Genomic DNA, 288,358 nt, shown 5'->3' with positions numbered 1-288,358 from the left:
CTCCTTGTGTTATACGAGATGCCATCAAGATTGTAACTTGCAAGTCCCATTATGTTTAGTGTGATTTTATTCCGGGTGCCCTTGACATCCTCATATGAGCAACCCCCAATTTCTCTGAAATCACTTTACTTTCCCTGGGAGATTAGCCAATGGTAGAGTCTACCCTTTTGTTGCTTTGGGTTGCATTAAAGGAGGGAACCGCGAAGGAGAAGGCAGATTCCTGTCAGAAGTACTGGCAGCAATGGAGCTGGCCCTGCGTCCTGAGGCTTGTTAGAGCATCATTTGTTGTGCTGGAGGAGGCTGGGTGGGCCATGGGGAGCTGGAAGAACTTCCCTGGGGATCTGTTAATGAGGCAGGTGTCTGCTTTAGAGTTTCCGGCAATGCTGCAGGCTGGCCTTGTAACAGCAACAATGACCTCAGCTGTGCCAGAAGAATGAGGTACACTAAACTCCCTGCTACAGACTATCCCTTCTCACTAAACCCTGTTAACTCCTCAGTTTCCGACATCTCCTCTTCCTAGTCTTCTCCCTCTGACCCCTCATTGTTGTCCCACCATCAATCCCTGAGCTCTGAGCCAGACTTCTCTTGGGGGTTAAAGATTTGGATTTGATATCCCGCTTTATCACTGCCCGAAGGAGTCTCAAAGCGGCTAACATTCTCCTTTCCCTTCCTCCCCCACAACAAACACTCTGTGAGGTGAGTGGGGCTGAGAGACTGCATAGAAGTGTGACTAGCCCAGGGGTCTGCAACCCGCGGCTCTGGAGCCACATGTGGCTCTTTTACACCTTTGCCGCGGCTCTGGGGCGGATACTAGCAAGGGGAGGAGGCACATTGTGCGCCCCGACACTCCCCACTGTGGCGGGCGCTGTACTGACGTCACCTTCCCGCCCGCCCGCTACATTGTAAGGGGAGTGAAGAACACACACACACAAAAATGTAACTTGTTAATTTAATGTTTATTTCTATGAGGAGGTTGCAGACCCCTGGACTAGCCCAAGGTCACCCAGCAGCTGCAGGTGGAGGAGCGGAGACGCGAACCCGGTTCACCAGATTACGAGTCCACTGCTCTTAACCACTACACCACACTGGCTCTCAATGTTGAGAGGAACCAGCTGGTTCCCCAGCTGGTTCCTCTCAACATTCCTCTGCGTCTGTGACATCAGGATTGGGCCCTGAAAACTCAAGGTCTGGGATACTTGTGACCCGGCAAACCTAATGACGGTTAGTGAGGCCTGGTTAAGCTCCTGCAAGTTCTCATTAGAGAATAGTCTCACAGGCAGAGCAGACCAAAAGGTTTAGGAAAAGCTCACAAGGTGGCGTTGATGTCCAGAATTTACTGCCATTTGATACAGTGATGGCCTTAGGCATGGGCGTAGCCAGGATTTTGGGGGTGGAGGCCTTTTGGGGGGGGGCAAAACCTCAGTTTGCTTTGTTTATTGATTTTTATTGATTTGGGGGGCAGCTTGGTATCTACCCTACGGGACTCGGGTGGTGCTGTGGGTTAAACCACAGAGCCTAGGACTTGCCGATCAGAAGGTCGGCGGTTCGAATCCCTGCGACAGGGTGAGCTTTTGTTGCTCGGTCCCTGCTCTTGCCAACCTAGCAGTTCGAAAGCAAGTCAAAGTGCAAGTAGATAAATAGGTACCACTCTGGCGGGAAGGTAAACGGAGTTTCCGTGTGCTGCTCTGGTTCGCCAGAAGCGGCTTAGTCATGCTGGCCACATGACCCGGAAGCTGTACGCCGGCTCCCTCCGCCAATAAAGTGAGATGAGCGCCGCAAACTCAGAGTTGGTCACAACTGGACCTAATGGTCAGGGGTCCCTTTACCTTTACCTTGGTATCTACATGTTGATCTTTTCATTGCCAAATAAAGTAAATACCATTGTAATACTCCTGGACATTTCAAACTTAATTATTTTTTAGAGTAGCATCTACTTTATTGAGCTAGTCCATTGACAATATTAAAGAACAAAATAAAAAGATATTTAATCAAAAGTATACTCAAGAAATGTTTTATTTTGCCAACTACTGGAAGCCTATGGCTGGAGATTAGCAAGACTATTGATCTCTCTAGGTCTGGACCAACGCTTTAACGGGAAATTTAACAACACACCCAAACCCTATGTAATCTGAAAAAGGGACAACTTTTCTGAAGTTTGGCATCCATTTATTGAATACATTAAAGTTAAGGAATATGATTGCCACGCACCCCCTTCTCATGGATTCCTATGGTGAAACAACATTGGATAATAGGATTTTGAGGGACAATTGTCTAGAACTACAGTGGTACCTCAGGTTACATACACTTCAGGTTACATACGCTTCAGGTTACAGACTCCGCTAACCCAGAAATATTACCTCGGGTTAAGAACTTTGCTTCAGGATGAGAACAGAAATTGTGCAGCAGCGGCAGCAGGAGCCCCATTAGCTAAAGTGGTGCTTCAGGTTAAGAATAGTTTCAGGTTAAGAACAGACCTCCAGAACGAATTAAGTTCTTAACCCGAGGTACCACTGTATAAAGCTATTCTTTGAATGCTACCACTCTGTCCTCTCTCCTCACACCCTTCCTTTCCTTTCTTTCTTTGATCTTTTCTCTTAATTGTTGTTGCTATTGCTTTGTGTATAACCAGAAAATAAAAAATTAAAACAATTACCAAAAAAGAAGTATTTCCTTTTTAAAAAAATTGTAAAACCAAACTAATAAACAAACATAAATAAATTGGCGGAACTCATGAGAGAATGAATTTATACCCTGAAAATCTCCACCACACTTGGCTGAAATGGATTCTAAATATATTTCCCTTAGGTGGGAAGCCTTCACTGCAAGAGAACAATCTTCCAGTGGCGGCTGTTGAGACTGGTAGGGCGGAATGCAGGGAGATCAACAGCAGGTGGCGCCAGAGCCAAATCTGCAGACCCAAACAATTCTAGTTTTGTTCCCATCCACCTCCATGTTATAGTTCCCAGAGAGGGGATAGAATTTAAAGCACACAATCATGAATTATGGGAACTGTAGTTTAAGGGTGCTGAGAATTGTGCCTGCGTGAGGGGTAAACTATAGTTCCCAGGAGTGGAGGCTGGTCCAATTAAGGCTAATGGGGCTCTGTCCCACCAACAACAGTCTGCTCTCAGACAGCCCCCATCTGCCTGTCTTCTAACTTACAACCAGGTCATGGGGTGGTGCTGCCCTTCATAAACGCAGGAGAGAGTGAAGAAAAAAGCTTCCAGGATCTCCGGTCTTCTGGGTGCCTTTGATTGAGCCAATGTTGTTTTAGTGCCTCTGTGTGTGTTTTCCCAGTTTGTGCCAGAGTGGGCTTAGCAGTGCCGGATTGCGAAAGTTCATTTTCGTGGCAGATGCCCAGAGCAACAAGGCTGGGTGCTTTGTTTGTTTTAATGAATGGAAATAAATAACATAATGACAGGCTGAAGGAACAAGAAAGTCTCTCCACTGCGTTGGCTTTGTGGGAGTACGGAGCCTGGTTGGTATCAGCACATACAGTGGTACCTTGGGTAACATACGCTTCAGGTTACAGACTCCGCTAACCCAGAAATAGTACCTCAGGTTAAGAACTTTGCTTCAGGATGAGAACAGAAATCGTGCTCTGACGGCACGGCGGCAGCAGAAGGCCTCAATTGGCTAAAGTGGTGCTTCAGGTTAAGAACAGTTTCAGGTTAAGAACGGACCTCTGGAACGAATTAAGTACTTAACCTGAGGTACCACTGTCGTAGAAGGTAGGAATGATTATCCAAGGAACTCATGGCAACGCTTGGAGACAGCGAGGAGATTGCCTTGACCTTATTTAATGCAAGCTGCAGAATGGGCAACACTCAGAGCTAGAAGGGACCACGAGTCATCTAGTCTAACTTCCTGCAATGTGGGAATCTTCTGCCCAACACCGAGATTAAGAGTCTCATGCTCTGTGACTGAGCTATCCAGGTGTGTAGTCAACTCACCCAACTCTGACCTACTTTGAATTAATAAATGGGGCATGTTGTGACGTGGTTGCGTCAATTGAATCATGGAAGGCGGTCTCTGAGGTCATCAACTCCCTTGTGTAGGATCTGCAGTGCAGTGCACAGTGGAACAGAAACAGTTCAAGGATGGGAGGAGCCACATGTAGCTGGTTCCTCAGCAGAACCTTCTCTGCTGATGAAATGGCGGCCGCCAGGAAGGACAGTTCATAGAATCATAGAGTTGGAAGAGACCACAAGGGCCATCGAGTCCAACCCCCTGCCAAGCAAGAAACACCATCAGAGCACTCCTGACATATGGTTGTCAAGCCTCTGCTTAAAGACCTCCAAAGGAGACTCCACCACACTCCTTGGCAGCAAATTCCACTGTCGAACAGCTCTTGGGAGGGAGGCCACTGAATGGTCACCTCCACACCACATGGAAAGCACGGGGCTCCCCGGCAAACAACCATGGGAACTATAGTGAACCCTTCTCGCAGCTGTAATTCCCAGCCCCCTTACCAAACTACAGCTCCCAGAATTCTTGGAGTCAGCGGTGTGGATGTGATGAGAAACTGTCCTTTTTGCATTATCAGTGCCCTTTAACATCTAACTTGCGCACTGTTTTCTTTTACACCCATGTATATACTATAAATATATTCATATGAGGATTGCTCTTCTGATGCAGTGGACTTTAGTCCCCAAAGGTTCATGTCAGTCTTTATGGTGTCACGTGATTCTTCGTTGTTTTTCAATGGGGAATAAGCCCCATTTAACTGGCGCTGTGGGTTAAACCACAGAGCCTAGGACTTGCCGATCAGAAGGTCGGCGGTTTGAATCCCCGCGACGGGGTGAGCTCCGGTTGCTCGGTCCCTGCTCCTTGAAAGTGCAAGTAGATAAATAGGTACCACTCCGGCGGGAAGGTAAATGGTGTTTCCGTGCGCAGCTCTGGGTCGCCAGAAGCAGCTTAGTCATGCTGGCCACATGACCCGGAAGCTGTACGCTGGCTCCCTCGGCTAATAAAGCGAGATGAGCGCCGCAACCCCAGAGTTGGCCACGACTGGACCTAATGGTCAGGGGTCCCTTTACCTTTACCTAAAGTACTTAAAGGTAAAGGTAAAGGACCCCTGGCAGTTAAGTCCAGTCACGAACCGCTCTGGGGTTGCGGCGCTCATCTCACTTTACTGGTAGGGAGCCCACGTTTTTCCGGGCCATTTAGTAAACATGCACAAGCCTGGTTGCGGCAGCAGGGCAATCAATACTCCTATGCATGCTTCCTTTGCTAGGAAGCAAGTCCCAATGCGATCGGGCTTACTTCCGAGTAAACCTCAAAAGGCTCAGGCTGCAGGGCTGCAATTTTTTGCACACTCACACAGGAGTGGATCCTACCGAACTGCATAAGGATGCTGCTACCAGAGTTTCTCATCCGGAGCGCAAACCGACGACACGCCACCAACCCCACATTCCCTGATCACCGGAAAGATCTCCGCCCCGTCCAGCACAGGACGCGGCCCCTTTAAGAAGCGACACCGCCGCCGCTGCGCACCCCGCCCAAACCCGGGGGGAGGGACTTCGCGTGGAGGGTCAGCGAGCAAGCCAATGAGAGCGCGAGGTTGGGATAGCGCGCGCACTCGGGGAGGGAGGGCCACACCGCCGCCGCCGCCGCTGCCGCCAATAGGCTGGCGAGTGGGCGTGGCCAGTGCCGGGCGATCGCGAGCTGCCGGGAATGACGGCTCCGCGGAGGGGGGATCGCGAGGGGCCGCCGGGCAGGTATGCGGGTTACATCATCCCCGTGTCAGACTGCACGTGGGAACGCGGGAGGGATGCGTGGCTGGGACCCGGGAGCGGGGAAAGAGGCTCCTCGGCTGGGACGCGCCTCGGGCAGGCGGGCGGGGGGCTCCCTGTCCTGCTGCTGCCCGCCTGGGGCTCGGGAGCCGGGGGAGCAGCAGCCCTTTCCCCGCGCCTTCTACGTGCCCAGGGTCGGCCTGCGGAGAGAGCGGGACCCGGCGGCTCCTGCCTTCGCTCTCGTTCTGATCAGCGCAAACGGTTTCCCCCCAGGCTCGTCTCTCCTGGATCTGAGCGGTGGTGGGATAGAGGCGGGGAGCTTCGCTGGCGCCTTGGCTTATGCCGTCGTCTGGAACCTTTTGGGCCAGGGCAGCCCCTCGAGGAAAGGGTAAGGGGCGGCACGCCTGGCGGGGGTCGGGAGGGAGGCGCGGGCCGGTGCCAAACCGGCGTTTGAGACCCTGGGCTGGCCTTGGGGGCCGAAGGGGGAAACTGTGACAAGCCACCCAGAATCGCTGCTGCGTTGCTTTTCCTCACTGCAAGCCGCTTTAAAATGCCTTTACATATTGTGATTTCCTCTTGCTAACCAGCCCTGAGACCTTAGGAATGATGGAATTGTAGAGTCGGAAAGGGGTCCCTAGGGTCATCTAGTCCAACCCCCTCGCCATGCAGGAATCTCAACTAATTGGGAAGGGTGTGTAGTTAATAATTATAACAGGTGGAGCCCATTTGCTCATTCTGCTGAGTGGGGCCCTTGTACTTCTGCCTTAAAGTCCTGCCTTGATGGCACCACTAAGTACGGTGGCTGAAGTTGCATCTGCATAACTAGGGCTGTGGCAGCACCCTGCCGGGAATGAGCCTGGTAACAGAGGGGCTCCCTGATGGCAGCCAGAGTCTGAAGGGGCCACTCCTCAACAGCCTTGGTGTGGGTCTCTAGGCCGGGGGACAGTGTTGCCCAGTCTTAACTCCTATAGCACAGGATAAGTCCCGCTTGCCAATGGGATCCCAGCTGCTGCTATAGCAGGTTTTCCTCTCTCAAGCCAGGATGGGGGAAACTGTGGCACTCTGGATGTTGTTGACAATCAAGAATAATGAGAGTTGTTGTCTAGCGACAGGTGGAGGCCTGTGGGTTCCTTAGCCTTATTCTGAAGAAGGCCTTTCAGTCATTTGTGAAGCCCAATCTGTAGACTGTTCATATCCTAACCTACCTCACAGGGTTGTTGTGATGGTAAAATGCACACGGGGTTAGAGTGGGAACGACTACATACATTGCCCTGACCTCTTGGGAGGAAAGATGGGACCGAAATGCAATTTAATAAATAAGGTTATTGTGCTGATTACTGCCAGAGTGAGTGTGAAAACTGATTAAATTGCAGCAGGACGTTTCAGAAATTATCCCTTGGGGGTTTGGGAACATTTGTTTGCACTACCTCGTGTAGTAGGATAGTTAAAATAAATAAACAAAAAACCTGTTTTGCTGATGAGAGAATTATAGTTGAGAGACCACTTGCTCGATGTCACTCAATTGGTGAGCCAGTCGATTCAGGCACAATTCTCAAAGGCCTTCTCTGTGTTGGCAGCCTGTTTACAGGGTGCATTCCTTTCAGTGGTATGGTTGTTGCTGATTCTTTTTCTTTTGGCACCAACTTAAGGCGGATCTATCTACTCAAGCTTTTGGAGGATGCTAATTCAGCCAGCCTTGTGACAGAAGTAAGGAGCTGTGCTGCAGTCTTAAAGATTCCTAATGTTTGGTGTATTCTGATTATGATATCTTATCCGCTCTGTTGTTTTTGTGACATGGAATGATTGTTTGTGGTTGTCCTGGGGTCATGAATGATGAAGGGTGGGTCAGAAATATTGTAAATAATCAGAGCGGAGGGCTGGATCCTAACCCTTTTCACTCTTACAAAGCTAGGGCATTATGAGGATGAACAGGCTGCAAGAATGAGTTCAGTTTTTAGAGATGAGCCGATGATGTCTGGACTTGGGTGCTTCTGCAAGATAGCAAGGATCACTTCTAAAAATATTTGGATCTGGTGGCCTTTTCGGATGCTTGATCTATTGCTAAAAAGTTTCTTTTAACTCTGGAATTAAAGCCTTGATGCTTCCTGTCAATGCCCAACTCCCCTCCAGGTTTAAGAGCGATGCCTGCTGTCCAGAGACACATGTCCCAGTTGCTAAAATTGCATCATACGGCCGTGTTGGGCAGGGAGAGGTTGAGTGGCAGATTTGGAAGCCGTGGTGTCTTGCCATTTCTCCATACACAATCCTGGCTTTGTTGCTGCTGAGTTGGAGAACTAAACTGACGAGGAAGCCTCTGCCGTTTCTGATTCCCTAGAGCCCAACAGGGAAGGTCACGGGAGACGAGTGAGGCGTGTTTTGCAGCAGACACATGTGGGCTTCTGTATGTTAATGATTCCCAGGTGGAAGTTTTGTAAGCCTGTGTCTGGTGAGTTAGACAACTTTTATTTCAGGGAGTGCAGTTATGCTCTCACTTCGGCTGGTGCTTGGGGAGCCTGTGCCCCCTTTTGATTGCCTCTCCTTTGGGTCATCGGCAGGTTAGATTTGCCAGGTTCCTGCGGCTGCCAGCTGACGAAGCTCTTTATGGCATGATTCTGGAAATTCTTCCCCCTGCCCTGGGTGGGATGGCGTGGATGAGACCATCTGGGAGGCCTGCCGTTCTTTGCTCTAACAGGCCCGGCATTGTTTGCTTTGCACTATTACACATCTATCTCTGCCAGTGAGGACAGAATGTCTGATTTCCCTCCACCTCCCCTCCTTTTCTTTCCTTTTGCTGTGCTGTCTTTTGCTACACTTGGGCATGCTAATTATTTTTGGTGTTTTGCTCTTCCCCCCCTGCTTGCCAGAGTGCTTTCTTTTTCCCCTGTGACATATGCTGGGATATGAGAAACCGGGGCATCGCGTGACCTTGAAGTTTGGAGGGAAAGCTATGCAGGGTGGCTGCAGCTCTCCCAAAGGACTGTATGTTTCCAAACATCTTGTCCACTTGGCTCTCCGCTGAATGTAGCTTTGTCTCTGTAGCTGTGTCCAGAAGCTGCTTTTGATGGTGGCAAAGCAAAGTAACAGAGGCTTGGAGGTGGGACTTAATTGCTCTCTGTAGGTGGGCAATGCCACCACCCCCAGTGCCAAAACAACGACAGTAGGTCCCAATTTCCCAGGTTGATTTGATTCTTGGATGCCAGTCTGGTGGGTATTGTCTTAGAAACTTTGATTGTTTTGCTTGGCCGGCTGGCAAATTGCTGGGAAAACCCCCTAGAATATTTGGAGATCTAGGTTTGTAGAAGGACTGTTGTAGAGTACTAGAGCCACATGCTGTGCCTGAAGAAATTCCTGGGCTTGGTCTCCAGGTAAGGCTCGGAAAAACTTCTCTCCCAAATTCTGGGCAGATGAGCTTTAACACAGATGATACTGAATTGGATGGGCTGATGCTACAAGGCATGTGTTCCTAACCTGGGTATGTACCGGCTATGACGTTTGCCTGCATCAATTTTGATCAATGTCTTGTCTTAATGACCCCAGATTCTTCTTGAATGTGGCCACTTCCTCCCAATTGTTTATCATTGTTGCTAGCACGTGTGTGCGGTGGATGAATAGCTTGGGATCCGTCCATGGAAGACTATAGTGATTGCTTTTTGAGAACATATGACCAGTGTTCGAAGTTCCCCAGGCGCCAGGTGTGTTTTGCTTCTGGCATGGGTCTAATTGCAACTACCTGGGCACTGGAATGGTGACCACAGTTTAAAAACCTTTGCATTAGTTCATCAGAAAAATCACTTCAGTTTCCTCTGTGTGTGTTCCTCCTTCTTGCATCCTGGGACAAGTGAATGGTTGTAGGAGCAAGCTACAAGCTAAGCAGTGTAGCTGAGAATTGTAGAATCGTAGCATTGGATGAGACCCCAAAGGTCATCTAGCTCGCTCACCTGGCGAATAGCCATTTCTTTGTGGCGGCCGTAACCTAGATTGAAGGTGCCATTTGGAACCTGGCTTATATATCTGAGTTTATAACATTGCATATAACAGGGTGGATAAAAATAAATTATATATATATATATATATATATATATATATATATATACACACACACACACACACACACACAAATCAGATTTATTTATTTAAATCAGATATCTTTGATTTATATCAGTTTTTTTTATTTAAATCAGATTTTTCAACTAAAATGCTTTTGGAGGAAAAATCTTTCTAAAGATAGTTTTCTATTTTCTATTATTGTCCAAAGGCTATTCATCAGGAAATAAGGATTTGTTTTAAATTTTTCATGTGTGCTAAAACTCAGTCTAAGTTTTTTTTTTTTTAAACCGTTTAACCACATCAGTTAACAAACATGGATACATATGCTATAATGTTATTGATTTAGTTAAATAAATTGTTTAAATTGTTATTAAGTAAATAATTATTTTTCTCCTTCTAATAACGTACAGCAGAAAAGTTGTCCAAATATAAACAGTTAACTTATTAAACCTTACAATAATTTCATAATTATCTGTCTATGCAATTCTAATAGTATAACCAAATCAGTAATGTTTGATATAACTGTAAAAACTACTCTGAACATTTATTATTCCAAAAATGAAACCTTCATCCGGTTGTAAATATTAAGGAGGAGTGTTTCTGTAAAAAAAATGATTTAAATCAAGTCTTACTGACTAGTGATTTAAATCAAGGCTTTACTGACTAGTGATTTAAATCGTGATTTAAATCAAATCCACCCTGGCATATAACAAGTCCTGCTGCATTAGGTCAAAGGTCCATGAATTTTAGAATTTTTCATGGCCCTCCATTGTGATGAGAAGTACCAGGCCATGTGTCAGAAGCTGCTGCCGTCTTAATTACCGTATTTTTTGCTCTATACGACTCACTTTTCCCCTCCTAAAAAGTAAGGGGAAATGTGTGTGCGTCTTATGGAGCGAATGCAGGCTGCGCAGCGATCCCAGAAGCCAGGACAGCAAGAGGGATTGCTGCTTTCACTGCGCAGCGATCCCTCTTGCTGTTCTGGCTTCTGAGATTCAGAATTTTTTTTTTCTTGTTTTCCTCCTCCAAAAACTAGGTGCGTCTTGTGGTCTGGTGCATCTTATAGAGCAAAAAATACGGTACTCCTAATACCTCTTAGCCCTGCCTTGGATGCACACAGTGTTGGAGGTGGGGCCCAGAGGCATTTGGGATAATGAAGATGGCCACTGTAGCTGCCTCCTCCACCCTTTCTCTCTGCCACTTTGGGCTGAGGGAGTGCCAGGAGTCTGGTGCTGGGCTGCTTTCATCATCCACTGGAGCATGAGGACCTGCCTTATACCGAGTCAGGCCATTGGTCCGTGCAGCTCAGTGTTGTCTGCATGGATTGGTAGAGGCTTTCCAGGGTTGCAGACTGGGGACATTCCCAGCCTTAACTGGGGATCCCAAGGATTGAACCTGGCGCCTTCTGCATGCAAAGTTGAGGTGGGGAACCATCTGTGGTGCATCGCTGCTGCAGCCTCCCACTGCCACTCCCTCTGCACACACAACCCAGTAAACTTTGGAAGGTCCCAGTCATGAGCTGCTTGCTCCGACCTTCCCTAGACCAGCTGCTGCCAACCCTGCCCTGTCCAGCTATCCTTCATATGCACTCATTTTTTAAGATCCCACCAAGTTCTTTGGTCGAACCAGTTTGGCAGGTTTCTGATGCACTTCCAAGACGTACCTGAGGAAAACCAAAACGAGCTCTCAGAGGTGACCTGAGTACAGCAGCAAGAGACATTCACATTTTTGTGTGAGCATTGTGGTTGTCGGCATTATACCCATGATTGAGGCCCTCTTCTGCCGTCTCCATATAATTTCTAGTTCCTAGAGCAATTTGGTTTTTTAAAAACACCCAAAAGGAAGGACATTGAAGTTCTTGTGTGGTGCATTAGAAAAATGAACCTAGCAACACCTTGCAGGAATGCACTGCTGTCCAAGGACTAAGAAATCAATAGAAATCATTAGGAATGAAATTGATTAGATCAGAAGTTGCTTGCCCATCTGGTTCAGGTTGTTTCATCACTGTTTATGAAAGTGGCTAAGAACAGCTGTTATAATTAGGAAGGCCCGAGGAACATTCAGTCACTGTAGTGAGGCTCTGTCCTTACCCCTCTTATGTTTTGTTTTGTTTTGTTTTGTTTTGTGTAGTGAGGGTTATGCCTTTGGCATGGTAACAGCTAAAGAAGAACTCAGTCCCATTGCTCCATAGAAGTAACAGTCTGTACGCTGCCTAGGAAGCAGGATGAATATTGCCTGTACTGTACTTGTAGCTATTGCTATATCTTACTAGTGTAAGACATGCTTTGCCATAGGTAAAGTCCTTATTTCAAAGCAATTGCTGTATTCTGTGTTCTTGGTAGTTTTAGGGGGAAGGTATTCACTAGGGGGCCTTGGCGAAGTGTATTCTTATTTTATTAATCTGTGACTGTTAGGAGAAGACAGAAGTGAAGGCTGAAGGAAAAAGGATAAAACTCCTGGGTGCTAGATCCTCCCCCAAAATTCCTGGGTTTAGTGGGTGATGGAGTTTAATCAGTGGTTGGAGTATTAAAATGGGCTGCCAGGTGCTGGATTTAGCAAAGTGTTAAAATACAGGTGAAACCAGTTTTCCGTTCAGGAAATTGCCTGGGAGAAGAGCCATTAAGGAGAACAAAAGGAAGGTAATGGGCGATTAACAGAGCAAATACTCTGTGCCAGTAGATGGGTCTGAGCCCCTCCTTCAAGGGAGAGATAGTTAGAGACAAAGCAGAGTTGAGTCTTGGGATTGCAGTTGGGGATGATGTGAGCTGGAGGAAAAATAGTTGAAGGCTGTAAGCATCAGCAAGCTGGAGAGAAAAGTGGATGTCTTAAATGCAGCAAGCTGAGCAGAGGCAGAGCTATGGGAGAAGCAAGACGCTTTGGAGTGTAACGCTGGCAGCCCTTCCATCGCTGGCTAAGGTTGCATATATGTGTAAATAAACCATATATCATAATGATAGCACAGTTTCCACCGTGCCTCATTTCCAAAGAAAACATGAGCCCTGGGTAAGTGCCTGGAATCTATCACAACTCAGAGATTGCAGTGGTGTCTACAGAAATATATTCTTATTTTATGAATACCTGGCTGTTTAGGAGGAGGCAGAAGTGAGGGCTGAAGGGGGGGGGGAATAAAGCACGCATAATGGGGGGGGGGCTAATGGAGAATATGTGATATACTAGAGGTGGCCAACATGGTGCCATCCAAATATACTTGGACTACAAGTTATTGGGTTGTAGTCCAATAACATCTTGAGGGGACCACATTGACTACCCCTCCAATAATAATAATAATAATAATAATAATAATAATAATAATAATAATAATAATAAAAAATTTTATTTATATCCCATCCTCCCCAGCCAGAGCCGGGCTCAGGGCAGCTAACAACAATAAAATAATACAACATTCTAAAATCATTTCATTATAAAATTAATTCAAATCAAATTGATGGCAACCATTGGGCTAGAGTTCTGTGAAGATTGCCAAAGGAGGGAGTCAGGCTATGAGTTCAATTAATATCGGACTCATTATTTGAGTGTGAACCCCTGTGTAGCCAAAACGAGGAAGGTGTAAGCAAGCACAGGGGAGCCCAACATTTGCAGCAGTACAAGATACCCCTCAACTGTCCTGATAAAACCAGGACATCCCAGGGTTTTTTGTGTGAGAGCACGGCAGTCATTTTGGGCATCATGACCTCACACCGTCAAAGTGCAATTTTCAGGGCTGCAATCTCAGATGGTGACCCAAAATGTGCATTTTTTAGTGCCCTGAAGGAAACACACCTTTTGGGGCTGTGATCTTGTCATGTGACTTGTGCACACCAGAAGACGTGTGCCCTGTTTTTTCACTTCAGCATTGGGGAGAGTATGGTCTAACACAGGGGTGGTCGGATATTGGGGAGATAGCCTGGTAAGAACTGAGCATGCTCAGTAAGCTGGAATACTGACAGAGAGTTTTGTGGTGGAGAAAGAAAACGGGAATGAACTGGGAATATCCTGAGAACGGTTAGCATTCATTGGCTGGCTGGCACCCTGCAGAGACTCATGGCATTTTGTTGCAGACGTACTTGCTATATAATATTTTTCTTGTCTGCCTCGGATCCCTACAAAAAGGGGCTTTGCTTAGCCTTTTTCTTCCTTGCTAGCATAGCCCCCCCCCTGCAACCCCCCCAACTCCCTGTGAATAAATATGACTCAAAAAGCTGCCTTTAGCATTTCAGTTATTCCATATTTGCCGTGCTTTAAGGAGGAGCTCAGTGTGACTTGTCAAGTCTTCCCTGCCCTCGTTCTGAGCATGATTTCGCCAACAAAGGATGCCCTTGCTTGCTGCGTGTGTCTGTGTGTGTCCGTCCCCCGCCTCCGGCTGTACAGAAGCGTAGCATTTCTCCGAATCCGCACGCAAACAATTTCCACTGGAATGCAGGCTGGGGCAATGCAGCCGTACCCATCTAGAGCAAGGAAATGAGGTCACTGCTGAATGAGGGCTGTGTCTCGGAAATTCAGGCTGGCTGCGCGAAACTCTCGGGACCTGGCGTGGGCATTCTCCAGCAAACCTCTCCTGGGAGTTTGACTCAACATGCAGCAACGTGACGGGCTGCCTACAGCTTGACTGGGACTCTGTCGGGCAGGTCTCTTGCATAAGCTGCCTTGCTATGTTCTCGGAGAAGCCAGGGAGGATGGTTCTCTGATGAGGAGCTGCTTCCCACATTCATTTTCTATGGGTGGCTAACCCGTGGTTAGGGACGCAGGTGGCGCTGTGGGATAAACCACAGAGCCTAGGACTTGCCTATCAGAAGGTTGGCGGTTCAAATCCCCGCAACGGGGTGAGCTCCCATTGTTCAATCCCAGTTCCTGCCAACCTAGCAGTTCGAAAGCACGTCAAAGTGCAAGTAGATAAATAGGTACCACTCCGGCGGGAAGGTAAACGGTGTTTCCGTGCACTGCTCTGGTTCGCCAGAAGTGCCTTAGTCATGCTGGCCACATGACCCGGAAGCTGTACGCCGGCTCCGTTGGCCAATAAAGTGAGATGAGCGCCACAACCCCAGAGTCATCCGCAACTGGACCTAATGGTCAGGGGTCCCTTTTACCTAACCCGTGGTTGCTGGACTGCAGCTCCCATCACCCCTGACAGTTGGCCATGCTGACTGAGGTTTTCAGCGATAGAAAATAGCCAGGTGCCAGGCGCACTTTGTGACTGGCGCGGGTTCAACTGCGACCACGTGGAGATCTCTGGATGCCAGGCTGGCGACTGGGGAAAGCAAAATGTCCTTTCGAGAAGGATCTGAAATATTTTCCTTGGAGCTTGACTCTGATTTATTCTGGATGGTTTTATTTGATGTTTCAGTGTGTTGTAAACCGCTTTGAGTTCTGTTCTTTAAAATATAAAGTGGTATAGAAATGGAAACAACAACAACAACAACATTATTGTTGGAAAAAAGGCACTTAGACATTCCGTTGTGGCTACCATAACACAGGTTTAAGGTGCCATTTGGCAATTAGATTGCATATTTGATGTTCGAACACTGGCTGGTGCCGTTCTGTTTTTATTCAGATTCTTGGTTTTCATAGACTTTATATATGTATATAATTTTAACTTTATCAATTTTTAATTGTTTATTAATGCTTGTTTTCCCCAGTTCTTATAAGCTGTCTTGGGTCCTGTCAGGGGGTGTATAAATAAATATATAATTAAAAACGAAATTAATTACAACCTTAACAGCTGCCCTACTGGATCCACCCCAAAAGTCTGCCTTGGCCGTGGTTGTTCAGATGCAGCTGGACTAAAACTCCCCTCAGACTTGACCCTGGGGCTGATGGGAGTCTGGAGGGCCACTGGTTCTCCATCTCTGAATGGGCCTCCATGAAGATAGCAGCCATGAATGAGTGAAAGCCTTTGTGCTCATCTCCCACCTGCAAATGAGAAATGGTCACCAAAACCCCCCACTAGCAACGTAATCCTAATACCACTGAATTTGTGGGGAGGGCTTTTTTCCAGCCGGAACGCCCCGGAACTTAGTTCCAGCCCCTCTCAGGTGGGTGCCATTGCCATTATGAGATGAAAAGGGAGGCGTTCATGGTGAGTTCTGGCACCTCTTTTTTCCTAGAAAAATAGCACTGTCTGTGGGTAACTGGGGTTTTTTAAAACCCGGGTCCTAAATGCTCGTAAAGCGGGCGCCAGGAGGCTTGCTGTGGAAAGGGAATTTCCACAAGTGGACATTGCCACATGGAAAGCCATCTCCCTGGTAGCTAACACTCCTAGTCCAAACCTCTGAGCCGACCTAGATCACAGTCCCTAATACCCAACTTAAGATACGGGGAGGTTCCTGTGGGAGCAGGTGGTCCTTCAGATTTGGGAACTGAGTTGTGCATCTTCGTCTCCCTGTGGGAGGGGGCCATCTGTGAATCGGTTCTGAAATTCTTGCGGGCAAGATGCAGCGACGAGGATGGGTATATTTCGAGGGCTCAGCCAGTCAGCCGGCAGCCTTTTGCGGAATGAGGCCAACAGCTGTTGGCCTCCTAATCAGGATGAACTTGGTGTTCTAAAAACGGGAAAAATATATCGGCCTTAGTTTTAAGCCTTGGTATGCCTCTGATGTGTTTATGTAACCACATCACCCTTGATTTCGGGTTGCGTCTGGGGGGCTGATGGCATTAAATCGCTACTGTTTTAGCGTTACAGGGTTTTGTGCGTGGCGAAATGTTTTTTGCCAGTTTTTGAAAATGAAAACCAGCTTTGCTTGGCAGAATGGGAAATTTGAGCACAGAGGTCACTGGGATGCTCTCAAAGGAAAGAATGAGCAATTCTTGTAATTGTTTTGCATTTTAAAAATTATATGTTGTGTTACTTTGTGTTGTTCTGGGTGGCTCGGAGGCTGCCTCTTGTGGCTAGAATGCTGTCTAAAATGGTTCTTCTGGCTTATGTTCAGCTTGGAATCACCTAAGACCACCTGGACAGCCTTTCTGGAATCCTATAGTTTTAGATTCTGGAATCCAAAAGAAATTACTAAAATAACAAGAACAACAACTGGAAAGTCTAACCAGAATTAGCTTTATTAAATATATTTCTAGACAACAATCTGGATTCACATAATAAAGAATTAATAAGCCATTTATTACAAATGACGAGACCCAACATAACCAGGTACTGTACTGGAAATGCCTTTCTGGCACAGCGATCGACAACTGACACAAAACAGTTTGGGAAACAGCCCTCCTGGAGAGATTAACAAATAAAGTGTGGTTGACACGTGAACGGATCAAGAAAGATGGCTTTGCCCCTGTGTGATTTAATTGCATAACATATGCCAGTACTCCAAAAAATGAACAACTCTCCCCCTGCCCCCAGCATTTGGCTCAGTCTGGTTGATCTAAATTTAAATTTAAACATAAATTATTATATTTGAACCCTGCTTCCATGTTCATCAATACACCAACACTTTACAGGCAGTGACCGTTTTGCACGGGAGTTGAGTTCCTGACTCACACGCATATAAACCCACTCCGCCCTCTTATGCCCTCGCCCCGCCCCCTTTTCCGGCCACTTCTGGTTGCGATGATGTCCGCATGCACGGTTGTGCATTCTTTGAACGTGTGCAAAATGGGAGTTTCCTGTATATTGTTTCATTAGTAACATAAGAGGAAAAGTGACTATTGCTCATACTTAATCTAAGCACAATCACAAGGGCATTTAGCTATGCAACTGGGCATTTAGCTATGCAATTTTGAATATTACCTGTTAATTCTGTTCTATCCTGTTTCCCCTTTGTTTTTGTTTAAATCAATTGACAAACCAAGAACCTATACATTGACCACTAATAATGCACCATATGTTGTAGATATTGCTGAAAATTCATTATGCTATTTTTGTTATGTACAACTGATGTGAGACTTCAGTGTTTATTATTCCTATGGTCCTTGTTTATAAAACCCAATAAAAAGTTACTAGATCCTTTCCACTTACAGTTAGGCCAAACTGCACCCCTCATCGTGCAATACTTTTGATCATCTTGGTTGCCCTCCTCTGCACACATTCCAGCTTGTCAATGTCCTTCTTAAATTATGCTGCCCAGAACTGGATACAGTATTCCAGGTATAGCCTGACCAAGGCAGAATAGAGTGGTACTATTACTTCCCTTGATCTGGATACTAGACTTCTGTTGATGCAGCCTAGAATAGCATTAGCTTTTTTTGCTGCTTTATCACACTGTTGACTCATGTTAAGCTTGTGATCCACTAAAACCCTTTCACACATACAGTCGTACCTCCACTTACGTATCCGTCCGGTTACGTAAACTTCGGGATACGTAAGCGGCAAACCCGGAAGTATATTTTTGGATCTTTGCCGTGCGCGCATGCGGTCTCTCTGGTTGCGAAAACCTCGGGATCTGGCCGGAATACCGGAACGGATCCCATCCCTGTGGAACGCTCTCCCACCAGATGTCAAAGAGAACAACAACTACCAGACTTTTAGAAGACATCTGAAGGCAGCCCTGCTTAGGGAAGCTTTTAAAGTTTGATGTATTACAGTATTTTAATATTTTTTTGGAAGCCGCCCAGAGTGGCTGGGGAAGCCCAGGCAGATGGGCAAGGTATAAACAATAAATTATTATAATTATTATATCTGCAACCGGAGGTACCACTGTACTACTAGTAAGTCAGGTGTCCCCCATCTTATATTCTTCCTGCCTAAATGCAGAATCTTATATTTGTCCCTATCAATGTCAAGTTCACTGGTTGGTAGTTTCCTGGGTCTTATTTCCCCCCCTTTTTGAAGATGGGGACAACATTTGGGCTCCCGGTGGAGTACAAGGTCAGATGTAAGGTGCTGCTTTTGACCTTTAAAGCCCTTCGCGGCCTAGGACCCTCGTACCTACGGTACTGCCTCTCCTGGTATGCCCCACGGAGAGCCTCAAGGTCCATAAATAGCAACACCCTAGTGGTCCCAGGCCCTAAGGAAGTTAGATTGGCTTCAACCAGAGCCAGGGCCTTCTCAACACTGGCTCCGGTCTGGTGGAACGCTCTGTCTCATGAGACCAGGGCCCTGCAGGATCTGATTTCTTTCCACAGGGCCTGTAAGACAGAGTTGTTCCGCCTGGCCTTTGGCTTGGAGCCAATTTGATTCCCTCCCTCCCTCTCTTTTTTCTTTTCCTTCTCCTCCTGCGATGAGGCTACATTTTAATATTTTAATGTTCCAATATTTTAATGTTGTACTTTACTTTTGTTTTTAAGTTGTAATCATTCATCTTGTTTTTAATATTGCTTGTAAGCCGCTCTGAGCCCAGCCTTGGCTGGGGAGGGCGGGGTATAAATAAATTATTATTATTATTATTATTATTATTATTATTATTATTATTATTATTATTTGCCCACCTCCAGTCTGTAGGGACCTCCAAGAATTCTCAAAGATCATAGGCAGAGGCTCTGAGCTTATATTCGCTGGCTCCTTTAGTACCCTTGGGTGCAGCTCATCAGACCTTGGAGATTTGATTTAATTTATAGAAGCCAGGTGTTCCCTTTCCACCTCTCTTCCTATCTTGCGCTGCATCTCCCTCCTTACGTCATTTATTATGTTATCAGCAGGTTGGGCATTGCTCTCCTTTTGGGAGAAAACAGAGGCAAAATCAACGCAGGAATTACATTTGTAAAACATAAAAAGAAAGAATGTCACACGTTGGTTTTTTCCAGCCTGGTGTCTCAGCCTGGTAAGAGGGTTTTCAACTTTGGTCCCCTCCTATGCAAATCTGTTAAGCATCCTCCCCATGCCTTCCTCCAAGCAGTTAATAATAATAAAAAAAAAGGGGCCTGACAACGGAAATATCCTCCTGGTGTTTGTGTGAGAAGAAGTCCTGGATGGTAAACGCACGGCATGACTGGGCAAAGTTCGTACGGTGAAGCATCTAGGCAGGAAGCTAGAAATGGGCCATCTGGAAGAATAAAGCGAAGGGTTGCCAGCATAGAGAATCGACTTTTGCTGCAAAAAGTGATGGACTCTGGAAAAGTGTCACATTGGAAAGGTACTAAAGGGCAAGTCTGTGCTGTACTCCATCCACACACACACACTCACACACAATATTTTTGATTACAGCATGTACAATTAAAAAAAGTAATACAAATGAGTGCTTTTAGAAAAGCGCTTGGAATTTGAAATGAGGGCAAAAGCGGGCAGATGGATTTGCAGTTTGATCAAAAAGTCGTTTCCTGTGCATCCAAGGCCACATTAAAAACTTGTTTGTGTAAGTATTCAGATAGCTCAGAATGAGGCAGCCTTAAAGTAGCTTTTAGGATAGAAATGAGTGGCTTTTGGCCCTCCATATGTTTCTGGATTTCATCAGCCCCAGCCAGCATGGGCTTGTGGTGAGGAATAGCAAAAGGTCAAGGCTCTCTCTGCTTTGTGTTGTTGTTTTTGAATGCGTAAGGTTTTGTGCTATTGTTTCTGGGGTTTTTAAAATTTTAAAATGTGGCCTTGGGCTGGGCTATTCTTTGGCTAATTTTGGCTAAATGGAAGTACCCAAAAGAGATTCAGTGGGAGCTGCTGGATGAGGATACTGCCCCAAACCCCGGAAATCTGTGTGCTGATTTTACTTGGCTAGAGATCCAGCATTGACTCCCTCCCTCTTCACTGGCTTCCTGCCTGGGAAGGGAGAAATGAATCTTCTGTGTCCTGTGGACTTACCTCAGGACCATCCAAAGTGAATGGAGGCTTGTTCTTGTTTAACCGTTTCTAAAAATATAAGGAGCCAGGAAAACGTTCGGTGCAACAAATAGGCTCTAGATTTTAAGGAGAAGAAAGCAAAGCATCTTCCTTCAGTCCTGGGGATGGAACGGCATCCTTCGCCATATGTGACAGCAACTGGCTGGCTTAGATCATGGGTAGGCAAACTAAGGCCCGGGGGCCGGATCCGGCCCAATCGGCTTCTAAATCCAGCCCGCGGACGGTCCGGGAATCAGCGTGTTTTTACATGAGTAGAATGGGTGCTTTTATTTAAAATGCATCTCTGGGTTATTTGTGGGGCATAGGAATTCGTTCATTACTATTTTTTCAAAATATAGTCTGGCCCCCCACAAGGCCTGAGGGACAGTGGACCGGCCCCCTGTTGAAAAAGTTTGCTGACCCCTGGTAGATAGAGGGTGCATGGTAATCCGCCATTGGCCCACAGATCTGTTATCCAGCACCTAATCACTTTTCCCCAACGCGCATCGTCTATTGTCACCTTGATTAATGGTAGGGCTGGCCCTTTGAATAACTGTTGTAGAATATGACTTGTGGTGTGGTGGCCAATGGTATGGCACGTTCAAGGATTGTTTGAATTCTTGCAGGTTAGGCATAATAATAATAATAATAATAATAATATATTTATTATTTATACCCCGCCCATCTGACTGGGTTCCCCCAGCCACTCTGGGCAGCTTCCAACAAAATATTAAAAATACAATAAAACATCAGACATTAAAAACTTCCCTAAACAGGGCTGTCTTCAGATGTCTTCTAAAAGTCAGATAGTTGTTCATTTCTTTGACATTTGATGGGAGGGCATTCCACAGGGCGGGCGCCACTACCGAGAAGGCCCTCTGCCTGGTTCCCTGTAACTTGGCTTCTCGCAGTGAGGGAACTACCAGAAGGCCCTCAGAGCTGGACCTCAGAGTCCAGGCTGAACGATTGGGGTGGAGACACTCCTTCAGAGCCAGTGTGGTATGGTGGTTAAGAGCAGTAGACTCGTAATCTGGTGAACCGGGTTCGCTTCCCTGCTCCTCCACATGCAGCTGCTGGGTGACTTGGGCTAGTCATACTTCTCTGAAGTCTCTTAGCCTCACTCACCTCACAGAGTGTTTGTTGTGGGGGAGGAAGGGAAAGGAGAATGTTAGCCGCTTTGAGACTCCTTCAGGTAGTGATAAGGCAGGATATCAAATCCAAACTCCTCCTCCTCCTCCTCCTCCTCCTCTTCTTCTTCTTCTTCTTCTTCTTCTTCTTCTTCTACTACTTCTTCTTCTTCTTCAGGTATACTGGGTCAAGGCCATGGGAGGGGGGGGGGCTAGGGCTGCTATTGGGCAGTGACTGATGGTCTGACTAGCTAGCATGGGGGCACCTTTTGTTGTTGGTGTATTGTTACTCTACCTCCAGCCTTCCTTTGAGGAACTCAGGTTGTGGTTCTTCCTCTTTTTTATCTTTATGGCATAGGTTGGATAGAGAAATGATGATATTCTCCCCACTGCCAGCTGATCAGGGATTTGAAGCCAAGTCTCCTTAGTCCTAGTTGGTTCTCTAGCCCTGGGTAGTCAACATGGTATTCTCCTGATGTTGTGGACTACAACTCCCATCACCCTGGTTACCTCTAGCAACCCAACCTTTCTGGCTGTTGCAGTCTATGCATTTCAATACCACCACAATTGGTTCAGCAATCTGCAAGGCTGCAGGTTCACAGCTCCTTCACTAGGTAGTCCTAGGCAAGTCACCATTGTCACATTCTCAAGCCCTTCTCTGTAAAATGAGGATAATGATGCTGGACTGCCTTTCTAGGCTGTTGTTAATAGATTCCTGAGAAACTGGACATGAGGCCGTTTGAGCTGTCATGGAAAATGCTGCATAAACGCAATGTGTGCTTTTACGATTCATTATCCATGCTAACCTTTTCCACCAGGGAGATCTCAATGGATTCTTTGTTCAGATGTACATATCAAATTGTCATATTGGTACAGGAACAAGGCGTGTCTCTCCATCTCTGCCCACTGCCTTAATCAGATTGCCTGGTGATCAGATTAAGGCTCTTTGCTTTTCTCTCTAGCGTGCCAAGGTGACGGATTGTTGGCAGCCATCTGGATTTAAGCCTGATAGAAGTTATACTTGATATTTGCCCTATATAGCCTGACGAGTACACTGCTTTACAGCACACAGTGCTCAGACTGACACGTGTTAGATGTGTAGGGCTTTGGAAGCAACTTTCGCAGGAGGTTGTTGGCTGGCACGGTGATCATCGCTTTGGAACAAGCGGGGGATCTGTCTCACTGCCACTTTCATAGGTGCTGCCTAACATTCATTTCACGCTTGCAAGGAGTCAACCTTTAGTGTGCAAACACTATGGAACTCCCTGCCCATTTATATTAGGCAAGCGCCTTCACGGTATTGTTCTCAGTGCCTGCTAAAACCCTTTTTCTTCCAGCAAGTCTATCCCGACATGCAATTTTAACATATGATTTTAGTAAGTATAAGTGTTTTAGGATAGCTGGTTTTATTTTCTATTTTAAAACTTATATTTTAATTTATAAATTTATAAATAATTTTATTTAATTTTGAAATTATATATGTGTTGGAAGCCGCCCAAAATATCAAACATTAAAAACTTCACTATACAGGACTGTCTTCAGATGTCTATGAAAAGTTATATAGTTGTTTAACTCTTTGACATCTGCTGGGAGGGCGTTGCACGGGGCGGGTGCCACTACTGAGAAGGCCATCTGCCTGGCTCCCTGCAGTTTCACTTCTTGCAATGAGGGAACTGCCAGAAGACCCTTGGAGCTGGACCTCAGTGTCTGGGCTGAACACTGGTGGTGGAGATGCTCCTTCAAGTATACAGGCCGTTTAGGGCTTTTAATGGCCTGTGAAGATGGGTAAAGGTAAAGGTACCCCTGACTGTTAGGTCCAGTCGTGGACGACTCTGGGGTTGCGTGCTCATTTCGCTTTACTGGCCGAGGGAGCTGGCGTTTTTCTGCAGAGAGCTTCCGGGTCATGTGGCCAGCATGACTAAGCCGCCTCTGGCGAACCAGAGCAGCACACGGAAACGCCATTTACCTTCCTGCCAGAGTGGTACCTATTTATCTACTTGCACTTTGACGTGCTTTCAAACTGCTAGGTTGGCAGGAGCAGGGACTGAACAACAGGAGCTCACCCCGTCACAGGGATTCGAACCACCGACCTTTCGACTGGCAAGCCCTAGGCTCAGTGGTTTAGACCACAGCGCCACCCGCGTCCCGTGAAGATGGGTATTGGATCTCAAAACATATGGAGGGCACCCTTTGCTCCCCTGGCTCTCATAGCTATAGACCAGCAGGTGCTTTGTGTTCCTGAGCTCTTGGCACCCTGCTGTCAGTGCCCTGCCTTGCACATGTTGGAGAGGGCATTCTTCCGTCTGCCGGTGAGCAGCTTAAGGAGATCACCCAAAGGCTGTGGGTCTTGAGGTTGACCTGCCAGGAATGCTCCTTTTTAAAAGTTGCCAGCTTCCTGATTCGGAGCTTGTATACTTGCCGTTGCTTGCCGACACAACGGCAGCCTTCAGCAGCTGAGTCCAGCAAGCAAGGAGACGCCATGGAGAATGTCTCTGCTCTGGGCAGGTAAGGCAAACTGCTTGGAAAGCGCCACTAAAGAAAATGTCTGTAGTAGGGAGAAGGGGAGTTAGCTGGAGAGAAAGAGGGATTTGGATTTCAGAAGGCGCTGGAGGGAAAACTGAATGGACCAGAGCAGCCCCCAGCTGAAGATGGGCGTGTTGGCAGCTTCCAAGGAAAATGATACTCATGCACACAACGTTAGTATTATTGTTATTATGTGCATGCAGGATTGTGTGTCCAAAACATAGTTTTTTTAAAAAATAGTTTTTTATATTGAATTTTCCAAAAAGATGCAAATCCAAGAACAATCAAACAATACAAAACAAACCACAATAAATCAAAACAATACATTCTATATGTACATTTAAGGGGGGGGGAGGGTTGAGTGGCAGAAGAGCTGGTGGTCCCAGACCCACCCAGTGCTCAGACGTACAGTGGTACCTCGCAAGACGAATGCCTCTCAAGACGAAAAACTCGCAAGACGAAAGAGTTTTTCGTTTTCTGAGTTGCTTCGCAAGACGGATTTCCCTATGGGCTTGCTTTTTTTTAAAACCGCCAATGCATTCCTATGGGAAACCGTCAATACACAGTGGTGCTTCGTAAGACGAAAAAATTCACAAGACGAAAAAACTCGCAGAACGAATTAATTTCGTCTTGTGAGGCACCACTGTACAAGCAAATAAATCTGTACATGGAGTTCACGCAGCGGAGAGATCCCCATCTTCCTTGTGCTTATGGAAGATCACCTTCTCATAAGCTGCCCATCAAGTCATTTCTTCTGTCCATTGTGTGACTGTGGGGTGGGAGGAGCAGACCTCTCCTTCCAGTATTGAAGCATATTAGACATTTAGCCACAATGAAAGCTAATTTTAGGCTGCATACATGCTGTACCTTTGAAGCACATTCTTTTCCCCTCAAAGAATTATAGTTTATCTCTCCTGGTCAACCTTAGCAATCAACAGTGCCTAGCATTCTTTGTGTGTGTGTGTGTGTGTGTGTGTGTGCCTGCCTCAAATGTGCCATAAAGTGTGTTCACAACTCAGATTGACTCTTGTATATCCAGCTCTTGTGGTTTTGTGCATAATTTGTGTATTAGCCATTTGGGAGATACTGCCAGGCTAGCCAGCTCATGTGTGTGCTTCTCTCTTTGTGTGTGTGGATGCTGAGGCTTCATTTTGCCTTGGGGTTACTCAATGGGCCTCTGTTCTGGATGGGAGTATGTAAGGTGAAGGATGGATCCTGAACCCTCCTCAATACACTGCCTCTTCCCTTCCCTGCTTTATAGCTGTGGAATCCAGCCTTTGCCCAGACAGGCAAATCCTTCTCTTTATCCGCTCTTGAGAAATCCTAGCTTAAAGTATGCCTGAGCAAATCTCTGCCTTGTCTGTTTGAGGCAGAAAATCCACTTAAGGGATGTGTGTGTATGTGTGTCTTTGTCTAAGCAGACATGGGCAGTTGCTGCTTTGTGGGTTGGGGCTTCAGGATGGCTTAGAGGGTCAGCTTGGCACTTTGAAGGCAGAGGAACTGCGAGGTTCACGACTCCAAATCTTGTCTTTATTTCTGTGATGTTAGTCTGTAAGATTTGTGGAGTTGGGGTGAGCTGTTGAGCAGATGTGTCGCACGTATTGGCCTAAGAAGGACCTGCAACCATATCAGCAGTGGCATAGCATGGTGGTGGGGTTACGGGGGCAGTTGCCCTGAGTGCAAAATTGTTAAGGGATGCAAAATTTCAACACCTGGTGCTGCCTCAATACAGCTGCACACTTCCATCACTGGGCTCCATTGAAAACGGCTTCTGCGTGCAAACCAAGAATTGACCTCTCCAAACAACAGAACAGCTCTTATTTTCTTATCGCCGCGGCTGCGATCTCCTGGTTGTTATGGATGCCATTAGGCAGTTGAATGCACACGGGTACTCTGTCCTTTCCCTCCCTCGTCTCCACATGGTCCCAGACACTGGCAACCCACGCTATGCCACTGCATTTCAGAGTATTAGTGGAGGCAGAGATTGAAAATAGCCAGGCACATTTTGCAACTGGGGTGGGTCCAATTGTAAACAAGTGGAGATCTCTAGATGCCAGGCTGGGGACTGGGGAAAGCAAAATGTCAGAGAAGGACCTGAAATATTTTCCGTGAAGCTTGAATTTGTTCTATTCTAGATTGTTTTACTTGATGTTTTAACGTGTTGTAAACTGCGTTGAGATTTATTATTTTAAATATAAATAACATAAAGTGGTATAGAAATGAAATCATCATCATCTTCATTGGAAAAAGCCACCTAGACCACCTAGACATTCCATTATGGTGACCATAACCCAGGTTTAAGGTGCCATCCAGTTAAGTGCAGCCACTTCCTGGTGCTTTGTTTTTTTTAAAAAAAGAACAAAAGCATTCAACTTCACTGATTGAGCAATGGCCCAGACCACATAACGGTCGTTTTACTTTCTGTTTTCTCTTCTCTGCACTTGGGACAGCATTGCAAAATTTCAACCGTTTCCTTTAGGCACTCTGAATATGGACTGGTGCATATCTCTGATCTCAACTCCAGAGGCTATTTAAGGAAGAAAGCAGACTTTTGGAAATTTGGGGCTTTAAACACTAATGTGAATTGAATTGGAGCCAGAAACAAGCTGGCAACCAGTGATGTCTAACGCTGCCCCCCCCCAACATCTCCTCCGTCTTGTCTGGGTTCAACTTCAGCCTGTTCGCCTTCCTTCACTTTCATTTGACTGCACTCCCAAGCTAGGAGCTACTGGCACAGTGTACAAAGAATAAAGGCCGTTCTTAATAGTATTTCTTGCTTATGTGATGTGCCTATGCTTCATAGAGTGATACAAGGAGAAGACTGGTTCATGGAGTATTTACACCCTGACAGACCCTTAGGATAATGCGCCCTTATCTTTTGTTCCACAATTTTCAGGCAGAGGTCCTCAATTTAAAGCTCTGTGGCCAAGCGCTCCCCGCTGTAAAAACCTGCTCTTTAAAGCTGAAGCAGAACAAATAGCAAGAAGAAGAAGAGGAGGAGAGGAGTGCTTGGACACAGAGCTTTAAAGCTTAGAAAATGCCTGGAAGGTTTGGAGAAGAGGTAAGTAGGTGTGTCATGTTCCACAGAATGAGAAGCACATGCCAAAAGGAAGTGTATTATTGCACCAGTCCATGTTCAGAGTGCCTGAAGGAAACGGTTGAAATTTTGCAATGCTGTCCCAAGTGCAGAGAAGAGAAAACAGAAAGTAAAATGACCGTTATGTGGTCTGGGCCATTGCTCAATCAGTGAAGTTGAATGCTTTTGTTCTTTTTTTAAAAAACAAAGCACCAGGAAGTGGCTGCACTTAACTGGATTATAACCCAAGAGGTGGAGTGGCCCCGTTGCGTGGTGCTCTCGCTCTCAACAATGTCCGTCCCCTGGAAACGCATTCCTGTGCCAACGCTGGAGTGCCAAACATAACATCCAAAAATAAATGCAACAGTCAGGCTACACAAGAGGTTGACTTTCGCCCTCTGAAGCCAATTCCGTCTTTCCTTCCTACTTCACAAGGTCATGTGTTGTTCTTTAATGTGTGTGTGTCTGTGTACACACACACACACACACACACACACACACACACACAGAGTTCCTAAGGACTCCTATCTTGCTTCAATTCTGTCCTCGCAATGACCTTGTAAGGCTGGTTAGGTGAAGGTCAAGGTGAGTTGCCCAACAGCTTTGTGGCTCAAGAAAGACCAGAGCCAGCTGCTATTTATCCACAGAATTCTGTTCGTTTTGACCATAGTTAAGCTGCCATTTGTCCAGGCTTGCCTGCCCTGACTGGCAGGGTTGCCTCTACCTGTGCAACTGCAAGGGAGCAGCCACAGCACCAGGCAACAAAATGCAACCAGAGTGTGTGTGGAGACAGCTTGGGCACCCATAGTGGCAGGCACTGAAGGCCTATGTGAGCTGCCTGTGGACCACAGGCAGCCCATCTGTGCCTTAGGATCTCAGGCACAGAGCTCCATAGCACCTGCTCTGCATGCAGAAGGCCCCAGGTTCGACACATGACACCTCCAGGTGTCTCCTGCCTGAAACTACACAGCTGCCAGTCAGTGTAGACCAGGGGTCGGCAAGGTTTACCTTGCCTGGGCTGGTTCACTCCAGCGGAGATCCTTCCGTGGGCCGGATTGCGCACCCGCCTGCGATTTCCCACATCTGGGCAGACGCGATTTTCGGCATCTGCGTCTGTGCAGACACGATTTTTGGCACCTGCGCATGTGCAGATGCAATTTCCAGCACCACAGAAGCGAGTCCCCGTGCCGCTCCGTGCCAGTTTAGCGCAGCTCACGGGGACTAGCCGAGCAGGCCGCTCGGTTTTGGGGCAGCTCGTGGGCCACTTAAACGACCCCCGAGGGCCGCTTTTGGCCCATGGGCATTAGGTTGCCGACCCCTGGTGAAGACAATAATGGTTCTCAACCTGTGGCTCCCCAGATGTTGTTGGACTGCAACACCCATCATCCCTGAGCTCTGGCCTTGCTAGCTAGGGGTGATGGGAGTTGTACTTCAACAACATCTGAGGACCCACAGGTTGCGAAAGGCTGAGCTAGATGGATCAGTGGCCTGGCTCTGTATAAGGCAGCTTTCTATGTTCCTCTTTGACTTTCAACCTCAGTCCTGGTGTTGGCACACGTCATCCATGGGCAGCTGGGCCTCAGCACCCATACTTTGCTTGCTATCGCTTCCTTTTGCTTTCTACTTAAGGTGTTGGAACATGTTAGCTCAGTCAGTAGAGCGTGAAACGCTTAATCTCACGGTTGTGGGTTTGAGCCCCATTTTGGGTCGTGGGTTTGAGCCCCATGCATCGCAGGGGGTTGGCCTGGGTGACCCTCGTGGTGCCTTCCAACTCTGCAATTCTGTAGGCTTGGATCTGATGTGGCCCAGCTAGCTTCTAGGCGGAGCCACCAATGCCTAATAGAGTGAACTTCCCATCACCTGCTTTCCCATCACCTTGGCCTTGTTCCTGCAAACAGCAATAAGTCAAGTGTTCTCTGATAAGCTATGCAAACATCTGTGCCATTGGGGAGAGAGGCTTCATGGAGGAAGTGTTTGGATGGTGGTTGTGGGGAGGAAACTAGGCATTTCACACATCTTCTTGTTAGTACTTCTTGCGTAATGTATGAATGGTTCACCCTACTATAGTGAGATGCGGAAAGCCTGCCCTTGTTTGTAGCACAAGTCCCCCATCTCAACACCTTGGCCTGGAAGCCGTGATCTCATGCTTACATGAATGAGAGAAGGCCAGCATGTCTCTGTACCTTCTGGAGAGATTGCCTCCTTCCCCAGTTGCTAAAACACCTTGCTTAGATGTATGCCTAAGACTGGTATGGTGAACCTTTGACCCTCCCAGTGTGGCTGAACTAGACAGCTCCCATCAGCTCTAGCAAACATGGTCAATGACCAGGGATGATGGTTCAGCAACATCTTGAGTTCAAAGGTCTACCACACCTAGCTTCATAGCTGCCTGGGGATTCATGCTTTTGGACTTCCTCCCCCTTCCCCTGCTTCTACTCAAAGTCTCTGAAGTGCTGTCCTTTTGATCCCCAGGGCCATATCCTGGCAGGGCGGATGAAGCGAGTCCAGTTGGTGCATTCCTTTCCCAGTCTCAACATCTCCAGGGCGAGCTGAACTCCTCTTGCTGCCTTGGCCCTGGGAATGGCTAAAAGTAGCAACAAAGCTGACCCAGAAATAGCTCCAAGATTTCCAAGAAAACAGTGGCATGCTTGAGATCAAAAGATTTCTCTCTCTCTCTCTCTCTCTCACTCTATTTCTCTCTCTCCTCCCCCCACCCCACCCCCTTTATAAACCTCTCTTCAGATTGTTCTTGATAGAGAAGTATCTTGCATTGCATTGCCCTGGCTTTGAAACAGTGCAGTGTCGGGAAAACAATCAACTTAGGGGTTTGGAGCAAGGAAGGTGGCATGTTGTCGAGTTAAACCATTTTTTGCTGGTCCAAGTCTCCAAACCTGGTTATTGCACCTGCTGCTCGTGGTGCATTGCACACTGGTGTCTTGGTCCCGGGTGCCATGTGCCTGGGATGGAAGCAGCCATGGCCATCACAATGTGCACTGGCTGAGAATGAGGCTTAGTGATGCTTAATAATAATAATAATAATAATAATAATAATAATAATTTATTATTTATACCCCGCCCATCTGGCTGGGTTTCCCCAGCCACTCTGGGTGGCTCCCAACATCATAATAATAATAATAATAATAATAATAATAATAATGTGATCAAACATTAAAAACTTCCCTAAACAGGCCTGCCTTCAGATGTCTTCTAAAAGTTTGGTAGTTATTTTTCTCTTTGACATCTGGTGGGAGGGCGTTCCACAGGGCGGGCACCACTACCGAGAAGGCCTTCTTCCTGGTTCCCTGTAACCTCACTTCTCGCAGTGAAGGAACCACCAGAAGGCCCTCGGCGCTGGATCTCAGTCATGGGGGCAGAGACGCTCCTTCAGGTCTACTGGGCAGAGGCCGTTGAGGTCTTTCAAGGTCAGCACCAACACTTTGACTTGTGCTTGGAAACGTACTGGGAGCCAATGTAGGTCTTTCAGGACTGGTGTTATATGGTCTCGGCAGCCACTCCCAGTCACCAGTCTAGCTGCCACATTCTGGATTAGTTGCAGTTTCCAAGGCACCTTCAAAGGTAGCCCCACGTAGAGTGCATTGCAGTAGTCCAAGTGGGAGATAACTAGAGCATGCACAACTCTGGCGAGACAGCCTCTGGGCTTGAGCTTCAGGCCTTTTGGAGGAAGTAATTTGACTCAGGGGTAGAGCATCTTCTTTGCATGCAGAAAGACCCAGGTTCCATCTTCATCCATCTCCAGGTAGGGCTGGGAGAAGGCCCTGTCTGAAATCCTGGAGAACTGTTTCCCGTTCATCTAGGCAAGACTTAACCGAGATGGACCATTGGTTCTGATTCTGTAGAAGACAGCTTCCTAGGCTCCCCATATTTGCCTGCGTGGGGCTGTTTTGTTCTCCTTCCGCACGAGTGAACAAGCCAGGAAGTCACAGTTAGCCATCGCTTCCCCATTGTGTCCAAACTAAGGAACCAAAGTTAACGGCTTCCAAGCAAGCCAGGATGTAGAAGCCAACTTTCAACCACAGTGTCACAATTTGGTTGGAATGGGAAGGTACGGTTAACAGCAACGATCTTGCTTGTTCCGCTCAGTTGCGCAAAGTGCCTTTGTGCAGGTGCCTGAAGCTCACGCACATTTCAGTTCATCAGAGCCAAGATTTGATTGCCTAAACATGGATGTTGTGAGTTGTGGGGGAAGGTGGGAAGTAATGATGATAGATGAAGCAGTGGAGGACAAGTAGGAGGACCTGTAGGAAACCTGCTCTGCTGAGCCACACTTATCAAGGATGTGCTAAAGCTTCACTTTTAAAATGTTGCTTGGCTGTGCTTGATTCTCATGCCAATAAGTACAGCAGGTTGGGTTCTTCAGAATGTCCCCACTCAAGCTCTCTGTTTTATGTGCTCCACAGCGCCACCTTCCTACCTTTGTTGGACATTGCAGCTCTGGCCTTTTACTGTGCGTTATGCCTGACCAAAAGAAAAAGAAAAAATTGGTAGCTGCGACAAAATGTTGTAGCATGGAGTACTCCTGTTCCTGATTCCACCCAGAATCTGCCTTTCCATGCCTTAACTGGACTGTTTTAAAGGTAAAGGGACCCCTGACCATTAGGTCCAGTCGTGACCGACTCTGGGGTTGCGGCGCTCATCTCGCTTTATTGGCCGAGGGAGCCAGCGTACAGCTTCCGGGTCATGTGGCCAGCATGACTAAGCCACCTCTGGCGAAGCAGAGCAGCGCACGGAAACACCGTTTACCTTCCCTCCGGAGTGGTACCTATTTATCTACTTGCACTTTGACGTGCTTTTGAACTGCTAGGTTGGCAGGAGCAGGGACTGAGCAATGGGAGCTCACCCCATCGCGGGGATTCGAACCACTGACCTTCTGATCGGCAAGTCCTAAGCTCTGGTTTAACCCACAGCACCACCTGTGTCCCTAGGACACTGTTTTAGTGTCCCCATTTATTGTGCCACCAGGTATTTTATTTGTGTACTTCTGGAAACGTTTGGGTTTCTTCAAACCTGCCGATACTGATCCCTTACATATGAATGATGCCATCTTGCTTTTGAAGGATGAAATCTTGGAGAATGAGTTTGCTAGATGGTTTTTATTTTTAAAGCAAGATGCCTAAATCAGTCTCTCTACCTCACCTCTATGCCACCTTTCATTGTCTTCCTTTGTTTATTAGACAAAGTGCTAATTCATACGACAAAACGCTACCTGGTTAATTAAATTCACAAAATCTGTGATTAGTCTAGATGCGTGTGTGTGTGTGGTCCATCATTTCTCCTCCAGAATCTCTGGTTCAGTATTAACCTGCTGAAAGAATATATAGTAATCTTGGCTAAAACATTCCCTCACTCCCTTCTATGTACTTGACCTAGTTTGAAGTTCGACAAAGAGAGAAAGTGAGAGAGAGAAAGAGAAGGTGATAAGAAAAGAAGTATTGGGATGAATGTATCATATGAGGACAATTCAAGGAGGTTATACGGGGCAAGCTTTTCAGCAGCTACAAACTTCATTATGGCTTTTTGCTGCTGCCTTGCAAGATTTTATCTTTCTTTCAGCTTAGTGGCAGAGTACGTGCTCTGCCTGGAGGAGCCCCCAGTTCTAATCCCAGGTATCTCCAGTTTAGATAACCAGGGAGCAGGTGATGGGAAGGACCGTTCTCTGCCCAGGAACTTGGAGAGCGGCTGCCAGCCAGAGCAGACAACACTGGGCTAGGTGGGCAGATTGTCTGACCTGCTATAAAGCAGCTTCCAATGTCTCAGCAACATAGGAATGCGGGAGAGCTGCCTTGCACTGAGGCAGACCGTGGCTCCATCTCTCTGAGTATTGTCTACACTGACAGGCAGCTGCCAGGGACCGAAGCTGGGTCGTTCTGCATGCAAAGCAGGCGCTCTGCTGCTGAGCTAACCCCTATCCCAATAGCAAGGTGGATATATACAGCCTAAGCCCAATATAGCTCATAAAATCATAGTTGGAAGGTGCCCTGTGGATCATCTAGTCCATGGGCAGGCAAACTGAGGCCCGGGGGCCAGATCTGGCCCAATCGCCTTCTAAATCTGGCCCACGGACGGTTTGGGAATCAGCGTGTTTTTACATGAGTAGAATGTGTCCTTTTATTTAAAATGCATCTCTGGGTTATTTGTGGGGCATAGGAATTTATTCATCCCCCCCCCCAAAAAAAAATATAGTCTGGCCCCCTACAAGGTCTGAGGCACAGTGGAAAGTCCCCCTGCTGAAAAAGCTTGTTGACCCCGGATCTAGTCCAACCCCTGCAAGGCAGGAATATGCAGCTGTCCCTTACGGGGATCGAACCTACAACCTTCGTGTTATCAGCTTGCCTTATTTATTTCTTGCATCTCATCCAAGGTGTACAGAGAGCGCTGTTCTAGCCTCACCACAACCCTGCAAAGTAGGTTAGGCTAAGAGATCTGTTATAAGTTTGTGCAAAACTAACCTTTAGCTGCAATGCCATTCTTCGTCTCCTTTCCCCCTTAAGGGCTGCCTCCTCCGCTATGCCCTGTTGCAAACCCTAAGATCAATTGTGGGCGCCCCCTAAGTGCCCCCGCATGCCACGTTCAGAGATCAGTACTGCTGCTGTGTATTGTTGCTCACTCCCCCCTGGACAATAGGAGCCATGGTTTTCAGCAGCGGCTGGAAGTAAATCAATAGAAGAGTTGGCCGCAGTCCCTAGAGGTTTTTAATCTATTTTTATTATTGCTTAGATGGCACCTAAGGATCTGCGGTTGCGTCAGTCCGCTCACATGCTTTGTACCTGAAAATACTTAAAATAGCTTCGCCGGCCTCTGCCCCTTCCCGTTCCCTGCCTTCTTTTCTTTTGCCAGCTTTGGCTAGTCAGGCCACCTGGGAGATTTTGGCCACAGCAGTGCAAATGTTGGGAACTTCAAGACTGACTTACTGAAATGCACTTTTGTAGATTCTGTGGAAACGGTAGTTAGTACAGAATTCTGCAGCACGGTTGCTGACCAGAGTGAGGTCCTGTCGGCATATTGCACCTGTGCTCAGACATCTGTGCTGGCTGCCATTTTGATACCAGGACAAGTATTGGACTATAAAGGTTTTATTATTGGTTAATAAAACCCTTTAAGTTTACTTAAAGGATTGCCTTGCCCCATATGTTCCTGCATGATGGCTTCGATCAGCAGAATTTGCACTCTAGTAATGTTTGTTCCACAACTGAGAATAGTTTTATTTTATTGCACTTTGGAACTTCGTTTAGATTTTTTTTAAAAAAATTAAGTGGTATATAAATGTTCAAATGAAAACATACAAAATACAGTAGTACCTTGGTTTGCAAACAGTCTGGTTTGCATACGTTTTGGATTACAAACTGATCAAACCCAGAAGTGCGTGCCCTGGTTTGCAAACTTTTTTTGGATTACAACCCATTTTGGGGGGATTACAAACAAATTTTTTTTTGGGAGGCCCATTGGTGAAAGCGCACCTTGGGTTATAACTTGTTTTGGTTTACAAACGGACCTCTGGAACGGATTATGGTTGTAAGCCAAGGTACCACTGTATAAATAAAATTAAAAATTGAGAATAGTAGTCACAGCACCTAATAAGGGCACTGACTTTGTGATATCTTATGTCTTGTTTCCAGTGCTCCTAATCCTGACCTTTATTCCATGCGTTAAGACTGCAATTCTCAGCCTACTTACTTGGGAGTAGATTCCATTGAACTCAGCAAGGTGTCCTTCCGTGTAGACCTGTATAGGACTGCACTGCAAGCCTCTTCCCCTTTCTAGCAGTTCCTACCTCATTCATTTCATATTTGGGGATTGAGAAGGGAACAGCTAGAACCCCAATAATTTGCATACTGCTGTGATGTAGCTGTAAAAGTGATTTAAATTGAGCTGGTTTCCCCTGAAACAATATGTATTAGTCAATCGGCCATAGCAGCTTTCTTGCTTTAAAATAAATATTTAATAGAATTATTTAGTTCGTGATCTGATCATGCATATTCAGCAACATTTACTATCTCCATCTACTAACTGGGGTGTGTGTAGGTAAGGTAAAGGGACCCCTGACCACTAGGTACAGTTGTGACCGACTCTGGGGTTGCGGCACTCATCTCACTTTATTGGCCGGGGGAGCAGGCGTACAGCTTCCAGGTCATGTGGCCAACATGACTAAGCCACTTCTGGCGAACCAGAGCAGCGCACGGAAACGCCATTTACCTTCCCGCCGGAGCGGTACCTATTGATCTACTTGCACTTTGACGTGCTTTCAAACTGCTAGATTGGCAGGAGCAGGGACCGAGCAACGGGAGCTCACCCCGTCACGGGGATTCAAACTGCTGACCTTCTGATCGGCAAGTCCTAGGCTCTGTGGTAATTGTAATTTTGGGGGCCGCCCTGTTAGATGGCAAAGTTTCTTTCTTCACTTGCTTCAGAATGGGGTCAGCTCAGTCCTGCTGCTGCTGCATTTAGAGCTTTGCTGCTCATTCTCCTGAGTTGGGGTGGGTGGGGTGGATTTCTGCCCCCCCAAAACCTTGCTCTATGATCACCGTTCTGGCTATCTGTGTGTGCATGCATGTTCACATGAGTGCAGACACGAAGGGGAATAATTTTGAACCTAGACAGCCCAAGGACCAGCTAGAAGTTGCTCACAGTTGTGCATAACGGCAGTGGGGCACACTGCCAGCACACTGATCACGTTCCTTCCTGAGCAACTTTCTGAGGGCTGCAAGACAGTGGCTCGTGGGGCCAAAGAGCAAAGTTGGCAGAGTAATGAGAGTGAATTTTAGCTTTGTTGAATATAGGCTAGTTTCTGCACAGACACACACATGACCCCTCTCTGTCTTCAATCCAGCCAAGCAAGAAGCATCATGAGAGACATTCTAACCAGGTGAAAATACTGGCCTGGGGAAATAGGGAGTTTAGGGGGAACTTTTGGCCCCTGGGACTGAGATCCCACATCTGTAGGGTATAGTACTGACCAAGCAAATGAACTACTTAGCTTGTATTTCTAAGGAGAAGTGGAAGTATTTCCTCACTGGTTCTTACTCAATTCAAAATGCAAATATATGTATTTATAGTTGTAAATGTGATTCTGGTGCTTCAGGGGGGTCACTGGGTGGAGGGAGAGTTTTTGAACAGAGAAACAGTCAGCAAGGCAAAGGTTGACACCTTCCCTGCTCCTCGTAGCTGTCAACTTTCCCGTTTTCTTGCGAGGAATCCTATTCGGAATAAGGGAATTTCCCTTAAAAAAGGGGAAACGTTGACAACTATGCTGCTCCACAGCCCGCCACTCCCCTCCCACCTCTTCTGCTCAAAATTACCATCAACCGCTTTTCATTTACACTCACCTGAGTACATTTTTTAAATAAATAAATAAATAAAACTTTTAAAAGGATCAACTTGCAGTCCTATATCTACATAGCTAGGAGCAAACGCCATTGAACTGAATGGGACTTGCTGAGTAGCTGTCGGAAGAGTCTTGCAGCCCAGTTCTGATCAAGGACAAAAGAAAGGTGTGTCTATTGGTTGGGTTAAAGATGTACTAGCAAACCATAATTTTCCTATAAAATAAAAGGAATAAATAAAGGTGTGTGTATTTCTTGGGTTAAAGATATACTAGAATATACCACAATTGCCCCTATGAATTGTTAACACCCAGAGCAGCTTGGAATGGCAGGGACAGTGACTTGCAGTTCACGTGCATGCATGCGCTAGAGGTGAACATGCAGCCGCTCAGGTCTCTTGAGATGTTAAAGAAGGCGCCCCTTAAACTCTCCCCCTCAGAAGCAAAATAGGGGCAGAAATTTTCTAGGGTCCAACAGTTTGACCCATGCAGCAGCTTCCTACCCACCTCCACCGTCTCCACCCCCATCGTTCTGCCCGGACACTGAGGTCCAGCTCCGAGGGCCTTCTGGCGGTTCCCTCATTGCGAGAAGCCAAATTACAGGGAATCAGGCAGAGGGCCTTCTCGGTAGTGGCGCCCGCCCTGTGGAACGCCCTTCCATCAGATGTCAAAGCGATAAACAACTACCTGACATTCAGAAGACATCTGAAGGCAGCCGTGTTTAGGGAAGTTTTTAATATGTGACATTTTAGTGTATTTTTCATCTTTGTTGGAAGCCACCCAGAGTGGCTGGGGAAACCCAGCCAGATGGGCGGGGTACAAATAATAAATTATTATTATTATTCCTACCCTGAAGCATTGCGTGGGAACCAACTGGAAGCAGCTCCCATTGTTATGGGGATAATATTAGTCAGCCCCCGGATTGCCAGTTTCTGCTCCTTCTTTGTTTTTTGAGAGGGAGAAAGGCTCTTCTTCTGCCTTGTGAGCTGCAGGACGGGTTGAAATCCAGAAGTTTGATGCTGTATACTTCAGGTACTTGGGATTGCTTGCTTGATGGCATGCTTCCTCCAAGCTTCTCCTAAGCATCTTCACCAGGCAGAGGGCCTTCTCGGTAGTGGCACCTGCCCTGTGGAACGCCCTCCCACCAGATGTCAAAGAGAAAAATACCAAACTTTTAGAAGACATCTAAAGGCAGCCCTGTTTAGGGAAGCTTTTAATGTTTAATAGGTTCTTGTATTTTAGTGTTTTGTTGGAAGCTGCCCAGAGTGGCTGGGGAAACCCAGCCAGATGGGCAGGGTATAAATAATAAATAATAATAATAATAATAATAATAATAATAATAAAGTGGTACCTCAGGTTAAGAACAGTTTCAGGTTAAGAACAGACCTCCGGAACGAATTAAGTTCTTAACCAGAGGTACCACTGTACTTTGGCATGGAACCCGTGGGCCGCACACTGCCTTGTGCATTGGGGGGGGGGGGGAGACAAAAAATTGAAGCTCCCACCCCGGCCCTCCTTCTGCCTTCACAAAGCGAGGCTCTGGCAGGGTCCCAGAGCCATCCCACCTCCTTCCAAAAATTGAGAAAGTACAGTGGTGCCTCGCAAGACGAAATTAATTCGTTCTGCGAGTTTTTTCGTCTTGTGAATTTTTTCGTCTTGCGAAGCACCACTGTGCATTGACGGTTTCCCATAGGAATGCATTGACGGTTTTAAGAAAAAGGCGCAAGACGTTTTCGTCTTGCGAAGCAAGCCCATAGGGAAATCTGTCTTGCGAAGCAACTCAGAAAACGAAAAACTCTTTCGTCTTGCGAGGCATTCGTCTTGCGAGGTACCACTGTACGAAGGAAGCTTTGGGAAGGAGACGGGAGGACTCTAGGACCCTGTCAGAGCCCTCAGTCCTGCTTGCCAAACTCAGCCCAGGTTTGGGGGGGGGGGCATCAAAAGTTGCCTAGGGCTGCCAGTAAAGGCCTTGAGGGGCCGCATGTGGCCCCTGGGCCTCATGTTGGAGCACTCTGCCCAGATTGCAAACTACTCGAGGTAGAGATTTGTCCTTTTGCACTTTGGGGGTTGTAAGAACATAGGTCTGTGCCTCTCTAGGTGCCTATAGCCTGAAATCCAACACAAGGCAAATCACAAGAGGAGGTGGGAGAAAATGGACCTGGGGATTTAAAGTGCCATGCACACCGATGGCTGGACATGAATGAAAAAGAAACGAAAAGCGCTGTTTTGGGACCAGGGCCTACATAATCTTTTCTATGTTCACACAGAACTCAGTTCTCCGCTTCTGTGAAACGATATCCTATTTGCGTCAGCGGAAAATCCCTCAGACCTCTGATATGCTCTGGCATGCTGGGGTGTGTATGTGTGTAAAATCCGTACTCTTTATTTAAAATAAACAAGTTTTAAAGCTTGCTGTGGTGTGCTTTGCATGGGGCTGCCTTTGGAAGCCAGCCAGAAGCATCAGCCAGAACAAAAAGCAGCAGCTAAGCTTTTGACGGGTGTGGGGTGTGGGGTGGGGAAGGGCACTTCTTGTTGGGCATGCCAAATAATAATAATAATAATAATAATAATAATATAGTATTTATACCCCACCCATCTGATTGGGTTGCCCCAGCCACTCTGGACAGCTTCCAACACACACAAAAACATAATATAACATCAAACGTTAAAAACTTCCATCCCCTAAATGCCTTTATAATCCTACCTTGCCAGTGATGTCGTCTGTGGAAACCTTCCTGTGGGTTCTGCCACCAGCTGCAATGAGTGTGTGTGAGTTTGTGTGGTTCCTGGCCTTTGAAACCCCCTGCCACAGGACACCTGTGTGTCTCCCTCTCTGATCTTATCCTACTGCCAAGTGAAAAGAGTTTTCTTTTCCAGCAGGCTTTTATTCTGAGCTCCGTTAACTTTACCGGACTCTCCTTTGTTCTAGTTTATAACCTTGTTCTAGTTTATACCTGCTCCTTCCTTTTGTTTGACTCCTTTATGGCCATCTTTGCATCGTGCTGGGTTAGCCGTGTGATTTTTCATTTCAAAATTGGAAAGGCAGTGGGGGGGGGGGGGAGATGAAAAAACTAAAACCTTGGGAGATCCAGAATTTGATTTCCAAAGGTTGCAAGAAGGTGATGGAGTGCTGATTACCCAGGAAGCAGTCTCCAGTTCTGAAAAAGCGGAAGCAAGGACAGAAGTTTGCACCTTTTAAAACCTTTATCTCTTATCTTAAATCTGTTTATAACCTAACACCTGTATTTGCACCTCCACAATGGTTGCAGATAAAAGGTAGACTTGGGGGAAAGAAATAGATCCTCCACTTCCGTTGATGAAAAACTGTTTAGTGTGTCAGAGTTTAACAATCCAAGTACAGTGGTACCTTGGTTCTCAAACTTAATCTGTTCTGGAAGGCCATTCCAAAACCAAAGCGTTCCAAAACCAAGGCGTGCTTTCCCATAGAAAGTAATGCAAAACGGATTTATCCGTTTCAGACTTTTAAAAACAACCCCTAAAACAGCAACTTAACATGAATTTTACTATTTAACAAGACTATTGATACATAAAATGAAAGCAATAATCAATGTACTGTACTATAAAATAAATAAGACAGTATTGTAGATGATTAAAATTAAAATTAATTTTTTTTCCTTACCTGCACTGATGATAGTCATTGTTTGGATGGGGGGGGGGGTATCCATTTCCGCAGTCACACAATCAGTCAATCAGTCAATCAATCAATCAATCAATAGCAGATGTGGGTTCCACACAGTCACAAAAACAAATCAACCAAAAAAGCCTCAAAAACAAAAACGCAAAATAAATAATAAAAACAAAAGCGCCAAACTTAATCTGTTCCAGAAGTCTGTTTTACTTCCAAAATGTTCAAAAACCAAGGCACTGATTGGTGCAGGCACCTCGGAAACAATATCCAACAGCTGCATCGGATGTTCAGCTTCCGAAACATGGTTGAAAACCGGAACACTTACTTCCGGGTTTTTGGCGTTTGGGAACCAAGGCGTTTGAGTACCAAGGTGTTTGAGAACCAAGATCCACTGTAGGTGGGTTGTGTCCTCAGAGGTGCCCTACACACCAAAAGGGAAAGGGATTGCTGGTTTATTGACTGCAGGTCATGTTTGAGGTGACTTGTAGTTTGCAACCTGCCTTAGATGGGGATGAAGAGTCAGGTGTGCAGCCTGGAAGTCAGTGCTCCTGGATTTGCTACTCTTGATGGAGAGGCACTTGGATGGAGTGGCCAGGAAGACTTTTTACCAGCTTCGCTGGCTTACCAGCTACAGCCCTCTCTTGAGGAAGGCCTCATCCATTTTTCTGCTTGTCCTGCCGCTTTCCCCCAGGGAAACCTGATCTTACCTCTGAATCAGGCTTTTATGGATTGACGTTTGCTCTGAATCAGCAACAAAGAGCGGATTTTCTTGGGGAAAGTGGTGAGGCAAATGAAAAACCTGCTCAGACTTGTGCTTTTCTGAAGACAGTTCAGAAACTTCAGTTGGTAGGGGCTGACAGAGAGCCTAGATCAGGGGTCAGCAAACTTTTTCAGCAGAGGGCTGGCCCACTGTCCCTCAGACCTTGTGGGGGGCCGGACTATATTTTTTTTGGGGGGGGGAGTGAATGAATTCCTATGCCCCAGAGATGCATTTTAAATAAAAGCACACATTCTACTCATATAAAAACACGCTGATTCCCGGACCATCTGTGGGCCGGATTTAGAAGGCGATTGGGCTGGATCTTGCCCCCGGGCCTTAGTTTGCCTATCCATGGCCTAGATGGAATGTGGTCCCTGAACTGAAAAAGGTTCCCCATATACTGTACATATTTTTTTAGTTTTTTTATTTTTGGAACAAAGCTGAGTTGGGGGCAGATAAGGAAGTGGGAACCACCTCCAGGAGTCTCTGTCTGACTCTGCTCATCATGGACCATGGGCAGTAGAGTCCACCTTCCCATCTCGCCGTTTTGCTCCATGGAAGTTTTTCCTGGGTCTCAAACACAAGACAAAAGCTCTTTGACAGCTCTCCCTGGCACCATGCCTGGCTCCTACTGCAGGCTGGGCCTCACTGTTTGGTTTTCTGGGGCCCTCTTCACGGTTTAGCCTCTCTTATCTCGAATGGTTTGTCTGTTTTGGGCGATTCCTTGCCCTCTTGCAGAGCGTGAGTTGCAGCTCTTTCAAGGCAGCTTTGCCAGTCTCTCCCGCAGGATAACCTTTTGGCCCAACTGCTGTTTGCTTTGGGTTTTCCGAAAGCCTCTTGCTGACCTGGTTAACTGATAATCCAGGCTATTGCGAGAAAGATAAAGAGATGCAGGCAGCAGCAGCAGCAGCAGCACTGTTACTCCAGGACTTAAGCAGCTGTGTAACAGGATAAATCGCTAAAGCCCAGTGGCTCTCTTTCCTCTCTCTATACCTGATCAGTGTGGTGTGGTTTCAAGATCTTAGGGCCCTTTCTTTCTTTCTTTTTTATATATAATTTTTTATTAGTTTTTTATAACATATTTTCAGCAGTAATTAAACATACTTTTACATCTTATTCAAATTTTTGACTTCCATCCATCCTGCCTGAAAATTTTCCAATCCAATCTCTCAGTATGCATTTCTTATCTTCCCTATTACATTTCAAACTCATATCTCTATCTTTCTACTTTGTAACACTTCGTATATTTCTCCTTGCAAAAGGTATTGTAGTCCTACTAGCGTAATTTGTTGATTACAGTTGCTCTTCAAATAATTAATATACTTCTTCCAATCTTCTATAAATCTCTGGTCCCGCAGATTTCGAATCCTTCCTGTCATTTTGTCCAATTCTGCATAGTCCATTAATTTCGTCTTCTGTTGCAGGGGGGTGGGTAAAGGTAAAGGGACCCCTGACAATTAGGTCCAGTCATGACCAACTCTGGGGTTGTGGTGCTCATCTCGCTTTATTGGCCGAGGGAGCCGGCATACAGCTTCCGGGTCATGTGGCCAGCATGACTAAGCCACTTCTGGCGAACCAGAGCAGCGCATGGAAACGCCGTTTACCTTCCCGCCGGAGTGGTACCTATTTATCTACTTGCACTTTGACGTGCTTTTGAACTGCTAGGTTGGCAGGAACAGGGACCAAGCAACGGGAGCTCACCCCGACGCGGGTATTCAAACCGCCGACCTTCTGATTGGCGAATCCTAGGCTCTGTGGTTTAACCCACAGCGCCACCCGCGTCCCTTATGGGAGGGGTGGATAGGGGTATCCTAATAACTCTCAGCACCTTTAACTACCCTGCCCAGTATTCTTTGGGGGGAAAGCCATGACTTTTGAAGTGATATAACCGTGTGGCCCGCCAGGGGGCTGCATCCAGAACCGTTAGCCACAATCACATTCCCATACGTATGCCAAAGTTTTGTGCCACAAATCTCAAGTTGCACAGATCCTTGGTATAGTTATTGAGGGAATATCAGACATCAGGCGGGGTTGTAGTTAACGCAGCTGTTGCCCCTGACACCTGACTCTCGGTGTGCCTGTAGGGTTTTGCACTCTTTCCAAACAAGTCTTTGCCTTAGTGGCTGGTACATTTTTAGGTACATGAGGCAACTCCCATTTGCTTGTGTAAGGTGGAGGTGGGTCTACGGGTGGCATGTGTGTGTGGCGGGGGGGGGGGAGGTGAGGTGAGGGAGATTCCCTCTCCCCAGCCAAGTAGCTTTCTTTCCTAGGCATCAGGAAGACCCTTATTCCCCGTAGCTGAGGGGCAGACCATCTGCCTTGCATGCAGAAGGTCGCAGGTCCAATCCCCGACAATCTCCAGGTGGGGCTGGAAGAGACTCCTGCCTAAAACCATGGAGAGATGCTGCCAGTCAGTGTAGACAATACTGAGTTAGATGGAGCAATGGTCTGACTTGGTACAGTCATACTTTGGGATGAATACGCTTCAGCTTAAATATTTTTGGGTTGCGCTCCGCGGCGACCCGGAAGTAACGGAGCACGTTACTTCCGGGTTTCGCCGCTCACACATGCGCAGACGCTCAAAATGACGTCATACGCATGCGCGGAAGCGGCGAAACGTGACCCGCAGACGAGCAGTCGCGTCTTGCGTTCGCTTCAGGATGCGAATGGGGCTCTGGAACGGATCCCATTCGCATCCAGACGTACCAGTGTATAAGGCAGCTTCTCCTATTCCTATATTCCTTCACCTCATTCAGCCAACATCTCTCCCCCTGCTTCCCTGACCACATCTTAATCCCCCAGGTGTGCTTCAAGCACAACGCTTGTAATGACTTAAACTCAGCCTAGTATTAGTGTGCTGTTTATTTATTTTGTTTAAGTTTTTTTTGTTTTGTTAAATATGCCAATTCCCCTTTGAGACAGTGAGTGAATTCACCTTGGATAGAATAAATTTCCCTTCTGATTTATCTCTTTTGTCTGTGTTAACTCTTGGGGTACCTCCAGGTCCCAACATCAAACGATCCCTAGAACTGAGTGTCTGGATTGCATGTGAGAATTGCAGGCGTGTGTGTACGCTGCACACTTAATAACTCTTGGCAGGTTTTGTGTCGCTGAACAGAATGTGGGCTTCCAGCCGGAGCATTTTGTAACCTTGCTCTCTGTCAAGGTCTAGGGATCTAGGCCCTCGTGGTTGTGCATCTGCTTGGCATGCAGAATGTGTCCCAGGCCTCTGTTCCCAGGTGGGTCTGGGGAAGACCCCCGCCTGAAACTCTGGACAGCTGCTATCCGTCTGCGTAGACACTTATGAGCTGGACAGGATAGTGGCTTGGCTGTGTCCTGTGTTATGTGCTACGATCACCACCTAATGGTTGGGATACAACCTGTATTATTCTGTGTCTCCCTCCCCTTCTTTTTCTGCAGCACAAAACCAATGCATGAGAAAGCAGGGCTCATGCACAGCCTGGACAAACTGGAGGCATTACACAAGGAAAAGAGCTTGGATTCTCCAAATGGCAGGTGAGTGTGGTTTCATTTATTTACGTTTTGCTTTGTTTTTTAGAGGGACTGAGTTCATCTCTCTCTCACACCCCCACACCCCACATTGCTTTCCCTTCCCTTTCTGCTGGGATCATATCTAATAGCTACCATCTGGGTGTTTGTAAACTGGGCTCAGTTGACATTAGGCGAAATCTGATGTGCTCTTACTTGGGGGAGAGCTCCATTCAAGCGCATGCTTAGGATGACACTTCAGCTGTAAGAAGTCAACACAAAGGGCCGAAATAAGTGTAACGTCAATTGCACAAATGCGATTGGGTGTTTAGCTTTTGTATAAATGTTGTGTTTCGTTTTCCCCGTCTAAGGAGCAGCTGCAGGGAGGCAGCACAGGATCAGGACCGTGGCACACAGGGAAGGAGAAATCAACCCTCCTTCCCCATACTTCATTACCATTCTGCCCTGCCACCAAAATTGGTCGGCCCTGGGAGGGGAGCCTCTGTAGAACCAATACAGAATATAGGGCTGTCGCTGGCCACTGTTCACAAGGTGTATGTCTGGACCCACATCCTGTGTGTCCACCAGCCACATGTTCCCTATGCACACACCCTAGAGATTTAGGATCTTTTGCTGGGGTCAAAATGCGCATTCCTTACTAATGGGTGTTTTTACTCATGACCTTGTACCTAACAAAGGAGTTCACACACCAGGAAAGAAAGAACGGTTGGTTTGTTACATGTAATAAAGGAGGCAGAGTACACAGATGCTGCTTTTTGACAGCCTGGTTGCACATAAACAAGCAGGGAGTCATACACAGTACATAAACACCTTAGATCTAAAATGGATCCCTAGCTACCCAAATGCCTGGAGAGTAGGTGCAGCAATCTTCCACAGACCCATGCTAAAGAAGGAAGAGGAAGGGGGAGTGTGTACCTGTCCTGAAGTAAGCGGAATGTAAGTTAGGGGTCAGAGATCTCTGCCTTCCTTGCGAGAGTTATGTGGCCCCCGTTAATATCCTGTACAGTGGTACCCCGCAAGACGAATGCCTCGGAAGACGAAAAACTCGCAAGACAAAAGGGTTTTTCGTTTTCTGAGGTGCTTCGCAAGACGGATTTTCCTAAGGGCTTGCTTCGCTAGACGAAACGGCCCTGCCTCTCGTGTCATGGCGACGGTCACTGCACGCACGCTCGCTTCCCCGCTCCTCCGGCTCCCTCCCACCTTCCCGCTGACGGTTGGTGCCTCGCGCCGCTGCCCACCCCCCTCGCGCGCTCCCCTCAGAGAGCCGTTGCCGCCAGCGCCTCTCTCTCCCTGGAGTCGCACTCCTGAGCCCCGCCGCCCTCCAGCAGCCGCGTCGCACGGTGGCCACAACACGCGGGTGAGTCTGAGGTACCGGCTGCGGCAGCTGTCCTGCTTCTCCCTGCCCCTCCCCGCCGTTGTCAGTGTTTAAATGCAGTGGTGCTTCGCAAGACGAAAAACTCGCGGAACGAATTAATTTTGTCTTGCGAGGCACCACTGTACAAACAAGGCTCCAGCATCTCTCTCACCTGTTCCCCCAGTGAAGCTGGTGGAGCTTGTGAACTACCCAACCATGCAAATCTGAAGTTTAAAATACCATTTGAGGGCGAATGTAACTACGGAGAGGAGAAGGATCTTCGTGGATGCATGTGTGTCACAACACCTTCATGCTGCTTTTAAGAATTTCCTACAAACTCCTAGTGGCTTTCTATTTTCTTTGACGTGGAAAGGACACAGCCCTCGTGAGATATGACTAACAGGAAACATACAGATAACCTGTTAGTCATGTCTCATGAGGGTGATGTCCTTTCAACTTCAAATGTGACTTTACTTTTGGGAGGAAAGTCTACGCGGAACCCGATTCTTTCTTACAGGAGGTGATAGCGAAACTTTTCTGGTAGAACGTAGGATTAGTGTGCTAATCTTTTACAGTAAGGGTTAGGGGGGCAGAGTTAATAACCTGCCTTTTCAGCACGATATGGTCAAACAGAACAAAATGCAGCATAAAAAGGAATGGAAAGCAGAAAGACGGAACAGTAGCCAAAAGAATCGATTAGGTAAACTGAACTTCAGAAACCTGTCCTGAAAGTGCAGGTCTTTTAAAGCCCGTCTTAAAAGAACCAAGACCTCTAATTTGGCAGACCTCAGTAAGTCAATTACGTTTGCAGACCCCAGAATGCCCTCCTGGCAGCCGACACCACCAGTTTTGAGCAGGATCTTGATAAAAGTGCAGGTTTTTTGTGTGTGAGTATGGCCGTAGGGATGCCCATCTGTGGAATCTCCCTTTGTCTTCCAGCCTGCACCTGAGTGATGCCATAAAGGAGGAGGAGTTAAAGAAATGCCGCAGCGAAGTCACGGTGAGTTGGGGAGGTGCAGGGTGCTGGTTTCCAGGACTCTGCAGCCACTGCCCTTGGCCTGGCCGGATTCTGCTTGCTTTTCCCTTGTAATCTTTCCCCCCTGCTGGACTGAAAGCTGCCTCTTGCATCCTGGTCCTGCTGCTCCACCTTCTGCTCTTAGCTTAAACTTCACAGGAACTCTGGCCTAGTGACACCTGCTAGATACAGTATTTACCTTTTATGGGCTCTCTGCATGCATGCTTTTATTGTTGTCATCGACTTCTCTCTTCAGGTGCTCTATGGTGGGGGGCGGGGAGGTGTCTAAATAATTGTTAGGCATTGCAGAAGGAAACAAGCTTTGAGCAGACAGCACAGGAATAGTCATCTTTCCATATAAAGCAGGAACGTTTTCCAGCCCAGGGACCGCATTCCTTTCTGGGCAACCTGCTGAGGGCCACATGTCAGTGTGGGCGGGCCAGAGACAAAAGGAGGCGGAGCAACAAATGTCATCGTTACCTTTGTGCAGTAGGCTAGTGGGTTTTACTTCCCAGCACTTTACTATCCGGACAGTGTGTTCTTTGTCTCCTTTCTGAGCTCTTCATAACGGGTCCTGGGAGGAGGAGGACATGATGAGGAGGATTTAAGTGAAAAGGCTGCAAGAATGGTAAACCTGTGGGCAGACTATTTTGCCCAATATCTGCCTGCTGCCAGTACACTCGGGCGTCACCTCTTTGATATCCTTAGCTCTTTTCGTGTCTTTTTTTTTTTTGTCTAGCCTCCAAATAAATACAACTCTCAGTACCACAAGTTGTTCAAGGACATCCCTACCGAGGAGAGTGTGCTGAAAGGTGAGTGGTAAACATTGCTTAAAGGGAGGAAGTGAATCATAGAGCTGGAGGGTAGTATTGGAGGCTGGCTACTCTGGCCTGGCGGTTCATTTCTGGATGAGGCTCTCAACAATTAGAGGCATTCTGTCTGAAGCCACCTCCTAGAGGGCAACCTTAGCCCAGAGTGTCCAACCCACCTGGTTTTCTGAAGGCCAATCTTGATGCGACACAATAAATGTAATGAGTAATCGCTCGAATGCTTTTTGAAAAGTAAATTGCAGGAGCAACATGGACCTGGATCTTAGCATGGGGGCTTGTGGTTGCCAGCTTTGCCCATCACTGTGTCCCCATTGGAGCAGGGGGAGAACCTCAATTTGCCTTGTTGGTGAGAAAGAAGTTCCAAATAACAGACGCATTATCAAAAAGCGTTTGATAATGTGTCTTGGCAGTTTTTGATAAAGAGTATGGGACGCGGGTGGCGCTGTGGGTTAAAGCCTCAGCGCCTTGGACTTGCCGATCGAAAGGTCGGCGGTTCGAATCCCCGCGGCGGGGTGCGCTCCCGTCGCTCGGTCCCAGCGCCTGCCAACCTAGCAGTTCGAAAGGACCCCCGGGTGCAAGTAGATAAATAGGGACCGCTTACCAGCGGGAAGGTAAACGGCGTTCCGTGTGCTGCGCTGGCTCGCCAGATGCAGCTTGTCACGCTGGCCACGTGACCCGGAAGTGTCTGCGGACAGCGCTGGCTCCCGGCCTATAGAGTGAGATGAGCGCACAACCCTAGAGTCTGGCAAGACTGGCCCGTACGGGCAGGGCTACCTTTACCTTTACCTTTATGGAAGCAATGGGGATGGAGGGATCACTTATGAAGGGCATAAGAGCTATATATTCCAACCAAACAGCTAAATTGATTGTCAATAACAATTTGACTGAGTCATTCGATACTGCGAAAGGAGCGAGACAGGGATGCCCTCTATCCCCCTTGCTGTTTATAATGGCGCTAGAGGTGATAGCAAATAGGGTGAGGGAAACATCGGAAATACGCGGAATTAAAATTGGGTCCAAGGAGTTTAAATTGAAGGCATATGCGGACGATTTAGTATTATCTTTAGAGGAACCTCAAACCAGTGTTGGCAAAGTATTGGAAGAATTGGAGAAGTTCGGAAAATTATCAGGATTCAAATGGAACAAAACAAAGACTAAAACGATGGTGAAAAATTTGGAGAGGAAGATGATAGAGCAACTAGAACAAAAATATGAAATCAAAGTAGCAAAGTTCCAAATAACAGGGCTGAGGAAACTTTGGTCCGTGGGCCAGTCTTGACCCATCAGGAAGACCAAGCTGACCGTTGAGGCCATTTCCTCCAAACCACACCCACCTTCCAATCAGCTGGTGTCACGGGGGGGGCAACAGCTGATGGGGTCCCCTTGGAGGAATGAGATGGTGAAGCAGACTCTGCCCCATGGGGGAGCTTTTGACCACTGGGCGGGGCCACCCACCTATCCGTCTCCTGATGCCATCGTGACACCAGCCACCTGTCAGAGTAAATCTGCAGTGGTGGGAAAAGATAAAGATCTGATTCCTGCCTCCTGTAGAATAATAATAAGACCTTCCTTAGTACTAACAGAACATCATAAAGTAGTAGGCAAGTTTCAAGTTCCCTTCCATTGTGCCTTTTACAGTGGTACCTCGGGTTACATACGCTTCAGGTTACAGACTCTGCTAACCCAGAAATAGTACCTCGGGTTAAGAGCTTTGCTTCAGGATGAGAACAGAAATCGCGCGGCCGCGCGGCAGCAGCAGCAGGAGGCCCCATTAGCTAAAGTGGTGCTTCAGGTTAAGCACAGTTTCAGGTTAAGAACGGACCTCTGGAATGAATTACCGTATTTTTCGCTCTATAAGACGCACCAGACCATAAGACGCACCTAGTTTTTGGAGGAGGAAAACAAGAAAAAAATATTCTGAATGTCAGAAGCCAGAACAACAAGAGGGATCGCTGCGCAGCGAAAGCAGCAATCCCTCTTGCTGTTTTGGCTTCTGGGATAGCTGCACAGCCTGCATTCGCTCCATAAGATGCACACACATTTCCCCTTACTTTTTAGGAGGGAAAAAGTGAGTCTTATAGAGCAAAAAATACGGTAAGTACTTAACCTGAGGTACCACTGTATTTTATTTGTAACCCCAGTGGTATATTCCGAATCTCCTTTCGTTTATGTACAGCCGCTGCCACCAGCAGGGTGCATTGAATCTTGACTGGGGGCAGACTGCTTTGGGAGGGGATGTTTCCGTCCCGCAAAGAGGACCAGCACACCCTTTCACACGCTGCCTTGTCTCTTTGCAGTCTGCTCCTGTGCTCTCCAGAGAGACATCCTCATCCAAGGCCGCCTCTACATCTCCCCAAACTGGCTCTGTTTCTATGCAAACCTTTTTGGGAAGGATATCAAGGTGAGTCAGTAAACATTAGCAGACTAAAAGAGGAGTCTGTTCGATGGAGATCAAATGAAGTGGCGACAGTAATAAAAACCACCCACCAAATGCTTGAGCGCAGGAAAGTCTGCCTACTTGCTTTTTCAAACCTGTTGGCCAGTCAAACTTTGATTGACGCATTGGTCGTGCCTTCTCCAAGTGTTGCCTCTCAACTGCAGCATCTCAAATGTAGCACAAGTTCCGGGGGAAATCTGATATCTATGCTTGGAGCTGCTGGCTGCAGGGCGGGGGGGAAAGCCCTTTTAAAAAGTAAATATTTATTTTTGTTAGTTTTCCAAATTATTACAAATCTGTCCGAATTACTTTAATTTAATACAATTTCTTAAAACCAGGTTTCCAACTTCTATTGCAAACATATGTCCATCTCTTCCTCATGGTGCCACATCTTCTCATCTTTAATTTCCGTTTCAGTCATTACTTGTTGTTGTCCATTCTTACAGCAGCCATATTTTCCTCCTCACAGACAGCAGCTCTGTCATCTCTTATAAATACAAAATCCATTTTTGCGTGTGCAGTCTTTCATAATCTTCATGCTGTCTCAAACCTAGAGTGCTGAATATTATCTTCCTTTGTTCATTCTTTGCAGCCCATTCAGTCTAAGGTCCTAGGGTGCAATGTTTGCCAAATGTTTACATTCCCACTTCCACTGCCCACCCCTTAGATACAGGCCCTTGACCCCACATGGTTTGGGGGCAGAGACTTGCCCTGCCTGTATGCTTGACAGGTGCTCTGAACGTGGGGTGCCCCTTGGGCTTGGCCCGAAAGGCAATCCTGTTCCTCGGCTTCTTTAATTCAGACAGGAGGCCCAACTCTGTCTCTGCTCCGAGCTCAGAACACCACTTGGGTCGCTAGAGGCCACCTCTGCTACCTGAAGACCTGAACTGAGGTTGGCTTTCGGGAGACACGCCAGCTTGCCTCTGCCCATAGCTCCAGATTTGGGATCTCACTCGCCTGAGCCTGGCTCCCCACTCGCCATGGCAAGGTGGACAAGCAAGATGGTTGAACCCAGCTTTCTAAGGTGCAAGGACATCTTATGGAAACAAATGTCGCTTTTTCGTTTTGTTTTAAATCTTCAAAGCAAGCTTCTTTGGAGGCAAGGCCTGTGTCTGGCATAAGAGAAACCATAGCTGAATCTGATAACAGTGCAGAATTCTTGCTGCTTTCCTTGATTTACAGTTCTGGGGTTATCTGGTAAACACTGCCGTTGATGGGTAACGCTCGTCCATATTTAGAACAGACTTCCTTAAAATGGTGCCGAACGGCTGAATTATTTATATCCTGAGCGCTACCTATTTAAATAAACATTGCTCAGGAAGAAGGCTGCTTCCAACTCCACAACGTTCAGCCCATTTAGCAGGACTCTTCTGTCGTTACATTGCAATTTATCTAACTGCAGCCTTGAACTTTTCCCTCCGACTGTTTATTTTCCTTAGATTGAGGGTCATGTCCATAATCTGTGGCATGTTCTTCTTTCTCCCTCATGTGCTAGGCACTAAGTAAAGGAGATGGCTTTTCTGCCTTGATGTCAGGAGCCAGAGTCAGGAATAGCTCAGCAATAAAAACAACAACACTGGAGTCAGTGAAGTTAACGCTTTATTAGAAGAAACCCAAACAGCACAGGCCTAGTGATCACGCCAGCTCTTCCCAGTAGGTCTTGCCCCAATGAAGCAGTTGCAAGGCCTGAAAGTCCCCACCTTCCCACCGCTCTCTAAGGCTCCTCCCCTGGTTCCTCCCCCAGCAACCTAAGGCTCCATCATCTTATCTCTCGTTGCTCCTCCCTCTTCATTTCTCTGTGTGTTCTGGGAGACCAGGGGGAAGGGGAGCTGGTCACAGCAGGAGGGAGAGACTCCCTGGCTTCTTCAGCAGCCTGTCTCATCTCTGTCTCCTGGCCCCACTCCTCTCCTGCCTCTGATTCTGCACCGCTCTCTGCCGCAGCCTCTTCCTGCTCACTAAATCCTGTTGCCTCTTCAGCTTCTGACACCTCCTTCTTCAGGTCTTCTCCTTCTTCCCCCTCTGACCATACGTTTGTCGTCCCACCACCAATCCTCTGTCTCTGAGCTTCTTCCCCTGGGGGTTCCCCAGCTAGTGCCTCCCACCACTCCTCTGGATCCAGCCTGCCCATGAAACTTGAGAGTCTTCCTAGGCCTTTTGTTTTATGTTGAAAGCCGGGTACATTTGCTTCATGCCAGTCCCTCCTTTACTGCATCTGTGGTGCTTGCTCTGACCCAGCACCCAGCATAATGACAGCCGTACAAGCCCAGCGGAGGAGAGAGGGAACCTTGCCCTGGGAAAGACTTGACCCCTTTCTAATCTCAGCCGTTTCTCTGGGGCTGATGTGTCACTGCCCTGCACCCTCAGGCTGCTGCAAGGGGCTCCCTGACAACAGCAATGCCTGCCAGGGCTTCTGCTGTGGGTCCCCAGCAGCTTCATTTGTGGTCACTGTCCTAATTCTTCTCAAACGCAATGGTCTGGAAATTGCACCATTACAGAGCATTTGGAGATGATGATGATAATAATAATAATAATAATAATAATAATAATAATAATGGCCCTGCCATGAAACCTGGCATCCAGCACACGCTTATTTATGGGAATTCTTGCCCCCCCCCCCCCCCGGATATATAGCAATCAGTCTCTGCACTGTGTCAGACTATTGATCTATCTAGCTCTGGGTCATCTACATCTGCAGCAGCTGTGCAAAATTTGGGAAAGGAGCCTTTCTCAGTTCTTCCTGAAATGGGGACCTTCTGCCTGCTTTGCCACTGAGCTACGTGGTCTTTTCCTGCAGCTTGGAATTACTATAAGAAGTTGCATAACCGATTTCATCAGAGCCCATGATGGGGCAGAAAACGTGTACTGCAGGCAAGAGCAATTATCTGATGCTTCATTTCAGCCTCTGCAGTGCCTTCTGCTTCATCTGTTCACAGCCTAAGTATTTCCAGCCTTTATTGACAGTGAGCAGAATGTGGGTAGGAAAAGCTACTCATGGGTTGTTGTTGTTGTTTTTAAACACCAGAGTTTGACTGGCCGATAAGGTTAAAGAAGCAAGTAGACAGACTTTTCTACTTGCAAGCATTTGATGGGTGGGTTTTTAAAGGTGCCCGGAATTGTTAGGCGACCCCCATATTCCCCTCAACAAAGCTACAATTCCCATACTGGTTTTAACAGCCAGTCCCTCTTCCCAGGGAACTCTGGGAAGAAGAAGAATAATAAGAAGAAGAGTTTGGATTTGATATCCCGCCTTTCACTCCCTTTAAGGAGTCTCAAAGCAGCTAACATTCTACTTTCCCTTCCTCCCCCACAACAAACACTCTGTGAGGTGAGTGGGGCTGAGAGACTTCAGAGAAGTGTGACTGGCCCAAAGTCACCCAGCAGCATGTGGAGGAGCGGAGACGCGAACCCGGTTCACCGGATTACAAGTCTACCGCTCTTAACCACTACACCACATTGGCTCTCGCCAGTGTTGCTCTCTGGGGGTCTCCTCACAACTCTCAGCACCCTGAACAAACCACAGTTCCCAGGATTCTTTGGGAGAAGCCACAAATATTTAAAAACTTTCGGATGGCAGGAGCTGTTTGACAATGGAATCAACTCCCTCAGAAGAAGTTGGATGGCCATCTGTCGTGGGTGCTTTAGTTGAGATTCCTGCCTTGCAGGGGGTTGGACTAGATGACCATCGGGTCCCTTCCAACTCTACAGTTCTGTGATGCTAGGAAAGTGATAGGAAACGGCTTTAAATGTGTAGTGCAAATGCGGTCTTACTTCCGGTTGTGCAAGCCTCCTCTCGTCGAAATCTTTGTGGCTTGTTTGCAGACTGAATATGGTTAGGACTTGGGTGATGATTCTGCAACCAGAAATTAATGACCCAGGGAGTTATCGTGTGTGATCCCATGACTTCAGCTCTTGGCTCGCGCACAAACTACATCCATTCTTCTCCGTTTCAGGTTGTCATTCCTGTTGTCTCTGTCCAGCTGATAAAAAAGCACAAAACGGCTCGCCTGTTGCCGAATGGACTTGCTATCACCACCAATGCCAGCCGAAAGGTAAGAGACGCAGGCAAAAATCTGTACTATTTGAGGTCAAAGCTGTGAACATTTTCACCTATAAATACTTGGCCTTTTAGCCTCTACAGCAATAAATCTGCTGTGTTTGGGGGTGGGGGTCAGGGACATTAAATGCCCCTGTGCAGATATCCCATGTAATCTGCACCTAGGAATGTACGGAGTTGTCTTATGGCCCCGCCCACTCCAGGCCTGCAGCTTCTGATAGGTTACTCCCAAGGGAATGTGGCCCTTGACAGAAACTGGCCTAAGGAATGGGAGCTTGTGGCATTCCGGGCATTGTTGTGTTCCAGCACCTATCAGACCCAGCCTTCATGACCGACAGCTAGGGATGATGGGAGTCGTAGTCCAACAGCCTCTGGAAGGCCACAGATCGGCCTCCCTGGCTTTGAGCCTTGGGTCTGCAGCGCAAATCAAGACTTCTCCACATTTCCACCCAGCCCTTCAGAACTCCCCCGGTGCGAATCGTGTCCCTGTACGATGTTGGGTTCAGTCCCAGTCTGCCCTCTTCATGGGTTACATCAACTCGGAAAGGAACGGGAAGTTGCTGGTTGTTTCAGCAGAGTCTAGTAGGCTCCACGTCAGCAGCTAACAGGTTCTAGTGCACTTGAGGCACCCATTGACTTTTGCTGGTGAAAGCTTATGATGCAAATAAATCTGTTCGCCTTAGATGTGTCATGCAATTCCCCCCCCCCCCCACTTCATGTCCTTGGCATTTAGGTCTGGAGGCAACGATTTCCCACTCAGTACTTATACTGTATATGGTTTTTGTTTGTGTGTAAAAACCTGCTGCGTTGTTAATTATTATCTAGTGCCCTTTACTCCCTGTGTCACATCGGGGATGGAGAACCTGTGGCTCCCTGGATGTTGACTCATCAGCCCCAAGCAGCATGGCCCAAGCATGAATCGAGCTGTAATCCAGCTTCTGGAAGGGCCACAGCTTGCCCATCCCTGCCCCACATGAAAGGATTGCCAGCTCTTCTGTGGTCACTGTTTCCTCACCTTTGGTTCTGCTAGCACACCCTCTTGAAGGCGGATGGTCCTCCTTACATCGCCTTGATATCGATGCTTCCTCAAATCTTGCGCCATGTTGAGTTCAGTTGACATCATGTTTGAGATGAGGAAGCTGGAGCTCCCATCTTCAGCCTGTTCATGCACAATGTACCCACCTGCTCCCTGTGGCCAAGTGTGGCACTAGTTTTGCCACCCTTTCTTGGACAGGGTGTGTGAGAGAAGGGTGCTCAGAGCACAGAGGGCAAGGGGAAAGGGCGATGGAACTACTACAAATGTGGCATCTATCTCCGGTGAGAGCAGGCGCTCACAATATTTATTTGTTTAAAACAGGCTTGGGACTCCCAATGCCCACCAGCCCCTGCCAGCATCAGGGATTTGGGGAACTGTAGTACTACAGCTGGGGCAGGGAGCTTGGGTGTAACCTTTGACGCCTCCCTTTCCATGGAGGCGCAGGTTGCAGCTGCAGCAAAGGTGGCTTTTTTCCATCTCCGCCGCATTAAGCAGTTGGTCCCTTACCCTTCTCGCCCTGATCTGGCCACAGTGATCCACACGACGGTCACCTCCAGGCTGGATTATTGTAACTCACTCTACACAGGGCTGCCCTTGAAGCTGACCCAGAAACTCCAGCGGGTACAGAATGCCGCGGCGAGGCTCCTTACGGGATCACATTCATCCAGTGCTTTACCAACTGCACTGACTCCCGGTGGAGTACAGGGTCAGGTTTAAGGTGCTGGTTTCGACCTTTAAAGCCCTATGCAGCCTAGGACCCACGTACCTTCAGGACCACCTCTCCTGGTGTGCCCCACGGAGGACCTTAAGGTCCACAAATGACAACATTTTGGAGGTCCCAAGCCGCAAGGTGGTTAGATTGGTCTCAAGTAGGGCCAGGGCCTTTTCAGTACTGGCCCTGACTTGGTGGAACGCTCTGTCACAAGAGACCAGGGCCCTGCGGGACTTGACATCTTTCTGCCGGGCCTGCAAGACAGAGCTGTTCCACCTGGCCTTTGGTTTGGACTCAGTCTGACCCTTATGTTTCTCTCCCCTTACGGTTTTGATCTATGGGCTAATTTTAAAATGAGGCTGCATTTTAAATTGCATTTTAACCTGCATTTTAAATTGGTTCCCCCCACCATTATGTTTTTATTGTAATTTTACTGGTGTTAGCCGCCCTGAGCCCAACTCTGGCCAGGGAGGGTGGTGTATAAATAAAAATTATTATTGTTATTATTCCTCCAAATGTTCCTGAGCTGTCTGGGCTTTCTGAGGTTCATGGGAGTTGTAGTCCACCTACATCTGGAGGACCAGAGGTTCCCCATGCCTGCCATACAGCATCTGACGGGACACAGGTTCCCCATCCCTGGTTTTAAAACATTCTAACCCTGCCTTTCGATTAAGAAAAAGTTAAGTTTTGTGGCAACAGCTTATGATTCAGAATAAATAACATGAAACAATGTCCATAAAATTGCACAGCAACTTGAGCACAGGAAATGAAGGCTACGCCTCTGGTTGAAACCCTAGAAGAGCAGGGGTGGATGGAATGTGGTTTTTCGAACTAGGCATGTTCACCACGGCTAAATGAACTTTTGCTATTTTGGCAGCCGCCTGATGGGTTTTCCAAAACTGAAACTCATGAAACGCTTCCAGATGCATGCGTGGCTTCCATTTCAAGCCACCCATTGCGGACGGGCTGCTGGCATTTCAGAAAGAGGCCCCAGGAGGTCTGGCGTAATGCAGCCTTGCTTCTGGAGCCTTGCTGGGTCTGCCGGAGTCTCATCGCAGGCTCAGTGAGCCCTGGTGATGTCCTTGCAGGGCAGCTGGTTACAACGGTCCCTTGGGGGTAGGTGACGAAGGTGGCAGGTAGTCATGGGCCTATTGCTACTTGGGTTGTTGTGAGGATAAATGGAGGGGAGCATGTTCCCTGAGCTTCCTGTGCGAAAGGCACCATTAAAAATAGAATAAATAAGGTCTTCTCTCCACCAGAGCACTATGACAACACTTTAACCTGTCATGGCTTTCCCCCAGAGAATCCTGGGAAGTGTAGTTTGTTAAGGTTGCTGAGAGTTGTTAGGACTCAATGAGAAATTATTCCCAGAATTCTTTGGGAAGAGGGATTGATTATTAAGGCACTCTGGGAATTGTAGGTATGCAAGGGGAATAGGGAGTCCCCTAACAACTCTCAGCATCCTTAACAAACTACACCTTCCAGGATTCTCTGGGGGAAGCCATGACGGGTCAAAGTGATATCATAGCGCTTGAAATGTTTGGGGTGGATATGGCTTGTATAAAAGGTTCTATGAAGCCTCTGAAGCTTGCAGGCTTACCAGTTCTTTGCAAGTGCCCTCTGAAGGGGGCATGTTAATATCCGTGTGTGTGTGTGTGTGTGTGTGTGTGTGTGTGTGTGTCTTTAAACGTGCAAATGCTGAATCAGCCTGGCCAGCAGCTGTGCTTCAAACTTTGCTGCTTGCACCATGATTATTCACTGCTCCTGATTTTTGTTTTGTTTCCAGTACATCTTCGTGTCCCTGATCTCTAGAGACAGTGTGTACGATGTGCTGCGGAGAGTCTGCACCCACTTGCAGGTACTTCCACTCCCTCCCTGACAGCCCTCATGGTATCACTTAAAAGAATTGGTCAGCTGCTCTCAGCAAAGGGTCAAAAGATCCAGGCTATGGAGGAGCTCGCTTTTAAAAGCCTGTCCATTGCGATGGTCCTTGGGCGTCCTGCCATTTAAGTTGAGAGGTTGGTGGCAACAAGAAGGGAGAGGGTTTTCTTGGTGGTGGCACCCCCAGGTATGGAAATCTCTCCCTGCTATCCTTTCCATTGCCAGGTAAAACCCTTCTTATTATACCATACCTTAAAAAAATGAAAAAACATTTCTGCTATGGCCTAGGACTTGCTGATCAGAAGGTCGGTAGTTCGAATCCCCGTGACGGGGTGAGCTCCTGTTGCTCGGTCCCTGCTCCTGCCAACCTAGCAGTTCGAAAGCACGTCAAAGTGCAAGTAGATAAATAGGTACCGCTCTGGCGGGAAGGTAAACGGCGTTTCCGTGCGCTGCTCTGGTTCGCCAGAAGCGGCTTAGTCATGCTGGCCACATGACCCGGAAGCTGTCTGCGGACAAACGCCGGCTCCCTCGGCCAATAAAGCGAGATGAGCACTGCAACCTCAGAGTCGGTCACAACTGGACCTAATGGTCAGGGGTCCCTTTACCTTTACCTTTATTGTTGTTAATTCGATTTTGCAAGCAACAATTTTGTAAAAACTTAAAAAACAAAACCAATGTTTTGTTATAAATGTTATATAGGATTCAAAAAGTTACAGGATTTGAAAATAAAAGGACAGATTACTGAGTAGGGATCACTTACTGCTTGTAGCCCTTTTGCAGTCATTATATCCATGGGATTTAAAAAAAAATCTTACACATGATTTTCTTCATTAATGGCTTCCCCAAAACGGTTGCCCAAGGTGAGTTGCCTCTGTCTAATAGAAGGGCTAGCTTTGAAAGCATGGCACTTCCATTAAGCAGAGCGGGGAGACCTGCTGCCGCAGGATACCTCCCATTATCCCTAACCATTATCCACACTGAATGGGAGTCCAAGAAAGATTCGAAGGGCCAACTAAAGGCTGTTTTTGTCTATTTGCCACTCCTCGTAAGTTTGCATTTGTGAGCCAAGTGCGTACGAGGCAGCTATCTCTCTCCATCCTGCGTAAAAAGTAAGTGGGGATCACTTTGCAGAAGCAAAAACAACTATTTTAAAACTCAGGTTTTGTCCCAAGACTCTTCCCCCACTTCCCTCTCACGATACCCAGAGAAGAACACACAGAGTCCTGCAATCTTGAGAGAGAATCAGGAGTTGGTGGCGATGGCATCTTGCGGGATGCCTTAACAACCCAATGTTTGGGTTGCACTGGCCTGAAGGTCTGCTTTCGGTAGGTAACTAGGCAATTAACGCTCTAAAAGCTTGTCTGATTTGTCTGGAGTACATTTCGTTCCTTGCTCGGCCGGCAGAAGGGGGGGGGGCACTTAGCTAACATTTAGTCCTTCCCTCCTTGCTTCTTAGCCGGCCTGTCTCTCAGACGGGCACTGTGCCATTTCCTCACTTCACAATTGGTAGTCATAGGACGTGAATTAGATAACTCTGGTCACAAGCTTCAGCTGGTTCTATTTCTGGCTGGTGTTGTGGCAGAGGAGCAGATCGTTTTACTGGGATCTTAGGATCACCCCCCTGCCCCGAGCTCCTCCCAAGCAGTCCTAGGGTGTTTTTGTTCATGGAAAACTCTCCTTTTGTTTGTCTGGATGAGGCTTTTGTTTTGAGGTTTTCTTGAAATACAGCCAGGCCTTTCATGACTACAAAAGCATGCTAGCTGGGCGACAGAATGCACGGGAGACACTTTAAAACCCCTTCTGAAGGACAAATATTCCTTTTCCAACTTTGCCCTTGATGGCCATGTGAGTGCATGGAGTCACTTTGCACCAAAGTCATGTTGTAAACAAAATCTGCCCTTTTGCCCTTATGGGGTATCCAAGAGCCCGTATAGAGTCCTTACGTGGGTTCCTTATTGGTAGGAGAAAATAACAGAGGCCAACCAGAGAATATTGAGAAGCAAAGCAGCTAGTAAGCCTGATCTTTATTAAAGCTGTTGCAACAGGGTGCTCCCCTCACATGCAGGAGGACGGAGGAGGACCCAGAACCAAGGTGTGCCTGCCCTTATATAGACATTTTAAATTCCCTGCCCTGGAGCTCAAGACCACCCCTCCATACATCATACATACATCACAGAAGGGGTGTAACCCAAGACCACCCCCCACAAACATCATACCTTCATCACGGAAAAGGTGGTCTACAACAGAAATTTGAATGTTGTTGTTTTTCCTGTCTGCCAGGTTATCTGATAATGCCTTATCTGATTGCCTTTCCTGGTAGTCTGCCCATTTCTTTGAAATGGTGATTACCCAATTCCTGCCCTCCCTCCTTGCAGACAAAACATTTGGTCAGTTTGGGAGTCAAAAAAGGTTTCAGGACAGTCTTCCTGTGCTGCTCCAGACATGTGGGCCACATATCTATGTTTGTGCTTGGTTGGTACATTTACGAACATTTATTTTTTATATATATATATATATATATATATATATATATATATATATATATATATATGTGTGTGTGTGTGTGTATATATATGTATATATATATATATATAAAATACCTTAAATTTATTAAATTTATTAAGCCCTTCGCGGCCTAGGCCCCTCGTACCTATGGGACCGCCTCTCCTGGTATGCCCCACGGAGAGCCTCAAGGTCCATAAATAGCAACACCCTAGTGGTCCCAGGCCCTAAGGAAGTTAGATTGGCTTCAACCAGAGCCAGGGCCTTTTCAACTCTGGCTCCGGTCTGGTGGAACGCTCTGCCTCATGAGACCAGGGCCCTGCAGGATCTGATTTCTTTCCGCAGGCCCTGTAAGACAGAGTTGTTCCGCCTGGCCTTTGGCTTGGAGCCAATTTGATTCCCTCCCTCCCTCTCTTTCTTTTTTCTTTTCCTTTCTCCTCCTGCGATGAGGCTACATTTTAATATTTTAATGTTCCATTATTTTAATGTGTACTTTACTTTTGTTTTTAAGTTGTAATCATTCATCTTGTTTTTATTATTGCTTGTAAGCCGCTCTGAGCCCGACCTTGGCTGGGGAGGGCGGGGGTATAAATAAAAAATTATTATTATTATTATTATTATTATTATTATTATTTTGTTTACAACAGTCAAACCACCGAACCACCTTTGGCCCCATCCACACCACCCATTTAAAGCGCATGACTGTAGTTTGCTAAGGGTGCTGTGTATTGCTGCTCTGTGAGGGGCAAATTACAGTTCCAGGGACTATTTGGGGGAAGCCAGGAGCTTTAAATTCATGGTGTAGATGGAACCACAGGGCTGTGCGTGGCAGTGGCTCTCTGGAGTCTTAATAAAAGGAGTTTCCGATCTCTGGTCCTCCTAACTCAGGAATGGGGAACCCTTTCCAGCCGTTTTTTGCCTCGTGGACATTTGGGGGGGGGCATAGGAGCCAACTCCTAGGAGCTGAGGTCCCTTCGGTCCCCCCAATAAAAGATTTGAGGGGGTTGCCCCCCAAGTTAATTGCCATAGCCATTCAAATGGTTTGTGTGGCCAGAGGCACGAGTGGGTGGAGCAACCAATTCATTGCAGCACCTTGTAGAGCAGCCAGCACTGCAGCTACAGAAGTAAGTCAGATTTCGGCTCACACACATCCTGTCTCCAGAGGCATAGTTCAAGGATCCATGTCAGCCAGGAAACAGCGCTCAGGAAAGTCATGGTGCAGGGCTGGGAGAGGTGTGTTTGTGATCTAAGGAGATCCCTAAGGGCCACATGGAGAGGCCTGGAGGGCCACATTAGGTCACCTTGCTGAGATTTCCCCCACTCCTGGAGTTGCATGTGCTCTGCCACTGAGCTATGGACCTCTCAGTTCAGGAGCTCAGCATGGCTTTCTTTCAATTATTTCTTACTGGATTTTTGGTGCAATAATACAGAGACCAGTTAAAATACAAAAAAGTATAACTGAAAACAAAGGCAACTTTCCATGACTTTCTCTTAAGAAACAATGAGGACTTTTGTCAAACCTGCTAGATACTGTGCCATGAAATAGTTTGTGCCCCTCATTTAAGCTAGACAGACCCATTCTGAAGTTACCGGTCCTACTCAATGATATTGTTGTTGTTTAGTCGTTTAGTCGTGTCCGCCTCTTCGTGACCCCCTGGACCAGAGCTCGCCAGGCACTCCTGTCTTCCACTCCCTCCTGCAGTTTGGTCAAACTCATGCTGGTAGCTTCGAGAACACTGTCCCACCATCTTGTCCTCTGGTGTCCCCTTCTCCTTGTGCCCTCCATCTTTCCCAACATCAGGATCTTTTCCAGGGAGTCTTCTCTTCTCATGAGGTGGCCAAAGTATCGGAGCCTCAGCTTCAGGATCTGTCCTTCCAGTGAGCACTCAGGGCTGATTTCCTTCAGAATGGAGAGGTTTGATCTTCTTGCAGTCCATGGGACTCTCAAGAGTCTCCTCCAGCGCCATAATTCAAAAGCATCCATTCTTTGGTGATCAGCCTTCTTTATGGTCCAGCTCTCACTTCCATACATCACTACTGGGAAAACCTTAGCTTTTACTATACGGACCTTTGTTGGCAAGGAGATGTCTCTACTTTTTAAGATGCTGTCTAGGTTTGTCATTGCTTTTCTCCCAAGAAGCAGGTGTGAATTAAATCAGTATTTGATGTGGTTGCATCTGGTACATGTGTGGAATGGTAACTTTGAGAGGGGGGTGGGTGATTTTGGGCAGGGAAATAGGACAGAGGGAAAAGTCAACCCTCCCTCCCTCTGGTCCTGATCTGGATCAGCTCTCCCTGGTTGCTAATTTTGAAATAATAAGAGAGGTGATGTCAAGGTTTATCGTTGCAGCTAGAGAACTAGCAGTGTTACTCACACGGCTTTCTGGTCCAGGTTTATTACATACACTATATAGTCTGTAGACACAGCACAGCCTTGGGTGCAGAAGGGGAACGATGCTGGTATTTTCCCAATGTGGCTAATAGTTAAAATGCTACGAGTCTTAAGAGAGATATGTGGGGTTAGGTCATGACAAGAGTCTTACAGTCCCTGAGAACTGGTGATGCAATACAGGCTGCTCAGTCAGCTCTTGGGGGCGCAGTGGGAGTGGTTGAAGCTTCAGGATCCAGCCCACGAGAAACTGCCCTTCGGTTTGTTTGCACATCCTTCCGGAGACCCTTAAAGCGAGTGGCGCCTCCGTAGAGAAACTCATCTGTTAATGCCTCATTCTCTCTGCAGGTCTCAAGCAAAAAGAGCCTGAGCTTGAAGGAACTGACTGAAGAGCCTGACACGGTTTCACTGGTAAGATGTTCTCTTGAATCCCCACTATGGTGATGAGCTCCGGTTGCTCAGTCCCTGCTCCTGCCAACCTAGCAGTTTGAAAGCATGCCAGTGCAAGTAGATAAATAGGTACCACTACAGTGGGAAGGTAAACCGCCTTTCCATGCGCTCTGGCTTCCATCACAGTGATCCGTTGCACCAGAAGCGATTTAGTCCTCTGGCCACATGACCCAGAAATCTGTCTGTGAACAAACACCGTCTCCCTCAGCCTGAAAGCGAGATGAGCTCTGCATCCCATAGTTACCTTTGACTGGATTTAACTGTCCAGGGATCCTCTACCTCAGGGGTCAGCAACCTTTTCCAACCGTGAGCCAGTCCACTGTCCCTCAGACCTTGTCGGGGACGGGACTATTTTTTTTGGGGGGGGGGGTGAACGAATTCCTATGTCCCACAAATAACCCAGAGATGCATTTTAAATAAAGCACACATTCTGCTCATGTAAAATCACGCTGATTCCCAGACCGTCCGCGGGCTGGATTGAGAAGGCGTTTGGGCCGCATCTGGCCCACGGGCCTTAGGTTGCCTACCCCTGCTCTACCTTTACCTAGGTCCAAACCATACCATACCACAGTATATACTATCAAGACATACTATCTGGATATTGTAAGAATATTTAGGATGGCATTCAATGCTAGTCCTATTCAGAACAGACCCACCGAAGTTAGTGAACAAGCCTCTCTTAGATCCATTAATTTCGATGGGTCTGCTCTTGAGTAGGTCCAACATGGGATTATGACCCATACTGTCTGGGTATGCTGTATATATACGTTATGAGTTGTATCCAATGCAGTGCTAAGTTAAATATACTGAGTTGTATCCAACATTAGTATTACTCGGCGTAGAATCATTGAAATAAACGGGCATTATTGACATAGACCTATTGATTTCAGCGGGTCTCCTTGGAGTAGAATTTTAGTTGGCTGCAACCCAATTAGTAGCATACTTGTTTTGCACGGGTGAGCCTGCTTATTGCTGTTATCTCTGAACCACGTTTATTGGCATAAATTATAACTACTAAAGCTGGGCCTCTAAGCCTGGCTACCTGCATTGCCTCAAAGTACTGAAGGGCACCTTCTTTAAGGGATTGAATTTGGGACTATCCGCATGCAAAACTGGTGCTCTGCCACGGAGTTATGACTTCTCCCCAGAGGAGAAGGCTCACAATGTCCAGGAGGGGGCAGTGTTGCACCGGGAAGAACTAGCCTAGCAGGCTTTGTTGACAAACCTCTTGCTGTGTTAGCTCTGCCTGTAGGTTGACACTGCAGTGAAAGATCGTGGCTCCTTCCTGCAGCCAACTAACCCGCATTCCGTGCCTTCCACAGGAGGTGATTGTCCCAGAAGTGAAGTGGAGGAAGGGCTCGCCGGCTTCGTTGTCCCTGGCCCTCCCAGATGCAGGCTTCCAGTGCATCCACCGGGCATCTATCAGCAGCCTCAGCACAAAGGAGAGCTCTTGTAACTCGGAGGAGCCCCTAGTATCAGGTATGGGGCAGCAGGAGGCTGGGAAAAGGCCCTTGGTGCCGCTGCATGTTTTTTGTCTGGCACCTGCGGACTCTCTCGTTTTTAATTTTTTTTTATTCAAAATTATAACAGGACATATTATCCAAAAACGTATCATCCTTGCCCCCCCCCATTTTTCCTCCCTCCCCCCTCCCACACAAAATCCACCCACCCCCACCCCCGACTTCCCTCAGTTCCAGTCTTTGGTTTCTCTAAAAATGCTGTTTTCTGCATGTTACAAAGTTGTATAGATCCTCAAACTATTTAGCTGATTATTATCATCAATAAAAAGTTTGTGAATGTTTGTTCAAAGCCAGCCAAGGAGTCCAGTTCGCTTTGTTGCGTCTCCAGATACTTTGTAAAGGGTTCCCATTCATCTTTAAAGTCACAGTTATCCTTGTCCCATAGCTTATATGTCAGTTTTGCCAGTTCTGCATAGTCCATCAATTTTTCTTGCCACGATTCTTTAGTTGGGGTTTCTTCAGTCTTCCATCCTTGTGCTACCAGAACTCTCGTGGCCGTTGTCGCATACATTAAAACGTTTTTCAACTTTTTTGGCAGGTCTTTCCCTACAACCCCCCCCCAAAATGCCTTGGTTTTATTAACAAATGTTAAATGGAACATTTTCTTCAATTCGTTGTATATCATTTCCCCCCAAAAATTAATTACCTTACAATCCCACCACATAAGATAAAATGTCCCCTCCTTTTCCTTACACTTCCAACATATATTTGAACTAGTTTTGTACATTTCCCCTATCTGCACTGGTGTCGTATACCATCTGTACATCATCTTCATGTAATTCTCCTTCAATAGGGAACAATCTGCGGACTCTCAAGCAGAGCTTCCTTTGCCCCGCCTGATCTAACAGCTGTCCTGGCAGCAGCACCGACTGTTCAGCTGTCCCAAGGACATAAGCTGCGTCTCTATTGCCCCATGTAATCTCCGTCATGCCAGCCGCCCCATCACGTCCCTCCTGAGTGCATCCATGTGTCGGCTGCGCACAGATGGCCATGCTCTTTGTTCATGCTCTTCCATTTCGCTTCAGACGCCCGGGGCAGTTCATCCTGTCAGCGGCCACATGGATGCAAACAAAACCATTTCCTTCTCAGAATTCTTGTACAAAAATTTGTTTTAGATGGCGGGTTGTTACTATCCAAAAACATACAGCCTTCATGTGGGACTTATTTGCGCTTTCTGAAGCCCTAGTGACCTTTGCCCGACAGTAGGGACGGCTACCACCTCTTTGCTGCTGGGTAGCCCACAAAGCAGCCTTTTCCACAGGGCAGAAGCACCAGTCGCAAATCGGAGTTTCTACCCAGGCGCAAATGCAATAGTCGGCTTTAAGTCTCTGTGCTGTGTTCTCAGTTGTGTGCAGCTGAGCTGAAAATGCACCCCTTGGATCCACCAGGAGCTGTGCACTCAGTATTGTGGGCCCAATTTTATGCAACCCCCTTTTATTGTTAAAGATAGCTTTTAAAATTTCATCTCTAAAATATTTTTGTCCCGTGTCCATGTTGTTCAAAGGAAAGCAGCAAGGCAGTATTAACTGCTTGTTGAAGGAGGTGTGCTGCAGCAACAAAAATTCAAATATTTGCTTGCACATTTTGATTGGCTTTTTAATATTCTGGTCCTGCATATATAAAATTCCTGTCTGAAAGATAGGATTTAATATAATTAATCTCTACCTTCTGTATTAGGGACGCGGGTGGCGCTGTGGGTTAAAGCCTCAGTGCCTAGGGCTTGCCGATCGAAAGGTCGGCGGTTCAAATCCCCGCGGCGGGATGCGCTCCCGCTGTTCGGTCCCAGCGCCTGCCAACCTAGCAGTTCGAAAGCACCCCTGGGTGCAAATAGATAAATAGGGACCGCTTACTAGCGGGAAGGTAAACGGCGTTTCTGTGTGCGGCTCTGGCTCGCCAGAGCAGCGATGTCACGCTGGCCACGTGACCCGGAAGTGTCTTCGGACAGCGCTGGCCCTTGGCCTCCTTGAGTGAGATGGGCGCACAACCCTAGAGTCTGTCAAGACTGGCCCGTATGGGCAGGGGTACCTTTACCTTTACCTTTACCTTTACCTTCTGTATTGCTCAAGGTGTAACCAAAACCATGCAATGGGTATTCTAACCGCTGTTTTACCCAATCTTTAATTTGGTGAACCTTCACACACTTCCATGCATGTGTGGAACTAGCCCACTGGTGGACTGTTTGCGATTTCATTTGGCTATAGTTAAATAAAAAAAAAAATCTGAAAAGAAACCTCTCTTCGAAAGCACACTAGTGCATGTAGATAGATAGGTACTGCTGCGGTGGGAAGGTAAATGGTGTTTCTGTGCGCTCTGGTTTCTGTCACGGTGTCCCGTTGCACCAGAAGCAGCTTAGTCTTGCTGGCCACATGACCCAGAAAGCTGTCTATGGACAAACACTGGCTCCCTCGGCCTGAAAGGGAGACGAGCGCCACAACCCCATAATCGATTTTGACTGGACTTAATTGTCTGGGCGTCCTTTACCTTTTACCTTACTCTTCAACAAAAATATTTCCCCAGATCTCAAGTGTCTCCTAACCTTCCAAAACTGATGTTGCAGGGGCATAGAAGGCATAAAGGTTGGCGAGAATAGCCCTGTTGGGCTAGGGCAGAGATGGTGAGTTTTTGCCCTGTCCCTGAATCAGATGTTGCTGAATTACAACTCACAACTCACAACTCACAGCTACAACTACAACTCACATCATCCCGGGCCATAGGCCATGCTTGCTGATGGGAATTGTAGTCCAACAACCTGGAGGGCTAAAAATTTCCCCAGCACTGTGCTAGCAGATGCCCACTCACACTGCATTGGATCTCACCCTCTGTGTGTGTTTGCATTATATATAGTTTTAATATCTGAGTGCCTGATGCCTTTTTATTATTATTCTAGAAAGTGCAATAAACACTGAAGAGGAGTTGGAGGTGGAGCAGAGCTACCAAGCAGAGTTGAGGCCATCTGATTATCAGCTGCTGAAAATCTTCATTGTCTTGTAAGCCTGCCGACATTCCCCCCACCCTCCCAATTCCTATCTTATCTCTGGGTTGGTTTTCTGACTCTGAGCTCAACGGTGCCTCTCCGTTTTGTCTCTGCTTCCTCAGGATCTGCCTCCTGGTGGTCTCCTCCTCCTACCTGGCTTTTCGCATCTTCCGCCTGGAGCAGCAGCTCTGCTCTTTGAACCGGGACTATCTCTCGCGTGTGCCCCGGAGGTAGGAAAGCCTTCCGAAGCCCAGCGAGTGTCTGCAGAGGAGCCCTTTCTCGGGGTCTGGAAGATGGGATGGATAACTTTCTGTTCTCATTATGCCAATACTGAAAGATGCTCTTGGTCGCCACATGAGGCAGGGATGGGGACCCTGCAGGGCTGGTCTGGATGCTTTTGGACTTCAGCTGCCATCATGCATGGCCAGTGGTCAGGGATGAGGGGAGATGAAGTCCAGCGACAGGTCTGGAGGGACCCACAGGCTTTCTATTTCTGCTATAAGCAAAGGTTCAGCATTGCTTAATGTAGCTTGTGAATGTCTCTCTTTTTAAAGGGCCAATTGACACCAGCTTTAGTGGCAGCAAAGCATAGCCTGTGGCCAATGTTACTACTGCTACTAATAGTTGGTGACTTGTGGAAGCCCCACATTGGGCAAACGATCCCTGCATTGCAGTGCATTGGACTATATGGCCCTTGCAGTCCCTTCCAACTCCACAATTCTATGATTCTGTTCTTCTGCTTAGACTGCTTCTCAAAATCCCAATTCTGCAGTAGAATATCCCAGTTCCTGGCTGGAATAAATTGTGCACATTTCAATGAATGTTTACTTGATTCCTGCTCCTGCCACTGCCAAAAGGCAATTCTGCATCTGGACTTGTTTCCTTTTATGGACTGGGATGTGGGTGGTATCATATTCCTCGAGGTGGGAGCACAGATGTTAGGCATGGACAAAGACTTGAGTTGTACTGAGTTGAGATGATTACTGGAATTTCCCTCTCTCCCCCCAAGTGAGCTTTAGTTCCCTTGAATGCATATCATTAATTGCCTCAAAAAGGTCCTTTGACTTGAGTCATTAACCCTGGAACTTTCTTTTAATGCACATGCGTCCATGCCGGACTGGTCCAAAATATTTTTGCTGCAGAGGTGGAGCAGCAAATTGTGACATATCTCCCCTGTTCCCACTCCCAAGTTAAGGTGCAGAGAACTCAAGGCCAGCCAAGTTGGTACCTTTTAGATATTGCTGTTGTCTTGTGGTCTTGCAAACCACCTTGATTTTGCTCTGAAATGAAGGGCCGTGTACAAATAACTGAAGTAAATAAGCAAGTGATGCCATAGGCACCTCTTCATAGCAGTAAATATGCAATAGTAAAAAATTAAGTAACTAACAGCTTGATGCCTTTTCATGGTGGCTCGCATCAGCTTCATTAAGCAGACACTTCACTCTGCCTAATATTAGGGCCGGCCCTGAACACACACAAACAAGGAGCTGCATTAAATCAGGAGAAGTTCTCTTGCCATTTGTGGGGCAGTCAGGTTTCCCATAGGATTGGTTCAGAGCCTGCTAACAATGGCTTCTTTGTCTGTTTCTGACAGGTGACTGTGGGCTCAATAGAGACAACAATGGAGAAAACAGCGCCCGCATAGATCTGCGCTGTGTCCAAGGAGTCAACACGCCTGCTGTGAAGCCAGAACAAATGAGCCCCATACTCTGTGCTCCTCCTGGACCAAAGCTCTCTGCTTCCAGTGGCGAAATCTAGAAGTGCTTTCTTGCCGTCAGCAACCCATTGGGACGCTTGGCCAACAGTAGCCAATGCAGCAGCTTCCAGATGTTGTTGGGCGATGACGTCCATCGTCCCTGGCTGTTGGCGGGAGTCCAGCAACATCTAGAGAGGACTGTGCGGCTGCCGAACTGGCTGTACATGGGCAGCAGTGGTGCTTGTGAGAGTTGCCAAGGGTTCCCAGTGCAATAGGGTCTCCATTGATGGTGTCTCTGCCCATACCTTCCAAAGGCTCTTCAGCCACTGAAGACGTTGGGTAGCTTGCTCTCTAGAGTGGCAAGAAAATTTGGAACTGCAGGGCTTCCTCTGAGGCTCAGCTTTGTATTTCAAAACTGCAATGTCTTCCCGGGGCTTTGCTCCAGAAGGGCTGACTGTTACCGCCAGCTAACTGTTGTGGCTGGTCCTCTTTCGCATCCTAATGCATCCTAGCAAGGTCTGAAGAAGTAGCTGGGTTCTCTTCTAGGAGGACTCTGGACTGCTGCTAGTTCTCGCTGCTTTCTTTCCCCTGGAGGAAAGGGGCAGCAGGAGAAAGTTGGGGTTGGATTTTTTTTGCTGCAGCGAAAAGCTCTGCCTTGGAAGGAAGACGGAATTATCCTTTGCCCAGGGCAGTGAAATCATCTCCATTAGAATCCATCTTCTTGCACTAACAGGATTCCTGTTGTCCAGGGAATGCTGCTGGAGCAATTCTTGTGGCCCTGCAAAATTACTGTAACCGCTGCAGCAACGTTCAGCTAAGGGACCCTGTGAAATGCCAGGCAGGCCCTGAACACTCATGGAAAGACGCCATGGGTATGCACTTTCTGGGGACAGATATGACTGTGGCCCTCAAAGCACTTTACGTGGGTCTGCCCCACTTAACCCAAGGGCTTTGCAGCTTGGCACTGACATGAGGAAGCAGAGACAGGGGGCTTGGCTGGGATAAAGCAAGCTGATCGCTCCATTTCTTTGTCGTTGGGGAGGTTTTTGGCCCTTTGCAGATGTGCCAGCTCTCTCCGCGGAAGCAGGTGGAGCCAAGGCTGTGCCCCCTTCCGTCATTCTGCAGCACAACAACACAAGGCAAATCTCTGAACCCCAAGCCCTTGAGAGGCCAATTCATATACAGGCATGGAGTCAGCCATCCCTAGCCATGGAAGCCTTGAATGGCTTGTATAGATGACTTGGGCAGTGGTTGGGGGCAGGGGGAGAGGGTTTGTCTGCTCCCATCAGTGCTACTGCCCTGGACAAACTGGGAGAGTTGGCCAAGGGTAGAACCATGGAGGCAGAAATCCAGGGAGCAGTTAAGAACATCGGAAGAACCCTGATGGGTAGCTGTGAGAATCCCCACTGGATCACCGAGAAGCCAGGATCCTGGCCCGTGAGAGTGAGGACTATGCTGAAGAAGCTGGTTGTCTTTGCAAGCAAAGTTCTCCAAGGTGGACTTGAGGCCACATGAAAAACGCCTCTCCAGCACAGACTGAATGAATGAACGAGTGTGTGAGCTAGTGTGTGGCCTTCGAATACAGAGCAAGCAGACCACTTTGGGAACAATCCCTTTCAGGAGGAAGTGGGCCCTGGACGTTAAGGGATCTGGAACCCTCTTGGGGTTTAATGGCGTTGCTTTTCAAACTTCCTGCTTTCTGGGAACCCTTTCCTTGTGGTCTGGCCTGCCGGGAACGTTCCTTCACATCTTCCAGAGGACCACTTTGAGTGGCGTGTAAAGATTTCGGCGCATGTTCCTGGGTCATCTCGGGTGACATGTACTGGTCTCAGGGCTCAGTGTGGCGACTGTGCAGCAAGCCAGAGGAGCTGCTTGGGGAGGGGGCAGAATTTAGCTGGGGGTGGGGTAGATGGAGGCAGGGGGGCGTGTTAGCCCTTTGTGTTTGGTGCTTCGCTTCAGATAGCAACATCTTGGGATTGCACCAGGAAATTGCATCCACGTGCCAGCAACTTGCAGGGAAAGGAAGGCCATCCTCTAGCCACGCCTGAGGGAATGCCTGGGTCCCTCAGCACACAGTTTGAAAAGCACTGCATTAAAGGAACATGTTCTTATACCTAGGGACTTTCCTGCTTGGCAGGGGGTTGGACTCGATGGCCCTTGTGGTCTCTTCCAACTCTATGATTCTATGATTCTATGACTGTTCCAGGTTTGAAGGGGCTGCATTCTGATGGGAGCCCGCCACATCTGACAGGGGGACTACTGGCAGTCCTAGGCCACAGCCGCACCAAATACTTTTCAGAACTATGATAGCAGTTGTGGCTTCCCCCAAAGAATCCTGGGAACTGTAGTTCGAGCACTAGAATAGGACTAAGGCCCCTCCTTCTTCTTATAGAGTTACTGTTCTTAAGAGCTGTTTAACAATCCCTTTCCCCTAGGAATTCTGGGTAATTGGAACTCTGCGAGGGGAACAGGGGTCTCCCGAGAACTCTCAGCACCCTTAACCAACCCCAGTTCCCATGTTCCTTTGGGGAGGAATCCTATAAAGTGGTATTAAAGTGCTTTACATGTGTGGTGCGGATGTAAAGGGCCTGAGTGGGTTTATCTGGCTGTGGCGGTGCTTGAATCAGTGACAGAGGCTGGGCCGGCTCCTCTGGAAGATGCTGTCGAAATTTCCCAGAATGCCCTGGGGTGACACTGTTGTATGTATTCTCGTGAGTGTGTCTGTGGGAAATGGAAGCTTTCATACAGTGCTGACCTGATGACTAGGGATTTTTTTGGTGGGGGCCAAGGGCAGGTATTGTAATTTCTGCAGCTCCAGGACTGCTTGAATGAGCAAGAATGGAGGGTTCAGGAGGCCCAGCGGGTCTGGCTCTGGCATGTCGTTCCGAAGAAGCACACCCCGTCTGTGTTCTCCTCTTCTTTCCCTGCTCCCAGTGCCAGAAGTTTACTGGGCTGCTGGACAGCCAGTTGGCTTCTTTCTTAGCAATAACGTCTCAGGTGTTCCTCTTCTTTTTAATCAGATCTCCCATCTCGTGGGAGGTAAATGTAATATGTGTGCCGATTACTGGAGAGTTGTCTTGGCCGTGGGGTCCTGGTGCTCTCGGCAGTGGGCACCACAAGGTGTGTTTGTGTGTCCAGGGCCTGAGGGGCAGGTGGAGCAACCAGGCCCAGGAAGTGCCAAGAAAACCCGATTTCTAGCAAGGCGGTTGTGCGCTGCATTTTCTATCACTTCCTGCAAGTCTGTGCTCGAGCATAATGGTTCGGAGCATGAGCTATGAGCCAGAAGGCCCCAGTTCAAATCTCAGCTGAGCTATGAATTTGCTGGTTGGCCTTTGGTGAGCTGCTGTCTCTCAGTTCTTGGGAGCCCTCTTTCTTTTCTCTAATTTTGGGAATAACAGTACTGGCCTACCTTACAGGGATGTTGTAAGGATTTCACGGTAATGTAAAGCGCTTTGAAAAAGCGCTCTATAAATACTAAGTATTATCATTAGTGTTATTCAGTGTAAGCAACGATTCTATTTTTCCTTGTCCTTTCCTTTTCTAAAGTTCAGAACAATTGCACAAATATCCTACAAGCTTGTTGTTTTCTGGCTTTGTTGTCCTGTAAGTGACATGTGTTCATAGTTGTGGGAGGATATAAACACCAGCAGAGGCACAGCAGACCTTGAAGCCTCTTTAGTCCCCTTGGAATTCTCATTAAGGCAGTGGGAGGGAATACCGTATTTTTCGCTCTATAAGACACACCAGACCATAAGACGCACCTAGTTTTTGGAGGAGGAAAACAAGAAAAAAAAAATATTCTGCATCCCAGAAGCCACAACAGCAAGAGGGATCGCTGCGCAGCGAAAGCAGCAATCCCTCTTGCTGTTCTGGCTTATGGGATAGCTGCGCAGCCTGTATTCGCTCCATAAGACGCACACACATTTCCCCTTACGGTATGTGGCTCTCTAGGTATTGTTGGAACTGCTGCTCCCATAAGCCTCTGCCAGCAAGGGATGATGGGAGTTGAACATCTGAAGAACAGATCCTTGGTCAGCAATGAAAGTGTTAAGCACATACACACGCACACCTCCTCCTGTTTCTTTTACCCTTCTGGACACAGCAGCTTTTCCTGCTTTAAAAAAGTACCCCATGTTACACAAGTTACTTCAGTTGCAGATAACTCGTTTATTTATCATCAATCCTTATTTGTTTGCACAAAGTCGGCAGGGTACACCCCGGCCGGTTATTGAGCATTCATTCTGATTCGCGTGTGGGGAAGGTGATGCCACAAGTCACATCAAGCGATTGCCATTCCACACACTTCGTGCCTTTTTGAGTCACTTTCCTTTACAGCAAAAAAAAGAAAAAAGTGTTGTTTTGTTTTGTTAGTAGGTGTGTTGCACAAGATTGCCAAACCCACTTTAATCACATAACCAGAATTTCCTGGCATGTGATTTAATCCCACCTGCAAAAGAGCAACATCTGGAAGCATCTGCAAGCCTGCCCACGCTGTCTGATTTGGCCCTGCAAGAAAATAGGGAGTTTTTCGGCAGTATCCGGGCACGTAGAACAAAGCTTGAAGGTATCTGGCAAAATTCACCTGGCAGCACAATGTGACTCTGATTTGCCCATACATCCACAGCCCAGGTTTCTGATTTGATCACAAAAGATAATGTGATCTTACTGTGGGCCAGCTTCTACTGTTGACGAGCTTATTCACAGAGTTGCAGGCCCAGATGTCCGTCATGGCACCAGCCATAACCTGAATCCACCTGTTCTATTAATGGAAAAAGCAAGGCCGCTGAGAAATGCTCAAAAGGTTGAATTATCTGAATTGATCCCAGAGGCACGGAATTGCTCTAGGCAAGGAACGGACATCTGCTTGGTTGTCACAGAGCAGGCATGTTGCACCTACAAGCCTTCCAAGTGTGGTTTGATGAAAAAGTCCCGTTCTCCCTCACCAGTGGATATTGGTGGCTGGAAGCTGATGTCCAGTCCCATCTGGAGGGCCACAGGTTCCACATCCTGGAAGAGCACGGGAGTTGGGCTTTCCTGATTTCAGCTGCCATTTGTAGAGCTGTGATCATGGCACTGCTTTTGCTAAGGCAGGAGGGAAATGTACAGTCAAAGGTCTGTGTTGGTTTCCCAAGCCTGTGTGCATGCAGCTAATTCCATTTTAACGGCTTGAACACACAGCTGTTGGGAGTTCAGGAGTTCACATTTCAGCTGTTGAGAGCCGAAGTGTTGAGATTCTCTTGTGGGGACGAGCCAGGAACCTCTGCCACCCAAGGCCAGGAGAAACAGTCCTGTGGTGTTTTGTAAATCCTTTTTCGCATGTGCCACGTTCCCATCGAGGCAGAGGCATCACGGATCAGCTATGCTTGAATGGGACACATGCCTAGCAGTCTGCCACTACAAGCTATGCATATTTGGGCAAAGTATTTCGGATGTAGGGCAGAATGAATGCTGCTGGGAATTGTGGCAGCGCTGGCTTTCGCAGCAATGCAAGTTTGACGCTGAATACTCCTACCTCTGCCTCTTGCACAGTGTGCTGCTGAGGCATTTTTGCAACAAAGGCTGACTCTCCAGTGTGATTCTCCTGAAGGATAAAGGTGTTGTCTCGCCCAACCTTGACTCCCAGATGCTATGCTGCAACTTGGCAGTGTAGGGCAAACCACCTCACCAATATCTTAAAAAGTATTGATGTCCTCAAATGTCTGCAGTGCTTCAGCAAAGTTTTGGGTTGCCAAATATTAAAATGCAGGCAGTGTTTTTTGTTTTTTAAACTGAATCTCATAGCTGAAATTGCTTTGCCTTCCAGCCTGGTGATCCACAGGTCCCTTTGCCCCTCCATTTCTTTGCATGCTTAAAAGGTAAAGGTAAAGGGACCCTGACCGTTAGGTCCGGTCGCGGACGACTCTGGGGTTGCGGCGCTCATCTCGCTTTATTGGCTGAGGGAGCTGGCATACAGCTTCCAGGTCATGTAGCCAGCATGACTAAGCCGCTTCTGGCAAACCAGAGCAGCACATGGAAACGCCGTTTACCTTCCCGCTGGAGTGGTACCTATTTATCTACTTGCACTTTGACGTGCTTTCGAACTGCTAGGTTGGCAGGAGCAGGGACAGAACAATGGGAGCTCACCCCGTTGCGGGGATTCGAACCGTGACCTTTTGATCGGTAAGTCCTAGGCTCTGTGGTTTAACCCACAGCACCACCCGCGTCCCTTTGCATGCTTAGGATGCAGCAATTATGTTCTGCAGAAGAGAAATGGGAACAATGGGAACAATTGAGAAACCGTGGCCCTCCAGAGGTTACTGGACTCCATCAACCCCAGACAGCATGGCCAGTAGCCAGGTGTGATGAGAGTTGGGAGTCCAACACCTAGAAGGCTGCAGGTTCCCTATCTCTGTCTTAAAAGTACAAGTACACTGGTTTGACATATGACAACCTTCTGCAAGAATCTGAGATGGGTCCTTTGCCAAGCTACAAGCCTAGGAGAAGCCAGCCCATGTGACCAACTTCTAGTGAGGACTACGACAGAGCTGACTGATTCCTAAGCTGCCTGATTCTCCTGAGGACTTTTGGGGGGGCCTATCTGGTGCTCCCCCGCCAAACAGGAAAGCTGCCATCTGGGTATTTCCCGATTTGTCTGTACCAAACCCCCAGGCCTTGGCCTTGTGGCTTAATCAGCTTGGTTTTTGCTGGGGGAGAACTGTAGATTGCGACTTCTGAGGTTCCGCAATTGCAACGAGGGCAGATTAACAGCATCCTCTCCTCCTGCTAGTTCAGTGCCAAGCAGCTGCTGAGCTTTCTGACCCCATTCTGACTGAAAAGCTCCCGTGTTTGTGAAATTGCAACCTGGTAACATCTGCTGCCTCGCTGGGGCGGTGGGTGGGGAGGGGCTTGGCTGGATGGTGGAGCTGAGAAAGGGCTCAGGGCACTTAGCAATATTTCATAGAATTGTAGAGTCCCCTTCCAGGCTTATGTTTGAAGTGGAGAAGGTTTCCTCCAGATTATTCAGTGCCAGGGAAATGAATGTCCTCCACTATAAAGGGCAGCATGAGAATCTCTCCCCCCTCAAGTATTTCCATGTTTGTTCACAGAAATACTTCCATAATCCTCTTATTCTAGTTTAATCACTGCATAGTCTGTGGTAGCAATTGCAGAGATTAGAACTGTCACTCTGCTGTTTACTCGTTCTTTCAAAGGAAGGCTGCATTTGTGAGAGGAACCAGCCAAATATAAGGACTTGGCTGTGTATCACTTACATAGGGATGAGCGGGGAACCTTGGGCTGTCCTGGCATTTGTTGGACGTGAGCTCCCATCAGCCCCAGGTAGGGTGGCCAATGGTCCATCAACATTCTGGCTACTCCTCAGTTAAATAATCTGTTGCCTTTCAGCACGGTTACAATTCCAGATGTTGCTCAGCATTTGTCATGCTTAAGGGGTCTAGAAGCTCCCTTGTGTCTCTTGCTTCCCACAACCATTTACTGTCTAATATAGCAAAGCCTGACAGTTAAGAGAAGAGGAAGCTGCCCCTGGGCTGAAGAAGAAGAAGGATGCCTGCTGCTTGTTTTCTCAGGATGCTTATGAACCAGCCGTGTCCCTCCAGGGTCCCTGATCTGTGCCACTTTGTGTGTTGGCTACGGGGCATTTCCAGGGGGAATAGATTGCACTCGCTTCCTGTAGGGTGTAATACTGTTTCAAATAAAAACTCAACATTTTTCTTAAAATGCTAGAGCCAGACAAGCAGCTGTTTTTTCACTGTGCTGCAACACTTATGCTGTACAAACTAAGGTTAATAATGCTGGATGCTACCATCTCATATGTGAATGATACACATCTTAATCTCTTGCAGTCCCTTCTTGCCTTGAAGACCTTGCGGCAATTCAGCAGGATTCTGCAAAGCAAGGGCTTTGGTGCTTAAAGCATGAGGTGGGGGGGGGGGACCTCTCTGATTGTTACCAAATATCAGGGACCATTGTTGATTTCTCATTTTCCTTCCCTGATAAACCACTGTCTGTGTTTTTGGTTTCGGGGAGTGCCGTGTTAAAATGTTGATAGCGCACAATGCTAACACTGAGTTGAATCCAAGGTTTTTCATACTCAGAGACCAATTGCAATTAATGGGCATGACTAATTTAGGTCCAGGGACACGGGTGGCGCTGTGGGTAAAAAGCCTCAGCGCCTAGGGCTTGCTGATCGAAAGGTCGGCGGTTCGAATCCCCGCAGCGGGGTGCGCTCCCGTTGTTCGGTCCCAGCGCCTGCCAACCTAGCAGTTCGAAAGCACTCCCGGGTGCAAGTAGATAAATAGGGACCGCTTACTAGTGGGAAGGTAAACGGCGTTTCCGTGTGCGGCTCTGGCTCGCCAGAGCAGCGATGTCACGCTGGCCACGTGACCCGGAAGTGTCTCCGGACAGCGCTGGCCCCCGGCCTCTTGAGTGAGATGGGCGCACAACCCTAGAGTCTGTCAAGACTGGCCCATATGGGCAGGGGTACCTTTACCTTTAATTTAGGTCCATCCAGTTCCATGGGTCTGAGTAGAACTTGGCTGGATACAACCAATTGCTATTTTTCAGGCTTCGGCTCTCTCCCCGGGGTCTCTGTAACACCTTTTAAGTCTCAGTTTGAAAGCTCCCATGCACGAAACACTCCCTGGAAAGGCAGTCAGCTTAAAATGCCTCTTATCTCTTACCCTTAAGAGCCCCCCTCCCCTTTCACTGCCTCTGCATTCTGAGGTGCTAAAATCTCACAAGCACTGGGAGACTTGCCTCCCCCACTACCAAATGCTGCAGCAAAAAAACAGCACAAAAGCTGTGTGCACCCTTTTTAAAACCAGAAAAGTAACCTAAATGAAGGAAAGTGGAAACGAGAGTAAATGTATCAGGTAGCAGATACAGGGAAAGACCGGGCCCTGAAACTCTAGGCAGTTGAAGCCAGTCAGAGTACTGTACTACTGAGCTAGACAGATAATTTTCTTGGCCTACTATAAGGCTGGCTCCTATGTGCCTAATGCAGATAAAAAGGAAAACAGAACTGATCTGGGCATGGGGATGTTTGGTGTATGTATGTCATAAAGACAGCTGCTTTTCTGGGGTAGATAATGGCAAGAGGCTCTAGCTCAGTGCAAGGGCAGCTATTTTGCTTGCAGAATGTCCCACTCTCAGCTTCAGTCCCTTAGCATCTCTGCTGAAAAGTTGGGGTAGGGGGAGAGAAGGTGTTTAATGCTTCCTCTACTGTGCTGTTTTCCTGATTTAAATACCTTGCCCAGCGGCAACTGATGCCTTGGCGCAAAAGCTTGATGTCCTGGCTCCATCCATTGCGTATTCTTCAGCTTATGTGACATTTAAAGGCGAGAACAGCAGACAGACCAGGAAGGATTTTAAGAAACAAGTGTGCTCTATCATATAATGCTTTAGGTACTGCTAAGACTCATCTCTTTCCCTGCCCCATTTCCCCCTCTCTTTATGTCTTATGCCTCATTTCACCACACCCCAACTATGCTGCCGTGTGCAAGCAAATTTAGATTTAGCACAGTTAGAATGAACTGCAGAGAGGGTAGATTTCAGGGTGAAAATGTATGCCTGCCAATTATAACTACGAGCTTTCTCATGATTACAAATACAACACTAAATCTGCTGCAGCCCTTGCAATGTGGGGAATCTCTGGCCCTACAGTTCAAAAGCTGTGCTACAACATTTCAAAGTAACAAATGTGGGGACATCATCATTAATTAAAATAAACCATTAAAGCTCCACCTGAACAATAATAAAGTGGAAGAAAACTAGTGCAGCAGAAAATCTCCAGCATCAGTGAATAAAATTGTTTAAGTATTCATTCTGAAAGGTCTGGGCTAATAAAAATGCTCATCATTAAGCATGAATGTTTGCCACTCCAGCACCAGTATGAGCCTGCCTGTCCGTCTATCCAGAGACTCCTCTACCTTTTCCACAGCACACTATGTGCTGGTTCTTCTTGCTGCTGTCAATAACCACATCAGGATACTTCCAAAGGAAAGCATTGGGAGCACTGCAAGCCGTTTATTTTCCTTAGAGGTGTTCAGCAGTAAATGCTTAAATGGAAGTGTTTTATCATTCTTATGTACACAAGAGGGCAGTAAAATCCTCCACGTGCATGCAAAGGGGGGGGGGAATACCCTGAAGGGGGAACATCACAGCCAGGCTATCTTCCCCAACCTAGAAGCTGTTTCTTTGTTGTTTCCATTCTGCTGTCCAGTTTACCTAAAGAATTAGCAGTGCTGGAAAGTAGAGAAAGGTAGCTTGCTAGTGTGACAACTGGAGAACATGTCCCATTTGAGCTGCCCCTGGTTTTCTCCTGAAGGAGCTTGTGCTTCTGCAGTGCCAATGAGACACACTTTGCAACCTCACCCAGCTTATTCAGCAGCGACTATCTTTGCAGTAACTACAAACAATAAAAACACATGCCTATGGAGGGGGTGGGAATTGGGTGGGCTTCAATGAAATAAGCAAGATCTATAAAATGTTACCCATTGATTCTACCCTCCCCCCCACCAACTCTCTCTCTGGATCCTGCCCTCTGTCTCCTGCAAGTGATAACTTCCCACTTCATTATGAATGCCTTCTTTAGCATGGAGGCTGTGTCATCCTATCCCAAGCCTGCCACCACCCCAGCTTCTCCATATAGTTAAGTCTTCTGTAGTGGTGAGAAATTGTCCAAATAGCACAGGGAGATATAAGTTTGGTTTGTATCTTTTTCACGCAGCCTGCAAAAGTGCTTTAGCCTCTTTGTGGCTTTTCCAGCTCTAGCTGCTTTAGCTACCCTGTCCTACCAAAACGGGGTTATGCACAGATCAGAGGCAGCTGCTGAGTTATACCAAGTCAGATTGTTTCTCCAGGTATTGCCCACTGTGATGAGATCTGGCTTCCCAGAACCTGTCCCATCTCCTGTCACCCTGGAGACTCACTTTCTGCATGCAGTGTGTGTCCTTGACCACTGAATTGTGGTCCTTCTCCAAATCCTGCAAAGCAGGAAAGGGCCTTGATGTATTTGAACCAGCACATGCACAAAACATCCATATGTAAATAAGGAATTGTGAAGATATCTAAATGAGACTTGACAGACACTTCGCCTGAGATTGTCAGCATGTATGATAGGTGCACAGATAACAACAGCTGTAGCCAACTCCTCTATGATCTTCTGTACCGTTTGATTAGATGGCACAACTATCCATTTTTACCATTTCAAAAAGTTGCTGTGACCAAGTCAGGGCAAGAGGTTAGTGGAGCAGACCTCTGGCTTAATCAATAAACCAGATTAAGAGCTGGTGTTGTGTGGGTGCTTCAACTCCCTGCTCACTCATGCAGCTCACTGGCTGAACCTGGGTCTGTCCCTACCTGATCTCGGCCTGATCTACTTCACAGGGTTATTGTAAGAAAAAGTGGGGGGCGGGGGGGGGGAACACACCAGGCGTACAGCCTTGAATTTTTTTGCACTAAGAGCAACATAAAAACCCACATAAGTATCTAATTAAAACACAGCCCTTCCTCTCAATGGAGGAAACACAATGGTTAGGGTCCTGGCCATCCTTTTCCCTCTCCCCAGATGTTACATCAATATTCCATTAGAGATGGCCCCGGCTGCACCCAGAAAAGAGCAGGCCTTTGGCCTTAGCTCCAGTAGCTGTCCAGCAGGTTTTTCTGGCACTGCGAGTATGCTATAGATTTTTAAGGCTATCAAAATCACAATGCATGGATTACAGTGTTTACAGACTGGGCTTTAACAATCCATTCATGAAAAGTGGAATAGGCTAAGGGTTAAGAAAAGTGGTTGAGCAGTTTCCTGGGTGAAATTTTTCCACGATCAACATGACACTTTGAAAGATAAGCCTGCTGGTATGCCCAACCCCCTGTCCCACTCCAGAGGAAGAAAGGTGTGTAGATCAGAGGTCAGCAGAAAGCCTCCAGAGGTTTTGCCAAGGTATCGGCTGGAAAGCCAAGTGGGATTTTGACACTCCCAAACAGCAAAGTTGTTTCACTTATGTTGGTAGAAAGCCTTAGCTTTTCCTCTATTCCCCTGTGCAAGAAGTCTTTCTCCAGTTTCCTGAAAAGCTGCTCTGCAAGATTTTTTTAAAAAACGTGGGAAAACAACTCATTCCACACTTCATGCACACTGAAACTGCCTCTTCTGTATTTAGGACACATGCCACATATAACGGTTGCTATGAGATACCAACTACAGACAATTTGGGATTTTCAAATTAAAGGTTCTTTGAAAAGATGTTTTTCCCATTATGTCACTCTTTAGAGAGGAGGCATGTAAGTTTTTCGAACACCTACCAAATTGGGTGCAACCCAATGTACTAGTCAGCTAGGTTTATCCTTTATCAAAACAGGGCTGGCTGTAGCACACAGCCAGATTAGAGGGATACCTTGAGCGGCAGAATAGAGGCTTCCTGTTTCAATTTGGAGGTTATTGCTCATACCTTCCATATCTATATACAGCCCTTAAGCCAGCTGCATGTCTAAAACATGTGAGAGGTGCTTTCACACCTTCCCTTTCTAGCAGCCTCTTTGAGCGTTTCCACAACCTCCCTGAGCAACTTTTTCCATTGTTGATCTGTTTAAACGGTTAAGTTCTGAACACTGAAGGCTCCCACTGGCAAGGCATCATATGGCAAGCAGTGAGCAATCTTAACTGGATGCACCACTGCTTCCCTCTCTCCCCACCCACACATCACACCAACCTTTGTGGCTTATCTGACAAACAGTATATAAGCAGCTCCCATTTTACAAAAAGTGTTTGTCTTTCTCTTTCTACTTGTTGACGCCCTTGCTATTTTGAAATTGTTTACTTTTCTCCATATATAAAGAGAAGTAGTTTCACCTGAAGGCTACTGTACTAAACCAATCTAGGCATATTTACCTTGGAGAGAGTTCCGTCAAATATGGTAAGAACTACTTCTGAGCGAATGTGCATAGGACCACATTGCAAGTTTCCTAGTCTTCTGTAGTATGAAGGGAGAGATGGGAGAAAAAGAACCTTCCCCAATGCTCAGGATCATGTCCTGCAGCGTCAAGCATTTCAAAACAAACAGCTCAAAGTCACCTAAACCTTTCTTGGCTATTTCTTGTGAAAGTTTTATCCCACCACCATCACCTCTACTTACCTTCCTAGATGCTAAACTCCTGCTGCCCCTTCTTCAATCCCAAATAATTCCATTAGCAGCAACTGGAATCAAAGCAGAAAGCAGACATGTGGAGGAACATATAGCTATTTATTAAACTTTTATTAAGTCTTAATTTGTTCTGAACATCCTCCCTACTGCAAAAATGAATCATACTCTTTGCTTTCACTGTGATTCAGTTTTTTATGTTACACTACCGTTTCACAAATATTTTGACAGGCTGCTAGATAGGCTCCTTTTCTTTTGGGGTAACAAGAAACAAATGGAAGGGGTTCGAGTCTAATGACTTTGTTCTAGCCAGGCACAACAGCAGGTTGACAGCAGGTATGCACAGAGCAGTTGTTCTAGGGATGCTTGCTCCAAGACCTTCCTCCTCCTCCTTCCTGTTATGTATGTATCCTACACATCCCTTGCTTATTTAAGGGAGCTACGAGAACAAACGCCCCCATGATAAACCCCAACACAACTCTTTGAAGTGACAGTTCTCTTTATTTTTGGCTGCAGATTTTCCCAAACAGAGTAAAAGTCACCAGGCTTCATTACACATGTGCAATGAAAAAATGATTAAAGCTATTCTGCCCCAACAGTGCCATCACACACTTGAATAATTGAAGAACTTGTTTGCTGTGTTTCCTCGTGCAGCATTAGGAAATAGGATGTGCGGCTAAGGCATCATTCCTTGGTAAATAACAAAATAAATTAAAAGCTAGCAGGAAAAACAAAGGATACAGCCATTTGGGCTCCACCACCCACCAGGGTATGCTCTCTAACAGGATAGGTCCACTTACTTTTTTAAAGCAAAGCTGCATCTTTCACAGAAGGAAGCAATCCAATGTTACCCAGCAATAGAAGAGTTTCATATGCAGCTGAGGATAGTTCCCCTACCACCCCACTTATTGTTACTAGTGAAGAGTAGCTGCAAGCAGGAGACACATCAGGAGGACTAATGAATCCATTGCTTCCTTTTGTTACCAGTATGCTGCTTTTCTAAGTTGCAGATTCCCACAAGGCATAGAGCAGAATGAAGCAAGTTGCTGTGCACTTGCTGTTGTAGTGGAAATTAAAGCCAATCCATGCCCCTAATAAATACAAAATTGCTCTCATGCCCACCTGTTTTCATAAGTGTATCCAGAAATCCTTAGTTCTAGGAACTAGGTCCAGCTAAACACATCAAAGTGATGCAGCAAGTACTACTAGAAACTAAACAGCAGAAACTACCATATTTCTTGCCAGCAAGGTTTACAATAAAGAAATTCTTTGTCAACATACTGATGTGTACAGTTTTCTCAAGGTAGCCAAAACATTTGCTACAACAATCCTTATTCAGAAAAGCAGGAACAATATTTTGGGGAGTTCTGAAACAAGATGGTTGGTACCATTATAACATCTTATCTGACTTCTGATGGTTTCTGCATGAGTTTTGAAAGATGGTTGAAACAATTGAATAAAGGCAGAAATATACAATGTCACTGACATCACTGAAAATTGATCACACACAAATAATTTGGGAGTTGTGAGAATTTTTTGGGATATTGGAAGGGCCAAAGCCAGAACTGCCCAACACTTCAGGGAAAACATGTAACTTTCCTACAACTCAGCTCTATTCTGATCAGCAGCAGAATAAGGCAGTGCAGAAACACAGAGGTAAATACATTCTTTCTGTTGGGAAAACCCTATGTACAAGCTTCCCTCCCCTCAGGCACTGAGAGCAAGACAAGAACGACAATAATTGGAGATTGGCAGGTCACTTCTGGGACAGCTTAGCAATGAGTTCCTTCCATTCTTCTCTCTTGCCTGTTATGTAGGAGGGAGTAAGGAGCTGAAGCACTGGTTCCTGCTGTCCCCGGAAAAATTCCTGACACAGAGCTTCTGTGTTACAGATTACGTACATCCCACAGTCATAGCTATTCTGCTGGGCAGGGGCCTTCTCCTCTACAAAGGCAACTTTGCCTTTCTTGCCGAGAAAGACCTCCAAATTCCCTGCTACCCGTCTGGCATGGGCAGAGTTGCTCCTGGTGTGGGAATCATAGTGAGCAAAGCGGTTTTTGTCTTGGAAGTAAACTAGTAGGCTCCAGTGTGTGCCGCCAGCAGCCTGGCTGGAGTTGTCGTTGATGGCCAGGAACACTATTTTCTTGTGGAGGAGGTTCAAAGGCTCAAGAAATAGGGCCAGCTCCTCTTGGCTGCTTGTGCATTTGATGAACTGAGCCACCTCGGGGCCAACGAAGCACACTTGATCGGAGAAGTCTTGGAACTGGTCGCTGGCAAAGTACTCAAAGGCAAACCCGATGATGTGGTCGTTGAGCCAGCAGGGAGGATCCAGCAACAAGACATCTGATTGTCTCAGCAAACTGTCCATGTAACTTAGGACAACAGGGTCCATTCTATCCAGGCAGACTCACGGCACCCAGAGAAATACCAACGCCTAAAATAATCAAGGGTGAAAAGAACAGATTACTATTAAAATAGGTTGGGCTCTCCTCGTTGCTGAAGATGACCAACACAGTCATGGAATTGTGCCCGTTAACCTGCTGAGGGTCTTATTAGCCTCCCTACATGATTATGATCGCCACCAAACTCCCCCCCCCCCAAAAAAAAAGTTTTCGGGCACATGCAGAAGAGGAAGAAACAGCATTTAGTCTCCCTGAAGTAGGGAAAAGGTAAGAAACAGTGGGAGAAGAATCCCTTTCATACTCAAACCTGAGCATCTGCTTAAGTGGGACTGGATATGTGCTGTTAGGCATCCTTCTTATTAAAAGACCAGGGATTCTTTCCCCAACCATCATTTTTGTGGATGCTTGTAACTGATAAACATAAACAGGGGAACCAATTTGTTCAGCTACAACCAAAATAAAAGGGACAGGTTCACCTACAGTTGCCATATTTCAGCCTAATCTAACTTGCAGGGTTGTAGTGAGGGTAGAAAAGGACATGTATATCACTTAAGACTCTTTGGAGGAAAGGAGGAATATAAACTTTAATAAAATACATACCAGAATAACAGACCAAAGAAACAAGCCTAAGTATTGCAAATAAGGCCATGTAAAACTATGTAGGGGCATGGGTGGCGCTGTGATCTAAACCACTGAGCCTCTTGGGCTTGCCGACTGGAAGGTCAGCGGTTCGAATCCCCGCGACAGGGTGAGCTCCCGTTGCTCGGTCCCTGCTCCTGCCAACCTAGCAGTTCGAAAGCACATCAAAGTGCAAGTAGATAAATAGGTACTGCTCCGGCGGGAAGGTAAACGGTGTTTCTGTGCGCTGCTCTGGTTTCACCAGAAGCGGCTTAGTCATGCTGGCCACATGACCCAGAAAAAGTGTCTGCAGAAGCAGATAAATGCCGGTTCTCTAGGCCTTTAAAGCAAGATGAGCGCCATAACCCCAGAGTCGTTTGCAACTGGACTTAACTGTCAGGGGTCCTTTACCTTTACTGAACTACGTAAGGTACCACAATACACCACTATAAACAGTAACAACCCATTACAGTCCACGGGAGGGGATGAGGTGCAGCTTCTATTTTTAAGCCAATACTAGAATCTGCAAGGCTGTATATGTTTTGTGCCTAGTACCAGAGACACTACCTGTACACTTCCTCTAGATGGACAAAAAGGCAAAAGCAGGGGAAAAGTCACAGGTATCAAACCACTTTAAATTAAGTAGTTTTATGGCATAATTTACCAGCTAGATCTGAAGTAAGATATGATATAGTTGATGACACACTGATTGAAATACCAAAGCTTGCTTAAATAGAACACATCTACTTAGTCGATCATTAAGATGGCTCCTTTAAATGTCCAAAATTATTTTTAAAACACAAGAGGAAAGCCCATGGCACTATAGAATACACCCTAGCAAGTGATGGACTTATGATGCATGGTTTATTTAAAAACAGTTCCAGAGAACTTTCCTCCTTTCTTCTAACAAACCCACTAGGCAGCAGGAGAGAAAAATTCCACAACCGCCTTCTCTTCTATTCAATAGACTTTTTCAAGATTTGCCTTCAGGCTGCAACTAGACATTATGCCAGGCATGGGGCTGCTGCTGAAAATGACAGCCCCATGCAGAGTCTTCTCTCAAGAACATTTATGCACGCTTACAGATACCTTTCCTCCATTTCTTCAGTTCCTGCCAAAGCTGCCAGTTGTATGGTGCAGGAATGAGGAAATGGTGGCATGCTGCCATGTGTTAAATGTACCTAAGGAGTGCAGGACACATGGCTGCAGTTTTTAGCAACTGTCCTGTATCCAGTATAACTTCTAGTTCCATATTAACTGTGGCATCCAACATGCCCACGCTGCTTCTCTAAAGTGAACTGTCTTTCCAGATAAACTGGAAGGGATTCTCGAGTGCTCTCGTTATGAGGAAGCCCGGCAAGAGTGCAATAGGAAGTGAAAGCAGAAGTCAGGTAGGAAACAGTAATCTGATGTGCAGGGTGCTCCACGACAGGTGGTCTAACATCAACTGAACTTGAAAGCATATTTTTAATTAGTACTAATCAGCCCCAGATTAGCCCTGAAATCAGAGACTTGTAGAGTTCAACAGGGCTTACTGGTAAAATAAATGTAGCCGTGAAATTATTTGAGGCTTCATGTTCTGTAAATATCAACTTTTTATCACCCAGGATCTGGTCCAACCTTCTGAAAGCACAGCTTTCACACTGCAAACATTGTCCCTCTGGCATGACTCAGTGCAAACCAGGGAGCACCCACCCAATTCATCAGGAATGAACTCAAATGTGCTGGCTTATTTACTCATCAGGAAGGAAGTGGGACACTTTTAACTGCAGTATAAATGATTATGGGACAAAGAAAAGTCAAATTTACCCACTACTTCTTCAGATGAACCAGTGAACCTTGTCAAGCTTTGTTAGGTCAAAAATTAAGCAATATCCTTTTAAGATCTGAACAAGGAAACTAAAGTGATATACATGAAATATACTGGATGCATATACCAGTGGGAGGGAAGATCTCCAGGGAACCAGATTTTTTTTTTAACTCTTTTAAGTGTCTAGAATTTTCCACATTTGTCAAAATGAAATGTCTTACCAACCAATGCACAAGGCACTGATCATTCCAGTTGAGCGTTATCAAACATATAATAATAAGAGATAAGGGGAGCAGTTACAGTTGCCTAACACAACTTGTCACTCAGCCAGCTCTATTCTTAATCATCCTTGAGATTCAAAATAAGAAAAAAGGCAGGGCTGGTTCTGATGTTTATGGAATCATCCTTTGGCTGCAAAACATCTTTTAATACACGTGAGTAATCCTCAGAGTTTGCTAGCAGATAATACTGGAAACTACTGCTGGAGTCCCGAAGTGCTATGCCTTATGGAATCGTACACAAGGCTATCTATTCTCAATTCCCCCCTCCCAACCACTTGAAAATTGTGGAGGATCTTGGTGGATTACTCAATCATCTTTCTTAATGCTGAGTGTATATATTCACAGGTGAAAAACAACCGAAAGGAATCTCAGAGAAGGGGTGCTGACCTCACTGTTCTTTAACTCTCTTTGCAGGTGAGGATATGGGCTCCACTGCAAGTCCAAGTACCAGGTGGGTTAAAGGTCTCAGGCAGATGGCTGAGAGTTAATCCTGCAAAATTCCTCCTGTGCCTCTCCGCAGGAGCTCTTACACCAACTTGATCGCACTGTAGCTGTGCGCAGCTACTCAAAATCATCAGCAGAAACCCTGTTGCACCCTTAGCCACCAGGGATTCCATGGGTGGTTCATATCACATGACTTCACTTAACGCTGGGGTTTAGAACCGACCAGTGGGCCAAGGCAAGGAATAGCTAATGAGTTCAGATGCTGGCTAACTTATTGACATCTAGCTGTCGTCCCCGCCCCGCCCCCACTCCTGCAGACCACCTGAGTGGAGCTCGTGGACCACTGGTGGTTTACAAACTACAGCTTGAGAACCCCTGTTCTAAAGAAAGCTGAACAACCCATTTCATAAAAGAGGTTGTTTCCTAATTGCAGCCATAAGTGCAACTTTCAAGACAAGCTTTCAGTTTTCAAAAGTTCTTATTCTCCCAGAGACCAGGCATTTTGCACTAGGAGAGGAGAGGATCCCTTAATTCTACCACAGCTTGATTTTTGAACAAAATACTTCAGGAATATCTAATGGCAATGGTAGAGTACTTAATGTCTAAAAAGCGATAGGAAACAAAACCTTACCATTAATCCAAAATGTGACATTGTTGTTATTACTATCATTATAAATAAGATGTGAGATGCCTGCTTGCCACTACATACCAATGAAAGATAAACCACACACATTTTTAAAAGCATTATCAATGCTATGTGTGTCTTGGCTGTGAAAATTGATGAGGGACACTGAGCAATGTGTGACGATCCAGAAATAGAAACATGAAAGCAATTAAGTCTTCTATGGAAGCAAATATGTTGTCTTGGGCCAGGCCCCAAGAAACAATTATCAACCTTACCAGTCTTCACAATTAAATAATCTACCATTTTCCATGACGATTTGAAAGGGAATGTCCGGCACTGAATCCTAGAAGATTATGATTACAATCTCTTCTAATGTATGAGTAAACTTGAAAATGCCATTATAATCTATTCCTGTGTCAAGTGTGGTGAAGAAGTCAAGTCAAGGAAGTTATTAGAGGCAAGAAGACTTCCTTCAGAAAATGGAAATCTTCCCCAAATTAGAAGAATAATTGAACTACAAACATGCACCCGCAAAAAGGTAAGCAGGTAATTAAGGATACAAAAATAGAATTTGATGAATATATTGCTAAGATCATTAAGACCAACAATAAAAATTAGTTAAATACAACAGAAGCAGGAAACACTGGGGAGGTGCTTAGACTGCTGGACAAAAAGGAATTTAAAAGTTGTGCTGAAGGAGAATAAAGACATTGAAGAAAACCTGAATGAATTATTTGCCCCTGCCCTACATCTTGTGGAGGATGAAGGGCAGATACCTGTACCTGAACTGACCTTTTGCAGGACGCGAGGCTGAAGAACTTAGGCAAATAGTGACGACAAAATAAATGAACTTCTAAACCTTATTGACAAATTAAAAATTAACAGGAATGACTCCTGGAATTTTGTCTTTTAACACTTGCTTATAAATGACTTACAATTAGGGATGATCAGTAATGTAGCCAAGTTTGCTGACAACAGATTTTTAAAAATAAAAAGAGATTGCAGATTGCCCCTAAAGGACCTTTCCAATTTGGATGAATAGGCAATAACATGGCAAATAAGTTTCAATATAAAGTTAAGTGTAAAATGATACCCACTGGGTCAAAAAGCTCCAGTTTCACATACATGCTGATGGAGTCTGACCTGGTGATGACTGGCCAGGAAAGGGATCTTGGTCATGTGGAGAGTCCAAAGAAAAAAATGCACCAGTGAGCAGCAGCTATGAAAAAGGTTAATTCCAGCCTAGGGATTATTATGAAATGAATAAAAAACCAAACTGCCAATATTGTAATGCAATACAACTATGTCTCAAAAAAGGCTATTGTAGATCTGGGAAAGATGCAGAAAAAGGCAACCAAGATAAAATGGGAGGTGGAGCAATTCCTTTATGAGGAAATGAATATTTTGGGGGTTTTAGGTCAGAAGAAAGGTGAGAAAGGAAGAAAAATGTTAGAGATGTGAAATTATGCATGGTGTGGAAAATGTATAGTTCTTCTCTGTCTCATGATAGGAGATTCAGGTTAGACGGAAGGAAGGAAACCACTTAGAGGTTTTCTTACAATCAAGTGTTATGTACATTTTGTTAAAGAAAAATAAGTACTACTTCACACAGCACACAGTTAACCTATAGAATTTGCGGCCACAAGATATGCTGACGGCCAATGGCCACAAACTTCAAAATTTAACCACCAGGCCTTGAACAGCTACAGAATTAATCTGCATTCTGTTCTTTGCTTAAACACCTGCAAACTCATGTTTACAGCAATGCAGTAGTTTTTCAGTTTTCTCCCAGAGCACATAACTGGCAGTCTTTTGCATACATTTATTCCCAAAAGCAAAGAAGCACTGCTCGTTCTATTAGCTGTTACTTGAAACCTCTTGACAGTGACTCACCATATAAATCCCACATCTAAAGAAAATCCTTGTTAAACACCAACTCAGTTTCCTGGGAGATGTGACAAAGCATATGGTATATGCTATAGAACGGAGAGGAAATGGAGCCTACAATTAGCAAGGGGGAAAGCATGCCAGGGGCTTTTTTTAGGCCCAGCAAGTTTCCTACATGATGGCAAGGTAGAAATTTTATTGTCGATACCCAAAAATGAGCCTGGAACCTTCTCCAAACAAATCTTAGTCTCAAACACTGAGCTGTGGCCTCTTTCCTAACAGGTAGTTCTTACAATACTTCTGAAAGATGCTCAGGCCACACTCCCTCAGAAAACACAAGTTGATAGTCTGAGGGTGTTAGCAGGTCTACCTTTGTCTTTGGAGACTAAAGTATATTCTATGGCATGAAGTACCTTCTTAAGTTGGGTTGAAAACACCAGTCATGGCCCTCGGGGACAGAGACAGCCTGGCCACAGTTAGCCAAACTTTGGTAGCATCTCATTTGGACTACCATAATGAGCTGCCCTTGAAGACTGCTCAGAGACTGCAGATGGTTGAAAATGTGATGGCTAAGATTGCTAAGTAGGGCCAACAGAAGGGAACATACCCCTCCAGTTTCAAAATGACGATATTTGCTCCCAGTCTGTTTCCATGAACAATCTAAAGTGCTGGTTTTAACCTTTTTCAGAGAGGTAATTATATTTGTTGGTTGCAGCAACAAAAAGGAAAAAATAAGTATTGTGACACCTCAGAGATTTAACAGATTTTATTACAGCATATGCTTTTGTAAGGACTAAAGGCCACTTCCTCAGTGAAAGTGCCGCAAGACTCTTTGAGGTTCAAACCTATTCCAACTCTGTAAGTTAAGATGGGTGGTGAATGCAGACATGACACCAGAGGAAGAAAAGCTCTGTTTTTCAGCGCTCTTTTTCAAATTTTGTATATAATACCATATTATATACAAAATTTGAAAAAGAGCGCTGAAAAACAGAGCTTTTCTTCCTCTGGTGTAAACAGAGCTTTTCTTCCTCTGGTGTAAAACAGAGCTTTTCTTCCTCTGGTGTCATGTCTGCATTCACCACCCATCTTAACTTACAGAGTTAACCACCAAGGGAATATGGCCCAACTCAGCAGAGCTTACTTCTGGATGTAACACAACCCTATAGGTGGTTGCTCAGATTAGTCTGTCACAGAAAAATACAAACCAAAAGTATTGTGTCACTTAAAGATTAAAATATTTATTATGGTACAAGTTTATACCACAACAAACTATTAACATGAAAAATGGGTGCTTCTCTCCTCTTCAATCCCGCTGCTTGTTTACTGTTAAAAAACAAAACAAAACAAAACAAAACAAAACAAACCTTAAAATGCCAATAGATTTATTGTGGCCTGTCAAGAGCATTTATATGCCATAAGAAGCTAATATCTAAGGACGTGATGCTAGTTATACGTCCTAGAGAGCAATGTGTAAGATTGCATTGCTAATTTCATAAGTGGGCCAACTTGTTTATATGTTTTTACTTGCATCTTTTTGTGCATTGCCAAATGCAATTATGTGCCATAATGTGTGACTTTCTTTAATGTCTCCTAAGCATGGCTTCTTATGTTAGCTTCAGTTTATTTAAGAAATGTACTGAGTTGCAAGAGGTGCAGAAAATAACCAAAAATATATAGGGGCTGGAGCACCTCCCCTATTAGGAACAAGCACAATTTTTGGGGCCTTTTTCTATAGAAAAAAAAAATGCAAATACGGAAGGACATGATCAAAAATTACACAAATCACTGCCACTAGAAGTAGTTAAACAAATTAATGAAGGGAATAAGTTTGTCAAGAGCTACTAATGATAGCTATACAGAAGCTCCATTGTTTGGGAACGCAACCAGGAGAGGGCTATGCTTTTCTGCACATGCAAAAAATGGTCCTGTTTAGATAAGCCTATCAAGATGCTTAGAAAGTTGAGGTAATTTTAAATCTGTTTCAGCATTTTAACTTTTGTATGCTCTAAAGCAGGGTTATGAAGTTTCTTGATTTTGCTGCTTTATCTTTTGCAAACCGCTCTGGAAGTGGAGTCAAGCGGCCTTTGACTGGATCTGGTACAGCGATTCCTAGGTACATGGCCTGCACCAAAGCTAAAGCATCGCAGCAGCAACTAGGTAACATCACCACCACAAAATCCAATTGAAATGCAGACTGGCTGCGGCTACTTATGCACTGATATCTACGTAATGAACATTAAAAATACAGTTTCGTTATTGGCGGACATGAATCTATTCGTGCAGGTTTCTGGAATGATTAAGTCAAACTTTATTTCATTTTGGAAACCAGCATCCTGGAGGCCAGGGGATCAAGTTCTGGCAGCGAAAGGCCACCCGCCCCCCCCCGCCCGGCTGAGCGCAGGCTGCGACCACCGACCACGGTCCCTGACACCGAGGGACGGAGGGAAGCGCTGCCCAGAGGCCGGCGGGGGGAGGGGGCCCTCGCGACCCACCGCCGACCAGCTCTATCTCTATCGTCCTCCTCCTCCTCCTCCATAACATTCTACCCCCGAGGCAGTATAACTCCACACGCGGCGGCGCTGCCGTCGTTCCCCACTGACACACCTCACGGAGGAAGAAGACCTTACCTGGCGCCGGCCTCATTCTCCTCACGACGCTCTCGCGGTGGCTGCGGGCGGCCGTAAAGCGCGGCGGGCTTAGCAACCCAAGGGCTGTCAAACAGGAAAGCAACTTCCCCTTCCCTTTCCTCCCCGCGCTCCCTTTCCGCGCGGTAGTGGCAAAAGGAAAGGGGAGCTCATTCACATACGGGACCAATGTGCCCCAGACTGTGGTGGTGGTGAGGGGGGAGTGGGAGGCGCAGCTGCTCCGGCTGTTGCCGCCCGTGCGCCCCCTCCCTCGCTCGCCCGCCTTCGAGGTGCGTGGGCGGGGCTTAGCGAGCGGGTTGGGCTGGGGCGCGGCTGTGGGGAGGGAGAACGAGCCTCGCTCGCTCGTGCGCGCGCGACTTGGGCGTGTTCTCCTCACAGCTCGGCGGAGGAGGGGGCCCGAGAGAGAGCGCGAGAGAGAGCGAAGGGCGGGGATTGATGAGGGAAGACGAGGCGTGATTGGAGAGGAGGGCTTTGCGCGTGCCTTCGTGTGTGTCTGTGTGTGTGCGCGCGAGGGAGGGAGGGGGCGGGGGGCAGAGGAGCGAGGCGAAGCGGCGTCTCCCTCACAGAGCGGCGGAGGGTGGGGGCGAGGGAAGGGAGGCTGAGGAGCGCGGACGCGAGGCGGCAGCAGCAGCAGGAGGAGGCGGAGACTGCGGCGCGGCGGTGCTGGCGGTCGTCGTCGTCGTCTTCCCCTCCCCGCCTCTCGCAGCCCGTGAGGGGGCACGATAAGCGGAGGGATGCGGCGGCCCCGCCCGACCCACAGGTGAGGCGCCTTCCTCTCATTCCCCGGAGTCCCCGGGCTCCCAATCCTGCCGGCTTGGCGGCTCTCCCTTCCTTCCTTCTGCTCCTCTCAGTGCAGGCGGTTATGAGGCGGCGGGGGGCGACGCGGCACCGCGAACGGAGCCCTTCTCAGCCGGGCTTCATTTCCCCTCACGGTCTCCGGTCGCCGCCTCTGCACCTGCGGCTGTTCTAAGCGGCCGCCCCGGTGCCTCCTGCTTCCTTCGTAACCTGACGGGCGGGAAGATAGGAAATGGTTGGGAGGAACGGGGGAGGGGAGGGGGGGACCTAGTCTTAATCCTAATCCTGATTCTAATCCTGACGGAGCGGGTAGCTGGGCAGGTTTCTAGTCCCTTGCGTCCTAAGCGGGGTGGGAGGGAGCTGCGGGATGTTCATTCATTCCAGGGCTTCGGTAGCCTGCCTTCTCCCTCTGCCTTCCGGCTTTGCTGGTTCTGTCCACCGTCAGGGGCTCCCGGGTTCCTCTGCATGTTTCTCACGAAATGTATTTAAAAGATTCCTCCCCCAGCCCCCCCTTCTAGATATTACCTCCCCCCCCCCCCTTTAGAAACTGCTTGCAAGGTCATGGAGCCTTCTGCTTCGCTACCCACCCCCATCCCTGCGGTGTGGATGTAGTATGAGATCATCCATTTTTGGAACCCTGCTACAGTGTCTTGTATTTCTGGCACTGTTGGAAAAAAAAATGATGGTTGCTGTTGCATTGCATGTGTCTGGGGCTGAAATCTGGGCTACAGCTGCTCCATTGTGATCCAAATGAAAAGATTCCTGGCCAGGCTGGCTGATAAAAGAAAAACCAAAAACACTTTCTCCCTCTCCTACACAATATAGAGGGTCTTTTGCCTGCATCTCTTAAATTTCAGAATTCTCCACTTCCTTAAGACTTTGTCAGTGAAAACTTTTGTATTTCAGTTTTTTTCTTTTATTCTTTGCAGCTGTGTGTACTCGATAACAAAGCAACCTTTTCTTATACTTCAGTGTAATAGCAGGATTTCTGGAAGTAGCTATGACTCTTAGTTTAGTCTGTGGGTTTGCTGTGCAGTTAGAACCCTGCAGTATGGAGACAAATCAGTACATTCTGTCACATCACTGCTAAGCAGTGTTGGACTGAAACATCACTGTAAGCTATAAAGGATGCACAGAATTTGTTGTGGCTATGTTTTCCTCAAGGGTATTTTCAACATGACTCTGCAGTGTGGATAGCATTGTATATAGAGCTTTTGGGCTTAAATGTAAAAATCCTTTAAAATGAAGCATCAAGTGTGAAAAGGTTTATATCCTGGGTTAGCCAGTGTTTGTTTTACTCTTTCAGTAATGACAAGCCATGCAATCCCCACTCTTTCTTGTGTCATGTTGTGCTTTTTTTCTAAGCCGCCTTAAAAGCAGGCTTTAGTGACTGGGTGTTTGGCAGCAGCATCAACAGAAAATTGGCTCAAAGCCACCCTACCCCAGCCCACCCCAACCATTTCAGCAAGCTTCCCTTTTAATACACAAACACACACATTTCAGTCTGTGCACTCCACTGCTCTTGTACGTAGTGTATTATGTCTCCTGACCCTTTCCCCCTAAAAAAACCCTTGATCAATTTTCTGCAGAAATGAAATTAACAAAGCTCCCTTTTAGAGGAGGAAAAACGGTTATACAGCAGTGTAGGAGAATAAATGTATTACACTAAGGAACTTGCATGTGAGTCCTGCAAAGGTGAAAATGTAGCTCAGGATCACTGCAGGATGGTGTGGATTTATTTTCATTTTTAAAAAAAGGAAGCGACCACAGCCTTTTCAAAGTTAAGCCCTTCTAAATCCATTTGAATTTGTGGAATTACTAAACAAGCATTTGACTTTATTCCATCAATATCAACAGAATTGAAAAGTTCTTAACTTTGGGTGGATTATGTTTAGCATTATTAAGCATGGAAGTCCATAAATAATCCAGAAAGAAGTACAAGTCTTCTATGGTAACATGCTATGGATACAAGACCAAATAAATTATTTTGCTATTTGTCCTCAAATGTTGAAAATTTGTACAAAAACTAGAAATTGTCAGGCTCCTTAAAATGACTAGTCATGCTGAATGGCTTGCACACATTAAGTAAGATTTTTATACTTTTCTTTATCCAAACAGCTGGCCACCATGTGGTATCACAAACTGCTTTCTACAGTTCTCTCAATTCAGCCAGGCTTTCTTATGTGACATTGGCAATGAGGTAGGAGACTGTTGTTGAGAAACACAACTTGAAAGCCCCTTTGAGTACCTAGAATTAGATGCACTTTGCTTTGGATCCTAGTCTCAGTTTTGTTGATTAGGAAAATTACCCAAGACTTACATAACAGGTCTGTACCGGCTGTATTTAATATTAAAGAGAGCCACATATAATTATGTACTGCTAGTATCTAGCAATGTATGTTTTACATAAATTTTATGTGATTTAGTTATCATGATGCAAAAATTTAAAAAATGTATTTATTTTCATCCATTATATTTTCAACAAGGCTGTTGAAAATCCTTCAAATCAAATAAATACCTGCCTGTATAACTCCCCCAGTCCTTGCAGTAGCTCTGCTTTAATAGATACTATTGAAAATGTTAGCTATAAATTGATACTAAACCTACTAAACTCAGACAAAAGCTTTGTTAATTTTTAAATAAAGAAAACCTATACTCCATTTATGAAAGGTGAGGTTATAGAATTACATGGTAAGTTGCAGGAATCAGAAAAGGTAGATACGTTTTAAATGTGTACTTATTAGTATAATAAGCACAGAGTTACAAGCAAAGAGTTAATATTACTAACTGTTCACAGTTCAGGTATTTGATGCTACAATCAACTAAAAGAAGTTTCTCTGTTCCTTTCGTATGAATTTAATAACTCTATACCATACAGTGTTTTTGTATATGCCTGCTAAAGATAATAAAATGTGTAAATGAAACTTAATCAGCTGTGCAGTATACTAGCCACAGTGACCAGGTCACTAACAAGCACCACAGTGCATGAGAGCATCTGGTGTAAGTTGTTTGGTTTTCATTTAATGATGTTCATCACCTAAAAAATAGAAAAAACTATCTTTAAAGAGAATATCTAATGCAAAGAAAGATAAGTTTGTCAACTGTATCTCCTTTAAATGTGGCCAAAAGTCTTCATTCGCTGTATAGTTTGTAATGTCATACTTCACTGTTTAAATCAAATTTGAGCAAGGTTTGAGAAATATTTGCTGATATTTTGAAAATTATATATAGTAAGGTTTGTATTCATATAATTGTTTGAACTGTTTGGCTTTAGAAAAGCTTGAAAACAATAGTTGATATCCAGCTAAGTCATACTTGGAATAGACTCATCAGGATCAATGGACTTAAGTAATTTAAGTTCACTGATTTCAGTGTGTCTTCTCCATGAATCAGTTAGCTGAATATCACCCTGTGTTTCAGTAGATCTAGTAGTTTTTTTCATGAATTTATGCTTAGAAGGGTAACTTAGTATATTACTGTGGCTGTCTGATTAAAACATTGCAGTTTTTTTAAATGACTTTATCATGAGAATTCATATTGATAATTCACATGTATTTATGGAGTTTTGCTAATGTCTGCTCTTACAGTGTTATAGTATGGCAGCAACTTTAGTGAAAGTTGTGAAAGAATAGGCATAGCAGCTAAAAATATTAACATAAAAGGAAATTGAGTGCTTTGTTTCATCTCTGGTTTTGACTAATGATAGTCACCCATCAGATGGTTATTACACAACTAGACTTTAGTATCATTTTATCTTTGCTTCAGTTTTTACAAGAAATCTTAAGGATAGAAAGTGGCTTTTTGCTCCCCTGCCAAAGTTTATGTAATGGGGATTCTATACATATGTAATATTCTCATATACGGAGCACTGAGGCTGAGGTGCCAGATAGTCGGCGGGTACATCTTTATAAAGGGTCACAAAAGGTGCTTTGTCCTTCCTTAAACCAGTGTGGTGTAGTGGTTAAGAGTGGTAGACTCGTAATCTGGTGAACCGGGTTCGAGTCTCCGCTCCTCCACATGCTGCTGGGTGACCTTGGGCTAGTCACACTTCTCTGAAGTCTCTCAGCCCCACTCACCTCACAGAGTGTTTGTTGTGGGGGAGGAAGGGAAAGGAGAATGTTAGCCGCTTTGAGACTCTTTCAGGTAGTGATAAAGCGGGATATCAAATCCAAACTCTTCTTCTTCTTAAAGATGAAGAGTTTTATTTATGCTTAACTTCCACTTATGTCTTACCATAAGTTGGTATTTGGGGTTAATATGAATGTTAAAAGATCCCTGCTATGTCAGATCAAAGGCCTATCTAGTCTAGTATTTTGTTCTAATGGTGGCCAACCAGATGCCTATGGGAAGTCCACAAGCAGGACCTGAGTACAACAGCGTTCTGCACACTTGTGAATCGCAGCAACTGGTGTTCAGAAGCATAGTTCCTCTGACAGTATCACCACCATGTCCAGTAGCCATTGATAGTCTAATAAGTCATGAATTTGTCCCAAATCTATTTTAAAATCCAAGTTGGAGGCCATTAATACATCTTATGGCAGTGAGCTCTATAGCTTAACATTGTGCTGTGTAGAGAAATACCGTATTTATCGCTCTATAAGACACACCAGAACACAAGACGCACCTAATTTTTGGAGGAGGAAAACAAGAAAAAAATATTCTGAATCTCAGAAGCCAGAACAGCAAGAGGGATCGCTGCACAGTGAAAGCAGCAATCCCTCTTGCTGTTCTGGCTTCTGGGATAGGTGCGCAGCCTGCATTCGCTCCATAAGACGCACACACATTCCCCCTTACTTTTTAGGAGGGAAAAAGTGAGTGTTATAGAGCAAAAAATAAGGTACCTCTCTTGATCTGTCCGACATTCAGCTTAATTGGATGGCCTTGATCCTGGGTTCTGGTATGAAAAGAGGAATAGAAATGTCTCCACTGCATACATTTTTTATTTTTTTTTACATCTTCATCATGTCCCTTCTTAGATGCCTTTTTAAAAACATAATTATCATCACTTTACACAGTTGCAGTTTTAATGCCTGTTCACTCAGTTTGGAGAGACTCAGGCAGCTGAGTCTACCATGCAGCTAGCTGAGTCTACCAGGCAGGAGGGATGGGCCACAATAAAGACAGTGAGGGTGCCTGAGCAGGGTTCTGGCAGCCTGGATAAGCTGCACCTTGGTCTTAGCATCCAGGCTGCTGTCGATGGAAGGGGTAATGCAGGGGCGTTGGCCAGCAGGGGTGGAGGATGAGATGTTAATTATTGGTGAGCTTCTTCTGGTCGTGGTCTGAAGTCAAATCCTCGGGGCAATGCAAAAGGCAAGATCCAGGAAAAGTCCAAGGTCAAACACAGGGCAGTCCAGTGAACGACTAGGTTTCAGGATGAGGAGCTGGTGCAAGTATGTTATTCCAGTCCTTAATTCTATCCTTAATAATGTTTTCCACCAGTTTCCCCAAAAGATGTTGGAACAAACCAGCTGGTCATTTCCTGGATTCCTTCTGGGATCCCTTTTTAAAAATCAGTACTACATTGGCTGCTTTCCAGTCTTTAGATACAGAGGGTGACCTTAGTGACAAGTTACATATTTTTGTTAGAAGATCAGCAATTTCATATTTGAGTTAAGAACTCTCTAAACCTGTCAGTTTGTTGGTTTGTAATTCACCAGTAAGGCCTATAACTTCATTTCTTATCACTATTTTTTGCCTCAGTTCTCACACTCCTTTCCTCAGGAAGTTAGTTAAGGCACAGGAGTCTGCTTTATACCTGCCGCTGTGGACAAATGCTAATAATTTTGCTTCTCGGCAGCCCCCCCCCCCTTTTAGCACACCTTTGACTCCTTTGTTGCCCAGAGGTCCAACTGCTTCTCTAGTCAGTTTTTTTTTTCCTTCTAGCATGTTACTTTCCAATCATAATTTTCTTGATCATATTTTTTTTTTAACGTTTAGCAAAAACCATTGTTTTTACTTCCCTCATTGCCTGCTGGCATTTATTTTGCCAAAGATTTGAGTTCCTTTTTGTTCTCCTTTGTATGAGATATCCATTTTCTGAAGCTTCTTGCATCCTTTTAACCCTGGGTGTACCTTTCCTATATATTCAAATTGAGCTTCTGTTATTGTGGTTTTCAAAAAACTCCAAGAATTTTGAATATATTTATCTTTTCCGCTTTTCTCTTTCAACTTTCTTATCACTTCCCTCATTTTTTTGGAATTTCTCCTTTTGAAGTCAAATTTGGCTGTTTAAGACTTCCTTCAGAATTGTTAATTTACATATGTTGAATTTGATGGCATTATGGTCACTGTTCCTTGTGTGTTCAATGACATGTCTCGTACCAGGTCTTGGGAGTCATGGTCCTTCTGGTCAGTTTTATAATCTTCTAGGCATATTCTTTTAGGGTACCTATCTCTGAGTGAAACACATATTTACCCAATATTTGTGAGAGTAATAGAAGTCACTCATTAAAGCATCCTTTGGATGTATCCCTGATTTTATTATCTATATCAAGGTCACTCTGGGGATTTTGGTCAGGAGCGTGACAGTATGACTCCAATAGTGAATTACTGTCAGAGGCTGATACTACTGCCCATAGTGATTTCTGTAGAAGATTCTTCTCCTTTTCCTATTTCTAGTTTGCTGGACTCCTCTGACCCCTTTGATGTATGCAGTACTGCCACCACCAGTGTTATTTCCTCTGTTCTTCATATAGTTTGTATTCAGAGATAATAATGTCCCACTGGCATTTTCCATTCCAGCCACTATAGCTATACTCTGGTTTAAGACCAAGCATGGCACCTTAACTCTCTTGACATAGAGGCTTCAGCATTAGCATAGAAACACTTATTGAAGACTGTGTGCCTTCAAATTTGTTTGATGTGTGAATTTTGCTATATGGCCCCTTGGCCCTTTTGAATTGCTATCATGTGCCCTGCACTTTCAGTGCCTAGTTCTACCCCTTCCCTGTTCTTGATAATCATAAATGTTTTCACTCTTATCCCTTAGAGGCTGTGTGTGGAATTCACCATGTGAATTTTGCACCTGACTACCAGCCACTTGCAACCAAGTGAAAATGCCTGAGCACCAGGATGGCACCTGATGTACTCACCATCTGGAGGTGCATGCCTGGGGATCCTTGGATCTTGCCTTTTGCACGCTAGCAACACATCCTTTAGAATTCCATCTGTGATATTTTATCTGCACGATCAGACTGAATTTCAGGAACCAAAAAGTCATACTGAATGATTTTTGTGCCATCTTACCCCAGAATGGCAGCTAGACATTCCATTTTGGCGACTGTAGGTACAAAATGTGTCTGGCGTCTTGTGAATTTTGAATGCTGCTTCTTACACCCTGACCCCAGTTAGTATCCTTGGTGAGAGGACATTGCTCAGCCCCCAAGGAATGGGTCTCTTCTAAGTGAAGCCCTTCTTCCTTGAGACTCTGGTTTTTCATGACAGTGGAGGAGCTGTCACCCCAGGTGTGAGACGCCACTATCATATCCTTGAAAGCTTCATCCACCAACCTCTCTGAGCTTTTCCAGGTCAGCCACCTTGGCCTCTAGAGAACAAACATATTTCCTGAGAACTAGAAGCTCATTGCATTGGGCACACACCTGTCCAGTAGGCAGATAGGTTTGTTAGGTGATGTGCTGTGCAGTACTCTAGATAGCCCTCACACCTTTACTGGCTTTATTCCTGCATACTTGTTGTTTACTTGGTAGCCTGGTTAAAATAGAAGGGTGAGAGTCGTTTGCCCTGGCCTCTTTGCTTGGCTGCTGAGCTTCCAAGCTGCAAAACTTGCTTGTTTTGTCACTAGGGCCAATTCACTTTGTCAGCTGAAGCTTCCCTCTTGCTTGTAAAATAATCTAGAACATTATTTTACTTATTATGCACAGATGTGTGTATCGGACTCCTCTTTCACTAAATATAGTATTTAAATAAATATCATGGTATGTGATCTTTTTTCCTTTTTCATTTTCAAAAAAAGCTAAGATTTTGACATGGCAATAAAAGGTAGCTTGGAAAGAGACTGAATTCCTTTCTTCCAGTTTACAGTGTCAAGTGATTTTACAGCATGTTGAGGTTCTGTTTCTGAAATCACTGGAGCAACTGCAATATCTATTAAATAGCAAAATATTTATTTTAAGATAGATTAAAAGTGAATTCAAGTACTTTAGAGTATATTTCAAGTATATTTTTTAAAGTTTCTGTAATTAGCATTCACAATTTTTTCAGATCTGTTTCCTTTCAAAACTCTTGTTTAGAGAGGATTGTAGTCTGCCTGCCAGCTGGCCATCCCAGCACTTGGACAGTCTTTCCTGAATAGAGGCAATGGCTGCAATCGAGCCATAGAGTAGAGGGGGGGGGGTTACATACACTTCCCACAATTATAGTTTCCCCTTTCCTCTGTGTACTAAAAAGTCTTTAGTGATGCCAGCCCAGCATGCCTACTAGCCAAGTCCTGTCCCACCTGCTGCAGAGATTATCTGTTAATAGTGGAAGATGAGATGAGATGGACAAATGCTTCCTTGGCTTGTGTTTGTATTTGGAAGAGTGGGACTGCAATCCAAAATACAGTGGTACCTTGGTTTACGAACTTAATCCGTTCTGGAAGTCCATTCTTAAACCAAAGCGTTCTTAAACCAAGGTGTGCTTTCCCACAGAAAGTACGATGAAAAACAACCCCTGAAACAGCAATTTAACATGAATTTTACTATCTAACGAGGCCATTGATCCATAAAATGAAAGCAATAGACCAGGCTGCAATCTACAACCCAGTATAAAAATGTTTACTGCAGCGGCAGCATCCTGCCCACGCCATCCTGCACCTCACATGGTCGCCTCTCCACTTGTCTCCAGTCAGGCTTCCCCTCCTCAATCTCCTTCTCCCTCTCTCGGGCTGCGACGGAGGCAGGTGAGACCCCTGGGGACTGCAGGTCTGCCCGAGCTCTGAGGCCTCAAGCCCCCATTTCTCCAGAGGTACAGACGCCAAGACACACCCCCCTCCTTCTGCTTAAAGACCCATACAATATGTGCGCTTTCCTGCCCAGATCCTAGAACTGGCAACTCTGCTCAGATATATTTAAGCACATGCTGGGTTTTGCTCAAAATTTGAGTTTTCCGAAATATAACCCTACAAAGTAATAAACTTATAGTTCCTGTTTTGTGAAGAATAGTTACACCTCTGTATGTACTGGAATAGCCTTTAAAGACCTCCAGTAAATAAGGGAGTGAAGAGTGCTGGCAGAATCCCAAGTACCTGCCTTCCTGGTCTCCTAAAAATATGGTGCTGACATTGAGGAAACTGAATAATATATTTAACCATGTACATGGGTAGTGGTTTTATAGGGCAATGCTAGCATCCAAGCATTAAGTATTTTTTCCAGTGTTGAATGAAATTATGTGTAGCTGTGACCCATTCTGCCAAGTTAAATGGCTCTTTATTACTAAAGAATTGGTGATAAAGATTAAAAAGCAAATATTTTCAGAAACTGAATTAATTTGAAGTTTCTCTTTACTTTGTATTTTATTTTCATTTCCAGTTACAGAAATACACACAAATTTTCTGTTTCACAAACAAACCTTTGGTTCTCTAATTCTTGCCCATGAAAATCCTTGTCTATGAGGGGCAAAGCACAGGGCAGCTGTTAAATATTTTCCAAATCAAGTGAACCTGCAACACCAGTAGAGGAAACCAGTCTGTATTACATTTTCTAGAGGAAGAATTTGCAAATGGCTGTTGCCATTCCAAGACACAAATATATGCAGTGGAGTCTACAGTCATTAAAACAAGTGGGAAATTTGCTGCAAGTTAGGCAAGCCCAAGTCTGAGGAAGATAATGTGGCAAAGTTTTCTCTTTTAAAAGTGCCCTTTTATACTTTTTATATATTGCTAATGATCTGTAAACTAGGTTACTCATCCTTGGGATAGCGTACTGAGTAAAGATCAGTGTTAATTTTTGATAAAAGTATATAGACTTTGGACATTCATTAGTTATTGTAAGTACGTCATTAGTAAAATTGAGGTTGTTTCAAACTGTGGACATGATCCTTTTGCCAGATGCATCTGCTTTATAGGAGTTGAAATAGGGTAGGAAAATGCTTTTTAAAAATGTATTAAAAATGGTATTTGAGAATAAAAATGCATACATTACCTGATGTGCTGCTATAGATACCCTTTGTCCCAGGAGGTATAAGTCTGTTACCAACCCCCCCGCCCCCCCAATGAAGGCAGGCTGAGGGCTACAGCACAGTCCAAACACAGTAAGATCAGACATGGATAATTTGTCTAGGTCCAAAACATGACCCAGAGGCAAGATCAGGCAACTACCCAAGGTCAGTATCACAGAGAGTTCAGGTACAACACAGCAAGGAGGAGGCATTAGAATTGGGAACAAAGAGCCAGAGACCCGTGATGTTCCCAGAAACTGGAAAACTCAAGAAGGGAAACCTTATATGCTCTGGTTCCTAGACCCCAAGGATTCTTCATCAGGTCTCTCCACAGAAGGCTATTTAGGGACGTCTTTGGCACGCAGGGCACCAGGTGCATTTTGCGCCTAAAGATTCTCCATTTGCGAGCACCTCAAAAAGTCTGGGTTCCATTTCTTGTGCCCGGCTGACACTCAGGGATTACTGAAATGTACATACTTTGAAGCCTTGAAGCATATGTTAAGGATAGACAATATGTTAAGAAGTCTAACAATAAAGAGTAGAGTGTTTTGAAAACTGAAGTATGACACTAATATTTTTATTGGCAACACCAACTTAAATATGCATTAACAATTTCTGCTAAAATGTGGTATTAACAATGTGTCAGGTGAATTGCTTATTAATTCATGCATATCAGAATAATAAAAAATATTGCCCCACCTATGGCAACTAGACATTCTGTTTTGGCTCCTACAACCCAGGTTCCAGAAGCCATTTGGCTCCTAGTTTTTTTACCCCAGTTTCAAACACTGTTCAGCACTGGTTCCAGTGAACTCTGCTATCTTCTCAAGGTCCTTGACCCCTGGGGTGTCTGGTTCACCCTCTGAGGACTTCATGTCTGATACTAGGTCAGGGCCAGTCATAATACGTGGCAGTATTTATCAAGGAATCAAGAAGTTTACTTCACACTAAGTTTTTTTTTGTTTCAGATATTGAGATCCAAATATAGCATATAGTGTCCATCCAATTGTATCTCAAGCTTATGAATATATTTGGCCCAAGGCACCCATAATGTTTGGTCCACTGGTGGAGGGGAGGGTGAGGGGAAAACACTTAACATTTTATGCAAGAGTTCCTGTTGGAAATGAGTTCCTATATAGGTGTGTGTGGATTTTAATATATTGATCAAACATTTGTTGTCTCTGAAGAAACAGGAAATAAAGCTGGGTATTCTGCATTATTTCCATGGGTATAGGGTAGTAGAGTATACAGTACTTACTTACTTACTACACACACACACACTTTACTTTTGCCACTGTCTATCACTGGAAGAGGGACGCGGGTGGCACTGTGGGTAAAAGCCTCAGCGCCTAGGGCTTGCCGATCGAAAGGTCGGCGGTTCGAATCCCCGCGGCGGGGTGCGCTCCCGTCGCTCAGTCCCAGCGCCTGCCAACCTAGCAGTTCGAAAGCACCCCCTTGTGCAAGTAGATAAATAGGGACCGCTTACTAGCGGGAAGGTAAACGGCTTTTCCGTGTGCTGCGCTGGCTCGCCTGATGCGGCTTTGTCACGCTGGCCACGTGACCCAGAAGTGTCTCCGGACAGCGCTGGCCCCCGGCCTCTTGAGTGAGATGGGCGCACAACCCTAGAGTCTGTCAAGACTGGCCCGTACGGGCAGGGGTACCTTTACCTTTACCTTATCACTCGAAGCAAGGCTAAATCAGGACTTTCTGTTTCATTGTGAGATGGTTAGACTCACCCAAGACAATTCATCTACAATGTTGTCCAAACTTTTTTCCAAAGAGGGGCAGATTTGATGAAGTGAAAGGCTGTGAGGGCCTACCAAAGGGCCAACCAAAGTTGTTGACCTTTGAAGTAGTTGAGCTTTTTATGAGTTTACCCCAGGTTGTTGACTTTTTCTTAGAACTGAAGTTGTGGAGGTTTTTTTTAGGATTTTACCCCAGGAAATGAACTGCCACAGGGGCTGGATTAAACTGACCAGCGGGCCAAATTAGGCCCCCGAATCAGACTTGGAACATGCCTGATTTAGGAACTTTGCTTACTTATGGGCTTCTATTGCTTTGTGAAGGTAATGCAACCATTCTTTATATGCTGAGAACGCAATGTGTTATATAGACTACTAAAGTTAGAGAAAATGCCTGGAGATGCATCCTGCACAGAATTGTGCAGCTGACTACTGTTGATTTTAGAAGAAAGCACCCACATAATTGTATCCTAGACTGACTACACATGTTCAAATTTGACAGAGTGCTCTCGAGAGAGAACTACAGTCATACGTCAGGTTGAAGTAGCTTCGGGTTGAGCATTTTCGGGTTGCGCTCCGCGGTGACCTGGAAGTAATGGAACACGCTACTTCTGGGTTTCGCCGCATGCGCAGACGCTCAAAATGACGTCATGCGCATCCGCGGAAGCGGCGAATCGCGACCTGCACAGACGCGGGTTGCGTTCGCTTCAGGATGCGAATGGGACTCCGGAATGGATCCCGTTCGCATCTAGAGGTACCACTGTATACCCTAGGATCAACATAATTATCAGAACCCATCCTAAAGTCAATGAACATGTTTCCTCAATGTTGCTGAAAATTCTTTTAAAGCTGTCCTTCTAGTAAAAACATAACTCTATTTTGAAATAACTGCTGGCTCCTTTATTTAACTAAACCTCTGAGATTCATCATAATAGAGGCATGGCATACTGAAGCTACTGCCCATGTTACTTAGCTAGTGGCCTCATGCCCATTTAAATGCACTCTTGGATACGGCTTCCTTGAATAAACCTTCTGGAAACCCATTCCTGTTTTATTGCTGTGTCATCTGTCTAATATAAGCAAGACCAGCTTTTTTCTAGAAGTGTTCAGCATCTTTAAAAGAGGTGGCTTTACAGAATTTCCATAGCTGGCTCCTTTTACACCAATGTTATTTTGATTTTTTAAATTATTGGCTGCTGATGCTTCTTTTTTGTACACCCCTTAGAGATATTTTTAATATATTATGTGGTATAGAAATTAATCATTCAGCTGCACTCTCCACACCCAGTTCCAGGTACAGGAGGTTTGTTGAGTTTCCCAGGGGGTCCAAAGGATGAGGAAAGTGCTCCCCTCCATTCACAGCTCCTTTTTCACCCTTTGTCCCAGCTTCTTCCAACTGCTTAGTAATGTTGGAAAGGATGGGAAAGAAGAAGTAAGTGTCCTCAAAAGGATTCAGTATTCAGGAGGTATTGACCTAGAACATGATACTTTATTGGTGCATGAGTTAGAATTCCTGACAGATTGTTGTTTTTTTAATAAAGCATGATGCTAACTATAACTACTTTCCCCTCACTACTTGCGGATTGTGCAGGCAAACTTAGGAGAGCCAGGTGGCACTTGATTTTTTTGTTTTCATGGTGGGGTGATGAATATACACTGGGCTTTTCCATCAGAGTCAGGGTCACACTATTGAAAGATTGCAAAAATGATGATGCTTTGGGAAGAACAGCCTGTTCCCATTCTAGATTCTTTAGCTTTTCAAGACCTAGGACCCACCTTTAACCAAAATATGCACTTGGAGACCTCCCCCCCTTTATATTTTTATGATGGTAATGCTGCTGGTTTGATCACCTTTGTCCCAGTAGTGAGTCCCAACCCATCAGTTGAAGACCAGTGCTGTAGATCATGATCAGCACAGCAAGCAAAACTGCCGTGATGGGAACAGCAGCATTCACTCTTTGTGATATTGAGGCCATTCGTTGGTTAGTGTGTAGCAGATATAAAACTGAATATCTGGATTCAATTCCCTATCCTTGTATACTTTGTCATTCGTTCTCCTTAGATTGTTCAAGGTTGATTTGCTCCAGAAAAGTTGTTTGCTCTTTTCTTAATGTAAATAGAGATGTGTAAAGGCAGTAGGAGAAGGTAATGAAGTTCAGTAGCAGAGGGATTAGATTTCATGTTTCTTGTTATAGAGGGAGTCTATAAGTACTGATAACACAGCCAAAGGCAGCAATTACAGTCAGGCCAATACTCTTTGTTGTCTCCAGTGAGCCTAGCCTGTAATATGCTGCACACTCATTATCTACCTCTTCACACCATGCATATGTTTCTGGCCTTTTGTCCATTTTGTTTTGTTTTGGAGCAGTGATAAACTGATGCCATGACTGAGTGGCAGTATTCTAAAAAGACCCAGCGCTCCCTGAGTAGTGTGTTAAGTTGGTGTAGCAGCACACAGAGTGCGCCATCGTTCAGTTCTGCTGATATGGCAGTACTTGTGTGCTATTTTGTGCAGATCTTAGAGTGATGGATGCCTACATCCGTATAAGAAGAGAGGGGATGCTTGTTGGTAGCAGTATGGATGGGATGGTTGCTGCTTCTGAGTGCTGGTCAGGGAGCATGTATATTTGTGTGTCTACCTCTTGTGCTTTTTAATTTCTTCCAGCTCACTCACCTTCCCACTGTGTGCATTAATCAACTGTTCTGCTCCCAGGATGTCACACCTTCCATTTGTAGGTTTATTTGCTGTGGGGGACATAATGGTGTTGGCAGGCCTATGATCATTTGTCTCTCAAATGGTTGTACATGCCTTGGATTTTTTGCGTCAGTTCATGTTTCATCTGGGGTCTATTTTTCAGCTATACTGTTGTGCTGAATGCTAAAGTTAATGTCTACCTTCCTAGCATAGGAGCCAACTCCTAGGAGCCAAGATCCCTTTGCCCCCACAAATAAGATATTTGAGGGGGGCCCCGTTGATGGGCATTGCCATTCAAATGATGTGTGTGTCTTGTAATCGATTATGTGGGGCTTACCTGCTCCCCAATATTTCATTAAAGTTGGCACCCCTGCTTCCTTAAGTCCTTTGACATGTACCCCTTTTACTCTATGCAAGCTTTTATAATGTGTTGATGAGAGTATTGCTTGCATGTTTCTCATCAAGGCTTATGTTGAAGGGAGGGGTTTTAAGTTGAGATTGGTCATCTAAATGGATTTTTCAGGAAGTATGCACAAGCAGGATATTAGCTTCCTGCCTGTCCTCTTGTGTGTGTGACTTTCTTTAGATAACAAATTTCAGCCAGTATAATCTTTCTCCATGAGGAATCATTTTCAATGCATACTCATGGGAGGAAAATTTTATGGAGGTGATAATCTTCGCTGATCTCAACTGGTTAAGTTGAGATATAGGGAAGAAACTTGTCTGGACAGATTTAATTTAGAAGAAGAATTAATTACCAAAGGAGGTTATAGAGCTGCTTTTGCCAGACTGCACAGTTTGTTAACAGTTTCTGAGATAACTATCAGCTATGGTTTCAATATACTGTACTGGTCTTGTTTAAGGGCTGGGGTCTGACTTCAAAGATGTCTGTCAGCCCCAAACACTATGATTCAAAATGTGGTGGGTTTTAGACTGTTTCTTTCAGTATCACAGTGGTTTGTATTCATTGGATGCATGCCATAGAACTTTGTGTGTGGAGTAGTGAATGACATAATCATGGAAGAATGCAGTCCCATTACTGCTGGAAAACTGCTGCTAGAATATGCAGAATAATTTGAACTGCAATTTTCATTTTGTTATTGACACCAGCTAATTTGTACTTAAGTTAATTTATGCTTCACATATATTATTTTTTACATATGAGTATGGTGCCAATTATCCTCTTCTGCAATCATTTGTTGTAGCAATATTTTTAAGAGAAAGCTCTGCTAGGCATAAACTTAGTTCCAAAACAGATCATGGTAGGTCAACTGAATTATGCCACTGGTTTACATTCTCAAGTAAAGATCCTCCAGTTTCCCTAACTCCTACTGAAATTGAATTTCTGGTAATATCAGTAAATTCATCATGTAAGTGCAATTCTAATTTGAATGCTAAATACAAGATTTAGTTAGATGAGATGAGGCTGTTTGTACGGTAATGCTTTAGGACTAAGGCCAAGTCGTGTGAACTGGCAGTGATCTAGAAGTTTATTCTGACTTTTAAAGAAATATTCATTGTCATAATTATTCAATATGATATTGGGAGTAAAGATGAAATTTTATTTTGGAGGTCTAACTTCACTGTAGCACAACAGATTGCTTGACTAAGTTGTTCCAGTTGTTTTGCTGTTTGGATATCGGCATATCTGATGATTTTGGAGTGAGAAACTCTGAGGTGGTGATAGTGTGAGAGAGGAGACAGTTGGTTGTGTCACCTAGGTTTTACTCAAACAACCATTGAAATGAAAGGTTCTGCTACGTTAGTTATGCTCATTACATTCAGTGGGTCTGCTCTAAGTATGACTAAAATTGGCTACAATGCAGTACAGTGGTACATCGGGTTAAGAACTTAATTCGTTCTGGAGGTCCGTTCTTAACCTGAAACTGTTCTTAACCTGAGGTACCTCTTTAGCTAATGGGGCCTCCCGCTGCCGCTACGCCGCTGCGTTGCAATTTCTGTTCTCATCCTGAAGCAAAGTTCTTAACCCGAGGTACTATTTCTGGGTTAGCCGAGTCTGTAACCTGAAGCGTCTAACCCAAGGTACCACTGTATCCCAATATGGCTTGTGTACTGCTGTGCTTTCATTTCTACATCACTCTTTCATTTCCATCATATCTTTTTTTTAACTACAAATCCTAGTATGCAGTGCACCTATCACAACACCACAACTTAGAATCCTGAGATCCTTCTCATATTCCAGTTTCCAAGTCTCATCATACATGTGTGTTGATTTGTTCCCCCACCCCTTAAATGCCGAACATTGTCAGCTGCATTTAATTTTCTTAGATCAGAAAAGTGGGCCCAAACTGTCATGGTAACTTTGAATGTCATATTTTACTTCAGATTTGACACACATTCCCTCTACTCCATAGTCTCTTCCTTCAATCAATCTGCATTCTTTTCAATTCATCTGATTAAAAAGTGGTGCTACTAGAGCACAGATCAAGTTGATTTGGGGCTGAATCGGACTCACATGCTATCAGTTGTCAATTTCTGACTTAAATGCAATTTAGTTTCTGCACAAAAACACTACGTTGGTTATACATTACTAAGATTAAAGCTGCCTATATCTCATTTCTGCTGTTATGTGATATTAATTTTTTTATTCCTTTTAAAAAGCTATCTTTATTTAAATAGATATGTTAATTTACACAAAAGTATTGCAAGTTTTGCAAGTGTTCTTGTCGTGGTTGTAGATGGCTTCTGTAGGAGTGTTGGAACAGATGAAAGTATGAAATGTAGCTTTTAAAATTCTGTTTTCGTCATTAATGCTGTATTTGTGGCAGTATTTGAAGAAATAAAGTGCTTTGAATATTCGCTTCGTTGAATCACATAAAACTTTATTCGTGTATTGAGAAGGAAGAAAATCTGAAACTGGCAGTAGTGGATTGGGTGTGGCTCTGAAAAGGGCCTGTTTTGGGTGGTGTGTTGTGCTGAGTTTTGTCTAATTATAGACACCAACAGAGAGAGACAAGGATAGGGTCAATTAGACCATCTAGCAGTGTTTCCTTTAAATTACTAGTTGGAGCAAACAAAGGAATAGCAGAGCACTGACAAATTCCAATTTACTGTCAGTATGAAAAATTTCTCATTTGTTGTTAAAGGATTTTGAAATAAAACATAATGCTAAATTTGTAATTCTGCTTTCCAGTAAATTGCCATTTTCATACTGTATTGCCTCCTATGCACAACCTTACCACATCTCCTTCAATATATTTCTTAAATCAATTTATTTTTTGGCAAGGTCTTTTCTGAGCCACTGTACTCTTGCAAATTTCTGTGCCTTTTATTGTATATCTATTCATTTTCTCACCCTCGGTAATGTTCTTTTTTATTTTCATCATGCGTGTCTTGGATGGACTACAGGCCATCTTCCTAGACACTAGGTCAGGAGTTCCCAAACTTTGGTCTGTGGACCACCAGTGGTCCATAAACTTCCTTCAAATGATCCACTGCATGTCTCTAAAACTACAGCATCTAGCACAGTGCATTACAATCACCAGTAGCTCCTGCCTTGTAGAGCACATTGCCCATTGAAGTTAGACAGACTCCAATATGGTACAGGTACACCTTTCATCTGATACTAATAACTCTGCTATTTCTGTATGCTTTCCCAGAAGGGTTAGTTGACTCATGGGCAGTACAGTACTGGATTCCTTTTTTGGAAAACATTGTTATTTATTGTGGGGTTTTTTATGAACCACTATGGTATTTGGTAACCCTTAGATAAATATTTCGCATAAATAAAACACAAAATCAACATGCTTATTGGTGGCAGATCTCCAGCATTGTATTTTTTGTCCATAGTTATCAATTAACAAAAATGCATAGGCTATTGTTATCAGATGGCTGGAAGAGGGACTGAATTTTTATTTTGTTTTGTTTTATTTATTAAATTTGAGTACTACCCTTCATCTGGTCCAGAGAACTATAGACTTGGCAGCCTAATACAAATTCAATGTTATTTGGCTGAAACCATTATTAATGAGAAAATTATGGGTTGATACACCAGCATGGCTTCATCTGGCACTGAATATTAGGAGTAACAATGAAGAATCTGACACATCTGATTATATATTTAGTCTTTAAGACAGCCTTTCTTAATCGTAGAGTGTCAAAATGTTATTAAACTGCAACTTACATAATCCCTGACCGCTGGCCATTCTGACTAGGAATGATGGGAGTTGTACTCCAACAATATAGTAACCTTAAGCCATAGCTGTCAATTTACAGATTTGAAAATAAGGGACCAGCAGCCAAAATAAGGGACCTGCGCCCTCACCTGTGCCAGGCACTCCAGTCTTCCTGTCCTCCTGCAGTCTGGTCAAACTCATGCTGGTAGCTTTGAGAACACTGTCCAACCAACTTTGTAACCAGAGGTTCAACTGAATAGAATCTGAATCACATGCACCACAAGGCCTATGCAGCCTCAACTTAAGATGGCTCCCCGGCCTGGCTTTGCACTGCAAAGTTTGCAGCAGCACGTGCAACAAAATGGCGTCCAGCATTCAAAAAACCCCTCAGCTTGCATTAACTAGCCACCCACAAGGCATGCAAGCTCCACCCCCCAGTCGTTCTTAGACTTCTTATTGGGTGAGCAACACAGTCAAGCAACACAGTTGGAGCTTTCCTCCTCCCTGGCCGGCAAGGAGGGAGGGAGAGGAGCTGCTTCCTTTGAAATTTAAGGGACATCATTTAAGGGACATCCATCAATAAGGGACAGCAGCGGGACATGGCACTGGAATAAGGGACTGTCCCTTCAAATAAGGGACACTTGAAGCTATGCCTTAGGCTGAGAGAGACTGTTGAAAGCCACCCAGAGTGGCTGAGGCAACTCAGTCAGATAGGCATTATTATTATTATTATTATTATTATTATTAGGTGTTACAAAAAAAAAGTTCAAGAACTGCTACCCCTCTGGAAATTGGTACATACTTTATTTACTCAAGTCCAATGCGCCATTGAATTTAATTCACACCTCAGTTTTCAGAACCTTGAAACCAAAAAGAGTATTTGCTGGCGAATGTAAATGTGCCATCGAATCTAATGCGCACCTTAATTTTTGCAACGTAATTTGGCCAAAAAAGGTGAGCATTAGATTCGAGTAAATATAGTATTAGAACACTTTCCCTGAATTTGTTCTTATTTGCAAGTATTCTTTTAATTTAGTAATCCTTTATGTCTTCAAAGGGAAAGAGAGAGAAATCAAAGTGCATATAGTAGTTGTACTTTTTCAGCCTGCCCTGGTAGCTTCTTTATGCTAGTTCGAGACAAATTGCTTTCCTTCTGAAAGTATATTCAAACAACAAGGTGCATTATCTTAAAAATGTTGCTAATTTATAATCTCTTATTGTGGCCCATAAGTAAAGAGTTGCTTGCAAACCTGCCTTTCTTTCCATGGCCAGAGAAGTCATATACTGTATAGCCTAATGGGTATATTTGAGTGATACTTGCACCAGTTTCATTCCAAGTACTGTTAATTGTAATTGTTTATTACTGATAGCAGCCCCACCCTTCAGGCTAATATTTTGAAGGGCAGGGGTTAAAAGGAAGTAAATTCTCCAAGAGTAGACAAATGAGTACTGTACATGTGAAACTAAAGAGTCATATGGGAACAGTTACTGAGATGCAGCCATCTTTTAAAGGGAAGACAAGTTAATAATTATTTTCAGTCTCTCTCTCTCTTGGAATAATGTGTTCATCTTATTTTAAGCATCTAAGTCATTCTTCAGTTCTGCTGCAGTTTTCATAGTGGGTTTTCATATAAACCTGGCCCCCTCTATCTTTTCTTTTTTTTTTTTACTCTATTTCTACTCCTCCCATTTGTTTTTGTGGGCAGTAAAATTGTATTGAATTTTCTAAATTCCAGACAATCCCTCATTCTATTTTAAGAATTCTAAGCAGGATTCATTGAACGCTGAAAACAAAGAATGGATGGTGCATTGTGTTTCTTTTTTCAATGTTTTAGGTTTACCACAATCGGTACCTTTATTCTGTGGATGTGATAGTTTAGTGAATGCCTTGCCACTCCAGCAATAATCTCTTGGGGCAATTGTGGCTCCAGAGAATTGATTTGTGAAACATAACAAACTTGTACTTGTAGTCCCTTATTTTCATTCAAATGCTGGACATTTAATAATAGATTTAAAGATAGTCTCAGTTATTCCTAGATGACAATCCTCTGCATAGACAAGAACCTTTCAGGGTGTTTCAGCCACAACCAATTATTGATTCTCTTATGCTTGCATCAGTCTGTAGGGAACTCTGTACTTCCTCCATTTCAAATGTGAGATATCACTGTTTCTACATGATCCCATAATGAAATGTGGTAAATCCGGAGCCTCTTACTTTGCTGGGATTTTTTCCTAGAACACTCCTAGTTCAGACAAACATAAAATCTGCCTTTTATTTAGGTTAGTTTGATAGATTCAGATACACTTATTTTTAGCAAAATCATTTATTGTGTCATTCGCATTTACAGTAGTTATCATATGAGCAAGTAGAAAATAGTTCTGAGTTGTCTTAAACAACTGATATAAGCTGGGACTGCTAGTGTTTCATTGGAATGGATAATACAAGAAAGCCATATCATCTACAGATGCACTGGAAGATAGATGGCTAAGAACTGGCTATATTTCAAGTCCCATTTCTAATAATTGAAAGAGGCTCTCCTCTGTTTTATCAAAAGGAACTATATGAAGTAGTGTTTGGAGGGTGCTAATAAAGCACAGGGCCTTTTTGGTTGTGATCCCCTGTCTATGGAATGCTCTCCTAGTGAGGCCTGCATGACGCAGATATTAATATCCTTTTGGTGCAAGGTTAAGACTTTTGAGGGATGGTGAGCATCACGTTTCTTGCTGTTTCTTTCTCCCTCTTTGGTTAGGTTTTATTGTTCTATTGCTAAACTTGATGGCTTTTAATTATGTATGTAAGTTGCTTAAAAATGTTTTGCATAAAGTGAAGAATTCACTGAAATAATATTTGGGTAGACCCAGCATTTTGTTTCTGTTACCCTCTTCTCCGTTATTTCCAACAATGGAGCATGTGGGATGAGTGTTGTAGGTTCAAATACATTATGCATCATACCAATTATGTGTAGTGTCCATGCCAGTTGGCCATGCCATCAGGGGAATGAATGTGAAAAGAGTTACAAACATTTTAAGGGCCCTGAATGAAAAACAGGGTAAGGTAAGTTTTTGTTGATTCATAGGATCAACTTTTTCCCCAACAGTGACTCACTGCTCAGTAGTGAAGACTTTGAACCCTTCATGGTTTCTCCAGTTCCCACCTTTTTGGTATGGCAACCCACAAATCCAAATTTACTTAGTATAGCGACCCATTGATTTATTGTCACATGAGGGATGTGGGTGGCGCTGGGGTCTAAACCACTGAGCCTCTTGGGCTTGCCGATCGGAAGGTTGGCAGTTCGAATCCCCATGACAGGTTGAGCTCCCGTTGCTCTGTCCCAACTCCTGCCAACTTAGCAGTTCAAAAGCATGCCAGTGCAAGTAGATAAATAGATATCGCTGTGGTGGGAAGGTAAACAGTGTTTCCGTGTGCTCTGATTTCTGTCATGGTGCCCTGTTGCACCAGAAGTGGTTTAGTCATGCTGGCCACATGACGCGGAAAGCTATCTGTGGACAAATGCCGGCTCCCTTGGCCTGAAAGCAACCCCATAGTCGCCTTTGACTGGACTTAGCTGTCCAGGGGTCCTTTACGGGGTTTTTTACCTATTGTTACATAGAATTTGAACCTTAGCTCTTGAACCAGAAGGTGGTCCCCAAGTGTTAAAATATAAGACTTGAGCCTTTCTGAAGTTGGGTTACAAGTGTCAGCACATCATTATAATATGCCAACAAAAAAAAAAATGGAAGAGGGGTTTATCATACCAGTTAAGGATTACAAGCAATAATTATTTTGGGTTTCCTTATAAAGCCTGCAGCCCACTTACACATGCTTCATGACCTACCAGTTGGGGAACACTGCTCTAGTGCTACTCCCCTTTTATTTCCCACTGACTAGTCACACATCCTCTTTATCCAACACCTACTTCCCTAAATATGTTTAGAAGGGATTAGCAATAGTAGCTGAATAACAAAGTGCTCACCACTCCCCTCTCCATGGACCCTTCCAGCATTGGTGTCAGGTAGAGTGTTCCCCTCACAGGCATTGACACCAGGCACCTGAAATTACAGGCAGTTATTGCACTCTCCAAAATGTACTTGCGAGAAACCATTTAAAAAATGCTCTTGACAGTACTGTTTTAATCTTTTTAGTTTCTGGCTCATGTTTTTGGAGAACTGACAGTATTTCGGTACTCTGTGTCTTGTATATGTATCAGAATGTTCAGTAGCATTTACAAAACCAGTCTTTTTATAGCAATGTGTCTGCTGTATATAACCACCACGACCACACCACCTATCTCCCTCATAGGAAGTATCACCCTTGTGCTCGTTTGCATTGAATATCAAGCAAGTCAATCCAAAATGAATAGGTAAGGGTCCCATTCCAGAACTAGCTAGAAATACTGAAATATGACATTAAAGAAAAAGAAAAAAATAATTCATGTTTTGAAGCTGCAAATCCAGAGCACATAGTAGAGTAAAAAAATGCCATTAGAGATGCTGTTGGAGCTTGACAGAGGCATATATCGCCAGGAAAGCAAAATTTGGGGATGTGAAAAAGAACATGTGCAAAGTCACAAGCCAGTTACTTGTATTTTCCGATTAGTCTGATTACTTACATATTTGGCTTATTGGTGATAGCTAATAGTTTCATTCAGGATAACACAACCTTTTTTTGCTACACCATACACTAGCACTCTTGATCTAGGCAGCTTTTGCTGGTACCACCCACCATAGCGGGCACAGAGCTGTGTATACAAACATTCCCCCCCACACTTATGTGGGGGTTACATTCTGGGCCATAATACTAAACCAAACCATGGCTAAGTATGAGTGAATGAGCATATATATACCTCACAGCAATAATTGTCCTGGCTTTGTTCCTCTGCTGCTCTTGCTGTTGCTGCACTACCTAAAGCTAAGCCATGGTTTGGCTTAACATTATGAATGAAACAAAGCTGGTGGTTTATACTGTTGCAGACAAACCATGAGCAGTAAGCCAAGAACAAATCTTGGCTACAGCCTGTTCTTTGCTGGAGCAAAACCATGAGTCTTGCTTCAGATGTACCACTAAGCCAAATTATGGCTTAGCTCTAGGTAGAGAAGCAGCAAGACTGGAGGGGGGGGGGGAGCATAGTGGCTGCAATTTTTACCCACATGCTCATTTATTCATGCTTAGTCATGGTTACATGTTACATGTTAACTATTCCGTTACCAACAGCAGTATTTTTAGTTCTTATGTGGTTCAGTTATTTGACGTCAGAACCGCATACGGCTCATGCAAGGCTTTGCTTTGGGGTTGAAGCCCATGCTGTGTTAAAAATATGTAATGTGCAAGCTGCTCTGTTTGTAATAAGGCATATTATACATCCCTCACATGTGCTTCCTTCTCCAGGAATATGGGGGATATGTGTGGGATGTAACATACTGCAGGCAGATGTTGGATGAAAAAAGATAAGTGAATGAAGAAAAGGAAGGCACACAAAGTTCCAGTTTAAACTAATACAATCTAAATTCAGCTGGGAAATTTGAAATTGCAATTAAATTCTGCTTTATGTGTTTAATTTCATTTTAATCTGTACTTGGTTGTCTTGTACTTTCTCAAACTAGTTCGAGGAAATGAGACAGGGGTTTCTTTTTTTGTCACCTATAGGAAGAAAAACTTCTCACTAAGCAACAATTGCTCTTAGTGCTGTGTTATAAATGTAGAGGGTATAAAAAATTGCATGGTTTATAGAAAGTGGATAGATTTTTTTTCTCATTTTCCCCATAATACTTGAAAGTCAGAAGAACTGTGGTCATTCAATGAAATTGATTGCTAATTTCATGGCAGATAAAGCACTTCACCGCAAAGCGTTATTTCTGGAATTTACTGTCTCTGCATTAAAGGCCACCAGCTGAGAGGCTTTAAAGGGGAAATAGACAAATTAATGGAAGAAGACAGATCCATCAACAGCTATTAACTGTGATAAGTATATACAACCACCATGTTAGAGGCAATATTTTGTTCTAGTTGACAAAATTTGTACACCACTTCATTGTAAAAACCTATAAGCAGTTTACAAAAATATAAAAACTAAATTTAAATTACCAATAAAAGTCAGAAGTTAAAAACAGTACCAGTTGCTAAAAGACTATTGTATTCTTGCCCTTCATGTGCACTTCCCGGAAGCATCTTTTTGCCTGCTGTGAGCAGCAGGACAGTGGAGTTACATGGACCTTTAGTACAGTCCACTAGCTGTGTTGTTAGCTTGGGCTTCCTTCAAAGTGAAATGGTCAAAGCACTTCTGCAATCCAGTCAAGTTAGTTTTACCATTTCATTTGCTAGTATACAATGCCTAGAAGATTAAAACAGAACACAGTTGGAACAAACTGCCTCCCTCTCCACAAATTGTACAATTATACAATTACTGATGCAGCATAAAGATTGGTGCCAGCACGGTAATAAGGGGAAGTAGCTTCTGTACTACAAGGAAAAAATGCTTGTAGCCTCTGACATATGCTGGCTAAGCTTCTTTGAAAAGTCAGGCTAGTGTTGAAGATTGAAGTTGGGTTCTTGTTCTTGTTCTTAAAAAAGTGGGGGGGGGGGGGGACTGCTCCTGAAAATCTGTACTGGTGTCATTCTGTTTTTCAGTCTGAGTTACATTGAGAAATTGTTGTACCGCCTTTTAAAGACAACCTTTTTAATTTAGCATAACATACCAATTTAAACTACTGGTCTATTTAAAAAAATAGACGAAGTAGAAAATACAGTAGCTTGAAATATATCCTGCTATTGTTGGGCTCATTGGCCATAGGCATACTCAAAACAACTGCTTTCTGCCACTAGGTTGTTGTCTTGTTCCTTGATACACTATATCTGCGTGGAAAAACATGGGCCTCCTGGGGCCCAAGTAGCTTTGCCAGTTCTTTGCCTTGTTACACCTCTTCACACTGTGATTGGTCACTGCCCTTTCCTGTCTATATATAAATTTCCCCTTCCTGTTAGCAGATGCTTTTGTGCAGCAACAGGCATGCTGCAATTCATAAATTCTCCTTTTCACTCCTGCATGTTCCTGCTTCGATTTTGTGCCCTGCGAATCTTTTCCCCTCCCCATGTTTCTGATAGTCCTGCAACCCGTGTCTGTTCTCTTCTGTCCTCCCCCAGCACATTTACTGTCTCTTCCTGGATTGCCTGCCTAAAATTGACTTCTGTTTGCCTCTCTGGCATTACAGTAGTCTTGTTCTGCTTCAGATACTGCAGTTTGGCCACCTCACTGGAAAACAGACAGATCTGCGAGTCCCTGAATCCTCATGAGTAGGGAGTATGTGACAGTTATGAGGTGGACTGTTGCAGGATGCAGGTTCTGCCTTCCTGCTTTTTTGGGGACATACGGTAGCTTTTTTGGCTTTTATGCCTTGGCTTTTATGTTGCATTTGTGCTGGGAAAAAGGAAGAAACTGAAGGATTCTGCTGCTGTTTCTTGTCTTCTTCAAACTTCAGCACAAAGAACTTGGGAGTCAGTTGCTCACTTGCAGAAAGGTTTGGCTTAGATATGTTTGATTACAAAAAAATGTATTTGTTGGTGCCTTTTTATTTTTATTTTATACCATCATTCAGTCGAAGTTTCCAGCATAGTTTACAATGATAAATATAAAAGCAGTTATAAGATAAAATACTGTTCAATCATAAAACAAAAATAAAGCACCATTAAGAACATTAAAAGGCCTGAGAGAATAAAAACATTCACCTAACACTGAATAAAAACTAGTATAGGTGCAGGCAAGCTTTCTGTGGACAGATGGACCAGGATTTTGTATATGATAAGCATGAACCATTGCATTCTTGCAGAATTGCAAAATGGAAAAATAAAAACCTTTGTGCTTCAATTTGCACGGTAGTTCTGAATGCCCATCTTACTAGAAAATCTTCAGGGCTCTCTTCTGAAACTGACAAATATCCAAGAAGCCAAGCATCTGAGGCTGAGAGGTAGCATCTGCCCTATGACTGATCCATTACTAGTGGACTGTGACAGAACAGACTGCCCACTGAATGGATCGCTTGTTCTGTTCTTTTTCCTCCGGCAGTTGCCTGCTGTGTCAAGTGCTGCTAAATGTTCCTAATTCTGCTGGTGAAATGAAGTGAATATAATTTTTAAAAACAGTAGGCTAAATTTCCCAGCATTTGACCCTCACCACTACCACACTAACTTTGGCATTAAGTCACTCTTCACTGTTGCCTTTCCCTAGGTTCCAAAAGTATTGAGCAGCACAATTCAAACATTTGAGCAATTAATATTTTCAGCTGGTTGCTGTTTAATTTGTATACCACTTAATGCTAAAATAGGCACTTAAGTGGTTTATACGTATAAATGTTACACAAACATTAAAATATAGCATTGAACAAAGTTGACTCTGGTAATCTAGAGGGCAAATTCTGGAGTGTCTCAGAGTGTACTAGTGCTTGCAAATAGGCACAGTGCATTTAAATGATATAGGAACACCATCCTGGCCCCATCCGTTAGATCAAGGGAATCTGCAGGAAGTTGGTTTTCATCCTCACTTCCATAAGGAAGACTCTTTAAGCTCCTAGTTGCCCCTGAAGGAAAACAGCCTGGCCCTGTCCAGAATACTAAGTGGTGTATGAAAAGGACCAAGGGGGGTGTGGGTGTGGGTGTGTGTTTGGTATTTCAACCAAAACTGCTTGTAAACTGCTTTGAGAATCATTTGATTGAAAGGCAGACTATAACTTGTAAATAAATGCATCATAATTTTGGGTATATTGATCAGCCCTTAGATATAGAATAGCCAGAAAAAAGGGCAAAGTAAACGAATTCGCCTCTGCTTTAGAGCAAAGGTGGGGAACCTTTTTAAGCCTTAGTTGGAGAGCCAGTGTGGTGTAGTGGTTAAGAGCGGTAGTCACGTAATCTGGGTAACCGGGTTCGCGTCTCCGCTCCTCCACATGCAGCTGCTGGGTGACCTTGGGCCAGTCACAGTCTCTCAGCCCCACTCACCTCACAGAGTGTTTGTTGTGGGGGAGGAAGGGAAAGGAGAATGTTAGCCGCTTTGAGACTCCTTAAAGGGAGTGAAAGGCGGGATATCAAATCCAAACTCTTCTCTTCTTCTCTTCTTAGTTCTGCCCTGTCAGTGGTAGGCGGAGCCAGAGGCCAAAAGTGGATGGAGCAATCGATGTGACTCTTTCTTTTGTAGACTAGGCTACATTCCAAACAAACACAAATAATCAGGGGCTTTGTTTGTGTATACTATACATATTTATTTAACGAAATATATATGCCACTTGATTATAATGAAACTAAATATATATACCACTTGGTTGTAACGAAACCTCTTAATAATTTGCATGTACCTCCCTCCTTTTCTCCATCTTCCTTTCAGGCAAACATGGTTCACAGACAAATTCCAGCTGGGCAAAAGCACTTAAGGAGGGTGCATAGGGCTGGAGAGGAGGTGTGGCCTTAGGGAGATGGCTGGAGGGACACTCCTGGCCCATGGGCCTGAAGTTTCCATCACTTGTTCAAAGCCTGAAAGGAAAGCTTTTCACTTGCACTAAACCTTTGAAAAATGGTCTAAATACTGTAGTAGTCACCACCATCATCCTCAGAATAACAAAGTAGAGCATGAAGGAAGCCAAAGAGCATAAAAATCTTTGACCCAAATGCTGTTCAGACAACAGACAAAATTTCCCAAATTCTTAAACCACTGAACTCAAGCTGATCATAGTAACTTGATTTACATACATGTCACATCTCATCATGTTTCCAAAAGTCTTGTTACCTCAACATACTTGGCAGGCAGGGTGTAACTCAACTCCACATTGTTACAGAAAACGATAAAATGACAATGTTGGGATTATATGGTGAAAAATTATTTCCAGTTCTAACTTTTGTTTGCTTCATAGCTTTGATGTTTTTGCTATGGCGGCACTTGTAGTTTCAGCCTATGAAATGGAAATCTGAGTATCTGTGTCTTGATATTGTAAGAGAAATATTATGAATACATTGAAAGATTACCCCATTGCAGTTTAAGTATTTAAGACCCAAAGTCAACAAAAGAAATGTCTCCAACCTCAACTTTAAGGAATAGATGTAGCAAAGAAAAAAAATAGAAAAAAAACCTTTGGGAAGCAATGATACCAGCGAAATTGTTTTGTTAATCCTAGTACTGTACTTTAGTATGAAATGATCTGTTTTAAGGCCCAAATGCATAATAATGTGCCCAGCAGCATAATCAATCATTAATGGTTTGAATAAATGTGCTATCGAAAAATCCTAACCACCCAGTTTTTAAAAAGCAAGCAAAACCATATGATACTATGCATCTGTTCTTGGAAGTCATGTGCTGAGTGTCCTGTGAGGCAGAAGTCCTTTGACAATGGAAGCATTTTCTCTTGTGAACAATAAGTATATCCTTTTTGTGAGATGGACTGATGGTCTGACTTGGTATTCATGTCTGGCTTGAGTTGTGCTTGTGATGAAGTGATTTGAGGTACTATACTGGCTCAGAATTGGAGCTTGCCAATCTCTAGTTTAGCTGCAGAACTCCAGGCTTAAACTCACCAGTATGGCCTTAAGTCACTATTCCTACAGCTTGCCATCAGTAAATTGGAATAACACTGGCCAATATAACAGGACTGTTTCATGATTTGCTCAAATATATGAGAAGTAATTTACAAATGTAAGTGCACTGTATATATGCCTCGTGCATTGTTGCTTTGCCACAAACTCAGCTTTCTGTTCACAGTGACATCTTTTGAAATTGAAGCAGAGACAGTTGAAGGCAAATAAATTATGAGTGGAAAAGCGCTAAAGGAAATGCTGTTTAGCCAGGATGTGCACAGTCCATGTTCTCAATATATCGGTTTGCTTACTTACTTAAGAAGGAGCTTCTTAAGTAAAGGAGCCCTAAGCTGTAGTTTAAGGGCGAGCTACCTTCTATTGGGACGCGGGTGGGCATTGGGACGCGGGTGGCACTGTGGGTTAAACCACTGTGGGTTAAACCACTGAGCTTGCCGATCAGAAGGTCAGCGGTTCAAAGTCTTGCTCTCCTGGCTTCAGCGAAAGGAACCCGAAGCCTCCGGAGCGCAGTGGAACCTCCTGCTCCGCTCCGGAGGCTTTAGGTGGCTATCCCTGAAGCCTTCAGAGCGCAGCGTGAGTTCCCGTTGCGCTCCGGAGGCTTCTGGTTCCTTTCGCTGAAGCCCAGAGAGTCTTGCTCTCCTGGCTTCAGCAAAAGCAACGTGAAGCCTCCGGAGCGCGGAGGGAGTGCTCCCTCAGTGCTTCGGAGGCTTCGCATTGCTATCGCTGAAGCCAAGGAGCCTGCATTCACGCCATAGGACGAACACACATTTCCCCTTAATTTTTGGAGGGGAAAAAGTGCGTCCTATAGAGCGAAAAATACGGTAGATAAATAGGTGCCGCTCCGGTGGTAAGATAAACGGCATTTCTGTGCGCTGCTCTGGTTTGCCAGAAGCGGCTTAGTCATGCTCGCCACATGACCCGGAAGCTGTACCCTGGCTCCCTTGGCCAATAAAGCGAGATGAGCTCCGCAACCCCAGAGTCATCCGCGACTGGACCTAATGATCAGGAGTCCCTTTACCTTTACCTTCTATAACCATTAAAATCTTGATGCTGAAATTATAATGTGTTGCCTGGCTTTCTACAACTGTTTTCAAAGACTTGCTGGGCGAGAATAGAAAAAAGACCATCTTTTGAAACAATTACTTTAATTTATTTCCAAACATTCATTTTGTTTTCCAGAATGTTAAAAGCTTTTGTAATTCTGTTTGATAGGACAGTACCAGGAAGCCATGAAATCGAACCTTGTTAGCTTCCAGATACTTAGATATTCAGTTGCAAACTGTGGTGAGATGTTTTGGCTCTGTTTCATTTTCTTTTTGTTAAGTGTGTGCTGCCCTGAATGAACTGGAGCCTAACAGATTATTTTGGGAAGTACTTTCACTTTTAATGTACAACTTGAAGATTTTCAGGAAGTGTAATAAATGCAGACTTCTCACTATGTAGATCATGTGGCTTAGTTTCAGTTGATATCTGTGTAATGTTTAACACTGCTGTCCTCTTCCATTTTGGAGTGAAAGAAATGAAGGCAACAGCTCTTTAAAACCGAGGTAAATGAAGGGTGGGGAATATATATTTCTTGGTTTAGAGGTACAGTGGTACCTCGGTTTAAGAACAGTCCGGTTTAAGAACAATTCAGTTTACAAACTCCGCAAAACCAGAAATAGTGTCCTGGTTTGAGAACTTTACCTCTGTCTGAGAACGGAATCCGAATGGTGGAAGGGCACTGGCGGCAGGAGGCCTCATTAGCGAAAGCACGCCTCGGTTTAAGAACGCTTTTGGTTTAAGAACGGACTTCCAGAACAGATTAAGTTCATAAACTGTTAGATGTTAGCTTTCAGGTTAGTTGATTTGGGCTTAAAAGCAGTCAGGTTTGGGCTTAAAAGCAGTTCTGTTTGGAACGTTCGCACAGTACCGTTTATAATTATTTTGATACTTCATTTTGTTCTGCTTTGTCAAAATGTCTTTACTTTGTTTTTGTGTGATATACAAGCCTTTCACAGTGGAGCTCCCTCAGATCTTTTGAAGCCTTCCCTATGCCCCCCTTTAAAAAAGGGGGGGGGTAGTGAGTTTTTTTGTTTTGCTTTTTATACTGTAAACCAAAAAAAAAAATTAAAATCAAGGATCCATATGTAGTACAGATGTAGAGAAGCATCCTGAAAGTCTTGACCATCCATTCTTTAACTGGAGATGCCAGGAATTGAAATTAGGACCTTATGGTTTATCAGTGAACAATGTCCTCTCTGTATTGTTGCTTTCCATTTTTGCCCTTGCTTAATTTTAAGGTTTTGGTGGTTTTTAAAAACATACCAAACAGGAGAGGAAGGCACTGCATTGTCATCTTTATGTTTGAGCTACTGTGCATACTTGGCAGGATTATTGTTCTTAAAAGGAGTATAATGCATTGGGTAGCATTTATTGACCTAATAATATGTCTTGAAGCAATTGGCTCGTCTACATTTTCCAGTTTGCATTGAAAGCACAGGAATTGGACAAAAATGCATGCTTTTCTTATAGCTAACCTCTTTCCTTTGCTAAAATGCAGATGTTGAGATCTGTGTGAATTTTAAAGCTGGTGTACCTGGATTATTCCATAACTGACTTTACACATTTTGTGGCAAGATGGGTCACTGTAGCTCATTCATTATTTGCACCTGATATTGCTAATGAAAGCTACAAAGTGTTTTCAGGGAAACTGTAGCTGGAAACCTTTCGTTTTTGTTTAGGTTTACTGATAAAGGTTATTCATATATGGGAATATATAAAATAAACTATCAGCAGCTTCATTTATAGCAAGTTTGGCCATCACTGATTTATAGGGTTGTCATTTGATATTTGGGAAACAAATGCAACAAAGATTGGTCTTGTTTGGCATTAAGAGAATGAACTTCAGGCTTGTGTACCATCTTAGATTAAGCACACCCACCCCTGAATCTGGATAAACTATAGCTAATATTAACTTAAAGGAGCAGCAGTAATACTCAGCAAGAAAGGAAGATGCAGAGACTGTGAGAACAGTGAACAGTGTCCTAAACTTTCCCCCACCCAGCTTCCCCCAAAGTGCTACTGAGATGTTTGGTTCAGTTCAGAAACTTGCTATGGTCCATTGCATCAAAGAGTTTATTGATTCTATTAAAAGTGAGATATTTTAGCCTCATCCTCAGATTTGAGCCATGCTCTATTAAGTACAACACTATGCATATACTGTACACAGATGTGTGTCATCACAAGTACCTATATCCTTGAAGGGGTACTTCTGTTGGGTTAACCTACTCCTGTTAGCCTGCTTTTAGGATGTTGAAAGTTTCTACAGTATTTTGGTCCTTGCCTGGTTTTGCTTCATAGGGCTGATTAGTTTCTGACTGTGTTCTGGTTTATCAGCAATTTGAGCAAGCACCTAGCTCTATATTGCTCATCTACAAGCATGGATTGCCCTCATACTTGTAGACTGACACAGCAGTGACAGCTACACTGCTGAAATGTATGGGAGAGAATGGGCTTTGACTTTCTTGGGCCTGTATTGTGTTGTGCTGGCAGGAGAGATTCAGGCAGCCTTCTGAAAATCGCCTGAGCATTAGCCTCTTATGCATTTCTTTGTTTAGAGTTGAATGGAACTTGTCTTTGAACATTTATTTTATTTTCTTTAGGTTTAATATCTGTTGGTATATGAATATCTGGTGATAGTCTTCTGCCTTGGTCCATGAAAGTAGATACAAAACATGGAACTGGTTAACTGTTCCCTAGGCTAGAATCCCATTACTTTCCTACCTAAGCAACAAATAGATTTATTGGGCGTGTGATTGCTAACTCTTCCTGCCTGATAACGCATCTGAAATGTCATACAGTTGATCCACCACTTATGTGACGTTTTGGTGCCAGGGGTCTGTGCACAAGGCAAAATCACAAAGGCAGGAACCTCCAGCCCCCACCCCTGAGAGGTGGAAGGTTGTTTTGGGGGCTCTGGGAAGGTTGTGGGAAGGCCCTGGGATGTTTCCCTCCCACAACCTTTCCAGAGCCTGGTAAAAATTTAAACTTTCTGGAGAAAGTGTGTATCATGACACTTTTTCTTAAGAGTGACTTTTTGGCTAATATTATAGTAAGAAGGTATGATAACACAAGCGACATTCTGCCCAAGCAGATTATACTGTTAAATATTGGGGACTACAACAAAGCAAATTTAGGTTTTTATTTTATTTTCATGACAGAGGTGGATTTTGAGGGGGGTGATATCTGGAATCTTGAAGGGTTTCTGGGAGGAGTTCCAGGTGGAGAGCGCAGCAAGAGAGAACATAGGGAGCAGATCTATCTTCAGTTGTCTGATAGTGGGAAATTTATAGAAGTGAAAGTCACAGCAGGGATATAATAGGGTATGAGGTCAGAGATGAGCAAGACTACCTTAGAGGAAGACCTTTTAAGAAATGGACAAGGTGTTTATGCTGAAAACAAACTGTCCCCTCTAGCCTAACTATGGTTCCTGCCTAGGCTGTTGTGAGAAACCATGATCCCATCAGTGGTTTAGTTGAGATCCTGCTTTATGTGTTCCTACATCATGTTCCTACATTAGCCGCCCTGAGCCCAGCCTTGGCTGGGGAGGGCGGGGTATAAATAAAAAAAATATTATTATCATTATCGTTATCATTATCATTATCATGATTGGGGCTTGGAACCAGTAGGTAGCAGATCTGCAGGTGATACTGTAGTCTAAACCACTGAGCCTCTTGAGCTTGCCGATCGGAAGGTCAGCAGTTTGAATCTGCACGATGGAGTGAGCTCCCGTTGCTATGTCCCAGCTTCTGACAATGTATCAGTTTGAAAGTATACCAGTGCAAGTAGATAAATACTTGGATAGCTCAATCAGTAGAGCACGAGACTCTTATTCTTAGGGTTGTGGGTTTGAGCCCCATGTTGAGCAAAAGATACCTGCATTGCAGGGGGTTGGACTAGATGACTCTAAAGGTTCCTTCCAACTCTGGAATTCTATGATTCTATAAAGCAGCTTCCTATGCTGGCAGACCAAGAATGCTTAAATACTTGGGAAGGTAAATGGTGTTTCCATGTGCTCTGGCACTCCTCACATTCCTCGTTGCGCCAGTAGCTATTTAGTCATGCTGGCCACATGACCTGGAAAGCTGTCTGTGGACAAATGCCGGGTTCCTCGGCCTAAAAAGTGAGATGAGCGCTGCACCCCATAGTCGCCTTTGACTGGACTTAACCGTCCAGGGGTCCTTACTTTTACCTTACCTAGATTGCAGATCTGCATATAGCTTTTATGTCCACTTGATGACTAAGTTTTGCCAGTGTAATAACATCATGTGGTGATATGGGAAGTACTGCAGACAGGCTGGCACCATAACGGCCTTGCTAAAGCTTCCTGTCCTCAGGAGTTTGTGATGTGTTAACAAGTGAGAGGGGTCAAACTTTTTCGTTTTAAAGGATTGATTAAAATATGCCATGTCATTGCTGCTCATTCTTTACCTGTGTAATATTTTCCATACCACTGCATCAAAACCACCTGGATTGAAATAATCCCATTTTTTAATGCTCTAAAGGCACTGCATGTAGTTGTTAGTATGCCCTCATTAGTGTCTTGTTTTGCTGAAGGACCACACTGAGAAGGGATTTAAGTTTGAATGACCAAAGTTCCCACTTCCTCAGCTGGGCTGCTGGTTAAATTTTGTTTCCATAGCCATGATTCTGCCTTCATCCCTGTTCTGGTTGCCAAATTGGGGGTGGGGGGCAGATTAGCTTTGCTGCTTCCAGTGGCTGATACAGGGCAGCCATTGCAGTGCCCTTCAGATGTTGTGGATTGTATTTTCTGTTGTTCCCAGCCAGGGTAGCCACTTGTCAGAAATAAGGGAAGTAGTTCACAGCATATGGAGAGCACCATATTGGTTACTTCTGAAGTATCTGGAACGCATGTGTTGGTTGACCTTGCAACAAATAGAGAATGTGTTGACCTGAGTAGTTGCAGGAAGATTGAGAGCAGGATTTTGGTGGGAGTGGGCTGGGGTCAGTCAGTTGAGAAGCTGCTTAAGGAAGGTATAGCTAATAGCTGAGGTTCTTTTGGAGTATGGCGGTAAGCACTATCTGAATAGAACTAGAAGAAATAATCAGATAATCAATCTTCAGGTGAATGTAGGACAAACAAAGAGAAGGATGCTGACAAAGCGGATGAATTGGGCAATGTGCAGGGAGACAAGTAGCAGCAAAGATGAAAAATGGGAACATGGCTTAGGCCAAGAGGAAGCAGCGTAAGTGAACCAAGTAACCTTTTGCTCGGGAAGGGTATTATAGGCTGTCCTGGAGGTCAGCAAGGGTCAGTAAGTTGCTTTGGAGGCACAGCCACACAAGGCAGCAATCCCTTGCTATATTTAGGCTGCCGTCAGAGCATAGCAGTGGAACCCACCGGCGGAAGCCTTTGTGTAGCTGGCAATCAATCCACATATATAACTGTTTATTGCATCAGTGAAAATCAAGAATCCAAACTCTTCTGATGCTATACAAACTGCCTTGAAAGAGAGGTCTTGTACTATTTTATGTAATAGAAGGAAGAGTACAAACTCCAGGGCTCACAGGTACAATATTTTTTTATTGTAGCTCTACATGTTTTGGTGTGGAATGCTCCTTCTTCAGGAGCCATGATCAAAGATCACAGACAACACCAGTACAGTAGTTCTTCAAATGTGATGTACCAGCTTGAAAAAGTGGCAAAGCAAAAGACTACTTCTGATCATATCTGTACTGAACCTCTGCAATGCATCACAAAACTAATCCTGCTACTATTTCTAAAAGACATTCCAGAACAGGTATACTAAAAGTATACTTTTTCTTGCACCTTGTTATAATTTGCCTAGCAGGATTTCCTGTAGCATTCTCAAGCACTTGTTGTCCTGTGAATGGAAATAATGAATAAATTGCAACCCTTCTATTGGACTTCTACCATACTCTGAAAATGTTTGCCTCCCATTATGTGCTAAGAGCTAGTGACTGGCCTGCTTTATAAAGGGAAATCTGCAGGAGATAATTTCTTTAGCTTGTGACAGCTCAAATGTTCTTTTTTAAAATGTTCATTTACATCTTAATCATTTCATATTGGGGACATTAGAGAGTGCCATTATAATTTATGCAGTCTTTCCCCTCAGATGCATTGTGAAGCTTAAATGTAAAGCTTCCTGGCAGTCAGCTGGCAAGCGTGGGTATCTATATAATAGCTTCATGGGAATTGGCTTTCAGGAAATGTTTCCATTTGTTATTACATGTGAAGTATAATAGCAGTGTTCCCGATCTCCTGCATGTATCCTGAATACCTGCAGAGGGTAAGACCTTCTTGCTAAGTTTATTCTTTGGCGTGCTGTTTTTGTGGAGATGTGTATATTTAGCAAACAAGACAGTAATTTGTTTCTGAAACTTCAGCTATGTGCATGAGGATGAATCACATAAACATAAATAAGTAGTCTACAGTGAGATGTAAGGAAATAAAACTTCTTTAAGGGAATGGATGCATTCAGAATCAGAATACAGCTGGTTTACTTTTGTCACCAGTACAGCATTTGAATATTCTGTATTTGTGCGATGTTCTTTAAAAATGGTTTGGCCCATTTAAAATTGAACTGGGCATTTGCCCGAAATCTTAGACGTTGCACAGTGCAGAATGTTGATTGACAACAAACAAGTACTCTTGGATGAAGCAGATTACCATCTTGGTCCCAGTTTGTTTAAAATTTATCTGAAGACATTGGGAGGGGTCGTTTGGAGATTTGGGGTGAGGTGTCACCAGTATGCTGATGATGCCCAGCTCTGCTTCTCTGTAACACCTAAATCAGGAAAAGCTGTGCAAATCCTGGACTTGTTCTTGGACTTGGTGGTGGGCTGAATGAGGGCCAGTTTACTCTGAATCCAGGCAAGACGGAGACATGGTGGGTGGTTCCCAAGTTCTGATAATTGGACTTTGGGTGGGGTCATGCTCCCCATGAAGAAGCAGGTACATGGTCTGGGAGTGTGCCTAGATTCATCTTTGTCACTAGAAGCCCAAGTGACCTCAAGTTTCAAAAAAACAAACAAACAAACATACAAACTTGCTGATTGAAAATATCCTATCAATAAACTATTTTTTGCTTTCATTTTGTAGTGCTGATGCCATGACCATTATTCAGCCATTCTGAAGATGGATTACTGTTACTGATGGGAAGAAGTCCAATATGAGTGGAAATGATGTTGGAGGAAGAAGACGCTTTGAGGACAGCGAACACACACTACACATATACCCTGGGAACATTGCTGAAGGGACCATCTATTGTCCTGTTATTGCACGAAAAACCTCCACAGCTGCTGAGGTGATAGACTCTCTCATTAACAAGCTTCAACTGGACAAAACAAAATGCTACGTTTTGGCAGAGGTGAAGGAGTTTGGTGGGGAAGAATGGATCCTCAACCCCACAGACTGCCCTGTCCAGCGCATGATGTTGTGGCCCCGAATGGCCCTAGAGAACCGCTTGAGTGGAGAGGACTATCGCTTTCTTCTAAGGGAAAAGAACCTAGATGGGTCAATACATTATGCCAGTCTCCAGTCCTGGTTGCAGGTGACAGAAGAGCGGCGCAGGATGATGGAACGTGGCTTCCTTCCTCAACCGCAGTACAAAGACTACGATGATTTATGTGCTTTGCCAGACTTGAATGAGAGAACTCTCCTAGAAAACCTTAGAAATCGTTTTAAACAGGAGAAAATTTACACATACGTTGGGAGCATACTAATAGTAATAAATCCATTCAAATTCCTCCCTATTTACAACCCTAAGTATGTCAAAATGTATGATAACCATCAGCTTGGAAAGCTGGAGCCCCACATTTATGCAGTAGCTGATGTAGCATACCATGCTATGCTTCAGCGTCGGAGGAACCAGTGTATAGTCATTTCTGGAGAAAGTGGGTCTGGGAAAACACAGAGCACAAATTTCTTGATTCATCACCTCACTGCTCTTAGCCAAAAAGGATTTGCTAGTGGAGTAGAACAAATAATTCTTGGAGCTGGACCAGTACTTGAGGTAAGATGAAAGTCTTGCTGCAGCTTATAATACAGCTTCCCACCCCATCATTCATAGTGTGTTATAAAGTATTTATGTCTTATGATTACCATTCTGTCCTGGAGCCTGGAGCCATTCACCCCCAACTGATAGCGATATGCAAGGCTCTTCTGCTTTTGTAACTTTTCTGTGAAAACATGTGGAAAACATTACCTTGGAATTTTAAATCCATATGGATTTTTTACACCAAAGAACTATGAACAGGATCTGGCAGTCATGCTTTATCCTACTCACAAATCTTTTCTGGAAAACCCTTATGGACTATGTTGTATTATAATGTCTTCCATGTATATTCGTCATATGTATTCATCATGTGTATTTGTCACTGAGAATCATGGCATTCCAAAACATAGTGTTGGAATTGACCGGGTTTGTGGTACGTGTCTTGAAAAATGAGACTTCTGAACTGAAATTTGTTAGAAATAACTTCTGGGCTTTTTTCTCCCAATACCTTAGGCAATTAAATAAACTTAATTCTAAAAGGTCAGAAGTGAAGCACTGATATTACTGCAAATAGGTTTGCAGTTCCTGTTGTTAGTGTTTTAACAAAGGGAAAACTTAATAGTAGGAGGAGAGTACGAGAAGTGGGCAATAATTCCACCACACGCTTATTCCTGGATCAGTTCAGAGTTGCTCCTTCTACTGCTTCCCTCCTCTTTGTAAAGAGGAATGAAAGGTTTTGTTTGTTTAAGAGATTTCTTACCCACCCGTCACCAACAGGCAACTTACAATAATATCATCATACAGTATTAAAAGCCAATAAAACAAACCAAAGAATGTGCATCAGACAACAGAGGTGGCCTCGTAACAATCACACAAGTCTTGCTTTTCAAAGGCCCAGGTACAGAGGTGCATCTGAAAACTATATAATAAAGATGTTTAACACACCTCTATAGGGAGGGAGTTACACATTTTTGAGAGCTGCCACAGAGAGTTTTTAAAGTATAGATGTTTTAAATGAATATATTGCATGTTATGAATGCTGCAATTTGATTTGGGAACTCTAGTAAAAAAAACCCCAGGACACAAATCTAGTAAGTAGCAAATCTTGCTTGCTCTGCTTCCAGATTTTGGGAAGGAAATGGGGTGGTGGTGGTTCTAGGTCTAGGACCTTGCCAGAGCTTCATGCCTCCTTCCCAAAGCCCGGCTCCTTGTTTACCTAGCTTAAACCAGCACCTGGGGGAGGACATCAGCAGTGTTCGAAATTAGACAGGCACATTTTGCATCTGACTATCAGCCACTTGCAACCAAGGTAAGATGCTTGGGTGCCATGATGGCACCTGGCATCTCCATCTGGTGGTGCATTGACTGTTTTAACACACTAATACCAGATCCTGTAGAATTCTAGCAGTTATATTTTATCTGCACAATCAGAATGAATTTCAGGAATCACAATGTGCTTTCTGTGCAGCCTGAGCAGAAGCAGTGAACAACGTTATAGTTAATTGTTGTAGCTTGTCTTCACTTACCCACCCCACTGCCTTGCTCACATTTGTGAAGAATATTCCTACATTATGAATGGTCCATGTCACCATTAAGAAAAAGAGGTAGGAATAAGCCAATATATATGTGGACTGTCCTTGGATAAAGTGATTTTTCTTCTTTAAGTTCTCAAAGTTCTTAACCTAACTCAAGGTTATCATCTGAACTAGCCAGATGTTTAACTGATAATCACAGTCAGTGTTCAAAACTGCCATTGTTCTAGGCACATTTTGCAACTGAGAATTTCATTAGGGCGAGCAGTTTCTGAAATCTGGGTGCAGTATTTCAGATTTAAACTGCAGAGTGGAAGGAAAGGAGGACCTTTTTCTGCCTCCCCACTTCTGGCTACTCTCTGAAAACTGGAGAAGAGACCTTTTTAAGAAGATTAGGGGGATGGGCAGGGGAAGGACTAGACCATGTGAAAAATGAACATAATATTTTAGCTGCAGTTCATTCATTTTCAGCTTTGTATTCTTGTTATTAAAAAGTGTGCTTAGACATTCCATTGTTGTTCGCATAACCTAGATTTAAGGTGCCATTCAGCTCCTAGCTTTCATATCTCAGTTCCTAACACTGATTACAGTCAGTCCATAATTTGAAAAATAAGATTTTAGAGCCGTCTTGCCCAACTAGACATTCTGTTTTGGCCACTGTAACCTTGGCTTAAGGATTCATTTGGCTCCTTTTTATACCTGAGTTTCTAACAGTGGCAAATGTTGATGTTGCATAGGATGGCATATAGAACGTGAAACACGCTCTGAACTTTCCCTACATCGGGAATATATTTTAGTTTATTACTACTGGAAGTCAATTAAGGTGCATTACACTGCAACAGTGATATTCACCAGGAAATTGCCAAGAGCTGCTTTGGATCTTGGAAATGTTTGGAAGTCTGAAGGTGTGATAGCTCAAAAAATGTATTTTTAAGCAAAATTCCTCTGACATCTGCTCTTCGTTATTTCACTCCCTTATACTCAATCATAACTGAGAGTGAACCTCTCCTTTCTTCACTTCCACTCTCCCCTTCCCCTTCCCCCATTCATGTCAGCAATTTTCCTACCCAGCCCTAGTCACACTTGCCAAGTATTTTGTTGCTCTTACCCTCCTCTGTTTCTAGCCTGCTGTTTTGCCCCATGCCCATTTCCCCCCCTGTTGTGATCCTCCCTTAATCTGGGTCTCGGCTACTAGTTTTCTTTATGCAGTCCTGTTTCACAGCCCTCTTCCTCACATTTTAGAATGGAATTACTTTTGGTGGGACTTTCCCTTTCTGTCATCCAAGCTCCAGCTGTGCTGCTTCCTAGCCAGTTTGCTTGACAGTGCTCTGATTCAGCATCTCATGCTTTCCCATTTGTCTAGGGATTTAGGGAATTCTTTGTGCTATCAAAATAATATAAAAATGCAGTGTCTGGTAGGTAGCATCTGTTTCAGTCAGTTCCAGCTATTTATGGAGAAGCAATGGACTTTCTTCAATGCTCTTTATATTTAGATTGATTAAACCAAGTGTCTAAAAGAAGAAAACACTCATTTATTCTTTGGTAAAACAATAAGCATTCAATAAGCAATCATTGTGACAACTGGCATTTGAAATCTGCCAAAGACAATAAACTCTTCTCTGAGAAGACTCATTCTTTCTCTACATGAATCAACTGGATTAACATATGAAATTCCCTGAGCTGTATACGTATAGTGACAAAGCTAATATTCATTCCACTAATTAAAGATACTCAGAATTTCTCAGAAACCTATTAACTACTCAAGAGCCAGTGGTGATCAACTGTGATTTGCGGTGTCTGATATTTTGAGGGCGATTTCATATGCTGTTTCTTCCTGTCCCTGTTTTATGTGCATACATTTCTTTTCTGCTCAATAGCACCCGAGACAACATATACTATTAAAAATGACAACTAAATGACAACAGTGGTCATACAAATGCATGTGGGATAGGGAATGATTATTATACAACAATAACATCAGCAGTGAGCTAAACATAGAGTAAATTCAGCAGCAATTTATGCAGTCATAAGCACTAAAAGCAGCAAAGGAGCCATTCTAACTACAAGTATGATACTGTCTGCAATGTAGAATCTCCACCAACAGTCAGTCAAAGCCCTTTACTATAAGAATGTAATGTATTGGCATGTGGACAGAATGCTGTCAGAGAAGAGGCCAGATAGGTTTCCTTTGAAGATTTAAAAATGACAATTCATACATTTACAGTGACCAAAATTGTTATTTGCTCAAAATGGGAATATTTCATGCCACTGTCTATTGGTTGCTGGTTAAAGGCTGGGAAGTGGCATATGGTGAAACTAACTTTGTTAAAAATAGAGAAGGCAAACAAAGAAAAATTAAAAATAAAATTTATTGGAAATTTATTGGAATAATAAAATGCAATATCAGATTAATCATGCTCTTTACTTGGAGATGTGCAGATATTGCTGCTACAGTACAGCATATATTTTTGTTTGTAGGATTTCTTTTCTACCCTTCCCTATAAGGTCACAGGGCAGGTTATGACAAAGCAATGGATACAATTTTGAAATCAACACTTAATGGCACATCAAATATGTCATTTTAGACAGAGAATAGAACAACTTCTGCTTAAGCAGTCCAAGAACTCTAGCTGGATTGTTTCCCACAATTGTAGTGACAGCAACCCATGCTCAGGAGCACCAAGTGGCCACTCAGTGAATGATACAGCTTGAGGAACTATAATTCAAATAGTGTCCCAAGTGTTTGTTCCTTGGTACTGTATAAGGCGGGACACGGGTGGTGCTGTGGGTAAAAGCCTCAGCGCCTAGGGCTTGCCGATCGAAAGGTCGGCGGTTCGAATCCCCGCAGCGGGGTGCGCTCCCGTTGCTCGGTCCCAGCGCCTGCCAACCTAGCAGTTCGAAAGCACCCTTGGGTGCAAGTAGATAAATAGGGACCACTTACTGGCAGGAAGGTAAACGACGTTTCCGTGTGCTGCGCTGGCTCGCCAGATGCAGCTTTGTCACGCTGGCCACGTGACCCGGAAGTGTCTCCGGACAGCGCTGGCCCTCGGCCTCTTAAGTGAGATGGGCGCACAACCCTAGAGTCTGTCAAGACTGGCCCGTACGGGCAGGGGTACCTTTACCTTACTGTATAAGGCAAGTAGCGGGGGAGAGGGATCATGTGCCTCTTCCATGCCATTTCTTGGTATTCCCACTAGGATTTTCTATTGCTCAGACCAGTTGAGCATAAAGGTGCTTAGATGTGTCTAACTCTCTTCTCTCACTCCTTAATTTCTCCATATTCCTTTAATCAAGGTTCTTTGATGTTCAGTCCATCTTCTCTCAGCTCTAATTAACAACCAAGAATATTATTATGAGCCAGCCTTGCAAGTACAAGGCATAATATAAGATATTCTCTGACTTTCCATAAGATTTGAAACTTGTTTTAAAAGCGTTGAACTGTACATGATACTTTTTAAAATTATCCTCATTCTAAATATTTCTCTGGATAATCTGCTTGTGTTGTTGATTCCATTATATTTGAAGTTCTAGCCAGTGTGCCTATCAAAAGCGATAACAAATGGATTAAAGCTGGGTCTGCTGACTACAGCTGTATTTGTGTTCTGGGGTCTCTTTTATGTTATCATTCCAAACATTTAAGAGGAACTATCTTTTATGTCAGGCATGTTGTCACTTGTCATCTTTTTACAGCGGAGTTGCACTTTCTATATAGATTTCTAGGGGTGGAGAGAAGAGGTGCTTAGTAAACATCCATTTAATGAGCATGTTACTGTTGCCAAATTAAACTCTGTCTTGGTATTTTGGTTTTAGATATGCTGGCTTGGATTTTAGCTTACATCTACCATATTCAACAAATAGAAGTTAATAAGAACTTTTTATATCCTATCCAACTGTAATCATGCTGCATAGGGTGGTTTTTAACCATTTAATATTACTAAAGTAATAAAGAACCATACCACAAAATAATAATGGTATCAAACCTAAATGTTTGAGTACTGATCTATTTTCTCAGCCCATGGGATGCCCTGGTGTTGCACCCTGTAATAATGTAGCATCTTTTGAGTGGAAAGTTCATAACAAGAAGTCACCATTTTCCTACTGCAGTTAAGTACAGTACACAAATCTCTAGGATATCAGATGTGCTGCCATCTACAAGATTTTTATATTATAATCTCATTTTGATGCTTTTAAAATATTGCTTGGGTTTCCATTCACTGCCAAATACACACACCCATATAGAACTACACAGTCTTCTATTCATGTAGCACATAATTGTGATAGAATCAGTTGGTGTGAGATCAGTTGCTATTGCTGTAAGAGTAGCCTTAGTAAAATTTGGGTTGGCATGCTTTCTGATTCTTGCCTGCATACTGTACAATATAGAGTTAGAGTTATTACAGTTAGCATTTTTACAGCTGCTGTCCTTGGTACCTCAATCTGAGGAGCTGGCATTGTTAGGCACTGAGTGACGTAAGGCATGCTTTTTGAAAAATTCAGACCATTATAAATCTATTGTAGTATTGCGGCCCCTGGTCTGCTGGGATGCCAACTGGCAATGGAAGCATCCTGATCAAATAACAGGGGGCATCTTGCTAAAGAGAAGCAATGGAAACAAAAGTTTTAAACTAATTGGTTGCAAAGGTAGTATTTGATTTCCAGTTTCATTAGGAATAGCCACTAGGATATTTGAAGATACATGACTGAGTATTGTTCATAACATTCAGTAGCCTATGTTGATGAATTTTGACTTATGGCTTATATACAAGAAAACAGACTCAAACAGTGGTGATGACTGCCTTCTGGAATGCCCCCCCCCCCCCCAATATCTGAGAGCTGCTGACTGTTGAGTGCTTCCCGTGTTTTTCATCTAGGCTTTTCCTGTACTGTACCTTTCTGCTGTGTTATCTGTGATATTGATTTCTGTTGTAAATTGTTTTGGTATTTATTTTACCTTTACTAGTTTGAGGTCATTTAATGTAAGCTGTTAAGATATATTATTAAATAAATAAATGAACTTCAAATGTTCTACAACCAAGGTTTTAGTCTGGTACATAAATCCAGTCATGAACAGTGTCAGTTTGTAGGCATGGATTTAACAAACTTAAAAACCAGTTGTTCATTAGCTTGCTGTAACAGTAAAATCCTCTTTGCACTGTGCTTCACCCTGAACAATTCAAAACCAGATGCGTACTGGAATCTTATGGACAACCAGTAAGCATGCTAGTAAGGCAAAATACTGAATTCTGGAAAAATGAACATTTTACTCTTTAAATTTCAATAAAAAACTGACAAAATGATAAAACTCTGTGGGCGGCAGTAATTTTATTCCTATGCAATATTGAACTGAAGGGTGAATTACATAGAACTGTAGACTCAGATTAAATGATTCTCCCAAGGCCTACTGTTTTAAGCACTGATTTTATTTTGGGCAGATGTACTTATGAGTGCAATTTAAGTTATTAGAATAAAAATGTATGTGCTGCCTTTCTACCAAAGAATGAAAGTTTAAAATTAGTATTATCTGAATTCTTATTTTATTATTTTTAATTTCCCCCCCCCTCTAATTTCATACTGGAAGCCACATATTAAAAGCAAGTCTAGGATGTGCAAATTGTTGAGCCATTTCTCAGTTCTTTTATATCTCTTTATTTCGGCAGGCATTTGGGAATGCAAAGACAGCACACAATAACAACTCAAGTCGCTTTGGCAAGTTTATCCAAGTGAATTATCAGGAGACTGGCACTGTCCGTGGGTAAGTAGCAATGAGCAGTGACTTAAGGAACTTTAAGCATGAATGGGTTGCAGCTGTTGGTATTTGTAGATGCCTGATGGGAATGTTAAACATCCCATGTAAATCTATTCCCAGTTACTTGTCTGTGCCGTATAGGACAAATAATTGACTTGACACAGGTATATTCTTTTAAGGAAGCTTTAATTTCCCACATTCTTTTAACTATAAAATTGCTGAACAAAAGTCCGTTGTCCACTTAGGAATCGGCACAAATCTTTGTCTGAACTTCAGAGGGATTTGGCTCAGGCTTGGAGTGCACATATCGTCCACAACTGGTGTAAATATTTTGCTAAGTCAGCTTGAATTTTATGAAAGCAAAAGGAGCACCAATTTAAGAGATTTGCACTTAAACCAGAGACCAAATTGCTCTGGGTTGTTTCCATTCTTGCTTTTAATAAACAATTTGAATCCAGTCTATTAATGTGAGAATTGAAAGTCTGTTCTAAGCTACAGCTGTTGTACTCTATATTATAATGTCTCTTGTCCTGTGTTTGCCTGACTTGTAGCCCAATCAATCTGTAAAGTCTGAGAATTGTTGAAGCTAGAGAAGGCTTCCGTAGCAGCCCGACGCATCCTATTATTTTGGGACTGTAGATTTTCAGTTTCTGAATGGCTTTGTCCAATCTGATGTATGTGCTGCAGTTGAGCTATTTGGAATCTTTTAGTTCCGTTTAATTAAGCTCTGCTTTCTTGACTAAGGCTATAAAAGGAAGGGCAGAGTTTCCTCTTGTCTCAGTTCTTCCTTGTTTAAAGTGTGGTGTCGCTTTTCCTTGTCAGTGATTGCCCAGTAAAGAGTCATGCTATCAGTTTTTATAATGTATGTTAGTCTGTGATATTTTTCTTATTTGACTGAGTAGGAAGGAATTTTAAAAGGCGCAAGATGTAAATATCCTATTTTGATGGATACACACTGTGTTGGAGAGAGTCAACTGTTCTGCTATCACATCAAGCACTATGAAATGTGTATAGTTAGGACTCCCAACTTGTATTTGTTGAGATGTGAAGATGACTCCATAGATGCTTATCTTCAGTACCATGAGAAGTTGTAGTGCCATAATTTTGACTCTTAAGGAAGTTATGAGTACCAGACCTTTTTCTTTGGTTCATAATATATTTATTGAGTTTTGCTCAATAAATAATATATTTATTGAGTTGACAAAGAAAAGCTTTTCACTGGGCTTGGGGTTTATTTAGGGTTTTTTTGAAGGGTGCTTGTATTCAAGAAACTTGTGCTTCTACCAATCCTTCTGCAAAGCACATATTTGACTCCCTCGTGTCTGTTAGTCATACTAAGCAATCATGAGTATTACTTTACATATTTCCTGTTGGGTAATAAAACTACTGTTCATGAGCAACTGTTGTCAAGCAAAGAAAAGAGAAATGAATCCAAATTTTGTCATCATCCATTAAGTAACAACACACATGAGAGTGATCAACATGGTAATTCTAGTGAGTGCCAACAATCAAGTTAAGTCAGGATCTAGCTTAGTTTTGAGAGTTCCCTTACTTTTCTCATCTTGTTTTTCACTATGGATGTTTCAAAAGAATATGCTTATCGCAATTTAGGCCTTGTTTTCCAACATCTTCTGAATATATCAAAATGCCAGCTTCATAAAAATTGGATTACCTTATACAATTAAGATATTCTCTCCAGTGTTAATGCAGTAACATTGATCTATAGACACAGAAATATTACTGCAGAGGCTGCAAAGGTGTTTTTTTGTGTGTGTGCAGGTTTAACCTAATACACCATCTCTCTGGTGAGAAGGTTGATTTTCGTTTTAATGGTCTGAGCAGAACAGAGATGGAACAGTGGAAATTAGCAGTATAATATGAGCTTGTAGAAGACTCTTTCTGGAAATATTCTTTCCAGTTATGTGATTGTGATAAGGGAGGTGAGATAGTGTTCTGCAACAATCTAGGTTGGAGACTAGTTTCTTTACTTTGTTATTTCTGAAAGATATATTTAAAAAGACCAAGTATTTTATCACTTGGTCCCACAAATGATCTTCAGAGCACCCATTCCTGCAACCGTTTGCCCTCATTTCTTCAACATAACACAAAAAAGTGCTTTGCTTCTTGCAAATTGCTTCTGCTATCATGGTAGAAAGGAGTGCTATATTCCAGTGATCACTGCAGGCCAGTACTGTTAGGTATTATCTGTTGCTACATACGTAGTTGACATTATAGTAGCATTCCTTTTCTAAAAATTGATTGTTATGTATCCATGATGGTACCATCTATGCAGAAGAGGGTGGTATTATCAGCTTTGAAGAAAATCCTAAGGTTTACAGAAGTACAAAAAATGGAGATAAAAAAACTAAAGGGAAGGGCAAAAACCGCCCAGTTGAGGACTGAGCATGCTGAGTGTTTTGTGTGGGAGGTGGTATTATAGGTGGGAGGGGTAATAGGTCACATTGGAAAATATCATAACTGACTGGGATTTGAACAGGAGCATTTCATACTGCGTTTTTGGAATGCATTCTCCAGTCTATGGGTCTGTTCAGCAGAGTTCAGGGAGTTCAGAGTTCCGTATTATACATACAAAACCTTTCCATTGTACTTGATGTTTCCCCCGCATGGTGTGGGGAGCAGGAAAGGGAGCAGGAGGAAAGGCCCCCCCCACGGTAGAATCCTGGGAGTCAAGTAACCGAAGACACCTATGCTAAAATTGCCAAAACTGTAATAGAAGCCATGCTCAAAATCATGCTCAAGTTTATACTATATTTCATTTTCCACATCCTCAGCAGCTCATCTCCCTGCCCTTTGCACAAAGATTCAATTTAGGATTTGAATACCGTTATTTCAAAGAAAAGTGAAAAGATTTTGGGCTACCATAGTTCAGGAAAAAAACGTTAAGTAAGGGAAGGACATACGAAATGTAGACAAATTTGAACGGTTTGGGAAAAATGGAGACAGTTTCCTGCCACATACATTCAACACAACATGCAAATAAATTTATGAATTCTGTTACTGCAGGATATTCTTGCCCTTTGTTTTATTACCTTACTCTAGTGCTTGTGAGTTCTTTTTCTGAAGAAGGAATGCAGAGCTGCAGCTTAAGTGTTCCAGAAAGTTCATAGACATTCAGCTAGGAAGGTTTGGTTAGAATGAAAAAAGAAAAATTTAGAATCCATTTTTCTAGAGGTTTTAGTGTGTGGTGATATCTAAATGTACCTATGACATTTTTCTTCTGTGTTCAGGCTTTTCTAGCAAATAGTAACATTCAGATGATTATATCCTCATCAGTCTATGCAATGACCAGACCCGTTACTTTTTAAAAAGAGAAAGGTATAAAAATCAAACTATCCTCAGGCTTAACTAATCTTGTTTCCTCTAGAGCTTATGTTGAAAAATATCTACTGGAAAAGTCAAGGCTTGTCTATCAGGAACATAATGAGAGGTGAGTACTGAATCTAAAGTACTGCTGGGAAGGGGACGGGGATAAATAAAGGTAAACCAAAATAATGATTAAAATAAAGTACAATTATAATGATTTCTAAGTTTTATATGCATGTATTTTGTGTTTTGATATATATGATGTTAGATTAATCTGTCATGATTAATACTGACAGCAGTTCATGCCCTGGGTTTGAGAATTTGCTCATGCAACACTATTCCGAGAGCAGCTATGAACTCTTACATTTGTACAATCCCATTTGGATTGCTATGCCATGCAAGTAAAGGTAAAGGTACCCCTGCCCGTACGGGCCAGTCTTGCCAGACTCTAGGGTTGTGTGCTCATCTCACACTATAGGCCGGGAGCCAGCGCTGTCCGCAGACATTTCCTGGTCACGTGGCCAGCGTGACAAGCTGCATCTGGCGAGCCAGCGCAGCACACGGAACGCTGTTTACCTTCCCGCTGGTAAGCGGTCCCTATTTATCGACTTGCACCCGGAGGTGCTTTCGAACTGCTAGGTTGGCAGGCGCTGGGACCGAATGACGGGAGCGCACCCCGCCGCGGGGATTTGAACCGCCGACCATGCGATCGGCAAGTCCTAGGTGCTGAGGTTTTACCCACAGCGCCACCCGCATCCCATGCCATTGAAACCAAGCAGTAAATTACCAATGGTTAGTTTTTCATCAGCTTAGCTTCCAGTTGTAGGCTTCCGGAGAGGAGATAGTGGTCTCTTTGGTTCTCAGTGCATTTTGCTGCTATGCTGAACTAAGACATGGTTGAACCTAGGCTTGTGATTTAGCACTCTCTAGACAAAGAAATATTTGCCCTATGTTTTATAACTCATGGTTTATTTGGGGAGAGCTAGATGAAATGTGAAGCCAAGCCATGTTCTTGCTAAGCCATCATTTGATTTAGCATTACATGCAAACCGGATGTCTGTGTATTTGATTTGTCAAAAAAATAAAAATAAAATACTAGTATTATTCATACTTCCAATGATTCTTGCTACCATTTTTGTATTGAAGGTGATGGGACTTTTAACACCATTTTTATTTGTTGCCAGGAACTACCATGTATTTTATTACCTTCTGGCAGGAGCAAGTGAAGAAGAGAAATCCGCATTTCATCTTAAACAGCCTGATGAATATCATTATCTTAATCAGGTGGGAATATACCAAGCAGTTTTTAACTGAATGTATATATTTGTCCCTAGAGCAATGAACCACTGTTCTGGTGCTGATGTTTTAATACTAATTTTATTGTTACCTGTGCATGGATGTCCTAGCACAATAAATTTGTAGGTTTGGGGAATTCAACTAAGTAAGAAACAATGTTTTCAAAGCACTTTTTTCTTGCCTTAAGTGGCCTATAGAAAATATAATGTGTTTTTTGGATTGCAGTTTTCCTAAGGAACATGAATGATTTTCTAATTAATAAACAACTAATAACATTCATCTGGAAAACCATATTATGATATTTCTACTGAAGAAGAGACAAATCCATTTACCAATGTTGCATGATTTTTGCCATCCTTCCTGATAGCATGATCTGTTTGTACTTTAACAAATAAGGCTAACCCAAGTCCATTAATTCCAACTATGGTTAAAGAATTGAAATTATTGGGGGGGGGGTACTACATCTTATACTAATACGCCATAGCACTTATATAACTTGTTTCCTTCAGGATGCAAGGGTAGCTGATGCAATAGAACAGAGATGGCAGAAGGGAAGAATAGTTATGGTGATGGCAGGACACTCTCTGCCAGAATTTCCCAATACAGTGTTTAAGGCTGAATCCTAAATAAAAGGCTGAATATATATAGTGTTCATATAATTGCAAAGCAACATGGATCTTCAAGCTTGAGATCATGTGGGATCATTGCAAAAGGTTTCTCTTCAAGGGTGTAGGGGGAAAAATATTATTCTGACTGAGGAGTGAGGACGTATCCCTCTTTATATAGCAGAAGCTGGATTATTACTTCATTTTTTATGTATAGATAGTTATAAAACATCAAGCAAGATTTCACACAAGCTTGCTGTAGATTTCTTTTAGGATTTGGTTAATCATTAAAATAATATATCTGTTACTGTGGTTAACAAAATAATTTTTATTTATGTGGCAAAATGTTCCAGGTTCTGCCTTCATAAGCAGTTCTGATAAAAATGCAAATATAGTGTGGCAGTTCTAGCGAATGTTCAGAAGGGCTTTCTTTGCTGAAGCTAAGTAATGTAGGTACTATCCTCCAGGTTGAGGAAATGTCTCGTTAATATGCCCAGTGTGTAACATCCTATAATGAAAACAAGGAGGGAGAACTTCTGGATGTACACACTGAGCACGGTAACATTGCCTGGCCTCAGTCTGGAGGATAGTACTAACAACACTTGAGCAAATGAAGCCCTTTTGAACATTCCATCCTCAAAAAGCTAGAACTGCCACCTTGGAAATAGCATATTTTCATCAAAGCAGCTGATAAAAATGGAAGCCAAAATATTTTGCTACACAAGTAAAATCTGTTTTGCTAATCACAGTAGTGTGTGTGTATGGTGTAGTGTAGTGGGGGTTACTATGGTATGTTTGCAAAAACCCTTAAATGTTGTGGATGCTTCTTGATAAAAGAAATTGAGTCTGAGCAATCATGATAGATTTGTGTGGAAGAAAAATCTTCCAGCTCACATGCTTGTTGTAGGAAGTACCGTATTTTTTGCTCTATAAGACTCACTTTTTCCCTCCTAAAAAAGTAAGGGGAAATGTGTGTGCGTCTTATGAAGCGAATGCAGGCTGCGCAGCTATCCCAGAAGCCAGAACAGCAAGAGGGATTGCTGCTTTCGCTGCACAGCGATCGGTCTTGCTGTTCTGGCTTCTGAGATTCAGAATATTTTTTTCTTGTTTTCCTCCTCCAAAAACTAGGTGCGTCTTGTGGTCTGGTGTGTCTTATAGAGCGAAAAATACGGTAAATGCAATGTATACGACGTAGCACTCTTAGTGTTGTAAAAATTCTAAAGCATCTTAAATTGTACTCCTTTCTCCTTCTAAATTGTCACTTTGTGACAATATTCCGAGTTGCTATATGACTCATCTGTTAGCTCCAAACTTACTGAGCATAGCTGCAGTGTTTGGCAGCCAATAGAAGTGGATTTCTAAGTTTAATTGTAAGGTTAGATAGGCTTCTTTTGTAACATGAAAACGTAGCATGATGTATGTGCATTCTCATATCAGATTTCATAAGGTAAGGAGAAATGGAGAAGGCGGATCCAAGCCATCATTTTCTAAAATGGGAATGCTTGTAGCTTAATGATTTTAAAGAAATGCTTAACTTCCTGTCTGTAAAAGTGGGAAGAGATAGTGGCATGGGATTTGGAATGCTATTTACCCAATCTGCCTTACTTTCAGATGACAAAGAAACCCCCCAAACAGAGCTGGGATGACTGTTACTATGAGTCTGAGCCGGTCAGTACAAGTACATCCATCCATTCTGGGTTACTGGTGACAGACATTTCACTCACTCTGGCTTTGCACCAAATTGTAGGGCAAATACAAAACCATTTCCATTTGATTACTGGCAACACAATTTCTGTGTCCTCATTGGTTTGGTAGATTATTTGTGGTGGTATACCCTTTTTTATGTGTATAATTTTTGTATAGGGTTATTTTGATAGGTTTTGTTAAGTAGTTGGATGATGTTATTATGTATATGAGACACTGCAAAAAAGCATAATATATAGATGATAAAATTATATTCTACGAGCAAGAGAGAGAGAAGAGAATATGCAATGAAGCTTTTGCCTGGATTTAACTATTTAGGATAATTTTTGATATAGCATATTCTGGGTTTTTTAAAGCATAAATATAGTGATTATTGATTCATTAAACTAGTGTAATCTTTTCCGTTTTCATGGCCTACACCAGATTATTCCGTGGGCAATTACAGATTTTTTTTTTAAAAAATCAAGCAGTCTAGTTAAAGGTTCAGTAAAAGTGTCATCTGAAAGGAAGAGGTTTACTGCCATGTTTGTTTACAATGGCCAAAAAAGTGAAAGGGTCTTCCCACTCTTGTGTGAAGTCAAATTATTGTATTTAAATTGTGGGTTTTGTCTGTCTTGATATCACTCCATGTTAATCTTACCTCAGAGAGCATGGCTGTTCTAATTGCATGTTAACAATTCTAACTTGGATTTACTATTTTCCCCTTAATATCATTCAGGCAAATTTATTCTTGAGTGTTATGTTTGATTGTAAGAAGGATCACAAATGAAATTTAGGCATACTTAATTTCTATTAGTTTTATTGCTTTATTCTTCCCCCTCAGAAAAAAAGCTGTAAGTACAAAATGGTTAAATAATGTAGCAAAAATCTTGAATATTTATTTCATGTGAATGTTTATTTCCTGTCTCTTTTATTTATTTTGATGATTTATGTACTGCTTAATTTACAGACATCTCTAAGCAGCGTAGAGGACCAATGATTTAGATTTGTCTGGTTGACAGATTTATTGCAGAAATATTTGAATATTTTCCCATAGCTTGCTTGAAGCGATTATGAACACATTGGTAATAGCTTACTTAAGCAGAGTGATGTGAGATAATTGCCCATCTTGAGCAGTTGAACTTTACTTTTTGGTATGGCAGACTACACTGAAATTTTCAGACACTGATAAATTAAAGTGGCTACACTTGAGAGGTTAATACTGTGTTAGTAAATGCTGCTATTACTGCTAATCCACACTCCAATATTTTGATGCTATTCTGCTAATATTTAATTTGCTGTTTCCACATGCCTACAAGCTGTCCCTATATAGATTTCCACTTGCCCCCTTTTCCTATCTGTACCCTACTGTCCCAGCCATTCCTGGTTAGGACTCCCACTTCCTAATACACTTCTATATCCTTTCACATATTCAAAGAGCTTCCTTCTGGCACCCAGTGAACTGGGTCCTATTTTTCACCTAAGCAATCAACTCTGACATGCATTCTTGTCACATAGAGAGGGATCTCAATCACTTTTGAGCTGCTTGCTGCTCTCTTGTAGACTCAGCGGGGGTCTGCAGAATTGTTGAGACCATAAAAACAATAACTTATGCCATATTTGGAAAAATAATATTGAGGGATTACATTCTATATTTGGGAATAATAATTGTTCACAGAGGGAGTGAAAATAAACTCTTGTTCTGGAAGCAGAACAAAATGTTTGGGTATTTGTGAACAGATGGAAGATTTTTCCTGCAGATTTGTCAAGTAATTTTATAGAACTCAAAAATCAATTTATTCATCTTTGCACAAATATAATCCATGAGTGCAGACAGCAGACAACTTTGGCTTTCTATTTTAAAATGTAGATCATGCTCTCTGTAGAGTGGAACTTGATTATTTTGCAGTGATGGAGGGCCTAGGCTACATTTACTGTCCAAAGAATGAGGTCATTTTTTAATTCAGGAGAAGGTGCCTTTGGTGGTGGGTAGTGATGCAGGCAGCTTTTTCTCCACTGTCTTTTGCATAGTGTTTTCATGGGTGGTTCCTTCCTTTCCTTCTTGATGCCCATCTCTTCTAATAATTGCTCCTCATATTTGGCCTCAATAGGACTGCTTCTCTGTTGAAGGGGAAGATCTGAAGCATGACTTTGAGCGTTTGCAGCTAGCTATGGAGATGGTGGGCTTCCTTCCCAAGACTCGCAAGCAGTAAGTTGATGTTCCTTATAACAGTGCATTATTAAGTCGTGGATTGGTGTTGTGAATGCTGCAGCATGTGTATTTGATTGATGCTCAGCCAACACTTTCTGAAGTTTTTACATGATTGAATGAGTTGCAGTCATAATACTGTGCATCTGTCAGGGCTTTTAGGAGCAGAAAGCCATTGAAGTCAGCCAGTGCCATTACTGTTTTAAAAATGTTAGTGTGAATAAGCTCCAGCAGAACTCTGTATGAATTACTATTGCTTTGGTTATTAACAACTTTATTTTTGTAAACTGATTTGGATCTCTGGGCTTGAGTAGGCTAAAAATCCCAAACACAGAACCCAATACATATTATATAGCTATACTTAGATTGCTTGCTAATTAGTTAATTGTACATGTCACTAAATCAATAGGTTGCTAAATGACCACAGAAACATTCAGAACAGATTTGCTTAATAACATTTTGTTTGTTTTCGTATCATTTGTCCCTTTATTTTTTAAATATTTATGCCTCATAGCCAGACACTGGAGAGGCTTGTCAGGAGGAAACATGGACCAATGGTATCAAATTGTATGGGAATTGGCCTTACTAGAAAAGCCAACCAATAAACTGAAAGTGACACAGGGACAAATAGAAGAGGACACCTTAACTCCAGTCTGACTCCCCTTTATCACATACACAGCCCAAGAAGACAACAGGAAGAATCCACCAACAGCATACAAATCAATCTGGCTTACCTGACCCAACAAGCCTCCCCCCACCTCACAAATGCAAACAAGCCCCACTGCAGCCAACCACAGACAATCAGCCACACCCTGCCCCCCAATACCTCTCACTACCAAGGAAATGTAATAAACAAATAGAAAGAGAACATACCTAGTTGACACTGACACAAAACCCCACACGTACACTATACAAAATAATATAAGTTTCATCACCCCACCCTTCCTCTCCTCACTCTTCTTCCCCAACCTTATACTGTACTCAACTTTAATGTCTCACAACAAATGTAACTTATTAGTAAGAAAGACTGTACAGTGGTACCTCTGGTTACAAACTTAATTCCGTTCTTAAGCCAAAACCGTTCTTAAACTGAGGCGCGCCTTTGCTAATGGGGCCTCCTGCTGCTGCCGTGCCACCGGCACGCAATTTCTGTTCTCATCCTGGGGCAAAGTTCTTAACCTGAGGTACTACTTCCGGGTTAGCGGAGTCTGTAACCCGAAGTGTTTGTAACCTGAGGTACCACTGTACAACCTGAAAAAAGAGACAAGGCCTGTACTTTTGTAAACCAATAAAATCTTATACAGTATATCAGCTTGTCCCTTTATAAGTAATCTTAATATACCGTATTTTTTGCTCTATAAGACTCACTTTTTCCCTCCTAAAAAGTAAGGGGAAATGTGTGTGTGTCTTATGGAGCGAATGCAGGCTGCGCAGCTATCCCGGAAGCCAGAACAGCAAGAGGGATTGCTGCTTTCGCTGCACAGCGATCCCTCTTGCTGTTCTGGCTTCTGAGATTCAGAATTTTTTTTTTCTTGTTTTCCTCCTCCAAAAACTAGGTGCGTCTTATGGTCTGGTGTGTCTTATAGAGCGAAAAATACGGTAATATCTAACAGATCCTAGTAAAACAGGAAAAGCTGTGGCATTGTATCATTAGGTGTAGTACTGAATATATTTGCCTAATAGCTGATAAATGCAATACATTATATGTGACAATATGCCAGTATATTGAAATACTGCTTAATAAAGTCTGGTATACAAAATCACAGAGCCCGATATGTAGTGAAATGTTGGTAAACTTGCATTTACTGTGAAGAAAAAGAAAGAGAAAATGTGTTGTTTTATGGCCATAGGATTTTTTCCATTTTGTCTGCAATACTACACTTGGGTAACATCTGTTACAAGAAGAAAACCTACCGCGATGATTCCATAGATATCTGTAATCCTGAAGTCCTTCCTATTGTCTCAGAGCTGCTAGAGGTAAGCCATGAAACTTTGACATGATTGACCCAGTTCTTCCCTTTCTTTCAACTTGGGTATTTTTGGCGGTGGGGCTGGGGAGAAACTCAGCCTCTTAAAAATATATTATTGATAATGAAACTATTCGTTTTGGTAGTTTGGTTCATTGGTCTTCAACTGGTGGGTCAGGACCCACTGCCAGGTCACAGCCTGATCTAAGGTGGGTTGCAATAGCAACACTATCATCAGCACCATCCAGCTATATGGAAAGAGAGTTCCATTGTCATGTTGCTACTGCCGCACTCTGATGACCTTGTCTCTAGTTACCAGCTCCTTATCTGAGGGGTGGGGACAAGGGAGGGTTCTGGAGTGGATTTGAGTTTCTAAGATGTATATTTTAAACCACACTTCATGGTAGGAGAAAGGAGGTGTTTATAGCAGTACTTGCCTTAATTTTGAAGTTGTCATCAGAGGCACCTGTGAATAAATGAATCAAATGAATGTAAAGCTTTCTTTTTTAAAAAAAAAAAACCCAAAACCCCACACCATACTTAAAATAAGGCAGACTAGTGCAGTTCTCCCATACTTTTATAATAGTTTTTGACTTGGATCACTTGCAGTTTTTACTTCCTACTGACTTAATATGATTTCTCGCAAAATGCTCATCTAAAATAAGTTAGGTTTATTGTCAGTTTCATTAGCATCTCTGGAGTGTTTTCTGCAAGCATTACAACTGAAATAGCATTGTGTACTTTCTAAAAGTGCATCAGAAATGTACTTTGCCCCATGTTTCTTTTTCAAGCAACTAGAGTAGAATAAAATCAGTGCAGGTCAGGTGGGCCAAAACTCAGAATGAGCTTAGGCTTGCAAGAGAGGTTAAAAATAATAAGAAAGGTTTCTTCAACTATGTTCAAAGCAAGAGGAAGAACAAGCAAGTAGTAGGTCCTTTGCTTGGAGAAGACAGAGGAATACTCTTGGGGGACAGAGGAGGTGGGACTGCTCAACACCTACTTTGCCTCTGTCTTGAATGAAAAGGAAAGCAGTGCCTGACCTGGTGATAACAGAATAAATGGTGCAGGGTAGGAACTGAAGCCCAAGATAGGAAAAGAGGTGGTAAGGGAACACTTAACTATTTTAAATGAATTCAAATCTCCAGGGCCTGATGAGCTGCACCCAAGGAGTTTACAGATGTAAAGGAGTTTACAGATGTAATCTCAGAGCTTCTGTCTGTAATCTTTGAGAATTTTGGGAGAATAGGTGAGTGGAGGCAGACAAATGTTGTCCCCATCTTCAAAAGTGGGGGGAATGGTCCTAGAACAAATAATTAAGCAGTCAGTCTGTGAACTCTTAGAAAAGAATGTTGTGATTACGAAGACTCAGCATTGGTTTCTCAAAAACAAGTTTACAGGGCTGTGGCATGAATGTAACAACTGTCCTACATTTTGTCTCACAGGAACTATCTAGCATACATAATTTGTTGTCTTTGAGCCTTGAGGTTCTATGCAGATTTATACATACATTCATTCATTTTTAAAAAACAAACCACCCTTCACCAGAATACATTCTAGGGCAGTTTGCAGAAATTAAAATACATAGCATGACTACACATAGCTAATAGCTGTCAATAGGTCTACTCTCTATGATTTTGTCTTATTTCCTTTTAGAGGTATCTATGCCACTTGCCATTACTCACATAACACTTTTGTTTCTCCTTGCGGGTAGTTTGATTTTATTTTGCACACATATATACCATCCTTTAACCAAATTGTTCCCAGAGTAGTTCATGTCAAGATACAAAGCAGTTTTAAGATTCAAAATTTTAAAAGCCAGGGAAAATAAATTGTTTTGGTGCCAGATAAACACTAATAAAGTGGGTACCAGGTGAGCCTCTTCAGTTAGGAAGCTTAATAGGCAGGGCACCACTACTCTTTCTGGAGAGCATTGGGCTCTTTGGTTGTACCAAGAAGTTAATGACACTTGACTTCCAGCATGAAGGTCTTTGAAACAAGGGCAGAAGAGATAATTATTCTTAGCTCTTGGCCTGAGATTAGCTCTCCATTTGCTGCAATTCTTCTGCTTTGTCTGAAACAGCATTGTCAGTTCTGGATAAGTAATCTTCAGTCTGTCTTGGCTTCCAACCAGCCTTTTGTATGAGTCTGGCTGCATGATCTCTACTCTTCCGTCTGAGCTATTTTGACATTTATAGGTATCAGTATTCTTTTACTAGTCTTTAAAGTATAACTGGCCACAGCACTTCATTGCTACTTGACTTGTGGTAGATATCTCAGATCTACAACTGTGCTCATGTCCAGAAACAAATAGGATACTTCACTTTTTCAACAGAATGTAGGAGTGCAGATTTTAAATATTTAAAATTACTGAGGAAAAGGGAGCTTTAAATAATCAATGTAAGTCATATTTCCTATTTTGAAATTTGTATTCCTTTATAAATCTGACTTCGTGTTGCATTCAGCATCTGAAACCTAGTTTCTCAATCCACCTCCCTTAGAGGCATGATTGGGTGGGGACAAGAGTATAGGCCTTTGCAGTTAAAGCACCCAGCCTATGGTACAATCTTCCCCATGGTCGTCCAACGTGCTTTTAATACTTTTTTGTTATTATCTAGCCTTGCCTCTGGTCTGTGCTGAGTTTCTTCTCTTGCTGCATTAATTTTGATTGTTGATTTTTATCAGCATTGCTTTTATGCATTCATTGGTTGTATAATTATACTTTTAATTGTGAGCTTTCTTGGAAACCCATAGTTCAAGATGAAAGGCAGAATTTAAATCCTGATCAAGCATGCATGGTAGTTGGTTGCTGTAACAAAACATATTGGTTTGCAACTAAGAATAGCTTTTATTTAACATAATTCATTCAATATAATCCAAAACATTTTGGTAATGTAGCCTTTTTCACTTGCAAAATTATGTCTGCTAAGAAAACCACAGATTTGTTTGAGCCTCTCTAAACAAGCCAAAGATATCAAACAAGATTGCTTACTTTAAAGCTAAGGATGCTAAGTAAGCATACACTTACTTGGAATTTAGTCCAGTTCACCAAAAATGGGATTTTCTTCTGACTAACCTGAATAGAATTGGGCTGTAGAATTCAGGATCATACACAGAAACTGAATGTGTATTGTAGTTCTATGCGTGTAGATCCTGATTACAATCCTGGTAGGGTATAAATTATGGTTTCTCCTGGATTACAGTGGTACCTCTGGTTACGTACTTAATTTGTTACGGAGGTCCGTTCTTAACCTGAAACCGTTCTTAACCTGAGGTAACACTTTAGCTAATGGGGCCTCCTGCTGCCACCGGCGCGCGATTTCTGTTCTCATCCTGAGGTAAAGTTCTTAACCCAAGGTACTATTTCTGGGTTAGCAGAGTCTGTAACCTGAAGCGCCTGTAACCCGAGGTACCACTGTATTATTATGCATCTGGATAGGTATTGGCTCCAGTAGGAAGTGCAAAATAGCTACAATGCATGACATGTATAATTCTGAAATGCTTAATCTCTGGAAGTCAGACATTCCCCCTCAATGGCATTTTCCCTTACAGAGACAAGGAGAGCTGTATGTAACTAAGTTCTACACTGAAATTAATGGCCCCAAGTTAGCTGTGTATATTAATTTCAATTGATGTCAGGGCTGAAGTCTGATGCAGGTCAGCACGAAGAAGCAGAGGCAGTTGTCAGTGCTTTATTCAAGGAAACGGCATACAACTCAGCAACACTTCCCAGTAGGTCTTGCCCCTGCGGAGCAGTTGCCGGGACTGAACTCCCTGCCTTCCACCCCTTCTAAGGCTCTTCCTCTTCTGAATGTTTCCCATGCAGTCTCAAACTCTGTCTGCCCATCTCTGACCTCTGTTCCACTCTCCTCATTATCCTGTGTGTTCTTGGAGACCATGGGGAGCTTGTCACAGCAGGAGAGGGAAGACTCTCAGGAGCAGCCTCTTGACCCCCCTCCTCTGCTTCCTTCTCAAAGTCTAAACTTCTCCCTGTTGCAGGTTCCACCTCCTCACTAAACTTCCTTCAGTATCCAGCACCTCCTCCCAAGCTTCTCCCTCTGATCTCTCATTGGTTTCCCACCACCAATCCCTGGGTTCTGGACCTTCCTTCTCTGGGATTTGCCTTGGGGGTTCCCCGACTGGCACCTCCTCGTTGTCCAGCCAGCCCCTGACAATTGACCTATTTTAAGTACGACTACCATTGGATACAACCTAAAACCTTTACCTAAGCCTGTTTTACAGGACACCCATGAGCTTTGTCTGCCCTCGTGGTGTCCCTTTATATCCAATTTATGCTTGCAGTGGAAAACCAGGGAGAAAGGAGTCATCCCTCTTCAACACATCTGGGCAGCCCTCTTATGGACAAAGTGGGCTATAGCCCTGCCAAGGTTTTGAACCCTACCCCACCCCAAGGCATGGTCCAATCTTTCTCCTGTCACCCTCAATAATATCAACATGTTACCAGTGACTGAGAGGCTTTAGTCCATCTTCTCTGCTTAGCTAATCATAAATTTCACTGCTGGTAGATTTCCACCTTGCCTCCAAGCAGAAGAAGCAGTTATTTTAAAACCCAAGTTACTATATTGTCTAGAAATGGCTATGGAGGGTGGGCAGGAATATTGTCCTGCTGTTTTCTCTCTCAGAAGCCATGCCTCCAGGCAGTGCATCAAACAAACTGGGAGATGAGCTGCTATGGAGGGTGGTTTGGTCACAGCCCTCTGTACACCATTGTGGCTGTTGTGTACATTATTCCCTTCTAGCAGAGGGTGAGTGTGAAGGGGAGGGGGGTTAACATTCTTGACCACAATGAGGCAGACGGCAGGGGAAGAGCTCTCCATACACGTTTCTTTGGTTGAGGTAAGTAAGTAAACAAAAAAGAAGTAAAATTTGTTCTTTCAGCTCATTCTGCTGCATATCTACTCCACCGCTAATATTTAATGTTGAATACAGCCATGTACTTGAGTTTCATTCATACTTCACTGTGTGTGGCATTTCTCAAATAACTGTGGACAAATCAGTTTGTGGTTCTTTCCTAAATTGGCAGGGTGTGGAGAAGGGTGACACATTGCTTCTTTCTACATGGCCACTTTAAGAATTGCAAGCCTTTCATATACTGTGAGAAAACACAACATATGAATACTTCAGATAAGTGTTGAGAGCCGTTATTTGGGCTGGCAAAGGTTTAAAGTGCTTTAATTTGGAAAGCCGAGATTGCAATGGGTACATCTGTCAAATTGTTGTTTAAAAATAACCGAGTCTTGTTCAGCAAAGGAACTGAATGCTGCCAGACTGGTTTAATTTATTCCTTGCAATAGCAAATGTTGGCAATCATGCGCCTCTTATACAGACCTGAGATTTCATCCACATGTCATCACATTGAGTCTTGGTTTCCATGTTTCATCTATTCTCTAAAACAGAATATATAAGCAACTGGAATGTTATTTACTAGTAAAATATTTCACACATCTGATGGGGAGAACTATGTTGTGAAGAAATCTCACAATTTGAGTGCTCAGAGTGTTTACTTTTCAGGCGTGTTGGAAAGTTGTCTTAGCGCTTATGAGTTGCAGAAAGCTTTGGCATTAGTTCAGTTCTGCTCGGAGATTAAAAGAGGGGGGCCACTGTACCTGTGTTCACTGTACCTCTCCCTAGGGTGTGGTACAGTGCTGGAAAGGCTTGGGGGACGATATAGTGCTCTCACCCTCCGTTCCCTTTGTTATCACAACGTGCTTGTGCATTTTACAGGTTTGGTTGGAAGTGAAAATAAGAATGTAAGGTAGTGCCTTGTTCAGTCTATCTGTCCATTTAGCCTGGTATTGCCACCTCTAGTTGGCAGAAGTTTTACATAGTGTCAGACAGAGGTCTTTTCCTCATCTGCTACCCGATCCTTTGAACTGGAGATGCCAATGATTGAACCTGGGTCTTCTGCTTGCACAATATGTGTTCTACCACATGAACACATGATCATGTGATCCCGCTATGATCCCGCTCCATTTATGAGCTATGCATGAACTGGCTTTGGTTACAAAGATAGATGTAACTGATAGCACTGTGTAGGATTATTTATCAAGAATATTTTCCCCAAAGGGCAATATCCATATAGTACATTCTGAATCTCATTGTGCAGGCTAGAACCATTCTTGCTGTGAAATGTGCAATCATTTAAAGTACTGTGTGTTCATATTGGCCTTTTTGCAAGGAAATCCAAGGTCAAAGGTTCAAGATATCTTCGAGCTGGAGCCAGTTTTTGTTTTGAAGTTGGAAGTGACTTGGGATCATGAGAGGGAGGCCAACTATTCTGAGACTGTATTTTTCATTTTATTTTACTAGCCTGAAAGTGTTATGAAGGCAAGGTTTATAAATGGTGTCTTTTACAGATACTGTGTTAGAGGAATGTGAACTTGTGTCCAAGTGGAATGAAATGCTTTCAGTGAATCATAACACACACACGGGAGTTTAACCTCTCCAAGTAATACAACCCCACGTAACCATTTCTGCTTCAGACCTTTAGTATGCATTCCTTTTGTGTGTCAATAGCTTTTATAGTGTTAGGGATACTTCTGTGCTTAGAGCTGTCATTTTGCCTTGCTTATGGCACTGTCATTTTCTCCATCTGCCTCAGATTGGCTCGCTTTTTTGCTTCACATCAGGAGGTCTGGATGTAATCATTAGGCAGAGTTTTACATAGGAGTCACTGTATGGAAAGCCATGAGCTCCCTGTGGAACACTGAACCCTCTGTATTGAAAGCATATCTCCTTTGTTTCCTTCTCTGGACTCGATTGAGACAAGGCACTTCTAAAGTCATGGAGCTTATTACTTCATTTTACAAGAAGGTAGTGGACTGTGTTCCCTGTTCTGCAGAACTTCCAGATACTTGTAGCATGCAGAGCACACTAGAAGCAGAATAGCCTTGTATGAAAGAGCTTTATTTGTGTGTGTGTGCGTATAGGCAGATGAAGGCAACTTATGCATCAAGAATATTGGACTTCATGTCCTTTAAACTGACACTTCACACTAGTTTATGATGTTGTTTCTCACCAAAACTTTCATTGAACTAAAGGTAATCTAAATCCAGCCCTTCCTAACTAGGTGCCCTACACATCTGTTGGACTCCAAATCCCAACATCTGCATGGGCAGTGTTCTGGGATGATGGCACCTGTAGTCCAACAACATATGAAGGGGGCTAGGTTGGGAGAGGCTGGCCTGGTCAAACATAGTTTCCAACAGTGGCCAGCCAGCTTGCAAGCAAGACATGAAGTTGATGGCCATTCCTTATTGTTCATTGACAACTTCTTTTAAGCAGAGGCTCTCCATATAACGGTTCCATTGAGATCTATCTATAGTCATTCACTATAGTAGCTGTTTTCTATGGTCTTTATCTATACTTTAACAACAACAACAACATGTGAGTTGGTGGCTGTCACCACAACTTGCAATGAAGTCTATAGTTATGTATTGTGCACAGTGCTTTTTTCTGGGGGGACGCATACCCCTAAACATTTTGTGAATCTAAGTTTGACCTCATTGAGAGGCAGTATTTCAATATGAATAGGAAAATGAGAGTACCCCTAAACATTTTTTTTTAGAAAAAAAGCACTGATTGTGCAAATATGTACTTTCTCCTGTCTGCTTTGAACCTATTGCAAAACTGTCATTTTTAGGCGAATCAATTATTTGGGGGTCAGAGTGGGCTCACTCAGATGCGTTTTAGATGAGACATCAGTTAAAATCAATGTTTACCTAGTCGCAAAACAATAACCTCATAGGTTATTGTGGAAATGAATAGAACTGTAAAGTACTTTGTATAATAAATACTGTATAAATGATTAATAAATACTAGGAGAATAAGTGTATATAAAACTTCTTAACAGGAAATGGAAGTCTTTTATAACTACTTTAAGGAAAATCCTATGTTCAAAAGAAAGATTTCAGACTGCCTGAATCTGTAGTCTCTGGTCAAATGCAGGTCCTGTTTCATGAGTAGCATGGACTGCCCTTTGCTATGAAGTAGGAACCTTTCATGGGCCTAGGGGTAATGGAAATATTTGATCACACTAGAGAGCTATGAGGTTTTGTATAGCTTTAGCAACTGAAAGTAAGCTTTCAGATACTAGTGCAAAAGAGAATAATATAGAAATTAGGAAACAGGATGTAATATAGAGTTTCTTTTGTGTGTTAATGTCAGGCTTATAATTTGAATAACACTGGTACTTGTGGCACACAGTCTAGTTCTTCTTCAAGTGTTAACCTTTATATGTTTGTAAAATTATGATTAATAGTGATTTTTTTCCTCCTTAGGTAAAAGAAGAAATGTTATTTGAAGCACTAGTTACAAGGAAGACAGTGACTGTGGGGGAGAAGCTTGTATTACCATACAAACTGGCAGAGGTATGTGTAGCAGATGTCTTAAATTTGGGAAATTACATGAGATAGCCTAGGAAAATACATCTGCACAGTTTAGGTTCCTGGAAAATGTGGGGGTGGGGCATAGGTGGCAAGGCTTGCAAATGTGTAAGCAAAGATAAGACCATCTTACAACTGAATCAAGAATGAATTCTAAATTCAAATCATACTGGGCATGAAAACAAACATGGAATATATTTACAGATTTCACTGTTGGCAACTGTGTGTATTTTATTTACTGTCACTACTGTTTAGCTGTTTGACTCCTGCTATATTTTTCTAAACTTATTTCATCTTTTACCACAGTGTGTCTCCTTTAGCAAAATGTTCCAGTTATCTCTCTAGTCTGGGAAGTGTGCATTACTAACTTTCTATTTCAGTTCTTTATCCTCAGCTACTAAACTGAGAATAATTTTATAGTCATTTTAGGCATGTAAAAAGTGGACAAAGAAGTAACTTTGAAATGTAGAGTTCTTGATAAGCTGTCTTTAAAATTATGACTGTTTTCTGTTCTGAAGTGTAACCCTTGAATGTGTCTTAGTAATCCTCACCCCTGAAGGAAAACATATGAACCTACATTGTTTAGAATTCCAGCAATCTGAGGAATTCTGACAACTCCTCAAATCCCTACGTAAACTTCAAATAGGACCAGTTGCTATTTGGACAGTTCCAATTTCCTATACATCTCATCATTTTCAGCTGTATATTACTAAGAATAGGATGTAATATGGCAATATTGATCACCTTATCAGGTGTAATTGGGAATCAATAATGAGACTGACATTTAAACACCCCTATGTGACCTGCAACTAAACTGGTTGGTTCAGGTGTGTCAAACTACCTACTGAAACATTAATAAACTGAATTGTTAGTAACCTGGAAAAGCTTCAGTCACAGCTGAACTGGAAGCAAACATCAAAGGATATGGTCTGAGTCCCTTTGTTGCATTAGTGCCTGCTGCTTGTTGTTACTCAGTGTTGGCTGTGATGATAAATGTTTCTCTGCAAATTGGGAACATGACAATATCTGTATTTTCAAATGGCTTGCATTTTGTGCAAGGACTGCAGCTGTCTAAGTGAGCCATGAATCCAAATCTTCATCTGTCAGCAGAATGCTGTCCCAGCTAGCATCCTTTTTAAGATACTGTTTTCCCAGACAAGCCTCCAGGGAGAGGTGGCATTTTACATTGTCTTTCCAAAGTAATACGGAATACCTGTGTTGAACTACAATTGTGACTTCACACAAAACATTGCTTTGGAAGTTACAAAAGATTACAAAGGATTGTCCTAGTTTCATGTTTCCTCCATGATCTCCCGTAGCACTCATTTTTGTAAATTCCAAGATGACAAACAAATGAGACTCTTAGTACAGATATGGACTTTTTCGCTAGTGGATAATGTGAGAATATGTATAGAAGATTAGCTGGACCGTTGCCAAAAATGGTGGACCTCTGTTCTGAGGATGCTATTGTTGTAAAAGGCATTTTGATAACAATGCTGCTCTTTGAATTGGGATTTGAGGGGGAGAACTGAATCAGCAGAATGTGAAGTACATACTCTGTCCTCTCAGACTGAGGGTGTCCCTCCTGTATGCATAAGCAAGTGGTTTTGCAAGAAGCTATATTCAAAAACAAGACTCTATTAAGAAATATTTGTGGCTGGAAAATGGTCTTGAATATATCATCTGAGTGTGCAGTTGATGATATGCATGTATTTGGCTTTGGCCATTATATTAGTAGCATATGTAAGATATGACATCAGTACAGGACACGGAAGAACAGAAATTGAGAGGAGGGAGCGAATATGGCAAGCATCTATTTCTTGTTTGAAAAAAACAAGTATGGTGTATGTTAAGGGCTCATCTCCAGTTAAATCACACAGTTGTGATTAAAGCTGATTTGGTTCCTATTACTTTTCTTTAAAAATACTTTTTATGGAATGCATGGAAGGTCTTTTTAAAACTTTCTCTGCTTTAGCTTATAGAAATGCAAAGAGAGCATCTTGCTCTAATAACTGGCAGAGCAGATGTATGGCGGAACTATTCTTCAAACTTCTTTTAAAATATTCCCATTTCTATCTTGTTCTCTGTTAACTTAACCATGTGACTTTAGATGTGACGTCTGATAGAGAACAGGTTATTCTGCATCCAGGGGTTCCGAATGTGAGACAAACATCCCTGGAGAAATTCAGGCAATTGTTAAGAACGTTTCTAAATTACCCCTGACACATATGACCCTCCCTTGTTTTTATGTGTCTTATCGTGGGGACTGGTGCCAAATGGAGGAGGCAAGGCAGAGGCAAAGGAGAAGGGAAGTGGATCTGTCACAAAGGATGGCAGCAAAGTCATACTGTTGCAAGGCTGGCTGACTGAAATTTTATAGTGGTCATGTTTCACTGTAGATAGATCCTGCTGTGGTTTGCTGCTGTTCCCAGAGGCCAGTTTACCAACCACAATGTAGTTTATTCATTTGGCCACATCCTGATGGTGCCACACAATCACATAATTGGGATTTTCGCATGGTGCACATGTACTTGGGGAGAGGGCTTTTGCCCATGGACCATAAACTGAGCAACCTATCATATGCTTTAGCTTGTTTGTTGCTGTTGGAGAACTTGGAACTTTTTTGAGTGTCTGGTACTTGTCAGAACTTGGACACTTTCAGCAATTGCACAGTCTCTGTTGAACCGGAAGAGACTTATTTCCATTCAAAGAAGCGGTGGGTGGGGAAGAAGTAAGGAAGAAAATGGCAAATGGTGCGTCTTTTATTTTCCTTCCTTTTAATCAAGGTTAAACTTTGCTGATACAATCTGCCTTCCTTGTGCAAAGTTTATTTTACCAGGGGGAAAGCTCTGTTTTTAAAATAGATCATTACTGGCAGTTGAAGTAGCGTTCCTTTGTGGGTTTTGACATTAATACTATCAATTGGAGGACTTGGTGTTTTTTGTTTAATTAGCACTGTAGTTTACAGCTATTCCATGCAATTCCCATACTTGTCAGTGGATAAATAAAGTGATCCACATGGATTAAGAATGAAATGCAAAGTGATGCCCCTCCCTGAGAATCACAAAATGTGTGAACAAAGAGAACTTCAGCAGGCCACAGTAATCCATTAGATCTCCTAATATGAAACCTTGGCTCATTTTCCTTTCAGAAAATGTTTTGCTTTTGGGAGCAGAAGGTTTGTGGAAGCAGTCTTGCACTGTATAGCAGTATTTTGTCCCTTTTCCTTTAAAATTGTGCAGAAGGTTTTGAATCAAACTACAGTGGTGCCCCGCAAGACAAATGCCTCGCAAGATGGAAAACCTGCTAGATGAAAGGGTTTTCCGTTTTGGAGGTGCTTCGCAGGACGAATTTGCTATGGGCTTGCTTCGCAAGAAGAAAATGTCTTGCGATTCCTGGGGGGGGGGGTTCCGCTCCCCATCCCCTTTTTCTAAGGCACTAAGCTGCTAATAGCCTTTTAGCAGCTAATCCGCTAATGGGCTTGCTTCGCAAGACGAAAAAACCGCTAGACGAAGAGACTCATGGAACGGATTCTTTTCGTCTTGCAAGGCACCACTGTACATGGCAGAACAATAAACACACTAAAGGATTTATTGCCTCCCAATATATTTTAGTAAACTCAGCAGGTGTCAATGTAATCTTTGCTTTAACCCTAGAGAATGTAATTATTGTACTAGAAGTAAAGATGTTAATCCATCCTTTAGAGTGTTCATGGGATAAAACTGGGGTATGTGTACAGACATTACCGCTTCCCCAGGATTATTCTCACCAAGAAAAATCAGGAATGGTCTTTGGGCTAATGGGTGGAAAATAACTAGAGAATGTAGTTTTGCTAGTAGTGAAGAGAGGTTTGGGGTGTATGTGAGACAAAGGTTTTCAACCAGTCTCATCCTGGATGGAAATCCTGCTTGCAAGTAAGTAATGGTATAGAGCCAGTATAGTGCAGTGGTTAGTGTCAATCAAGACAGGGGAGACCTGGATTCAAATCACTTCACTGGATGGCATTGGGATAGCCACACACGCTCAGTCTAACCTACCTTATCGGGTGATTGTGAGGGTTGAATTGGAGAAATGGAGAATGTATGCCTAACCCTTGAACTCCTTAAAGAAAGGTGTAAATGTTCTCTGAAAATAATGTGACTGACTAGAAATAATGTACTCATTCTCTTTTATTTTTAGGCTGTTACAGTGCGGAATTCCATGGCTAAATCGTTGTACAGTGCTCTGTTTGATTGGATAGTTTTTAGAATTAACCATGCACTTTTGAATACCAAGGACTTTGAGGAGAGCACCAAGGTAACACCTCGATTTAAATGTCTGCTTAGATTTTATCCATCCTTCATATTGCAATTCGATAGGTTTTATTTGTGTAGTCATGCTCAGACATTGCATGTAGCCATTTTGGTAGAAGAAGACTGGATTTTAGCAGTAGTTTGAGCTTGAGGACAAATCTTTGGACTTTTGTGACCAAATAGAAGCATTGCCTTAAGACTTGTATACAAAGTGTATTTTTATTTAAGATCTGAACCAATTCCGAAATGATTGCAAGTGCTTTAATATGTGTGTTCTTGTGCAACCTATCAAATTCATGTATTAAGGGTAATATTTATAAAACTTCACTTTATGTTGCAGACTTTGTCCATTGGAGTACTTGATATTTTTGGGTTTGAAGATTATGAAAGTAACAGTTTTGAACAGTTTTGCATTAATTTTGCAAATGAACGTTTACAACACTATTTTAACCAACACATCTTTAAATTGGAGCAAGTAAGTCTTTAAAGCTACATAGTTGCTTTTTTAAAAAACTAATAGCAAAGTTTCATTGATTTTATTAATAGTTTACTAATATTGACTATATTACTTTCACCTGAAAGTAATTTCACTACATTATTTGCATTTGCAGGTGTTAGTTCTAGTGTTACTATTTTTCATAAAACCATCATATTTTTTTTTAAAAAAAGGATTTTGTTGGAAGTTCCTAATCAAACTGCATGCTTGTGTTCTCACCTCTCAATTGATATGAAGATCATAGCAGCCCTCACAGAGCCTTAATTTTTCTCTCTTCAGTAGAATGTTGGCCGGCCATCTCAGCTTAGGCTACATCTTATGCAGTGTCTGGCTAACTGTGCAGGTGAACACAGAACTTGAAATTCTAGTCTGTGGACAGTTGGAAACATTTGCTTTACAAAGGCAAGGCATTCTGCAAACATTCATGGGTACTTTGCTATTGAAATTTTGTACATGTTCAGAGGCCACCTGTCCAAGTTGCTAGAAATTGGGGAGATCTAAGGTGGCAACTCGGAACAGGTCATAAGTGTCCAGGGGTCAGGGCTACTGCAGACTACAGTACAGTGTATTTGATGCTGGAAGGAGTATAATCAGAGATGAAACTCTGAAAAGCTTCTAGAAGAAATCAGACTCTATTGTTCTCTAAAAGACAGGTTCTGTAATTAAATCAATTTCTGTGTTTTCATTTAATTACTAGTTAAAAACAATATTTAGCCACTATTTGCCTGGTCAATAGAGCATTTTTTTGGCCATCAGAACTTAGGCTTTCAGTGTATGAAGATAGGACTCACAAACCATCCCCTCCTTGGGGTACACAATTGTGAGAAGAAAAACCTTCTGATCTTCCTCTAAGGCTCCTTCCTTTCTATATATTTTCCATATAAAACTGGTCCTAAAGGATCTACATTGGCTCCCAGTATGTTTCCAGGCACAATTCAAAGTGTTGGTGTTGACCTTGAAAGCTCTAAAATGCTTTGGTCCTGTATACCTGAAGCACTCAATGCGAGAAGTGAGGGTACAGGGAACCAGGCAGAGAGCCTTTTCGGTACTGATGCCCACCCTGTGGAAAGCCCTTCCAGCAGATGCCAAGGAAAGGCAGCCCTATATTGATGTTTTATTGTGTTTTTAATGTTTTTCTGGGAGCTGCCCAGAGTGGCAGGGGCAACCCAGTTAGATGGGCAGCATGTTGTTGTTGTTGTTGCTGCTGCTGCTCAAACCTTGTAGTTAAGATTTATCTGAGCAACTCAGCCAGGCTCTAGATGTGAAACAAGCTGCAGGGCCTTCTGTTGGCACCAGGAGGGGGGAAAAGAGGAGCTGAAGGCAGTTCTTTTTTCTCAACTTGTTCCTTTAACTGGCCTGAGATGTAAGTCACCTTCTAACCCTTTGTAGGATTGGAAGGAATTGAGGCACCATCCTAACTGTGCTTAAAAAAAAAGTAGGGAGATTTTTCAGTGGAAGAGACCTCCTGCCCTGTTCCCTTATATTCCCTCCCATATCTACACAGGGTGCAGAAATGTGGCAAATCAATATGCTGGTAATCGGCACGTTTGGTAGATGCAGCACAGGATGTTGCTGCAGCTTCATTATAGGCTACCCTACACTTGATGTAGGAAACACTTGTATGCCACGACACATTAAAATTGTCTGTTTACATGGTTGCTGGTATTTGGGGAAAAAACATCAAAGGAGCAGCCCTCATGCACAGGCTTCCTGAGTTTGTTAGCATATGGCTTGGCTTTTCACTGTGTTTAGCAAAGCAGATTGCTTTAAAATACTGCTAAAATATTATGTGGGGTTTTTGCCTTAATGAATGTAACTTGCTCCCATCCCAGGAGGAGTACAGACTGGAAGGCATCAGCTGGCATAACATAGAATACACAGACAATTCCGGCTGCATAAACCTTATCAGTAAAAAGCCAACAGGGTTGCTCCATCTGCTGGACGAGGAAAGCAAGTGAGTATGTTGTTGCCCCACTCTTGTGATTGTCAGGTTTCAGATCACTAAAGTCCTGTGTCGTTGTTGTTGTTTGCAAGTGAGTAGCAGCCTAAAAGTGAAAACCAAAACAAGAAATATCCCTTATGATTATCCATCCATTAATATTTTAAAGCTCTCCTTACCCTTAGGGAGGAGGATACAAATGATCAAGCTGTCCCCAGGACGAGAATGCTCACTCAGGTTAATATGGTCATCTGTATGGGATGTGCTGGATCTGCAACAAAATATTACATTGGGTTGTTGTTCAGGATGCCAACCCATGCCCTTATCCAATGCTTTTTATCTTAAAAAAAAATGTTATGGGTACTCTCGTTTTGACTCAAGAAAATCCCCATTTAATAGTTCAAATCAGGAAAGATAAATACAGTAAATGGAGAAAAGTACAAAGCACCACAAAATGTTTAGGCCTGCACCCACACACCCACCCAGAAAAATAGCACTGCCCTTATTTATTTTGCACACACTATTCAGTGTCATTCCCCATCTGCCCCACTCAGTCAACATTCCATGACCACTGAACATGTTAAGTCCTCTATGAAATGTTTTCAGGGGTTTCTTCAAGCCAGCTGATGGTAAGGGTGGTGTCATTTTGTCTGAGGAAAGATTCCCATTCAGAAAATGAGTTTACAGTTGTTATAAGAAAAATACTGTTCCTTTTCCCTTATGGGGTATCTAAGAGCCCGAAATGTCCTTAAGTTGGTTCTCTATCGTTAGGAGAAAATAACAAAGGCCAATCAGAGAATATTGAGAAGCAAGGCAGCTAGTAAGCCTGATCTTTATTAACTGCTGCAACAGGGTCCTCACAACCAACCGCAGGAGGGAGGAGGGGCCCAGAATAATGGAGTGCAAGCTCTTATATAAACTTTTGAAATTGCCTCCCCTGTAGCTCAAGACCGCCCCGTAAAACATCACACATACATAACTGAAGGGAAGCGGTCTACAGCAGAAAACCTGTCTGCCAGGATACCTCATAATGGTCACTGATTGCTTTTACCTAGGCATCCTGGCCATTCCTTTGTGATGGTAGATACTTTAGTTCCTGAATCTCTTACATATATTGATAGTTTGCTCAGCTTAACAGATACTTGCCAGACTGTATTTGCAAAGGGAGGTGTAAGCCCCTACAGTCCAAAGACAACTGAAAAGCTTTTCCCATTTCCTTCCTCCTTGCAGAGAAATATTTGAGGTCAATTTGGGGCAGTCAAAATGGATTCAGGATTGCTCTCCTGTACAGTTTCAGACACTATACTTATGCATGTGTGTTTGCCTTGTACATTTATGAACACATTATTTATATATATATGACACCTTAGAATTCCTATAACAAGTTGCAATATTTATATATAATCTATTCCATTGTGATAGGATAGCAGGAGAATCAGTCTTGGCAATGTGTTCTGGAGATATGCATTACTCAGCACACACACTCTTTATGTCGTTAGCCTTCCAGTATTTCCCCGATTTCCCATTCCTATCAACTCATACTTGAGTCATCAACTATGGCATACAGTAGTTTCCTTTATTGCATCTAAAAGAGTTCAACTTTTCTTTGAGACTTGATGGACATGAAAATAGCCTTTTCCTTAAAGGGTTTTTGTTTGTTGTTCATTTCACAATTAAAACTTTGTGGTTATCAAAGCAGGATAATACGTCTGTGTTCCACTTGCAGTTTTGCTACAATCATAATAGGGACTAGTCAGCATAGGCAGGGAGGTATACTGAGGACCAGTGTGCACAGACTATGGGGTCCCAAGAGAAAATTCTGTGTTGAAAGTCAATTAAATAAGTTGCAATTGAAAGTGATTATTAGCATAGGAGCCAACTCCTAGGGACCAAGGTCTCTTCATTCCGCCCCTCAATAAAATAGTTGAGGGAGCCAGGCCTCTCCAAAGTTGATGGACATTGCCATTCAAATAGTGTGCATGTGCCACATCCTGTGATCAGTTATGTGGGGCAGGGCTTACCCCCTCCCATGTTTTATTCAAGATGGCACTTGACAGTTTTGGTGCATGAAAGGATTGTTTTCCCCTTGCTGAAGTGATGCTAAAAAACAAAACATAAAATGTTCTTTCTAGGACATGCTGTTCTCACAGGAGAGGCTGGCTAGTCCCAGTCCCAAGTGCAATCCCAAATTGACTGCATGCTCTGCAAGTTCTCAGCTTTGCTAGAAAGTTGGACAGTGACCCAAACACCCACAGAGCTATCACATTGTTTGAGCAGGAGTGTCTACAACAAACAGATCAGAAAATGGGAGATAGCACCAGTGATTTATGATATGCTTCTCAGTGTTCATGATCTCAAGGGAGGGTGGGAGGCTGATCTTGTGATTCAGATCTTAGATTGTGTCTGGAGGAAAGCACCCTTTAGGACAATTGCAGCTTCCATAAGGAAGAACCGGCGTGGTGAGAGAGAGGCCGAAAGGCCCCGCAGGCCAGGAATTTATCCCTGCCCTGGGCGTGGTGCCAAGTGCCACTATTGATCAGTTGGCACTGCGCCCAGGGGAACGCCCTCTGATTCCTGCCACCATTTGCCAATTTGGCAGCAAGGGGACAATCTTGCCTTCAATAGGCTGGTTCACAGAAGATGGTCAGGGCCCGTCCTCAAAGCTGTCTGCCCGAGAAGGAGTGAGCAGACATCTTCATTTTATGCTATTGTCTATGATGCCAAGCCCCCTCTTTCTTTCTGCGTTACCCTTCATTTTTTCTGAATTTTGATATACATACACTGTGCGTGACCAAACATTATGTTGATTGTTCTGTTGTTTGTTTTTTCCTGTTATTGGTCTGTTTGTTTCTTTTTTGCTACTGTATACCATTTACTGAAAGGAGGAGAGAAAAACAATAAACACTTAAGCAATAATGCTCTCTTCACACACTACTCTTTTCCTGCATGAAAACAAAATTTAAAAATCCAATTTGTTTGAAGCGTGATATGAGTGTAGTTTTTGCTGTGATGCAAATATGCTGATCGAGCCGCTACTCTTTTGTCTCCCCACTAAGCAGCCCGTAGATGCTTAGCGCCTGTGTGCTAGAAAAGGAGAGTGAAAAACCAATCAATTTTAGCTCTATAGCCATGTTGCTGTTTTACTAATTATCTAATGATTTGGGAACTGAATATATCTGTATGTCTTATAGGAATACATGTATTAAAATCATCAACTAAAAACATTCTCTTCTCTCCATTCAGTTTCCCACAAGCCACAAATCAAACGCTGCTAGACAAGTTTAAGCGTCAACATGAAGGGAACCTCTACATTGAATTTCCAGCTGTAATGGAACCTGCTTTCATCATAAAACACTATGCTGGAAAAGTTAAATATGGTGTGAAGGTCTGTACATTGTTCACTGCTAACATTTTCTCTAAAAATAGATGCAACTCTTGCTTTTAATATTTGAAAGCCATAATAATGCCTTTGGAGGCTCTTGTTGAATTAAGTGATCCTTATCATAGAACCATAGAATTGTAGAGTTGAAAGGCACCTTGAGGGCCATCTAGTCCAACCCCCTGCAATGCAGGAATCGCAACTAAAACATACATGACAGATGGTTTATCACCTGTAAAATGGGGATTTCGACTTCAGTACTGTAAGTTTTGAATCTGCACTTTTACTTTTTCTCTTCCTGTATTTGTGCCTATATTGGAACTTGGTGGATTGAATCAAGAATATATGCACTTTAACATAATCACCTATTGCCTTTGTTTTTCCTTTTTATCCCAATTGAAGCTGAAGTCTAACCATAGTTACCTGCATATAAGTCCCATTGATTTGAATGGAACTTAATGCACCTGAATGTGAGCAAGTGTATGGCCTAATTTTTAAATGAAAATATCAGTTATTCTAGCACAGCCCACCTGCAGTAGGAAAAGCTTATCATGTTCATGCGCACAAACAGAGCACATGAAGAACATGTGTACATTGTCTTGAGTTTGAGATTATTATACAGTTCTTATAGGGAGGTGTAAGAGCATAAGTGAGATTCCATTGCATTCTTGTCATTCCATGATCCTATTCATATTTCCCAAGTTTGATTGCTTTCTTAGGCAATGTTGGCACTGGTGACAATGCATATTTCATCTAATTTGTAAATGCTTCAAAAAGTGCTAGAGAATAATTCTAAGCTTGAGGAACGTCTTAGAACCTTATTCGGCCAAGCAGCTTTAACACATGCATATAACAGATGTACAGCATACTATTGAGCATATATTATTGCCCGATTGTAGAAATCAAATGTTTTGGGAACATAGGAAGTTGCCTTATACCAAGTCAGGCTTCTAGTTTATCTAGCTCAGTTGTCGTACACTGATAAGCAGTTGCTGTCTCCAGGATTTCATGTAGGAATCTTTCCCAGGCTTACCTGAAGATGTCAGAGATTGAACCCAAAACCTTTTGCCCTGAAAACTTGTACTCTACTACTTCAGGACTTGCTGAACACTGTGTTTCATTTCTTTCCTCTTTAGGATTTCCGGGAGAAAAATACAGATCATATGCGACCAGACATTGTCGCTCTCCTAAGAAGCAGCAAGAGTGCCTTTATTTGTGGAATGATAGGAATTGATCCTGTTGCTGTGTTTCGTTGGGCGGTCCTCAGAGCTTTCTTCAGAGGTGTAGTTGCATTTAGGGAGGCAGGAAGGCGGCACATTGAGAAGAAAACTGGTAGGTGTTGTGTACTGTAACTATCTTCATATAAAATGGGTTCGTCCAGAACCTCTCAAAGGTGTCTGCTGTGTCTTTAAGGGCTAGTCTCCAATTTCAGATCTTACATTATAAGAAATAAAGGTTTTATATGCTTTACATCTGTTATTCCCCCCCTCCCCCAAAGCTTGTGGCACATAAAAGATGAACCTCATGATCCCATGAATACAAAAATAAGATGGATCTTAATAGTTTAGGACAAACTATTGTGTGAGCTTTTGATAGTCTTAAAGCTGATTAAACATGCCTGATAGGAGTGTTGATAGTTTTAACTGAGCCTGTTGTTGTTGTTGTTGTTGTTGGCAAAGTCTGAATGCATAGAACATTTAGAGATGATTTCTAAAGAATAGGTAGATGGATTTTATTTCCAGTCTTAGCACCACAGCACCACAATACTACTCTAGAAAACAAAGACCTCTTCCTGCCCTTTAAGAGTAAAAGACAGCATTTCCCCACCATTCTAGCACTGGTGTGGGAATCACTGTAAATGCTGTCATTTCACTTTGCCCAGAATGATCTGGGCAAAGTAAAATGCAGTTTATTCCAGCCACTACCACTCCAGCACCAGAATGGGGAGGGCTGGAAATGCTGTGTGCAACAGAGGTGCTGTGTGATGGCATGTCTGGTAAGTGCATTTCTGCCCGTGTGTGCATACATTGGCCATGCCCACCACTAGCATGGGACTCTTGGTTTGAAAAAAGTCACCCCTCTATTAACATTTATAAAACAGAGGTCATTTTAAAAGCCCTTTTGCATTTAATCATAACAAAATTAATTTCTCCCAGGCTGTTTGTTTGGGGCCTGCTGGTTACTGTGAACTGGGCTATAGTCATCTTCTTGTCCTGGTTCTCCTTAAAACCTTTTTTTACCTAACCTCAACCCCTTTCCCCCCAAAAAACTACATTCTAATGGACTCTGAATCTGTAGCCTTGTATATTTGAGGATATTTTGCTTAAGGTGCGCACAGTATTTTGTGAGGCTTGTCCTTGTTTCTCTCATGTCTGCGTTTTGGGGGCCTTTTTCTTTTCGAAACTGAAAACAATTAGCTCAAAACAAATGTGTAAAAGATCGTCTTTGGGGAGATTCACATTGAACATACTCAAATGCTGTTACATATTACAATTTGCGTGTAAGCATTTGTACTAAAGAGCATTCAAAAAATATTTGGCACTTAATTGCAAGTTACTCCGGATATTAGTTTTGCAAGTATGCTTACAAATGTTATAGTAAAATCTGGCTGCTGCTAATTTAGAAATAGAATAATGGAATTGTGCCTGATGTTCTAGTCTATTTCACAGTAATTTTCATATGCTCAGCCCTTCCAAGTGTATCATGGCTACCAGTCAGTTTGTTCAAGAAACCAAAATGCAGATTTTGTGGCACAGGTACTAACTTGTCTATCAACTACATAGCTAGAAGAGCAAGAATTTGGGCTATTGCACAAGGTATTGTTTTCATGTAGGATGGTGGATGTTTTCACTACAGATTTATAGGACACAAATGTGTGTTTTGCTGTGAGTGCATATGCTGAGAAGCTATACTGGCAAAAATATACTCATATGTGATGGTATACAGCCTTTCCATGTTTGCTCTTCTTTCATTTTTTGGCAGGGAGGGGGGATGTCATGTGAGAAACAAAACCTAACCTGCTTTCACAAATATCCAGAGTGTTAACTGTGTCAGTCTCTTGCAGCTTTTATTATTTATAAGAATTAAACACACACAATGCAGATTGCTGTGATCTTATTCCTAAAAATGGGAAACTCAAAGGGAGAGGGGAATAAGAGCTTTCCTTTTGGACAAATGTAAATACATTTTTACAGATGCTAAAAGGTTTTCACTCTGGCCAAACTACATGTTACAAATGTATAATGATAGGAGTAGCTGCTGCTTGCATGGGTGGGTGGGAAGGATTATTGGGTCAGAGTAGTCATATTGATTTGTACTGGGGGTGGGGGAGGAATAGCTTCCACTAAGAAAAGCAGCTTTCAGAGGGGGCATTTTTCAGCGAAATAGTGGTGAATTTTCTAGCCAATTCAAATCTAGTTGGAGGCAATGATGGTGTGAAAAATTAAACTTCGGACCCTTGTAGTTTGTCTGTTTTTAATTGTTACAAATGTACCATGGAGAATATCTAAAAGCATTAAGTGGAATAGTCAGGGCTTTTTAGTTTCTTGCAGCTGGTATAGCTTGAACTCCTGATGTGAGCATTCCACATCAACTCTTAGATATACTTCCTTAATCATATACTGCTGTTCTTTACAAGGGTAGCTTTTATCTACAGGTGTGTGGAACATCTCATGGACAGTCAGAAAGCAATAGGAAATATTGTCTGAGAAAGCTTCTACAGTTACATTTATGGTACATATGGAAAGTATCTCATGCCTATGTCTCGTTTGTTTTAAATCACTTTATTTTGTTCTTTCCGTGCCAGTGATGTTGAATATCGGTGCTGCGCATTAACTTGAAGTTAATATTTATTTGCAGTGTTTTCTTCTGTAGCTTTTTGTACTTCTGTTTATGTAGTTTAGCTTTTCAAATACATCTGTTAAGTTTTTAGAGTTGAATGAATGCAAGTGTCTACAGTTTGTGCTTTTCTTCTCCTGACTCAGCAAGTGATACTGTAGCCCTTCTACATTTATAGTAGCAAACTTTCATCCTGATAACTGAAAGTAAAAAACAAACATCACATTTTCAAAGTTCGTATTTCAAATTTTAGTGAAGAAAGATTTGCATTCCACACTAAAAATTGATTAATAGATCTCACATAAAAGTGATCCACATTCAAGTGGGCCTGTGAAATCATTATGAATGCAAACCCTGGCTTTTTAAATTGTAATATTTAGATGATGTAGAAAATTTCAGGCAAAGAATCTATTTCCACCATTGTAATTTCCCTGTAATAGTGGTCCTGTATCATATTTTGCTGTAGTTCTTGGTTCATCCTCTGTCTTAACCATTTGTGTTAGGAATATGCTGCAAGGTTATATGGCCACCCTTCTCTGTTACACGAGACTGTTTTAAGTATCTGGCAACTCTTTCTGTTTTGAGCTATGTTTGTGTTGCATTTAGCTATCCCATGTTACTGTCAGTATAATCCCTATTATGTAACCATTTCTGCTGGCTATTGATGGTGAAACAAGGCTAGTAGTTAAAATGGTATAATGTGAGGTAGACTGCCCAGTCAAGATCATAGAATAAATATGCAGCATCCAGTTTAAAATGAACTTTTTTGTGGTCTGTCCACATCTAGACTGCAGCTGTTCTGAAATTTATTCAGTTTAATCCATTCCTTCGGTCAGTCTTGCATTCCATTTCACCATCAAGGTTGCTTTCAGACAACTTGTTTGTTGAACATTCATCCTGATTTGCTTCTACAAAGTTTGCAGGGAAGTTATATGATGTGGGCTGTTAGTCCTAAGCTTTTTGGTATTGCAACCCACAATTCCAAATTTGCTTGTTAGGATGGTCCATTGATTTGTTGTCACATGAATTTTGGACCTGAGGTCTTCAGCAGCTGTCAATTTCATGTGTTTTAATTGCAGGTTTGCCTATCTAATAACCATTATTTGAGGCATCCAAGCAAAAATTTACTTAATACCCTTCACAGTGTAGAATTTGTTGAAATATTTATAGTACTTGCAGTTATTCACAATTTTTTATTTTTAATGGGAATCACCAGTCAACTGATTGCAGGCTATTAATTCATAAACTATGAAAGTTATTCTAAAAACAGGTGATTAAACAGGCAGTGTCAAATATAATTAATGAAAAAAGTTCATTATGGCAAGCATCATCAGTAGGATGGCTGAGTTTGCATTTTTCCAACAAGTGGGTCAATGCAATGCTTGATAGTTGTCAGACATAGTCTGAGATCAGTATTGATAGATAGCTTGCTACTGTCTTCATAGCTGTCATGGCTGAAAAAACCTGTATTGCAAAGATAAGCACAGAGACTGATTCAACAAGCTCAGGATACTCAGTGGCAACTGAGTAACCAAGCAATTTTGGTAATTTGAAGCCAGATTTTAAATAGGCTCACTTCCAGAAAAATATATTTGATGGTCCAATCACACGATAGTTTCATGAATTGTTCTTTTTGCACAAGTACAACTTTGTGACATCACTCAGATGTCTTTGTTTCTTCAGCGGAAAAGTCTTGGGCAAACTTAAACTATACAAACTTCAAATCTCCCTTGGCTTAACTATGAACATATCTGCTGATGATTCCTCACAAGTTGTTCATACAGAGAATTATTTTGAGTGTCTGTTGTGCCTGCATATGAGAGGTGAACTGTAATAGTCACTCAAAACAACACCCTCAACACGCGCCTTGTGGTGAACCATCTCCAGATCTGCCACTAAAAATCAGTTCCCAAGTGTTACAGTGGAAGACTTGAGCCTTTCTGATGTTTGGTTACAAACATAAGAGGCACTGCCATTTAGTCTTTATCTTCCTGATTATGTTGTAACAACAGTAATATGAATCAAGCCCAACACAAATAATAACTCATGATGCTTGAAAGTAAAAAAACTGTAACAAAGAGAGCATCTAGAATAAATTATGTAGATTAAATAGGCCTGTCCTGCATTATGAGAGTCCACATGTAGAATCTGGCATAGGATTTCTGCAAGACTGGAAGTACAAGATAAGTAATAATTAGAATTATTGGAGACATGGATGATATTTTTCTGTTTTCAAGATTAAAGCCCCAAGAGCCACATAAAAGCAATAATTGTTATGATTTGTTTTGAATTCCACATTTCAGCAGGCTATACCTAATCTGGAAATAATTCACAGCCCACATCAGATACACATATTTATAATAATCAGAACAGCTTTTTTAAAATGATGCATTAGGCAATGCCCTTTGGAAAATGTGATCCTAATTGCTAAAGGGTAAGTGAGCTCATTAATCCCATTAAACATAGAAATGTCATGCTATTTTATGAAAATGCTATGATAAAACTGTTAACACATATCATGGCCATGCATTATAAAATGCAGGGCTGTTTCATTGTTGATTCCAATTTATAATTCATTATTTTGGCTGCAGCTTTATCTTTTCAAAATTCGAAGGGAAGTTGCCCAAAACCCAGCAACTTGCCTTACAACGATCCAGTAAAAGATCAGTTCATCTCTGTCTTGTGCACTCCTCAGAATTGCTAGAAATGGTGATATTACTGTCCGTAGGCAGAAAGCACCCATCCCTTTTGAACTATTCTGTCTCAATAAGGCAGTTGTCCGCACTGTTCTTGACTCTTCGTTGGTTTCTGCTTATGTAATCTTTCTCTTTTCTCCATGTTTTTGTTTTGCTTCCCAAGGGCATGATGATGCGGTTTTGAAAAGTGTGGATAGTTTTAGCTTTCTCCATCACCCAGTTCATCAGAGGAGCTTAGAGATCCTGCAGAGATGCAAGGAGGAGAAGTACAGTAAGGCGCCATATCCCACCATCTCTCTGACATGTCACTCACACACAGCAGGAAATGGAAACCAGGAGCATACTTAGTAGCAAGGGTGGGCAACCATGCTTGGAACCTTGTAATGCAGAACCTGAAGGCATCTTGAATGGCAAGACCTGTTAAAACGTAGGAGGGATCTTAGTGCCCTTTTCTTGGGAATTTATAGGCAGGATGGGCCCTAGAGGTTTGAGTGGCTGCTCTGAATCCTGTTTTTACCTCAGTCATCAAGATTTTTCTGGTATATAAGCCTGATTAAGGCATGGTGCCATTTTACCGAAGGAACTGTTGATTAAATCTCCTAGGTATCCCAAGATTTTAGTTAAAAGCTTTTCATTAGTGACAGCCTTTAGACAGAGGACTAATCTAATCTGTATTTATTCTAGTTAGATATTTTTTTGGCAGGATTCCACCAAATTCTGGTGCCCTCTTTTTTTATATAGTAGTGTCTACATGTGGATATAAATGTATATACATCTTTTTTTAAAAGAAAACCCTCCACTTTTTGAGAATTCTAGTGCAGTGTAGAATAACTGTTCTGCCTTTGGAGGATTTCCTTCATAGAAGAGAATAGATATGCACTTGGTCTCCATTTCCTTCTCCTCACTTCCGTTTGTTACATAATGAACTAGTCCTGCATGAAAACCAGGCCCGTTTGCCTTTGATACTAATGATGGCTGGATTTCTGTTGTGGGAGGAGCAGGGGTCTAGCAGCATGAAACATAACACCCTCTGCCATAAAGAGTAGCGCATGGTGTTTCAGTGTTACAATTACATTGGGAGCCTACTGAAGGGTACCTTGATGCTAACTTGCTCATTAAACAGCTTTGCATATGCAGTAACCATTCCACCTTAATGATCAGGCGCATCACCATTTCAGACTCTTGAAACAGGAGATACTATTTTTTAAAAAATTCTTTTCAATGTTTGCCTGACTACTTGGACAGAATTGATTCAGCTTTTCAGTGTGTTGGTTTCCAAGGAAGACTGAAACCTTGTGCCTTCACAGACCTCCATTTTTGCATTTGTGCTGTAATGGCTTATAGAGACGCCACATCGCTTCTAATCTTAATAAAGGAAATGCCTTTGCCTCATGTATATGTTGCGTATCTTTTGGAGTACCACCTCCCACAAAGGTTGGTGTTCCCTCTGCAAGGGGTGTGGATGGTGTTAACCTATAAGAAGAGCTGAACGGATGGTGTGATATGAACTGAGTTGAAGAAGTTGCATGAGTCTTGCATTACATGGATTTTCCCCATTGTGTTTGAATATAATAATATATAATTAACAAGAAAAAATTGTAAAAGCGTGCTCTGAAATCAGTTTTGGATGGAACAGATTAGGAACTGCTCTGCTGGACAAAAGGTCTGTCCAGGCTAGCATTCTGTTTTCCAGCAGCATCAAACCAAATGCCTGTGGGAAGCCTGAAGTCAACCGCCTTCTCCTGTTTGTCCTCAGCACCTGGTATTCATCCCTTTGTCCTCCGCATCTAGCTCCATCTAGTCAAGGGCAATAGTTGTTGATTAGGCCCAATGAATTTTCCCCATCTTTTTTATTTTTAAAAAAGTATCAGCTAGTACTCTTCGCTGTTGCTAACAAAATCCATAAAGTGCTTTACGTTTTGTGTGAAACTGTGTTTGTCCTGAGTCTTGTGCTAATCCAGTTCATTGGGTTAGCTCGAGTTCCAGCATAGAGAGAGGAAGAAAAAATGCCTCCCTATTTTCAACATCATTCATAATTTTAAGTCTTTGCTGTGTCCTTCCCTGATCTTGCTTCTAATTCAAAAAGTATCGAATACTTCCGCCTTTTCCCATTAGGGAAAAAGTGCTTCAACCCCACAGTTAGTTTAGTCGCCCTTTGCTTTTTCAAGCTCTACATTATCCTTTCTTAAGGTGACCAGAACTACACATAAGTGTTTCAAATGAAGTTGCACAATAGATTTTATATAAATATATTAAGATACTGGCTGTCTTTATCAGTTTGCTCTTACACTGCATCTCAATAGCCATTTTGTTGCCCATTCGTCCTATTTGGAGCTTTCCATGGGGAGAATGCAGATTTACCAAGCTGTAGCTTTGCCACAGTGTGTGTGTAACCACTTGTTAGGCCAGCCATCTGTGTGCTGGGTCACACAGTGAGGAGAAACTTCCGACTCTTGCTTCTGTGAATTTCTAATCAGGTTTGGAAGGCATGGTATGATTTTACAGACACCTGGTCACCAAGTATTATTGATTGATTGATTGATTGATTGATTGATTGATTTATATACCACCCTTCATCCAAGCATCACGGGTCAGTTTACAATATAAAAACACAAAAGTAGTAGTTAGGTGCACACTGCTATAACTTTTACTTTGCAAATTATTTTTGGTATACATCCGTGGTCTGCTTGGGATTCTTCTGTCCTGAACAATTTGCAAACTTCTGCAGACCTGACTCCTTATTCCATGACTTTAGGTCCTTATGAATCAGTTACGTAGCAGTGGGTGTGATACAAATCCTTAGGGGATGGCATTTATTGCTTTCTGTTAATAGAGTTGAATGCTTCTCTTCCCCCACAGGGGACTACTTATTTTCAGAACATTACAGTAGCATATTATGAAGCAGTCTGCACATACGAGACTGGTTCTGGCACATATGCTTGTGTTTCTGGGTCTGGCTCAAAAGTGCTGGTTTTAACATAAAAGGGCCTATACAGCTCAGGACCCTGATACCAAATGGAATACCTCCCTTCCCTTGAAGATCATGTGAGAGAGGATCAGAGGGTGGCAGCAAGGGAGAGGGGATATTTAGTTGTGGCCTCTAATTTATGGGATGCTATTCCCAGGGATGTCTGCTTGCTCAGCACTAACCACCTCCCAGGCTTTTGAGAGAGTAATAATCACGCTTACTGCTTTTTTGAGGGGATGGAACAATATTTTATGGTTAAAACCTAATGGTTATTTTAATTTGTATATGTAAGTGACCTAGAGACGCTTTGTATAATGTGGCTAATAAATTGAATAAATATTATCCCTCGTTGCTCTTAAATCATGAATGATGCAATTCATGCATAGTTGTTGACAAAAGGGCCTCACTAGCAGCTCTTAAGAAAATTCAGTGGTCATGGAAGAAATAATAAAGTTTACAAATGCTAATATAATGTTTTGAAAATGACTAGGCCCAGAGAAGATTACATTGCATGAGTGATTCTTGCCAAACACAGTAAGACTGCTCACTTTCAAATCTCGTCATCAAGATAGAGCTTTAGCGTATTGAATCACCTTAATTTATTAATATTTATTTATCTCTTCAGTAATCTTTTCATGTCCTATGGGTATACTATGACTGAAAGATTTATTATTATTTGCTCAGTTTTTTTGTGTGTGTTTTTGCTAATTAGGATATTTGTGTCCTTATTAAAAGCAATAAGTCTTGGCTTGACTTCTAGCCAAGTGTGTGGGGGGTGTATAATATCTTATTTTTTTGTACTTCCCTTACACAAGGATATATCAAAGGGGAACAAACCAGTAAATTTATTTTGCAAATCTAGGTACCTAAAATTTGGGGTCATTCCATACCAGATGATTGGGTTCAAAGGTTCCAAAATTGTTAAACCAATCTCATCTGCCAGTTGACTCCCTTTATAAATCCAGTTTGAGGATACTGAGTGTTCTAAATGCTGAATATACATTATCAGCTAATCCTTAGAAAACCTTGTAGATTAGGTCAGTTCTGTATCTGATTTGTTATGACATGGTGGAGGAGGGAAATTGGAACCAAGAATTTCCTGATTCATTTCTTGTCCACTGTGTTACACCATCTCTGAATACCTATGTTAGGGTTAGTAATGCGGGTTAGAGCCCCCATAGTTTTGCATTTCAGATGAGACTTTCAGACCCACTTAAGGCAAGCCATGTTTGTGTTAAATTCTGCATAGTATGTTTTGCAATAGAGGCTGTAGCTTTTAAGATGGAACAGCTAAGAAGTGTATCTTGTATTCAGTAAAATGTATTGAACCATGCTGGGCTTTTAAAAAGAAAATGCCCAGACCAAAATAGTGAACTTTGTTCCTGGTAGCTCTGCTACCAGGTTGGAGGTTGTCCAAGCACAGTATATAAGAAAGATTTCCAGTTAAGCTATTAATAGAATCCAGAGGCTTACCTCTGCACAAATTTGTGGTGTTCATATGGTCTGCATTGTTCTACTTTTATAAGAAGGAGAAAGCAGCTGACCAGAAAAGAACTTTTACAGATAATAATCTTATTGGAGGTGTGGCTCTTAGTTGCAATATTTTCCTCCTATAAAAGCTTTCCCCTTTGTGTTGTTTCTTGGATATAGAGATGTGCATCTTTTAAAAAATATATTTAAAATATGGCTTTATATGTAGGATTACAAGTAAATTTTGTGGCAAACGAGTTTAGAACATCTTTTCTTTCTTTTAAGAGCTTAAGTCAAATATATCATTATTACCAGCCATGGCTCCTCGTTTATGGTTCTTCTCTCCCTCCCCCAGTTCCCAGCATGTACCATTTTCAGCACATGTTGCAGTCTGATTTTTCCCCCTCCCAAGCTGGTGCAGAGAATTTATCTAATGCTAAATAGAATGTTAATTTTTTTGTTGATATGCTGCCACAGGTATTGCCCGCAAACGTCCCAGAACACCACTTTCAGATCTGCAGGGAGTTAACACTATCAATGAGAAAAGTCAGCGGTAAGTCAGATTGTGTGATAAGTGTGACTGCTAGAGCAAGAGCTTTACATATGAAATTGTGACTTTGGAAAAGTTACCTTTTTACAAAAAAAACCCTGGTACAGTGGTGCCTCGCAAGACGAAAAGAATCCGTTCCGTGAGTCTCTTCGTCTAGCGGTTTTTTCGTCTTGTGAAGCAAGCCCATTAGCGGATTAGCGCTATTAGCGGTTTAGCGGCTATTAGCGGCTATTAAAGGCTTAAGGGATTAGCGGATTAGCTGCTAAAAGGCTATTAGCAGCTTAATGCCTTAGAAAAAGGGGGTAGGGAGCGAAAAAAAACCCCCAGGAATCGCAAGACATTTTCGTCTTGCGAAGCAAGCCCATAGCAAATTCGTCCTGCGAAGCACCTCCAAAACGGAAACCCTTTCGTTTTGCGGGTTTTCCATCTTGCGAGGCATTCGTCTTGCGGGGCACCACTGTATATTCTTTGTGAAATCTAAGCAATAAAGTGTATTTGTTTCCCACATTGCAGTGATATGTATGGAGTTGGTTGGAACAGCAAGATGGGCGTGCGACAGAGTAGACTCTCCAGCCAAAGCAGTTTCCTCGACAAAGATGGGATATTTGTGAATTCAACTAACAGCAAACTCTTGGAGAGAGCCCATGGCATCCTCATGTTAGTTCATATTTGTTCTTTGTTACAAAGATAAAATGATCTCTAGGGATAGCAACAAACATGGGACGAGTTGGGGTAAGAGAGGTCTCTATTACCCATCAGCATTCATCACCCAAGGCACACAGATTTACAATTCAGAAATCCTCATAAGTGTATCTTAAATCTGGATGATGAGGTAGACTGCAGAACTGGGACACTATAAAATACATGGAAGCAACCTTTGAACTGTTCTAGGCCCCCATTACTCTCTTCTGGTCTTGGGAGCTGACCAGAGACTCTGATCAGTAGAGCCAGAGTTTTTATTATGAACATTTATTAAATTAAAAGGGGTTCCTGTGTTACACAAATCTCCTTTTAGGTATTTGTGAAAGTATTGTAATCACATCAATTATATTCTCTTTTATAATTTCCAAATACCCCTTCAAAGATGCAGCTGGAAGAATAAAGTATCTGAATTAATTGTCAAAGAATGTCTGCAGTTCTAAAGAAGCTTGTGACTAGGAGTTGAGTGGGTTTGAAAAAAGATGTGTGAAACTTGTATTTTCAGTTCAGTATCTCTTCAAATGGATCAGGCATAGGCAAACTCCGGCCCTCCAGATGTTTGGGACTACAATTCCCATCCTTAGCTAACAGGACTAGTGGTCAGGGATGATGGGAATTGTAATCCCAAACATCTGGAGGGCCGGAGTTTGCTATTCCTGAAACAGATGCACACACTTCCACAAGCAAGAGTGCAAGTGACCACATGAAACCAACACTCATGATAGATTTGTTGACACTGCACTAGTACATGCTTTGCCATTACACCAGAAGCAAATGTTTTTCTCATGAAAGTTTACAAATTAGCATTAACATGTCCCTGCTGCTTTAATATGGATCTTTGTTGCTTCTTCCTAGGCGAAACAAGAACTTCAAAGCGAAGCCTAACCTTCCAAAGGTGAGAGTACTAGAGCTAAAGAACCTGAGCTAACATATTTAAACTAGATTAATTTCACAAATGATGCTGTTTTTTACAAGGCTATTCCTTTTTCATAAGAAAGCATACAGAAAGTGTACACTGTCCACGAACTCACAGTGTGGTGTAATGGTTCTAGGGGTTGCTCGTGCGTAAGCCGGTGCAAACACCTGGCTGGATTGCCTGAGTGAACCTTTTCTGTCCGGACAGCCACTCACCCGTGGCTGTCTCAGTCGCTGGCAGAATCCGTCAGCGGGCGTTTCTTAAACTTCTTCCAGCAAAGAAGCTCTTTGACGCCTAGTCTTCTCCTACTCTCTCTGGGTGAAAGCCTTCTGCGCAAATTGGGCGTAGGCAGCGGAGGACCCCTACTCTCCCTGCTGGTCCCTGGCAAGGAGTCATGGGGTCGCCTCGCCGATTCCCCCATCTGCCCCCCTTCTCCACTGGTGCTACGCTGATTCTCTTCCCCAGAAGATGGGCTGCCTCTCCCAATCCCAGGACGCTCTCCGGAATCCCTTTGGATTTTGCTCTCTCCCTCCGGCACTGATGGCAGTTCCCTGACATGTGGTTTTCACCATGTGTACAATTGATGTACAATTTAATTCGTTCCGGAGGTCCATTCTTAACCTGAAATTGTTCTTAACTAGAGGCGTGCTTTTGCTAATGGGGCCTCTTGCTGCCGCTGTGCTGCCGGCACACGATTTCCGTTCTCATCCTGGGGCAAAGTTCTCAACTCGAGGTAACTCTTCCAGGTTAGTGGAGTTTGTAACCTGAGGCGTTTGTAACTCGAGGTACCACTGTATTAATGTGATGTGCACGTTTGCAAACCATATACAGTGGTACCTCGGGTTACATACGCTTCAGGTTACAGACTCCGCTAACCCAGAAATAGTACCTTTGGTTAAGAACTTTGCTTCAGGATGAGAACAGAAATTGTGCTCTAGTGGTGCGGTGGCAGCAGAAGGCCCCATTAGCTAAAGTGGTGCTTCAGGTTAAGAACAGTTTCAGGTTAAGAACAGACCTCCGGAACGAATTAAGTACTTAACCCGAGGTACCACTGTAAACTGCTGGGAGCACCACAACCACAGAGATTGTGATGGCACGCCCACTCAATCCATATCAACTGTTAGGTTTTGAAAAAGGGGTTTTACTTTTTTCAAGTGGAGTGGGAGGTTGGAGGCAGTGGATTATTTTCCTGGTGAATGCAACTGGGAATTCATGGGCCCTTCTCCAGCTATAACCCCCAGGAAGATCACTGCTCCCCCCCCCCTCGCATCCCTGTGTTGTCTAAGCACCTGCTTACAGCTGGAGGGTAGAGATTTATTCTTTCCTCAATAGTTGAGACTCCCAAAAGCAAACTTTGTGCTTCCAAACTGCAATTGGGCTTGAAAAAAGCCTTCTATTGGCTACAGTGGAAGCCTAATTTCAGCAGGGGGAGGGTGGGGCAGAGACCTGTGGGTACCATGCTCCACTGTTGGTTTCTTGCAAAGATTTGTGCTTATGTTGGTTCAAATTTCTCATAACCAAAGTTATAATCTTTGTGTTTCTTAGCACTTGCTTGAAGTGAAATCGCTCAAGCACTTGACGAACCTAACTCTCCATGACCGTATCACAAAGTCTCTTCTCCACCTTCACAAGAAGAAGAAGCCTCCAAGCATCAGTGCCCAGTTCCAGGTAACTTACCATTGTTAATTTCATGAAGTTTAACGTAAGGAAAACCATGTGGAATATCTATTTCCAATGGAAATAAAATAGGGATACTAGATGGACTGGAATGCAGCCTACTCTTCATTTTAGGAAAAAACAACAAGAGCAACAATTGGTTGCAGTTCCCGTTTTCTTTATTATCCCTGGTTGTCCCATTCATTTTTACATCACAGGTTTTTTTTTCTTTCTTTTGGCCAACTAGTAAATTCTCTAGTTCCCTCTGGGCATTTCCAGCCTTATGTAAGTCAACTCAGTAACTGACTCGCATTAAAGAAAAGATTGTTGCAAGCAAAGCCATTTATGTATGGCTTAGATCTTCTTTAAAATCCCTTAGACATCAATCAGCCCTTTGGGGTCATAGCTACCATAACACAGTAGTAGAATATATGTGTTGTGTGCATCATGTATCGGATTCACTCCTATTACCTCCATTTTTTTTTTTTTTTAAAGTCAGAGGTAGCTCAACTGGGAAATAGAACTCTGATTCAGATCCTGAAAAGTTTCTGCCAGTCAGTGTAGACAATACCAGGCTAGACTGATTAATTGTCAGATGTGATATACAGTAAATCAAACTGATATGATTATATGACTTTATACTTTGCATAGGCTGTGACTGCTAACTCCACAGATGCCCATATGAGTCCTTAATAAAGTTCAGGACATAAATTGTATGTCAGTTTGAAATTTTTGAACAGTATAGTAATTACCCATATACTTTCTGCCAAAGCTGTTTTAATTTCAGCAGTACTTTGCTCTCTAAATAGCTTTAAGTCGTTTTCTAACCTTCTTTAATTAAAAGTCTTTATTATTTATTTATTTATTTATTTATTTATTTATTTCAGTGCTTAATCACAATAGTCTATAAGCAGTGTACACTAGATACAATACGATAAGTCCAAAAATTATCTAACTGACACTAGTCCAGGGCCTTCTCAGCATTTCCAAGTCAGACATTACAGAAAAATAGAGTTGGCTATCATCAGCATACCAATGACACTTTGCTCCCAAATGGCTTCATGTAGATGTTAAATAGCATTGGAGACATTATAGTGCCCTTTGGCACCCTTTAATTCAAAAGCCAAGTGGTTCAGGTATGCTCATCCAGAGCTGTCTTCTGACACTGTCCCTGGTGATAGTCTGTCCCCATCAACAGTCTAACCGCAGAATTTCCACAAGCTGGAGCCTCCGGTCCAGGCCTATAGGTAAGCTGAACACCTTGTCTCTTAAGTAGATAAATGAAGCTGAATTTTGAATAAAATATGCAGCATTCCAGAAGGAGAACTGCTGAGGGACATGTATGCTATTGTTCTGACCAGTAACATGCTTTTGAAGATTTACATATATGTACTTAATGCCATTATTATGCATTGTATAGCAAAGCCATTTTCATGTCTTTGAATGTCTACAATAAGAAGCAATATTATCACAATTTCTATTTCATATGTGCGTTAAATTACAGTTTAAAAATAGCATAAGGAGAGGTTTGGCAACATGTTATTTTCTTACCAAAATAATTGTTGCAGAACCCAACTCCATAATTTTATTTTCCACTTTAGGCATCGCTTACCAAATTGATGGAGACCCTTGGCCAAGCAGAACCCTATTTTGTCAAGTGCATTCGCTCCAATGCTGACAAGGTAAATGCCTCTCCAATCCCAAGTAATCCACAATGAAAATCAGTTTTGCTGGACTGTTACAGCCAATCCAAATAACTTGATTATACTAGCCATTGGCCATGACAGATCTGAATAAAAAAATAAATAAATGTAAAGGGGTGCCGTGCCCTTTTGATCTTTCAGATCAACATAGCAATAATCCTCAGTACCATCCTGCTATACATCAGGAGCAAGGATTCAGCTAGCAGTGGGGTAGGTGAGCTGTGCCCATATAGTTTCAAATAGTACCTGTGTAGACCAGTCTGAAAACTCAGGACACAGATTTTCACAGCCTTCTAGTGGCTATGGTGACTCATTTTCCAGAAGTAATGTATTTAGTGTTGACTCTGGAAGTGTATACTCAATTCTGACCAAACCAAGCCTTGCAAAGTCCATACACTAAATATATTACTTCTGGTAAATGAGCTACCATAGCAGCTAGAGGGCTGTGAAAAATTTTCATCTCGGGGTCTCATGCCAAAGAGGACAGTGCTTTTTTTCTAGAGAAATAGGTGTCGGTACTCGCCATGAAGTTGTTAGAGTAAGTGCCACACTTTTTAACAACAAAATAGGTGCCGGTACTGCATACCATTGAGTACCCCCTTTTAAAAAATAAGCACTGAATATACCACTTCATACCGTTAGCCTTGGCAGGCTGAAATCTAGGATTCCTATGCCTCCCCAGGGATCGGGGACTAGATAACCAGACGTCTGGTATTTCCTATCTAACTGCATTCTCTGGGGCTTGGAGGATACCCTGAAGAAGGCCTTTGACCAAGGACCAAGTTGCCCCAGTATCTGTGGAAGAGCCTTATTTAGGTGCCCAGACTGTTCTCTGTCTCCACTGGGCTTCTCCCCTTTTTCCTACTCTCTTAGGCTTTTTATATCCTCCCTGTCCCCATACCCTTTGCTCTGCCTGAGGTACGGCAGCTGGGCTCCTTCCCTTCCATCAGGAGCATGACTGAGAGTGTGCCACCCTTCCTTTTCCCAAGTGAAGCCTCCTTAGAGGCCATTGCCTGGTTGATGCTGGTGGTGTAGACTGGGATCTATTTAAAGGGCAGCCGTCAGCAAAGGACCGGTGAGCCCTGGTAGCCAACAAAGTCATCCATGGAAACTTGCTTACCTGGATGAACTTGCAGTCAATGTGTAACTGTTTGGCCCTCGTATGTTTTGTTTTTTCAGCTTCCCCTGAGGTTCAGCGACAACCAGGTGCTTAGACAACTGCGGTACACAGGGATGCGAGAGACAGTGCGCATACGACAGTCAGGATATAGTTCCAAATACACCTTCAAGGTTAGTTTATTTGAATCTCCTAAAAAAGTATTGGTGAAGTGGGCTCCAAGGCACTATGGTCAGTTGGGCAATAACTTGATTTAAATGTAGGTGAATGCATAAGTGTATGAAAAGTATTATTTTCGCAGCTGAAAATGATGCAACTGGCAGAACGAATACCCATGTCAAATTAGTGCTTGCAAGCGTGCAGAGTTGTGGCTGGGAATGTTCATTGTGAGCTGCAGCTGCTATTTGGCAAGGACTGAGAAGTAAATAGAAAATCAGTGAAGGAAAGGAGGGACCATGGGATACTGTAGAAACATTGTGCAGGAAATAGTGATATTTGTGTAAAACATATTTGTGAATTATTATACTTTTACAAAACACATTTCCAAATCAACATGGTAATTAAAGGAAAGGTCAACCACATTCCTGCTACACTAGTGTTGTGCATTGAGCTACTTGGAGTGAGTTATTCAGAGTGATAGCCTCTATTGTGCTCCTTTGAAAGCGTATGATTCGAACTTAGTGCAAAAGGTAGTCTTCTGATTTTAATAAATCTTTAGCTTCATTTTCTATGTAGTTTTTCTGAAGCTACAAACTAGCTGTGATTAGACAGATGTGTCAACCATAATATGTTTTGCTCATTGTTTTTGTAAACATTTTTCGTTATAGACTTTGTCAGACACCCAAAGCTGAAGTTCTTGTTTACTCCAAGTGACATTTCTTGAAATGATCTGTTTTAATAAAACCCTCCATAGTTTACTTAACGTTCTTCCTAGTGGAAGAGAATTAGTTTATTGGATAATCTAATCCCAACCATGTACAAATGTTACTCCATTAAGGGCAAATTCTCGTAATGGTTCTGCTACATAGAGGAATGTTTTGAATGAAATTTCGGTTTCAAAAAAAATAAATCTATGAATTAGTGTTTTTGTGGGGTTTTTTGCTGCAGAGATCAGTGATCATGAACTGGTGATGAAACTTCCTTGGAAAGCCTGTGTAGATTTTTGCATCCCGGTGTCACATTTTTCATACACCCACCAAAGTGATGTGCATGGGGAGAGCTTAATATTGCTCCCTGCCCCCCCCCAAAAAAAGATTTCTTGCCTTTCTGATCAGCTCAGTAGTGTAAACTAGAGAGCTTTGAATATAATAGGCAATTAAAACTGTTACTTTTCAGTATCCACAATGACAGCCCTTTTCAGGATTGCTATGTTTATTTATTGATTATGCATTTAGAACATTTGTACTCCACTTGCCAGCTGAAAAACCTCCCAGAGCTGCTTGCATACAATCAGTTAAAACAAAGCAGTCCCTTCAGGCTTATGATCTAAAAAAGCATGACACACCAGAGAAAGGGGACACAGAAGGAAGAGGAAAAAAGCAAACTCAGGTACCAGTTCCTAAATAGTAGTTCTTGTAATGATCAGCCAACATAGAAACAGGTCAGGGCAGAAGCTAGTCTTTCAGCAGAGCTGGTGGAATGATCCCTGCTTCTCATCTCATCTACTGAGGCAGCCTGTATTTCCATAGATACAGAGCTGACTTCAATGAACTTTCAGAGTAAAATGACAAACTGTGTTAAATAACATGCAGAGGTATGCCTAATTTTTCAGGAGTTCGTGGATCATTTTCATGTACTTCTCCCAAGAGGCATGATACCATCCAAGGAGAATATCCAAGAATTCTTAAGGAAAACAAAGACCAACCCTGACAATTATCAAGTGGGACGAACAATGGTATGTTCAAAGCCTCATTTCCCTTTTGCTCCCTGACACAATATTAAAATACATTTGTCCCTTTCTAGTATTATTTCTGGGTGTACCCTGCTGCCATAGTGGTGTTTATCAGATATACAGTGACCCATTTAGCATGTATTGATAGCATAGACCACGGCTTATCAGTAACAAGCAAATGTATGGGCTCCCAGAGAGGAGATTTGGGGTTTTTGCTCCTTGCCAGTCATTTTGCTGCTTCTCTGAGCTAAGCTTTAGTTTGGCTCAACATGTTGTCCAGACCTGAGCTCATAGCTTAGCTTTCTGCAGACAAACCACACACTGTAACAAAGGTTTGTCCTATGGTTTATAGCTTATGGTTTGTCGGGGAGAGCTAAACCATGAACCCCGACTGGGACAGCACACTAAGTCAAACTGTGACATAGCTTAGCTTGGTGCAGTCCATCAGCAAAATGAGCAGGGGAGGAGCAAAGTAGCCACAATTTTAGTGTTGCGTGTAAATAACACAATGTCTGGTAGAACTCAAAATTACAACTCCCCAATACTTTTTTTTGCCACACCAAAGTTACCCCAGATGAATGAGGCAACTCACCTTTCAGTTCATTTTCAAGTACCTGAACATCTGTTGGAATTTCTTCCTGAAGGTGGGGAGAGGAAGATTCTATTTCAAATTCACAAAATGCCTTTTAAATATGAATTTGCTTCACTGTGTGTCTTAAAAAATAAAATAAAATAAATAAAAAATAAAATAAAATAAATTTTTTTAAGTTTGTGGTGATTCCCTCATCCCCTTCATTATTTTTTTTTAAGTATTCAGGCTGCAGACTTGAGGTAAAACCCAACAAAGAAGTTCAGAAGATTCCTTATGTTCAGCCAGTTGTGTCCCTCGATGAATATTCAGGCTCTTTTTCCCTTGTGAATGCCAAGATTGGTGGGCATGTTTTGTTACTTAGGTAAAGCAAAGGTAAAGCGCCCCCTGACCATTAGGCCCAGTCGTGACCGACTCTGGGGTTGCGGTGCTCATCTCGCTTTATTGGCCGAGGGAGCCGGCGTACAGCTTCTGGGTCATGTGGCCAGCATGACTAAGCCACTTCTGGCGAACCAGAGCAGTGCACGGACACACTGTTTACCTTCCCGTCAGAGCGGTACCTATTTATCTACTTGCACTTTGACGTGCTTTTGAACTGCTAGGTTGGCAGGAGCAGGGACTGAGCAAGGGGAGCTCACCCCGTCGTGAGGATTCAAACCGCCGACCTTCTGATCGGCAAGTCCTAGGCTCTGTGGTTTAACCCACAGCGCCACCCGCGTCCCATGTTTTGTTACTTACACCATTGCAATTATTTTGCAGAAATCTTTATACGTGCCTGGTGGGGAACTGACAGTAATTTGTTCATTAATAAATAGGCATTTATTATTTCTCTCCACATTGTTAGGTTTTCATGAAAGAGCAGGGACGTCAGCTTCTACAGGGACTGCTGCATGAGGTGGTGTTGCGAAGGATCACTCTGTTGCAGAGCTGGTTCCGCACTATGCTCTACAGGAGGCAGTTCCTGAATTTGAAGCAGGCAGCTGTGGTCATACAGGTGGGTGTCAACAGTGTGATTTCCAGTAATTTCAGACATTTAGCATGCCTGACGTTTATCTCAAGACAAAAGCTGTTTCTTTTATGTTATATATAGGCCTGGTTTGTACATAACACTAAGCCAAACCATGCCTTCCTTTGCACTTGCAAATGTGTACACTCCCAGAGAGGAGATTGTGAATGCTTTGCTTCTTCTTAGTTAATTTGTTGCAGCACTGTGCTGATTTTGAACACAGACTTGGGGTTAAACTCGCTGCAGACAAACTGCAAACAGTAGCCAAGGCTTAGCCTATGGTTTGCAGCTCATGATTTCTTTAAACCACGAACCTGGGTTTGGACAACACCCAGCCAGACTTAGCACAGCACAGTGCAGCAGTAAGATAATCAAAGGAGGAACAAAGTGATCACAATCTCACTCCAGATTTTGCTCATTTGCAAAAGCCATGGTTTGGATGACACACTAAATCAGAGCTTTCCAAACCGTCCACGTTGCTGACAAACTTTTTAGATATGCATCATTTCGTGACATAGTAATTCAGTTTTGCTAGCAAACCGGAGGTTAAACTGACCCCTTATAAGAGCATTCGTGCGACATACCCACACACTGCAGCTGACACACTAACGTGTCACAACACATGGTTTGGAAAGCTCTGTACTAAACCTAACCATGGCTTGGCTCAGCGCAGCGCAGCAGCAGAACCACTGAGGGGGAGCAGAGACCACAATCTCTTATCTAGGAACATGCTTGATCACACTAAACCATGGTTTGGCTTAGTGTTGTGCGGAAATAAGGGCATAGTTATGTGCAGAACAGTGGCATTGTAATAACAAGGAATGTGGAAGTTTAATACATAGTAAGGCATATGTCAGTATATTTATGCACAGTTAATAAAATTATTTTCATATCATGTGTATATCTTTACTAACACTAAAAGTCCCTTCTCAATTTCATTCATACCACAAAGTATTTGTCCAGGTTGTTATTGAAAAACATGATTGCTCTCTCTTTTGCTTTGTCTTCTGTCATCTTAAATGTCAGTAAGACACCAGCTTTAAAAATGCTTGCACCTCATCATTTTTAAACTTTTTTTTTTTACCTGAGTACAGATTGGTTACCCACAAGAATAAGATAAGGCTGTTCAGCCTTTCTTCTTCATTCAGTCTCTTCTTGGTCTTACTAATAGGTGAAATTGTGGTTATGCTACTGGATCTTTGTTAGATATTGTTTTCAAGGATCTTTCTTTTAAGGGAATCTGACAGTATGGAGTACTGGAAAATATTTTCTCTCACTCCTCCCATAGCAATACTGGCGTAGTTACCAAAGAAGAAAGCAAGCTGAGGAAGAAGAGTCCCTAAACAATTCCATCTGTTTAGGCAAGGCAGCAGTTGTTCTTCAGGCCTACTGGCGAGGCTTTGTGGCAAGGAGAAGATTTCAGCAGATGCGGGTGGCTGGCTTCATTATCCAGAGCTACTGGCGGGAATGCTTGAGGCACCGGAATGCTGCAGCTACCATCGTCCAGGCAAAATGGCGAAGCTACCACACCAGAAGTGTCTACAGGGCCAAGAGAAACAAAGTAATTTTGTTGCAAGCAGCGTATAGAGGATACAAAGCACGGCAGAGGTAATTCTTGTAACCTTTATGGGAGGACAAAAGTGCATGTAAATCAGGATTTCCCAAAGTTGTCAGTATTGACCCCCTGAAGTGCAGCAGGTGCATAGACCAAGGGATTGAAAGGGAGTAGAAAAGGGCCAAGGGGTGTAAAGAAGTTTCAGTGGAATGCTGCGGAAAATTTAATTAGGAACAATGAGCTCAGAAATAAAGGGCATTAAAGGGTTAATTAAGATGCAAACTCAGAAGCCTACAGCATGGTTTTCATACTTGTTAAAGCCCATCACACCCATCTCATCTCTTCTCAGGTATGGTATTGTTATTAATTTCACTTTTCTTTCTTTCTTTCTTTTACATTTTATTGTTCCTAGTAAAGGTGATTGACTTAATAATCTTGCCATATTGCTAGGGGAACAAGCTTGGAAGAAAAAGGAAAGTCTCATAGAATTGTAGATTTGGAAAGTACCCCAAGGGTCATCAAATAATTCTAAAATCTCTTTTCTTTCTTTTTTAAAAAAGGTTGAAGATTTTAAAGGAGCAAAGCTTGAGAGAGGCTCCATTGAGGAATGGACTGGCAGTTAAAGAAGAGGATGGACTTGCACCAGGGGACAACCTGGATATTACAGGTTCAGATCCTTCTGAATGGGAGGATCGTTCATTTGAAGAGCGAGTGAAAGCTGTGGAAGAACATAAGTCAGTGATTGAAAACAGAGTGGGTCAAATTGATCCCTTGGATAATTCTGAGGCTTTATTGTACAAACACTATGAGAGAGCCAACAGCCAGGGTGGAGAGAGCATAGATGAGCAAGTTCTTGTGAGAGAGAGACCCAAGTCATTGGAAGACCTCAACCAGAAGAAAGGAGTTCGTGCAAAGCGAGAGAGCCGGCGGATGCGTGAATTGGAACAGGAAATATTTAGTTTGGAATTGCTTAAGGTCCGGTCCACTGGTGGGGCTTCTCCCTCAGAAGAGCATCAGTGGTCGCCAGAGATAATTTCTGAAGACACGCAGTCTCCCAGGGGAACTCCAGAGAGTGAAAGCTCTCAGGGAAGTCTAGAGATGCTGAGCCATGAAGACACTCAGAAGGGCAAGCAGGACCCAACCTTGCCGCACGAGCCTGTTCCCAGAAACTCGTTACCAAACAGCCCTAAATCTGACAATGTTAAATGCATCCCCATCCTTGATGCAGATGTAAATAGAAATGTGTTGGGTGGGAAAAGTTTGGCCTCAAGCTCTGAATTACCAGAGTGCCTTGCTGCTAAAGATGGGTCAGTTTGCGATTCTCAAGGCATTGTCTACAACTTGCACACAAGAGAGCCACTCATTTCAAGCAGCCTACCTACATTTTACCTGCCGCCACAGGACAGTCTCAGAGCTGGCCAGTCAGTTATAGAGAATAATTTAAGGAACAAGCGAATGGAAATAGGGGGGAAGTTTTTGTTCCCAGAAGCCAAGCATACCACTGAACTGGACGGGGCGGGGCAGAGCAGAACCTTTCATGGAGAATGTCCGCCTTCCTTCAGAGGACAAGAAGGCCCTGCTTCAGAAATGCTATCTTCAGATCCAGTTATCAAGAAGCTGGAGAAGTTAAATGTGGAGAAGGAAGAGCGCCAGAAACAAAAGCAACTGCAGAACGAGAAAGAAATGATGGAGCAGATTCGACAGCAGAAGGAAATTTTGGGAAAGCAGCGTAAAGTTTTTGAGCAGCAGAACAGGGTCAGGGAGTCCTCTCAAGGAGCCTCTATCAGGTCACCAAAGAAAACGGACAAGCCTCAATCTCTCCTCATTGGGAGTCCCCAGAGCAAAGAGGAGCCTTGTGCAGGGCCCACTTCAACGGTAGATATTAAAGGTCTTACTGTCACAGCAAAAAGAAGCCCACCTGCTTGCCAGAAGAACCAGAAAGAAAAGACTATCATCATGATCCTGGAACGAAAGGAAGACAAGACGCCAGTTGTTCAGCAGTCTGCTGGAAGAGATCAGTTAAACTTGCAAAAGGCTGCTGAATCTCAAGAAGGCTTGAGCAATCTGCCTGCAAGAGAAAAACGGTTCAGGTTGCCCCGAATTCCTCGCCAGGGTACTGAAAGCTCTTCTAATGAAACTAGAGGTGGTTCTATTTTCTTTACCCCAAAGGATAGTCATGTGGGTCTTAAGTGAGTATGATGTTGCAGTATTTCTATTTCATTTTCACTTTCACAAGGCCTGAGCCCTCCTAGAAATATTAACTGCTTGGAGGAAAACCAAAGGATTCTTCCCTCAGAAAAATGCACAGGAAAAATTCAAACATCAAAATGGCATTTGTTTCTTTTGTTTTCTATGTGGTGTTCCTGTAGTAGATTTATATTTTTAGTATACATATATGTTCTGGCTTTTCCATTTGTATGCATATTGTCATTTACACAGGAACATGTGTGGCTTACCTCTAACCCAGAACAGTATCAATGGGGAGAGGGGTCTATATATACACCTATTGAAAATGATGGTGTTGGGAAGTGTGTATGTGAAAGAATTTCACTGTTTTACTCTGTGCTTAAGAAATCAATGTTCTACCCCCGAAGGTAAAATTCTTCAACCTATATAAAGTTTGCATCTTAAGTTGATTTACAATATTTTATATTTTCCACAATCTAGGTTTCTGCTATTCATAGGAAGGTGTAAGAACCTCTTCAGAGTGCTGAAGCACCTGTCCTCTTATTTGGTCATCTTCAGTTTCAGAAACTTTACCCAGACACCGGTGCTGTACACTTCTGAGACTGGGGGTATAGTGTAGTACTGGCCGAGAGGCTTTGCTATGAATAGCAGGGGGCTCAAATCCTGCTCTGTCATGAACTAAATTGGTGGCCTTAAGCAAGCCATTCCATCTTAGCTCCCTCCTGTCCCAGAATATGGGGATAATAATCCTGATCTAACACGCAGGGTAATTGCAAGGATTTCAACAGGGTTGCAGACAGTGTGGCCCTCCAAATGTTGGTATGCAACTCCCATCAGCCCTGAGGATTGGCCATGCTGGCTGAGGCTGATGAGAATTGAAGTCTAGCAACAATTGGAAGGCCGAGTTTCCATCCCTGGATTACAACAATGTATGTGACTTTCAGGTGCCTTTCCCAAACTATTCATCCTGGAGTATGTATCAGACCTCTTGTGGGTCAATCTGCAATAATTATGTTTTCTAGTTTCAGCAAAGAATCTTCAACATGTCCATTGCTTCCAAAAGAAGAACATAAAAAACCATCAAAGGTTTCTGGACAAAGTAGGGGAGAGGTACGCAACAACCTTTTATTTCTTCGGTAGAAATTTTTTATTCTTTTGGCTACCTAATAATATGAGAGTAAAGGGGTGGAGCAGGATTTTATCAGTAGGGAAGCAATTGCAAGGTTTAAGAGTCTTCTATAGACAGCAATACAAAGATAAACCATTCACTTGGTTTTCACTGAAGTAGTAAGGGTGTTTGTGGACTGTACTACGTCAGGCTACAGGTGGGAATTAACAGGAATGAATGGTCCTTCAAAATAACAAATCTGTGCACATAGAAAACTATCATGTTCAGGAACTAAACTAGGCAAAGACCATTCTCCCCAATATTTAGCTTTCTATATGGAGGGAATATTTTTTTAAGAGGAACATTCAATCATCTAAGTGCCCACTTGCAGTCTGAAATCCAGCCCAGCCACTGGATTACCATCTCAGTGAGAACTGAGTCCAAGTCCTGCCCTGAAATGACCCTTCACATAAGCTGTGTCAAAAGCAATTGTGCTGTCTGTTTCTGTCCCCGTCCCCCCCATTATTTTTATTGGCTTCCATTACGATACATTTTATTTGTGCTGTCCATTTTTGTTGCTTACTACCAACTTGTTAACCCCCCAAAACAACTTGCATTTGGAAATTAGCTTTTTATTTTAATCCTTATGGTTGCATGTTCCCCTTTTGTTTGACTTCAAACAGCAGCAGACTCACCTGTTGTCCTTTTTGTTTGTTTGTTTAAAGCATTTTCATGTTATTTGTTTTATCGTTTGGTCTCAAGCAGGTTGCCAGACCAGCCCATAAAAAGAAAGCCCGCATGGCACGGACACGCTCTGATTTCTTGACTAGAGGTGCTTTTGCTGATTGGGAGGGGGATACGGAGGAAGAGGATTACGATGACAGTTTTGAATTCCTTCTCTCCCTTGACCAACCTCCTCACCCCGAGCCCGGCTGTGCAGCCAGACTTGGGCAGCCCTGTCACAGTGACTCTGAAATGGTAATTGATCCAACACACAGCTGTGTGGGAGCATCTCTTGGCTAACCAGTAGCTGTACTGACACCTTCCACTGCTCTTTCTCCCTTCTTGTAGTAGCCTGTAACCTCCGAGAACATAGTCACAAGCATGTTTCGTTTTTCTCTTTACTTAACGGTATTTATATACCGCTTGGTTGCAATAAAACCTCTACACGGTTTACAAACATTAAAAATAAAACATAAACATTATCCTTTAATAGTTAAAAACAGATACTTAAAAACATTCAGAAGAATCAGAATGAGACGAATCTTTATTTGCATCAGCTACTAGCCATAGCAATAAAATAAAATGTACAGCGGTGCCTCGCAAGACGAAAAGAATCCGTTCCGGGAGTCTTTTCGTCTTGCGGTTTTTTCGTCTTGCGAAGCAAGCCCATTGACGGAGTAGCGCTATTAGCGCTATTGGCTAAAAAAGGGCTAAACACGGCTTTTTTAGGGGGGGATTAGCGGTTTTGCTGCTAAAATGCTTTTAGCAGCTTGGCGATTCAGAATAAGGGGTTTTGGAGCAAAAAAAAAATTCAATTTTTTTCGTCATTTTTCGTCTTGCGAAGCAAGCCCATAGGGAAATTCATCCTGCGAAGCGCCTCTGCAGACGGAAAACCCTTTCGTCTTGCGGGTTTTCCGTCTTGCGAGGCATTCGTCTTGCGGGGCACCACTGTACTGAAGATAGAGGTAAAAACTTAACTACGGTATATAAAATATATTTTGGAGGTTTATATCAATAATCAAATAATAGATCTTATTCTAATTTCCCCCACTAAAAACCTTGCAGTTTTTGCTGTCACCTGATCATCTTGATCTGCTAAAAGAAAGGACAGCGATGGTTGAGCGACCTGCCATGGACAATAATAGAGGGGTAATTCAGAAGATTTGATTCAAACAGTAGGCTAAAAAGACATGTGCTTTAATCTCAGCTTCTACATGTCCAGATAAACAATGTTTTAATCAGGTGTCAAAAAGAGCACAGATTACATCAAGTTTTTGGGATGGTCTGAAATATGGGGCAGCCATATTGAGTTAGACTATTGTTGTTTCTCTCTGTAAGTTTCCAACACTTCATCCTGACTTGCAATGGCCCAGTTATGGAGATTTGCAGGCGAAGGGGCTGGTGTACATTCTTTTATTTTCTTTTTTTGGCAAGTACATTATTGAAGAGCAATGGTTGCATCACCAGGTGCAGGGAACATGATTAGCCCCCACACCAGTGGCCTTCTTGACTGCCATTCATGCCTATCCTTCAAAGAAAAACTGATTGCTCTTGTAGGCACCCTTCTGGTTGGAGCACAATCTGCTTTACATCCCTGACACATTTATTTTATCTTATTCATAATCCGCCCGCTCATAAATATCATGTTTCTGTACAAATGAAATCATTAAAACCTCATAAAATGGTAAAATCCTAAAATGCAGAGCAGTGACCAAGACTGAATGAAATTAATTTTCTAAAAACACTGTTAAACAGAAATACTTTGAACAGCAATGGACTACCAAATGAAATAGACAAATATTACTGAGAAGTGGTCTGCCTTCCAGATTTAGAGTACAATAAATGACCATGCCTGTTCCTCAGGGAAACTGGAAAAGAATAAGGCAAGGTGTCCCTCTAAAAGTGGCGGTAGAACTGTTTATATGGAACAGCCATTTCCTAATTCCCTGAAGTTCATATTCATTAACTAGCCTTCAAGGCAATGAGTGCTTTTCAGTACTCAAAGCCATAGCATAGGGGTTTCTCAAGAGAATTTATTTTGAAAACTTTGGGGATATAGTTGTGTTACATTGCTACCAGAGCATCTGGTTAGCATCTTCGTTGATTCAGTTCTTGTGGTTTTTACACAGATTGTTACGAAGATCCCAGTGAGAGGGTAGTAAAGTAGCTTTAAGCTTTCTCCTTTGTGCATACAGGAAATGTGCTATGTTCTTGGAGGTTCACCTTGTTACAAATCACTAGTTGACTATCAGTAAAGCTTTTCACACTGGGAATCACTGCTAAGGTGCGAAGGGTGCTGGGCTTACTGTTTGCTTGGAGAGTTCCGTCCTCGGAAGGAGTCCCATTCATGCCACTTTTCAAAATGCTCCTCTGATTCCGCTGCCATAGTTTAACAGATTCCATTTGCATGCAAGTAGTCCTAAACTCTCATCTCATTTGATATTCTCTTTCTTCCTACGCTGCCCTTGGGGCTTCACAAGCTTTCTCACTGGTAGTTTGGCACACCTACTTGGGGGCAGCTGCTTGCACCATCAAGCTCTGCTTTTTAGCTTATGCTGAATTACATTCCCGTTGTTATATATAAAAACTGTATAAACATGTGCATAGGTATGCCATATCCATGTGTATAAGCATACTGCATAGGCATTTAAAGCTGGACGTGTGAATATTCCTAACATATATTTAGTTTCACTGGACTTAAGTTCCTGCTTTCCTAAAGTTGGTAGTTTTTGACCATTGGGGCCAGTTTCTCTTTCTAATCTGGCTAGTTAGAGTAGGATATTTGATCAATTTTCCTGTGGTTCATTAGTAATGGTAATAATAATAATAATAATAATTTATTACAGTCAAAGACCAGCTCGCATAACACAATAATGACAGCATTCATAAAGATAAAATATACAATTTGAGCAGATTGCAGCAATAGCTCATGAGTTAAAATTTAAATATATACATACACCTGTACAACTGAGATTTGGGCTACCATAAAAATTGATCCTGAGACACCCCAAAGGGCAACTTCAGCTTTTCCCTAGTAAGCTATTTTATTCTAGAGGATGATCTGTGCCTACAAATCTGGGCGTAGAATCTGGCTACCAGCCAGGTGGTCTTGTGACCTTTCCTAAGAGGAGAGAATTAAGTTTAGACTTGTCTGGAAGATCGGCGAAAGTCTTCAGTGGTTTCTCTACAAATCTCAGCATAAAAAGGACATCTAAAAAATATATGTTTGGGGCTTCCTATTTCCCCTAATGGGCAGGCGCAAAGTCTCTGTGCGTACGGGACACTTCCATAGGAGCCTTCCAGAACTGGTGAGAGCAAGGCCGAGCTTCTAGCAAGAGTGAAAGCCCTTCTTGCATTTCTGGATGCGAGGAAATAGAGATACGTTGCTGAAGCGGCTACATATCTCCCGTTTTTTATGATTTTATAATCAGGGACTCTTCTACAGTCCTGTTGTCTCTCAGTGTCCATGATTCTTTGCCTGACCACGGATCTAGCTTGGCCCAGGCCCATAGTTATGAGGGTTTGGGGAGCAAAGCCCAGTTTCTGAAGAGTGTTTAGAACTGCTGTCTGCCAGCCAGACTGAAACTGGTTGCTCAGAATCAATGGGGCTATTCCTTGGGGGAGCAGTTTCAAAGTTAGCCGCTTATATATTGATGTTAGACTAATATGAGCTTCGACTTTCATCATCCCTGTTTGAAACACATCTGGGAACTTGTAGAAGGGCTCTGAGGAGTTTGGATTGCACTCTTTCAAGGGGAATGAACGAGGAGGGAGGCAGGCCCAGAAAGGATCCGTAAAGAAGCTGTGCCAACATTTTGGCTTTATATAATTTTAGTGCTATGGGGACATAAAAACCCCCTTGAGTTCTAAAAAATTTAAGGATAGCATTTGCAGATCTTTCTCCAGCACACCCATTTGAGTTAATATGAATTTTGTTGGATCCTGATGCCTGGACCGCCATTGTAAATATTTACAGTTCAAGACTTGTTCTATATTTTGGCCTTGAAGTTTCTAGTTTCTGAGCTTTGGTTTTTTCCCCCAAAAGCAAGAATTTTGGTCTTCTGATAATTTATTTTGAGGCATTCCGTCTCACAATAGGCAGCAAATTTTCTTAGTGCTCTTCATAGCCCTATAGGGGTTCTGGATAGTATTACTGCTTTGTCTGCATAAAGCAGAGCCGTGATGTGGCGGTTTGCTAACTTTGGAAGGTGGAAGTGCTTTATTAGTATTCAGATGTTAATGGCTACCCTTTGCAGAGGCTGCATTTTAATCTCAAGTAATAATAAAGCAACCTTCAGTACAGCAGTGGATATAGGAAAGGACACTGGCATATATTCACAAGCCTGTAAGGTATTTAGCTTGAGCTTCCAGTAAAAGAAGCAGGCAAGTCAGGCAGCCTGACTATATGCAGAGTTGATTGATTTCATGAAAGAAAGAAAGTAGGTTATCGCCTCTGCACCAGTTGGTTGTTAGTGAACAAAAGCCCTGGAAGTCAATGTTTTTCCAGTGTTGTACATTAGTCACAGGCTTTTCAGTGCATTAAAGCAATCTTAGGCATAGTGTGTTAGCTATTTGTGATAAAATAAGCGCCTTACACAAGACTTGAAGATAAATCTTTACTTGACAGGTTGGCAACAGTCGAACAACAAGTATTATTCATATACAGTCATACCTTGGATCCTGAATGCCCTGGCACTCTGACGTTTTGGCTTCTGAATGCCGCAAACCTGGAAGTGATTGTTCCGGTTTATGAACATTCTTTTGAAACCTGAACGTCCGACAGGGCTTCCGCGGTTTCTGATTGGCTGCAGGAGCTTCCTGCAGGCAATCTGAAGCCGCGATTTGGTTTTCGAATGTTTCGGAATTCGACTTCCAAGGTACGACTGTATATATATATATATATATTAATGAATACAATGTGTTTCTCTCCCTTGAGCCTAAGAGAGGGTTTAGTCCTTTTTGTTTTCAAAACTCCTTAATAACATAAGTTATTAATCCTTAGCTTGCCTGTCCCCACACACTGCTCCAGACAGTGCCTGCTTGAAGTCACCACACTCCCATGTTCTCAGGCAAAGAATCAGCTAACAGAATAACCAACTTCTACCACCTTTCCCCAATACCATTTATTTTTTGTGAAATACATTTACAATGCAAATAGAGTACAAATACTAGCATAGCATTGATTTATAAAATCCGATTAAGTGACAGTCCTTCTGTTGCTGACTAGCTTGGCTAACTGCCCATGGCAAAGCAGATCATGATCCACCACTGCACAAAAGAATTGAACATCTGTTCCTGGACAGTGATAAATGTCGCACAGCAACATATACATGAATATAAGTAGAAACCTGTTTTTAAAAAAATGAAATTAATGGTTCTCTGCATTGAACAGCACAATGTCTCATTTTATAGCTTTTATGAGTTCTGCACCAGAAATGAATCCTTTTTTGAATAACTTACTTGTGTGGTTGGGAGATCAATCTCAAGTCTAGGAAAAAGAAACATTTTTTTATGTAGCAGGAAACTTTTCTAGTCGCATGCTGCGTTGGGTATTTCTGCTGACAGGCACGACTACAGGTTCTCTTTAAATCTTTTATTTTATTTATTCCAACAATATATTCCTCTCTAAGCGGTGTACGTAGTTTATTGTGATTTATAGTTCTGAAGCTTCTGAATAAATTTCAGTACATAGAGAAGTTGGGAGATTAACATTTTATCCTTCCAAATCTCTCCGTTGGCTGCAGTTGGAGGTGCAAGCACAGGTTGCAGTTCATCTTCTCACAAAGTATGGAGATTGATCGCGTTTCACTAGCCTGCTGTTTTTCCAAAGAAGTCAGCAAAGCAATAATATCTATAGAGAAGCCATTCTTAGTTACAGATACAGTGGTGCCACGCAAGATGAAATTAATTCATTCCGCGAGTCTCTTCGTCTAGCGGTTTTTTCGTCTTGCGAAGCAACCCTATTAGCGGATTAGCGCTATTAGCGGTTTAGCGGCTATTAGCGGCTATTAGCGGCTATTAAAGGCTTAAAGGATTAGCGGATTAGCTGCTAAAAGGCTATTAGCGGTTTGGCGGCTTAGAAAAAGGGGGTGGGGAGCGAAAAAAAATGCAAGACATTTTCGTCTTGCAAAGCAAGCCCATAGGAAAATTCGTCCTGCGAAGCGCATTGAAAAACGGAAAACCCTTTCGTCTAGCGGGTTTTCCGTCTTGCAAGGCATTCGTCTTGCGGGGCACCACTGTATAGTGAAGCTATATGGTCCTTTTATCTTCTACTGCATTACAGCCCTGGTGTTTTCTCCTACTTAAAATGTTTGGTTGCTATAGCAAAACTGGGTAGATTGTACTTGTGCACCACTGCTAGGGAGCATTGTTCAATCCAGGAGCCACATTCCCTCATGGACAACCTTCTGGGGTCACAATGCCAGTGGTGGGCAGAACCAAAGGCCAAAAGTGAGCAGAGCAAAAGCTTTGACTCTTACTTTTGCACAATAGGTTGCATTCCAGCCACACACTTCAAGAGGTTTTTATAAACCCATACATACTTCTCCATGATTATCACTTTGGATTTCATAGAATTGTAGAGTTGGAAGGGACCCACGGATCATCTAGACCAACCCCCTGATAGGCAGGAATCTCAGCTCAAACATCTATGACAGAAGGCCATCAAACCACTGCTTAAAAACCTCCAAGGCCTCCTAAGGGAGACTGTTCCACTATTGAACAGCTCTTACTGTCAGAAAGTTCTTATTAATGTTTAGTCGGAATCCCCTTGTTTTGTAATTTGAAGCCATTGGTTAGAGTCCCACCCACCAGAGCGGGAGAAAGCAAGCTTGCTTCATCTTCCAAGTCACAGCCCTTGAGATATTTGAAAATGGCTATCATATTTCCTCATATATTCTTCTCCTTTGCGATTTCCTCTTGTTAGTGTATATGAATAACTGAGAAATGAATACAGTTATTCAGAATTTAAGCAGGAAATAAGCTTGGGTATTTTGGCAAGTGTATGTGGAGTATAGTAAGTTGCAATCTGCCTTATAGCACTGGCTAATAAGAGGTTCTCCAGAATCTCAAGATAAGGGTATCTTTTCCCATCACCATCTACCTGATAGTTTTAACTGGAGATGCCAGAGATTAAACCTGTGTGCCAAGCAGTGAATTTATCACCAAACACTGGTTCTTCTCCAAAGGAAAGAACAGTATTACATATAAGTGGTTGAACTTCTTTTAAACAAGTTTAAATTTTTCGTTAAATTTCTGGAGCGTTCTTTTAGAGTCGTTATTAATTTTTTTCCACTTGAGAAGCTGAGAGACTTCAAAGAAGTGTGACTAGCCCAAGGTCACCCAGCAGCTGCATGTGGAGGAGCGGAGACGCGAACCCGGTTCCCCAGATTACGAATCTACTGCTCTTAACCACTACACCACACTGGCTCTCAATAGAGTTCAGGCCTGGTCCAGAGCAACTATACAAGGGGAAAACTCCTTCACAACCATACAGCCAATCAGAGCTCTAGACTGAAGAATCAAAGCATTCTGAGTGGTCGCTAGACAACACAACTGCTCTCTTGCTTGACAGTTTAAGCATCAGTAGGATAATTCCTGATGTTATACTGTACTTCAGGCAAAAAACGACTTCAATAAGTAGTTTAAGATGCTGGCTTTTCTTAATTGGGTAACTATAGTTCCTTGTTTCAAATGCAGTGGGAAACTGTAGTTGACTGAAGACTTTCTGGCTTTTCACAAGTGATCACACTTGGACTGCTGTGTACATTTCTGGTTACCACAGTTCAAAAATGATATTTTAGAACTGGGAAAGGTGTAGAAAAACTCAAAAGATTGTGGGCAATTTCTCTATATGGAAAGGTTATCATATTTGGGGATCTTTACTTTCTTTTTAAAATGTGAGTGAGAAAAGCACGATAGTGGTATGCAATATTCCACTTGAGAATATTGAATTAGCTTTGAAATCTAAAACTTAACTGACTGAAGTCCTTATAGTCATTCATAGTTCATCCGATAAAGCAGGTGTGTGGAATCTTTGACTCTCCAGATGTTGCTCCCATTACCACTGGCCATTGGCCATGCTGGCTGGGGATGAATGTAATTCAGCATCATCAGGAGGGTCAAAGGTTCCCCACACCTGCAATAAAGTATGATGAGCTTGTCTACCAAAGCTAATTCACAATAAGAATGTGTCAATGTTTAAGGGGCCAGGAGGTGCTTGCTGGGTTTTGTTTCAGCTTACAAATGTTTACGTTGATCCAGCATCTTCTTTGCTCATGGTAAAGGCACAGCTAAGTACCCAAATCCCTTTGGCCCCTGTCTAGCAAGAAGGGGGGAAACAAACAATTTCCCTGTTCTGCCTTCTACACATAGAAGCCCCAATGAACCCCTTTTTGCATGAGGGCAATGTCATGACTCTTGTGACTTGACAGACCAGGTCCCTTAGGAAACCATGGTTGCTAGGTTTGGAACAAGCCAGGATCCTAAAACTGTTAACAGACTGACTGAAATAAAGCAGATGGAATCAAGAGAGAAAAGAAACTGGTACGGTAAATGCACACTGGGACGCGGGTGGCGCTGTGGGTTAAACCACAGAGCCTAGGACTTGCCGATCAGAAGGTTGGCGGTTCGAATCCCCGCGACGGGGTGAGCTCCCCTTGCTCGGTCCCTGGTCCTGCTAACCTAGCAGTTTCAAAGCACGTCAAAGTGCAAGTGGATAAATAGGTACCGCTGTGGCGGGAAGGTAAACAGTGTTTCCATGCGCTGCTCTGGTTCGCCAGAAGCAGCTTAGTCATGCTGGCCACATGACCCAGAAGCTGTACGCTGGTTCCCTCGGCTGATAAAGCGAAATGAGCGCCGCAGCCCCAGAGTCGGCCACGGCTGGACTTAATGGTCAGGGGTCCCTTTACCTTTACAGTAAATACACAACTTGCAGGGGGTTTCATACTGGAAATCGCACCCAAAGCCAAAATTATGTATAGTCAAAGCATATTGGGTTCAGTGGGAGGTTGAATTGTGCAAATCTTTTTCCCCAGACACCCATCTCCTTTCCACTCCCTTTTTAATTTATTTATTTTTTAAAACACCAACAACTAATCCGTCTTTTTTGCCAAGCACATAAAGCAGAATGCACACGAGTTAAATGTCCATAAATTACAGGCTTATTCTACTATTTTATTGAGGGTAAATGGAACAAAAGCAGTGTGTAATATTATATCTACAGTACATTATATAATATTTGGAGATAGAGAGTTCAGGCCTGGTCCAGAGCAACTATACAAGGGAAAAACTCCTTCACAACCACACAGCCAATCAGAGCTCTAGACTGAAGAATCAAAGCATTCTGAGTGGTCGCTAGGCAACACAACTGCTCTCTTGCTTGACAGTTTAAGCATCAGTAGGATAATTCCTGGTGTTATACTGTACTTCAGGCAAAAAACGACTTCAATAAGTAGTTTAAGATGCTGGCTTTTCTTAATTGGGTAACTATAGTTCCTTGTTTCAAATGCAGTGGGAAACCGTAGTTGACTGAAGACTTTCTGGCTTTTCACAAGTGATCACACTTGGACTGCTGTGTACATTTCTGGTTACCACAGTTCAAAGATGATATTTTAGAACTGGAAAAGGTGTAGAAAAACTCAAAAGATTGTGGGCAATTTCTCTATATGGAAAGGTTATTATGTTTGGGGATCTTTACTTTCTTTTTAAAATGTGAGTGAGAAAAGTATGATAGTGGTATGCAAAATTAAGTGTGGAGGAAGACGATAGTGATGTATTTTCCCCTTGTAATACTAGACCCCAGGGTCATCCAGTGAAGCCGAATGGTGAGAAATCTGGGACTTACAGGAAAAAAATACTACTTAGCACAAAAATCTATTGATTTTGCCAGCACATGACGTGGTGACGGCCACCAGCTTAGCTGACTCTAAAAGGGAATTGGACAAATTAATGGAGGCTAAGACATGTAGTGACTACTCATTGTGAGGGCCACGGGGAACAGCAACAGGAGAGGGCTTTTGCTCTCGCATCCTATTTCCGGTCTTCCCAGAGGCATCTCGTTGGCCACAATGGCAAACAGGATGTTGGGCCAGATAGATCTTTGGTCTGCTCCAGCCAGTCTTTTCTCAGGCACAAGTACAAGTCTTATTCCTGTATCATCTTACTAAACCTAGTTAAGTTCAAGGCAGCACATATAGCAACTCTAGGAGGACACTCTGGCTAGCTATGTCTTGTTGCTGATTCATACATGTATCTATTCAAGAGCTATGAACAGTAAACTTCTGCCTGCAGGTCTCACCTGGCCTGAGTCCACTATTAAGTCCAGAAAAGGGAGAGTGGGGCATTATTTTATTGTTGTTCTTTAGCAATGTTACTATTGCTTCAATGTTACTGTTGAAACTGAAAATTCACAGCCCACTGATTTTGACTGTAGTGAGGACTCCAACTCTTCTCCCTTCCTTTCGCTTATCTAGCCCTACACTCAATCTCACCAAGGGAAAAATCATTTCCAATAAACTGCTTTGTGTTCATTTCTCATATCTGAATTTCCAGTAAACTGCTAGACAGCGCCCCCCCCCCAACCTTGCTGTGCCTGGAAAAGTTGCTATAGCAAACCTCTCTACCATAATCCATAATCACATCTTATAAAGAGGGTGTGAAGCATTTTCGGAAGTATAACTGGAGTCCACAGGCACCATCTGACAGCTTCCGAAAATACATCAGACAGAAAATAAACATGGAGCTCCTTGCTGTTTTCTCTGCTATTGACTTTCTGAGCCAATAGTGGCAGGCGACTGATTCCTTCCCTCTGTAACAAGGGACCTGTTGATGTTTTCCTTATATAGCTGGTTCTTTGGCAACCATGCAGAAGTCAAGGCAAACCATTTTTCCTCCAAGTATATTTTTCATAGTGAGTTGTATTCTCTGCAGCAGCTTAAAGATCTACACTGTTGTAAGATGATTGTGTATCCTTACAATATCCAGCGACCTTGTGGGTTCTGAAGTATTTATTGTGCTTCTAATTGTTGCAGCTGCTACAGCGCTTCTCTTCAAATGAAGGCCAAGCAACGCTTCACAAAACAATGTCCCAAGGAGAGATTGGAAAACTGGCAGCTGCACAGAAGACTGCAGCTGCAGATGGAAGGTATAAAATGTCTAGCCAAAAGAAAGGGGGAGATCTTGAGTTAATTGCCTCTAATTTTCTTTTTCCTCCATATCTGCATTTTCTTTCCTGTATGTGTGGACAAATTTCAAAAAGCCATTCTGTTCATCTATATATTTTGCTTTCTCATTTGCATAAAAGACTATACATTTTGGAGGGAGGAATTGGTGCAGATAACATACTTGAGTGTATGATTCCATTTGCAAAGTTAGCTCTCTTGAGATGATGAGAAATGCATCTGCATGGAATAGAGCTGTCATTGGAATGCTTAGCAAAAGAGAGCCTGTGGCATGTAGGACGTCACAGGATTTAGTTCAAACAGTTAACCCAGGAGAAATTGTTCCTTAAAATCAATCTGCTGTAATTTAAGGTGAATCTGAATGACCAGAAGCATTGTCTTCAGTAATTTTTGTACCACCTTGTTTTCACAACTGATGTGTTTTCTGTATATGAGGAGTTATTTTGTAAAGGATGCTTTTCACAGGGAGGTGGTCTGTTTGTTTCTAAGGGTTAAAGAAGCAAGTTATGATCAAAGGAAAGTATGTTCATGGCATGGCAGAGACTTTAGAGGAGATTAAGTGCAGCAGTGATACAGCAACATAGAAAAATGAACAGTGTAAACTAACACTGCCTTGCAAAGTTTCTTAAAACTCATAGGAAGCCTCTGAGGAGAAACTGTATGAGTGACTTATTTCAGACATTCCACACAAGTAAAGAAAGAAGGGAAAGATTGCAAGTCATTAACACTCTTACTTGCAATGTCTGAAGCTGCTCTCAGCTAAAGCAAAAGTTAATTGACTGCCAAATCTATTCTTATAGCCTCCAGCACCTTTGGAAGAATGGGAAGAAGGTGTATTGCCAACTCTGGTTATAATGCTTGATAGTGATTGGCTGGAATTTGATGGGAAAGGCAAGACCATCTTTTGGTCCCACCAAAAGATGCACAAAATATGATGGGTGGGGTAGGAAGCGATCCTCTCTTTCTCTGTAGAGAGAGCTGCATCGCACTTTGAGCACCTTAGCTGTACTACAAAGGTTGTTTTTAATTCCAGACTGGCAATTCAAACAACCTGACCTTGTTGGGGGATACATATGACTAAATTCTATATAAATCTCTAGTAGCAGGCAGCATTCTATAATGTGCTATTTAAGCACTGTAGCATTAGTTGACTTGGTTGCTTGACAAATCTTCCTGAGAGCTAATGACTTAACTTAGGGCCAGTTCAGAAGCATGTAATTGAGATGAGAATAATTCAGTTAACCACATTTTTAAAAAGTATTTCTGATAGGGTTCTTTGTTTGTTTGTTTGTTTAACATGGGGGTGCTGTCAAACAAATCCCATATTTAAAAGCTGAACTGATGAAGCCTTAGTATGAAGCTGAGTGTGATACAATGTGGAATTGAATTAATGGGGTTGAATATTCATACTCGCATTACTTTCCTCCTATTTTCCAAGTGACAATTAGAAAATGTTTAGGAGGGGATATTTTTACATTGCAACAAGAACATACGGAATAAAACTGGGAGCCCGACTTGGAGCAATTTCTCTTTTCATTTCCCTTTTAGCAGGCCTCAAAGAGCCAAGATGAGATTTTGGGGGAAAGGGAGACAAGTTGAGAAGAAAACACATAGGGAGAAGCTTGCTACCCAGTCAGAGCTGTTGGAGTTGCATTCTGATCAAGATGCACCAGGAAGAGAGATTATTTCAGGTCTACAGCATGAAGAAGGTAAGAGAAAAGGCACTATTGCATTTTTATGCAGATTTCAGGTAGTGAGGGGTTACTTATGAGACACAGAGGAAAAAATAAGCAGTGAGGGATTCTGACATAAGTGCTTAATACAGGGTAACAATCTCTGGGTTATTTGTGGGGCATAGGAATTCGTTCATTTCCCCCCTCCAAAATATAGTCTGGCCCACCACATGGTCTGAGGGACGGTGGACCGGCCCACAGCTGAAAAAGGTTGCTGACCCCTGTTCCATACTGTTTACCGGGGGGGGGGGGGGATTCTGACATAGGTGCTTGATACAGGGTGACTGCAGGAGAACCCTTTGCCAAATCATAATGTACCACTCTGTAAGCTAGTTGTCTCTCTTGTCTTGCCAAGTAGTAAGGAGGAACTTTCCCAATGGTTGCAAGCACACTGTGCAAAGTTACCTCTTGGCAGCTGTAGTCAGTACAGTGGTGCCTCGCAAGACGAAATTAATTCATTCTGAGAGTCTCTTCGTCTAGCGGTTTTTTCGTCTTGTGAAGCAACCCTATTAGCGGATTAGCGCTATTAGCGGCTATTAAAGGCTTAAGGGATTAGCGGATTAGCTGCTAAAAGGCTATTAGCGGTTTAGCGGCTTAGAAAAAGGGGGTGGGGAGCGAAAAAAAATCTCAAGACTCGCAAGACATTTTCGTCTTGCGAAGCAAGCCCATAGGGAAATTCGTCCTGCGAAGCGCATTGAAAAACGGAAAACCCTTTCGTCTAGCGGGTTTTCCGTCTTGCGAGGCATTTGTCTTGTGGGGTACCACTGTATTTGCCCATAATTTCCCTTAGATTTCCTAGAATAATCCTGACAATGCAGTGGGTTGGGAATCCTTTAGGCATGCAGCAGTTCCTTGCGCACACGTCAAGGTTCCAGAGGAATGAAGAACCTTTGAACTTGGAGCCTTTATGCTTGCAATAGATGTCTGAGCTGGAACACCCTGCTGCTTGATGTGACATCCATTACTTTGCCCTTTTTAGAACTGACTCCCCCAAGGAGTCCTGAGTTGTCTGGCATCTATCGAAGGGAATGTAAGGAGAACAAAGAGCCGTCTCCCAAGGTGAAGCGAAAGCGCAGCCTGAAAATCAGCAATGTGACAATGGAACCTGCGCAGTGGCAGAATGACGCCCTTCAGATCATAACCAGCGTCAGTGACTTGAAAAGCATGGATGAGTTCCTCTTGAAAAAGGTAACTGAACTTTAAAAATGGACAGCCCAAGAGCCCTGCATTTCATATCTTTTATAGAGAAAAATTACAAAGGGTAGTTTTGGCACGGCCATTAGCCATTACAGTGGTACCTCGGGTTAAGTACTCAATTCGTTCCGGAGTTCCATTCTTAACCTGAAACTGTTCTTAATCTGAAGCACCACATTAGCTAATGGGGCCTCCTGCCGCCGCCGGGCCGCCGGAGCACGATTTCTGTTCTCATCCTGAAGCAAAGTTCTTAACCAAAGGTACTATTTCTGGGTTAGCGGAGTCTGTAACCTGAAGCGTATGTAACCCGAGGTACCACTGTATATGGTTTGCAAACGTGCACATCACATTAATACAGTGGTACCTCGAGTTACAAACGCCTCAGGTTACAAACTCCACTAACCTGGAAGAATTACCTCGAGTTGAGAACTTTGCCGCAGGATGAGAACGGAAATCGTGTGCCGGCAGCACAGCAGCAGCAAGAGGCCCCATTAGCAAAAGCACACCTCTAGTTAAGAACAATTTCAGGTTAAGAATGGACCTCCGGAACGAATTAAGTTCATAACTAGAGGTACCACTGTACATCAATTGTACACATGGTGAAAACCACACTATGAGTTCGTGGACAGTGTACACTTTCTGTATGCTTTCTTATGAAAAAGGAATAGCCTTGTAAAAAACAGCATCATTTGTGAAATTAATCTAGTTTAAATATGTTAGCTCAGCAACCTGAAGCACTATTTCTGGGTTAGCAGAGTTTGTAACCTGAAGCATATGTAACCTGAAGCGTATGTAACCTGAGTTACCACTGTATTATGAAGGCAACTGAATTCCAATTAGGCCACCAAAGCTGGGTGGAATGCACTTACTGCCTGGAGCCCTGTTTTGTGCTTTTCATGGAAGCATCTGTCTGGACTTTGTGGGGAACAAGAAGCTGGACTAGATTGATCTGATAGCTGGATCAAGCAGAGCTCTTAAGTTATAAATAAGTAGAATTGCTTATAAGATGGTCTTTTAATTGTGGGTATCTTACTAGTCTATGACAGGTCGCTTCCGCCTCACAGCGGGGGCGTGTTGCGCTCTGGTCTCCCGGACACACTTCCTCCCACCTCAGTGGGACGTCCCGTGTCACAACGAGGTGTCCTGGCCATGTCACAGCACTGAGCACCCAATCAGGAGGCTCGGGGGCATGGCCGGGATGATTTAAACCCCGGCGCGACACCATTTCGTTCCCTTTTGACCTCTGATATTGCAGTGAGGATGCAGGTGCACTGAGCCTCTGTTTCCTCATGGTACAGAAACACACTTCTTGTGCATTGTTGCATGGCCTCTTGTCAGTGGGGCAGGGACCACCAGTGTTGTGGAGCTGGCGGGCAGGTACCTCTCCTCATAGCAATAGCATCTCCAAGTGCATTTCTTAATCTTCAGAGGTGTGCAGGCATTCACGTTATATGCAAGAAAGTTAAGAAATGCTCTCAAAGTCCACGTTTGGCATGGGGCTAAGTCTACTCCTTGCCCCTAGTGAGAACAAGTTTAGCTCCATTTCAGCTGTGTCCCAAGTTGTAATTACCATATTTACTCGAAAGTAATGCACACTTTTTTTGGCCAAATTACGTCGCGAAAATTAGGGTGCACATTAGATTTGATGGCGCATTTACATTCACCAGTAAATAATTTTTTTGTTTAAAGGTTTTGAAAATTCAGGTGCGCATTAGATTTGATAGCACATTCAATTCATGTAAATACGGTAGCTCACACCAGAGCATGATGGCATTAACCTTATCATTCCCTCCACCTCTCAGGTTCTTTTGCTCATTAGCTATTGAAATTTAATGATATGGTTTAACTTTATTTTGTTGTTTCACAGATGAATGATCTTGATAGTGAGGACTGCCAAAAGGATACTCTGGTGGATGTTGTCTTTAAAAAAGCCTTGAAAGAATTCCGACAAAATATCCTCAGTTTCTACTCATCGGCTTTGGCAGTAAGTTACAGGGTTCCTATGTTATGAAGTGAAGAACTTTAGCTTGTAGGCTCTTGGTTGCTACCAGATTTCAAAACTTTGCAGAATCCTTGAAATATCTCATTCTTATTGCATACCAGGGTGACACATTAGCTCTCTTAAAAGTAGGAAGTGAATTAACATCTGACATCTTCTCTAGGTTGACTACAGCTCATGGTTTGTCTAGAGCAGGGGTAGTCAACCTTTTTATACCTACTGCCCACTAATGCATCTTACTTGATGGTAAAATTTCCTTGCTGCCCACCAGTGCTCAATGGAAGGAGGATTCAGCTTGTGCAATAGAACCCCCTACTCGCCTACTGCCTACCTAGAATCCTGAAACTCCCACTAGTGGGCGGTAGGAACCAGGTTGACAACCCCTGGTCTAGAGCAAGAAAACCCATGAATCCAGTTTGGGACATAACATTAGCCAAATCATGGCTTAGTTCACAGCAGTGTGGCGGCAGCAGGACTAGAGGGAGGAGCAAAGTGGCTGCAATGTTCTGTTCATCTATGTGATAACAATATTAAGAACAAACAAAGCTAATTAAGTTTATTACTTATAATTTGTGTTTGCACTGTTGCTCTACTGCTGTTGAGCTTTGATTTAAACTGATATAGTACTTGCTTTGTGTTGCAATATAAAAATAAATAAATTTGAAAAGTTGCAGATCGAACAAAATCCACTTTCACTTCTTTGTTCCTTATAGATGGGTGATGGAAACTGCATCCGGTACAAAGACCTACATGCCCTCTTTGAACAAATTCTGGAAAAAACAATGAGGCTTGAACAGAGAGACTGGCGTGAATCGCCTGTCCGGGTGTGGGTCAATACCTTCAAGGTGTTTTTGGACGAATATATGACAGAGTATATGCCTTCAAATTGTACTGCCTTAAAGGTAAACTGGTCCGACACATCCTACCAAATTATTACTCTTACATTGCACTGGAATAAGGATCACATTCTTTTTCTGTACCTTAAGAGCCTCCCTCTTGTGACCTTACTGCCTCTTAAAGCTTTGTTTTGTAGAAAGGGCATTTGTTGCTGAGGTCCTGGCGCTAACCACTTTCCTCGCAGTTTGTAATATCTCTCATAGTCTCCCTAATTAGTTTGTTAAATAACAAATGCAATTTGAAAAGGTTAGCTTGCAGTAATCAACACAAAATCTTTTAAATGGCTGCCAATCCAGAGCTCCCTCAACCTCAGTGCTACCTCACCCCACCCCAGTGAGCAGTGACACTACCCCCAGAAGACTGCAGCTTTACCCACACAAACCACACTCCACTGTTGCAGAGTATAACGCTTTACTGGAAATGGACATCTCTTTCACATGGTAAAACCTTTGTGCCTGGGTACTGTTCATCTCTAGAAAAGCACATGGATGAAGATAATTTTTGCAAGCTATTGACTGTAGCCTTCATTAGTCCTACACAGAATAGGCCCATTGAAATTAATGAACACAACTAACTTAGGTCCATTAATTTCAGTGGGTCTACTTTGAATAGGACTTAGTTGCAGGGCCAGCCCACCCATGAGGCAAGGTGAGGCAACCTTCTCAGGTGGCAGGATCCACAGGGGCAGCAGATCCTAATGCAGATATTTATTCAGGGCTGGCCTACCCATGAGGCAAAGTGAAGTGACTGCCACAGTGTCAGGATTTACCGGTGCAACAGATCCCAATGTAGATCTTCCATTACCCCTTCTTCCCTGGGAGGGAGGGGGACATCATTTGGGGGTCTGCCTCAGGTGCCAAAATGTATTGGGCCGGCCCTGCTTAGTTGAATACAATCTCATAGTTTACACCTATGTGCTCACATCTTTTAAATGGCTTCCATTCTAGAATAGAACCAAGTCTCTTGGACGGAGCTGGAAGCAGGGAAAAACATTCAGAGGGCAGATGTTAGTACTAAAGTAGTCAGGGCAGGATTGTTCTTTAATTTATTAGTCCCTTTGTTGGGTATCTTTTTAAAGGCATTGGTATCACCATGGCAGCAGGATTCTAGACCACAGCTGTCAACTTACAGATTTGAAAATAAGGGGCCAGCAGTCTTGAAAATAAGGGACCAGCAGCCAAAATAAGGGGCCTGCGGCCTCGCCTGTTCCAGGCACTCCAGTCTTCCTGTCCTCCTGCAGTCCGGTCAAACTCATGCTGGGTAGCTTCGAGAACACTGTCCAACCAACATTGTAACCAGAGGTTCAACTGAATAGAATCTGAATCACATGCACCACAAGGCCTATGCAGCCTCAACTTAAGATGGCTCCCCGGCCTGGCTTTGCACTGCAGTTTGCAGCAGCACGTGCAACAAAATGGCGTCCAGCATTCAAAAAACCTCTCAGCTTGCATTAACTAGCCACACACAAGGCATGCAAGCTCCACCCCCAGTTGTTCTTAGACTTCTTATTGGGTGAGCAGCACAACCAAGCAACACAGTTGGAGCCTCCCTCCTCCCTGGCCGGCAGGGAGGGAGGGAGAGGAGCTGCTTCCTTTGAAATTTAAGGGACATCATTTAAGGGACATTTAAGGGGCATCTATCAATAAGGGACAGCAGCGGGACATGGCGCTGGAATAAGGGACTGTCCCTTCAAATAAGGGACACTTGCCCGCTATGTTCTGGGCCCATCCAACCACCCCAGAGCTAATTGAGCAGTGTCTTAGGAATGCTAGAGTGCTGAAGGTTGGAAGTGAAATGACAGAGGGATGTACTATTATAGGAGATATCAAATGTCCGCCTGACATCAATTGGGCCCTTGAAATGTGCTTGTGAAGGATTGAAAGTTACTTGAGGAGGCAGACTGAACCGTAGGGGTGACTGGGAGAACAGATTCTGAACCTGTTAATTTCTGATTTAGCTCCTTCTGTTTCAGGTAACCAAAACAGAAAGAAAAAAGAGAAGAAAGAAGGAAGCAGATGTTGTAAGTTGAAAGCTTTTATTATTCTTTTATTGTTTAGTTGAAGTGCATTATTTTGCACCAAGAATTTAGGAAGGTCTGTTCCAGGAGTAGGGAACCTGTGGCTCTCCGGATGTTGCTAGACTACAACTTACCCTTGACCATTGGCATTGCTGACAGGGGATGATGGGGGTTATATGTGTGAAGGGCACCAGGTTCCTCATCCCTGGTCTACTCCCCCATAATGAACTCAAACACTACAACTACTGGTCCACAAGTTCATTAGATTTTGCTTGTGTGCCTCTAGAATCCTATTGGCTTTTAGTGTTGGAATGCAAGCACATCATTTTGCTTTGATATAACAGTCATAGAATGGCTGATAATTTTGTATGAACCATAGCTGAAACTAGGAATCACTTAACAGGCCATGGGTCCTGAACAAAAAAGTTGCATTCTTGTAGTCATAAAGGAATAAAGTGCTTTTATATATTTCAGAAATTAAGCAATCAGCTCTGTAACAGTTGTTCCACCTATCGAAACAACCCAGAGTTATAGATCAGGAACAGATCTTCACAAAGCATGTTTTTTGGTTAATTTTATAGTGGCTATAAGACAACTTTCATCAACTTGGTGCCCTCCAGTGCCAAGTGTTGGGAGTTGTAGTCCATAACCTCTGGAGGGGTACCAGGTTGGCCAAGGCTTCTGTGGGATAATGTACTGTGTATGGACACACACTGGTAATCTTAACTGAAATATGTAGAACATTGGGGCTTGCCTTTATGGACAATGGGATTCATAGTTCAATTTACTTCACTCTGCTTTTGGTGCTTATCCGAGTGACACTCTTCACATTAACTTGGCTGTGGTTGAATTTATAGATCTGCTTGCCCTAACAGCTATTTTTAGAATGAACTACAGACTGCAATTAGTTCACTTTAGAATTTGAATCATTAGACTACTGTCCTGCTGTTGAACACAACCAGATCTTGCTCAGCATCATTACTAATGACAAGAAAATTGGGGCTCCCCGGTTGCACAGTCTCTCGTAAACTAATATATGACAGTGGGAGAATATCAAAATCTCTTAATTATGAGCATCAGGGACTAGGATTCTCTGCCAGTACTCTGCTGATAACTTTCTAATGGTTGTAACTTTCTGGAGCAGCCACGGGGTTGGATGGATTATGAGTCTGATCAAGTAGGATATTTTTATATGTTAAATTATTTGGCATATCACATACATTCTGGGATCTCAGGGAGCCAGCAGGGCCAAGAATGCGCTTTTAGCATTCCACCCAAACAGTGAAATAGCAGCTGTCTGAAAATCTTTGGTATAGCTTAGTTTAGCTTTTTAGCAGAAGGGTAAAGACTCAAAACTGTTTTCAGCTGTCACTGAATGTCAAACTGAATTTTTCTTGTAGGTAGAAGAACATAATGGTCACATTTTTAAGGCCACTCAGTACAGCATTCCCACTTACTGTGAATTCTGTTCCTCCCTGATATGGATCATGGACAAGGCCTCTGTTTGTAAATGTAAGCATGAAGCGTTTACTCTTACTGATCTACTATGCCCTCTTCCCATCTGCACTCTTTCCTTCCTTTTTTTTAAAGCCCCCCCCCCCCTAGACATTTGTCTTGGATCCAAAAAGCATATGGAATATAATAGTGACTATTTGCATGTGAAAGTTTTCACTGTTTTCCCTCTTTGAAATCAGTGAGAAAAAGCAGCAGAAAGTCGTAGTGTACAAACAAACCATATTTATACCATGCTATTTCCCGATATTAGAATTATGCGTCCAGTTTCTAAAATCCACCCTGCCATCATCCTCTGCTTACCCCTTCCATGCCACAAAGTAGTTCAGGATGGGCACAGGTCAGCTCTACAGTCGGTTGCCAACAGTGAACATCAGAAGGTTGCATGTTCTGAAGGCCCTCCAAGTTTAAAATCCTGCATTTGCCCCATAGTTCTAATCCTGGAGGGAATCAGCAGGTGTGAGGGGGTGCTTAACCAATTCCCCCTTTTTAAATGCGTTCCTGTCAGCGTCAGCCACGATACAGCAGCATTCGAGTGTATTAATTGTTGTGTTCCTGATTTCAGTATGCAAGCATGCTTGCCACAGAAAGTGCTGCCTGAGGACCACAACCAAGTGCCCCAAAAAGGTAAGGTTTCTTTCATCTTCAGTTTGCAGTGGTTTTTCAGTATTCCCTGATATAACTTGCATTATTGGATAGTGAAGGACCTCAATTTTTGGTATAGAAAATCCAGATTGCTATGGCAAAGTGAGTCTTCTGCTAGGCTCTCGTCTTCAACTCTGCAGCATAGGTTTTTTGTCAGCCCCACTTACCACATGGAGAAAGCTGTTCATATCTTCCTCACAGTATATGGATAATGTAGGACCTGTGTTTCAACTGCCATAACATTATTGATTTTCTAAGGCCCTTACTATAACTTAAGTGCCTTAGTATTGACCATTTGGTTCCACGGCACCCACTAATTTTATACCCCTACTTTCCAGATAACTGAGTATTGAATATGAAAATAAGGATAATTAATTTAGTTGCTGACCTACCTCTAAACTGTTCCTTTCCATTTTTCTGTGTTTAGTTCATTCAGTCAGTGGCTGATGTGACTTTGGGTAATGTATTAGGACGTAGCATGGGCAAAACTGTGATATTTGAGATATCCTTTGAGATATTCTCAGGGTATATGTTTTTGTGAACCAGGGTGGCTAACTCTTTCTGTATGTAACTAGCAGTCTTTTTCTTTTCACTGTGAAGCCTGGAAATACATTTGGATGTATTTCTTTGAAGCAGTTTCGGTTTAAGTTGTCCCTGGTCTGCCCGACCCAACCTCCCCATCCCCCAGATTGTGCATGTGCTGTGTTGTGAATAAACCAGATTTGCACAATTTCTGATAAACTGTAGATGATACGTCATACACAGGGTACCAATTACTCGAAAATAAATAGGATTTTATTTATAATAAATAGTACAGCCATCTTAATCTAGCTGTTTTGCTGGGCCTGCTGTCAAAAATTTAGCAAACAAGAAATGAGGGTATTCCATCCAAGTAAAATCTAGATGATGTGAGGTTTTTCCCATACTAGAGGCTAAGTTGTTTGCTGCTTGGATCTTGTGTATCCAGAAAATCCAGAAAAAGCAAGCTTAGAAAGAATAATAGTACAGTAATGCTGGAACACTTGGCTTGAGATGATTTTGTTATACTGTTGTGGTATCAGAGATTTTATCTTCTTTGAGTCAGGGTTTTCCATTTTAAGAATGTTTCAAGTTTTTCAATGGTTACAGAAAATGTAACATGAAATGTGAATGAAAATGTTTATTGAACTATTCAGCCAAATCTCATGACTTCTGTGGCCTTGGGGCCTACCTTGTTATTTGGAAACTTTTTGATTAATACTTCCTGGCAATTTCAGTCTAAAGCAGTATTCTTATATCAGGATGGTGCTTCAATTCAGGAATGTATTTTTATGCCAAATTTAGAAAATATTAGCGGATCTCAGGCATTCTCTTATCTCCTGGTCACTTCATTTTAGGAGGGTTGCCTATTTTCCTCCTTTTCAGTGGCAGCCTTGTAGTTTTTTAGTGATAGTTTGCAGTGACTGATCATTCTTATGCCGTAATAAAGAGTGCTTTCAGCGCTGTCACAGCAAAAGTTAGACCATGCTGTAATCCTAAGGAGAAGAGTCTGTAATACCTCAACCCACTGTTTGACCCGTTTTCTTCAGGTGCATTCCTGCATGGATAGCCTTGTCCAGTGAAAATCACTCCTTTTTTATGTGTTAATTGTCATGTTGAATGAGAAAAAAGATAACCAAATGCTGGAAGATCCTGGTGTTGTGTCCCCTTTCTCATTCATTCCTTGGGTTGGGAACTCTTTGCACTTATGATCCAAGCTTGTTTTACAGCCCTGCACTTTTCCCCTCAGTCAGAAGCTCTTGTCTAGGTGGAAGGGTGGTCTTAACTGTTGGCTGCTGAGTCTTTAAATGGTACAATATATTAAAAAAAAACATGTCCAGGTCTTCCAGTAGCCTCTTTGGCTGTGTCACAGCCTAGTCATGTTAATTTCTCAGGCTACTGAGATTTAATAAATTTAATAAATAAATACATAAATAATAATAAAACTGGCAAACACAATTTCTAAAAATAATATCAAATTCTAAGAATAATATCAATTCAACAAACTCTAAAAACAATAAAAACCATCTATATACAAACTGTAAAAGCAACAAAAGAATTTCATCAGATAAAGGTTTTAAAACTCCACAACTGTCTTTCAATACTGTCTCCCATAGGTTTGAAAATTTTGCAATTGCTTGTTTCTAATGCTATGTGCTTCTCCCATGCTTGAACCTGTTACCAGGATCCATCCTAATGCATCCTAGGTTCACTGAACTGTGGGCAGTATTGATTAGTTGCCTCTTAAAAGACACTGATAACCTCATCTCTATTCCTCTAGTACGATCCTGAGCTTTCCTCGCGGCAATTTGGGGTTGAGCTCTCCCGTCTGACCACTGAAGAGCGAACAGTGCCATTAGTGTTTGAGAAGCTCACCAGCTATATAGAAATGCATGCACTGTACACAGAGGGCATTTACCGGAAATCCGGATCAACCAATAAGATCAAAGAGTTGCGACAGGGACTGGACACAGGTGAGGAGGGCTTCTAGAAAAGAGGAATTCTCTTCCTCCTGATGACATGCAACACAAATCCACACTGTTTTAGAGCTATGGGCTCAATTTGTTCATCACTCCTAATTATGGTTAAGGAAGCTTGACCAGACTTTGGCATAATAGTTGAATTGACAAATAATTTTTGACTATCAGCCAGCAGACCAGAACTGGGGGTGTGCTTTGAAGTAAACCATAGTTTGTGCCAGCTTTTGTTCGCTGTTTGAATGGATAAACTATAGCTATGGCCATTGTGTCGTCACCAAGGGCTTGTGGATTATAGAATTGGGTGTGCTGAACATAAGGAAGATGAAAAGAGATAAGCAGGTCTTGACAATGCGTTTCTGCATGTTTGCAAGATTGGAAGCTCAAACATTGGTTTGGACTCTAAAATCATAGTTGGCTATGATATTTGAAGTTGACTTTTTGTATTGTATATAAGGGTGACAAAGAGCTCGGTAGTTTCTGACCCATCCCAACAAGCAAATCCTTGAAAGCATCCTCTGTGCTGTGTCCATATGATTTTGTAACCTGTTCTTAGGAAGAGGGTTTTTGTCTGCCTCAACTGTTACCTTAGCATACAGCTGTTGGCCTGATCACTAAGAGGCAAAATATAATTTCCTTCTTAACAATTTTCTTCCAATCTGCTTGCCTCCCTTCTCTTTTAACTAGATATTGAGAGTGTGAATCTTGATGACTACAACATCCATGTCATTGCCAGTGTGTTCAAACAGTGGCTCCGGGATTTACCTAACCCTCTCATGACATTTGAATTTTATGAAGAATTTCTGCGAGCTATGGGTAAGAAAATGTGTACTTGCAAATAATGACTGCTAAAAATCTGCCCAAAAAAAGAACGCAGTTCTACTTAGGGGAGTTCAACTTCTTTTTAAAATACTGAACTAAAAAGTTTTATTTCCCATAATTGGATTGTACAGTATTATTTCCTCTCCCAGTTGATCATTTTTACAGCTTGCTTTTTTGTCCAGAAGAATATTTCCGTGCAAAAAGTCTGCAAGGTTGTTGTAGTATATTCCACTAGGACTAAACTACAGCAACACATTTTACATGGGGCTGCCTTTAGCTGTTCTGGAGCTTCAAGTTGAAGATAAGCAGAAATAACAGCAGGCGCTGTCACCATTATCACTGTATGCCACTTTTCCATAGTTAAACCATCCTCAGAGTGGTTGTTACATAACTACAAAAAAGCAGTCAAAAGCAATAAATGAAAACATCACAGTAAGTATACAGTAAAATTAAGCAATCCCCCCATAACTAACAATAAAGATACAAAAACATACCAATAATTAAGCATATTCAAAATTGAATACTGACCCCGACCCAAACTCCTAAACAATACCCTACCCCAGAGGTTTTCAACCTTTTTGAGTCCATGGCTCCTTTGACAAACTACATGATTTCTGTGATACCCCAATGGGGAAACACTCTGAGTTTCAGGAGCACAATTATGTCATCCCTTGCCTGCGAAGCCATCAACCCCTCACCCCTTTTTAGACACCCTCCCTTGTGGAGGCCTCCTTCAGATTCCTCTCCTCAGGAGTCTTCACCCACTTGCTTGCTTACTTGGAGGCCACCTCAGCTCTTGGCAACCAGCACCCCCTGGCCAGCCCTAGAGACACCATTTGCCTAGGGAGCTTGTAGCCTTTGGGAGGCAGAGACGCAGGAGGGCGTCCGAGGTAAGAAAGGAGGGACAGAGGCTGGTGCTGCCTGCAGTACAACTGACCACCATTCAAGGCACCCCAGGGTGCTACGATACACTGTTTAAAACCACTGCTCACCCCACTAGTCTCTAGACATTCTGAGCAGCAGGTTTTGCAGGCACAAAGATAAGATGGGCCCTGACCCCTTTCACAAGCAACAGCTTTTGTAGCTAGACTCAGTCCTCCCTCCTGGGCTAGTGGAAATAGGCTAGCGAAGCAGGGAGGTGGTCTATGTATGGGTCACTATATGCTAGCTGGGTTCTTTCTTTGCACTGCAGACACAAGTCAAGTGCTGGTTTTTAAGTCCCGCTAGCACCCTTGTTAGCAATGCTATCCCTGCGCCACATTTGGATTGCAAGAGCACTAGGAGGATCACCAAAACCTGAGCATTAGGCAGCTTCTGAGACACGTTTGCTGACATTTGGAGGGCTAGAGTGAAGCTGGTGGGTGTGAGAATGTGATGTCTAGCAACTGGATCTTAGATTTTAATTTGAAGAGGACTTTGTATTATTGAAGAATTCTAGTGTGTGTTCCAGTGAATTGAATTAAATGTGCTTTCTGCAGGTTTGCATGAGAGAAAGGAGGCCATTCGTGGGGTCTATTCAGTGATCAGCCAGCTTTCTGGTACTCATCTGAGTACCTTGGAGCGACTGATCTTCCACCTTGTAAGGTAATGAATGATAGTGGGATTTCCCCCTCTTTCCCTCAATGTATATCATCATGTAACATATATGTCCCCTATCTTCCTGTAAGCATCCTTATGCTGGCAGACTGCATGCTCAGAGACTTGTGCATGTATACTGTAGCCATGCAGTGTGGCAAGAAAGCTGCCTTGGATATCAAGTTCTGTGTGTTGTCGACTTGCTTAAAATCACACTGATTATGATCTCCCAATGAGCACTACAATCCAAGCACACACAGCAGCAGCTAGTCAGATTGTTCTAGGTAATTAGCCACTGTCCTTCAGTTCTCAAGCAAAACGTTAGAATTTGAGTCTTTACCCTGTGGTCCTCATGTTAGCGGAAAAATATTTTATTATTCTTTTTCTAAAATACTTGCAATGCTGAATGTGGCCAGCACATCTTATGAAGTGCCTAACAGGCCATAGTAATCGGCACCTTTGTATGCCATCAGTGCTGAGGTCATAAGTAGAAGAGGTGCGGCAAAATGTAGCACATGAATTGGGCTCTCATGTTTTAAGGAAGAACTTTCCCCACCGTCTTTGAGAGTCCTTTCCCATATCTCTTTATATCCCATCACCAGCATATTTGGTTTTCTTTCTCTTTAACCTGTGTCCAAACTTTGTAATTTCCAACTTTGTGCCTTCTCACAAAAAATGATGGTGTCATATTTTGGTGCTGTTTAGAATTGCCCTAGAGGAGGAGACGAATCGGATGTCAGCTAATGCCCTGGCAATTGTGTTTGCTCCCTGCGTTCTCCGCAGTCCAGATACTACTGACCCTCTTCGGAGTGCTCAGGATGTCTCTAAAACAATCAGGTAAAAAAAATAATACATGCTGCATTGTAATTTCTGAAGCCTTCTCTATAATGTGCCACCTCTGTGAGCCTGCCAGCCTTTTTCTGTTGCGCTACTTTGCTTGTGTGGGAAGGGAGGTACCCTCTGAAAGCTGAGAGGGTGGGAAAGAATAAATAGTGGATGGGAAAGAATAAACCTTTTACATAGGAGGGAAACCCCCCAGTGCCTCTTTCTCCAGGGAACTATATAGGGAGAAAGTTGCTTTTTACAGTTTTAAGGAGTCATGAATAGCCTTGTGAGACACTGTCAGCCATTACACCAACCCCACTCTAATCTTAGACTGATGAGCATGCCTAGTGATAAATCATACTTCATACCAAGGAAACAGATGAAGGCCGCTAACCGTACTGGGACTGGGAACAAAGATCCAAGGCTAAATGTGGGCATGTAGAGGTGAATAGCAATTAACACAGTTCTCTGAAAAGGCAACTGAGTGATAGCAATACAGAACTCAGATGTGCAGATTGAGAGGAAGAAGGAGCAGAGGTCGAGAGAAAGAAGGGTGAGGAAAAATCAAATGTGAAAGAAAGTGAGATCCATCACTTTCCTACCCACTCAGCTTCAGGCCATCTTTATGGTCCCATTTCTGTATGTATTCTCACTGTCTGGTGGGTATCTTGCTATTGATAAATTATTAGTAAAAGTGGAAACTTTGAAAACCCTTCCCCTGAATAGACTAAATATGTACACTTTCTATCTCTACCCCAATTTATTGTGTTCAATCTTCAGTCTCAAAGAGACTTCTATGTGTATTTAGTTGTACATGATGATGAAAAATTGCATTCTTACCTCCAATGGAGAGAAAAGATGGGTGGGGAGTGATGTTTTTTCTCTCCCTATTGCAGTAAGCATCAACACCCTTCTTCTGAAATGCTTCTAATCATACACACACTTGCAGAAATTCCAGGGTTGGTGCTTTTGAGGGGGCAGCCTTAGTACCTGCATACAATACACTGTGAAATTGTGGAGAATGTTTCAGGGGAATCTCTAAAGATGACCCATAGTGAGACTGGCCCTGCCAGTCATGTTGGTGGCAGGCAGGGAGTACTGCTGTGGAAATGAGATCCCTGAAATGGCAGTCATCAGAATAGACTTGGTCTGCCAGTTTCTCAGTCATAATGTTCAGAACAAGAAAATTTTCAGATTTATCTCCTTCTGTATACATCCTAAAGTCAAATGTAGCTCAGTTTTCCATCTTAACACATTTTCTCTTTCAGCTGCATTGAGCTGATTGTTGTAGAGCAAATGGACAAATATCGGGCTCGCCTTAAAGACATCAGTAGCCTCGAGTTCGCAGAGAACAAGGCCAAGAGCCGGCTCTCGATGATCAGGAGGTCTATGGTAAGGAGAAGGAGTGGATGAATTCCTGGCTGACCATCATAACAGGAAGAAATTTATACCAAGACCCGTGGTCTTCCTGTTCCCCAGTCAGCCCACATTTGTTAGTGTTACTTTCCTCTTCAAGCGAGAATTTGGAGATGATAGATTGTGTGTGTGTTTCAATGCAACACTTGTTTAATAGCAGATTTGTTTAATACAGTATCTTGGTGCTGAGAACACATCCATGTCTCTTCTCTCTCTCCCCCCCCCTCCCTCTCTCTCTCCTCTTCCCACTTCCCCAATCTCCTCTTCTTCATGTCTTTCCAAACCTTACACATCCTCAAAACCTTTTAACACACAGTTGAGTCTAGCACATAAGCTAAAGTTTGGCTTTATCCTGGATTGAGTCTTCAGAGCTGCAGATGTGTACAAAGCAAAAAGTCAGAGAAGGTGGGAGCAGTGTGTCTCTGGCATTATCCCACAAAGACCAACCCATTAGTTCCTTGGTGGGGGGCTGATATTTTTACTTCTCGTGGTTGCCTTGGTGAATTTGGGCCACTTTAGCTTGTGTGTAATTGGCCTTCCTCCATGAGCAACCCTTCTTAGCACCTGGTTCTCCTTAATCCTACAATGCTCTCATCTGACACAGAACAGGCTTCCATTTGCTTCCCTCCCACATGCACGTGCCAGTGGGAGAACCTGTGGTGAAGCTGCCATGCATATTTCAGTCCAGCACATGCTGAGCTCCTTTTAGCAGGTTGCTTCCTCTTGCCTCGCTGCCTTTCTGAAATATGAAAAGCTTGCACACTGTTAGCTGGGCTGCTGAGTTGAAAGGCAGTCTCCGGCGCTGAAATGGCCTGTGTTTTCCTCTGTTTAGAGATGAACACATGGCAGGCTTTGTAATGTGTCACATTATCTGCTTATATAATAGGGCTTGGCTAGTCATGTGGCAGGTGACCCAGTTACACTGCTGGAAGCAAGCATGGGCACTCTGAGTCCTCTCAGCATGCTGTATTGAGAACACACAATCAGCGCTAATCCACCTCTTTTATGCAGCACACAGTGGCTTGTGGTTTACTTATGCTTTCTCACAGTTGCAGCTGAGACCTGGCTTCCGTTTGAAAGCCTAGCGCCTCTTTGAGAAGGGTGATGGCACGTGCGCTCTAACCTACTCCTTTCCTTTTCCTATCCTCTCTAATCCAGAAACCTGTACTAATTGCCGTTAGATTTATGAGCATAACCCGCAGTTCGATCCCGGTATGTATCAGAATTGCATTGCACTGACCTTGTGCTGTAACCCTCCACTCATTTCAGTGCTGCTGCATGCTCCATGCCCCAACACACTTCATAACTCTGTGTGTGTGTGTGTGTGTGTGTGTTCGTTTGTTCTCCCTTAAACTGTCCTTGCGTTCTTCTGGTAGAAAATAGGTGCCAACAGGGAGCACAGATGAGGCCAGTTTTCCACAGGGGTGGCAGGAAAGGACTCTGAATAGTGACTGAGGTTGCAGTGAGCCAAGTACATTGCTTTCTTCCAGCATCTGATCTGCAGGTGGTCTCTAGAGGAGTGTAAAACACCAGCCCGTCTCTGCTACTGACGGAACAGCTTTCCAGTCACAGATTGAGGCTGGACTTCCAGGCAATTCCAAACAACTAAAGCAGGGATGGGGAACATATGGCCCTCCAGATGTTGTTGGACTCCAACTCCCATCAGCTCCAGACAGCAGGACCAGTGGTCAGGGATTACGGAAACTAGTCCAGCAACATCTGGAAGGCGCCACATTGCCTGTCCCTGAACTAAAAGTATATCAGAGTAAAGTTGGAAAGTTGTATTTGTGATTTGTGACCTTACCATTCCCTTGAGCTGGTTTCCTTACATTTTTATTTTCTCCTTTTCTGCCTTCTCTACTAACCCTTTATTTTCTTCTAAGTGATTTTTCTCTTCCTTGTCTTGTCCGCTTGATCAGTCCTTTTTTTCATGTTAAGATCCTAAGCAACAATTGCTTGGAAGAGGGCAAATTCAAATCCATCCTTCTGAAAAGCTATTTCGCCATCCAACTTTTATTAAACCTAACAACAACCACCACCAGCAGCAGCATAACCTTAGCTAGAATTCTCAAGAAGAACCAGAAAATAAGAAAGCGTCCATTACCCTGCCAGAGAGGGGCAGTGTAGGATTCTGCTTTCACCCTCTTCTTGCTAGAAGAAATGCCAGTGGTAATTATGAATCTTCCTTGCACATAAATGAACATAGGGAGTTGCCTTGCACTGAGTCAGATCTGTCTAGCTCAGTATTGTCTCCAGGAACTCACTGCTGCTCTCCAGAGTGTTTCACTTTATCAGAAGTGGGGTACTGCCAGTGTTGGTTCATCTTGACTGGTTTGTTTGCTCTGACCATCAGTGGCTCTGTAGGATCCTAGGCAGGGATCTTTCACAACACCTGTTACTCAGGATGCATTTAACTGAAACGCCTGGGATAGAAGTTGATACCCCTTAGGCATACAAAGCACATGTTCTATCACTGAGATATAGCTCAAATAATTGGATTCAAGTTATATACTAAATATAGGTAAAGGTACAGGGACCCCTGACCATTAGGTCTAGTCGTGACCGACTCTGGGGTTGCGGCGCTCATCTCACTTTAAAATTGGCCAAGGAAGCCAGCGTACAGCTTCTGGGTCATGTGGCCAGCATGACTAAGCCGCTTCTGGAGAACCAGAGCAGCGCACGGAAACACCATTTACCTTCCCGCCGGAGAAGTACCTATTTATCTACTTTCACTTTGACATGCTTTCAGTCTGCTAAGTTGGCAGGAGCAGGGACCGAGCAACAGGAGCTCACTCCGCCACGGGGATTCGAACCGCCGACCTTCCGATCAGCAAGTCCTAGGCTCTGTCATTTAACCCACAGCGCCACCCGTGTCCCATATACTAAATATAGTCCTGTTTAATTTTTTCCAACAACGCCACCGGTGGGGCATAACCACATTAGAGAATCAAATATATTTAAATTTAGATAAGCATTCAGACATTACTGTGAGTGGAACAACCTGTCCCACACATACAAATTTAACACAGGCCTTTTCTGGAGGAGGTGGAGCTCTGGGGGTGGTAATTCTGAGCAGAGGAGCAGTGGAGATGAGGAGTGAGTGGTGTTTCATCTGCCTGCCACATCCCTGCCTCAAATCGCTGCTCCCAAACAACTTTTCCTTTGGGAGTTCAAGCACATCTTTCTGAGAGTGCACATCTACAATTCTTTAGGCAGAAAAGCCGCTGTACAGATTGGAGTACAGATCTGGCAGTCTGAGAGAGGGATTCAATGCCTTCTCCTCACCACTTTTCTCAAGAGCTCTTTCACTTGAAGCTGCTTTTCCCTAAGAAAAACAATTACTGGACATTTTCTGTACCTGCACGTGGGTGTACTGTGCAATTGCCTTCGTGCCCTTTCCAAAACCAGCTGGCAGGATGCTGAAGGAGATGGGACCATCTCATCTGATCCATCAAAAGTTGTTATTGTGTTTCTATGCAGATTCTCAATGGTGTATAGAAAAAAATCTTTCACACTCCATTCTCACTTTTGCAGTTTTTCTTCTAGACTTAAATGCAATCTTGCAAGTGTGCAGTTCAAAGCCTTGACTCTTAAGAAAGCAAATTGTATCAAATTTGCTTTCAGCGCTTCGTTGGCTCTTCTTGCACAGAGGCGCAACCTTGGGACATTTTCTATTTATCTGGGACTACGGCACACAGTGTCCATCTAAGAGAGAAAAGGGAATTCTTTCCTGTTATAAGAACGTCGGCTCCACCCTTTCAGAGGTCCAGGATTGCTTCTCTAGAGCAAGCTTATTCAAGAAGAAGAAAAGAGACAGCACTAAAGGAAATTGTATAAATTGAGACGGGTGTGATCCTGTAGGAGCTAGTTCCATAGGACAGTCTGGAACTGCCTGACCAGAATTTGAATATTTCATGGCACTGTATTCAGGGATAGCTACCCTCATGCACTTGTTAGTCATGGAATTTCACTACACAGTGCAAAATGGAGGATAATCAACTATAGGTGGATTTATCTCTTGTTCTCAGACTTTCCACCCAGAAAAATACAAAGGTTTCTTACAATATTGTGTGGGAAGATTTTATATAGTACAGTATACTATATATAGTATAGCCTAATAATATACTATATAGTATAGTAATATAGTGTATAGAAATCCAGATATTCTCTTCTTGCACAGATGCTTTGGCCAACAGACTGAGGCACCTTTGCTGTAAACTACATCTGTAAAATAAAGGAGTGACTTCTGATATCTGCCAAAATTCTGCTCATCATCTATAGTTGAAATGTGTTTTTTTTAAGAACCTCTGAAATAATTTGTGTGTCCTTAAGTGTGTATTTGCTTCCTGTTTTGTCTTTCTCTGCCAGTCACACACAGGTATTGTTTGTTTGCTCATTATATTGCATACATATATCAGGGGTGTCAGTAATTTTCAGAGTGGGCTTAAAAGGCCGTGCTCCTCATTAGCGCTACTGTGCCTGCAGGGAAAAGGTCGGCTACATCGTGGGGCCTACCCAAGTCCTTCATCTCCAGCTCCTCTCCGGTTGCCATCTGCCTCGGATGCTTCTGAAGAGGTCCTGAGTGGCGAAGAGGCCATGGAGGCAGAGGTCTCTGAGCAGCAGAAAGTTGCCATGCAGGAAGAAGAGAGAGTTTTGACGGAGCAGATTGAAAACCTTCAGAAAGAAAAGTAAGTCTGGATGAGTGGAACTGAGGAGCAGGGAAGGGTGGTCAAGGTTGCCACGGTTCAAGAAATGAAAGCCTCACATAGGAGCTGGGTTGCACATTCAGATTGGGAGCAGGTTTGTGATAACCAAATGCTTTCTAGAACCATCCCAGCTGTAAATATCTTACAATGTATCTTCAGTTAAAATTGTTCAGTTTCGTTTGCCCAGGAATGTTTGCTCCTGATAATGTTGTGTTTTCTAGTGACCTGAATACAGTGGTGCCCCGCAAGACGAATGCCTCGCAAGACGGAAAACCCGCTAGACGAAAGGGTTTTCCGTTTTCAGAGGTGCTTCGCAGGACAAATTTCTCTATGGGCTTGCTTCGCAAGATGAAAATGTCTTGTGATTCTTGAGGGTTTTTTCCGCTCCCCACCCCCTTTTTCTAAGGCGCTAAGCTGCTAATAGCCTTTTAGCAGCTAATCCGCTAATCCCTTAAGCCGCTAATAGCCGCTAAACCGCTAATCCGCTAATAGGGTTGCTTCGCAAGACGAAAAAACCGCTAGACGAAGAGACTTGCGGAACGGATTAATTTCGTCTTGCGAGGCACCACTGTACTCCAGTACTTCCAGACTCCCTGTTCACGCTGCTGGTTTCTCTTCTTCCCTTTAGTCCAATTGTTTTTTGTTTGTTTCCTCAGGGAAAACTTAACTGTTGAGATGCTGGTACTAGACCCAAGAGCCTCTGATGATGAAACTCTGGAATCTGAGGCCTCCATCGGCACTGCCCACAGCTCTGAAAACCTGAACGTTGGTTATGAAGGAGACACTTCGGACAGAGCAGGTGAATAGAGACTGTTCATAGTTAATTTGTCCATATGCACAAGATGGGATTAACTATCTTTGGGTGTCTGTCTTTGCTTATGCATTATAATTGATGTGTCTGCTTTACCATATGTAAAGTTTGAAATATAAATCAGTTTTGATGTTGCTTGGAGAAAATGGCATTCATTGCCTCCCGTGAGATGAATTCAAGAATCCCTCAGAAACCTGAGTATTGCAAGTTTTGTGTTAAAGCAAAGTTCTAGACCTCATGGCTGCAGACAAAAGGATGGTTAGCCAGCTCCTGTATTGACTGTATTGGAGAAAGAAATACCCCCTAGTCAATTCTGCATTCTAATAATGGTGATGATCCTAAAGGTCTTCCCAAAGTAACACAATGGAGAATAACCAGGCTTTCCAAATACCTCTGTAGTTTGCACACAACCTGCTCTGTGCAGCTCTCCCGGAGGTGATTTGTCCCATTGGGTTAAATAGCAGAATGCAAGCAAGAGAACTATTGATAGACTGGGTGCCCTTTGCCATGGTCCATGAGAGGCAAGAATGCTCCCCTCTCCAATCAGCTGGTTGTCATGGTACTTGATGGAGCAAATTTTTTTTTAATAATATTTTTATTAAGGTTTTTACATAGAAAGAAAAAACAACAGAAAAATACAAAAATACAAAACGACAAAAACAACAACACAAAAAAAGAAAAAAACCCAAATAAAAACAATTCCATTTTCATAATATTCCTTGCATTTACTTATTTCCCAGACTTCCCCACACCTCCCCTTACTGTATTCCAGTTCATATATTTAATCAGCAAATCCCTTCCCTCTATCTTAACTTAATCTTTATCTTAATCTTAATATCTTAATATATCTTGGTCTTTCTTAATATCTTAATATATTAAGCCTTTTAATTTTACACCTTTTAACCTTCGAATTTTCTATACTCCTTCACCACTTTGTTGCTAATAACCTTTTACGTTCAATCCGATGTCATTCTAACATTCATTAATCTTATAATATTTCTGTAAATAGTCTTTAAATTTCTTCCAATCTTCTTCCACCGTCTCTTCTCCCTTGATGGAGCAAATAAGTTCTTCTAAAGGAAGAACAGAAGGGATCACCAGTTGGAGAAATCAATGAGTAGGGAGCACAATGTTTTACGTGCATTAGACCCTGGGAACAGTTGGGTTTGGAAGCAGGGAATATGTGCTCACCACAGAAAAAGGAAGGCTTAGTTACAGTTCCGTTATGTAGCAGTTTGTTCCAAGTAGCATTTATTAAGGAATGTAAGAAAAAAATTCCCAAGATAGTTTTACAAACAAGTTGGGAATCCTACCAGCATGTGCAGCTGTCTTTTTGTTTTGGATGTGCGTTCCCATTAGTGGTTTTCCCTGATTGCATTCTGTTTTCCATACAACTCAGTCAGATATGTGCACTTTGGGATAATGCCAACACTTCTTACACTTCTCTTGTATCTCTTTCCTGCCAGATAGAAATTTAGCACTTGGCTTCGCCAGACCCATCAAGGCAGATACCATCACTACCAGGCCTCGAAGGCATCTGAAGAAGCAGCAAGAATCTGTGGAGTCGGTAGACTCCTCTGTGTCTGCTCCATCTCTGTCACCCTCCCCTTCCTCTTCCTCCTCCTGCTTACCTCATGTAACTAGGAAGCGATTCCAGATATACTCAAAATCGCCTTTCTACCGGGCAGCTCCCTCTGGGGATGCCTCAGCACTCGAACAAGCGCCAGGGCACCTCAGAGGTTTGGATGACAAGCCGCAGTTCACCACTAGAGGGACTTTCAATCCCGAGAAGGGCAAGCAGAAGCTGAAGAATGTGAAGAACTCCCCACCAAAAGCCAAAGAGCTCCCAGAGGGACAGCCTGATGCTGCCAATTACAACAATGCCCAGCAGCTGGTGCTACTTGGAAACAATGAATTTATGGTATGAGCTGCACCAGCTGATCGCAGCAAAATTGTAACATCTCATCCGTGACATCTTGCTGCTTCTTCAACACCGTCTGCTGTCACCGGCGTTCTGGAACTCAGTGTGTTGGGACTCAGTGTGTTCCCTCAGTGAACCTGAAGGAAGGAAGGGCCGGCGAGCTGTATCTGCATATTCTGTCAGTCCCCAGTTCTGTCTGTGATGGGCAAGGGAATGTGCAAGCAGCCAAGAACACCAGAAGACAATTGGAGTTCAAGGACCTATTCTTGATCCCAGCTATCAAAGCAGCCAACTTTAGGGATTGGGTTTTTGCACTGGGATTCGTAAGCAAGGGCCCTCTTAGACGGACCCGCAGCATAAAGGAGACCAAGCTCTTGTTTGAAGCTATTCCTTATTTGCTTCATTGTGTTGTCAGATATTTAAAAATGTTCCTTTCCACCCAAGCACTTCTCAGACAACCGTCAGGTGCATACCTGTTGTGAAAAAGAGAGCTTTTTGACTTTAAAAACAGGTCAGAATAACAAATGCCAGTTTGATTCCAGGTAGGTCAATGCCAAATATTTGTGCCGAATGTTCAGTAGCCATAACCACAACAGGTGTTCTGTTTTCAGGGTACAGGATAGGCAGCATAACTATTAGGAGATAGAACCCTTTGTTTTTCTGGCTATGCCCTGGACACATTCTGCTGCTAGATGAGGAAAAAGCTCCACAAACAGACTGACGGGCAGGAAAAAAGTCACTCCCACAATCACTTTACTCAAGCAAAATGCAGATGGGTGGAGAAGCAGGAAGGAGGGCTGCTGTCACAATCAGTCTGTTTAAAATGTGATTTAACATCACTTTTTTGCTGAACATCAGTATTAAGCAAAGTCAAAACAAAATCAGAGACTACTTGAAGCTCTTTGATAGTATTATGGTTACTGAAGTTCAATGTAAATAATGTTTTGTTTTGTTTTTTAACTTTCCCCCCACAATGTGGGACTTAACTTTTTTCCCCCTTTAATGTGGGACATTTAAGCCAGGAAGGTAAATGGGTGGGTGGGGGAAGCTAGAATTAGATCTGAGGTCTTGACAGTGTGAAACAACGGAAGGTAGTCGTTTTTTGCATCCTTATGTCATGAGGTAATTCCCACCAGTACCTTGGATTTGGAGCTTTCAGGAGTTTGTCTTTGTGATGAAATAGCTGTGAATGTGTGTGGGAAAATTTGCTCAAGTTCTTGACTTTAGCAGTAATGTATGTATCTTTTAAAGTGGACCTTTGCGGAGCCCCATTTTTTCAGAGCATCACTGAGGATAGCAGAAAATATTCAGATGGATAAGGTTTGCCCAGCTGCTTTGTACCACCCATGCAAATATAGCTGTAATTTTAAAAAACCTTTTAATATAAAAAACTACCAACAGGGGCAGTGTAGTGTGATTGTATGCATGAGAGCAGGGAATCTGATAACCTATAGTTTCCAACGTTTGTTAGTGATTGTATGCAGGTCCTACGCCTCATTTCCAGTCTGAGTGGTCTGACTGGCTAAGAATCAGTGATGAGTTGGTGGTTTAAAACCAAACATGCAAGCAGCCCCTTCCAAATTCAGGCCGGGGCCTCCAGTTACAAAAAAAAGGGGGCAATTGAAATTTGCAGCTCCATTTGTGTGGGTCTCGTGGCACAAACCAGCTGGACAAACTTCATCCCACTCGATATCTACTGCCACTTTACTATTTTGCACTTGCCCTGTTAGTCAGACTTTGTCTGGCCTCTGACACAGGAATCCTCGGCTGTGCTCTTCCTGCTTCAGATTACCCTTTAAGAAAGAGAGGAAAAGGAATAAAGCAATGTAGGACATGCACAGCCAGAAACGGTTACCCTACTCTTTGCACCCACCTCCCTAAATGCTAGTATGTTGCAGACTAATAAGCTGCACTCCTCTCCCCACCCCGCCCCAATCCGGCTCTTGGTCCCGAACTGCATGATAGTCATTGCATTTCCCCCCCACACATAAGATGCTTGTTTCTGTTTGAGCCACACTCAGCAAGTACACAAAGATCCTTTGGAAACTCGTCTTCTGGCCCTCATTTTGACTAGTTGCTCTGCTGGGAAGTGCTAGGCTCTGCATACACTCCAGGGTACTAATTCCCATTTCTTCCAGTGCAAAGCCTTCCTTTCAGCACTGGCCTTGTTGGGGGAGGAGGAGACACAATTACATAACTCAGATGGGTCCAAGCCAGAGTTTTGGTTGTTGCACTGTTTGTTTTGTTTTTGATACTGGCAACAGGAAGAAAAAAAGTATTTCCATTCATTTCCACATCCATATTTTTGCCTGATACCTGTCTTCCAAGATAGCAGTCTACTCTCCCCACCTGCACTCCCTGACCCTGTGCAATCTGTAAGTACAGGGTCTTGGATTTTTCTCCCCACTCATGGTATTAAGTGAATGTACTCACCACTAGAAAGGACGTTGGCTGCATATAGTTATTTTTAATGGATTTTTTAAAAGTAATTTATAAGTATACTGAGTGTAAATTTTAAAAGACTTATGTATTGTAAAAGGATATATTGTCCTGTGTCATACTCTATAAATCTTACATGTTTAAAGAAGAATTCTATAAAGGAAAATGCTTTATTTTGCTCACTGAACCAGCTGGCTTGCAGTTACGCAGTCAGCTGGCACATTGTAATTTCATGTCTGGAGGTTTCTTTAGTTTTTTAAATTAATGTTATTTTTGTTTCTCTTTCCTGGAACAAGGCCGTCATATTCAAAGTGCAATTTGTGTAATATTTTGTAAATATGATACTATATGGCTGTACAAAAACAACTTTATGAACAAATAACTTCTAGCTTATTAAAGAAGAAAACAATGGAAAATAAAGTGATAGTGGCATATTTTTTCTGTACTTGGTGATGATCATAATCAGCCATTTAGACAAAAGTTTTTGTGTCTTTGGGAGACAGTGAGGGGAATACTGAGAGCATGAAACCTAAGCTAAAAGCGGGGAAGTGTTAACATGGCCATATAAATTACCGTATGTGGTTCTGGGACTATGGCACATTTTAATCACTAGGTGGTAGGAGAGCAGTGTGTGTGTTTGTGTGTGTGTGTGTGTGTGTGTGTGAAGGAAATCTTATCATATGGGAAGAGAGGTCAGGGATTCCCTTCCCTAATGTGCTACTTTTCTACACACAGGGAGGTTGCTGGGTTTTTAAATACAGAAAACTACTCAAACATGTGATTCTTCATTAGGATCATTAGATGTTCTGCAATGATACTTTCCCAGAAGTCTGCCATGTAGTTTTTGCTGATTGTGTCAATTGGCTTTGTGTATGGTATGGTGATTGGCTTTTGTAAGTATGTGGAATATGGTAAGTTGGAATCTGCCTTATACCAGAACAGGCTGCTGATACAGCACTGACTAATAAGAGGTTCTCCAGAATCTCAAGATAAGGGTCTCTTTTCCCATCACCATCTACCTGATAGTTTTAACTGGAGATGCCAGAGGTTAAACCTGTGTGCCAAATGGTGATTGTATCACCAAACACTGGTTCTTCTCCAAAGGAAAGAATGATTTCTTTGACTCTCCAGGTGCTGCTCCCATCACCATTGGCCATGCTGGCTGGGGATGACTGTAGTTGTAATTCAGCATCATCAGGAGGGCCAAAGGTTCACCACACCTGCAAGAAAGTATGAGCTTGTCTACCGAAGCTAATTCACAATAAGAATGTGTCAATGTTTAAGGGGCCAGGAGGTGCTTGCTGGGTTTTGTTTAAGCTTACAAATGTTTACGCTGATCCAGCATCATCTTTGCTCATGGTAAATGATTTGGATCAGGCACAGCTAAGTACCCAAAACCCTTTGGCATCTGTCCTGCAAGAAGGGGGAAAACAAACAATTTTCCTGTTCTGCCTGATGAAGTCCCAATGAACCCCTTTTTGCATGAGGGCAATGTCATGACTCTTGTGACTTGACAGACCAGATCCCTTGGGAAACTATGGTTGCTAGATTTGGAACAAGCCAGGATCCTAAAACTGTTAGCAGACTGACTGAAATAAAGCAGATGGAATCGAGAGAAAAGAAACTGGTACAGTAAGTGCACAACTTGCAGGGGGTTACATTCCGAAAATCGCACCCAAAGCCAAAATTATGCATAGTCAAAGCATATTGGGTTCAGTGGGGGGTTGAATTGTGCAAATATTTTTTCCCAGACACCCACCTCCTTTCCACTCCCCCTTTAATTTATTTATTTTTAAAAACAACAACTAGTAAATTACAGGCTTACTCTACTATTTTACTGTAGGTAAACGGAACAAAAGCAGTGTATAATATTATATATACATTATATAATATTTGGAGAAAGAGAGTTCAGGCCTGGTCCAGAGCAACTATACAAGGGAAAAACTCCTTCACAACCACACAGCTCTAGATTGAAGAATCAAAGCATTATGAGTGGTTGCTAGGCAACACAACTGCTCTCATGTTTGACAGTTTAAGCACCAATAGGATGATTCCTGGTGTTATACTTCAGTCAAGAAGTGACTTCAATAAGTAGTTCAAGATGCTGGCTTTTCTGAACTGGGAAACTATAGTGATCACATTTGGACTACTGTGTACAGTTCTGGTTACCACAGTTCAAAGATGACATTTTAGAACTGGAAAAGGTGTAGAAAAACTCAAAAGATTGTGGGCAATTTCTCTATATGGAAAGGTTATCATATTTGGGGATCTTTATTTTCTTTTTAATATGTGAGTGAGAAAAGTATGATGTTGTTGTTTAGTCGTTTAGTCGTGTCCGACTCTTCGTGACCCCATGGACCAGAGCACGCCAGGCACTCCTGTCTTCCACCGCCTCCCGCAGTTTGGTCAGGCTCATGTTTGTAGCTTCGAGAACACTGTCCAACCATCTTGTCCTCTGTCGCCCCCTTCTCCTTGTGCCCTCCATCTTTCCCAACATCAGGGTCTTTTCCAGGGAGTCTTCTCATGAGGTGGCCAAAGTATTGGAGCCTCAGCTTCAGGATCTGTCCTTCCAGTGAGCACTCAGGGCTGATTTCCTTAAGAATGGATACGTTTGATCTTCTTGCAGTCCATGGGACTCTCAAGAGTCTCCTCCAGCACCATAATTCAAAAGCATCAATTCTTCGGCAATCAGCCTTCTTGATGGTCCAGCTCTCACTTCCATACATCACTACTGGGAAAACCATGGCTTTAACTATACGGACCTTTGTTGGCAAGGTGATGCCTCTGCTTTTTAAGGTGCTGTCTAGGTTTGCCATCGCCTTTCTCCCAAGGAGCAGGCGTCTTTTAATTTTGTGACTGCTGTCACCATCTGCAGTGATCATGGAACCCCAAAAAAGTAAAATCCCTCACTGCCTCCATTTCTTCCCCTTCTATTTGCCAGGAAGTGATGGGACCAGTGGCCATGATCTTCGTTTTTTTGATGTTGAGTTTCAGACCATATTTTGCGCTCTCCTCTTTCACCCTCATTAAAAGGTTCTATGCAAAATTATGTGTGGAGGAAGACGATAGTGATGTATTTTCCCCTTGTAATACTAGACCCCAGGGTCATCAAGTGAAGCTGAATGGTGAGAAATCTGGGACTTAAAGGGAAAAAATACTACTTCGCACAAAAATCTATTGATTTTGCCAGCACATGACGTGGTGACGGCCACCAGCTTAGCTGACTTTAAAAGGGAATTGGACAAATTAATGGAGGCTAAGACATGTAGTGACTACTCATCATGAGGGCCACGGGGAACAACAACAGGAGAGGGCTTTTGCTCTCGCATCCTACTTCCGGTTTTCCCAGAGGCATCTCGTTGGCCACAATGGCAAACAGGATGTTGGGCCAGATAGATCTTTGGTCTGTTCCAGCCAGTCTTTTCTCAGGCACAAGCACAAGTCTTGTTCCTGTATCATCTTACTAAACCAAGTTCAAGGGACAAGACAGCGCATATAGCAACTCTAGGAGGACACTCTGGCTAGCTATGTCTTGTTGCTGATTCATACATGTATCTATTCAAGAGCTATGCACAGTGAACTTCTGCCTGCAGGTCTCACCTGGCCTGAGTCCACTACAGTCATACCTCGGGTTACAGATGCTTCAGGTTGCATTTTTTCGGGTTACGGACTGACGAAACCCGGAAGTACCGGAATGGGTTACTTCTGGGTTTTTGGCAGTCACGCATGCACAGAAACGCTAAATCGCGCTTTGTGCATGCGCAGAAGTGCCAAATCGCAACCCGCGCATGCGCAGACGCGCCGCTGCGGGTTGCCAATGTGCATCCTGCATGGATCATGTTCGCAACCCAAGCATCCACTGTATTAAGTCCATCCAGTGGCGGAGGAAGCCACTCAGGAGCCTGGGGCAGTGCGCCTAGGGGTGGGCCGAGCTGCCCACAGGGGCGGGGCGCACCGTGGGGCCTCTGGAGTCTGCCTGCCTCCTCCCACTCACGCCCTACAGCTGGGGTTGAGGCAGTGGGCAGACCATTTGGGCAGCGCAGGGCCTGTGCACACCCAAGCCACTGCATCTCTCCCAGCAAAGGCGCGTGGCAGGCCCTGTGGTGAGTGCCGCACAGCATTTTGTCACCCCCCTCAGTGGTGACACCCGGGCGGTCCACACACACCACACACCCCTTCCTCCGCCCCTGAGTCCACCGTTGTAGGATGATTGTATATCCTTCAAATATCCAGTGACCTTGCTGGTTCTGAAGTATTTATTGTGCTTGAAATTTTTGCAGCTATTACGGTACTTCTCTTCAGATGCAGGCCAAACAACACTTCACAAAACAATGTCTCAAGGAGAGATTGGAAAACTGGCAGCTCCACAGAAGACTGCAGCTGCAGATGGAAGGTATAAAATGTCTAGCCAAAAGAAAGGGGGAGATCCTGAGTTAATTGCTTCTAATTTTCTTCTCCCTTCATATCTGCATTTTATTTCCTGTATGTGTGGACAAATTTCAAAAAGCCATTCTGTTCATCTCTCCTCTGAGGAGAAACTGTATGAGTGACTATTTCAGACATTCCACACAAGTAAAGAAAGAAGGGAAAGATTGCAAGTCATTAACACTCTTACTTGCAATGTCTGAAGCTGCTCTCAGCTAAAGCAAAAGTTAATTGACTGCCAAATCTAATAGCCTCCAGCACCTTTGGAAGAATGGGAACCATGCACAGATTTCTCACCAATGGGAGAAGTGGGAATAAAATTAATACAAGTTACCGTAATAGCGAAAACTTTCTTGTGGCAAGTTGCACAGTCTCATTTAGTTGCTGTATATAAGACGAGGCAGTAGTTTAATTAATACATATTAACTGTACAGATTATATACACTGTATATAAATGCTGTTCTGTGCTTAATACTATGCAAGTGCTTCAGCGCACTTAGACACTATGATATTTCTCCTAAGTGAAGAAAGGGGAACAGAGGCTTGAAGAAGAAGAACCTCTCCAGAGTTCCGAATTAAATCTCTTTTTTTCTCCCTCGCAGCTCTCTGCTTCCCCCTTCACTCCTCAGCTCAGCCCCGCTCACCGCCTTCTCCGGGTGACCCACGTGTGCCTAACCTGACAGGAGGAGAGACATATCTAAGAGAGGCACTAGCCATGCACACCAGAGGGGACCCCGCGACTTGCCCCCTGCTGCATAGCAGCGCTCACACCCCCGGTGGGCGGATTTGTGCGATTGGCATGATCGCCATCGTGAAAATCCAACCACTGATCACCAAATATGCCCGGCCGCCCGGTGTATTTGCGCAATCGGTGGTCAAATTTTCACGATCGGTGGGCGCCGCTGGCACGCCCAACGGGCAGTGCTCGCCCCCCCCGGCTGACCAGCCAGGGGTGCAAACACTGCCCACTGGGGGTGCCAGCACCACCCACCAATCGTGAAAATCCAATCACCGATTGCGTAAAACTGCCCGCTGGGGGGTGCACAAATGCCACCTGCCAGCGGGTGCCAAGCTGATCGCCGGGTGTATTTGTGCAATTAGTGGGCGGATTTTCACAACTATCATGCCAAACGTGAAAAACCGCCCACCGGGGGTGCGAGCGCTGCCATGCCGATCCGCCCAAGGGGATTTTGTCAACCCCCAGGCATGACACCCGGGATGGACCGCACCCCCCTTGCAACACCCCTGTCCAGTACAAAGACCTATATGTCCTGTTTGAACAGATTCTAGAGGAAACAATGAGGCTTGAACATAGAGACTGGTGTGAATCACCTATCCTGGTCTGGGTCAATACCTTCAAGGTGTTTTTGGATGAATATATGACAGAATATATGCCTTCGAATTGTACTGCCTTAAAGGTAAACTGGCACATCCTACCAAATTATTACTCTTACATTGCACTGGAATAAGGATCACATTCTTTTTCTGTACCTTAAGAGCCTCCCTCTTGTGACCTTACTGCCTCTTAAAGCTTTGTTTTGTAGAAAGGGCATTTGTTGCTGCGGTCCTGGCACTAACCACTTTCCTTGCAGTTTGTAATATGTCTCATAGTCTCCCTAACTAGTATGTTAAATAACAAGTACAATTTGCAAAGGTTAGCTTGCAGTAATCAACACAAAATTAAGATCATGAAGCATCAGTAACTAACTTAGGTCCATTCATTTCAGTCGGTCTACTTTGAATAGGACTTAGCTGCAGGGTCAGCCCCCCCATGGGGCAAGGTGAAACAACCATCTCAGGTGGCAGGATCCACAGGAGCAGCAGATCCCAATGCTTCTTCTTCTTTGGCAATCACCTGTAGCCGAGTAAGATTGTCTTCCATGAACACGGTTTTAACAGTGAGTGACTGTGGAGGCCAATTCTGGATCCACATGTCCTTCCACAGTGGGGACATTGGTTTCCAGGCAGGAGTTGATCACGGAGAGGGTTTGCCAAGCGTGCCTTCCTCTTAGCATGTTTCTCCCTTGCGTCCTGAGTTCAAGTGTCTTCAAAGCCCACGACACCTTTGGTAAAGGCTGGTTTCCAATTGGAGCACTCGCAGGCAAGTGTTTCCCAATTGTTGGTGTTTATACATTTTTTTTAGATTTGTCTTGAGACAGTCTTTAAACCTCTTTTGTTGACCACCAGCATTACGCTTTCCATTTTTAAGTTTGGAATAGAGTAGTTGCTTTGGAAAACGATAATCAGGCATCCGCACAACATGACCAGTCCAACGAAGTTGATGTTGAAGAATCGTTGCTTCAACACTGGTGATCTTTGCTTCTTCCAGTATACTGGTATTAGTTTGCCTGTCTTCCCAAGTGATGTGTCAAATTTTTCGGAGACACCGTTGATGGAATCTTTCAAGGAGTTGGAGATGGCATTTATAAGTGGTCCATGTTTCACAAGCATACAGTAAGGTTGGTAGTACAATAGCTTTGTAAACACGCATTTTGATTTCCCTGCGAATGTCCTGGTCCTCAAACACTCTGCACTTCAATCGGGAGAAAGCTGCACTCACAGAGCTCAGACGATGCTGGATTTTGGCATCAATGGAAAGATAACTGCCCAGGTAGGAGAAGTGATCAACATTTTCCAACATTACACCATTGAGTTGGATTTGTGGTACTGCAGAAATTTTATTTTGTACTTGTTGGTGCAGCACTTTTGTTTTTTGGATGTTGAGTACTAGGCCAAGCTTTTTGTAAGCTTCTGCGAAGATATTTAGGATGGTTTGGAGGTCATCCTTGATCATGCACACACTACGTTGTCATCAGCATACTGAAACTCTATGATGAACGTTACGGTAACCTTACTCTTTGCAGATATTTATTCAGGCCCAGCCCACCCATGAAGCAAGGTGAGGTGACTGCCTCAGGTGTCAGGACTCACCAGGGCAACAGACCCCGATATAGATCTTTCTTGCCCCTTTGCTCCTGATGTAGATCTTCCTTCACTCCTTCTTCCCTGGTAGGGAGGGCGACAACATATGGGGGTCTGCCTCGGGTGCCAAAATGTATTGGGGCCAGCCCTGCTTAGTTGAAAACAATATCATAATTGTGTGCTCACACCTTTTAAATGGCTGCTATTCTAGAATAGAACCAAGTCTTTTGGACAGAGCTGGAAGCATGGAAAAACATGCAGAGGACAGCTGTTTAGTACTAAAGTAGTCAAGGCAGGATTGTTCTTTAATTTATTAGTCCCTTTGTTGGGTATCTTTTTAAAGGCACCGGTATCACCCTGGCAGCAGGATTCTAGACCCCTCCAACCACCCCAGAGCTAACTGAGCAGTGTCTTAGGAATGCTAGAGTACTGAAGGCTTGAAGTGAAATGACACAGGGATGTACTGGGCAGGGGAGAAGCATTATGTGAGATACCAAATGTACACCTGACATTAACTGGGCACTTGAAAAGTGCTTGTGAAGGATTGAAAGTTACTTGAGGAGGCAGAATGAACCGGAGGGGTGACTGGGAGAACAAATTCTGAACCTGTTAATTTCTGATTTAGCTCCTTCTGTTTCAGGTAACCAAAACAGAAAGAAAAAAGAGAAGGAAGAAGGAAGCAGATATTGTAAGTTGAAAACTTCCTTCTTTTATTGTTTAGTTTAAAAGCATTATTCTGCACCAAGTATTTAGGAAGGTCTGTTCCAGGAGTAGAAACCTGTGAATCTCCAGATGTTGCTAGAATCAGCAGGTGTGATGGGGTGCTTAACCAATTCCCCCTTTTTAAATGTGTTCCTGTCAGTGTCAGCCACGATACAGCAGCATTCGAGTGTATTAATTGTTGTATTCCTGATTTCAGTATGCAAGCATGCTTGCCACAGAAAGTGCTGCCTGAGGACCACAACCAAGTGCCCCAAAAAGGTAAGGTTTCTTTCATCTTCAGTTTGCAGTGGTTTTTCAGTATTCCCTGATATAACTTGCATTATTGGATAGTGAAGGACCTCAATTTTAGGTATGGAAAATCCAGATTGCTATGGCAAAGTGAGTCTTCTGCTAGGCTCTCATCTTCAACTGTGTAGCATAGGTTCTTTGTCAGCCCCACTTATCACATGGAGAAAGCTGTTCATATCTTCCTCACAGTATATGGATAATGTAGGATCTGTGTTGCAACTGCCATAACAATATTGATTTTCTAAGGCCCTTACTATAACTTAAGTGCCCTAGTATGAACAATTTGGTTCCACAGCACCCACTAATTTTATACTCCTGGTTTCCACCACATTAGTTAAATAAGTAATGAATATGAACCTAAGGAAAAATTTAGTTGCTGGTCTACGTCTAAACTGTTCGTTTTCATCTTTCTATGTTTAGTATATTCAGGCTGATGTGACTTTGGGTAATGTATTCATATGTAGCATGGGCAAAACTGTGATCATCCTTTGAGATATTCTCAGGGTATATGTTTTTGTGAACCAGGGTGGCTAACTCTTTCTGTATGTAACTAGTAGTCTTTTTCTTTTCACTGGGAAGCCTGGAAATACATTTGGAAGTAATTATTTGAAGCAGTTTCGGTTTACGTTGCCCCTGGTCTGCCCGATCCAACCCCCCCCCATCCCCCGGATTGTGCATGTGCTGTGTTGTGAATAAACCAGATTTGCACAATTTCTGATAAACTATAGATGATAGGTCACACACAGCTAGGGTACTAATAACTCGAAAATAAATAGGATTTTATTTCTAATAAATAGTACAGCCATCTTAATCTAGCTATTTTGCTGGGCCTAAATTTGCTTGGGCCTAAATTTGCTGGGCCTGCTATCAAAAAATTAGCAAACAAGAAATGAGGGTATTCCATCCAAGAAAAATATAGATATGTATGAGCCAGATATATTTTTCTGTGTTATACTCTATAAATCTTACATGTTTAAAGAAGAATTCTATAAAGGAAAATGCTTTATTTTGCTCACTGAACCAGCTGGCTTGCAGTTACGCAGTCAGCTGGCACATTGTAATTTCATGTCTGGAGGTTTCTTTAGTTTTTTAAATTAATGTTATTTTTGTTTCTCTTTCCTGGAACAAGGCCATCACATTCAAAGTGCAATTTGTGTAATATTTTGTAAATATGATACTATATGGCTGTACAAAAATGACTTTATGTACAAATAACTTCTAGCTTATTAAAGAAGAAAACAATTGAAAATAAAGTGATTGTGGCAGATGTTTTCCATACATGGTGATGATCAAAATCAACCATCTAGACAAAGGCCTTTGTGTCTTTGGGAGACAGTGAGGGGAATATTGAGAGCATGAAACCTAAGTTAGAAGCAGGGAAGTGTTAACAAGGCCATATAAATTACTGTATGTGGTTCTGGGACTATGCCACTTCAGACTGCTAGGGCACATTTTAATCACTAGGTGGCAGGAGAGCTCTCTCTCTCTCTCTCTCTCTCTCTCTCTCTCCAGAGATCCCCTCCCCTAATGTACTACTTTTCTACATGCAGGAAGGTTGCTATGTATTTAAACACAGAAAAGTATTCAAACATATGATTTTTCATTAGGATCATTAGATGTTCTGCAATGGTACTTTCATAGGAAAAGTCTACCATTTAGGATTTTCTGTTTGTGTCAATTGGCTTTGTGTCTGGGGCTAGGATCATTATACTTGCTGCGACGGCACAACAGCCCTTTCTCACCCTGGTACCGTCGGGCCATCCCTCACTTACATATAGTGCAACCACCTCACGGTACACCAGTTACACAAACTTCTTCAATTTACCCCAGATTATCTAGTGGGGGACTTGTGTGAGGGAAAACTTAATGATTTGGAGTCTCAAGCAGGATTTGATCAAACAAACAAGAAAGGTTTTATTATACAAAGGAGGTTTTTGACACAAAGTGGGTAAAACTAAGGGTACTTCAGGTTATAATGTTATTTCAGGTAACTTCACCTTCATTTATACTAAACCTCAGTTACTTCGCCTCAGGTAGAGATTACAGGTTTTTAGACTAAATGGTAAATGCTCAGCGTATTTCCAGTTATTTCACTTCAGTTCTTTCTCAGATGTTGCATAGCTGTTGTTGCTTAATACTTTGGTTCTTAAACAAGGTGGCACTTTCTGTCAGTTACACACCCCTTTGACAATCCTACTCCTGAGGTACTCCAAGTAACAGACCCAAGGGATGCCATACCCCTCTTAACTGGTTTGAGAGCCTTCTCTTTCTAGAAGAATCTCTCCCCTCCTGACTGGAATGAGACCTAAGTAGACTGTCTCTTTTACAGCTTCTACTTCTCCTGGCTCAGCCTCCGAGTTTTTTCCGGCCTATTACTCTCACAGGACACCACACATTGTCCTTCACACTAAGCTCAGATACTCCTTTCTGTAGCTTTGGATCTGTTCCTCAGAGTGGACGTTTCTGCCCAGAACCAACTCCCTATCTCCCAACCTCTCAACCTGTCTCTCCAAATCCTCTCCTTTTAAACTGCCATCCCTGGACCCTGGCCAATCAGATGCTGCTGTTTGTTAACCGTTTTCTGGCAGGAAAAAGAAAAGAAGAAAAACACTTGGTGACCCAATTTGCCCAACAAACAAACATTTCCGTCACACTTGCCACCCTAGCAAATGCCTGATGCCTGCAGTAGCAGAATCTTGTTGGGAATTAGACTCTAGTTCCCATTTACAGAGCTATGCAAAAGAAAAGACTGGGTTGTTTAACCTTTTAATTAGTTCCCTTTCCCCTCCTATAAAAATTACGCAAGACACTCTCTTTTTAAAGTTTAAGTAACAAATAACTTTTACTCAGTGTACTTGCAAATGTACAAGACAGGCAGGTGTAACTCAAGTTACTAATACATCTTACATAGATTTGTATCTAAGACCAAAACTCCTACAGAATGACTAACTCTGAGGGAGACACCAGCTGAACAGACCAACTGCTCAGCTGCTGTCACACTTAAGACTGTTAAAAACTGTACCAACTGCCTCTGGAAAAAGGTATATGGCATTCCAGAATACTATTTTGGCATGTTCTAGCCCTTGTGAACATTAACCCTTTTCTTTGCATGTTGGAGGCTTTCATCTGAGTGTGACTGCCCTTCCATATAAACGCCTTATCTTTCCCCTACTAGAAAAGCCAAGAGCAGGGGAACTGGTTAAATTCTAACATCTCATTCCTGGCATCTTGCTGCTTCAAGTTCTGGTACCTATTATTGATCCCAGCTGTCAAAGCAGCCGAATTCAGGGGCTGGGTTTTTGCACTGGGATTCATAAGCATGGGCCCTCTTAGAAGGACCCGCAGCATAAAAGAGACCAAGCTCTTGTTCGAAGCTATTCCTTATTCACTTCATTGTGTTGTCAGATATTAAAAAATGTTCATTTCTACCCAAGCAATTCTCAGACAACTGTCAGGTGCATACCTGTTGTGGAAAAAGAGAGCTTTTGGGCTTAAAAAAAGAAAAAAAGGTCAGAATAACGAATGCCAGTTTGATTCCAAGTACGGTAGGGCAGTGCCAGATATTTGTGCCATATGTTCAGTAGCCATAACCACAACAGGTGTTCTGTTTTCAGGGCACAGGATAGGCAGCATAAATATTAGCAGGTAGAATTCTTTGTTTTTCTGGCTATGCCCTGGACACTCGGTGCTGCTAGATGAGCAAAAAGCTCCACAAACAGACTGATGGGCAGGGGAAAAAAGTCATTCCCAGAATCACATTACTCAAGCAAAATGCAGATGGGTGGAGAAACAGTAAGGAGGGCTGCTGTCACAATCAGTCTGTTTAAAAAAATGGGGCTCCCCAAAGGTCCACTTTAAAAGATACATACATTACTGCTAAAGTCAAGAACTGGAGGCCCCCCCCCCACATTTACAGCTATTTTATTACAAAGACAAACTCCAAATCCAAGGAACTGGTGGGAGTTGCCTCATAAAGATGCAAAAAATGGACTACCTTCCATTGTTTAACACTGGCAAGCCCTCAAATCTAATTCTAGCATCCCCTCCTCATTTACCTTCCTGGCTTAAATGTCCCACATTAAACGGGGGGAAGTTAAGTCCCACATTGGGGGGGGGGGGAGTTAAAAAAACCAACATATTTACATTGAACTTCAATGACCATAATACTATCAAAGAGCTTCAAGTAGTCTCTGATTTTGTTTTGATTTTGCTTAATACTGATGTTCAGCAAAAAAAAGTATTGTTAAATCTTTGTGTCTGGGGCTAGGATAGTTTATACTTGCTGCGACGGCGCAACAGTCCTTTCACAGTACACCAATTACACGAACTTCTTCAATTTATCCCAGATTATCTAGTGGGGGACTTGTGTGAGGGAAAACTTAATGATTTGGAGTCTCAAGCAGGAATTGATCAAACAAACAAGAAAGGTTTTATTAAACAAAGTAAGTTTTTGACACAAAGTGGGTAAAACAAAGGGTACTTCAGGTTATAATGTTATACAGGTAACCGTTCACCTAATAACATTTATACTAAATCTAACTGATGTTATGGTCTCTTAATCAAGCACAGCTTCTTTTAAACTTCAGTTGCTTATGTTCAGTTAATTTGCTTCAGGTAGAGATTACAGGTTTTTAGACTAAATGGTAAATGCTCAGTTTATTTCCAGTTATTTCACTTCAGTTCTTTCTCAGGTGTTGCATGGCTGTTATCACTTAATACTTTGGTTCTTAAACAAGGTGGCACTTTCTGTCAGTTACACACCCCTTTGACAATCCTACTCCTGAGGTACTCCAAGTAACAGACCCAAGGGATTTTCACATCCCTCCTAACTGGTTTGGGAGTCTTCTCTTTTTAGAAGAATCTCTCCCCTCCTGACTGGAATGGGACCTAAGTAGACTGTCTCTCTTACAGCTTCTACTTCTCCTGGCTCAGCCTCCCAGTTATTTCCTGGCCTATTACTCTCACAGGACACTGCACACTTTCCTTCACACTAAGCTCAGAGACTTCTCTCTGTAGCTTTTGATATATTCCTCAGAGTGGATGTTTCTACCCAGAACCAACTCCCTATCTCCCAACCTCTCAACCTGTCTCTCCAAATCCTCTCCTTTTAAACTGCCATCCCTGGACCCTGGCCAATCAGACGCTGCTGTTTGTTAACCGGTTGCTGGCAGGAAAAAGAAAAGAACGAAAAACACTTGGTGACCCAATTTGCCCAACAAACAAACTTTTCCATCACACTTGCCACCCTAGGAAATGCCTGATACCTGCAGTAGCAGAATCTTGTGGGAATTAGACTCAAGTTCCCATGTAAAGAGCTATGTGAAAGAAAAAACGGGGTCATTTAAAATTACGCAATACACTCTCTTTTTAAAGTTTAAATAACAAATAACTTTTACTCAGTGTATTTGCACTTGTTAGATTAAATGTACAAGACAGGCAGGTGATACTTAGGTTACTAATACATTTTACATAGATTTGTATCTAAAATAAAAACTCCTTCAGACTGACTAACTCTGAGGCAGACAGCAGCTGAACAGATGGACTGCTCAACTGCTGACACACTTAAGACTGTTCATAACTGTACCAATTGCCTCTGGAAAAAGGTATATGACATCCCAGAATCCTTTCTTGGCATGCTATAGCCATTGTGAACATTAACCCTTTTCTTAGCATGTTGGATGCTTTCATCCCACTAACCTGAGTATGACTGCCCCTCCATATAAACTTCTTCCCTTCTAGAAAAACAGGAGCAGGAGAACTGGTTATAGGTTTTCATTACTCTGTCCCCAGCAAAATGCTACACGCGTTCTCTCCTTATGCCTCTATTCCAGGCATTAGTCATTGGTTATAAAAAGAGTTTGTTCCTGACATTCCGGCAAGTTCAGTTTGTTGTCATCTGTCATCAACAACCTTATTGATTGCCATGAAATCGAAGCCTAACCAAAGGGAGCAGGGGTCTTCCACAGAACTGGATCATCAGTTCTTCAATATAAATGATGTTCTCCAGTTTGCAGTCTGGCAATCTCTAGAAAGACAGTGGGTGTCCACTGTAGTAAGTCTAGGATTGCATTGCAGTAGAAAGGCAACATTCTCAAACCCATCTGAACTATAGATTATGAGCCCCAATCCAGGCCTGAAACTGGATCTGTTCAGCTACATGACTTTCCACATGAGGTGAATGGGTCAGAACTGCAAACAGTAAACAGATTTTAAAAAAATAATTCAAAAAGTATACAAGCTTCCAGTTTATTAATACTTATACAAGCCCAAGAGCCAGCAAATTCCTCAACTCCTGAATCAGCAGCCCCTAAGAAAGAGGTTCTACCTTCAAACTGGGCCCATTTGTCACATAAAAAGTTCAGAACTAACATCTCCCACTTAGTATGAAAGGGCAGAGTCAAGCATTTCTGTTGGCTTAGGGCCAGGCATGTGCCCCAACCTTCTCTTTGTTTCATGTACAAGTTGTGGTGTGTGCCTTGATTGTCCTCAAAATTTACTTCAATACAGGATGTTAGCCAAGAAAAAATTTAATTTTTCAATAATCAGGAAGCCCCCTTTTAGAGGCTGCGTTTTCCAATCATTCTGTTCTTATACTCTTCCATACTGCTGTCCTTTAGTAAGGTAGAGGAAAACGCCCCCTTCCACTGTGTTTCTTCTTCTATGAATTGTAGAAGTACACTTGATTGTCTTTAAAGGAAAATGTGCTACTTGTTCATTCTAAGCTTTGTGGGCTAGAAGCACTTTACAGCACTAAGAAGCAAGTTTTATAGTTAAAATTAGAGATGAATTTGAGTCCAAGAACCTGTTTTCAAGGCCAAAACTCAGCCATGGAAACAATGGTGAGTTCTCTGAGCAGGTACAAAGTGCATCTCCATGCATATGCATACATACATACATACATACATCCAAACCTACTGCCTCTTTGGAAAGAATAAGAAGGGGCCCCATAATAAGAGGGTGTGACTTCAGGCAACTATTAACACTCCTTGTAAAAATTCAGTGTTTGGGTCCTAGCGACTTTCCTGGTCTGCAGCCAAATGCCACCTTCCAGTCTATGACAAGCCAAAGCCTATTCACGAGGAAGCATTTGCTTGTGTCTTGTGCTTGGTTCAAGGTCTTTAAAATAGAAATACTGGCATTCTGGAATCTTGGAGGTGTCAATTCTTGAACATGTCACAGAGCAGCTTCTCCATGGGAGTGTTCCCAATGGTCCTACGGAAAAAAAGAAGCTCAATGCGGTCTGAAGAAATAACTTTCAACGAAGGCAGAAGCAGAAGCAGCTTTCCAAACCTGGGAGGAGGAGACAAAAGTTTAGGTTAGGTTAAAATTATCTCCCAAAATTTTCCACCAGCAGAGAGATGGAGACGACCTTCTTCCAACAATTTCTAGTGGTCAGGAATAATAGGAGTTGTAGTCCAACAACAGCTGGAGAAACACTGGCTTTAGTTAGCACTACCATGTTGCCTGGGCTGGGTTGGAATGAATGCATTCAGAAGGAGGAATTGAGAAGATAACAGCAAGGTACCTGACTGGCTGGCTGGGGTAATGTAATTGGTTATGTTGTCCCAGCATCACTTGAGACTGATCCTGCAAATTCTCAACCTGGTCTGGATCCTTCAGACCTCGTGTTTCTGCAAAAGAAAAGAAAAAGAAGACTTCTGCTGAAGGAAAATATGTGTACACCGACGCTGTTCTACTGTAGATCTTAAAACAGGATTAGGGTCTCATGGAATATTTTGAAGACAGAGGATGCAGCAGCCTTGAAGGAGGATTGGAAATGGACAGTAACTCATTTGGCACACCATCTTGAGCTTCTAGCTTTCATGAATGCAAATACTTCTTTGAAAGTATATGGGAAATGCCTGCTGAGACGTCAGAAGAGTGGTCCTCCAGTGCTAAGCACAAGGAGGGGAAAGGAACAAAGCCAGGATAAATTATTCAAAAACTATTATGTAATTTGCATGGAAAACATTACGGGGGGGGCACTTTTAAATTATAACTGTAATTTTGGGAAAATGCACAATTTTCTCTATGATTTACATGTTTCTCCTGACAGCCCGCTCACCTGGTTTGAACAGTACAATTGCCTTCATACAGGCAAATTCAGTGGGATCCACACCAAGCGCTTTGAAACGTGCAATTATTTCCTGCAGGACACGAATGTCCATTCCTGAAGACACGACCTTTCCATTGAGGGTGGGGGTCAGCTCTGACACAGAGAGGAGGGGGCAGCTTTCCAGTGGCAAAGACCACTGGATGGCACACAGCAAGAACAGCTCACTCCAGGCTTCCTCCAGTAAGATCACCTGCAAAAGACAAGACACCCTAGACTAGATAACAGATTATGGATGCTCTGTATTCACAGAAATGTATTTTACACTTCCAACAAGCACCAGTTTTCACAAAACCAATTACCTTGTTGTCTGACAACTTAGCCAAAATGCCTGTACCTTATTTCCCCATTTTTAATAAATTGGACTGGGGATCTGTGGCTACCAACTCATTCATCCCTGCCAATTGACCATTCTGGCTGGGGCTGATGGGGGCTGGAGTCCAATAAGACAGAGAGGTCGACAAGTTCACCACCTCAGTTATAGATAAAGATACACCTGGTTCTAAATTTGTCAATATCACTGTTTAGCAATATATGTAAATTTAGGCTCAGCTGAGCATTGGTGCTTACAGAGTGCTATGTGCAAGCCTTTGCAGATGCCATTGATCAGCAGTCGCTCCTGCAAATCCCCTTTAGCCTAGCTGTGTGTTCAGCTGCCCCATACCTGATGTCATATATAATGTTAGGTACATGGCAAGTTGGTGTGGCTTAGCCAAAAGGGTCTCGTGGGCCACGGAGGGGGGAGCCTTCAGAGGTTCCCCACCCTGATTTAGAGCAAGTGCTATTTTTACCTGTAGAAGTTAACACATCAAGCTAGCATTTTGGTACAATTGGATGCTTCCTGGTTCAGTGAATAAGCTCAAGTAGAAGAGAATAAGAGCCCAGTAAGAGAGGGCTCTTATTCCTATGTTTCTATTCTGAGCTGTAAGAGCCCAGAATAGAAACATAGGAAGTTGTCTTATACTGAGTCAGATCATTAGGTCATCCATCTCAGTCTTGTCTACACTGGCTGGCAGACACTCTCCGGGGTCTCTCTCTCTCTCTCTCTCTCTCTCTCTCTCTCTCTTAAACACATTTATTCAAAAAGTTCAATAAAGTTTTGTCCACTGCCATAGAATCAGAATTGTCACTCCAATCCTCAACCCTACATCACTGTCATGTTGGCTCTCCAAATACCCTCAATAGGAGCCCAACTACCAACCTGGTTTACTAGACATTTTCAATCAATATATCCCCTCCACAGACACCTCTGTGATGATGATGGCATTAAAATATCCTGTTCTTCAATAAAAGAGAAAAAAGGAGATTCTCTCTCTCAGCCCAGCCTAGAAATGCCAGCGATCAAGACCTTCTGCAGGCAAGGCAAATGCTCATCCTCTGAATTACGGCCCCTCTTCAACATATGTTGCCATCCCCCACCCCTGCCTTAGTCTGAGCCCAAGTAATCCACAACCAGACTTGGCCCAGAAACTCACCTGGTCTCGGAAGGGCAGGTTTGAGAAGACCGGCAAGTTTTTCGCCCATTTTACAGCCATAAAGAGTAGCCGGGCAGAGGTTTCATAGACACTCTCGGAGCTGGAGGGGGGATATGGGGACACGTGTGCCTCTCCCGCTGGGCGCTCTGGCTCGTTACTGGTGACATCAATGTTCTCCTCGGCTGCAGAAGGGAGAATCATCCTGTCAACACTGTAGAGCTGCAGATTTGCAAGTTTAGAGACACATCTGTTCTGAAGGAAATGTTTGCAGAGGGCAGCCACTTAACACATCGCCACCCGAGATCACTTGGCATAAATGCACAGCGTTGACGGACAATTTCAATTATGGTTCTTCAGTTGGTCTAAAAGCCCTTTTAACCGAGCTCTCCTCTGACAGCCCTCCAGATAAATGACTGCATAAAGCAGTCCTCCTATTAAGATGGACACCTGGCCACTGTAACTGCAGAGACTAGAAGCTTCAGTGGACAACAAGGCAAAACTAGGAGGAGCCAGAAGCCCAATTGAGGCAGTACTATCAATGTTCACTAGGGGGCAGCAAAGGAAGGTCTCACAGGCTTGGCTGAATCCAGTACAGCCACTCAAAACGAGCCATGGTGTGTATCAATGCATCTGCACCGGCTGTCTTCTGTGGGTTTAAGGCCACATGTTCAGAAGCAGCAGTGGGGAACCTGTAGACCTCTAGTTGTTGTTGGACAATGAGTGGGGAGGCTAGGAGTTGTAGTTCAACAACAACTGGATGACCAGATGTGCCCTAACACTTCCTTGGCATAGTGCCTGCCTTCCCCCCCTCTGCACCCATGCCCAGCCACTGACCATCCTCTGGCTCCAACTTGGCACAAGTCTCAGCTGTCATCAGGCTGGCCATGAAGCGGTGGTTGCTGGGAGGAGTTGTGGGTCGGCCCCTTGGAGTCCCCGTTGCAGAGCAGGTGGTGGGGCCCCTGTGGCTCGGCAGGGAGGGGCAGGGTGGTGGCGGTGGTGGCAGCAGGACATCCCGCGTTGTGGTCAGGTGTTCAGCTTGCCTCTCAGGATCCAAGTCAACGGCATCGAGTCGCACCTGGGCTGTGCTGCGGGGCTGGCGTTCGTTCTGCACAGCTGAGGCAGGACAGGCAAGAGGTCAGCAGCAAAGCAAACAGATCAAAGGGTTGGCAGCAGAGCCGTCTTTACCATAGGGCTTAGTGGTGCGTCGCGCCAGAGTGCCAGCCTCTCAGGGGTGCCCCAGCAAGTGGGGGAGCTGCGCAGCTTTGCCGGTGGCCTCCCCTTTCCCTGCATGCCTGCCAGCTGCACCCTGCCAACGATAAGAGAGCAGGGATTGCTCTCCTCCCGAGGAGGCTTGGGAGGGAAGCTGCGTGCCCACCAGCCATATAGTTAAGTCCAGTCAAAGGCGGCTATGGGGTTGCAACGCTCATCTTGCTTTCAGGCCAAGGGAGCTGGCATTTGTCCACAGACAGCTTTCTGGATCATGTGACCAGCAGGACTAAACTGCTTCTGCTGCAACAGAACACTGTGACAGAAACCAAAGCACACAGAAATGCCGTTTACTTTCCTGCTGCAGCGGTACCTATTTATCTGCTTGCACCGGCATGCTTTCGAACTGCTAGGTTGGCAGGAGCTGGGACAGAGCAACGGGAGCCCACCCCGTCCTGGGGATTTGAACCACCAACCTTCCAATCAGCAAGCCCAAGAAGCTCAGTGATTTAAACCACAGCGCCACCAACGTCCCCACAATTAATGTATTATGCATTGGAAGCCCAACAGCTGAGAGCCTTTTCCTGGTCTCCCGGTCTCTACTCACCATCCTTGTTCATTCCAGCCTGCAGGCATTTCTTCAGCCGGCAGGCTTGGCACTGGTTCCTGTGAGCTTTGTCCACCGGACACATACCTGTGCCAGCTTGGCACCTGTCAAAAGGAACAATGCAGTGCACTGGATCAGGTGGCAGATCAGGGGTGAGGAACATGTGGCCCTCCAGATGTCACTGAACTACAATTCCCATCATTCCTGTCTATGGACTATGCTTGCTGGGGCTGATGAGAGCTGGTGATGACTGGTACAGTGGTTTGAATGCTGGCGTGGGTCTGGTAAAATCCAGATCCCTAATTCAGATCAAACCTGGAGCCCCCATAACTATCTTAAAGTAGAGAAGGGAGGGAGGGAGGGAGGAGTTGAGAGGGACCAGCCCTACCATTAGGCAGAAGGAAAGATGGGGGTATAAATGCAATTAACACATTAATGCATTGATACATTAAGTATTCTGAGCACTACTGGGGACAGATGTCACCCTTACCTGTAGATGAGCTTCCTGCGGACGCTACGCTTGAAAAACCCACTGCAGCCATTGCAAGCATAGATACCATAGTGCTTTCCACTGCTGGTGTCTCCACACACCTTGCACAGCAACATGGGGCTGCCAGCTTTGCTGGGAGTCAGGCTGAGTCCTATTAGCGACAAACAAGAGAGTCATCAGGGGGCTGGAATCATAGAATTATAGAACTGTAGAGTTGGAAAGGGGCCCTGGGGATCCAGCCCTCCTGCAATGTAGGAATATGCAGCTCTCCCATACGGGGATCAAACCTGCAACCCTGGTGTTATCAGCAGCATGCACTTCTCAACGGAGCTATCTAGGCATCTTAATGGAGCACCACACAATGGAACAGGGGCATTTTCTCCACACATGTTTTGAGTTTTCTGCATAGATTTTTATTGAAACTTTTCACCATAAAATACAATGAAAAACAAACTAAATAAAAAAAAGAATGGGGGGGAGGAAAAAAGGCAAGGAAAAGAGAAAGAGGGGGAATACAAAGCTCTCTCGAAGGTAAATCTTAACCCTTGTCTCTCACCGAAAGTGGTGGAGATCTCTCCTGCCCTGCCTCTCACTCAGGGTCTTACACCAGCCAGATATCACCTTCGAGTGCGTACCCTCCTTAACGCAGAGCAGAGGACACCAAAGAACAAAACAAAAGCAAAGCAGATAAAAGAAGAAAGGAAGATAGAGATAATTTTAAAATGAAATGAAAAAGAGAGAAGATCTCCACATGTTTTGAATGACAACAAACCCAGGGGAAAGGTGGGAGGTAGGTAAAGAGCTTGCTCCCCCATTGCGGGACCCCTATATTTACTTGACACACACACCCTCTCTGTAAAAGAGCAGTTCCCCGTGGACTCACTTCCATCTGTTGGGGACAACTGGAATAACAAAGAAAACGTATGTGTGTGTGTGTATACACACACACAGTGGGCTGTATCCTGTGTCCCTGTCCACCGGCACAGGGACGGACAGGTAAATTTTAATATCGCACAACAGAAGAATCCAACACAACAGTTGTGCGAGAAGAAACTTGTGCAACAGATTGCACAATCTATTGTGTGGCGAAGTTACCAGCCACCTGCTTATGCTTTATTTTGTACAACAACAGTCCACCAGTGTGAAATACACACACACACACACACACACACACACACACTTTATTTTCCACCCTTCAACACAAGGTCCCAAGGGAGGTTACAACAAGTAAAACAGTTACAAGTTAAGCATGAAAAAGTTAAACTAAACCAAAGTGCAGCATTGCACCTGGAAGGTAACCAATAGGCAGCTTCTCTTTTAAATTAAAAAAACTTTTTAAAGAATTGAGTTTCTCATATACCAGAGATACAATTAGGATTCCCCTCCCCCAGGGCCACAGGACCCCATCCATCACATATGATATTTTACTATATCAAAGCACAACTCAGAGAGCAAAGTAATAACAGGAAGCTGCTTTCCTGACATCATTATCTTTAGTTATCAGACTGTTGATTTTGTTTATTCTACACCACACCACAAACTGAGTTTATACTTTCCCACCAATTTCTAGGTTTGCTCAGTGTATCTGATGGGTCAAGCCATAATAAACTAGCTAGGTAACAAAACTCTACTTCATTTTTTTTATCTTCAGATTTTTTTTTAAAAAATATTCTTTTATATATCCCATTTCACCTGTAAAAGAGTTCAGCGTGGTATACATTGTTCTCCTCTCATGCTCTCCTCACAGCAACCCTGTGAGGTACTCCAGGCTGAGAGATAGTGACTGGGTCCTAAGATGGAGGGCCTCTTTGAACCCAAGTCTCCCATATCCTAGCCCATCACACTGATCACTAGTCTACTTTGGCTCTCAGGATCCTAAATTTACCTGATAGTTTAAAATAAAAGTATTTAGCCACTCTGGTCCACCTTTTCTTTTCAGGGGGTGGTGGGAGAGTTTTGTTTAATCACTCATTTGTTCAGTTTTATCCGAGTGCTAGAAAATTGGCAGTTTGAAATGTCCACATCTCTTAATCATTGGTCTGCACCTAGTGGGTCGGGCCCCTTTATTGGGTTGGGGCCTGACCTAAGATGGGTCACAACAGCTGTACCACACAACCATACAAATCTATGGTAAAAAAGTAATAATTAATAAATGAGTCCCCAGATGAAAACTGCTGCTCTAAATGAATTCATTACGTGCAAATAAACAAAGACCACTCCTCCACATGTGGTGGCCTTGAGGATTAAAGGCGTCACCTGGACTGAAGTTTTTATAGTTTCATTTGTGGGACTCCAGTGACCTCCCTCACTTCTTCAGAAGAGGTCTGGCTCTTGCTCAGCGACAGATTGCATGCTTTGTATCCAAAAGATCTCCTGTTTCATCCCTGCCATCTTCAAGTAGAGCTGGGAAATACCCATGTCTTAAATCTTGGCAAGCTGCTACCAATGGGTGGACAATTCTAAGGTAAAAGGAGCAATGATCTGCCTTGGTATAAAGTATATTCCTATTACTCTGCTCCAGGAAAGCCTGCCTTGCTCAGATGAGATGAGCTCACCATCTGAGCTCAGAGGTGAAAACTATGGAATCATGATGAGAGAGAGAGTTTCTCTTTGGCTCTAACGCTTACTAGCATCATCAGCCACATCCATTGCCACAGCTTCCAGTGCCTTTGGTACCCAATTGCAGTACCCGTTGGTGCCCTTCCAGTCCATTGCAACTAGGCCTGTTCCGAGGAAGAAGAAGAAACCTCAGACCTGAATGGAAGGAGCAGGGGGAAGAAAGAAACATGGTCCAAAGGGCAGTGATGCCACTTACTTACCTGCCTGGCTGCCCTCCATCCGTTTGCTCATTGTTGAGTCTGTAGGGGAGACAGCCATGCTGGTGGCTGATCCTGTTGAGAGGCCGGATGCCTCAGCTCCCTGCTTTCTGCAACTTGTCCTTTGCTGTGTTAACTAATCCAGCCTCTTGCTCCTCAGGTGTTGGCCCAGAAGCAGTTGCATCCAGTCTGTGGGCTGGCAACGTCTCTGCAATAGTGACTGAACTCTTCAACCCAGCCAAGAATCTTCCATGGGAAGAGCTCTCCAGTCTAAGCCTACCAGGTGTCCTTTGACAAACCATGGAGAGCCTTGCTCTCCTTGAGAGTCTCTGGGGTAGTTGTGCATGTGTGCGTATTACGCCTGTGTGAGAATCCCCTCTCTTCAAGGCTCTTGCAGTATAGCAGGGCAGATTAGCCCTTAACGCTGTGTAAGCAGATGCCTATTTGTCATCCTCTTAATCTTTAGCCTCTCTCTCCAAAGGTGGAACCATCAGCCGCACAAGAAGAGGCGAGGAAAGGTGCTGAAGACCCATCAGCGAGCCCGGGATGGTGCCAGGATGCTGTAACCAAAACCCACCTGTGACATTGAATCTGTCCGCACCATTTCTCTCCAACGCAGCTTTAACAAAACTGCTGCCAGGCCCTGCTCTCTCTCTCGGTGCTGCCGTTCCCCAGGGGGATGATTACAGCTCATTTGTTCAGCCATCAGCTCGGAGGCCAGAGAGATGAAGGCTGCCTGTGTTCTCCAGACATTTGATCTACCTCTGCCCTGACCCCTCAACATCATCAACTTTTGCTCGCGCCCTGAGACTCGATAGCAAACCTTTTAGGAAAGGGAAAGGGTCGGTCAACCTACAAAGGCAGCTGCTGATCAGAACTGAATATTTTATGGGGCATTTCCCCCCTCCCCCAGGCAGGTGAATGCCCTGGATCCACAAGTAGACCCGGTGTTGTTGATGGAAGAAAAAGTGGTGCATGAGAAGTCACACCAAGGAAGGAGGCCTCAAACTGAATTATGGAACTCCTGTGAAATTCTTGGAATGCAGCTCAACTGCAACCATGGTGTGGTTCACACACTGCAGTCCAGGAAATGGATACATTTGGCCCATCATATGTTGAAGGCCTGCAACTCCCATCATCCTTGACCATTGGCCACAGATTTCCCACCCCCTGTTTTACTTTTGCTTTATTTAAGGAGAAGCATGCACGCAATTTTCCGCTCAATTGCTTGTTAATGAATCCTTTCTATGTCCTGGTCAAAACATCCCAAAGAACTGGCTTGATTGACAAGCACTTGAAATCTTTTCTTTCCCCACCCCTATTTGATTTAATATTAACCGTGATGAATTAACAGTGAAGCCTTATGCTTAGTTGCCCAGAACTAATCCCCAGTGTATTCAGTGGAGCTTAACAGTACAATCCTGTGCATGTCTACTCAGAAGTAAGCACAATTAAGTTCCATAGGACTTATTCCCAGTTTAAATGGTTTTGGGATTCCAACTTCAATCACTCTGAAACCTGCAAGTCTGGCTGAACTTAGGTTTTTGATATTTCACTTTGACTTACATGGTGATGACACTCTGGTGCTCATCTTTGTTTAGTTTTTAGCATCTGATGCTATAGGAAAAATCTAGTGCAGGGAAGGCAAGAGAAAAGGGTGAGGGGCTATCACCTACACTGCTGCCACCAGCCAGACCTCAATATCTATTCTCTGCAATCTGCCAACTAATCCATTTACTCTGTGTAAGCAAGGAGGGGGGCAAAAGATAACAGAGCAGGCCTGTAGGGAGTCTGCTAGTTTAACAAAAACAATTAGCCCCAGGATTGAGATAGCTGCTCTGAGTCAGTCAATCCCTGTGACCAGTCAGAGGCCAGATGGTGATGGATGCTTCATCAGCCATTAGTGACAAGGTCATAATTAGTCTGCAGCCCTGATCTCTCCCTCCCTCCCTCCCTCCCCCAACCCCCAGCGATCGCTCTCTTCAGGAGATGCCCAGACTCACATGGCTACCCGCTTGTGAACATTTGCACTAGTGCAAAACAGTTGTCTGGCATGGTGCCATGAACTGGAGTCATTCAGCTATTGCACCCCCCCCCCAAGTTGTTCCATTTGTTTGATAGGCTCACATGTGCAAAGAAGTTATTCCACCTACAGTTTCTCAATCAACTCCATTCTGCCACCATAACATTTCCAGTCTAAGAGAACTAGGACACCAGTGTGATAATCCAACATGGTGCGGTAGTAGTATTATGTTAGTGCAGGGCCTGTGTTCAAATCCCTACTCGGTCATGAAGCTCACTGGGGTGAGCCTGGGCCTAATCTACCCCACAAGGCTGTTGTGAGGTAAAAAGTGGGGGAAGACCTTGAGCTCCTGGAGTGGAAATGAGTATAGAAATGTAAGAACAAAATGCAGCAGCAACAACAACAAAAAGCTCACAATCTGCAAAATGCCTGGCTTTATTATGCACGTATTTCAGCTCAGATATACACAATCCACACCAATTTCTTCATGTGAATAACTGTCTGCAAAGCCGAGGCATGTGCTTGTATCTACCTACATCAAATTTGTTGTGGAGATCTATTACTGGACTGCAAGCTTTTTTCTACAGCTCATATGTGAATAAAGAGTTAACTCCAACTTGAACAGTGTGGTTTTCTGCCAGCTAGCTCCTGACATTTGACCCCCGGAGAGGTCAAGTCAGTGTTGCTAACACAGCAAAAACAACACAGGAGGCATTTACAAGTTACCGGTCTCTGCAACCACAGCAAGTGTTGTGATTCTCCAGCAGCTAGACTTCACCCCCATTGTCTCTCAAGGCAGATGCTAACTAACAATGCTTGCAGTCTCCCATTTCGGCATTCAGTCAAGCAAGGGAACTGTCCATGGTACAAACCGTTGTGAATCTGATGTTGAGCAAGAGAGCAGCTGGCTAGAAGCTCCCCAGGTCTAGGGTCTGGTCTACAAAGGTTATTCCACCAGCAACTTCCAAGCGATTCCAAGGGTTTCAATTCTTAGCTTGGTTGCCCTGTCCTTTCCTGGAGAACTAAGGTCCATGACCATGAAGGTGATGACGTTCCTCCTACAAGAAATGTCCTATGAACATTGCACTGCCAAGTTTCCATTCAGGTTCACGCTCTGGCACATTACGCTTCTTGGGGACCAGGTAGTCATTGTCAGGGGTGAGCCCAGTTGTGGCAAGTAGCCCCCCAAAATGCTGCACATTCCCCTGAGTGGGGTACAACCTTGGGGTGTGATCTCAAGGGTTCTCTACAGTTTCCCTATCCCCCCCCCCCTATTCCTGGCTGCTGCTAGCCCCAATATCCAGTTCTCTACTAATAAGGAGGTTTTGTCTGTTTCCAGCTCTGAAAGGTGGCAGGGCCTGACACTCAAACTAGCCTACCTCATAGGGTCGTTGTGAGGGCAGAAAGGGATAATCCTATATATGTTGCCCTGACATTTTGGGGGAAAGGACAGAATACAGCCGTCATAACCCTAATTGACAATGTGATTATCCCACTCAACCACTTCCCATCCTCCCTGACCTAACTCTGTCCAAGACACGTTTGGCTATTTGTTCCTTTGCACTGCAGGCTCCACCAGACTGAGCTATTCCCAGATTAATATAAGCCCTATTGAGAAAGCCTCCATGAATTCTCCTCTGTCAGTCCTCTTGCAGGGGCATGTAATGAACAGAGCCCTGCTAATACCTCAAGGAGCTCACTGATTTTTCGTTATTTATGGAAAGCTGTGGATTTTTCAGTCCCAATCAATCATGAACCGGTGTCAGAGCCCTATTTGTGAAGGCATGCAGGAAAAAAGTAGAGAGTTGAATGTATCAGTTGCTCTCAGTGTTGGTTCTCTTACATTATTATATTTGAATATTGTTTAATATTCCTAGTTTTGTGTCATCCCATACACATGCACAAGGTGGCACACCAAAAAATGATACTTATAGAACCAGATTTATCTATCTATTTTTGTGACCCTGGAATAGTCCCCTGGTGGATCCCTTTGTGGGGAAAGACATTTCCCCCTGCGGAGGAGCCAAAGGAGTGAGATGGGTGACCCAATGAGGACCAGGAAGGGTGCATAGCAGGGCTGATGCACCTGAGAGGAGTCCTGCAGGCCAGGTGGAGATGCCTGGAAAACCACACTCAGTCCCTGGCATAGATCACAACATTGTGACATGCCTAGCTAGTTTAGTTGGTTAGAGTGTGGTGCTGATAATACCAAGGTTGCAGGTTCGATCCCCATAAGGGACAGTTGCATATTCCTGCATTGCAGGGGGTTGGACTAGATGATCCTCAGGGTCCCTTCCAATTGTATTCTGTGTGAAGAAGAAGAAGAAGAAGAGTTTGGATTTGATACCCCGCCTTTCACTCCCCTTCAGGAGTCTCAAAGCGGCTAACATTCTCCTTTCCCTTCCTCCCCCACAACAAACACTCTGTGAGGTGAGTGGGGCTGAGAGACTTCAAGGAAGTGTGACTGGCCCAAGGTCACCCAGCAGCTGCATGTGGAGGAGCGGAGACACGAACCCGGTTCCCCAGATTACAAGACTACCGCTCTCAACCACTACACCACACTGGTGTGCACCCTTAATGGAGAAGATATATTCCATGATGGGACTGATGCTGTTGTATTGGATGTGCTCCAGTTTGCCAGGGTCCTTCAGACACACCCCACCCCCTGGACCTGAACACAAGACCCCTGGTCACTTGAACCCGGGCCAGCCTTCTTCCCAAAGCTGGCTGATCTGTGCCACTTGGTTGCGGCAACAGCAGGCAGCCTGTGTAGAAGAGCAGGATGGCTGGAGTAGAATTATCTCTCATTACATGGAGAAGTCATTAACTTCCCCTCTCCCTCCTGGAAGGGTTGGTAATTAATTGCTTATGGAGGGAGCTTGGGGGAAGGGTCCTGGAGGGGTCTTTAATTACCACTTTGTGTTATGCTTCCTAAAACCCCTTAGCGCTAGGGCTTAGTTGCTTAAAGGGGCTTTAGCTGGAAAGAGTGCCCTCCCTTCCCCATGTTTCCAGATTTGTTTTAGAGAGCACAGTCACACTCCTGTGCTTCGGAATGAAGGTTCCTGCACAGTGGAGGGTGAATGGAGGTTAGGGTACACAGAGCAGCCTGGTCAATATTCAGACAGCTGCCGCTCCAATTTTCATACAGATTAGCAGAGCGCTCTTCCATCTTCGGTTCACAGATATTTGCTGGACTACACCTCCCATCATCTTGAGTCACCTTCGCCAAAGTGAGGGATGATGGGAGTTATAGTCCAACAATATATGGGGGCTCAAGTCAAAGCAAACTGATTTTGTGACATAATAGGGGTGTGTGGAATCCCCCAGAGAAATCTAACTCGGTTAACCAAAGCTGTTTGTTCCCACTGTCTCTTTATCTACCTGCACTGTGGAGATGAAAGGGTCAGGCTACAACTGGAGAGACCCATGGTCAAATCCTCACTCAGCCGTGACACTCAAAAAGATGATTTTGGACCAGTCGCTATGATCCAGCCTGGCCTTCCTCACAAAGTTGTTGCGAGGATAAAGTGCAGCAGGGGAACCATGCCACCTTGGAGAAAAGATAGGATAAAAATGTAGTGGTTTTGTGGGCCATCTCTCCACCATCAGTTTTCTTTCTCATCCTTCCTTCCTCAAACAAAAGGGAGAGGAATAGTATCCTGACCAACAGTTCCAGCAAACAAAAGAAAAGTCAGGGTGACGAACATAAATTCTACTTACAACATATACACGAAATGTAATATAGTATGTTAAAATCATACATACATACACAATAATATCATCAAAAAACTTCTCAGTCATCAACCACAAACATGAATCAACTAGTTCATATAATGTCCTTCCCCAACTGAGAGCCATGAGCTCTCTTAATGAAAACTGCCAGACACATTTCGACTAGAAGTCTTTGGTGAATACCTTAAAATAGATCCAGAAGGGGCAATAGTTCCAGCCTGCCTCATATATAGCAAAAGAAATAATAGAATCATAGAAATGTAGAGTTGGAAGGGATCCCTGAGGGTCATCTAGCCCAACCCCCTTCTATGCAGGAATCTCAACTAAAGCATCCATGACAGATGGCCATCCAATCTTCTGCTGTTTAGGTAATCAGGTAACAAACAAATATCATGTAATATGAAAAATAGCCAAACCTCTTATACTCAGACAAGTGGAGTTTGAATACTTACTTTATTTGAATATTCAGATAACAAACATTCCTTCAGGAATCTATATCTATCTGTATGTGTTTCCTGCTACCTTGAAGTGCTGACTAGATGATGATGATGATGATAATTTTATTTATACCCCGCCCTCCCCGGCCAGAGCAGGGCTCAGGGTGGCTAATACCAGTAAAATTACAATAATAATAATAATAATAAATAAATCAATTTAAAATACAGGTTAAAATATAATTTAAAATGCAGCCTCATTTTAATAGTAGCCCATAGATCAAAACCATAAGGGGAGGGAAACATAAGGGTCAGACTGAGTCCAAACCAAAGGCCAGGCGGAACAGCTCTGTCTTGCAGGCCCTGCGGAAAGATGTCAAATCCCTCAGGGCCCTGGTCTCTTGTGACAGAGCGTTTCACCAAGTCGGGGCCGGTACTGAAAAGGCCCTGGCCCTAGTTGAGACCAATCTAACCACCTTGCAACTTGGGACCTCCAAGGTGTTGTCATTTGTGGACCTTAAGGTCCTCCTCGGGACATACCAGGAGAGCGGTCCTGTAGGTACATGGGTCCTCCAAATGTTAGATTACAACATCCATCATCTCAGACCATTTGGCATGCTGGCTTGGGTGATGTAAACTGGTGTCCAAAAACCTATAGGGCACCACAGGTTCCCTGTTCTACTTAAAATAAGATTGGGCTATAAAAATGCTTAAGTGTGGCCGGATCGTGTCCCTAGCATTCCATGTTTTGAGATGCACCAACTCAAAGGCATGTCAGAGGTGAGTCAAAGCCAGGGAGCTGTGCTGCTCCTTCCTCCTCAACAGCAGCCCCCACCCCACCCCGGAGACCATCCACTTGCAAACAGCAGCAGGGTTTATTTACAAGAAGATAAGACTATCAAAGCTCTCAAATCTCAAAATGTGCTAGGCTGTCAGAGCTGGTGTTACTGTCATAACCTGTTACATCATCATCAGGGACACCTAGGTGTGTGATGGCGGGGGGGGGGAGGTAGCAGTAAATAGCGGGGAGGAGGAAGAAGGATCAAGCTTTGGCAAAGTGTCTGTGTCAGCACTTCGGAAACAAATGAGATGCTCTATATATACACACCAGCTTAATTTCACGAGATCCCTGGCTCTTGATAGCTCTGCACCTCATGACCAGTTTTGATGAGGGCAGAACTCCATGCTTAAGTGCAATGCAGGTCTACTGTCAAGAGGAACGCCTCTCGGTCAAGTTATCCGCATCCCTCTTTCTGTAACGCAGGGGTGGTGAAGGACCATTCACGGAGGTGAAGGACCATTCACAGAGCCATCCACGATGGAAGCTTGTCTGATTCATTTTGCAAGGATTCTGACGTCCCAGAGCCAGTGTGGTGTAGTGGTTAAGAGCGGTGGACTCGTAATCTGGTGAACCGGGTTCGCTTCCCCGCTCCTCCACATGCAGCTGCTGGGGTGACCTTGGGCTAGTCACACTTCTCTGAAGTCTCTCAGCCCCACTCACCTCACAGAGTGTTTGTTGTGGGGGAGGAAGGGAAAGGAGAATGTTAGCCGCTTTGAGTCTCCTTTGGGTAGTGATAAAGTGGGATATCAAATCCAAACTCTTCATGGGAGGACCAACTGGCCATTTTGAAACAGTGACTTCTCCCATCTTCTTGGCAACCCTGTTCTCTGCAACCCACCCACCTCTGTCCCTGCTGCGGCTCTGCCTTATGACACAGTAAACTGGGTGCCCCCTTCACCTCCTCCCATGAGAATTAGGCCCCTCTGTGCACTGCTACTGACCTAGATCCCCGGCAGCCACCATCTGCGGCCGCAGCCACCTTCCTGCCCTTCGCAGAATGATGGCGGTGGGTTAATTCAGGGAGGAATCAGCTGTCAGCTTCCTCTCCTCCAATCCCTTTGATGGGGCTTAGGCACTCGGAGATAATTTAGAACACCCAGAGACCCACAGCCCCTCACTCCCTGCTCCATCCTGTCAAGACCCCAGGGATGCGGGGTGGGAGAGGAAAGAGCAATTTCTGAGGCTGTGGATACATTGCCGGCTGAGAATGCAGCTTTGTCCTTCTTTCCCCACAATTTGGATTGAAGCTGGTTTGGGGAGGGAGGAGAACATGTCAAAACTTGGCATTTAGTTTTAAAATACGATGGGATAGATGCGGATTGCAGTTAACCTGCGTACACCACTTCCTTAATCCTAAACAGTGGGTGTAGTGTAAATGGGTGTAGGTACACAGCCTTAAGGGACGCGGGTGGCGCTGTGGGTTAAACCACAGAGCCTAGGACTTGCCGATCAGAAGGTCGGTGGTTCGAATCCCCGCAACGGGGTGAGCTCCCGTTGCTTAGTCTCTGCTCCTGCCAACCTAGCAGTTCAAAAGCACGTCAAGTGCAAGTAGATAAATAGGTACCACTCTGGTGGGAAGGTAAACGGCATTTCCGTGCGCTGCTCTGGTTTACCAGAAGTGGCTTAGCCATGCTGGCCACATGACCTGGAAGCTGTACGCCGGCTCCCTCGGCCAATAAAGCGAGATGAGCTCTGCAACCCCAGAGTTGTCCGCGACTGGACCTAATGGTCAGGGTTCCCTTTACCCTTAGGATACTTAATACTGGCTGAATTGTGTCCACATCATCCAGTGTTTTCTCACTGTTTGATTAAACATGGACGTCTATGCCAGGCAAAGGGTGATATTGAGTGTGTGCATATATTGCATTGAACAGAGACGTGCCAATGACCGAAGGCCCTCAGCGCATTCAACATTAGACTAAATGCAGAAAAGAAAGTGCACACATTAAGGCTGTGTAAAGGTAAAGGTAAAGGGCCAGCATGACTAAGCCGCTTCTGGCGAACCAGAGCAGCGCACGGAAACGCCGTTTACCTTCCTGCCAGAGTGGTACCTATTGATCTACTTGCACTTTGATGTGCTTTCGAACTGCTAGGTTGGCAGGAGCAGGGACCGAGCAACGGGAGCTCATCCCGTCACGGGGATTTGAACCGCCGACCTTCTGATCGGCAAGCCGCAGGCACTGTGGTTTAACCCACAGCGCCACCTGCGTCCCTATTAAGCATCCTATGCATGTCTATTTAGAACAAAGATGGGGATGCTGTGGCCCTACAGATGTTGCTGAACTCCATCTCCCATCAACCACAGTCAGTGTGGCCAATAGTTGGGACTCATAGGAGTTGTAGTTCAACAACAGCTGAGTGCCACATGTTCCCCCAGAGTTGAATGTTTACAGTCTCAATAAAATGCACTCAAAAGAACTGCAATTACCAATGATTAAAGAATCGTTTTGTCTCCATCATCACGTTATATATGACCGCTCTCTCTTAACAGACTTTCTAGGCATCCATAAAAATCTGACAATTTGCTTCTAAGATCACATATAAACCTTTGTTGGTTTCCATGTAGTGGGTGGCATGAGTAGATAATGTACCAGACCTTCCATTTATTTTTGTCCATAAATTCTGATAAACTCACTCACTCCTGTATTTTTCATCCAATAATGCCAAGATGATGGCTTGGAAGGCTAACATGGTGAACGCTTTTCTCAAACATAATAGGTTCTAACAATTATAACAAATACCATATTTTTTGCTCTATAAGATGCACCAGACCATAAGATGCACCTAGTTTTTGGAGGAGGAAAACAAGAAAAAAAATATTCTGAATCTCAGAAGCCAGAACAGCAAGAGGGATTGCTGCCCAGTGAAAGCAGCGATCCCTCTTGCTGTTCTGGCTTCTGGGATAGCTGCGCAGCCTGCATTCGCTCCATAAGACGCACACACATTTCCCCTTACTTTTTAGGAGGGAAAAAGTGAGTCTTATTGAGCAAAAAATACAGTACCTTTAGAGGCAAATATTAACAGTTAAATTTGCCAGCAAATGTTTACTTGCAGGGCTGTTGTGAGTCTTAACAGCTTTGAGACAGGCAGAAATTCAGTTGCTGAAGCTTCTCCCATTGTTGCATCTCCATGTTGCAGGAAAACCTTACAGGGTAAATTTTTGCTTGCCGGAATAGGAATAGGAATTGGTGGCCTTCCATGTGTTATGGGACTCCAGCTCCCATCAGCCCCAGCTAGCATAGCCTATGGTCAGGCATGATGGGAGTTGTAGTCTAGCAACATCTGGAGGACCACAAGATCCCTGCGCTAAGTGCTGCCAGAAACAAAGGTGGTGGCCTTTTCCCAGGACAAATGATTGCGTAAACAAGCCCTCGGCAAGACCTCCTTCCCATTCTGCCTTCTGAATTCCTGTGCTAACTAGTAGGCCGCCTTTGCTTAGGACGGCTTTGTACAGCTCTGTATTACATGCTGACTTGGCTAATTTGTGCCCTGGTTGATCTTACCTCAGCTCAGTCAGTAAAAAGCCAGCTCTAGGGTGGGGATTTGGGGGGGGGGGGGCAAGGGATTAGCATGGCCACCATCTGTCACTAGGCCAATAATCATCAACTGAAGCAAATCCAATCATCTTGGAATGAATATATATATATATATATATATATATATATATATATATATATATGGTTTTTTTGGTGACAGTACTCAAGTCATCAGTAGGGAGTAGCTCATGGAAGCCATTTTGTGCTGGCACCCACAGCACTTATATCAATCTATGAGCACCGTCACCTCATTACGGGGCGAGGACAGACATGAGATGAGATACGACAGGGACCAATGGTGCCCTTGTGCCTTTTAAAAGGAAGCTAACTGTAAGCAGAGATGCCCACAGCATCTTTGGAAGACTTGGAAAGGCTGCTGGTCAGTGCCAGAGCATCTGCTATGCATGCAGAAGGTCCCAGGTTCACTTTCCTGACATCTCCAGGTTAGGACTGGAAGAGAACTCTGCCTGAAATCTTAGAGTCACTGGCAGCCAGTATGTAGACAATACTCAGCAAGATGAATCAGTGGCACGACTCTGTAAAAGTCTCTGCTTCCTAGGAAGCTGCCACATACAAGTCAAACCACTTGTCCATCCTTCTTCTTATTATTATTCAATGATCCCTTGTAGCCAAGTAAGATTGTCTTCCATGAACATGGTTTTAATAGTGAGTCCATAAGTGTCTGTGGAGGCCAATTCTGGATCCACATGTCCTTCCACAGTGGGGACATAGGTTTCCAGGCAGGAGTTGATCACGGTGAGGGTTTGCCAAACATGCCTTCCTCTTAGCACAATCCTCCCGTTCATCCTGAGTTCAAGCGTCTTCAAAGCCCATAACACCTTTGGTAAAGGCTGTTCTCCAATTGGAGCGCTCGCAGACCAGTGTTTCCCAGTTTTCAGTGTTTATGCTACATTTTTTAACGATTTGCCTTGAGACAGTCTTTAAACCTCTTTTGTTGACCACCAGCATTACGCTTTCCATTTTTATAAGTTCGGAATAGAGTAGTTGCTTTGGGAGACAATAATCAGGCATCTGCACAACATGACCAGTCCAACAAAGTTGATGTTGAAGAATCATCGCTTCGACACTGGTGATCTTTGCTTCTTCCAGTTCACTGGCATTAGTTCACCTGTCTTCCCAAATTAAAAACAACAATAAAATTATTAACTATAATTTAAGGCTTTTGAAAAGTTGACATAATAATAAACAAAAACAGATTAAAACTCTCAGCAACTTTCTAAATATCTGGGTAGACTTACCTAAACAAAAATGTTTTTAGCAGGCACCCAATAAAATAAAATAAAATAAAATAATAAAATAAAATAAAATAAAATATTTAACTTAACTTAATTTAATTTTTATTATTTATACCCTGCCCATCTGGCTGGGTTTCCCCAGACACTCTAGGTGGCTTACAGCACATAGGAGTACAGCAAAGGTGCCTGCCTGATATCAATAAGCAGGGAGTTCTAAAGTGTAGATTCTGTCATGCTAAAATATCAAGTTCCTATAAATGCAGAACAGGTATTATGTGGCATCTGTAACAGCGCCAGTTCCACCAATCAAAGCAGTTGAGTGGGCCCATGTGGGGTAAAGCGACCTCGTATGTGAATTGGTCCCAGGTTGTTAAGGGCTTTATATACTAATAATGACACCTTGAACCTGGCCAGGTAGCAAATTTGAGCACAGGTGATAGGTGCTTACAAGGCCTCACTCCTGATATGTGAGAAGTATATTTTTTAGGAGATTCACCTTAGTTCTAAGTTGGAAGTTGTTTTAAACTGTTTTTAACATTATGCATTAATTGCTGTAACTGCACTGAAACCTCAGGGTGAAGAATGGATAAATAAAAGAATACAGTGGTACCTCGGTTTTCGAACGTCTCCGTTGACGAACATTTCGGAACTCGAACACCATAAACCCAGAAGTAAATGCTTCGGTTTTCGAACACGCCTTGGAAGTCAAACATGAAACGCAGCTTCTATTTTGAGTTTTCTGTTTTGAGGCTTCCATTTTGAGTTTTTGGTTTTCGAACATTTCGGAACTCGGTTTTTGCAAAGCATGCACACACATATCATGATTCGCTATATCTTTCCAGGTCAAAAATTATGAAACCGATATCACAATATAGACTTCAGACCAGTTTTGGACAATATACAGTGGTGCCTCGCAAGACGAAATTAATTCGTTCTGCGAGTTTTCTCGTTCTACGAGTTTTTTTGTCTTGCGAAGCACCAATGTGTATTGATGGTTTCCCATAGGAATGCATTGGCGGTTTTAAAAAAAAAGGTGCAAGACGTTATGTCTTGCGAAGCAAGCCCATAGGGAAATCCGTCTTGCGAAGCAACTCAGAAAACGAAAAACTCTTTCTTCTTGCGAGGCATTCGTCTTGCGAGGTACCACTGTATCAACATTTTGCCCAGCCCTAGAGTTAAGCACATGGCATCAGCATGCACATGGTAGTTAAACTCAAGAGGCAAGTCAGCACATTGAGGAATGGACCAGCTTTTCCCCAGCGAAGGCCCGCATTCCCTTAGGGGTAACCTGGGAGGGGGGGGCATGCAGGCTGGTGGTGGGCAGATCAGAAGCCTGGGATGGGTGAAGCCAGAGTCAGAAGTGGTCTTGTCCCCCTCTCTGCTCTCATTCTGCCACCCTGTTTCTCTCTGGATCACCCCCATTTCTGCTACTACCACCCTCTCTCTCATCCTCCCCACCCAGCAGACTGCCAGAGGAAGAACAGAAGACAATTTACAGTACAAATTACTGTTACAAATTGTAAAATCAATGAAAAATTATTTACAAAAAAACCACCATACATCTCTCTTGCTTATCCAGTCCTGGGCCAAAGAAGACGAGGCCTCCTTGGTGGGTTTTTTGAGCCCTGAGCGGCCGCTGAGACCATATAACACCGGTCTTGAAAGACCTACATCGGCTCCCAGTACGTTTCCGAGCACAATTCAAAGTGTTGCTGCTGACCTTTAAAGTCCTAAACGGCCTCAGTCCAGTATACCTAAAGGAGTGTCTCCACCCCCATCGTTCTACCTGGACACTGAGGTCCAGCACTGAGGCCCTTCTGGCAGTTCCCTCACTGTGAGAAGCCAAGTTACAGGGAAGCAGGCAGAGGGCCTTCTTGGTAGTGGCACCCTCCCTGTGGAACGCCCTCCCACCAGATGTCAAAGAGAACAATAACTACCAGACTTCTAGAAGACATCTGAAGGCAGCCCTGTTTAGGGAAGCTTTTAATGTTTGATGTATTACAGTATTTTAATATTTTTTTGGAAGCCGCCCAGAGTGGCTGGGGAAGCCCAGCCAGATGGGCGGGGTAGAAACAATAAATTATTATTATTATTATTATTATTAAGCAACCCTTCTGTCAGAGAAGGCATCTCCTCCAGGTGTCTGAGCACTGCAGACCTACATAATCTAACACTGAGGCAAGGGAGCAAATGTTAAGTCCAGCATGTTGGTGGGGTCACGGCTGATATTTGTGACAGACTCTGGGGCAGATGCTGCAGGATTACGGAGCCTAAAACTTCCGAACTGGCTCCTCCAGCAGGCGGAGAAAATGTAATTACTAATTTACTAATTACATGAAGACACCCCTGTCAGCTGTTTCAAAAATCACAGCTTGGCCCTGCTGGTGCCCTGGCGTGCGGTTCAGAGAGCAGGAGGAACGGGGGGGGGGTGGGTGGCAAGGGGCAGACTGTGCCTTCTCAGAGTTATATCTTTGTCCTTGAAAAATACTTCCTTCCTACTTTAAGTTCTGTTTCGTTTTGTTAGGCTGTGTTGTGTACGCACAATACCTTTAGAGCACATTCAAGGTACAATCTTTCCCTCGTAGAATTCTGGGCACTGTTCATTAAGCATTGGTGGGAATTGTGATTCTGTGAGGAGCAAACTATAGTGCTCAGAATTCTTTCAGGGGTAATCGAATATATTTTGGATGTGTGGTCTTTAAGGTTTTTCCAAAATTCCTCATTTTTGTGACCTGCATCCCCTTGTACCTTTTTTATAATTTTATTACATTTTCTGTTTTACCATTTAGAATATTTAACCAACCTTAAAATATCAATGACTTCCCATCTTCTCCTTCCATGGTTCATTTTGCATAACATAAATCCCTGCATATTTAAATAAACCAAGCCATTCAGTATTCCATTATTACATCCACCAAAAATTATTTACACTGTTGAATTAATCTTAATGCTGCCAATGTTTTCAAGTGTACACAATTTCGCCCCATATATTCAATAAGCATTTTCAAATCCTCTTTAAACGTATGTTCTTCTTGTTCTCTTATTCTATATGTCAGATCCGCAGGCTGTGCATATTCCATCAGTTTAAGTTGTCATTCTTCTTTAGTTGGGACCTTGCTCGTTTTCCATTTTTGGGCGAACAAAACACAGGCTGCAGTAATGGCATACATAAATAACCTTTTTGGATGCTTAGGAATTTCCATCTGAATTATCCCCAACAAAAAGAGCTGTGTGTTTGTTTTTTGGAAAAGTGCTTTTAAACATTTTTTCCCAATTCATTATAAATTATTCCCCAATACTGCATCACCATGTTTCATGTGGAAGGGCTGTGGCCACCCCACCTTCCATTGTGGAGGAAGCCATGCTAAGAATAGCCTTTGGTGTGAGAACTGGGAGCAGGGTTTTACTGGGGATGGCCCCCTCTTGTTGCCTTAATTACCAAATACCTAGCATTCGTTGCCAACGAGACAGACATGGCACAGCCTTTCCTGCAGGTCTTTAGGAAAAGATGCAACACCCCTTTTTAATTCAACCAGGCCATTGCAGACACGGAGCAATGGATCCAAACTACAAGAAAGAAGATTCCACCTAAACATTAGGAAGAACTTCCTGACAGTAAGAGCTGTTCAACAGTGGAATTTGCTGCCAAGGAGTGTGGTGGAGTCTCCTTCTTTGGAGGTCTTTAAGCAGAGGCTTGACAACCATATGTCAGGAGTACTCTGGTGGTGTTTCCTGCTTGGCAGGGGGTTGGACTCGATGGCCCTTGTGGTCTCTTCCAACTCTATGATTCTATGATTCTATCAAATTTTAGACCAATGGCTATAAGGCTACCAATGGCTATTAGCCATGATGGCTATATTTTCCCTTCACTGCTGGAGGAAGTTGTTGGGAATTGCTGGAGAGGAGAGTACTGATGTGCTCAGGTCCTGGATATGGGTTTCCATGGCCACCTGGTTCGCCACTGTGAGTGCTGAATAGTGGAAAAGATGGACGAAGGACACAGCTCTGTTGGATTCACAGCTCTTTATTATAGCAGTTAGAACTGCTCCTGGAATCAGACTGACTGCAGCCTAGCTGGCTGCTTTATATAATACCAAGTAAGTTGAAACAGTAACAACTCACAACTAGCTAACCAATCAGGAGCGACAGTTTTCAATCCTTCATTTACATACTGGTGGCCCTGAGTGAGAACTGCCACTAATCTTAATACATAACAGTGAGAATAGGGAGCTGGATTAGATGGTGCTTCAGCCTGAGCCAGTAGAGATCCTATGTTCTAGATCAGTGTTTCCTAAACATGAGTCCCCAGCTGTTTTTGGACTACAACTCCCATCATCCCTAGCCAGCAGGACCGGTGGTCAGGTATGATGGGAATCACAGTCCGAAAACAGCTGGAGACCCAAGTTTGGGAAACCCTGTTCTAGATATATTTATAACCATATCATATCCTATCTAGTTGAGATTTCTGCATTCCAGGGGATTGGACTAGATGTCCCTTCCGGGTCTCTTCCAACTCTGCAGTTTATAAGTCTCTGAAACTGGCGCATCCTCCAGCCAGCGATATTTGCCAAAGGTCATGCACAGCCTTGTCCTTTCTGCTCCGAAGGACGGTCATGCCCTCTGTCACCCTCAGCTAAGCTGCATGTCACCCGGCTCCTGTTTCATAGATAATTAGGTCTCCTTGATTGCTGCGATCCTTTTCCCTTTATCCACCTTGCTCTGCGGCAGAAGCATGCTCTCCTGACATGATCAATGGTGTCTCCTGCACTCCGTGATAAGTGAATGACAGAGGGCTGAGGACGAGCGCTGTCAGCTCTGCTCCTGCCACTCCTGGGATCAGCGGCTGCCAGGTCGGACAAAGGCTCCAGTGGTGCTTGCAGTGCCTGGAATTAAAGTTTCATGATGTCCCAAGCATGACCTGGTGTCATCCAAACCTAATCTTTGAAGGCAAGTGTCAGCCTGGCTGCGAGGCTCCTCTCTTGACAGGATGACCCGGGCCTCCCTTAGTGTTCGCACGGTGCCATCTTCAGTCCCAGGAGAGGGAAAGGAAAGACAGCTGGGCTTTTGATTGGCGTGTTGTAAAGTGCTTTGGGGTGGTGCAGCTCCATGGGGGATGTTACGTACTGAAGTTCTCACCCTGGCCAGCAGGAGAATACTGTAGATAGTTTTCACTCAGGTCCACATATGCAAATAAGGGACTGAAAGTGACGTTCAGTGATTGGATAGTTACAGAAAATGGTTACTGTTGCGTTCTAGTGGAGCTCTATACAGTGGTACCTCGGGTTAAGTACTTACCGTAATTTATTCCGGAGGTCCGTACTTAACCTGAAACTGGGGCCTCCTGCTGCCGCCGCGCCGCTGGAGCACAATTTCTGTTCTCATCCTGAAGCCAAGGTCTTAACCTGCAGCAATATTTCTAGGTTAGCAGAGTCTGTAACCTAAAGCGTATGTAGCCTGAAGCGTATGTAACCCGAGGTACCACTGTATAAGCAGGCTGGCTGAACCCTTCAGTTCAGTTCTGTTCTGGCCTGTGAATAAACAAGAGCTGTTTGAAGAATTGCTGTGTCGTCTGATATGTTCACCCACAACTTAACAGGGGACATAGGTGCCGGCTCCAGGGGGACAAAGCATCGTGGGCCCCCACAATGGTTTTTTTAAGGGGGCTGGGGGGGGACATTGTCGAGGCCGGGTGCAGAGCAACGTCAGGACATCATGTCAGTCCCTCCCAAAGTGCTTAAGGATATGGTGCCTCTAGTGGTGGAGCTATGTGAGCAGAAGGTCTCGGGTTCAAATCCTGGCAGGAAGAACTGGGAAGCACACCGTCGGAGTGCCCGGTGAGCTGCTAACAGTGTGGACTAGGGCTTCCCAAAGTGGGGTCCACACAGACCACCTGGTGGTCAACAGTGGTGACTCTGCTGAGCGGCAAATTCCTCTTCTTGTTGGCATCTGTCTGTCCCAGGAGACAATGGAGGGTGACGTCATACTGTTGGAAGGTTGCAGTGTCTGCTGAGGCTGTAGAAGCCGATACGGGAGAGACATGTTTTGTTGCAGCTGGGGCAGATGGAGGCACCTGGTTGTGCTGCTGCAAGCACACCATGGTGTATCTTCTTTCTGCACGCCTCTCCTCTGGGAACTCCTGGTATAAACAATGCTGAGCTAGATGGTCCAATAGTCTAATTTGATACAAGGCAGATCATTTGGTAGAGCACAAGACTCATAATCTCAGGATCATGGGTTCAAGCATTGAAGGGGTTGGACTAGATGACCTGTGTGGTCCTTTCTATGATTCTTACTTTGCCCTGCTACAACTTACTACTTATGCACTTAGTTCTACTTAGACCAAGCAGGGGAGGGGTATTTGCCCATTTTTGAGCTTCAGGACAGGGATAGGCAAAATTTAGACTATCAGGATCTACTTTGCTGCTGTTGTTTTGAAGCTAGAATCAATGATGCAGTGGTAAATTTTGAAGGGCAGAAATGCAGGCAGTTGTGTTGCCCCATTATTGCGCGCGCGCACACACAAACACACACACCACTGAGCAGCATCACATAGGCTAATGTCCAATTTATTAAGAGCAGCATGGCTTCAATCCTGTGCAAAGCTTTCTAGGAGTAAGCTCCATTGAACTCAGGGGTGTTTACTTCTGACTATGCAGGTCCCAACTTCGCAAAAGACATGGAGCTACTTTAACAAAAGGTCTCCGGACTGCTGAAATGCAACCTTGAGCTTTTTAACCGTCTTGCAAAGAAGTATTGCCTTTTGAACTGCTGGTGTGTAGTAGGAATCCCGCATCAAAAAAAAGGGAAAGGAAAACGAGATGTAGGTCACAACATTATGATGGAAGATTGGGGAAATTTATGGAAAACTGATTTAAAATTTACAGATTGTTCCCTATTGAAGGAGAATTACATGAAGATGATGTACAGATGGTATACGACACCAGTGCAGATAGGGAAAATGTACAAAACTAGTTCAAATATATGATGGAAGTGTAAGGAAAAGGAGGGGACATTTTATCATATGTGGTGGGATTGTAATGTAATTAAAAATTTTTGGGAAATGATATACAACGATTTGAAGAAAATGTTCCATTTAACATTTGTTAAAAAACCTGAAGCATTTATGTTAGGGATTGTAGGGAAAGATCTGTCAAAAAAGCTGAAAAACATCTTCATGTATGCGACAACGGCCGCGAGAGTTTTAATAGCACAAGGATGTAAGACTGAAAAAACCCCAACTAAAGAATCATGGCAAGAAAAATTGATGGACCATGCAGAACTGGCAAAACTGACATATAAGCTATGGGAGAAGGATAACTGTGACTTTAAAGATGAATGGGAACCCTTTACAAAGTATTTGAAGATGCAACAAAGTGAACTGGACTCCTTGGCTAGCTTTGAACAAACATTCACAAACTTTTTATTGATGATAATAATCAGCTAAATAGTTTGAGGATCTATACAACTGTGTAACATGCAGAAAACAGCATTTTTAGAGAAATCAAAGACTGGAACTGAGGGAAGTGGGTGGGGTGGGGGTGGGGGGGTTGTGTGGGAGGGTGGGGGGAGGGAGGAAAAATAGGGGGGAATAAGGATGATATGTTTCTGGATAATATGTTTTGTTTTAATTTTGAATAAAAAAAGTTTTTTTTTAAAAAAAAAAGGAAAGGAAAACGAAAGGCAATTTTGCATCAAACCTTGACTATCATTCTCCTCCTCTGATTTCCACCATGTCTGATAATCTGTCGCAAAACGAACTTGAAAGCTTCATTATCACCTCATTCATTTGCGGGAGAGAGGAAAGCCCTGCAGCTTCCCTCGCTCTGCAAAGGAGCATCATGTCATTGATTCCGCTTTGCAGAAAAATTAAAAAGATATCGAGCTGCACTCCCTTGCTCCCGCCACCCACGACTGCCTGGGAGACCAGCATTCAAATCTTCCCTAAGCCACGAGACTCGCGGGATGACTGTCAGTCGCCATCATTCAGCCTCGCCTATCTTCCAGTGGGGTTGTTGAGGGTAAAAAGGGTGCCCCCTTTTGCTCCTGGTTGGAAAGGCAGGAAATAAATGTAACAATGATTTTTTTAAAAAACAAACAAACCAACCAAACCCAACTAGATTCCAGAAACAAGAATCCAGTGCAGAACTCCAGTGCAGAACTTGACAGCTGTCAGAAATACCGTTTTCCTAGGCATGAAGGCAAATTTACAAGTGGCACTAACTACCCTGACCTAGGCGAGCAGGGAAAGGAAAACGAATTAGCCAATGTGGGATTATCAATGCGCAGCGCCCCCTGCTGCTTATGATGGCAATTGCCACAACGAATGCCCTTGCATTGTACATGCTCTCCCAGGGAAATTTTCGTTCAGGCGGGGGGAATCCACAGAAGGTTTCTATTTCCGTGGGAAACTATGTGTGTATGTTGCTTATGCAGGAAAGAAATCTCAGCAGTGAGCCAGAGCGATTAGCTCAGGAGTGGCATCACTCAGGAGTGGAGCAACCTATTTTTGGACACCTTGCCTTCAACCCAGCCTTGGGCACCAGGCAGTGCTTCAAGTCTTTCTGATGCTTTTTGAGGCTCAGCCATCAGCACAGACCTTGGTCTCAGCCACCCATCTTACGGGCCCTTCTCTACAAGTGTTTCCCTGTGTTCTTCAATTTCGACAATGCTTCTCAGTTGTCTGGATGGAAGATAGAAAGTTGTGTGTGTAGAAACTAGCCTACTATACAAAAAATAGCATTTGTTGCCCCGCCCACTCTCACCTCTGGCTCCTCCCACCACAGGCATGTGGCCCCTGGAATAGGCATAAGCCAACTCGGCCCTCCAGATGTTTTGAGACTACAATTCCTATCATCCCTGACCACTGGTCCTGTTAGCTAGGGTTGATGGGAGTTGTAGTCCCAAAACAAACTTGGAGGGCCAAGTTTGCCTATGCCTGCCCCTGGAAAGTTGCCCAGAGGTGAATGCGGTCCTTGGGGTGAAAAAAACCTCCTGCCCCCAATCTCAGGTATTAAATGGCTTTAATTCTCTGGGAGGAGGGTGTATGTAGCTTCCTGGTGAAGCTTTGCAGCCTCCTCATGGAAAAGCACTCATTTTTGTGTGGAAAAAATCCTTCCTTTCCCCTTCAGCCTGGCACAATCAAACCAGGTAGGTGAGATGCCTTTTTTCCTGGAAAGCAGGAAAAAAGCACAGCTGTTTTTCTTAACAGCTGTATGTGGCAGGCAGAAATCCAGCGTCAACTCTGTCTTGCCTTGCAAGAGTGACACACTGCTGCACCTGTTACCGTATTTTTTGTTCTATAAGACTCACTTTTTCCCTCCTAAAAAGTAAGGGGGAATGTGTGTGCGTCTTATGGAGCGAATGCAGGCTGCGCAGCTATCCCAGAAGCCAGAACAGCAAGAGGGACTGCTGCTTTCACTGCGCAGCGATCCCTCTTGCTGTTTTGGCTTCTGAGATTCAGATTTTTTTTTCTTGTTTTCCTCCTCCAAAAATTAGGTGTGTCTTGTGGTCTGGTGCGTCATATAGAGCGAAAAATACGGTACATTTCTGCTTGACAGGTAGTCCCTTAAATTGCCAGGAGCCTTCCTGAAAGCAAAAACCTCCTTATGCAACAAAAGACCAGACAAGGAGTTTTGCACATCTTTTATGCCTGGTCTGGCCTGCTTTTGGGTGCTTGCAGTGTGTCCTATCAGCAAAGAGGTTCGATTGATGTTAGCATGAGACGGCAGGGCCTTTTCCGTGGCAGCATTCCAGTATGGAATTTCCTCTACCAGCAGCACCCTGTGCAGCACCAAAATTTGGCACCCCACCCCCCTGCCTCTCACCTTCTGTTGTTTGTCGTTGTTTTGGCAGCCCCTACAACGCCCTCTCTGTTCAGCACCCATTGCGGGGAAAGCATTCGCACGCCCCATAATCCACCTCTGCCTCTAGGGCAGTGGTTTCCAACCAGGGTGCCGTGGCACCCCAGGGTGCCTTGAATGATGGTCAGGGATGTCACGGGCTCTTTCCCTCTTTCTTTCCTTCCCTCCCTCCTCTGATGCCCTCTTACATCTCTGCCTCCCAGAGGCTCGCACAGCTGTTTTTTGCAGCAGCCCTGAGGATAAGCTCCACAGGCGAATGGTGCCTCTGGGAGTAATCTGGGGTGGGGTAATTTGGGGGGGGGGGCATTTGGGGTGGGGGCAGCTCAGAGACCAGGAACAGCAGCAGTAGCTGCCTGGAGGACTCCCAAGGAGGGGGGAGGCTGAGGGAACACTCTCAAATGGAGGATGTTTGAAAAAGGGTGAAAGGCTGCCAGCTCTGCAGGCAAGGGGTGACATAACTGGGCTCCTGAGCCCCACAGGGATGCCTCAGAAAGAATGTACCGTATTTTTCACTCTATAACACGCACCCGACCATAACACGCACGTAGTTTTTAGAGGTGGAAAATCCATAGGCATGCCACCCGTAGGCATTCCCTCCATAACACGCACAGACATTTCCCCTTACCTTTTAGGAGGAAAAAGTGAGTGTTATGGTGCAAAAAATACGGTAGTTGGTCAAGGGAAACATGGACCCAAAAAGGTTGAAAACCTCTCCTCTAGGGAGATTGGACTGGCCCCATCCCTGATGACTTTTAGGGAGGCATCAAACCCATCTTTATTTCGCTTGGCTATTAACATTTATTTTCATTTAAGGTTCACACCCATTTAAACACACACACACATATATAAAGAATCATGGGAACTGTAGTTTACCACCCACAGAGCTGCAATTCCCAGTACCCTTTAAAAAAAAATTATTAAATTTTCCATTTTAACAATCCTATCAAATCACATTAAATATTCCAAATTATACAAATACATATCATATAGTCTGAATATTCTGCCAAATTATAATTTTTTATTGGGACTTCCCGTGCTTCAAGTTCGGGGGGCCTCTGATCATCTTATATCTCTGCTGCCTTGAGTTTTCCATAGTTCCTTTAAATCTTCCTTCCTGTTGTTAACCTGCAATTCCCAGCACCCTTAAACTACAGTTCCCAGGATTCCCGGGAGACGGGGGAACTAATGTGCTTCAGATATCAGGTGTGGACGCTTTAATATTTCGTTTCAACTCTGTGACGGTTTAAACCGGGTGCTTTGCGGCCGGGGCCGTTGCCTTCTCTTTTATTGTGCATCGACTTGAGGGTCAAAAGGCGGTCTAGGTTTTCAAAATGGAATGAGCCAGCACCGGAAAAGGAATCCCCCGCCCCCAGCCTCTCCCCTCGGCGCGGGCGGCGGGGTCGTGTCTCTTTAAGGGCCGGGGGAGGCGTGCCCAATCCTGGCTGCACCAGCCGCTCCCACATGACACTGACATCAGCCGCAGCCGCATCCCGGACCCGCCGTCGGGGCTGCCATCGCCCCCCCCCCCGCCATAAGGCGCTCCAGCCAGCCCGGCTTTCCTCCTCGCAGCCATGTCCGCCGGCCAAGCTTACAACGAGGAGAAAGGCGGCTCCTCCAGCCTGGGGGAGCCCGAATATGGGCACGATCCGGCCAGTGGAGGGATCTTCTCCTCGGATTACAAAAGGTGGGGTTGTCGGGGGCGCGCCTCCTACCCGATCCCAGGCTGCGTGTGCGGGACTGAACCTGTTTCTCCCTCCCCTCCTTATTTTATTTTTATTTTTTTGGGGTGGGGGGAGGAAGCAACCAGGACTGGCTTGGACGGGGGGGAATATCAGGATCGCTCCCTTCGTGCTGCGGCCAAAGGCAGGGCTTTCCCCCAGCCCCGGGTCCATCCGCGCGCGCGCGCTCGCTCCCGCTTGGCGATTCTCTTGGCCTTTGTTATGGATGGCCCAGATTTCTCTCTCTCTCCGCTTCTCCCTCCATCCCGGGGATGACGCGAGAGGCGCTGAGCCAACCTGAGCGCGCCACCTGCGCCCAGGCGAGGCTGGCACCGGGCGACGTGGGCCCGGAAAGCTTCCCCTTGCTTTCCAGCCTTATAAAGATTTTGCCAGGGGGAGGAAGAGCCGGGGCTCTTTGGGCAGCACCTGTCGGGTTGCTACCGCGGGGGCCCCCACCTGCCGCCGGCCGGCCTTCTTACTTAACCACCAGGGCGTGGCACCAGCTGTCAGCTTCAAGGCTCCGGGTTGCCCCCTGCAGAGCTTAGGAGGGAGGTGGCGATAGAGGGAGACCAGACTAGAAACCACCTGGGCTCCACCTGCCATTGGCTACCCAGTGCCGTAGCAGGGGTTGCCAGCACCCCGGGTGGGCAAGTGTTATCCCCCTGGTGGACTGGGGTGGGGTGAACGGAGCCGCCCTCCAACTGGCTCCCCGCCCGCTCCCTCCATCCACCTGCCCACTGGACTGACCCGCCTGTCGCCGTGCCTCAGCTGCCAGGGCTCCCGCCTGTCGTGCCTGATTGTGCCCCTCAAAAATGTGGGACCAGGGCCCCCCTGGCCCCTCGTGCTACTCCTCTGGTGCCCCCTACTGTTGGCCTCCCTTTTTTCCAGGCTACCAATCCCAGGGGGCATTGGCAGCCTCTGGGAGGATGAGACCTGGCTCCTTATTCCTTGGTACGTGGGGTGTTGGAGTGAGATTGTTCCTGTGGACAGGTGCTCTTTGCTCGTGCTCAGGGGTGCTCTTTTCTGAGGGTTTTTCATGGCTCATGGATATTGGAAGTTGTAGTCCAAGGACACCTGGAGCAGCACAAGCAACCCGCTCTTGTTCCACAGGGTTTGTTTCTCAAGATGTTGCATTGAGCAGGGTGTGGAACTAAATGATAGGTCTGAGGTTCCTTTTCAACCCTGTGACTCTATGATCTGCTTCCAAGTTTCCTAACGCTTACAGAGGTGGCCTAAAATCTATTGTTAGGCTGTTACATGAGCATGTGCAATAATGGCTTGTGGCAAAGATTTCAGCCATGCTAATATGCTAATATGCTGCAGTGCGAGTTCAATTGGGGAAAACATTTCTCAGCTTAGGTCAGGGACGGTTGGCCCCACCTACATTTGTGCCGCAACCACACCATAGACTTGCAGCTCTATGACACTACTTTAAACACTTACAGCTTTTCCCAAAGAGTCCTGGGAACTGTAGTTTGCGCTCCTTAACAAATTCTGCTCAAAGAACTACAATTCCCAGAGTTCCCTGGGAGGAGAGTTTAACTATTAAACCACTCTGTAGCTCAGTGTGGGATTAGGGGTTTCCTAACAGCTTCTGGTGCCTTCAATAAACCATAGTTCCCATGATTCCTTGGAGGAATCTGTGACTGTTTAAAGTGGAATCAAAGTGCTTTAAATGTGCAGTGCGGATGTGGCCTTGGTTTATTGCCTTTCATTGGCTAGGTGGGCACAGAGAGAAGCACCTGGGAGCAAGAGACTGGCTCTGGTGCAGTCAGGTGGAATTGCTTCCCTCTGGCTGACACCTTCCATCAGCTCTGAATGCTGAAGTTTACGTGGTACTGCTGCACCTTAGGAGACCAAATGCCCTTTGAAGTTAGACCTTTATTGGACCGGCCCAAAGTATAGCTATGTATAACTGACAGCTGCCTTGTTCTTGAAGCTTTGTGGACGCAGACCTGAGCGGTACCCAAGGCATGCTGCTCAAACTCTCCCAGAATAAAAGCAGTAACTATAAAATAGTTTGGCCAATGAGAGTTGGCTGAGGAATTTGCATCCCACTGGACTCTCCTGGGGACTACTCGCATGACAATGGCACTACTGTAGGTTTCAGTAAGCCTGTATGGCAGGGCCTGGCAATTTGCAGCCATAGCTTGAGTCTTAAAGCCCCGGGTGTGTGAAAATGCTCTGTGCAGATGCCTGGCAAGAGTCATCTGTTCTTCCTCTGGCAGTCTGCTGGGTGGGGAGGATGAGAGAGAGGGTGGTAGTAGCAGAAAGCAAGAGAAATGGGGGTGATTCAGAGAGAAACAGGGTGGCAGAATGAGAGCAGAGAGGGGTAGAGGACCACTTCTGACTCTGGCTTCACCCATTCTGGGCTTCTGACCTGCCCACCACCAGCCTGCATGCCCCCCTCCAGTTACCCCTAAGGGAATGTGGGCCTTCGCTGGGGAAAAGCTGGTCCATTCCCCAATGTGCTGACTTGCCTCTGCACAGCCATTGAGTTTAACTATCATGTGCATGCTGGTGCCATGTGCTTAACTCTAGGGCTGGGCAAAATATTGATATGTTGTCCAAAACTTGTCTGAAGTCTATATTGTGATATCGGTTTCATAATTTTTGACCTGGAAAGATACAGTGGTACCTCGGGTTACATACGCTTCAGGTTACAGACTCCACTAACCCAGAAATAGTACCTTGGGTTAAGAACTTTACTTCAGGATGAGAACAGAAATCGTGCAGCAGCGGCGCAGCAGCAGTGGGACTTCCCATTAGCTAAACTGGTGCTTCAGGTTAAGTACATAACCAGAGGTAGCACTATATAGCAAATCATGATGTGTGTGCATGTGGGCTATGCAAAAATCACAATGCGGGGGAAACCGTGAAGCTAGCCAATGCTTCTCTCAATTACTGCAGTCCTTGTTAACTCAATGCCAGCTCAATTCTCCCCTGCCATCTGCAAGGGGCAGCGAATCACAAGAGCAGGCGCCGGCAAAAATCACGATGCAGGAAAAGCCGTGAAGCCAGCCGACGCCTCTACATAGCTCCATCCTTATTTCAGACATCATGATATATTAGTATATTGCAATGTTTAGCTGGTGAGATATCACAATGTTGTAAACCAAAGATTGCCCTACTTAACTCATCATGGATTGGCTTTTGGCACCCAATCACAACTGCAGTTTGAGCATTTGGAGGTAGTGCCAGAAACTGACCTGTACTGAGTCCAGCCCAAGGGGTTGGTATGTACACAGCTGGCTCTTGTCTGTGTACATGGATAAAAGCTGGCTTGTAGAGCAGCTTAAAAAATAACATCTGTCATGGCTGAAATGGGTTTTCCTTGGTTCTTAGAGCATGATTCTAGCAGAAGCTAATGGATGTTATGGGGAGAAACTATTAACCTGAATCAGGCCTTCCAGGCAAATGAGCTTGTGGTTAATTGGGTCTCTGCTATTCACTTGTAATCTTTACACTCAAAGTGGTTGTCTAGTTGCTAACACTCTAGATCAGGCGGGAGCCTTCGAACTACAACTCCCATCAACCCCCAGCAAACCTAGCCCAGTGAGGTTCCCCATTCCTGACAGAAGGGGTTGCAGTTTGTGCTTTTCTGGCTGAACTCGACCTGAGGTTCTTGGGATTCTTTGATCTCAAAAGTTGCGGAAAGGTGGCATGTTCAGAATGTTCAGCATTTGTGTATTCTAAGCATGTTGAGATTCTTGCATTGCAGGGGGTTGGACTAGATGACCCTCAAGGTCCCTTCCAACTCTACAATTCTATAGTTCTATGTGATGAGCGGCACTGGGAACCCATGTCAAGGGTTGCCCACAGCCAGTACAAAGAGATGCTGTCAGTGTTTTCCAACACTAAGGAGAGGTACCGTATTTTTTGCTCTATAAGACTCACCTTTTCCCTCCTAAAAAGTAAGGGGAAATGTGTGTGCGTCTTATGGAGCGAATGTGGGCTGCGCAGTTATCCCAGAAGCCAGAACAGCAAGAGGGATTGCTGCTTTTGCTGCGCAGTGATCCCTCTTGCTGCTCTGGCTTCTGGGATTCAGAATATTTTCTTGTTTTCCTCCTCCAAAAACTAAGTGTGTCTTATGGTCTATAGAGCGAAAAATACGGTATATTCCTATGCTCTCATGCAAGATGAGCAACAGACAGGTCACTGTAAACCTATGGTCCTTTAAAACTGGGACAGGTAACCTTTTTATCCTGAGGGCCGCATTTCCTTCTGTGCAACAATCTGAGAGCCACAGGCTGGTGGTGGGTAGGGCTAGAGGCAAAAGTGCGGAGAGCAACAAATGTGCATTTTAGCTTCCTACGGTAGACTAGTTTACACACACAAAAACCTCTTTAGACTCCATCTGAAGAGGCAAGATGCATTATCAGAGTTCAATGACATATTCCAGTCAGGCAAAAGCATGTTGGCTATGAAGCAGGACCAGCGGGGACTGTGGCTTGGAGGGAGTTTCAGGGGCCAGGCAGAGGGGCTTGGGGGGCTGCATTTGGCCTCTAGGCCTGAGGTTCCCCATCCATGCTTTAAATTTATGGCAGTGCCCTATGATACCACGTAGGTCTTGGAAAATGCAAGATGCAATATGGATTTTCTTCTTTAAAGCCCTACCCAGAACTACAATAACTGAAATGTAAAAACAGCATAAAATACAATGAAATAGATTGCAATGGATTGCACAGCAACTGGGGGGCATTTGCTGCTGACCTGTACAAACCAGCAACCCCTGGGTACACAGAAAGGCTTTAGGAATTCACTGAAACCACAATGTTGTTGCCACCTGCCTAATGCCTACAATGAAGCTGAACACTTTGACCAAATGGGACAACAGGGAGAAGGCCACCTTTTAGGTATCCTGGCCCTGAATTGTTGGGGGCTTTGTAAATGAAAAACAGAACCTTAAACACGGCACAGTAGCATATTGACAGGCAGTGTAGCTCTTTTAACAGTTATGCTATATGCTGGCAGAAATTAGCTCCGCTCAGCAAGCAAGCTGCTGCATTCTGCATCAGCTGCAGTTGCCAGACCAACTTTAAGAGCAGCCCCACTCAGAGTGCATTGCAATAATGCAGTGTTGAGATGTCTAATGCCTGAATGACTGGTTATGTTATCCCTGCCCCAAAAAGGTCACAGCTGGCCATACCAGCTGAAGCCGCTAAAAGGCAATTGTGAGTGACGGAATGAGGACTACACCCAGACTGCAAAGCTGTGCTTTCGGAGAGAGTGCAACCCCATCCAGAACGGGCAAAGGACCAAATTCACTTTCCACTAGGCATCACTGCCTGCCGCTGGAGAAAAAGCACAATCCTACACATTACAGGAAAAACTCAAAATGGATGTCAACCCAGGAATGCCGTCTGCTGCAACAGGCCACATGAAGCATTTAATCTCACCCTGCCAATTAAATTTAAGGAAGATTGTACATGTTAGGAACATGGGGAGCTGCCATATACAGACTGAGGCCATTGATCCGCCTTGGTTCTCACTATGCTGAGTGGCAACAGTTTTCCAGGGGTTCAGACAGAAATCCTCCCAAGCCCTACATTGAGTTGGCAGCGATTGAACCTGAGGCTTTCTGCATGCAAATCTCATGCTCAACCTTTGAGTGAAGACTCTTCCCCTGGCTGTTGTTTAAATCTACAATAGGTTGGATTTAAGAGGTAGCACCTTCCTGAAGTGGTACTTCTTATTTAGGGGATTTGTGTTTTAGGGCTGCAATGCTGGCAGTTGTAGCTCTGTCTCATCCGCAACTGCTCCTGGGTGTGGGGAACCTTTGGTCCTCCAGATGGTGCTAGACTACAATGCCCATGATCCTTAGCCATGCTGACATGGGGATGGGAGTTGTACTTCAGCAACGCCTGGAGAAAGTTCCCCACACCTACCTTATATAATAAAAAGTTGCATCCAGGAGCATTTGTGTGTTCAAGATGCTCTGCTGTTGAAGCTGATTCAGGGAATTTTAGTGCGGAGATGACCGAATGAATAGGAGGGCATGTTGTGTCTGCTATTATGGAAACCATCTTTGTAGTTCTATAGAGACTTTCTGGAATTATGCTGCCTGGTAAATATTAACATTTGTTTTCAAACAATCTTGATAGACGGAATGCTGTGTGATCCATAGTTGACATCTATGATGCTTTTGCAGAATGTATTTGGCTTCTGGGAGCTACGGGGTGGGACAACCTTGGAACAGAGGTTGCTGGATTCCAGCTTGCATCAGTCCCAATCAGTGTTATGCTGCTGGCTGCTGCTAGACTTTGTATGTTCCTTATTCAAAAATCCAGATTCACCCCCTTGATTGTTCTGCCTCCCAAGTTCTTGTTTCGCAGCATTTCATATTATTTCCTCGGAGCCTGCAGCTGCAAGGACAGACTAACCACTTTCATGGTTCGGGTATGAGCTGCTCTGGTACATTGGACAGCTCACTGCTTCCAGAAAGCACGCCTTGATTTGATTTGCCTGCTTGTTCCACAGCTGCAAAATGACAGGAAGTTTCCTCCTTTGCATTTCAGCGAGGAAACTGAGCTTCTGTTATAGAAGTGGGATCTTCTGCAACATGGTGTGTGTCTTTGTGTGTGTGTTTTGGGCCCCCTCCACTTTATCTGATTAACTTTGGAGGCTGTTGCTTAATAATAATAATAATAATAATAATAATAATACTTTATTTATACCCCACCCATCTGGATGGGTTTCCCCAGCCACTCTGGGCGGCTCTCAACAGAATATTAAAAACATGATAAAACATCAAACATTAAAAACTTCCCTAAACAGGGTTGCCTTCAGATGTCTTCTAAAAGTCAGGTAGTTGTTTATTTCCTTGACATCTGATGGGAGGGCGTTCCACAGGGCAGGCGCCACTACCGAGAAGGCCCTCTGTCTGGTTCCCTGTAACCTCAGTTATCACAGTGAGGGGACCACCAGAAGGCCTTCAGAGCTGGATCTCAGTGTCTGAGCTGAATGATGGGGGTGGAGATGCTCCTTCAGGTATAATGGGCCAAGGCCGTTTAGGGCTTTAAAGGCCAGCACCAACACTTTGAATTGTGCTCAGAAACGTACTGGGAGCTAATGTAGGTCTTTCGGGACCTATGAGCTGCAGATTGAGACAAAAGCTTTGGATGCTGCTGAGACTGTAAAATCATCAATGAACAGCTAACTGCACTAATATCCTCCTTAGGGCACTCCCCCTGCATGTCGTGGACTGATAATGTGGAGGTCTGTACTGTTCCCTCACTAGCTAGCAGCATTCTTGACAAGGTAACTGGAAGGGACATCACTCATGTGGACATGTGTTGGGTTTTCTGTCACCAGGGACTGGGACAGATAATGCAGCTATTACATGGATCATTTGTGTTGCCTCGAAAGATCATACACTACCGCCAGAGATGGCCATAGTTGAAACTTGCCACATGATGCAGAGGTTTCATGTAGTAAGCAACATCATGTGCCACAGATCACGCATGAAGGAGGCAAGGAGCCATCACATAGTAGTGTTGGGGCGGGGGAGGTTGCAGCTTGTGCCTGCAGATGGTGGTAAATATTTCAGCTCCAAGAGCATGCATTTGGAGTCATTGGCATACAGAGGCATTCGGCTCAGTTCAGAACAGCTACATGGTGGCAGGGGAAAGACCTCTGTCTGAGACTCTGGAGAGCCACTGTCAGTTAGAGCAGATATACAGTGGTACCTCAGGTTACAGACGCTTCAGGTTACAAACTCCGCTAACCCAGAAATAGTATCTCAGGTTAAGAACTTTACCTCAGGATGAGAATAGAAATTGTGCTGCGGCAGCGGTAGGCCCCATTAGCTAAAGTGGTGCTTCAGGTTAAGAACAGTTTCAGGTTAAGAACGGACCTCCAGAACGAATTAAGTTCTTAACCTGAGGTACCACTGTAATGGGAAAGGGTC

General features: G+C 43.7%; 4 protein-coding genes and 2 long non-coding RNA genes across 28 annotated transcripts; 4 read left to right on the top strand and 2 right to left on the bottom strand.

Annotated features, from left to right (window-relative positions):
• Positions 1-5,626: 5,626 nt before the first annotated feature.
• On the top strand, positions 5,627-72,876 carry GRAMD2A (GRAM domain containing 2A; the record flags this gene model as incomplete). Of its 7 annotated transcripts, XM_083412182.1 has the most annotated exons (13): positions 5,627-5,720; positions 6,009-6,123; positions 44,362-44,457; positions 46,745-46,805; positions 47,560-47,632; positions 49,948-50,051; positions 54,038-54,136; positions 57,676-57,747; positions 63,010-63,072; positions 64,434-64,590; positions 67,519-67,618; positions 67,728-67,835; positions 69,200-72,876. In XM_083412182.1, exons 3-13 carry the CDS (start codon positions 44,372-44,374, stop codon positions 69,201-69,203), a joined length of 927 nt encoding a protein of 308 aa, XP_083268308.1. In that variant the 5' UTR covers positions 5,627-5,720; positions 6,009-6,123; positions 44,362-44,371. The 7 variants fall into 7 exon arrangements, with proteins under 7 accessions (XP_083268308.1, XP_083268305.1, XP_083268304.1 ...); XM_083412179.1 differs by lacking the exon at positions 6,009-6,123 and having other exon boundaries at positions 5,650-5,720; XM_083412184.1 differs by lacking the exons at positions 5,627-5,720; positions 6,009-6,123 and adding an exon at positions 7,906-8,181.
• Positions 72,877-75,270: 2,394 nt separating this feature from the next.
• Positions 75,271-82,369, top strand: LOC310663941. Its single transcript, XR_014504700.1, has 2 exons — positions 75,271-77,429; positions 77,801-82,369. It is a non-coding gene; the product is annotated as an uncharacterized lncRNA (long non-coding RNA).
• Positions 82,370-82,520: 151 nt separating this feature from the next.
• SENP8 (SUMO peptidase family member, NEDD8 specific) lies at positions 82,521-93,437 on the bottom strand. The gene is made up of 2 exons (XM_083412332.1): positions 93,132-93,437; positions 82,521-84,871 (listed from the first exon to the last, which is right to left on the bottom strand). The coding sequence occupies exon 2, from the start codon at positions 84,827-84,829 to the stop codon at positions 84,194-84,196; it is 636 nt and encodes a 211-aa protein (XP_083268458.1). The 5' UTR covers positions 84,830-84,871; positions 93,132-93,437; the 3' UTR covers positions 82,521-84,193.
• A 133-nt stretch (positions 93,438-93,570) lies between these two features.
• Positions 93,571-234,404, top strand: MYO9A (myosin IXA). Of its 17 annotated transcripts, XM_083411744.1 has the most exons (45): positions 93,689-93,909; positions 96,063-96,144; positions 131,362-132,274; positions 139,446-139,540; positions 142,920-142,982; positions 144,043-144,142; positions 146,371-146,427; positions 148,554-148,651; positions 150,502-150,628; positions 158,916-159,005; positions 163,200-163,316; positions 163,653-163,787; positions 165,641-165,762; positions 168,991-169,132; positions 170,263-170,458; positions 175,823-175,930; positions 180,575-180,650; positions 181,161-181,304; positions 182,202-182,241; positions 183,808-183,930; positions 185,520-185,600; positions 186,801-186,911; positions 188,510-188,632; positions 190,063-190,212; positions 191,513-191,832; positions 192,340-193,968; positions 194,989-195,076; positions 195,837-196,052; positions 206,828-206,940; positions 208,526-208,686; positions 209,690-209,898; positions 211,772-211,888; positions 212,617-212,805; positions 214,773-214,820; positions 216,218-216,329; positions 216,895-216,956; positions 219,274-219,466; positions 220,157-220,285; positions 221,770-221,875; positions 222,572-222,703; positions 223,960-224,083; positions 225,266-225,319; positions 228,593-228,795; positions 229,470-229,612; positions 231,091-234,404. In XM_083411744.1, the coding sequence occupies exons 3-45, from the start codon at positions 131,432-131,434 to the stop codon at positions 231,549-231,551; spliced, it is 7,950 nt and encodes a 2,649-aa protein (XP_083267870.1). In that variant the 5' UTR covers positions 93,689-93,909; positions 96,063-96,144; positions 131,362-131,431; the 3' UTR covers positions 231,552-234,404. The 17 variants fall into 17 exon arrangements, with proteins under 17 accessions (XP_083267867.1, XP_083267865.1, XP_083267877.1 ...); XM_083411745.1 differs by lacking the exon at positions 96,063-96,144 and having other exon boundaries at positions 93,646-93,909; positions 195,840-196,052; XM_083411735.1 differs by lacking the exon at positions 96,063-96,144 and having other exon boundaries at positions 93,646-93,909.
• Positions 234,405-245,156: 10,752 nt separating this feature from the next.
• NR2E3 (nuclear receptor subfamily 2 group E member 3) lies at positions 245,157-254,358 on the bottom strand. The gene is made up of 7 exons (XM_083412370.1): positions 254,234-254,358; positions 253,744-253,847; positions 252,765-253,043; positions 251,931-252,112; positions 250,408-250,648; positions 249,868-249,973; positions 245,157-249,632 (listed from the first exon to the last, which is right to left on the bottom strand). Exons 1-7 carry the CDS (start codon positions 254,347-254,349, stop codon positions 249,500-249,502), a joined length of 1,161 nt encoding a protein of 386 aa, XP_083268496.1. The 5' UTR covers positions 254,350-254,358; the 3' UTR covers positions 245,157-249,499.
• Positions 253,921-259,688, top strand: LOC310663925. The gene is made up of 2 exons (XR_014504680.1): positions 253,921-255,027; positions 257,531-259,688. It is a non-coding gene; the product is annotated as an uncharacterized lncRNA (long non-coding RNA).
• Positions 259,689-288,358: the final 28,670 nt, after the last annotated feature.

The sequence above is a fragment of the Podarcis tiliguerta genome, assembly GCF_965153285.1.
Source record: "Podarcis tiliguerta genome assembly, chromosome: 14".
NCBI classification, from domain to species: Eukaryota; Metazoa; Chordata; class Lepidosauria; order Squamata; family Lacertidae; genus Podarcis; species Podarcis tiliguerta.
This window is presented reverse-complemented; position numbering and strand designations above follow the sequence as displayed.

Excerpts from the sequence above, each read along its gene's own strand:
- NR2E3 (XM_083412370.1), bottom strand. The coding sequence starts at position 254,349 with ATGTTGCTGTGCAAGGTGTGTGGAGACACCAGCAGTGGAAAGCACTAT. Across the intron at positions 253,044-253,743 it reads GGCTGGAATGAACAAGGATG|CTGTGCAGAACGAACGCCAG; the intron begins GTGAGTAGAGAC and ends GTCCTGCCTCAG. Across the intron at positions 252,113-252,764 it reads CAAGTTGGAGCCAGAGGATG|CCGAGGAGAACATTGATGTC; the intron begins GTCAGTGGCTGG and ends TCCCTTCTGCAG.
- SENP8 (XM_083412332.1), bottom strand. The coding sequence starts at position 84,829 with ATGGACCCTGTTGTCCTAAGTTACATGGACAGTTTGCTGAGACAATCA.
- MYO9A (XM_083411735.1), top strand. The coding sequence starts at position 131,432 with ATGAGTGGAAATGATGTTGGAGGAAGAAGACGCTTTGAGGACAGCGAA. Across the intron at positions 183,931-185,519 it reads GCATCAGTGCCCAGTTCCAG|GCATCGCTTACCAAATTGAT; the intron begins GTAACTTACCAT and ends TTTCCACTTTAG. Across the intron at positions 206,941-208,525 it reads ACTGCAGCTGCAGATGGAAG|CAGGCCTCAAAGAGCCAAGA; the intron begins GTATAAAATGTC and ends TTTCCCTTTTAG.